This window comes from Orcinus orca, chromosome 11 (assembly GCF_937001465.1).
Source record: "Orcinus orca chromosome 11, mOrcOrc1.1, whole genome shotgun sequence".
Lineage (NCBI taxonomy): Eukaryota > Metazoa > Chordata > Mammalia > Artiodactyla > Delphinidae > Orcinus > Orcinus orca.
The window spans coordinates 10,563,369-10,802,137 of NC_064569.1; the positions used below are offsets into that span (position 1 = coordinate 10,563,369).

Genomic DNA, 238,769 nt, shown 5'->3' on the forward strand with positions numbered 1-238,769 from the left:
ATAAGTGAACCTTCACTGTGATATTCTTTCAGTTATTTTGTAGGTTTGGAATTTTTCAGAAGAGAAAGTTGGGGGAAATTTGCTTGCGAGGCTATAGAGGAAATATGAGGACATACCATTTCAATATATTTTATGTTCTCTGCTGTACTGAATAGAATATGCAGCAAAGAGATCGAACATGACTGTGTTGCCAAAAGGAAACGATTCCTTCTTAATATTCCTAAAATAATAATATCTCACCCTGGGATATTTACACATGTGCCAAGTATGGTGCTCAGTGCTTCAGGTGTTTTAGTCTTGAAGTCAAAAACCTTATGACATAGGCACTGTACTGCAGATGAGGAAACCAGGACTCAGAGAGGTTAAGTAACGCACCAATGTTAAACAGTAAGTAGACAAGAACCATCTGCCCGACTGCAAAGCTTGGCTTTCCACCTCTCCTTCACTGACTCTGTGGTCAGTCCTGAGGGCCCTGACCCCGTGCAGAAAATCAGGTGACACGAGTCTTATATGTATATTTGTATATACATATTCCTAAAAATATACATGAACTTGTTAGAAATTGGGAAGAAGGTCACATAATTTTATGAAATTGTATTCTGAATACTGTTAATCTGGTAGCCATCAATTATGAAAGAAACTCTCAAGTTATTTTAAGCTATCTGTAATTCAGCATGACCACTTAAATGTATTATGTTCATTCGATATTCTGGTCAACAGAGTTACCATATATACCGTGGGTTGCCGGTTTTGAAACAAAAAAGATCAGTTTGAAGTTGCCTCTGTAGAACTCTACCAAATGTACAAAGTCGTTTATAATAGTAGCAATGTAAATAACAAGACCACCATTTACTGTTATGTCCCTTTTATCTTTTCTTTTTAATAATTATTATCCATTTTTCATCAGCTCAGGAATGTCCTTATTAACATGGACAGAGACAGGTGTTGGTGCTGTAGAGATGGAGCTCGCTCGAAACTGTGATACCTCTCAAGATTTCCTCTAGAAAATACATCACTTGACTTGTGCCTTGTTTGCATAAATGTAGAGGAGAGAACGTGTGTCTCTGGCTTTGCTGGTGAGTAGAGAATTTCGTTTCCTCGAGTCCCTTCCCACCCCACAGGCTGGGCTGAAGGATCTCTCTGCCTGGTCAGCCCTGATAATGAAGGCTGAGGGCACCGTGACCGTACTTCTATCTGTTGGTGTTCTAGAAAGCTAAGCATGGGTTCCTAATAGCTTGGCATTTTTCTCAGCTGTGGCCCGATGCACTTGGACTCCATTTGTGATGGGTCCCTCATTGAGCATGAAAGCCGGTTTCCTTTTTCCTGCCAGAAAACCTGGCTCTCTCATTTGCCATATTTTCTGGGTCTGTTGGACTCAGCTCAAAAACGCCCCAGCAGAGTCTGTCTCCAGGGAAAAGCAGCCCCCGAGAAAGGGTGATTAAAGGCAGTGTTTGTCTCTGATTCTTCCTGGCATCCGTGTGCAGGTGAAGACATAGAAAAGGCCAAAGCCCGCAGCCTACACACAACCCAGTTGTGCAACTTAGCAACTCTCCACAAGCAGTTGAGCTGGTAATAGGAGCACTTAAAGGAGACTTCCTCATGGCACCAACGGGGGGAGGAGAATGTAGGCCACTTACCTACACAATGAGGCAAATGTCCTACTTGCTAAGTCTGGAAAAGTGGGTGGCAAGGCACGCAGTTTTCTGAGAACACAGTTTGTCTCTTTGGCTCCATTTTTCCCCAGTATCATCCCCAGACAGGGCCGTCCTGGAATTCAAGGTCATGGCTGAAGCCCTCTGCATCAAAGAGCATTCAACGGAAGGTAACCTGCAACACATTTGGTGCAGTTTTCCCAGAAAACAGCATCATTGACTTTTGTATAGCCTGGAAATTCGGATTTAGTTCAGAAATCTCAGGAAAACAAAAGGAGTAGGGATCAATCTCATAGCGTCATCTACTCTTGACTGTCCACTAAGAGTTAGATAGGGGTCATCATAGAAAGTATTGCCGGGCTTCCCTGGTGGCACAGTGGTTGAGAGTCCGCCTGCCGATGCAGGGGACGTGGGTTCGTGCCCCGGTCCGGGAAGATCCCACATGCCGCAGAGCGTGAGTCATGGCCGCTGGGCCCGTGAGTCATGGCCGCTGAGCCTGCGCGTCTGGAGCCTGTGCTCTGCAACGGGAAAGGCCACAACAGTGAGAGGCCCGCGTACCGCAAAAAAAAGAAAAAGAAAGTATTGCCTAGATGACTTATGAACAAAATGGGTTTTGACATCTTTTCATTGTTGTTGTTTACCAGATGCTAAATAAGAGAGATTTGAACACCACTCAGATTTCATATTTAATTTAGAAAAGACATTAAAAAAACCCCAACACCTCAAAATGTATGAGTCATTTATCCTGGGCTGACATAAACATTAATTGTAGGAGTAACATGATCTCCAGTGTGAAGTGTAAAACCAAAACAAAGGTACCAGTGAACTTTCCAGCACTTCTTGAGTTGGTCCCTCGTGATTACTTTTATCAAGGTTACCCAGTCCCTAAAATATCAGATACTATTTATTAATTTCAACATAAATTTAACAATTTTAAATCCATATCATAACTATTGCATCCTTTCATTGAAGGTAATCAGTAGTTAAAGGTTAATGATTATTTCTGGAAAGGGTAATCTTTTTTTTCCCTTTGTAAGCCTTTTTTTTTTTTTTTTTTTTTTGCGGTACGCGGGCCTACCACTGCTGTGGCCTCTCCCATTGTGGGGCACAGGCTCCGGACGCGCAGGCTCAGCGGCCATGGCTCACGGGCCCAGCCGTTCTGCAGCATGTGGGATCCTCCCCGACCGGGGCACAAACCCGCGTCCCCTGCATCGGCAGGCGGACTCTCAACCACTGCGCCACCAGGGAAGCCCTGTAAGCCTATTTTTGATTATGACCTTCAGCACCCCAATTTATATTGTTCAGCTCCCCAGTGAAATTATGGAAAGAATATACAAAATAAACGCTTTTCCAAGGGGGAGGGTCTCATGCTCTTGGTGCTATTGAGAAATACAGGGTATCTCAGGGCAGTTTTCACATATTCCTGTTCTTAGTCCAGAACCCTGCAACCAACACGTTCAAAAGCTTAACTCCAGCTGCCAGTACTCTTCCTCCTTAGTTCTCCTAATATCCAACTGCTGTTGACCCCCTCTAGTGTTTCACAAATTCTTTCCTTCCTTTTCACGTTCTTTGGCACTATTCTAGTCCGGGTCTTTATCACTCCTATCCTGGACGGTGGTGTCAGTCTCCCGACTTATGTCTCCTCTCCAAGGCGGGTAGACATCACTACTGCTCATCGGGTTCACGTTCCCCTGGACTCGACGTCTCCTGGAAGTAATATGGAGATTCAGCCCTTTCCCTGACCGCTGAAATCTGAGCAGATATCTGAGCAGAAGTGCAGTGTCTTCTGCCCTCTCTCTTCTGTGATGGAGACTTAGATCATTGCAGAGAGTAAAGCCTGTGCCAGCAGGGTGCCTGGTGAGGATGTGCTGGAGCAGAGCCCCTGCCAATGTGATGCAGACATGCACAGGGATGAGAAAGTGTGCTGTTTTAAGCCACTGAGGTTGGAGTTTTGTTTGTTCGTTGTTGTTTAGCTTCACCTAATACACTCCTCCAAGTCTCCGTGCACGCTCTTGCCGGGGTAGTCTTCTGAAAGCTCAGGCCAGATTGCTCCTTAATCGGAAGCCATCAGAAGTTCACCACTATCCACAAATATAAAATCCCCCTTTCTGGCTTTCAGGAAACCACGAGCTCTGTCTTCGGTTTCCTTTTCCAACTTTCTCACCACACCCGTGTTTCCAGCCCAGTGGTAAGACTCGCTGCGACCTTCAAATACTCTTCTCTTGACTTGGGATGTTACTTTCATCTGGGAGGCCTTTGCCCTGATTACATCATGTTCAAATTCTACCATCCTTCGAGCACAGGTTCAAATGGTAAGACTCTCCTGACTCCCAGAAATGGATAATTACTCCCTTTCTTCTGGGATTTCCTAGCAAATTGGATCTTGTCTACAGTATGTATCCCTTTCTATTGTGTAGTACAGTTATTTGAGTCAATACCTCACCTCTCCTATTAGACTATAAACCACGTTAAGGCATATACCAGTATTGTTTATTTTTGCAATTCCCTACAACACCAAGCTGTGCAGTTGCTCAACAAATAATTTATGAATTAAATATTAATCTTCAGGGGAGGACCATGGAGTCCTATTTTAAATCCCAAGTGATCATAGTTTAGTAAGTGACTAGGAATGCCACCTGTAGAACAGACATGCATTTTCCTGGTGAGCCTCCTTCTTTGGTGGGAGATTCTGCAAGTCCACCTCTGTGTGAGGCATCAAAGAGAGCCTGTTTCCCAGGAGGCCTAATTAGACTTTAGCCCCACAGTAACCTCTATCCTGCAAATAAGCTAAAAACTAGAGGAAATCCTAAGGCAATAAAAGAGAAGCATATTGAACGAACCAAAAAAAGGTCGTTGAGAAAAGAATTGGTAATTCTTGGATTCAGAGGAACCAGCTGTATTGAAGAAAGTTTCCCAAGGTAAGATAGCACTGGCCTTTGAAGCCTTGCAGCTACTTTTTGGGGTGAAGAGAAAGGAGCAAAGGGGAACAAGAGACTAAGTAGGGAAGGCGAGCTTGGAGCAACTGATGTTACTGAAGGAGAACAGCCCAAATAATCATCTGGGGGGAATTCTTCAGTCTAATGGCACAGGGTAGGGAATATACATCATAAGCGAGTCTAGAGAGTTACAGGTAGGGAAAGGTGGGGCCTGTAAGGAGACGTTTGTAACTTTGGTGCCATCGGGATGGAATTTTTGTAGTTATGTCTTGAATCGGGAAGGGCCTTCCCCAGCTAGAAGATCAGTCACCCGCTCAAGAGGCAAGAGGAGCAGGCAACTGTGGAGTAAGAATAAAGCACTGAAATGGTGCAGAGAGAGAGGCGGAGAAACACAAGGGGCTTCCTTGGTCTGGAAGCTGTGCAGTCCAAATCTACCTTGAGTTTAATTATTTTTACCATCTGGCCCAAACAAACCCCAGAAAACCGAGAAGTCCACAGGCTATGCCAACGCAGCTCATGTGGTTTTAGATATTAGTTGAAATGAAAAAGTACCACACAATTATAGAAATTAAGAAACTTATATTAATTTACAAAGTTGGTGTTGCTTTGCAAGACAGTAAAGAATCGTGGTCACTCTTCCAACATCAAACGCTTGCTCTCATATGTATGCGAGCCAGTGTGTGTGCCCCTGTTCTATTTCTGTACCTCTCTGTGTGTACAAAGTAAGTTTTTGTTTCAAAGCCAAAGCACAGAGAGTGTTCTGCTTATGTTTTCCTGTGAGAGTTTTATAGTGTCGGGTCTCACATTTAGGTCTTTAATCAATTGGAGTTTATTTTTGTATATGGTGTTAAAGAATGTTCTAATTTCATTTTTTGAGGGGCGAAGTGGGGGAAGGATAGTTAGGGAGTTTGGGATTGACACGTACACACGGCTATATTTAAAATGGATAACCACCAAGGACCTCCTGTATAGCACAAGGAACTCTGCCGAATATTATGTAACAACTTAAATGGGAAAAGAATTTGAAAAAGAATAGATACATGTATATGTATAACTGAAAAAAATGTATTACAATCCTAGGGGGAAATAGTCACTGAATTGTACACTTTAAAATGGGGGAATTTTATGATATGTGAATGATATCTCAATAAAGCTGTTATTAAAACATCAACAACAAAGCCAAATCACAGTGTACTTTGTTCACAAAAAGTAACAGCCTAAGTCTAAGACAGAGGCATCTGGAAAATGACAGTATCAGTTTTGATAATATTAATCTGTTGAAGAGTAAGAAGAAGCAACTATTGAATGATTTTATTGCCAATTTCTTCAATAATCCTGTGGCATTAGAGCCAGGGGACTATGTGTACCTAATACACCACTAACCCATAGCAGATGTAGGTGCCCGACACCTGGCCGGTTGATAGATGGAAAAACGCACACCATAGCACAGATCCCGAACAGGATCCTTAATTCCTGACCAGAGCTATGTCAGCTGGCCACTCTTCAGTTAGAAGAGATGGGTAGAAGAGATGGGGCCCAGGGAGTTTGGGAGAGAAGTTAAACAGAGGTCAAGGAAATGGAAGCTATGTGTGTGACGGGGGTCCAGCACGACTGCCACACTTGACCAGTGTTGCCTGGAATAGATGGCAAGGAAGAGATACTTAACATCAGGATCACACCTGATATACTGAGCTGAATAGTGTCCTTCACAATTCACATCCACATAAAACCCATCAGTGTGACCTTATCTGGCAATAGGGTCTTTGCAGATGTTACTGAATTAAGACAGGGTGGACCCTAAATACTATACGACAGGTATCTTCATAAGAACAGGGATATTTGGACAGATGTACACAGAGACACAGACACAGGGGAGAATGCCATGCGAAGACAGCAGCAGAGATTGGATTGTAGAGATGCGTCCACAGGCCAAGGAGTGCCAGCAACCACCAGAAGATAGAAGAGTCAAGCAGGGACTCTTCCCTTGAGCCTTTGCAGGGAGCACAGCCCTGCCGACTCCTTGATTTGGGACTTCTGTTCTCCAGAACTGGGAGAATACATTTCTGTTGCTTTCAGACACCTGGCGTGTGGTACTTTGTTACGGCAGCCCTAGGAAGAGACTACACCTGGATCGGGGCTGCATTTCAGACCCCAGGTCGAGGCTCTCTGCAAGGTGGCAAGGGGGCCAGTTTTTACTAAACTCTTCCTCTGGGTAGACTGAGCTCTGGGTGATCTTGATCGATCTTGACCGATTTCTCTGATTATGGCCCAGAAACCTTGCATCTGCTCCTGATGTCCCGATGCTTCCGCTTTAACTGACGGACTGTGAAAGCCTTTCTCTAGATATCACAGAGGCCTCTCTTAGCAAAGCTGGGCTATTCCTGAGACCCGCGGAGCTTCTTGCCTCAATACCGAGCATTTTGCAAATAAGGGAAAACTGAGAGGCACTTGTAAAACTCACATGCCTTAGAGAGCTCACCGCCTCTCTCCCACCAGGCACATTTTATCTCACGCTTTCTCATAAATATTGATTTGCATACAACACACCAGCCCACCTTCATTCCTGATTGCAGGCTCACACAGACAAAAACTTCCAAGTGGTGAGAGCACACTTCTGTAATCAAATGCTTCTTTACTTACTCCGATCACAGCGTCCCCCTTTTTTCCTCGAGTCTGTATATTCCTATCCACTAGCCCCTGACACACACATGCTAATGTAGTCTTGTTCTTCACATCTTACGTATTAGTTATCCATTGCTGTGTAACAAATGATCCCAGAATTTAACAGTTCACAACAATAAATATTTATTATCTTACACAGTTTCTAAGGGTCAAGAATCTGGGAGTGGCTTAGCTGGGTTGTTCTGGTTAATCAAGCTGTCAGCCAGGCTGCAATGCTTTCAAGACTTGAATGCAGCTGGAGAATCTGCCTCCAGGCTCGCTCATGTGGTTGTTGGCCTCTCTGACTATTGGCTAGAGAGTTCAGTTCCTCGCCACCATGCCAACCCCACAGTCTCTTCTAAATGTGCTCGTGATGGGCTCTTCCCCCACAGAGTCCACGATCTGAGAGAGTACATACCACCAAGATAGAAGCCATATCCCTTTATAACCTACCTTGGAAGTACCATACCATGACTTCTGCCCTTTGCTAATGGTCACATAGACCAACCCCAGCACGAGGTGGCAGAGACTACACAGGATCTTTGGGGGTCACCTTGGAGGCTGGCGACCACACCCACATGGAAATATTTCCTATATTTTCTGAGCCTGCAGCAGGAGACAGATTACTTATGGCCCCCAGAGTCTGGAAATATGTAACCCCTCCTAGAGGATCCAAATGTCTCTATTTATCAATCTGTCTTGATCTTTCCATAGGGCTAGAAAAACTGTGGTATTTTGTTCATTTCTCTTTGGTCAGACTGCCTGGATTCAAGTCTTGCCTCCTTCACTTGTTAGCTGTGTGATCGTGGGCAAGGTACTCAACTTCTCTGTGCCTTAGTTTCCTTGTATGTAAAATGGGGCTAAAATAGTATATACTCCACAGATTATTGTATGGCTTTAATGCTGTAATACACAGAAAATGAGTAGCACAATCCTAAGTGCTCCTTACATTGTAACTATTATGGTCGTTGTTGTAATATATCCTGTTTTAGGAATCAGAAAGGAAGGAGAAGGGTTTAAAGAGGGCGATAAAACAAAAAAACGTCAAGAATTCCTCCTCGAATGTTCTGCTGTGCTCTATGTAGCGTTGGACTTTTTGAGATAACTGTTATTCCGCGCAAAGTCTCTCATCCTCCCCTGCCCCTTCCTCTCATAAACACATTGCCATGAATTCCTGTACATTTCACTGGCCAACTGAGAAGTCCTGCCCAGTTGCAGCCTGATCTATGTGTGTGTATTTGGTGAGGGTGGTCTGCCCCAACACAGAAAACCTTAACTCGGACCTTTCAACTCAATGGAATTCACTTTAAAAGGAAACAAATTAAAAACCAATGAAGTTAATAAAAAATTAAATTAAATCTCCTTTATTAAATCCATTATTTTTTTATTTCCCTTTGCTGAGTTCGGGGCAGTCCCATCTGCCAGAGGTCAGCCCAAATGTTTTTATTTGTAACATAGTCATTAGTAAAACTACCTAGACCGCATGGTTCAGAAATGCTTGCCAAGTGAATTGGGTGCTGCTGGTTTAAGCTCCTCGTCATCAACATCGAGAGAGACTCTCGTTATTCGGATCAATGGCTTATAAAGGAGACAGCATGAAAAGCTTGGTAGGACACTTCCTCATTCATATTTGTAAATAGAGAATCAGGAAGTGAGACCAACACAAATAAAAAGAGTAATAGGACTAGGCTTCACATTAGAAAACCAACCAAGGTTCATTCTAAAGGGGCCAAAAGAACAATGGTCAAGAACCATTCATCTCTTCTTCCTCCTGTTGGTTGAGTATATTCACCAGGCTCCAACTAACGGTTTTCCTGGAAGAGCCCCTGAGAAAAGCTTTGCCTACTGGTAAAGAGGGCCGCCATATTGCACCTTGAGTTGCTATGTTTCCATCAACATTTTAAGGCCAGCAACCACAGCCATTCCTTATTAAGCTGTTAGAACAAAGAGCCCAGAGCTTCCTTTATGTCTGATGCTTATAGATCAAGGCAGTTCCTACTGGTAAGAATCCTTAGGTTTCTTAACTTGTTAGTCTCTCAACATCTGACAACCTAGTGCAGAAAATAGTGGCTATTTCTCAGAAATGGAAGGTATGGGACAGGTGCCTCAGACTACTAATGGTGCAAAGATTCAGCAGTCAGGCCAGAGAAGCTCTGATAATAAACAGGATTCTTTTCCAACCTGTTGTCCGCATTCCTCACCCTTCTCTCATCCAGAGGCCCTGCTGCCTGCCATAGAGAAATTCATAATGATGGTGAAAAATTGCCAAACCCAGGAAAGTTCTCCAAGCAAATAACGATTGCAATAAAGAGTGTTCAAATTTGCAATAATCGTAATAATGAAAATGATCCTATTTTATACACCTAAAGCACTTCTCATCCCCTAGTCTACGATTTAATATGTGAGGCTTATGCGTTTACATATGCCTGTAGGAGGATGTGCACAGTGTACACTGAGTCCATAAAACGATCCGATGAAACATTGCCCTCTGATTAATTTCCAACGTTTATTCATCTTCCCTATTTTAAAATGTTAATACCAAATATTACATTAGCCTCCTCCCACTGTCATCAATTTCACCCATTTACATTTTTAGCATCAACGTTGTTATCTATTAATATCCAGTAGATGGCTAAGAAGTTGGGGGCCTCTTCCTGTGAGGTTGTCATTTCATGTTCAGAAAACTGAAGCAGAAAGAACTTGAGAGACAGGAGCAAACAACACATTTTGACATTGGGGATTGTGCCTGATTTCTGTTATCTCTACTCATGCTCTCTGAGGTCAGAAACTCATGAACCAGCACACTCCAGTCTGGCTTTATTCAAGTTTAGGAATGAAACAGTAGAAGTACCAAATTCTGCAGAGCTGGAGGGTCTTGCAGCCACGGTGACTCATAAACACGGCAAAAGAGACGTATTTAATTTGGGTTTTGGCCTCTCAAGGTGCCACATTAATCTCCTTTTGGCCTCTGCTCCCCTGGTGGGATTCCACTTAGGACGGCAGAGCCAGAGCTGTAGAGCTCCCCAAGCTCTTTGAAGAGAAAGGCCCATTTTGTGCAAAGCGAATCCGTATTCTTATTAAGGATACACGAGAAAATATCACTGGGCTTCCCAGACTGACAGGGAGAGGCCACTGTGCTGGGAAACTTAGCCATCCTTGGCCCTTTCAGGATCTTTGATCTCTTCTGGGATGATCAAGGAGAGGTGGGTGGAGGAGAAGAGGAGGACGGGGCCATGAGAAGGAGAAGGGGAGAAGGAATTATAGGGAGGAAGTCAGTTCAGCGCACATTCACTGACCTACCTGCTGGAGACAAAACTCCATAAATAACCTCGTCAGTTATTTGCTGGATGGGAAAAAAAAGGGGGGGAAAGGAGAATAAGGAGGCTTCTGGAACCATGGTTTTCAAAGTGTGACAGCCAGACCAGCAGCAGCAGCATCACCCAGGATCTTGTAAGAAAGTGCAAATTTTGCGGCACGAGAAGGTGCACAAACAGAACATTTCAGTATCAGGTCCTGAGGAACAGTGTGGAGATGTGCTAGGGAATGCTGGGAAAACAGCATGGGGTCACTGAGGCCACCTTGCGGGGGTTTGAAGAAGGGCTCCCGAACAACTGAAGGCTGAGCTCAGAGCCCAATGCACAGATAGAGGAGTGGTCTAGAAAGCGTGCCCGCGTCCAAGAGAACAGGGAAACGCAAAGTATGTGCTGGGAATTCCTAGCCCTTCGGTATCACAGGGAGTAATGCAAAAGGAGTGTGGCGAGGTAGACAGGTCCCTTGGGGCGTTGCCAGCCATGCTAAAAAGCTAAACGTTATTCTGCTGGTAGAGTGGGAGCCACTGAAGATTTTTAACCTGGGACAAGTGGGGTCTGACGGGTTTTAGATGAATCATTTCACTGGCAGTACATAGCAAAGGTGGAGGTGGCCAGCTTGCGGGTCATTGGAATTGTTCACGAAAGAATGGCAAAAGTCCAAACTAGGACAGAGGTACCAGGGAGGAGACAGACTAATTTGTAGACAGAAATCAATGGAACCTGATCAGTTATTTGCTGGATGGGATCTGCAAATTTTGTGCAAATTTTGTGGCCGGTGTCAGACCTTCAAATCAGTTACTGTATCAGTGACTCTGAGGCTGGGGCCCCATAAATCTTCATGTTAGCAAACCCTGCAGGGTATTCTGAGGCAAGCTCGAGTGTGAGAGCCAAACTCAATAGAATAACCTCCAGAATTTTGCCTTGGGTCCTTGGGTAAATGAAGTTGCTATATGCTGAGATAGCGAATACTCTAAAAGGAGCAGAGTGATTTGTTTTTGTTTTGTTTTCTTTTGTTTGAGGATGAGAAGAAGACCAGAAGTTAAAGAAAGGAAAAGAAGTAGGGTGACACCCAGCAAAGAGAAACAGAAAAAGAATTAGAGAGAAAGACAGGAAGAGAGGAAAGGTAGGAAGAGGTAACTTTCAGACCCCGCTTAAGATTAGCAGTTGGCAGAGGGAAAATTGTGAAAGCTGATTTGCTGCTCCTGGAGTAGCGATGGGATGGAGAATGCAGCCTGAATGGTGAGTTAACAATTTTTTCCCCCTGAATCATTAAAGAAATCTAAGTTGCCCACACTATCGATGGTAACATATCCTACTTTTTATTCCAATGCACAGTAGCCATAATTTGGAAGGATGTGATTGAGGTCTTCCTCCTTTTGTTTGGCTGAAAAACTGGAAAGAATTTGCAGAAACACAGGACTCAGGTTCACAAGCACTTGGGCCCAGGTCTTTCTTGTGTCACAGGCGTGATTAACACCATGTTCAGGCAGCAGTGTAGATAGACCATGGCAAGGCTCGGCCAACAGGTTGGAAAAGCCCTTCTCATGGCGACAAGACCTCAAGCGATTTGCCTCTCAAGTTGTCTGTCACCGTGCCAGGGTCAGAGCTCAATGTACCGTCCACTGTGACCCCAGTCATGCTTCCGTTGACCTGGGGAAGATGGCGGGCATAGTGGAGGATGATGTGCAGAGAGAGAAAGGGAGGTGCTTTCTCCCTTTCTCCCTCTATGGAGCGCCCTGGATGGGTTCAGAGATGGATAAAGTGACTAAGGAGAGGCAAGAGCCAACACAGGGGGAGGTGGTAAATGAGAAAACTTCTGCCTGGATCCAACCCTGCATAATATAAAGAGAGATGAAATAGCATCCTCATCCCTTTGAAATGGAGTGACTTGTTCGGGACTTTCAAGTCTGAAAATAGAAGATTTAATGCAACGAGGAGGCCACTAACTCAGTTATGACAGGTGTATGGAAGCTTTCTCCTAACATGGTATCTGAAGATAAAAGCAGCTCAGGAGAGAAATATATTTTAAGTGCCGTCCTCCTAATACAAATCCATCATCAGCTAGCCGTGCTTTGACCGCCGTTTTCGCAGTGAAAACGGTGTGTGCTGTTGAATCCATGTGTTCAGTGCCAGCATTTCCAAGCCCTTGGCTTTGCGACATCACGCTCCAACCAACCGTTCCTTTGCCTGCTCCAATTTCTTCTAGGTATCACTGCCAGATTGATTTTCAAAAGTAGGTCCCATGTTACACTTCTGTTCAAAAACCTGCAAAAGCTCCCTCTTGCCAACACAATTGAATTCAAACTTTCCAACTTGGCCAAGGTACCTGAAATTCCCAACCTCCATGCCTGTCTTGCCTCCAAAAGCCACCAGTCGTAATGGAAGTATGATGACACCCGGAAGGAGAGCATTATCACTCATTAGCACCAGATGGAAAATTCAACAATGGGTACATTTAACAGACGGAAAGAAAGCGGGGTCCTTGTAGACGCAGTATGGGCAATTTCCAGCGAAGTTTCCTTCATACATTTAGGGAATTTTTATAATAGAAGTTTCAGATGGTACATATTGATAGGGGGGTTGGAAGGAGGAAGGTCTAGCCTAGAGGATGGTGCACTGCTGGGGTTGAGGAGATTTGATGTGAATTATGAAGAGCCTACTCTAAAGGCATACGTGGACTCTCTACCCAGGATGGGGATGAACCCAGAAACAGTGAGAGGGGCCTCACAAGAGCCTGGAACCTTTTGCAGTAAATTATGTGCAGCCCAGCTCCTCGGAGAGAGGTCAAGTTCAGAATTTCCCATTACAGAAATGCCTCTGCGAGGAGATGAGGGGACCCTGCCTCCCCCTCAACTGCACTCATACTGCTAGTCTGCTGTCTGCTGTGGGATCCCCATTGCCTTCATAAACAGGGTTCCAGGTTCTTCTTAAATAGTGTGTGGCGTTGCCAAGAAGTTGACAAGCATTTTCTTGGGACTAGCAAAACCACGGGTGCAGGTGCCTTATCTCCAGGAGGATAGCTGAAGCTGGGACCCCAAGAAGGCACACAGGATGCTCCAATGCCCCCCTCCCAGTAGAGAGCTCAGAGATCTTGGTGGAGTCTCTTAACCTGCTTGTGCTTCAATGTCCTCATCTGTAACCTGCACATGATGTAATACCAGTGCCCACGCCACGAGATTGTTCTGAAGATTAAATGAGATGATATGTAAAATGCTTAGAACAGTGTCTTGTGCTCAGTAACCCCCATGTAAGCGCTTGGGGCAGCTGCTGCTGTCAGTGGTGGATAAGACCAGGCTCTGGAGTCACATTTTCTGGGTTCAGATCCTGCCGTCACCTTGTTGACCTTGGGCAATTACTTCACCTTCTCTCTGTGTCTCTGATTTGTCATCTGTAAAATGGAGATGATAATATTTTTCTCATAGGACTACAGGGAAGATAGTGCACTTTGAGCAGTGCCTCCTTGATATATATTAGCTCTTATATATTTTAGCTATTAGTTTAATCATCTTAGTTTTCCTTCTCTCCCCATTATCTTTCTTTGCCACCCTCACCCCACACTCGTGTAGTTTCTTAAACTTTGGTACTTGATGTTCTAGAAAGGGTCAGGATTCCCTGAAGTCTTCCTTCCTGTAAGTCCATTCTGCTTCATTTCTTGATCACCGGGTCATAGACTTACAACCCTGATGCTTGGGTTCCACCCCAGAGACTCTGATTCGAGTCAACTGCACTGGGGCTCAGGCATTGCTACACTTTTTTTGTTTCTTTTTAAATAAATTTTATTTTATTTTATTTTATTTATTATTTTTGGCTGCGTTGGGTCTTTGTTGCTGCACGTGTGCTTTCTCTGGTTGCCGCGAGCAGCGGCTACTCTTCATTGCGGTGCCCGGGCTTCTCATTGCGGTGGCGTCTCTTGTTGCAGAGCACGAGCTCTAGGTGCACAGGCTTCAGTAGTTGTGTGGCACGCAGGCTTAGTTGCTCCGTGGCAAGTGGGATCTTCCCAGACCAGGGCTCGAACCCGTGTTCCCTGTATTGGCAGGCGGATTCTTAACCACTGCGCCACCAGGGAAGCTCCTTGGTAAGTTTTTTTAAAGTGCCCCATTTTATTCTAACGTGCAGTTAGCATAGACCCGCTGGTCCAGGCTGATTGGAATCAAAAGAATGGAAGGAGGAGAAGAAGCATGCTGGACCACTCAACAAATCCACCAATCTTTTTCTAAAGGAAGTGATCAGGGAGCCTTGGTAGTACTCCAGGCTGACTTCGTGCTTTTGGAACCCTTACATCATCTTGAAGTACTCTCGCCTTCAGCTCAGGTACCTGTGGTGAGACCACTGCGGACCCCTGCTCAGATGTTCTGGGTTGGTGGGCAGAAGACGTTGCTCTAGGGATATGTGGCATTGAATTTTCAGCCACACTGTTTGAGAAATTACTTGAGCTACAAAGGGAGAAATAATTCATCTCAGAGTGTTCCAGCTGCTGGACCGGAAACATTTAGCATTTCTTTCTATATCCAGAGGCAGCTTTCATAGGCATAGCAGAAGTTTCTTTGCCTCAGGTGAAGGCTTTTGGACTTTATTCTGTAAACCGTGGGAAACCTATGAAGATTTGGGGCAGGAAAGCAATATGGCGACAGCAGCATTTTAAGAGGATGGATGGTGGCATGTAGAATGGATTGGATCAGGGACTGTCAGAAGGCAGTTGAAACCACGTAGGTGAAGCGTATTGGGAGAGAAGAAAGGCTGTGTGATGGGATGAAAGGACTGGGGTTCTGTGAACATGGTCTGTCAGAGATCAGCCTGGGGTTTTGAAGAAGAAGGAGAATGAGACCCCTTTCACCACATCACTGCCCCCCATAGCCTAAATTATGAAACCCCAAAGCCATTTTCTCATCTCTCATGCAGCAAGAAGTGTAGTTAATCCCTAGAATATGGCCGTTGTAGGTCATACGGTGAGTAGTGAATGGACAGAAGAAGGTGTATAGAGCCCACTGCCCAGTGGGGAGGAGAGGGAAGGGTAGACATTAAAAAATAAATACATTAGTGGGCATCACATGAAGGGAAGTAAGCCAGACAGAGAAAGGCATATACTGATATCATTTATACATGGCATTTTTTTAAAAAAGTCAAACCCATAGAAACAGAGGGTAAAAAAGTGGTTGCCAGGGGCTGGGGCTGGGGAAGTAGGAAGAGATTGGTAAAAGTGAACAAACTTTCAGCTCTAAAATGTATAAGGTCTGAGGATCTAATGTAAAACATGGTGACCGGGCTTCCCTGGTGGCGCAGTGGTTGAGAGTCCGCCTGCTGATGCAGGGGACGTGGGTTCGTGCCCCGGTCCGGGAAGATCCCACATGCCGCGGAGCGGCTGGGCCCGTGAGCCATGGCCGCTGAGCCTGCGCGTCCGGAGCCTGTGCTTCGCAACGGGAGAGGCCACAGCAGTGAGAGGCCCACATACCACAAAAAAACAAACAAACAAATAAACAAAAAAAACCATGGTGACAATAGTCGATAGCATTGTAGTATTGTAGACTTGGAATTTGCAAAAGAGAGTAGAATGTAAATGTTCTTACCCTCCACAAAGGCAAGCATGTGAGGTGATGGGTGTTTTAATTAACTAGATGGGGAGACCCCTTTCACAATGTATACGTCTATCAAATCATCATGATGTACACTTTTTTTTTTTTTTTTTTGCGGTACGCGGGCCTCTCACTGCTGTGGCCTCTCCCGTTGCGGAGCACAGGCTCCGGACGCGCAGGCTCAGCGGCCATGGCTCAAGGGCCCAGCCGCTCCGCGGCATGTGGGATCTTCCCGGACCAGGGCACGAACCCGTGTCCCCTGCATCGGCAGGCGGACTCTCAACCACTGTGCCACCAGCGAAACCCCATGACGTACAGTTTTAATATCTTACAATTTGTCAATCATACCTCGATAAAACTTGAGTGAATGAATGAGTGAATAATAATGAGATAAATGCCATGCAGAGGCCTAAAATAAAATGAATGATAGAGCGACTAATGACTATTTTAAGTGGTGGTCACCAATGACCTCACTGAGGACGTGGCCTTTAAGCTGAGGTCTGAAGGGCAAGGAGGAACAGCCCTGTGACAACTGCTGGAAGAACATTGCAGGCAGAGGGAACACAGCAAGAAGGTGGCCATGAGCTTGAAAAGTCTGAGGGACAAAAAGAAAGCTAGTGTCGCTAGAGTGTATGATCCAGGGGAAGATGGTCTCAGATGAGGCTGTAGGGAGAGGCAGGGCCCGGGTCAGTTTGGGAATTGAAAGTCAGGCAAAGGAGTTCGTTTCTGTGTTATTCCAAGTGTGATAAGAATGGGAAAAGCGACTGGAGGAGTTTTGAAAAGGAGTGTAACGTGGTCTGATGTATTTAGTTGAAAATTGTTTTGGCTGCTCTGTGAGAATAAAGTGTAGGCAGGGCAAAAATGGTAGGAATGAGTTGCCCTACCAGGGTGGGAGTAGTAGAGATGGAGGGGAGTGCATTGGTCTGGAATACATTTTGATGATGGAACTGACAGGACTTGATGATTTAGGTGTGGTGGTGAAGGATAGGGAGAAATCAAGGTTACTTTATAGATGTGGGGGTTGAACAACTAAATGCTGTGTACTGAGATTGGGGGAGTTTCAAGGAGTAGCAGGGTGACAGGGGTAGGTAATCTGAAGTTTTCTTTCTACCATCTTAGGTTTTAGGTAACTATTAAACTTTCCAGCGAAGAGGTGAAATAAATAAATATAAATATTTGACATAGGTATCTAGGTTTGGAAAGAGTAAAAGACTGAAATAACGTTTAGGATGAAGGGGGGACTCAAGGTAGGTAACACCACGAGGCTGGGTGAAGTTGCCAGGAAGAGTGTTTGGGTAGAACAGAGAAGGGGGCCTGGCGCCAGCTTTTCGGCACATTGATAGCTGGAACTGAACACAAGAGGAAGAGCCGATAACGTTATCTGTGAAGGACGGACAGGCCAGTGAGGGAGAAGGAATAGCAGGAAAGTGAGGTATCATGGAAACCAAGAAAAGGAAGTGCTTGCAAATGGAGAGAGTGATCAGCTGTGTGGAGTGCTGAGACGGAGAGTAAGATGAAAACAGAGGCAACACGTGGTCTCAGTGGAATGGGAGGATTAGAAGGGTTAGGCTGAAGAAAGAATACAAGGACAGGAAGTGGAAGGATGGAAGTCCTTGAAGGTGAGAGCAGACGTTTCCAGAGCCCAAGAGAAGGCTTGATTCTGGATAAGGGCCAGGAGGCAGGGTGAAAGGCACAGATACTGATGCCAGAAGGATGGTGGGCTTGGTGAAAGGGAGATAGCGTTGCTGTCCAATTGCTTGTATGCCCAAATAAAGTCTGAGGTAAGGTCATTACGAGTGAATAGGAACAGGTGTCGAAAAAGCTTAAATATATTTTTGATCAGAATGTTCATAAAATAATTATCAGTGAAATAATTTTATACTATACCTAAAACTGTCCCATAAAAAATTACGAATCTCTCTCTTAAATAAAACTTTTTAAGTGGAAAAAAAAAAGAGTGAATAGGAAAGAGGAAAGGGTATAAGGTCTTTAATGAGTGAGAAGAACAATAATCATAGCAAATATTTCTACTGAGGTTACTACGTGCCAGACAGTATATAAATGCTTTACATCTATTAACTCATTTAATTCTCATAAAAATCCTCTATGGGGATTCCATATTAATCCCATTTTACAGATGAGGACACTGAGGCATGCTGCGACTAAATCCATATAACTAATAAGTGATAAAACAATTGTTGGCACTGGCTCTATGGATTAAGTGTGAAATAGTAGTTTGGGGGATTGCAAGAGTAGAGATGCTATGGAAGTGCTATAAGTTTGCCCATCATGGTGAGTGCCATTGGAAATTCACGCTCATGAATTTAAGGTGCGACAGCACAGTGTGGACTTTTTCTTCAGAGTTCATCAGTTAGGGAGCAGGCACAGAGCAGGTAGACAATTTGGTTTAACCAGCCTCGGGCTCTGCTGGCAACTCCCTGGAGAGGGAAGAGGGCAAAGGAGTTCATGATGTTGGGGAGGGAATGAGTATGATGATGATGATGCTTGGCCATAGATAGGACTGAGAAGATGCGTGGGAGTAATGAAGAGTGGGAGAAGTGGCAGGGTCAGTGGATTGCAGAAAACTCTAGGTCAAAGTTTTGCTGCAGGGGTCGTAGAAGAAGAGAAGTTGAGCTGGGAGGATGGGAAGAGGTGCTCGGACGCTGGAAATGAAATCCGGAGAAGATGAACTTATCAGTGATGACAAAGTCAAAGGCATCAACCCAGTTCTCCCTCTGCTTCCATTCTTATGTCTTACAGTCCTCATGACGGATGCTGTGCTCCTTTAAATAAGCCACACAATCGCTCGTCTCCATACTTTTGAGTGTGTCCTTTCCTGGCTCAGGATAATTTTTCTTCTGTCTTCTCTCATTTCAATAGCACTCATTCTTCCAGTCCTTTCTCAAAGGGATCCTCCTTTGTTCCTCCCCTTTTCCCACATGCTGATGCCTTTAGCCAGAAGTTATTTTCATTGCTCTCTTGTGGCACAATTTATACCATTAATATAGTATTTATTACGTATTGCCTTTTAGTGAGACATTTCTTCTTGGATCTCAGCTACTCCACTAGGCTTAAGGGCAAGGACCATCATTCCACAACTTGGTATTCTGGTTCAGGCTTGCTTAGTGTTTTCCTGCCAGTAGGAGCAGGACAAATAAAGAATCCAATCTCCTAAGCACAGGGGCTGGGTAGTAGATGCTCAGTAAATGTCTGTCGAATTGAATTAATGACTCAGCACAACGGGAGCATCGTTTTCTATTTCTCACGTGGATTTGTACTGATAGACAACTGTGAACCAGCGTTCCTGCATAGCTATTCTCTCTCCTTTATGAGGTTAAATAGTTCGAGCCCAGTCCAGTTCTTCATGAGAGACCATAATAACAATAATAATTTTAAAAACCATATAATTCGTACTCTATGTCAAGCACTATTCTAAGTACTTTCTTCACATGTTTAACACATTTAATCCTCATCATAACATCAGGAAGTGAGTGTTATTATTCTCATTTCCTAGAAGAGAAAACCATGATTTAGAGAAGTTAAACAATTGTCCAGGGTCACTCAGGGTGCTGGCAGCAGAGCTCACCAGCAACAATATTTAATAAAGCTCATAATTTTGACCAGTGTTTTCTAACTTTCGGACAATGGTCCAGAACAAGAAATATTACACTACCACCTAGGACAGATACACACAACTCTGAAATGAAAATTTCACAGACGAATACTTCTCTTTGCTACAAGCAACGTTCTTCGGTATTTTTGGTTACATTTTATCGTATTTTATTGCGTTACAAATGTTAGAACTCCCTACATTGATTTCCCAACTTCCTAATAAGTTGAGACTCACAGGCTGAAAAACACCACTCTAACCAATGTGCTTTACGGCCTCCCTTGGCTGGAATACGTGAATGGCTCTCAGTCCTTCCCTGCTTCTCCCAAGTCACTGGTCCAAGCTTTATATCTCTAAAAAAAAGTGTCCTAACTGGTATGTGTGGGAAATAAGGCACACCGAAGCTGCTGTTTAATTACACAGGGCCGAGCTTAAGTTAAATGACATATTCCCTTCTGAGTTACAAGTAACCCAGCTACAGGATTGCTGGAGGATTAGGTAAGACAATTCTAATTGAAAAAGAAATATAATTACATTTGGAGAGGTCATCTGCTCTGAGGCAAACTGCTCACCCGTCCTGGGGTCTTTTCTCTTCTGTATCACACTGACTAAGCAACCTTCGGTAGATAGATCCCTGAATTCAGTTTTTCTCTTCATTCCTTCATTTAGTTACTAACTTACCAACTCTTCTATTTGGAAAAGAGTCGTTAAAAGTGGGGCTTCCCTGGTGGCGCAGTGGTTGAGAGTCCGCCTGCCGATGCAGGGAACGCGGGTTCGTGCCCCAGTCCGGGAAAATCCCACATGCTGTGGAGCGGCTGGGCCTGTGAGCCATGGCCGCTGAGCCTGCGCGTCCGGAGCCTGTGCTCTGCAACGGGAGAGGCCACAGCAGTGAGAGGCCCGCGTACCGCAAAAAAAAAACCCCAAAAACAAGAAAAACAAAGAGTGTTTGGCCATTGAATGGCACAGATGGTGTAATGTTTCAGGAAAGCAGCGATGATGTGTGGAGTAGGGGTGAAACAGGGTGACCAGCACAGGAAGTGGGGTGAAGGCAGGGGTAGGTTGGAGAGCCATTTAGCAGGAGAGTGGACAGAGTGAGTGACAGTGTGGAGGGAGTGGACAGTGGCTCCCAGATTCTGCTTTGGGTAGCCTGGGCAATAATAGTGTCATTTGCCAAGATAGGGGGTACAGGAGAGGGAACAGGCATGGAGGACGAATTAACAAGTTCTATTTTAGAGAGGATGAACTTGAAGCCACCAAGAGCCCCCCAGGTATGCATGTAACAGGCAGGCAGAAACGTTATTCTGGAGCTTGGACATAGGTCTGCTTACAGGTACAGACTTGGAAACTATAGGTTCTGGTTCCAGCTGAAGCATTAGATGTAAATGAGTGTGTGTGTGTGTGTGTGTGTGTGTGTGTGCGTGCGTGCATGCACACGTGCAGTAAAATTAAGAGGGCTAAAGGCAATATTTAAGAGGTGGGCTGGAGAGGAGGAAAATTAAAAAAAAAAAGTCCTGAAAGTATCAGCCAGAAAGATGGGAAGAAAATTGCCAGGGATTATCATTATGGACACCACAAAGGAAAAGACCTTCAATAAGAAATTTTCAACAGTGTCAAATAACGTAGAGGAGCCCAGAAAGCGGTCACTGGTTTGCTCAGAGCAAGTTCAAGGGTGAGGCCAAGGGTAGGGGGCTAGGGAGGGAGGGAGTCAGGTTGCAAGAAGGGGCAGCCCAGCATTGCAGTGGTGGGAGAGGCAGCAGTGGACAGCACACCATCGCGATTAAGGAGGAGACTCTGGTAACAGATTTGTTTATTCAACTGATATTGATCAAATGTCCACTCTGTTTGGGGCATTTATCTAAGACCTATGGGTGTTTCAGTGAACAACAGAATAAAAATGAAAATCCCTTCTCTTCCAAAACTTACATCCTCAGATAACCTGAGTTTGACTCCTGACTCTGACACTTCTTCCTTGTGTGGCCTTGATAAGTTATTTTAACTGAGATTAGTCTTAGTTTACCAGTCCATGAAATGGGTATGAGAACAGAACTGTCAGGGAGAAAAGAAAGATTTTCCTCTGCCTTTCTAGGTTTTTCTTAGGGGAGGGTGGGGTGGGATCTCTGAATGAGATTGACATGAGACAGACTGACAAGAGAAAATCAGACAGAAGTTCAATAACGTGTGTACACGGGAGACCCAGGAAAACTAAGTAACTCACCAAAATGGCTAAAACCCTCACCTTAAATACCATCTCTGGCCAAAGACAGAAGAGGATGCTGGGGGTAGTGGTCTGGGACCTCAGAGGGGAGGAAGGCGATTCACATGAAGATGGAAAAGCAAATGTTTGGTAGACCAATGTTTGCCGGGGGCTGCAGAGACAACGGGACACAGCGTGACTCTGATCTCGAGGCCCGGCCGAGTTTCCCCACCTCATCCAACCCATAGTCTTTGCAGATCCCTCTGATGACAGATTTCTTGGAGGGACAGGCCTCCTGTCTAAATTCTTTTAGGCAGTTAGGGGAAAGGTCAAAGTTTCTTCCTGAGCCTTTTGGGCCTTGATTCTTTTCAGCTTGAAATAACCCGCACACTAAGGAGGCATTTTGTGGTGGCAAATTTTATTCCCCTACCGTTCCTGTCTCACTGGGTAGTTGTGAGAAACTGAGAAAAAAAGAAATGCAAGTCACCCGGCTCCACGAATGGAGCCTCATCACCTCTCAATATGTGTGAGCCACGTTCCACAGACACTTTTCCCAGAGACTCGTCTGGAAATAAGAGATCTGATGACAGCTGAGCGTGGACGTAGCCCCAGGGGCACGCATTTCTCCACACAGGAGAGGCCTGGCTGCTTTGTGTACCGGTAAGACTGAGTCAGGCTGAGGAGAAACGGACGTGCAGGAGATCAGAGGTGCGGCTGTGGTTGCCTCTGGGAGAGCAGCTGCCCATCAGGGCTACCTGAGGCTCAGTGAGATGAAACAGAATGACCCTGAGTTTTTGAGCGAATGACCTTGCCTCTGAACTCCCGTGCTCCTTTGTCTTTCACTCTTATAATCTGCTTCTGGACCCAGAGCTGCCTTGCCCACCCCTGGAGTAACCCCCAGTAACCTCCAGGCTGGCACACTCCACGGGAGCAGCCCGGTTGCTAGGGTGACCATTCACTCCAAAGCCCCAGCAGGATGTTTTTCATATCGACTTGGAATTTCAGTGCTTCTCCACTGGGAGGTGTCTTCCTTCTCCAGATTCAGGAACAGTAGGTATTGCAGGAGCACATGGGCTGAGAAGTCAGACAGACCTGACCTCCATCTCTGTCATGCACTAGCTGTGTAGCTGTGGAAAAGCTCCTTAACCTCTCTGAGCTTTTGTTTCCTCCATGGTGAACATGAGAATAAGAATACCTACCTCACAGCGTTACTGTGTGATTAAACCTGAAAATGGAAAGTACCTAACCCTCAGCCCGGTACTCAGCAAGTGCTGAATAATTATAATTTTTTCTCATCTCAAAGAACCCCGAAGCATACAATCATTTAATAATAATGGAAACGATAAACACAAAGAACCTCAGAGTATTACATGGTTGTTTATGTAACAGTTGCTCATCTATAAAATGGGATAAGAATAGCGACACCCTGCCCCCAGCACCGTGACGATTGTGCGTCACAAGGGTGCGGCGTCACATCTTTATGCATAGTTTGACCACTGCTATTATGAAGGCAAACGTGAAAAGGCTCAAGGCTACTTTCCATCAGGTGAGAAACCTTGCTGCCGCAAGGAGGTGGGAAACTCAGGTATGGGTCTCTGTTGAGGGCCAGATAGGAATCCTTAAACCTAAGAGACAGTGTGCACCGTAAACTTCAAGCAGGGCTGTCTGCAGTCCAACCAGCATTGCCAGGAGTGCCGACGTAGAGACCCTGCACAGACTGACCCAGTGACACGGAGCTCTGGGCCACCAGACCTACCTAGACAGTGATGTTTTGGACCAGAACCATTGGTGTGAAAGAGGTTGGAAGTAAAGATACATCCAGGCGAGTCAAAGGTCAGGAGAAACATGGGGACGGCAGGCCACCAGTGAGATCTTCCCTTATAACAAGATTTGGCCCCCGGCAGGTGTCAACATGGGAACCCAGCAGCAGCCTGTGTCCAAACAGCTGGTGTGGTCATCCCACCTCAGTCAGACACAACCACTGCACGTTCTCTGGAGGTTATGAATGTGCTCACTGCCCTTCACTAGCTGCGGGACTTTCTGCCATTCCCTTTAATTTCTCTGTTCCCATCTGATTTCTCGTTGCAACCAGATACTCTGCACCTGGGAACCGGTCACAGGGACGGCCTGCGGAATTCCATAGCTAGAGAAAGCTAGGCAGCTATCCAAATGCTATGTTAGCAATACAATTAACTGGTAAATGAGGACTTTTCAGAGAACATAGGCCCTTTATTATATCACATAGCCAGGGCTGGTATGCCTTCGACTAGCTGGGATGCAGGGAAAGGGTGCTAGGGTTTGACCAGTCTAAGTCATTGGCACTGATAATACTGATAATAATACTGCCATGATGGTGAACCTCTCTTAGAAGACAGTGAAGGTAGAAGGGGAAAAGAGAGAATATTACACAAACTCTCTCCTCGCCGTTCTTCTCACCCAGCCATTTCCCCAACACGCCACGCATATCCCATCCACTGAGCCTTTTCACTGGCCATTCCTTGTGCACGGAGTTGTGAAAACTAACAAAGGGAAAACTCACTAAAATGGAGTCGAGAGGCCAGAAGGGGCAGCGCTCACGTGCATGCCATTGGAAATCAATACAGATCCCAAGGCATCTCTGGCAGGAAATGACTCCACTACTGCCAGCAGGAGGAAGAAAGATTTTCTCCTCCCCTGGCAACAGCTCAGCCAATGAAAAGCCACTCTACTTCGAGCTCCCAGTTTACTCCAATGGACTTTTTGTTTATAACAGCCCCTCCCAAATTCCCCTTCTCCTCTATAAAAGAGTTTCCTCTCCTTAGCTTTACCAAACTTGCCTGTGGGTCGCCATCTCCTGAACAAACCCATTTTGCTGGTAAAATAACTGGCTGTTTTACTGTTGTAGGTTAACAGAGTGCTCCTCCCTAAGATGCTTCATGGCTCACTTTCTCTCTACTCATGTGGAACCATCTCTGGGAGGTCTTCCTGGTCACCCCCCTGGACTCTCTCCCCCTTTTCCTGTTCTACTTTTCTTCACAGCACTAATTACCATTCAGCGAACTAAATCTCTCACGTGTTTATCTTTTGCCTCCCCTCATTAGATCTTAAGGTCCGCTAGAGAAAGTATTTTTGTCAAGTCTAATCGTTGCTATATCTTTAGCAACAAGCATTTACCTGGCATATAGTAGATGCTCAGATGTCTGCTGGAAGGAAGGAAAAGAGGAGATGAAAGGGAAGATAAAGATATAAAAAAAAGGCAAAATTGCATTTTTTGCCCCCAAACTTTCCATTCAATTTAACAAGCCGTGTTTCCACCTATACTTTGCGCTGAGCCTCTGCTCACACCCTGGAGTAGTGAGTGGACCTCCCAACCCAGCTGTGATTTTGAGAGCAGGTAGGAAACAAGTGGCGTTAAGTTGTGGGCATCACAGGAAAGAGAGGATACATGGTCGGGGTGACTGGCAAAGGCTTTAAGAAAGAGGAGACATTTGAGGTGGCATGTTATGGGATAGAGGAAGTAGGATGTTGTGATTTATGATAAGAAACATACTTGGTCTTCATCCCCATACCTGGCACAGAGCTTCTAAAATCCTTGGAATTTCCTAAGTGATAAGAGAGATAAAGGTGTCTTTCCTTATTCATAACAAGCCCCTTTCGACCACACCTGAGTTTATGTTAATGAGGTGCTTTTGGCAAAGCCCCTAGATAACCGCAGGATGGGAGCCAGCTCTGTGACTAGAGGGTTGGAACTTTCAGACCAACCCCATCCTCGCCTCTACCTCTGGGACGAGGAGAGGGGCTGGAGACTGACTTAATCAGCAATGACCAATGAGTTTATCAGTCATGCCGACACAAAGCAGCCTCCATGGGCTTCCCTGGTGGCGCAGTGGTTGGGAGTCCGCGTGCCGATGCAGGGGACGCGGGTTCGTGCCCCGGTCCGGGAGGATCCCACGTGCCGCGGAGCGGTTGGCCCGTGAGCCATGGCCGCTGAGCCTGCGCGTCCGGAGCCTGTGCTCCGCAACGGGAGAGGCCACAACAGTGAGAGGCCCGCGTACCGCAAAAAAAAAAAAAAAAAAAAGCAGCCTCCATAAAAACCCTAAACAACGGTGCTTGGTGAACAGGCGGAGGCGCTGGGACAGTGGCCTCTTGCCCTGTGCATCTCTTCCATCCGGCTGTTCCTGAGTTGTATCCTTTTATCATAAACTGGTGATCTGGTAAGTAAACTGTTCCTGAGTTCTGTGAGCCACCCTAGCAAATCAACTGAACCAGAGGAGGGAACCTCTGCTTTATAGCTGGTCAGTTAGAAGCATAAGTGACAACCTGGACTTACAATTGGCATCTGAAGTGGAGGGAGGGGACAGACTTGTGGGACTGAGCCCTTAGCCTATGGGAGCTGATGCTGTCCGCAGGTCATAGCATCAGAACTGAGCTGAACTGTAGAGCACTCAGCTGGCTTGATGAACGGGGAACCCACACGTCCGGTCACGGAAGTGTTCAGTGATAGAGTAGAGGAGAGGTGACACACAAGAGGGCTTTTTCCTAAACAGGGGGTATGCATAGGAATATCTGCACAAAAGCAGGCGGTACCGGGTGTGACTGATGAACAGGAAATAACCCAGTGGGCTTCAGCTCGGACTGTGTATCGTAACGCTAGGCAGGAGGCAAGAGACAGAGGCCAGGCCATGACGTCAGGGGAGCGGTCCCACTTCACTGGCAGGCAGTGGGGAGCCGCGGTGGCTTCGGCTGGGAAACGGCGTGGGTCTCACGGTTCTGGAAGGCGAGCCAGCGGGTTTGAAGCGGGGGTTGTCAGGAGGGGCTCTCAGCGGGGGGAGGAGCCCTCAGGACACCACTGCCATTGTCCCGGGGAGATCCGGAGGGCCAGACCCGGACGACGGCCGGCAGAGGAGGCTTTTAGGCACATTCCAGAAGCAGATTTGACAGAACATGGCAACTGACCCACGTCGGGGTGCGGACACAGAGTCGAAGATGAACCAGGCTTTAAGCCCGAATGCACAGGAGAATGGAAATGGAATACAAGGAGGGAGAATTCCCAGAAGCAGAGGGGGATGCAATCTTGTCTGTTTTCAAAGTTCCGGGCCGTTCAACCTTATTTTGAGTAGGCAGCCTTAGGACTGGGGTCCTGGAGTCAGCCACAGGTCAGGTTCACCCATCCATCCCCTCCGCCAGCACAAGGAGACCCTGAGATGTAGTTACACAGAGCGGGCTGCCCCGCAACGTGCTGGGAACAGAACATCTACTGCAAAGTGTAAGGGCCGGAGCACTGCTGAGCTGAGCCCCCTCGGCACGTCCCTGAACCAGGGATGCTCCAGTTTCTCCTTCTGTTGGAACTGGGTGATGCTGATTTGCACCAACTCAAACTGCAGCATGAACGTCTAAGGACAACGTTTCGTCGTGCACAATGAACTCCTGGCCTAACAGGGGCTGTGGTGGAAACACCGTTGGTCGGTCCACACAAAGGGCTTGTTCCGCTGAAGGCGCTATTTATTGCGCGGGCGGGGGCGGAGGGATGTCAGAATCAGGCCTGATTCCAGCTCCCGTGGCCGCTGCTTCCGCTGTCCTGATTTCTTTGTGCGCAGCTCCTGGGCCCTCAGCTGCGGCTCTGTTCTGTTCCCATGCAGATGGTTCAACCCCGCCAGGCTCCCCCCGGGAAGGGGTTGCATTTGTGAGAGGAGAGAAAGGGCACTAAATATGTCTGAGAGACACAGGCTATTAAGCCCCAGGACACTGGAACACCCACTGCAGCGGCTACGAGCAAAACAAGGTTGTTATTTTCCTTTCTCAACCATCCAAACAGGAAGCTACCTGTGGCATCTAAATTGCAAAGACTAAGCGTGGAGCCTGCGTTGGACCTACTGGTTTGGGGTAATTGGGAAAAGACTAGGGAGTTATTATAGGTTGATCGCCGCCTGCCGGGACCCAGGCCCCAAGTGATGCTGCAGTTGCTGTGATGAGAGCCCAGGACGCCTATTACTTGACCACGTGATGCCAGGGAATAAGCTTCCGCCCTCTGTGATGGAGATGGCAAAAGACGGAAAACATTGTATGAACTGGAGCCTGAAAACCAGGGCTCTCCTCCAACTGGCAGAGCCAATGTGGAAGGTAATGTAGATCGAAGGGAGCAAGGGTCCAGCCTGCACAGGGAGAAGCCAGCGTGGGAGGCACCCGGGGTCCCGCGCCCCCAGGCCCCTGCTGCGGCTTCCTCTGCTTTTAGGAGACAAGACGCCAAGGGCGAGCACTCCGAGGGGAGAGCTGGGTTGACCTCCTCGCGGGCAGGCAGGGTGACACTAAGCTGCAAAGCATTCCTTTGAGGTCTTGGGTCCGTCTGACCCTGCCACTGTGGAGAACGCCTGTCAAATTCCTTCCCGGGGATTCTCACTCCAGGGAGATGGAGTGAAGCCTGAGGCATGTTAGAGAAAAGAACTAAGAAGGAAGACAGAGGTGGAAATCAAAAACAGAGGCCTGGGGCTTCCCTGGTGGCGCAGTGGTTGAGAGTCCGCCTGCTGATGCAGGGGACATGGGTTCGTGCCCCGGTCCGCGAAGATCCCACATGCCGTGGAGCGGCTGGGCCCGTGAGCCATGGCCGCTGAGCCTGCGCGTCCGGAGCCTGTGCTCCGCAACGGGAGAGGCCACAACAGTGAGAGGCCCGCGTACTGCAAAAAAAAAAACAGAGGCCTGACCCACGTCTGCCATTCGCCTTTGTGTGGAAAAGGAGAGGAGGATTTGGCTTTCCGTGTTTTTGTTTTGTTCAGTTCTGCTCTGTTACTGGGAAGGGCACCTTAATCACAGGGAAGGGTGTTCATCTGTGTCTACATTTGGTTTCCTTCTATTCTCCCTCTGCCAAGACTTACATAATTGTGTAGCGAAGCATTCAGTTCTTTCCCCAAACTCTCTTGGGAGGGTCTCTCTCCCAAGTGAGTCGTTACCGTTGCTGTTCCCCTCCTGTCAATCATTTGTGCAAACCCTCCTTTGAATCCTGTTTCTCCAGTGTTTACCCTGGAAGGTCAAAGCCACCATGGCTCAGAGGCCATGGAAGGGACAGCAGAGTGCCAGAGCGATGATGCTAGACAAAGCCCGGAGCTTCGTCTTCTGATGGTTAGAGCCCGTGTATGTTCTCAGTCCCCTTGGCCATCTGTGTGCCTTGAGAGCATCTCACTGGCCAAGGATGGGTTTGGTGAGGGTGACATGAGTGGTTGCAGGCAGCCTAGAGGCCCCCTTATTCATCTTTCTTTCCCACTTAGATAAGAGTGGCAGTGGGCTGCAGACTGATGTGGGAGAGAGGGGTCATCACCCTACAGACGCTACAGGACGGGGCGGAGATAGCTTAGAGCCCGACATACCAGGAGGATATAGCAAGGCAGTGCCTGAGCAAAGCTCTGGCACATGTTTTTGCCCCTAGGACAACGTCTGTACTTGTTGACTCAGCAGGATGGTGGGGGAGTGACACTGGGCAACCAGGGGCTCTAGGACAGGCTCAGCTCCGGGGGCGATCAGGTTGTAGATAAGCAGAAACCTGGCTAAAATGCAGCCCTCACACTGGTATTTCCTCAGCGGCCTCTGTGCCGTTAGATGCCAGCACCACGATGCCATGCTGGCAAGTAAGAGCCAACGCAAGTTCTGTGGGTTCATATGATTCTGTTCGTGCTGGTAAATGTTTACAAAGGATCTGCCAAGTTGTTTTCTTCACGTGAAGGTTTTGCAACAGTGACTTAATCAAAGTCATAAGGAGGGGTGTGCATCTGTCTCTATATTTGGTTCCATTTTACTTTCACTTCTGCCTCATCATCCTTCATCACCTTATGTTACATTAAAAAAAACATTCCTGCAATTATCCATGTCAATCATCATGAAAGTAGCCTGGTGCAATGGAGAGAACACTGGGCTTAGAAAACCTGGGACCCACTTTTTACTCACTGCATTACCTTGGAAAAGTCCCTTTCCCCCCCGTTTTCTCATTCTATAACATAATAATACTCTCTGCCTGTTTACCCCTCAGGGATGTTGTGAGACTCAGAAAGACAACTGGATGGAAGCAATTTGTCTTCCTAAGTCATTTGCCTCTTTCCGTCTCTCCCCCACTCCACCCCTACCTCTGGTTCTAGAGTTCATTATACTCTTATTTATGACCGTGTCTATTTTTCACTTCAATTCAGGTATGGCTTTCATCATCTGTTGTGGAGGCATTCTGCAAAATGAGTCTATGTGGAAGAGAACCCCTTCTCTGAAGAGGAATTAAGGCATCCGTTCCAGACACAAAGACTCTTGCACTGGAGCTGGTACCCCAGGCACAGAGAGCACTTCCTGGGACCAGTGACTGAATCTACCTCCTAAGTATGTGCTGGGCCAGATGCAGTGGGCACAAGTGTTGTCCTGCCTGAAAGTCAATCCCGAGGTTCGTTGGGGCCATGACTGATTTTCCAAGGCTCTGCCCAATTAAGTACTAGCATGGGTGTTCCTTGAGAGCAGAACTTTTTTCTGTTTTACAAGCTGCTGCATCTTTAACTTCCAGAACAATGTCTGGTGTATAGTAGACACTCAATAAATGGAGGAATGAATAAAAATAAGTGGAATCAGTGGAAACCCTGCTCTTCCCCTAGAATCTTCACACAAGCCTTGCCTGGAGTCCCCACCCAAGTTTTGTGATCATTGTTGATTTGAAGCACACCAGCTTTATGAAAATTTTCCAATAAGTTTACCCTAATAAAAAGAGACACAGAGAAAATGATTAAGACTTCCTTATCTCTCCCCTACTGCCACCACAATCACCAGCATCAATATAAAACATAAAAGGATAAGCATTTACTTATATAAATTATTATTAAGTCACACAGAAAACTAATTATAAATTATATATTAGGTAACTCATCTTATGTAAATATCCTCTGTATGAAGTTGTCAGGAAATCATGTCTCCTAATTATAGGTAGCTTGCAAATTAATTCACTTGAATTCTCCTACCACTGTGATAACGCAGTGGAAGCAGAGCAAAGATCCAGTGTTAACTGTCACAAAGAAGTCCGCAGCTCACGGAGTCTTTTGTTAACCAAAATCATCAATTGAGATAGATCCCCATATTCCTACAACACCCATGAGATCTGTTTCCAGAAATACAACATCTGTCATTTGTATAAAAGGGACATGCTTATCCAGGCTTCACAGGGGAGCCTGTGCAAAGCTTTTGTGAACTGGAAGCAGGGTTGGTTATAAAGAGAGCGATGGACGCTGCACACAAGTTTTTGACGTAACCCAGCGTAGCCGTCAGGGTTCAGGAAAGAAAGAGAAACCACAGCAGTCATCTGAACGGGGAAAATTTAGCTTGAAGAATTGTTTCCTGGGTAATCGTTTACTGGAAGGGTGAAAGAGAACCCTGCAGAGAAGGGCTTCCATCCCTGGGACCGAGGGGAGGGTGAACAGACAAGAGACTTTCCTCTTAAAGGAGAACCTGCGAGGCTGAGACTTAACCACTGTGGCAAGAGGGAGCAACGCCCTGACTGAGGAAACAATGAGGAAACTGGCTGGAGGCTGTTCTGGAACCCTGGGAACTGCCCACCCCACAGGTGTGGTGTAGCCTTGGGGGCCAGATGTGCAAGGATGTGCTGCTGGCTTGCTGACTGAACAAAAGAACTCTTCTTGCTACTTGCTCTTTGGTGGGGCTAATGCTCGACTCTGGGAGGGCTCACACCAAGGAGTACTTCCCAGAACTTCTGCTGCCAGTGTCCTTGTCCTCACGGTGAGACACAGCCACCCCCCACCTCTGCAGGAGGCCCTTCAACACTAGCAGGGGAGACTGGAAAACTGCAAAGCGCTTAAGACCCAGAGGAAATGATGCCACTCACACTGGGCTCCAGCTATGCACCAAGCTGTGGACTGGTAGACCTGGCAGAGTGCCAGTCCAGCTCCCCACCCATCACATTATGAACCTGGCCACTTCCTCAGGGGACTGCACTCTGGAGGCTGAGAGACCCACGTGGGCATTTTTCATACGCCTGCCCAAAGTAGGCAAGATGGCCCTTCCCTCGTTTACTTTCCTGGTTAGTTTGTGAGAGCAGCTGTGTCTCCTTCAGGGCTAAAGTGGACCAAGTAGCAAGCATGTGACTTAGTGTTGTCAGAATTGATCCTTTCAACTTGACCCTTGACTCAGTTCTAGAGTTTCTGGCCTTGGGCAGGTAGTCTAACTTCTCCACTCTAAATTAATTAGACTGGCATGCTGTGAAGCTCTGTGTGTCAAGGAAGGTGAGCAAGAATGGCGCACATCAAGCTGGAATGACAAGGCTGCTCCCTCCATCCCCCCTCAAGTAAAGCACATCGGTTCTGCATACACACTGCTGCAGGGAGTGTACCTCGCTACAGGCTTCCTGGAGGGTAATTTGGAGCCAGATGTTGAGAGCTTTAAAAATGTTCAGACTATTATTCCATAGTCTAAGCATTTTTCCTGAGAAAATAATCATGGCTATCACTAAGATATGCATAAAGATGTTCATCGCAGGATTGCATATAATAGTAAAAGACTGAAAAGAATCCAGATGTCTAACCATAGGGGATTGGTCAAATAAATTATGGTACATCGATAGAGTGAGCTATTATACAGATATCAGAGATACAGATATCATATTAGAGAATACAGAATTATGTGAAACCTGATTATAATACGAATGTTAAAGGAGCAAGTTATAAGTGACTAGGTATGCATAAACTCATTTTGTGAAAAAATATACATATTTATGTATTAAAGAGCTTAAAGTGGCTGTAACAGGGATAGATGGGAAGGAGAGAAAAATTTGTGGGTGCTTTCGGTTTTCACTTATCTGTATGTTTTCTAACATTTCATTAATAAATTTGTATTACTTTGTTTAAAAAAAAAAAAAAAAAGAACTCTTCTTCCTTCACCAACCCTCCACGCCCCTCCAGCGCCCTCTACTGGCAAAGCCTAACATGGCATGGCTGGCAAAGGAGAAATGAACCTCGCAGAGACCAGCTCTAGAATCACAAAGCAGCAAAGAAGGGTGTGCGTGGAACTTGGAGGCCAAACTTAATAACTGACACATCCCCGAGGGCATATGGGGTAAAAAGTATTTCTGGGTTTCATATATTGAACCAAAGAGGCCATGAACCCTCTTTGCATTCACTGGGCTGAAGAAACTTTTTCCAGCCTCTCCCCCATCTTGTGACCCTGATTTATTTGCTGGCATTAAATGAAACCACTTGTTCCCAACCCTGGCTCCAGGTTAGCACCATCCCATGAACTTTTATAAAATACTGAGTATTTGGCATCTGTATTTTCAAAATCTGATGGGGTAACTCTAATATGCGGCCAGAGTTGAAAACCTCTGGCAGGAAGAAAGTGGCAAAAAGTAAGGCTGCCACAAAAATAATGTGTTTTAGGGGCACTGTAAACCTTCAAAGGCTCTGTAGTGGAAAGGTTCTGGGGTTAGATGGATCTGTTCCACCTGTGAAATTCCAGGAGTATTAGGTAACCTCACTGAGCTTCTGTTTCCTTCTTTGTAAAATGAGAGATGGAAAGAAAAATATGATTTGTCCCAACATTATTAGGAAGAGCAAATGAGATGATACACGTGAAATATTTAGCACAGTGCTGGTAAGTAGTAAGTATTCAATAGATGGTATTTATAATGATAGAAGTAGTGGCTATTTTCACTTGCAAAGACCACTTCTGCGTGACTTTCTCAGAATGGCTCCAAAGGGGCAAGATTTGCCAAGATTGCTGCCTAAGTGAGTAAAAGTAACTAACTGTTGAGTATCAGAAAGAGGTGAGCGAATACCAAGCCATTACTAGACAGGTTAACATGACCTTCCGTTTATCTGGAGTACGCTTCTGTTCCCAGAATGGCTGCAGCGTAATGTGTACTCCTTTTAATAGATCGGTAAGACTTTTTGACTTAACGGTGAGAGTGGGGAGTCTGGGATCAGCTTTGCTGGTTTTGAACTGCTCATCTTTCACTCGGTCGTGTGGATATACATTTCTAAGCTCAGGATGGAGTTGCTTCTGCCCAGCGTGCCATGTCAGCAAACCAGAGCTTAGATAACGTTAGTGTCCCTGTAAACGCTCTGCTTGATAGCATAGCCAGCCAGCCAATGTCCAAACACCAAGGCAACTCTGGGCTCTATACTTACTTCCTATTCTTTATCCCATAAAAATCTCCCTGCCTTCCGCCCCACTTTACAGTTCTCTGGACCCCTGGGCATAGAGACTGCCCATTCCGTGAAGTGTTAAGAAAGTTTGTTTGTATCATCTAAATTGTCTTCTTTACCCACAACAGCTGTGTGGCTTTGGGCAAGTTGATGAATCTCTCTGAACCTCAATAACAATGTTTGTGAAATGGGAGTTAAGAGGATTATATAAGATGATGAATAAAGGGCCTGGAATATAATAGGAGCACATTAAATGACAGTTTCTTTTAGGTATAACTAAAAGGAAAAAAATATCCTCTCCTCTGATGTCTGGGAGGTTTCTTGGATAAGATAAAACCCACACTGCCATGTGCACTGGGAATAAAAGAAGGATCTATCCAAACATTAACTTTAATCTCAAAAAGAAGCAAAAGAGAGAGAAAAAAAAAAACTTGACATTTAAAGCTTTTGTGGGTATGTGTACTTAAATGTTGTAGACGGTCGTGTAGTGGGTCATTTTATTAGTCATTGGTGGCACCTCGGTACACAGACTGAGGATGTGAGGAAAAATAAAACACTGTTACCGCTTTGCCCCGAAAGAAGGAATGCTATTTTCATGGCGTAATTACAACTTTGTTGAGTACCTTGCAGCAGTTAGGAGATTAGACTTGTATATGTGTGTGTGTTGAGGGCAGGTGGCAGGGAAGGAGAGTGTTGCAGACTTAATTACCTGCTAAGATGAGACAGGTAATGGAAACTGATAGGGGCTGCACAAAACTCAAGAGCAGATACTATCTAGAGGTGTTCAATCATCAGAGGATCATAGGTCATTGCAAATTTCGGAATAAACCCAGGAATAATAGTATATCCATAAACCAACCTCTTGTAATAGGTTTAACTTTTTGACTTTCCTCCCGTGATCACGGGCATAGTCATATTTAATGTGCATCCCGAATTTAAAATGTATGTGTTGAATTTCCTTTAGGTAGAGTAACTTCTCAGTATATCTCTATCTGGCCACGGATTGTGGTGGTAGGCAAAATCAAAGAACTGGATTGTAACAGTCAATTGCGCCTTCCCTATGTTTATTCTGCAGCTCCAGTAGAGGAGAAAAGAGGTCTAGGAGTTCCAGAGGGTGACATCCATGACATGTGACATGAGTGGTGGTCCATAGTGAGGTTGCGAATGGGAACAGGCAACAGCTGCAGCACAGAGTTGAATTAGAAGCAAATAGGAGACCTCCTTTGCCCCCAATACACTGCTGCATATTAAAATCACCTGGAGAGCTTCTACGATGCCCTATGCCCAGGCTGAATATGCCCAGAATAATTGAACAAGAATCCTTGGGAGATGAGACCAAGGCATCGGTGTTTTAAAAGCACCCCAGATGACGCCACTATGCAACCGGAATAGAGAACCACTGCTCCAGGTAACCTGTGTTGGAGGAGGGCAGAAAGGTGGCTATCTGGGCTTAGAGGTAAGAAAACTGAAGTCCGCTGAAGTTCAGTGATTTGTCGAAGACCACAAACGACAGCTTTGGCATAAGTTTTTAACAGGCTTCCAGACTCTGTATCAGAACGATCTTTCTGGTGGTCTTTCCCATTCTTTGATCATTCTAGAATTCTACAGGAAGTTGCTTCCTGAGAATAATTTATTTCAAAAGGATTATTTCGGGTTTGTGAAAGGACAAGGGAATTCAAGCCAAATGATCAGGGCAGGTGTTTGAGTGAAAAATGCCGAGAAAGGATGTCAGTCTGGGAAGCCCATCTTTCTGGGACAGTTGGCTGGTGGGGACATGACTGGGTGCCCTTCAGCCCATCATTAGAGTGCTGTTGTTGATTCTCCCTTACAGTGGAATGCAGGGTGGCACAGAGATGTGAAGAACAACACAGGTGCTCTGAGATAATTAATTCAGGAGGTCCCAGGTGGTGGGTGAGGCAGGTGGTATGAAGAACAGACATCTGCCACAGTCTCGAGAATTCCTACAGGGTGACCTTGTCAGTTGAGTCTTTGGGGGTTTTTTTTGTTTTGTTTTGTTTTTTGAGGTACGCGGGCCTCTCACTGCTGTGGCCTCTCCCGTTGCGGAGCACAGGCTCCGGACGCGCAGGCTCAGCGGCCATGGCTCACGGGCCCAGCCACTCCGCGGCATGTGGGATCTTCCCGGATCGGGGCACGAACCCGCGTCCCCTGCATCGGCAGGCAGACTCTCAACCACTGCACCACCAGGGAAGCCCGAGTCTTTGGTTTTTTAAGGTGCTCTGGTCATGGTCAAAGCTTTAAGTATGTCCTTACCTGGGGCTCCCACCAGAATTCTGATACCTATTCTTAAGCTTTCATTATTTAAAACCACTTTAAAATGGGGTGGAAATCTTATCTCCCCCAACTTTTTTTTTAAATGAATGTCATATTTTCAAATCAAACCTACTATATAACTTTCAGATTCTTTTTAAAGCAAGTTTATGGCCCAAGAACAATTTGGGCTTCAGTGAAATACCTCCAGAAGTGAAGAGAATAACTATATCTGGGAAGAACTCTGGCTTTATGTTAGAGCTCATCTACTTTCAGGAGTGATCAGGGAGGTAGGAGACCTTTTTGTTTCAGTACAGAGGAAAATACAGGAGAAACCCTCACAGAGAATCCCTCTGAGACAAAGAAACAATACATCACCCTGGAAGATGCTCAGAACCGAGGATCAGCAGTGCTGGCTTCTCGCCAGGACTTTGCCACCTGTGTTAGCTCTCTGAGACTCCTGAGTCATAAGGTGGGTTCTACTAACTATTCTCTCTATAGTATGATACTTTCTAGCACTAGGATTCTAGGAGAAGCACATGGCTCTTAATAAAGTGATGTTGGAATGTGCTTTATGATTTCCATCTGAAAAGCTAAATATATCTATGCTATTTTTTTTTATTATCAGAAATATCCTTTCACTTGAATAATTTAGAAATTAAAGTAAGAGAAATCATCCAGTGTGTGTGGTGTGTGTGTGTGTGTGTGTGTGTGTATATACATACATATATATAAAATCAATGACAGAACTGGGGCTAGAGGAGAAAAAAGAAGACCTTTCAGGCAAATGTAATAGCTCAAAAGAACAGGTTGGGGCTTCCCTGGTGGCGCAGTGGTTGAGAGTCTGCCTGCCGATGCAGGGGACGCGGGTTCGTCCGGGAAGATCCCACATGCCGCGGAGCGGCTGGGCCCGTGAGCCATGGCCGCTGAGCCTGTGCGTCCGGAGCCTGTGCTCCACAACGGGAGAGACCACGACAGTGAGAGCCCCGCGTACCGCAAAAAAAAAAAAAAAAAAAAAAAAAGGACAGGTTGAAGAGCTAGACCAAGTACAGTTTCTTGTCTTGGCTGTGAGAGGAGCTCGGTCACCTTGTGACTAGAGCCACATTACTGTTGGCCACCTGGAGGTATGTGAGCAGCTAATTCTTTTCAATGCACCACACATTGGTTAAAATGAGGGTTAGTTTGCTTTCCTGATAACTCTACACAATGGAAGAAAAATGCATTAAAGAGTAAGAAAGACAGTTAACAATTTAAAGAAAACAGAGGATAGAGGAATATGTCAGTTGTGACCATGGGGATGCCACCAGCAAAATCTAACTGTGGGAACATTTACAGGATAAAAGACTCCACGTCTCTAACAAATACATTTCAAAAAATAAGTTGAGACGTGAAACTATAGGTTCAAAAGAAATCTGAGGAGTAGCAACCAATTGTGTGGACTTTATTTGGCTTGTGATGAAAAAAAGAAACACCCAACTGTAAAACAGTGTTATATTTGAGGCAAGAAATTGGAACAGTAACTAGATATCTGTTATCAAGGAATACTGGGAAATTTGGATGTCATGATGGTATTGTGGTTACTCTAAAATAGAGTCCTTAATTATTAGAGATACGTTAGTGAGATATTTACAGATTAAATGATACCATTATGGACTTTGCTTCAAAATAATATAGAAGAGGGAAATGGACAGGGATATGACTGAAACCAGACTGGCATAAGTTGATAATTATTGAAGCTGGATGATGGATACACGGAGGTTCATCATACCATTCTGTTTACTTTTGAATATGTTTAAAATTTTCCATGCTGAAAAGAAAAGTAGATGACAGGTATCATGTAGTAAGAAAGAATCTTATGGAAACGAAAAAGTTGCTTTAAGATCATAATTATTTAGTCTCCTCTCAACCCCTTACCAACATCATTTTCAGTATTACCAACATCTTCAGCATCAGCTGGCAGAAACGGCCTCCTAACTTAACTGGATTCACCAGTCCAGACTACCACTGACAGTTAGAAACCGATTGGGAAAGGAATTTTTTCCGAACGGCGCCTTGTTATAACAAGCTTTTCCAAGTCATAGTAAACAGTAAAGAAAGCACGAAGACCAAAAAACAAAACAAAACAAAACACAACACACACAACCACTCTGATTCTGGATTTTTTTAACCCTGATAATTTATGGTAGGTTTCTTTATTTTTTGAATATAAAGTGACAGAAATAATTTGCCATTAGAAAAGAGAAAGAATCTTCGACTATTTACAGCTTTTATACATCACAAAGTTTTTCTTGTTTTTATGTTGTGTCTTCTTTTTTTAATTCATTTTATTTTTTGTTCCTGCATCATGTGAACAAGTCCAAACTGGAGATCTATACAGCTCACAAAAAAGCCCTCCACCCAAAAGACCCCCCCAACCCCCATGAGAAACAAGGTAAATCAAAAGAATGAAATCAACTTATTTCTTTTTTTCAAGGTAAGTCATTTGCTTATATATATACTTGTAATTATTTTTTTTCAAGTTCAAACACCAAAATCCAAGAGAGAAAGGAAAAAAATAAAAAGACCCAGTCATCCGCCCTCTCCCCCCACTCCAGAATCTCAGTTGATCCCTACACGTCCAAAATAAGAAATATATATTTACAGAAAACAAAAACAAAACAAACAAACAAAAAAAGAACTCGGAGGTGGATGGACTGGGGATCTGAGAGTCAAGAGGAAGAAGAGCCGGCCCCAGGGACGGGAATGGGATCTGGGCCTCACAGAGTCAAGGCGAGCCTGAGTCCTCTGTGTTTTCCCTGGGGAGGGTACCACACTGGGAAAGCTAGAAACGTGTCCTCTGTGCCATGGTGCCTCGGGAGGGGTGCGGCTCTGGGTTTGCAACCCAACCCTGTGGTGGATTCGTATTGTGTGGTTTCCACCATCACCCCCTCACGCTCACACACGTATGCGTGCACGCACACACTCACAGGCACACACACGCATGTGCCAGTCATTGCGGCACAGTGTAATGATGACAGTGCTGGAGCTCTGGCTTCTGTCAAGTGGACGAAAGAGATTGGCCCTTCGGGACGAGAGCGCATTGCCCTATCTTGTCCCTTTTCTGATCTCCACTGTAACATGCCGTCTAGGGCCTTCAAACGTTTCCAGCTACACTGAAATATTAATGCTGGGATGCTCATTGGGTAACAAAGCTCCTATGGAGATTTGCCCCCTGCCCCCCTCCTACAAATTCCCTTAACAAACAGGTACACCCACTTAACCAGGTGTGGGATGCAACCTGAACTAGGGAAAAACCTGAGGCAATGGAAGCCATGTTGTTTCCTGCTCACCTTTGAAAGGTTTCGTTCCCAGGCTTCAGAAAGCAAACAGAGGGCATGACAAACCCATCCCTGGCTTGCCTCCCTTGCTTCCTTCTTCCTTCCTTAGTCCCTTAGTCTTCGGCGCAGAAAGCCCAGTATATCCCCTTGGGTTGGTCACGATGTCCCTCCAATACAAGAACTCAGGACGTGGCATTAGACAAGCCAGGGTGAACACAAGAGAGTCTTCTGGGGAAAATGCCAGGCAGGATGTGACTAAGCTCGGGGGTCCCTTTACTGGGGGACAGAGAAACTGAACCAGTGGCAGCCGTGGTGTGATGAAATGCATGCCTTGTTCAAGATTCTGCAGCAGCTTGGAGAACTAGTGCACCAGAAATGGTTGAACAGCTTCTATCTCTCTTCAAATTATGAGAGTTTTTTTTTTTTTTTTTTAAGGGCACAGGATATAAAATAGAATGAGCACGCCATCTGTGTCAGAAGCATGTGGACTATTCCTGGGGGCAGACTCTAGGTTGCTCTTGCTAAATCTCTAAATGCCGACGCAAGTGGATTCTTCCCCCTGCCTCCCTTGGTCGAATTTCTGAGTTTTTTCAGCCCTCCCTAAAAGCCCTCACTTGTCCCTTTTTCATGCAGCCCCACTCAAAGTCCTTTTCTTCCTAACCCTCTCCTGCTCTTCCAAACCTCTCATCCAGAGCTTTTAAAGACTACCGATCATTTCCTTACGTTCCTCTCTGTCGCAAAGGAAAATACTAAATGAAAACGATCAGTCAGAGAAAACTTTCATAGAGCAGAACCGGGCAGAAGCAAAGCTGCTTTCCAATCCTTTTACTTTGATTTTGTTTACACGGTAAATGAGGAGAAAGGTGAACAAAGAGTTATGATTCCCCCAAGGAAACTGACTTCGATGGGGGCCTTGAAAATAGAAAGGACGAGATTTACTGGGAAAATGTCTTCTTTCCAGGGAGAGAGTCAAAGTGCGGCCTCAAGCCACGATCACATTCGCTGACACCTATAAAAACAGGCTGTGGCTTACCGCAGATGGCAATGGAGTTTCTAGTGAACATCAAAGAACCCCAAACATCAGGACTGAAGAAGAGGCACCAGAGTTGCACTCAGTGCCTTGGCCTCCGCTCCTTCCATAACCTTTTGCTCCACCTAACGGCAGTCCCACCCCACCCCAGACCCCAGACCAGTAACTCCAACCTCTGTGTAATCGAAGCCTCAAGCATCACACTCTCTGACCCAGCTCCTACTTCCCAGATCACTCTTTCTGGCGACTGACTCAGTAATTCAGGCACCCCAGTCTGCATCTCGATCCCCTCCCCCTACCACACTTCATTATTCCTGATTCCCTAAAAAAGCCTCACTTTTCCCCTCACCCAGCTTAGATTCCAGGGCCAACCATAATCACCGCTTTGCAGTTGCCCTTGTGTGTTTCTCGTGCTGCCCTCATTGCATTTACCTGGCTAACCCCCAGCTCTGTTTAAATCTGACTCTCCACTCTAGCCGAGCAGCTGAATGCAGCCGAAGAAGATTCTTAAGTTACTTTTAAACTCACGACTGGAAGCATCTCAAGTAAGTCCTTCGTGCCACCTAGGACGCCTCTTACAGTCACTTTCCCTCCTCACTCTTCTGCTGTATGGAAATACGAGTGATTCAGGCCTTCTTTTCCTCCCAAACCTCCAATACCCATTCCCCAACACTCACTATTGGCTGATGAACTCCCTTTGTAATTCAGTACAAAATTATCAGTCAGAAAAGACATATTCCCAGCATCACATCTACCAATCCCCTTGCACCTGTGCCCCACTCTCTCCCTGTTACCATAACAACCTGGTTAGGATCCTAACGCCAGTCCCTCCACTTGTGCCCTGGATCCCGTTCCCTCTCACTTCGTCGAAGACATCACTCCAGCAATCATCCCCTCTCCTCAAGGATCAGCAATTTCCCCTCTTTACTGGATCTTTCTGGTCAGCATGAACAGAATGTTATTTCTTCCATCTTTTAAAAAATAACCTCCTTGGACCTCACATCCTTTACCATCGACTATTATTCTATGTTCCCTTTACTGCAAAAGAGTGCCTTTTCATATTGTTTCCACTTCCTCTTCTCCAACTCTTTCTTGAACCCACCCTGACCATGCTATTGCCCCCCCCTACCCAGTTCACTGAATCAGCTGTTTTCCAGGTCATGAAAAGGACGACCTCCCTGTTGCCATGCAGGCCACTCCTGGCCACTCCTCAGTGCTAGTTTCTCCCCATCTCCTGGGGCTTTGAACAACCCCCCCACCCACCCAGGGTTCAGGCCGAGGGACTCTTCCGTCTGTACTCGCTCCTAGATCTAGTCTCATGGTTTCAGATACCAACCAAATGTCTCTGAATTCCAAATTTATATCTTCAGGCTCTACCTCTTGCCTACACTCCAGGTTCATATAGCCAACAGTCTAATCAGCATTTCCACTTGGACGTCTGATGGACGTTTTAGCCTTACTGGAAGGATAGCTTTCCCAGTCTCCTTCACCTCCAGGATTCCCATCTTATTAATGGTGACTCCAAACTTAGAGTAGCCGAGGCCAAAAGTTCCAGGATCATTCTTGATTCTTTCTTTTCTCTCATTCAATATCTAATTCCTCAGCAAACCCTTCAGAGTATTTCTGGAATCCAGCCACTTCTCACCACCTTCACGGACACCGTGGCCCAAGCCACTACATCTCTTACCTGGACGGAGGCCACAGGCTCCCAAGTAGTCTTGAGGCTCCTTCCCTTGCCTACCCTCTCACAGTGTATTCCCAACACAGTGGTCACAGTGCTGCTTTTGAAATGGAAATCGGTTCCTATCGCTCTCTACTCAGACCCTTCTAGTGATTTCTCATCTTGCTCTTGGTAAAAAGGCCTTACAATGGCCTATAAGGCCCGTGGGCCAATGCCATCTCTCTGACCTCATCTGCCACACTCACCTCCTCACTCATTGGCCTCCTGGCTCTTCCTCAAGTATGTCCAACATGTAATTTGACCTCAGGGCCTTTGTGATTGCTTTCTCTTCATCTGAAAAACCCTTCACAAAGACAACTCCTAGTCTCACTCCCTTGTTTCCTTTTACGCCTTTGCTCAACTGTCACCTTTTCATAGAAACTTTTCCTGTCCACCCTATAAAAAGTAGCAGGCCCATGTCCACCGCATCACCACTACCCCCCTCAATCTGCCTCATTTTTCTCCACTGCACTTTGAAGTGTCTCACATGAAATATATTTATTGATTTTTTGCCGATTTCCTCTCATCAATATGTAAGCTTCACAAGGGCGTGGACATCGCATTCTCCTCTTTTGTATCCCTGGCCTGGGGGTTCCATTCAATAAATATCAGTGCACGAATAAACAATCACTCCAAAACACGCTCCTACACTGCAGGCCAAGTCTCCCCCAAAGAAGAGTTTCAGTCAAAAACAAAAATCTGGTTGTCTATTCTAAACTTTAACAGATCTGTAAATGACAAGAGTAGAGCTTTCCTTTCTGATTTAAGAATTGCCCTTGGGTTCATTATGTTTTTTAATAATTAAGAAAACAATTTCCTTGAGTCTCAAAGGCTCTCTTGCTGTTGCCTAACTCTTAAATCCCTTGTGGGTCCAGCAGAATGTATAGAGACTCAATATTTGGAAGGATATTTAACATTTTTCAGCCTTTCTGGTTTGCTTACAACATATGATCTACTGCCTTTCAATAATATTATAGCTTAAAAGATCATGTCTGAGTCAGTTAATTCCATGTTAATATGTGTAAGACTCGGGATTAAATCAATCTGTAAAAAATGTCTATTTGTAATCAAATCTACCAATTTCCTTCCCGAAGTAAAGAGTAACCAGATTAGAAACCTGGTGTGTTCTCGGGGGACGGGCAGATATAATTTTATTTAAAAGATTTTCTCTCTCAGAGGTGACAACTTTGTGATCCAAAGTTGAGAAAAGCCCCAGCTAAATTCTATTTCCCTGATGTACTTTTTTCCACAGCACCCTCTGCCTTCCCAATTTAAGTAAATGTAGTCATAATGGGGCTACAGTTCTTCTACTCAGAACACTTTTGACTGGAGAATGGAAATCGTTGGAGAGGAGCTGCCCTAAAGATCTGTGGACACATTTTGGAAGAGTTAAGGTGCAGTGCTTACCAAGGTCTACCTGGAAGCGAGCCTACGCCCCTTTCTCAAGTCAGTGTCACCGTTTTTCCTGAACAATCAATACCTGCCCAGCTTCCCCTGCTGCGCAAATCTCTTATGGAATAAACCAGAGCATCTGGGTGTCGGTGTCACTGCCTCCTCACCCCCAAACCGTTCTACCCTGATTTCTCCTTTCCTTGCTTTTGAATTTTTCTCAGCTCAGTAAAGAGCAATTTTCAGAAGAAAGGTTTTTGTCCCCTTGTCACCATGTCTGTTTCCTAGTTCACCTTCTCTCTCTCATCCCAATAGAGGGACAATGTTAACGATTAATAAAATAACGTACAACAGCTCATTGGGTGAGATATTTAGAAAGTCTGTGGCCGCCAGGCCAAGGAGAGCTGAGGAGAGTGTCATATCCCCAGCACCTTCAGACTGGAACGCAAGCATCCCCCGTCTCACAGGGCTTGTGCTTTGAGACACTAAAAAAGAGAGAAGATGATGACAGCCACAGAATGCCTCTGTGCACACAACAGGCACCTCAACCAAAGCCCCGGTGCACACTCTCAAGGAGGTCGCCTGATATTCAAGAACACACCCCCTCTCCACTAGGTGAACCACAGGTTATCACCGGAACAGGCACACACTTTCCCAGCATTCGACCTTGAGTTGAAACATCTGGTAGTAGGCCCTTCTTGTTTGCTTCTCATTCTCCTTTTAAAACTTCTCCATCTTCCCAAGTTAACAAACAAACAAAAAAACCCATGAGAAATTACCAATGGTTTCTTTTAACGATCTAAGAGTTTAGATAACAACACGGCTTAAGGACTACATCCCTCCTTGAGGCGGGGGGCGGGGGGGAACCAAATCCATGAAGAGGAACCAGGAGAGCCACCAAGAAGGCTGAGAGGTGAGGAAGAGTTTCCACGTAAGAAACCTGGAAGGTTCCATGATAAAAGCCACCTCACCACAGCTAAAAGCATAGGTATTTTGGTCTATTTCCTATCCTAGCCATCATTCTTCTCGTTCAGCACCGACCACTGAAATTAGTTCTGGAATCATGGCTGCTGGGCAAGGAGCGAGAACAAGTGCCCCCAAGAAGAGACGGCTCTGGAAGAGAGAACAAGCTCCCCAAAACGATGGGATTAGAGGAAATATGCTGATTCTGTTCGTTCTGTGTGAATTTCCATACCAAACTCTGCCTGTAGGATGTTTGATGGGCGATGACCAAGTAGATTTCCCCACAATGTGGCAAAGAAAATGAAAACGAAACAAAGGAAACCAAAAAGTGATGATGACAGCCCCAGAAGATCACAGTTTTGTTCTTGGTCTCATTCATCTTTCCACTCACTGGACTTTACCCACTTACCTGAATTACCACGTGGGTAATTCTTTCATGTTAGCTACAGAAAGCAAGAGGCCAAGGAAAAGTATGAGCTGCCCAGGTGCCCAAGACCAGATGGACAAGCCTGGCTTGAGAAGAAATCAAAACCGTGCTACCAGAGGAAATTACATCCTGCCCCCGGCCTCCGAGAGAAGGAGTTTAAACTCATTGTGGAGGCTGCTGCCCAGCAGAGCCCTCGACTCTGAAATGGACTCTCCCCTCCGCTGCTTTTCCACGGGACACCTAGCACCCAGGCCCAATAAAATCTACTCCCAATGGGAAGCTACCCGCATCTTGCTTGTGCTCTCGGCTTAGAACTCCAGTCTCGTGCACGCATGGATTTTCTTTGGAAAACTTTGCCCTTGTAATGCTTCCTATCTTTCTCTATGAGCTCTCTTTTTGGCAGCTGTACTGAAGGGTTGGCTTTTTCATTTCTACCATAATCTTTAATACTAAGCGCAAAAGCTCTGTAGTTTTGATTAAATAATTCTCTGTTATTTCTTGCCCTTAGGGTCCCCATGAATCCTTTTATTCCCCTCCCCGCTTCAGTGAATAGAGCTGCAGTAGAGCACGGAATGGCCATCCCAGGCACTAAGATGTTCCGAATGCTCATCAGCTGTGGGCCCTGTTACTCCTCATGAAGGAGCATCAGGACCAAGCATCTGTAGTGACCCTCCTGTGAAGGATGAAGTTCCCATGGACTGAAGATGGGACAGCCCCCGCCCCTCTCTCTTAGCTTCCTGTAACACCATCATGATTTCAGGTGGCCTATGGGGAACAGAAAGGAATGGACATTTGTCATTTGTCATTGGCTTGATTCTAACCTTTGAGCTCAGGGAGTACCTTCTGCTACAGCAGCCCCGTACGTGAGAATAAAACTCACCTCCTTCCTCTGCCCCTATTCTCTCCCGAGCGAGGGTCCTGAGCCTGGCTCTGGGAATGACCACACTGTGCGATCGATGATACAGAAGACCACCACCCTCCACTGCCCCAAGCAGCTATTACTTTTCCAACTTCCTATTTCTTCTCCTATCTTTCCCCTGGGGCAGGAGGGACCAATGAAATGAAAAAAAATTTTTCTACATTGAACTAGGACACTTAGAACTCTTTCACTGCTCTTGGTAAGCAGTGTGCTCTGTACATGAACCAAAATCTGTTCTGTGGCAGAAACTAAAGACTATCCTCTTTGGAAAGATTGATGATTACTTCCTGATCTTAAATCATTCATCAGTGAACAGGTGGATTGCAAAAGAAGATGGTGGCAGGATTCCCTGGCCCTTGGGTGCGTAATGATTTTACCGCTATAATCTTGGGGTGAAATGAAGGTTTCGTAAGAATTCTCAGGAGACCTTTATTAGTCTTTGCAACGTCCATGCTGCCCCGCCTCTGGGCTTTAGGCAGCAATAATTATTACGGGGGATAATCGCTTCCTCCTGGAATTCCTTGCATGCGTGAACTTCCTTATATTTCTATGTAGGCTTCCAGAACTAACTCATGCCTTAAAACTGGCATCAAACTTGCTGTGTTTGAACTTGACTAAGTTACCCAGAAGAAACTAAAAGGCTCTGTCTTGAGGTTGCCCTCTTCACTGTGAGCTGATTAAAACCACTGATACCTTCAGAGTACCATGACTTTCTCGCACAGATTCTTGAAGTCTCCCTTCCCCATGGAACACTCTGGAAGAGATCCTCTGTCTCAGTTTTCCTTGAGCTTTTTATTTGAGTGGGTTACATGCTACATACAAATGTTTTAATGATAAAAAATTATTCACAATGTGTCGCCCCACAAAATTCAAAACCGTTTTTGTTATTTAGCCTTCAACTCTTCTTCATTATAGAAACTCTTCTATTCCTTTCTCGTTTTTAAGTTTTTTGTTCTTACCCCTTTGACTGGTCTCTGTAGACTAATGTGGACTCTGTGTGTGTGTGTGTGTGTGTGTGTGTGTGTGTGTGTGTGTGTGTATGGCTTTGTGAAGAAGACAGGTTCTCATGGGAAAGATTTGGGTAAACCATAAACTAGCTGCCTGGCTTTCCTGACTTTTATCCATTAGATGCTGAACACAGCGGGGGTGGACAATTCAGGCAGCACTGTTTTCTGAGCTAGGCCGAGAGTTGGAAATTCAGACAAGTTTTGGTTCCGCCAAGAATCTCCTGTACAACCTCAGTTCTGACTGCTCAGCAAATTTTGCCATGCTTCAACATTTTCATCTTTAAAATTAAAAGACGACCGTATTTCCATGCCAAAGGAAGCCATTCACAGGGATGGTTGTGGCGGAGGTCTAAGTGGGATGCTGGTGACCCTGGAAAACTCTATCCTTCTCCAAGCACGGGTAGAAGAGTCAGGCTGAGAAACTGCCGTAGCTCAGGACCATTTGACATGGGAGTTAAGCTACGAATGCTCAAGAATGACTCCTCAAATGTCTATGTACCCCCATTTCTCGTGCCTGCTACCGAGACACAACCAACGTACTTGCCCTGATCACTGAAAGTGCCCAGGAGTCGCAGGAGGAGTCACAGTAACAAGGTTGTTCTCTTTTCTGGGATCCTAAGTACACAGTTATGTGCAGCAGGATATATTCTCCATCGTTAAAATGCAGCGGGGCTGACTGTACGAGGCGGGTTGGGCTCTGGTTTGAAAACGTTAAATACCACGCACACGTGCAAGCTCTGTGCTCTCTCAACTTCTCATTCTAACAACGTGTGTGTGCGTGGGTGCGGGTGTTTGGAGGGTGAGCTGCTCGGAGCTGACTTAGAACACAGAACACCTTGAGACCCTTCACCTGAGAATGAGAATGTAAGATGATGAGTGAAAGAGGGAAAACACGGCTGTAAGTGCCCTGGTTGTCTTCCAGTTGCGTTCGCATGAAAGAAAGGGTATTTTTGCTATTTTACGTCTTAGTAAGAGTTCTGTCTGGATGCCTCTCTAGCCTCTTTGCTTCCTGCTGACGTGAAGTCTTGCTATCTTCTCCGCTCTTGACCCTGGGAGAAGAAAAATGATTGAATCTCCCAAGGTATGTTTGCCATTTCCGTCCCACTGAGGACAGACCTCTCCACGCCCGCTCATGGTGTTGTCAAGAGGAGATGTGGGTACCCATGGAGACGTAGTTATCTGAGCAGCAAGCCTGTCTGTCCTTGGAGAGCCTGGCTTCTACATCTCCATCCTCTTAGCACTGATCCACTAATGGGACATCAGAGGACCACATGGATTCCACAGGGCTCAGTAGGGACAGGCAGTAGGACAACCACGTGGTTGTTCCATTACAAAGAAATGCTCCCTTCATATAAAGCCTGGATGTTCCGTCAGACCTTGAGGTGTCAGCGATCCACAGGCTAGGAAGGGCAAAGCGAAAACACTGGCTCGAGAAACTGTAATTATGTCCATCCGGTTCCAAATGAACACTTTCATCTACCGAGAATGCAGCCCTGCTCCTCCGTAATATGACTGACAGTGGCACTGTGGGATCTAGTTGTTAGGAGTGAGTGAGTGAGTGTGTGTGTGTATGTGTGTGTGTGTGTGTGTGTGTGTGTGTGTGTGTGAGATGTGTGTTGGGCAGGGGAACAAGCATGACAAAGAGGCCAAATTAGGTGTAGTCATGCTGTTCGAGTGAATCTGTGGAAGCATTAAGAGCACATCTCAGGCAGAGGCAGCATCATGGCCTAGTCTCTGATTTTCAGATGGTCCTACGTCACAGCCAAAGGGAACATTAAAATAGCCCTTGATTTCAAAAGAAAATGATCAATGACAAAGTGTGACAATGACATTGGGCGGTAACTACAAAGACTGTTCCGTATAAGACTGAGGTTTCAGGCAGGCATGTTTTTGTTTTTCAAAAAAAAAAAAATGTCCCCTCTGGAAACAGGTAACATCCTTATCTAAGAGCAGCCGGCAGCCCAGCAAACTCCCATTCCTGGGGCCGCTTCCCCTGAGGCTTCGCTCCTGGCAGAGCTCTGAGACTACGCGCCTCTTGATACAAGGAGGGAGCTGGAGCCACAGCCCGGGGGCTTAGACTTCCTGTCACTCCCTCTCTGCCCAGGTGACGACCAGGGGCTCTCGGGGTGCTGTGGTCTGAAGGGCACAGCCTGAGGATGGGCTCAGGGCTGACCTGTGGCCGGACTCCCTGAGGACACTCGGGAAGTCACAGGTATGGTGGCATCCAGGCTCCTCCCTCACCCTGGGGCGGGCACAGTCACCGCTGAAGGCAGCCGCGATGTGGCTCTGGCTTTCCTGGCGCTGCCCTGGACAGCTGTTACCTGCCCTGGTATTTCCGGCATTGCATCAAACAACTCCCAGTCCACACGAGGGCAGGAAGGTGGCCCTCAGAAAGTGCTTTTGAACCTGCTGCAACTCAGGTTACAAGTGGAAATGGAAAATGAGAAGTGTAATTCTCTCTTCAGTCCAATTATGCCCAGAAAACGAGCTCCAAGTTTGAGTGAATGTTCACACCCTGCAAAGGACTAAAGGGACAGACACCTGAAAGGGCATCAGCTTTGGGTCCTGCCCTTTCCCAAAGCTACCATCAACACCAGTAACCAGGGAGACGCAGGTGCAGCTCCTGGCTTTGTGACATGAAGGGGTGCTCTCCTCTAGACCCCCTGTACTCTCCCTTCCTCCTATGCTACCCTTCCTCTGCTTTTGTAAGTATTTATAGGCCAAAAGTTAACATGAACACCTCACGGGTAAAGCTTCCTTCTGGATATATTCTGAGTTCCCTGGACATTTCTTCATTCCACTCGTCCAAGAGAGATTCAGGAATGTACCTCTTCACGAGGATGGCATCTCTACACCCTTCCACCAGCTATTATCAGACTATTTGTTTCACTGGTTAAAAAAAAAAAAAGTGTCCTAACATAATGAGCTGGATTTTGCTCTAAAACATTAACTATGCCTATTCCTTGGTGCAGGGCTATCTAGATTTAATGGGATTTTTGAGAAGAACAATTCTCCCCCAGACTTACATTTTAATTTTCATTAGGGTGCTTCCCAAGTTGTCACAGTTTGCCCCATCTCGCCCATAATAATTCCTCTACCCGCTCCTGTCTCAATGAAGAATGGACTTTGTTCACTTTTTTGAAGAAGAGACTTGCCACTTCCTGTAACTTATTTGAGTTTGGTTCTCTATAGGATGCTTTAAATTAGCACACAGTGGCAGAAGATGCCTCCCACGGGAGAATAATTCACGTTCTATGACAAAATGAAAGTTACCGAGAAGGCTGGCCAGGAGAAGGGAACATGATCGGTTCCCAGAGCAGCGGAAGTGAAAGGACAGAACCAGCTCTAAGAGTTTGTTTACGGGGACATCAGCAACGGACGCTGACCGGAATAGGAATAGGACAGATTGCCCAGTAGACCACCAAGGAGGTGAGGGAAGGCTGAACGGGGCTCAGAGACTAAAGTGACAGGAGGGCCATAAGGTCAGAGGTGATGTTGTCTCTTCCAATGCTATGAATCCCTTCACATTTAGAGAGAAAGGAGTCCTTTAGAAACTAGAATTCTCTCTAAGTCAGCTCATTCAAATCCTAAGCTACTTTCGTTTGTGATACAAAGATCAGAAATAAAGTGCGTGATTACGTCAACTCTTGTCTACTCTTTGGGAGAAGTTGTCCTGTAGTCCAAGCCTCAGAAACGGTGAGAATCACACAGAGTCCAGGAAATAAATATCATCAAGACACAGGTCGTGAGCTGCACAAACAGTTCCCCCAAGTCTGATCTAGCATAGATACAGAGGTGGAAAATACCAGGCGTGCAGCATTGATACATTGGTCCTAGTGGACCACTGTCTGGGGTCCATAAGACTGTGTGATTAATGAGCCGGAACTGTGACAAGTTCTTTCTGGTATTGCAAGTGCTTAAAAAAAGGCTAGAGGTTACATCAAAGCCAGATGAATCCCAGCATAGGTCAGGCTGTTAGAGACTCAGTCTGGACAGTGCAGTGTCTGGAGACAGCCTCCACTGAAAGCATCTGAAAAGCTCCTGGTACCTAACATTTGATCAAGATCCCCCATGGTCCCTCCCTCTGTGACTGACAATATGTATACCTATTGCATGCCAAGGACCCTCCACTAACCATAAGACAGTCACAGCATAACTTTGAAGGACAAAGCGAAACTCAGAAAAATCCAAATTCCCATCTGAAATAATAATTTACATGAGAATGTACACATGTCCTGTGTTGCAGTGACTGTTGGTGGGTGCAGATGTACAGAGAGAAATGGGAAGGGATTCATCCTTAGGTTTTACTGCAGATTCAAGTATCCTGTGGGCAAAATAAAGTGACTCCTTTTCAATTACAATTTATAATAACATCAAATATTTGTCAGTACCTTCCATAAACAAGATGCACTGGTAGGTGCTACAGGAGATAAAAAGATGAATAAATGCATGAACCCTGACCACAAGGAGTTTATAATCTAGCAGGGGAGATGGATGTATAGCTAAATAACCATAAATAAGATGGTCCACGATAGCTGCCACCAGACAGATTAAACTAAAGTGTTATGAGCGTTCACAAAAGGCATATATATGGGGTTTTTTGGGGGGGTGGGGGATGGCAGATGAAGACAGTGGACATGATGGACCAGATGTTCTGGTCTTTGAAGACTTATATTGAGGAAGATGGATATTAGGCAAGAAGGGAATGAGATGAGAGATCGGGAGGCGAGAATTTGGGGCAAAGGGCGCAGTTTAAGGAAAGACAAAAGTGGGAGAACAAGTTAGTACAGGAAAGGAAAGGGACAAAAATGTGATTCCCCTGTTGTCTGGGCCGCAGGCAAACAACAGGAAGTTATTCTTGCTGGTGGATTGTGGCAAATACAGCCCATCAAAGGGTCGTTTGTTTTGTTCTGAGTTGGAAAATGACATGATTTAATTTGTACTGAGCAAGTGATACTGATGAGAGTAGATTCAAATATAAAATGTTGGAACAGGGCTAAAGGACACAAATAATCCAGACTAGAGGGAAGGGCCTGAATGAGAAGACTTGGAAACTTTCAAGGTATGAGTTAACGGCTTTCCAGAGGATTAGATGTGCAGGATGAGGGAAATGAAGGAGGCAAAAGTGGCTGAAAGTCTTTAGTTTGGTGACAGAAAGAATCGTGGTACCATTAATCACAGGGGGGACTTGGTGATTATGTTGGTTTCCATTGGATATTTGACTCAACATGAAGTTAGTTGTCCAGGAAGTGGCTGGAAATATATGCATTAAGGTGAAGCGAAAAGTTGGGTCTATAGGAGTGAAGATTTGGAATTCATCCTCATCCAGCGAGTCGTTGAAGTTGTGGAAAATGGAAATATTGCCACAGAAGCACAGAGGAAAGGAGAAGAGCGTCAAGCTCAGAACATCATGGCAAGTCGATGCTGAGGGGGCAGGATGGACAGCAGGAACCAGTGAGGGAACAGCGAGAGAGGACCAGAGGGCTGGGATCAAAACCGGAACGTGCTGCTACCCAGCAGTGGACCTAGGGTAGTATTCATGGTGCCGAAGAGCAGAATTTAAAAAAAAAAAAAAAAAGATTACTGGATCTTGTAACAAGGAGTTCATTGGAATGCTGCCACTGAGCAGTTTCAGTAGAGTGGCAGGATGTAGCCCAATTTAAAGGGTAAGTCATGCGCATTAACTGAGGAAATGAAGAAAGAAAGGCGACCCTTTTGAGAAATTTGGAAGTGAAGAAAAGAAATGGAGATAGGACAGGAATTCAAGGGTCTAACTGGACTGAGAGAAGATTGGGATTTAGGGACTGTTGTAGGACTTGTTTTTGGAGATAGTGGAGGGCTGAGGACTGTTTTTAGTGATGGTTGTAGGCAGATGTGTGGAAGGGATTAAAGATGCAACAGAATGAAGTGCTACTGGCTGGAGCGCCATAGAAGAGGTTGGGGGGCGGGTATCAGAGTACGGGGAAGAGGGTCACCGAGTTGGGAGGGAGGATGGCGAAGATAAGTGAAGGATGGGAGAAATTTAAAGGTAGAGAGGAGAGGTCATGTGAGAATTTGCAAAATCAGGTGTCTTTTCTTAGTAATTCAGTAGGAAAGAGACGAGATGAAAATGAAAATAAAAAACAAATGAACAAACCCTTGGAGAATGTGACAGGGAGTCAACACTGGAGAATAAAAAAGATATCTGAGCTGGGTAGGGTTTAGGTGAGATTAAATGGATCCAATCTGTGCTCTTTGGCATAGGTTTTGACCTTCTGTTCTTGGCGATAGAGTGGATGTTGGGAGAATGGGAGACAGAGTTAGAAAAGCAAGGTAGGTGGGGTGAGAAGGCGAGAGGAAGAAGAGATTGCTGGTGAGGGTATTGTTGATACGGGTGATCACAGGGTGAGACCAAGGAGGGAAGTAAATGAAATCACAGGGGTTTATGGACCAGAACAACAGAGGGACCCTGAAGGAAGGCAGACAGGATATAGAAAACGCCAGGTCGTGGTCAGAGAGGGAATTTCACTGGGAGGCGGAATAATTCCAAAAGAAGGATTCAGGGAGGCCACGACGGGGAAAGGTGAATCTCTGTAGTGTTTTTAAAATAATATAATGCATAATATCTTTGACTCACACCCTGGAGCCAGAAAAAATTAAACCTGCATGTATAAATCTACCCATTTATGCACACCTATTTATACATACATAATACAGACATTTAAATATTGTATGCTTTTGCATTCGCATATTATATGTGAGTATAATATACTCCATTTTAAATTCTTTTATCTTCTTCACAGCACTAGCCCAGGGGCATGATATGTGTTCAGTAGACATTGGTTTAATTGAACTAACACATTTAACTAGAGCTTTTATTTTTTTCTCCTGCATATTACTGGAATCAGCTCTACCCCTAAATCACAACGCTAAGTTAATTACGAAAAAGAGAGTTCAGGTTTAAACTGAGGAGACCAAACCTTTAAAATAACAGTTTTATAATGGGCTTAGTGTTGTGTTTTTTCATTGTACCCTTAATCCTTGCAGTGAGTTCCATTTCTCTCACCTTTGCCAAAACACGAATTCTACACACAAGAGTCCCGAGGCTATGGGGAATTCTACTCATCCGCTCTGTTTTCCACCCTTAGTTCTCATTAGGAGTCCTCACCCTCAGAGTCACACCAGCAATTCTGCTGTAAAGCACAGAACAGAGCCAGAAACTCACTGCGATGGGCTCGGAGATGGATGCAAATGGACACACTGGCAGAGAAACCTGGATGATTTCTAACTCTGCCCACTTATTCCCAGTACTGCTATCCGAACCCGTCACTCTCTCTCCTTTTTCCTTGCTTCGGCATTGTAAATTAGAAGCCCCAAACTTAATTAATCTCTCCAAGACACGGAAAGAGCACTGATTTTCACTTGAGGTTTTTGGGGGCATTCTTTGCCGTGAGAATAGATAGGTTTCTATGCTTTAAGTCAGAGGACCCACAGCAGCCCTGCGTGGTGATTGAGTCTGTGTGGTTGGAACGGCATGGAGGGGGGATATATGAAGATACCTTGGGATTTTATACGGTACTGGAACCCCCAAACTAGAATGGAATCCTAGATCCAAACTAGAATGGAATCCTAGAACTAAACTATGATTAGAAGTTCTCAGACTGCCGAATCTACATTTTAGTGTTGTCCCAAATACCTGGTAGGTCTAAAAAAGAACTGCCCACCAGTTAAGTGGTACCTGGTAGTCCAGTAGCTTCCGTTAGTGTGTGTTGGGATCACCCGAGACCCCCTATGGAGGTGGGGAGGTGGAGAACATAGAACGACCCAGCTACACTGGAAGACTGATTGAACTGGGACAGAGGACAGACAATGACAGTAACTTTTTATTATCATAATTTGATCTTTCCAGTTGTCTACTCAGTAACTTGTACCAGAGGAGAAACATCAGTGTTCCATTTTCTACAGAAGGAGTCAAAGCCCTTAACCCGTCCTACAAGGTACAGATGTTAGAAATTCATAAACTACACACTCATGTGGCTGCTTATTGAAAATAATTCCCAGCTGGGAGTCCTAGTCCTGTGTCACACGAGCCTTAATAAAAGCAGGAGAAGGATGAGATGTTTTGAACGTCTTTACACTCTAGAACCTGTGTCTTTCCTCCCTACTCTGTCACCCTTAGCATTCTTTGCGCTCTCCCTCTTCTCCTGTACCGTTACTTTATTTCCAGGAAAAGAAATGAGAACCCTAACGTAAGCTAGGTGTTTCAACGTCTAAGCTTCTAATATGGCTGAAAACGGCACCCTTCCGGGGATGACTTTCATTTAAATGACAGATGAGCAGCTCGGGGCTAAAGGAATAATTCTGTGTGGGAAGCCAGTAGTTGGAGTGGGGTGGGGAATGAAAAGGAAAGGTCTTCTCAGAACCTCTGAAGCCACACCATGGACCATATGCCATTTTTAAGTCCAGACCCATTCCAGGGTAACTGTCTACCTTGAGCTGCTTCTCACCCATAAAGAGTTCCTTAGACAGGAAGGAGAATCTCTTGACACTCAAGAATGAAACACTCCACCAAAGTACTGAGCACACATTCCTTATATGGCTTTGGGCTCAGAGAGCACAGAAGGTATGGCCACAATATCTAGAAATGCCTAATGCGTTCGTTCATAGCACTGCCGCTGCATCATTTATGCACACATCTGAATCATTCCTAACACACCACACAGACACACACAGGGTGTCAAGCAGTGACAGGGCTTTTTGAAAGAGATGGGAATTAAAAGAATAAAGTGAGTTCTGGAATAGCTTTTTCCAAAGGTTATTGCCCAGACAATCTGGTTATGCTGTCCCTAAACCTTGAACTAAGTAAAAACCAAACCAAAAAACAAACAACAAACAAAAAACACCAAGAAACCCTAGTTCTTAAATGAGATGTGCAGGTGACCAGCACGCTGCGTTTTGGTAACACAGTTTCTTCACCTCCCATGCAGAGAATTCACCCTTGGGCAACTTCTGATGGCCATGGAAGACTGGGCGGGTGATATTCCCTTAATTTTCTAGACGAGTCCTATTTTATCACATTACACATGCGTTTTGGCACGACTGACACCACCGACACTGAATGGAATCATTTGGGATTTTTTTCTCCCTCAGTCACAATATGGCTGTGGCCAGCAGAGGGGAATCCGTACCAAGGCCGTTTCCCACGTTCTGGCTGAAGAAACACAGTGACATACTTTGAAATTACAAGATCCACTGTACATGCGTCACTCTGAAGGGTGTGCACACTCTTGACTCAGGCAAGTTCAAGGGTCAGATTACCTGAAGTTGGTAGAAATGCTGAGATTTAAGCATGGCCACCGAAAGGAGTGATATAGGGCCACACCCAGCGACTCACTTCCACAGTGGAAGGGAATGATTAGAGGACACGAAAGATAGAAAGCACGGACTCCGAAAAAGTCGGAACCATTAGCGCTCCCAAGGGTGTCTGTGGAACGTCACAGTTTGGACAGACTGTGTCTTTGTCCAGACCCATTTGTGGAAGAGATGGGGTTGAGAGCTGCATTCATCCTCATGCATTTTTCCTGGCTTCTTCTTTTGCAATGAAGTTAACATCTAGAACTTGGCCTGGCTCAGCCTTCCTTTCTTTAAGCTTTCTTGAGCAGGCCATGAATATCTTATTTGGTCTCAATTCATACATTCAGTTGAAGTGACCAACGGGGGCCAAAGAGGGGTTTAGAGAAATGGAATTACCCAGCTGACAGCTCTTGATGATGGCAGGATAGGACAAAAAATGTAATGTAATATCTCAGCTAAATGGATTTGGAAATGTCATCTGGTGGTAAAGAGAGAGAGAGGCTGCCACCCTTCACAAAGCCAAGGGTCCAGTGAAAGAAATTCTACTTGTCTGGTTAACCCCAGGTCGGGTTCTGAATACCTGGTTCGAGGCAAATAGCACCTTCCTGACGGCAGAAGCAAGGACAAGGCGAATATAAAGTCACTGCTGGCGCTGTCCCTCCTGTGCTCACCCTTCTACCGCTAAACCCAACTTCCGAGACCTTCCTAAGAGAACCCTCTGGCCGCTGAGCTTTGAGTAGAGCCGGTAAGCTTTTCTGGAAAAGCATGCTCATTTGTAAGACACGCATCCAGGGCTACCTCCCTGTAACCAGATAGCACGTGCTTCAAGAGAGGAGACCTCGTGGGAAGTTTCTGGGCGTGCTTGCAGAGGAATGGAGGGGGCCGGGGAGAGGGCTGGAGCCCAGGCAGTAGGAAGAAAAGAGTCCGAGTGACTGAGGTGCTTGTTAAACATGAGAGGGGGCTGTGGGGGGATTTCTTAAGACGGAGCCTCCTGAAGCTCAGCTTACGGTGGATTTGACCTCAATTCTGGTTTAAGCCCTTTGGGGAATCTTTCCCACCCTCGGTGCCGACAGGGAAGATACGACGCCACCAGCTTGACTTTGCACAGATGCTGGTGATCTACGGTCTCCCTGGAAGATAGGAGCTGGGCCTGCGGTTTGTCCAGGCCGATAGGCATGACTACTTCTCGCAGGCCAACGAGAAGACTGGTGAGGTGGGAGGTGGAACACGCAGCCCTTCCCTGGCTTAGTCACCACGGCGGCCTCCATTCCCCTTCACTGTTCTCCGGACACCCCGAAGCGAAAGCCATACAAAACAATTCCCCCGAAATGGAAAACGAAAGCCCGTAACAAAACACTTCTTCCCCCTTCATTCCCATCCCGACCCCGCTCCCTCCGGCCAACACCCTGAATACTCACGAGAGAACACTTTATCTATACAAAATTAATTAGAAAACAAAATATTTACATATGAAATAAACACCATCTTGATTTCTGTCACCAGCAGAGACGCCAGAGCCCCCTTTGTTCTAGATTGCTGTTCGCTAGGTTAGTTGGTTTGGTTTTTTTTTTATTTGAAAGGGATGAGGTAAGAGGAAGAGTGAGGGACGAGCCCCTGACCTGGGACAGAGTCGGGGCAAAGAATGCTTGACGGCCCTTCGCCTTCTTCCTCCTGGAGATGTCTCACGCCCTCTGTCCTCTCTCTCCAAGGTCCTTCCTTGAATCTAAGGTAAAGCACTCCGTGCTCCTCTCTCCAAATCTGTGAGAGGTTCAGCCCCTTGCCCCCAGGTTTGTTTTAGAAAGAAAACAAAGCTTTACAAGGCCTTCGGTTGGCTTGAAAATGAAAGATACTGAGGTAAGAATCAAGGAGGAGAGCGGGGGCGGCAGTCAAGGGCTGGGGGGTGAGGAAGGGCGGTGAGTCGGGGCGGGTGGGACCTGAAGAGACATGGCAGCTTCCTTCCAGAGGAGGATGAGCACCTTTCTGGTTTATGTGTCCTGTGTGCGACACGGAGACCCTGCAGCCAAGCCTCCAAACGGACCTGGCCCTTTGGCTGCCACCCTGGGTAAGGGGACGATGGCAGGACAGTGGAACTGACCCACGGAACACGCCTACCCCAAGTTTCAGGACTGGCAGTGACAAGTATTCGTTTCCCTTCTCAAGTTTCCAACTTTGAGTGAAGGGGGTATCACATCTGCCAGTGCCCTCATCTATCTATCTATCTATATTTTATTCTTTATTCTTTATCTGGGAGGGGAAGGAGGTGTTGCAGGAAGGTGGAGGGGTTTCTACAGAGAGTGTCCACACTGGGTTCAGCGTCACATCCTCAGGGAGCCAGACCCAATGGGGTAGCGGGGGGTCCCTTCTCGCCTCCCGTCCCCGCTTCCGAACCTCTTCCCTTCCCTCCACTGTTTCCCGAGCTGTACTCGTGGAGCAAACTCGTGCCTCTTCACTGGCTGTTCCGTATCGGTTGTGGCCAATTCAGGGGGGTAACAAGCCTGCTCTCCTAGCTCCAGGTTAAGTAAGAAGGGATCAAAGCATTGAAAACATCCCCCTCTCTCACTTACCCGACCACAAATGACCCCCCTGTCCTTCAAAGCCTTACTTAGCTCCTCCCCACAAACTGGCCAGAGGAGGGTCCAAAAAGCTCAGACGGGCTTTGTACAATCTTCTGCCCTCAGGTACGGGCCAAAAGAATCCTGGCTGCTTCTACTTCCCTTTAGCCTTCCTGGAAAGTTCTTGGCCAAAACTGGTGGAATGTATTGGCAACCACGGAGGAATTATTTTTGTACGTTGCCCTTGTAGGACTGTTCACCCACGTTTTTGTCTAGACCACAGGAACTTCTCCGTCAAGAACTTCCATTCTCTTCATTTGGGAAGGGTCAAGGGGAGAGACAGCCAAAATTCAGGTAACACAGGCCCGTCTCTGTTTGTATATAAGCCAAAACAAGCCCGGTGCTTGTTGAAAGAAACAACATCATGAGGCAAGGTTGCCTTCTCCGCATGAAAAGGCCTGATGACAGGCGTGTACAGACAACACGTGTGCAAGTGTATATAGACACACATGCACACGCAGTCCCTCCTTCCTTGCCTCTAATGCACCATGAAACACTGCTCTGATGTACTTTCCATCATCCGTCAATGACCTTTCATTCCAGTTCACTACCAGCTAAGTCTCATGGAATTGAAGCAAACTTTTTTTTTTTTTGGCTTATATAGAAACACACGTGGCTTCCCAACCTCTGCCTGGCGCACGATCCCCAAACACACGCCATCTAAGCAACAAGAATTTAGCAAAAGCCTCTGTTCATTCACAGGCAGTAATGCTAAAGGCGCTTATTGGGGCGCTGTGCTTCCTCACCTAAACGTAAAGGTCAGTTCGGGGAGAGCTATCCTGCGCTCCCGCGGCCTCCTCCCGCTTCTCCGTGCTTCCCTCGAAGTGCGTGGCAAAGAGTCCTTCCACGCTAGGAGGAAGCTCGTGTGGGGCCACTTCCTTCAACCACTCCGCCCTCGCCGGCTGAGCGAGCCCACCGCATCCTCTCGCGGGAACTGGGAACTGGAAGGATGGACAGACCGGGAAGGAGGAGGGGACTGGAAAGGGAGCAGAGATGGTTCTGGTCACCAGGGTCGCCCTCAGAAGGAATCAGAACTCCAGGATCCCATAAATAAATGAAAACGACAAGAAAGGAGCAAATGGGAACCAAGTTCACCCCCGTCACCCTCTGTGACATGCGCACCACACGTCCACAGCCCCGACCCTCCCGTACCCACCTTCGCCTCTCTCTTCCCTCACTCAGACATCAGACTCAATACTAGACAGTTTCTCATACACATGCCCATTGCTGGAGCCATTGAAAGCCCTGGGGTTTTTGTTGTTAGGCACACAGGGGTTGGACTGGTTCCCTATACAGATGTCTTTCTGGAAACGGCCTGGTACAGCCCCGTGCAGGGCCGACACCACCGGCTTGTTGGTGACAAGGGCACGGAAGTCCGGCCTGGCCTTCGGCACCCCTGCCACCGTGGGCTGCCTGAAGAAGTAGGATTTGCTGCCGTGGAGCAAGCACTGGTCGTCCCCGAAAGTGGGGATGAAAGGGTTCTGCGTGACCCGGTCAGGGTAGAGCGACTTGCTGAGCATGTAGCTGCTGCCGCCGCCGCCGCCGCCGCCGCCGCCGCTGCCGCTGCCGCCGCTGCCGCCGCCGCCGCCGCCGCCGGGGTTGCCATGGTTGCCGTGGTGGTGATGTCCCGCGGCCGGCGCCGCCGCCTTGCCGTTGCCGAAAGCGCTCTCGCCCGCCGGCATCTCAAACATGTGCGCGTAGGGACTGCCGTCCAGGAAGCGGCCCTTGTCTTTCAGGCTCACGCTGCGCGGGGCCAGGGCGGCCTCCTCCTTCTGCAGGTCCACGAAGGTGTCGTAGGAGTGCTGGCGCCGCAGCTTGTTCCGGGTCTTCTTCTGCGCCTTGGAGTTGGTCGGGCTCTGGGGGTACTTGGCGGCGGGCGCGCTGGACGGCACGGCCACCGGGGCGGCCGGCTGCTCCAGCTCCTGCAGGGAGCTGTCCTCGCTGATGTCGTACAGCTTGCCGGCCTTCTTGCACGCCTCGCAGCGGATGCACGCCTGCCGGCCCGAGTTCTGCCCGGGCACCGCGCTCGAGTAGTTGTGCAGCTTGGACGGGCAGCTGCGGCAGAAGTTGCCCCCGGAGCGTTCCTCCCAGTCCACGCTGGTCAGGTTCTTCTCCCAGGGGGCCGGGACCCCACCGACTCCGCCGTGCTTGTCAGCCGGCCCGTGCTTGAGGTGCGACCGGTTGGTGCAGGGCCCTCCTCCGCCCACCGAGTCGCGCTTGAAGTCCTCGCCGCGCTCCTTGTAGATGTCGGTCAGGTCCACGTGCTCCCAGTGCGGCGAGGTCTCCTTGGTGCGGAACTGGTCCAGGTAGAAGTCCCGCAGCCCCTCCTTGTCCCTGAAGTAGCGCTTGTGGTCGGGGGAGCGGGGCGGCCGGCGGCGGTAGGCCAGCTCGATCTCGTCGAACTCGCGGCGGGACTTGGCCGAGGCCGGCCGCTTCTTCAGGCTGTCCTTGTACTGCTGCTTCCGCCTCTTGGCCGCGTTGCCCTCGATGTTGCCGTAGGTGACTGTATGCGTGGAGATGTCCGACACGTCGGAGCGGATCAGGTCGTCGTGGCCGCCGTAGCGGTCGCTCTTGAACGAGAACTTGCCGTACAGGTCGCTGAGCTGGCTGTGCTTGGAGGAGGGGAGGCCGATGTCCAGGGGCTTCTTGCCGAGGGACCTGGGCTGCGTGGTGAAGGGCGGGTTGTCGCAGTCATAGAGCCCGTCGATGGAGCTGGTGCTGCCGATGCTGTGCGGCCGGTGGTGGGGGTCCTGGTACGCGTTGCTGTCCTTCAGCTGCAGGTTGCCGAAAGTCCTCTCCACCTCGCTGATGTAGTCGCTGAAGAGGTTCTCCTCGCAGGGCGGGTTGTTGTAGGATTTGCAGTCAGAGTGCGTGAAGCTGCGGCGGTGCTCGGAGATGTCGTAGACGGACGACTCGCGGCGGATGAAGTCCAGGGCGCTCTGTGGGGAGCCGTTCACGCCGGACAGGTTGGCCATGTTCTTGGCCGTGCGGAGAAGACGCAGGATGTTGGAGTGTGTGTTGTTCATGGTTGCGGTGGGGGAATTCATCACGGATTGGCGCTCCTCGATGGCCACCCCGTGGATGCAGCTGTAGATACCCTGGAGGGAGGATGGGACCGGTTAGGTCTCCGGCGAGGCAGGAAGTGACCATAAACAGCACCCCCCAACCAACCCACCACTGACTGCCCAAGTGGATGAGAAAAGTCAGAGCGGACATGAAAGGGATGGTCTTACACACTCACAGAAACATACGGCTAGAAGCTTGCCTGCCTTACCCCCCTGCATTTAGCAAGTCGCATCACGAGCTGGCGGCCTGGTGATCCAGAGGGAACACGGCTACACCGAGTGACTTGAACAAATGGATTCGAATTGCAAGACAGGACATTCTTGCCTCAACTCCACTACTAACTCGAATTGATTTTCCTTTCCGTGCTGAGGTTTTTGTGTCTTAAAAATGAGGCCATGATATCGACTGATAGCAAAAAATATTGTCAGCCTTCTGGAAATCAGTAGCAATGCTCTACAGATGCTGGGGCTTTTCGGCCCTGGCTGGTCACCCTTGGCTGGCAGTAAAGTGCGGCAGAGCCCAGGCGCTCACAACTGCCACTCTTTCCCGGCTCTGACAAACTTTGAGCAGCTTTTAGGATTTTGGTCACCAAATCACAACTGAGCAATTCTCTTCTTGAGCCAAGCGTGAACCAAATTCACAGAGACAGTCAGGCAGCCCTGGGGTCAAAGAGGGATTTTTCTCCTGCTGTGCCCTATACCAGGGCAGGAAGGACCTGGGACAGATATCCCAGTACTAAATACGAATAAAGAATGCCCTTGTTGGGGAGACGGAGGTGGGGGAGGGATGGATTGGGAGTTTGGGGTTAGCAGATGCAAACTAGTATATATAGGATGGATTAAACAACAAGGTCCTACTGCAGAGCACGGGGAACTACATTCAGTAGTCTGTGATAAACCATAATGGAAAAAAACTATGAAAAACAGTATATATATGTATAACTGAATCACTTCGCTGTGCAGCAGAAATTAACACAACACTGCAAATTAACTGTACTTCAAGAAAATAAATAAATAAATAAAAGAATCTTGTGGAATCCTCTCCTTTATTCTCTCCTTAGCTCCTGGTTTCCTCCTTATAGTTTCTCACTCAGTTACTCTGATCATAAATAATGAATATCTTAACAAATTAGTGTTGACTGAGAACTCCCTGTGTGCGGCTCCTTGTGCAGAGCCCTGAGGAACACCGTCCAGGAGAGGGAAAGGCTTGGGCTCAAGTCTAAAGTCAGGCCAACCTCCTGCCAGTCTCTTGCCCCCTGCCTTGAAAGGTGGACACATTTGGAACTTTTCTGCCTGGCAAGGGAAGGTCTCTGCAGAGGAGGTTGTTTGAACTGTATCTTTAAAACTAGGGGGATAAATTTGGAAAGGGGCTGTCCCAATGGAGGGGCACGAGAGGAGAGAAGATTAGAAAGGAGAATGGCAAGGCTTCCCTGGTGGCGCAGTGGTTGAGGGTCCGCCTGCCGATGCAGGGGACACGGGTTCGTGCCCCGGTCTGGGAGGATCCCACATGCCGCGGAGCGGCTGGGCCCCTGAGCCATGGCCGCTGAGCCTGCGTGTCCGGAGCCTGTGCTCCGCAACAGAGAGGCCACAACAGTGACGCCCGCATACCACAAAAAAAAAAAAAAAGAAAGGAGAATGGCAGCTACATGGGAAAGAAGGAAGATTTGCATATGATAAGCCTCAGTTTCCCTGAGGCAGCAGTGAGATAAGAGATCTTTAAGAGAAGGTTCCTCTACTTTCCTTCTCAGGCCTCCTTTCTAACCCTTCTTGATTATGGCCAGGAGAAAATGCACTTTTCCTCTACAGAGCCATTGATTATGTCGAGGGGCTACAAAGGGGATTTCTATTACAGGTTCCCCCCACTGCTGCCATCCCCCTCTCTGGAGAGGTCTTGGGAAGGGCCACGCAGTGCAACCTCCTGCTCCCAGGTAACTGAATGGCCTGCAGCAACTCACAGCCAGAGAGGACACTTTCTCTATCAACTAAAATACTACAGGAAAATGATCAGAAGATGCAACAATTTAATGAGTACTCCATTTTCTCATATAATTCCATTAGAGACAAAGTTGGTTATTTATGTCTGAAGCCTAGACCTCTATTTGAAGAGGACATTTGAGTTCACCTCTCATGAATGAATCCCATAACTTTATTAACAAATTCAAAAGAAGTCTTTTTTTTTCCTTTTTTTTTTAGCTCTTCCCTGTGACCCTCTGTTCATATTCAAAACTGTGTTCAAAATCTCATTCTGGACTAGACACACAGAAGAGCACTAAATAAAGAACGACTTGAGCTATACTCTTGCTCCAATTAAGGAAGTTTCTGGAATGCAAATTTCTTACAGGTCAGGACTTATTTCTGAAGGCTCTGTTAAGCTCTTTAACTCCCCAAACTCACACATGGTTAAAACACAGAGTAGGACGGTGAAGTAACCAACAGTGTACCTTTGGATGTCAGAGTAAGAGAGATATAGCTCATGATTTAAATAGAAATGTGACTTTTTAAAAGGATTAAATGATTAATCCAACCTCTGCAGAATTAACTAATGGTGATGAAAGGCATCTGGGAAAAGGCCAAATGTTTCATTCTGATAGATCTGCCAGTTCTTATGGAGAACCAAATGCCCAAACCCCACACAGAAATCTGTTTCTTGAAGGAAAAACTGCATCACCTGTTTTTTGAGCCACTTGAAATGATGTCATCCCCCCCCCCCGGGGAAATGTACATGATGTGGCTTCTCGTTTTAGCAGCCTCGGGCTGCAGTCAGTGCCCTCCTGGCTCTCCGTGCTCTGCCCAGCGAGCTGTCTTTCCCAAGCTCCAAGCACCTGAATCAAAGCACTTACTCTGCTGATGGAGAAGACCATGCCAGGCTTGCCAGAACACACACCCATAAAGCAGTGCCTGAACTGCCAATAGAAGAGGTGTTCGCAAATGAAGGTGATGAGGCTGAGAGCCATGGCGGCCCCCAGCATGTAGAAGACGCCCGCCATGTTGTCAATGTCCAGCTGGCTGCTCATGACCTCGTTCTTCTCATTGTGGCAGATGCCCGTGAGCCACAGAGCTTCCAGCTCCTCCATCTCCCCTGGCGGCGGGACGGGAAGGAGAACAGGCGGAGAGAGGGCAGGAGTAGAGAGAGGGGGCGAGAGGGGTGTTGGGGAAAGGAGAGGAAAACATGCGAGAGAAAGAGAGAAGGAGACATAAAGAAAGAAAACCAACAGAGAAAGTTAGGATTTTATTAAATACCGTCATGTAGTAACTTATCGATGTATTTAGGTATTCAGTGAAAACGATAATGTGGATACCACCGGTGACACAAAGACAGGAGACATTACCTCTGTGCCCCATGACTTACCCAGTGTGAACTGGTGTATAAACAATCAGTATGACAAGCTATATGCAGGTCACAAGAGCTGCCTGAATTAGAGTGATTTTGCAGATGGGTGGCCAGTGGGTTTTCATGAGGATGTAGGACTTGGAGGTGGGCATGGTGAATGGGTGAATTTTAATTTATATTGCACAAAAAGGCACTCCAGGCAGCAGAAATAGCATGATCAAGGGGAGGAAGGTAGAAAATCACAAGGCGTATTTGGGAAAGGCAGGCAGAACGAGTCAGAGTAACAGTAGGCAAAGGAAGCTGAATACAAAAGGTTGATGCAAGATCGCCGAGGGCCCGAGTATCAGACTAAAGCACTTTGAACTTTTTCTTGCTGTTGTGGTAGACAGTGAGGAACAACATAACCAAACAAGTGGTTCAGAAAATTGCTCTCAAAATATAGGCAAAGCAGATTGGGTCGGGGGGAGGAGAGACAGAGACATATCGGCAGAGAGATTGATTGATTCCCTAGAGGTCCTCAGACTTCCTGATGTCTTGTTGAAAATATAAATGTTCACAGTAAAAGGGAGGAAGCTGCAGTAAAATGACACCACCCAGTTCGGACCTGCCTCCTTTTAACGCTGCTTAAGGAAGTTTTGATTAATTCAAGTCATGCCAGGTTACAATAACCTGGTGGATACTAGGAATTAGAAATTAGAATTAGGAATTAGAAAGGTAGAAATCGTAGACAAAAGGAAAATGACAGACACCATATGCTCGAGAATGCATCTAATTCCAGAGAAGCGAAAATCTGAAAATCTCATGAAGAAAACTGCCTGTTCCAATAGTTCCAGTTTGGTTCAAAATGTGAACCTTGTCTGAATAATCTGACCGAAGCCCTGGCAACTTCTGCAAATCATCTCTATGGCTGCACTTCCTCGTGGAAGGAGGCCCCGTTATTGCCTTTAAGTGACAGCTGCATTACAATGACAGAAACTCTTATACCAAAATGGCTCGTAACCCTCCACCTGGAACCCCCCTCCTCTTTCCAATGTTAATCAAATCACTTTTTACTCATTTCTTGGATCAAAGTATGATTTTCCTAACTAGGGAACAACTGACTTCACCCAGAGTCTGACAATCTCCCTGTGCTCCTCTGCTTCTTCTCGCATCCCTAACAGCAAAGATTCTGCAGACAGAACTTAGGGAACCGCTTGGCTGATGGCCTGTGAGGCCAAGTAGAGTCAGGCTGCTCATCCGTAACTGGATTAGCTTCTGTGAGACGAACAGGAGGAGTAGGTGCTTTAGACAATAAAGTGAAGAGGGATGCGGAAGGCGTGAGTGTAATGAAACAGGAGATGAGATTTCCTCAAAACAAGCTGTCTGCTCAGTCTGCTGCGAGAATCACTCTGGGGGGGTGAGTGCCTTCCGGTGTCTGTCTCTGAGGACCCTGGCCCTGCTTCCTCCCTCTTCCAGAGGGAAAAGCAAGATGGGAGAGGGAAGGATGAGCAGATGGCCACATGTGGATTTCTCTGCCCTTTCTCTGGGCCCAGAGAGAGCAGAGACCTTTCCAAAATCCCATCCACTGCTCTGGCCACATGTGAGAAGACTGGGGAACTTCTGACCCCAGCCCCTCTTACTTTATCCCTGAGGGTTTGATCATACCCTGCAATCCTGAAACACACCTCCTTGACTGACTAATCCTCTCTCCCAAATTTCACCCTGGGTTGGATTGTATAACCACGCCCCACTGCCCCCTGCAGTTCCTTTGTTGAAGTCCTAACTCCCAGTACCTTGAGATGTGACTTTATTTGGAAGTAGGGTAATTGCAGATGTAACTGGTTAAGATGAGATCACCTGGATACAGTGGGCTCCTAATCCAATATAACTGGTATCCTTCAAAAGGGAGGGAATCAGACATAGACACGTACAGAGGGAAAACATGCACACAGGGAGAAAGCCATGTGAACATGAAGGCAGAGCAGGGGTGATGCGCCTACAAGCCAAGGAACGCTGTAGATTGCCAGCAAACCATGATGGCTTAGGGGAGAGGCATGGAGCGGATTCTCCCTCGAGTCCCTCATTAGGAACCAAAGCCGACACTTTGATCTTAGGGTTCAGGCCTCCAGAACCTTGAGCCAAATGTCTGTTGTTTAAGTCACTCAGTTTGTGGTACTTTGCTACAAAGCGTTAGGAAACGAATAACATATACCCTCCAAATCTCCTAGTATACTGTGAAATGCTTTTCTGGAAACGCAGAGGTTAGAGGGATGAGGAAGGAAGAAGGGTTGATGTTTCGGACTGGCCATCGGGAGAGGCCAAATAGGCACTGTCCCTTTCTTTAACTCACCATCTCCGAAGAGCTGCAGGATAGCAAGGTCCACCTGGCGCTTCCATCCAGAATCCTTTTGGATGGCAATGCCATAACCAGTGGAAGCAAAGACCTTCCCGCTGCCAATGGTCACCAGCTTGCAGCCTTCGTCTCTGCCTGCCATGTAGTTCAGCACTGCTGCATCGTAGATGAAGGCATCCAGTTTCCTGTGCGAGAAAGAAACAAACAAAGCAAGTCCAGTGGAGGAATTTTAGTACAAAACTACCACTGGGGTCATTAATAGGAAGCAGTAGGGCTCCAGCAGACTATGGGGGGAAGTGGCTCAAAGCAAGGCTCAAGGTGGAACTCGGCCAGAAACTAAAGCCTAAATCCCAGGCTGTTCTTTGTGCGATTTCAGGTTGACAGGAGGAGTTCTCTCCCTCCCACTGGGAATGATGAGAATGTAAGCTGGGCCTGAAGCCAACTCATAAGCTGTGTCTGAAAGGAGAAGGAGTAAAAAGGAATCAATAAAAATAATAACAGAAATAATGAAAAGGAACCATCACAATGATAACAGCAAATAGCATGGGTTAGACTTCTATACCATTTTTCATTTCTCCATTCGTTACAGTCCGGAGTGGGTAAGTGTAGGTAGACGTGTAGCACTAGATGGGCAATGCTTTGTTTGCAGTCAGAAGGGCTTCAATATTCTGTTTTGCAGTGCAAGGAGAGGAGTGAGTCATTGGGGTGGTGGCAGCACAAGCTCGTGTCAAGAGCCAATGTGTGAAACCACAAGCCAATGCAGCATGCAGGAGAAGTCAGAGGTCTCCGATTCCCAAACGTATGAGAATCTCATTGTACATACTGTGCTTTTCAAGGAAAGAATATACAGGGAAGGGGATAAAGCTAGGGGCGGGGTCAGGAAGGTACAGGTCAGTATTTAAACACATCAAAGGGGGAAGAAGAAATTGATATATTCATATAGGTAATAGAGAGGTCTGCAAGAAAGAAAGGCAGCCATCATCCTCTTCACTTTTACAAGTTAAGTTAGCTTTACTCCTCCTTAAGAAAAAAGAAATCCTTTCTGGCATGATAAGACACAGAACATTTTTTCAAAAGGCCTGTGAGTAACCTTTAGGAGGGGTGTCCATCAAAAAGCCAAAGTTCTGATTGACAACTGTGATTGTACCAGGGACCAGACTGCCCAGAGTAGTCCACCCCAAACTCAAATCCCATCTTCTGAAATCTGCCGTGACTTCATAATGATAAGACAGAGTCTAACAGTATTTAAGTAAACATGCATCTGGGTGGTTCTTCCAGAACCAGAGCCACCAGGAGGTTTAAGTGTTGCTAGTTAACCTACAACACAGGAAATCAGCTACGAGGCCCCAGGACCCTCAAATTCCAACAACTCTCATGGTCAATTGTCTGTCTTACTCTGCAGCTGTGGCTTCTGAAGGCCAAATGAATGAATGTGGCTGAGATTATGCAAGCAAACCTATTTGCAGTTCATGAGCTCCTTTTAGTGAATGAACTGAGATTATAGAGCTGGAGCAAAGAATGCGAATTTTGTTGGAATTGGAGATCGGTTAACACATTCTTACTGTGTGTTGTCTAAAAACTTTTACCCTTTCATTGTTGATTTCTCCCTGTCCATAAGACACCAAAATCATCATTTTCACCTTTTGGTCAACAGGTCTTTATTTCGTGTGTAACGTGTGAACTTTAGCCTTGACTCTCCCCTTTGACTTTTACATCTATTACATTCTTGTTTCATGTTTACATTAATGCAAGTAGAATACAGTTTATTAAAAATACATAGACGTGAATAATAGCATAGGGACCTCTGTGCACTGGCCTGAATTACACTGTCACTTTAACTCGGAGATCCACAAAGAGCAAATGCAGCCTGCTTTGCTTTAACGTGGCGTGGCACCAAGCATGGCACATCTGATTCCACGTATGTTTCATAAACGTGAGCAACGTATCAAAGGTTCTGAGCTTGGAAGCAGTTCTTACCCTGTTTTCAGGGAGAGCAGTGCATCGTCCACGCCCCTCTGGTTGAACTTCCCCATGTAGGCGTGCATTTCCGCATAGTTGTTGCGAATGTTCCTCTCCGTGCTGCCGTTGGGCACAGTGCCAAAGCGGAAAGGGGGTGAGAAGTCATTAGGTCTCTGGAACTGGAGAGAGACAGAGAGAGAGAGAGAATAATATGAGGACTTCAGAAAATGTGAAGAGATATTACGTTAGCATTAGTGGATTTATCATGGAAGGGACAAACAAAAGTTCACCAAATACATTAGCCCTCACTCAGGAGCAGCAATTGCTATCTGAAAGTGAACTTCAATTCAACTCAATTTATTCCACGTTGTTGAGAGCTTTCTATCTGCCCACCCTTGACTTGAATCTGTAACACTTGTGTGCCGCATTTATGCACACTGCACAGAACCAGGGATGATGGAAATGTGCTATTAGCTTAACTGCAGTGGGCTGGTTACCTTTATTTCTGAAAATTGTGTGAAATCTGCTTGCAGGCCCCTTCATTGCACTATCAAGGCTATAGGACCTTAGTGAGGTAAGCTACAACATACTCCTGAAAATCACTTGTTGGACAGAAAATATGTTTTGCTAAGTTTTCTCTTGACCTTGCTTGATGCTTTAAAAGCCCATGTTTATCCTACATGAGTTGTAGGATAAATTGTAAAAGCAAATGCAATTTTAATTATGTTCCCTCTCGTGTTTAAGAACTGAGTGTGGATTACCAGGGCTTAGCATCACAAAGCGAAATCTCTTGGATTCTCACCCCTATGACATCAGCTTTATTTCTGGCCATTGCCCTGCAATGAGCAAGTCTTTATGTTGCTTCCTGAACACACAATTCATTCATTTGTACCTTCACAGCCTCATAGAGTCTGTTCCCTCAGCATGAACTCACCTTTCTCCCCGGGCCAATTCATGTCCTTCACCTCAACATGTAACTCAAAGCAATTTCTTCAGGACAGTTTCTATGAGTTCTTCCTTCCATCAAGTCTACCCAACAGTGACCCACCAGTACTCTGTGTTCTTGGTTTAGATCATAATTAATACTACTAATTCATTTACTTTCTAAATGAGCTGGTTAAGTTCTGAGAGCTAGTCTCTGACATAGTCATGAAACTCTAGATTGAGACAGATATGGACTGAAGAGCAGCTCTGCCACTTACTACTGTGTGACGTGGGGCAAGTAACAGGAGTTCTCTGTGCATCATTTCCTCATATGTAATAAGGAGACAATAACGTCTACTTTTCAAGATCGTTGTGTGTTGTATTAAATGACACAATGTACAAGAAGTGCATGGCACAGCATCTTGCACACAGCAAGTGCTCAGAGAAGACCCCTTATATTATTTTAAATTCATGTCTATATTCTGCATTCCCTAGTAAACTTCATACTTTCTAAGTTTCTCATTCTATTAGAACAGCAACGATCAGATGGAATGTGACCAGAGTGTGTGGTCATATGTGCTGTGCCTTGGTATAGGAAAGACAATCTAGATATTTGAAGTCCACTTGGTTTCAATACTATACCATTTACTGTGGAGATGCATTTGAAAATCTAACTCAGGAGTACTCTGAAGCTTTGGAGCTGTCTGCGCTTCAAGCCATTCTCCTTCCTCCCTCCCTTGACCTGAGACACTCAAGAGCTTCTCAGAATATGGGGATTTCATGGACCACAAAACGTCACAGCACCAGGAACCATAAATGCCATCTTCATTGCTTAAAGTTGGCCATAGTTAAAAGTAAGGTCATGCAGTGGTGTTTGTTAGGTAATCTGAGACGCATCAAAAGACCACTAGTTTCTGACTTACCGTGGTGCTTTTTGCCATTAAGAGTTTCTGTTTAATTATTTTTAAACAGGTTGTGATTTTTAAGTGAAAAAAAAAACACTATAAAAGAGTCAAAGAATTTTAGAGTTGGATGAGCCACTCAAGGTTAACTAGTCCAAACCTTTCATTTTACAAATGAAGACAGAGGCCCACAGAGGACAAGCAATTTGCTCAATGTCCCACAGCAGCAGTGATGGCTAACATTATCAGGAATCAGCTGGCTTAATTAATAGTATTCCTCATGGTCCCCAGCAGATAACAAGCTTAAAGTAAACAGGGATATGTTTTGTTGGAAGAGACAGAATGCTGTGCATAGAACTGTCAATTATAACACTTCAGACGTTTGAGAAAAGGTATCCCCCAATCAAAAGTAGAGTAGATACCATGGCAGGCAGCAGTATAACCAGATGAGCTCCCTTTAATCAGTAATTCCCCACTTTGCTAGGACAATGACCACTGATGCTCACAGGGTCCAAATACTAGGGTCCAAAGTATTTTCTGAAACATCAATGAAAACTGAAATCATGTCCAGTACAATTCTGGTATAAATTTTTATGTTCTAGTTGTTTTGAAAATCGGCAATCCAGGTAAGGTAGATACAATAATTTTTCTTAATTAAAACTTTTTATTTAAGTATAATTGATTTATAGTGTTGTGTTAATTTCTGCTGTACAGCAAAGTGACTCAGTTATACAAATATATATTATTTTTCATATTCTTTTCCATTATGGTTTATAACAGGCCATTGAATATAGGTCCCTGCGCTATACAGTAGGGCCTTGTTGTTTATCCATTCTATATATATAATAGTTTTCATCTGCTAATCCCAAACTCCCAATCCTTCCCCTGCCCCCCGCCTCTGCCTTCCCCTTGGCAACCACAAATCTGTTCTCTATAGATACAACAATTTTTGATTAACCAAATGGAATGTGATACCCAGAGTGCCTCACGTCCTGATGAAGCTAGATTATGGAAAGTTTCCATACTACTCTTAATTAACTTTAATTTCTAAGTTATCTTTAGATTTCTAGATGTTGTTTTATAACTATATCTTTGAATACATAAATACTAAAGAAATAATAAAGGACCTAGAACAGCCAAGATGACCTTGAAGAAGAAGAACAAAGTTGAAAGACTTATACTACCTGACTTCAAGACTTGTAAAGCTGTAGTAATCATGACAGTGGGATATTAGCATAGAGAGAGTAAAGAGATTATGGGAACAGAATAGAGTGCCCCCAACAGACCAACACACGTATGGTGCAAAGGTGATTCGGGACAGATAGGACAGTCTTCAACCAGTGGTGTCAGAACAGCTAGCTATTCATATGCAAAAAAACCTTCATCCCATACCTCACAAGATATATAGAAATTAACACAAAGTAGATCATATATCTAAATACAAATCCTAAAATTATAACATTTCCAGGAGAAAATATAGGAGAAAGGTTTTGTCACCCTGAGTTAGACAAAGGTTTCTTAGATATGACACCAAAGTACAATCCACCACAAAAAAAAGATGAATCGGACTTTGTTAAAATTAAGAACTCTTTGAAAGACACCGCTAAAATCATGGAAAGACAAGCCACTGGCAAGATAAAAATATTTGGAAACAATTTAAAGCTATTAAGGAACTACAGGAATTAAATAAGAAGATAGCAAGACTCCTGAATAGTTAAAGCATCTTCCATCGGAAAACAATCAGAGAAATCAGCCAACACTAGAAGAATGGAAGGCGTGGTCCTGTGGAAAGCATTGGTCTTGGAGGCAGATAATTTGGATTTGAATTCCAGATCTTTCTCTGACCAACCGCATGAACATGGACAAGTTATTTAAATTCATGGAGCCCAATTTTTCTGGAAGTATTATTTTTAATTAATATTGAGATAATATCTGGAATTACTTAACACAATATCTGGCCCATGGTGGATTCTCAAAACTATTAACTGCTTCCATGAGGATGACGTTGTAATATCTAAAATTGTCCTATGTTAGATAATGTTCCCTAAGATGGAAAACTCTCGTTCCCTAATTTGTTCCTTAAACTCAGCCAGTCAGGGGACCAAAAGGGTGAGTGTATCACCCCACAGTTAGCCGAAGCAGAAGTGAGCCTGCCTTTTCCTTTGACGATTCTTGTCCCAGCTTGGTGAAATTTAAATAAAAACCTAGATTTTTAAAAAACTGTCATTGGAGCTTGAATTTTACTAAAATTCATGGCCCTGGAGAACTGTATCTTTAGTGAGGAAGAAGGAAAAAAAGAATCCTCCAAATGCCACCTTGATGCTTCCACTAAACGCCCTGTAATAAAACTTACCCCAAGCTGGGAGGCATTGCCTCGCACTTACTTAACCTGAATGACAATCTGTGCTCTCTGGGGTTTGGGGAAGGAGTAAATTAGTACTGTCCAGAAGCGGAAGTCTTAAAAATCCACAGAACAAGAAGGACTCTAAGAAACAAATTTTTAAAATATTAAAAAACCCAATACCCCAAGGAGACCAGCATTGAATTAAAAAGCTCAGTCTGATTTTCAAATAGGGAATTTTATATAGTATTCCTTATTCGTCGCCTCTGGCCATTATAGAGTTTCCTTGAACTTGGAATCTTTTTCCAGAGCTACCCTGGTCGGGATTCTAAAAACCTACAGAGGAAAATAAAAACGCAGAAAGGAAGGAACTTGGGGGATGGATCCCATTTCACAGATGAGGAAACTGAAGCTCTGAAGAGACCAAGGAAGTTGTTCCGGGCCACGTGGTGAAATAGGAGGACCAGCTTATAGGGCTTGACCCCAAGCTGAGTCGTCCCACTGCGGCTCAAATACCAGCCCCCTGGTTCTACTGCTCACTGGGGAGTGAAGCCACGCACTGTGGAGCCACCCGGTGAGGGTATCCTTCCCTTCCTGTCATATCAGATGCCAACACCTCCTTGGGATTCAACACAGGGTGTCCAGCCATCACTGCAAGCACACTCTCGCACAAGGGCAAAACAGTGTCAGAATGTTAAGAGACCTGTAATCTCACTTGATCCTCCTGGAGAGCTGCCGGGAATCAGAATTCAGCACTCTGAGCTCCTCAGACCATCATCTCAGCCCCCATCTTAATGACCTCAAAGTGAGTTAGTCTTGGCAGTGAGGCAAGGAGAGAGGTGCGGAGGCCAGGAGCAAAGGCCCTTTTCCCCACCCAGAGCTGGTGGGATTAGGGGGCACTGGGGCTGCCCCTTCCCAACAGAGAGGCTCTCCCGCAGCCTGCTGCAGAGGGAAAGGGAAAGGGGAAGGAGTCAAGGAAGTGGAGATCTGGGTCCATTTTGTTTAGTTATTAAATAAATATATAAACCGATTTTACTACGTATAAGGCAGTACTAATTTATTAATAGCAGCTACTCATATTCAACACCTATATATGTACTGGGAACAACTCACGTTATCTCCTTTAATGATAATTAAAATGCATCCATTCATTTGACAAATATATCCTGAGCATCTAGTAGTGCAGAGGACTGTATTTACGAGGATACAAGAAGTTTACATACCAGAGAGTCAGAGATGTAAACATTCATTCAATTTTTCATTCTTTACTTTTTCATTCATTCACTTGTTCATTCATACACACATTCAGCACACATTTATAGCATCTGTCACGATATTCTGGGCGCTGGGGATACAGTAGGACAGGAGAGTAAGAACCTGCCTTCAAGGAGTTCACATTGTAAAGAAGCAGGGCAGATAATAAGTTGGTTTTTTTCTAATGTAATGGACTGATATAGAGCCACAGATTCTTTGCTAGTCCTTGTATAAGAGACGAAGTATGCTCCCTGTCCTTGATTCTGGCCTGGCCTTGTGACTTGCTTGATCAGTAGAATGTGCAGAAGTAACATTCTGGGGCTTCTGAGGCTAGGTCATAAGAGCCTTGCAGGTTCCTCCTGGGCCTCTGTAAGAAGTCCTATGACCCTGTGGGCTCCACGCCGGAGCTGTCATATCTAGGCACTTCTATCTGCACGCCCGGCTGAGCCCAGCCTTCCAACCACTCCAGCGAGGGCACCAGGCAACCCCGCCCACATATCTGACCCACAAACTGGGGAAATAAAATGAAACGGCCCTTGCTTTGAGCCACCAAGTGCTGGGGTAGGTTGCCGTGTAGCCATAGATAATGGGCACACAGGTGATCTCAAAGAGTGAAAACCAAGCACTGGGAAGAAATGGACACAGCTATGATACAGGATAAAGAGCGACTGGCCGGAGAATAAGTTTAGCCTGGCTGTCCTAAGAAGCCCCCTCTGAGAAAGGTGGCTTCTGAACGAAGCACTGGACGATGAGGAGGAACCAGGCACGTGAGGATCGGGGAAGGGCAGCGGGTGTGGCTGGGGGACTGGGAGTGACATGCTGGGCGCCACGGAGCAGCGTGCCCGTGACAGTGGAGGCCAGAGCAAAGGGCGCCGTCCTGAACAGCCTTAAGGAGGCCACAAAGCCGGGGCTAAGAGCTGAAGGGAGAGTGCTCTAGTAGGACAAGAGGAGACAAGGGGTTTTTAGATAGACACAGCAGTCTGTGCAGACGCAGGGCCCTGGGAGAGATCGGGCATGACTGGAGATCACGGGCAGTTTGTCATTGCCGGAGTCTAACAGCTATGGCCCTGGTAACTGGAGGGCAGCAGGGCTGAAGAGCCAGGGCCTGGTTCACAATGGGAGTTGAATTCTGCACAAAGGAGTTCAGAGTCCATGCTCTAAGGGAAAAGAAACAGCAGAGCCTCTGGAGCCAGACTGCTTGAGTTCAAATCCCAGCTCTGCTGCTTAATAGCTGTGTGACCTGGAGCAACTCACTTAACTTCTCTGTGCCCCAGTTTCCCCATTTGTACAATGGGGCTAATAATGCTACCTACCTCATGAGGCTTCTCAGTATTCAACAGGTTAATCTGGGCAGCATGTTAGCACAGTGCCTGGCACATATTAAATACACTATATTAGCTATTATTACTGTCATCATCATCGTTATCAGAAGCAACTGAAGAATTCTGGCTGAGTGTCAAGGCTGGGTTTTTGTGTCAGAAAGAGCCCGGAGGGTCAGCATGAAGAGCAGGTTGGAAGGAATAAAGCAGAGAGACGGGAGCTGCGGAGGACATGCGCTCGGATGAGGGTCTGGGCCCCAGGGAGAACAAGGAGGGGCAGAAGCACCATCAGATACTTGCTTACCGTCCAAGAATGTGAAAGAGGCCGTATGCACAGCTAGACGAAATCACGACCGCGGGCTGTGTACCAGTGCCACCGAAGTTCCACGGGAGAAAGGCTGCAAGCAGCCCGGCTTCCTGGATGGCTTCTTGAAGGAGGCTGCGTTTAAGTTGGTAGGGGGATGGGTTGGGCTTAGAAAGGTGGAGGTGGGGCGGGAACGTCCCTTCACGTTAAAAGAACCCTCTGCCGTAAGACGCTCCTCGTCCAACTCTGTTCAGTTCCCACGGTGAGGAAGGAAACAGATCCTTGCGGAGTTATTTTGAGTCCATGATGGCAGAAGAAAAGAAAACCAGATGGCGCCCAGGCTTCTGTGCTGACGACCAGACACAGCCCAACGAGGTTCCTTAGTGCTAGATGTTGGGAACGACAGCAGGCAAAGGAAAGGGTCTCTACTCAAAGGAGGAGGGAGGCAAGAAATGCCTTCTGGGATGGCTGGTGACCCTGAAAGTTGGCTCTTCTCCTTCAGTCGGGAGTCCGATCAGTCTATGCAAATTAGGACAAGCCAGCTCTGCGACCTTGCAGAGATGGATATTGTAATGTCCTGTTTGCAGGGTCCACCCGCGTGAGACACGGAATCTGGGGGCTTTTGTCTTCAAAGCTTGACAATCCCACACATCAATATTCATTCCATCACTCTGGCTTTTACATTTGAATCACACACAAAAAATCAATGCCCAAATGCCACTCAGCCCTGTGAGGCACCCAGGAGAAAAGGTGGGAATGCTTAGGCTACAAGGGCAGCCTTTGCCCGGTCTGCTAATAGTGAGGAGGTGGCAGAACAGCAGAATTCTCCGGGGACCACGTTACCTACGCAGCACGCTCCTGTTATCACCGTTATCGCATCGGCACCCTCTGCTTTCACAGGACTGTTTTATCACTGACTTTCATTATTTTTTAGGTAGAGTTCTATGCATTTTGTTATTCTATTGATTCATTCATTCATTTAAATGGGGTAAAATATACATAAAATTGATCGTTTTTGTTATTGATGTATCTTTGAATCCATTGTTTGTAGTTTGGTTTTGCTTTGTGATCCAATCTGAGAACGTTTTGCCTTTAACACAGGCATTTGTGCTATTTTTATGTATTCATAGGAAAGGTATGTTTGGTACTCAGTTTATCTTCTAAAAATGTCCTCCTGTTTTAGCAATAAAATTTACCATTTTAAATATTTCTAAGTGTGCAGTTCTGTGACCTTAAGTGCATTCACACTGCTGTGCGACCAGCACCACCATCTACCTCCAGAACTTTTTCGTCTTCCCCAACTGCGATGCCGTACCTGTTAAACAGTAACTCCCCATTCATTCAACTCATTTTAACCACATATAGAATCTTGTAACCAGGAGCACGATCACGGCACAGAACAGTTCCACCACCCCAAGAATTCCCTTATGTTCCTTGTCTACGGTCCTCCCTCCACCTTTAACCTCTGGTGACCACTGATGTCTGTCCTCTGTTACCATAGTTTTGTCTTTTCCAGAATGTCCTACAAATGGATTCACACAGCATGTAACCTTTTGAGACGGGCTTTTCACTTCTCATAATGCCTCTGAGATTCATCCATGCTGCTGCTGTGTATCCGTAGGTCATTCCTTTTTATTGCCGGGTAGAATTCCACTGTATGGCTGTATTGGTTTGTTTATCCATTCACCCATGGAAGGACATTTTGGTTACTTTCAGCTCGGGATAACTATGAATAGAGCAGCTATAACACTGACATACAAATTTTTGTGCGAGCATATATTTTCATTTCTTTAAGGTAAATGGGTCAGGAGAGCTACCACACTGCCTGGGACCCCGTCCCCCCAAGGGCATCTCCTTTTGCATCTCTCCTCTCTTTTGATCGTCCCAATTTTCCCATGAACTATAAAGTACATCAACTGTTATTATCTTATTATTCTGCCTGATACTCGTTCTTCCCATAATATCATCCTACAGCCAAAGTAGGATGATGTATGTATGTGTGTGTGGCTTCAGACTCTGAGCAATACCCGAAGGCAGGACGGGGTGGCTGGGGAAAGTGGTCCCCGTCCTCTCCCACGGTGATACCTTGTTCGCCCAAAGAGGAAAGAAGGTCAGATGACAACACAGACCAGACTCTCTGAAGGTATGACCTTCACTGTCCCATGGCCCATAAGTACTTGGGACAGATGGGGAAAGCAAGCAGAGTGTGCTTACACTGAAAGGGCCATGTAATGATAGAACAGTTAAGTAAGGACATGGGTTATGGGCCCAGAAGATCTAAATTCAAAACTGAGCTCCACCGTTTATTAACTGAGTGACTTAATCAACAAACCATTTAGCTTTGAAACTGAATGTCAACAATGTTCAGGAGGAGAAATAAGGAATAGCATCTCATTACAAATCTTCCATTTCAAACTTGGGGCGCAGGGCAGCCACCTAGGACCCCACCATGGAATGAGCTGGCTGTGGATATAGTGATGGGTTAGAAAGTCAGACTCTTCACCTTCATGAGAGTTATAATCTGGGATGGAAGTGGGGGGAAAAATAATTGTTTTTACATTTCATTATACATTATTCATCGGAGAGAATATTGTTCTAATTCATTTGGAATAGGTGACTGACCTGCGATAACAATAACACGGAATGTAGTTAGAAGATACAGGTATATAATGAATGTGCCCAAATTAACTCAGTTCTCTTCCTGGGCACCAGGAGAAATTGATCCCATCTTGCTACCAGGAAGTGAGTCAGCATTTAGGAAGCACTTGACACCTTAGTTGTTTCTGCTCTTTTTTCTCTTGTTATTCATATTAGTACTGTGGTTGTCTACAGTGGCAAACACATCTAAGTTTGCATGTGAAGAAACCTGTACTTGGATGCAAGAAGCCTGGTAAGTACGTCTTCACAACTCCGGGTGCTGTGCTTCTGGGGAAGGAGCCCCTTGCCTCTCTGAGCTGGGGCTCCAGTGGGTGACAGGCTGTAGAGGGGAGGGAGTGATGGAGGGAACAGAACTCGTTCTCCACCTGTCACTTCCCTCCTGCTGTGGCCCAAACAAGAGCTTGTAGAAAAGAAAATACAAGTTCTTTGGATTCCTGGAATTTATAGTTAATGCTCAGTTTTCCTCATTGCAAAGCAGTCATTTCTTTTGTATTTTCCTAAATTTGCATATATAAGCCTTAATAAATATTTCCTGAAATATTTCCTAAGATTAGACAGTGGCATCATAGTTCATGTTAGCTCGTTGAGGTTTGGTCCCTGAGCTAGTAGAGCAGAGCAGAAGGGCTTATTCCTGCATTATGACACTTTACCATGTCCCACTTGGACCCTGAAGTCTTAGGCGGCTGACCCTAAAGTATCAACATCAACACACATTTAATGTGGCAAATCCACGCATAAGTCACTGAACTCTGAAATGACTCTGAAATGAAATGGGGCAACAGACACAATTCTTACACTGCAGTTCAGTTGGAAATAATAGTGATGGTATAATACAGACACAGCTAACACGTCTATGCTCATGTACCACACAATTTACATAGAGTGACTCACTAATCTTCCCATCAACCCTATGAGGGAGGTATTATTATTCCCATGTAACCGACATGGAAACTGTTGCCCAGAGAGATAAGTAACTTGAAGAAAGCCACACAGCTAGGCTTCCAATCTAGGGTTCTCACACTTGACTGTAAAACACATCACAGAGCTCTAGATACACAGAGTAGATGTTCAGCAGACACGTAGAGCAGAATAATCCAATGACTAAATGAATATGCCAAGTTCCAAAAGGGACGTAAGGAAAGCAGAGGCAATGGAGATTTACAGGGAGTAGAGATCCTCATAAGAGAACGGGGATGAGGCGGCTACGGGGAGGAAGCAGAGATGGAGCTGACTCCCACAGATGGGCCAAGATTGACACAGGAAGGTGTGTGGGGAGGGCACTCAGGACAAGAGGAAGGGCACCAGCAAAGATGCAGAGGGACCCGGGCACAGTGTCTCAACAGAAGTTGGAACAAACGTTTGTATGTGTGAATATGGACCACTGAGTTGGTGTCCAGGCAGGAGCTGAGCGGCCAAGCACCCGTCATGGTCGGGCAGGGGAAGGACGCAGCATTTAGTTATCATTATACAGCTAAAGCCACCGAATGAAGAACTGAGAGGCTGGGGCGGGGATGCTCACTGGGGGTCTGGCCTGTTCCCAGGAGAAAATAATGGGAGGAATATATGGAAATGACATCAAAGCGTAAGCCTTGTCAGAATCCAAGTCTGCTTATACGTTCAGAAGAAGGAGGAGAGGATGTGGCAGAGGGGCCTCGTCCACACCACCTCCTCTCCCACTGCTTTCCTCGCCCTCCCCTCATAGCCACCCTGGCCTCCTGGAAGTTCCTAGGAACACCGAAATCCCCGGATACCCATCGCTCCCTCTCGAGCTTCAGGTCAGACCTGATAGTCTCACTGAGACCTTCCCTGACCACCAGATCTAAAGATGCAACTTCTCTGCCAACACTATCTCCCTTCTCTGCTGTATGTTTCTCTGTGCAGTAAACACCCTTCTTAGATTGCATATAATTGCCTTTTACTTTTCTCCCCTCCGCCAACCCCGCCCTTAGAATACAAGTGATGTGAAGGACAAGATTTTTGTCTGTTTTGATCACTGCTGTCTCTCTGGCACCTAGAATAGTAAGTGGTACTTCGTAGGCTCTCAGCATGAGTGAACGACTAAATGAGTGAATGAACTGAATAGCGCAAATGCAGATCTATTTATTATATTTTAAAAAATCACTCAAAGTGCCCTCCTTACTGGCGAATGCATTATCAGGCAACACAGCTGAGAATGACTATTGTTCAGAGCTAGTGAGTGCCCTTCTGGCATCCCTGGTGAATAAGGAGTAATACGGCCTCGTGCCGGCTGGGGACACCTTTCCTGGTCCCGTCTCCATTTGACCTTCAAAAAATATATCCAAGCTGAGATCCCTCAAGAGCTTGTGAAGTTTAGGACTTGACAATGCGTATGGGTATTTCGTTGGCACCAAAAATGTGACAGAGCTGGAGATGACTATGATAACACAGGGATGAAGGAAACAGAGGCGTAAGGACAGAGGCATTTGAATTTTATCCTTAAGTCATCCTGTGCCTGACGGGTGGCCTTGATCGTGCTTCCTCAACCTCCCCTTAGGCGAGACTGTTACAAAGAGCTGTTACTGTCTTCTGTCCACTCACACCACTGCGCAGACAGACCTGTTAGGGGGCGGGGACTGTGTAGGTAGTTTATGAAAGTTGTGGGCGCTGGCAAAGAGACATGGCCTTTAAAGGAGATTTTAAGTCGATGGTACAGATGGATTCGCCGTGGAAACTGGGACTCCAGAGCTTCACTCGAAGCCCCAGCTGCTCATCTACGGTTTGGGGGACACCGTGAGGGTTACTCCCAGGATTTCCATGTGCAGGATGTCCCAGGAATTTAGGGGCACTCCAGTTGTTAGCATGATGACCTGAGGCTCTTATCACAGTGGAAACAGCTCAAGGGTTGCGAAGTTGGGGTCAGGGGAGGGCAGCCAAAGGTCTGTGCCAGGCAGGGCTGAGGATCCAGGGAGAGGTGTGGCAGGGGGACGGGCACACCTCTGCTTTCCTGGCCACCAATCAGATCAGTCACTTCCAAACCGAGAGATGGAAACTCCAGCATGAGCACACACGCTCGCATCGTGCCACATTTACGCAGACCGGAACTCCTTGCCTTGGTCAATAAAGTCAGCCCCCAAGCAGGGGACATTGCAGCCTGCAGAGTATCAGCCCCGGGAGGGGGTCAGTGATCCCACCGTACACACTGCATCCCCTTCTGGGTTCACAAGGGACCCGCACAGGAGAGGGCTCCAACAAGTCCTTTGGTAAAGGAACTTATTTAACCTTGTTACAGCATTTTCCCGAACACGTTCTGCTGTCGATCTTTTAAAAGAATACCCATTATGTGTCCCAGGACACTTGCGGGACACTTGCGGGTGAAACAAAGTTTGAGAAATGCCGACTGAGCGACGTCCTCACTGTGAAGAGCGGGAAGCAGAGGCCTGGGCAGTTCATGACCTATCCAGGGCCAAAGGGCCGTCCCCGGCTCCTGTCCCCTCCATCCCCTCCTTCATCCAGTCACCACGTGCGCACTGAGCATCTACTCGGCACCAGGCGCTGCTCGAGCGTCAACATCGCGGGAAGGCAGAGGCTTCCGCTCCCCGGGGCCTTTCGGGGCCTTTAGGGATAATAAGAGTCCAGTTGTGCTTCCCTTGTCCTTTATGGGCCTCCAATTACAATGCAAACGTCATTATTATAAGGCGACTGCTACAAAAGTAAAAGACCAATAACCCCATCAGGAGAGGAATGGATTTAACTTTTCCAGTTGACTAAGGGTTAAGTCAAAAGCCCTTTCACGTTCAATCCTTTTGTCGTCAGTCATCCTGAACTACGGTAACTCACACTCCTCTTTAGGGTTACCCTTCATCAGACATACTCGCTGAGCTCCGCTATGCACCATGATGCTGGGGTGGGAACGCTGCGTAGGAATTCAGACCCAAAAGATCAAAGATGGTTTAAGAGATTGGGTTTAATATGTGTTTATTCCAGGAAAATCTTAGAAACTGTTTTTACTTTTAATAAGTCCTTTATATAAAGCTGGTTTTATCATCATGTATCTCTTTTCCCTCTAAAAGTGGCAAGTGGCACTGTTACAGTTATTTCAGGGCTGGCTACCTCTTGTTAAATGAGTGATGGGAGAGCAGAAAGCACTTGCTGGACACCTGGCTGGTTGAGAAGCTGAGGTCTCACACTCAGAGAACACAGTCCAGACTTAGTGAGCACGTGCGTACACAGAGGGCCCACCGTACCCTGCGCACACATGAGAGGAGACGCCGTCAGGGGCTTGGAGAAATCAAGTATCTTGCCAAATAAATCCTGAAATCACTGTATAATTTAAGACATGACCAGCCACAACAGTAGTATTATTCGGTATTCTTCTTATACACCTGCTTGATTTAGATGATTTGACAGCAGAAATCACAAGTCGAGCAAATTCTGAGACTATAAATGTCCAACATTTCTCTACATTACCCTCTCTTCCCCACCAGTATCGACGAAATGTTCCTCACATTCAAACGGCTAATAAAGAAAAGGAAGTACTGGCTTATGCTATGACCGCTATATGAATTATATAACTGTCTTATTCATTCATTCATTCATTCGACTAAATAGTTCATTAACTCATTCTTCAACAAATATTTGAGCACCTATGTTTGCCAGACTCTATTATAGTTACTGTGGATACATCAGTAAATAAGGACAAAAAGTCTTGCCCTCACGGAGGTTACGTCTAGCAGGGAGAGACAAACGTTGTAAATATGTTAAATATGAACATGTCACACCATATTATAATTTCCATTAGTGGGGAAAAAGAGAAACACAGGTAGGGAGGGATAAACCTCTCTGAGAACCTCTTTGAGATTTTAGATCAGTTGCTTAACTGGGGGCCTCCCCTACAGGATGTCCTGAGCTTAGACTGCCTTTTAGGGTCACTGCTCCCTGGAAACTCTTGTCTGTAATAACATACCTCCTGTCGGTGCCTTTCTCCTTGAGTCTAGCCCAGCTAGCTTGGTCTGATGTGAATTCTCAGAAGAACAACTTCAAGTTCACATCAGATAAACATATTAAGGTTAATTTTTCCACTTAAAACCCAAGGCGTGTTTCGTCTCAGGCTTGGAGAGAGACTTTTTCTAGAATAAGCAAATGAAGAGAGAGAATTACTGGCATGGTAGCTTGCTTATGAATTGCAATATATATTTGGGAGAATAATCTAGATGAGTCCATTTCACACTTATATGTCTTTAAATCCTTATCTGGGTGGACGTAAATTAGAGGGAAATGTGTGCACTAATTGGGCTATTGTCTCAGCTACTTAGCAGGAAGTTATTCAAGCTTCCTTTTCAAGCTCCATGATGATTCTTTTAAGATACCAGCCCACAGGGTCCTTTTAATGGTTCCAAGTGCATGTGTCATGTTCCCTTTGTCAATGGTTTACAGAGAACCTAGTCTACTTTAAAACTATTCTATAAATTTCAAATCAGGAGCCAATTAACAGAATGGGAAAAAGTCTCTACCCAATGCCAGAGTAAACTGTAAAGAAAAAAGTTTCTCTGTATCAAAAGGTAGATGGGACCCTTGGTGAAAGGGTAGGTGTGATTGCTTGAGTTGGGAGGGTGAGGGTAACATTAAATACACAGGGAAAGGTACCATTTTCTTTACTCACTTAGATGGTGGGACGGAAAACTTGCTCCTTGAATCTGCTATGACATTAAATTGGATTGGATGGCTGGCCATTTGGAAATAGAATTAAACATCAAAGTAATAAGTCTGGCATGAGGAAAGAGGATATTAAAAGGATGAAGTTCAGTTAGGGATCGAACAAAGTAACCCTCACAGGATGTAAACCACATGGTCCTGGAGTAAGAAGGGGCAGGAACTGGCTTTGTCAAAGCATGGTCAGAAAGGATCATGGAGCCCTAGAGGACCACAGGCTATACGAGCCGATAACGCAGTGCTTCTAGTTAAATAGGGAGCCTATAATGGGAAGCTAAAGAGAAATGTGGCAGGTGGGAAGCACACGGCCAGGCCCTGAGATGCGCCAGTGGGAGGGCTTCATGATCACTGTGCTCCCTCCTGTAACTCACAAGTGAAATTTGAGAAGGTTCAGAAAACCATTAAAGGTAAGGGGAGCAAGTCTCATGCTGAAAGGTTAAAAGACTGGGTTTATTTAACCTTGAAAGGAACATCCAAGGACATTCCTCTATCATGGTACTTGATCTACTGTTTTGAGTGTCTGCCCCCCTCACCGGACTATGAGACCAGGGCTGTTTAAGCCCATCTCCAGCACCTCACAGGTAGGGTTCCATGAAATCTGGGGACACATTTATACTAAAATCATATTTGCTGTTTATCAGAAATTCAAATTTAAGTAGGTACTCTATATTTCTATTTGCTAAGTCTGGCAACCCTACTCACAATGTAACTGCGGTAACCATCCAATAAATAACCTGTTGAATTAATTGCTATTATGTACTGGGTGTTATGCTAAGTGCAGAGAACAGAAAAACTGAAACAAAAAGCCAGGCAGATGATACAACAGAGGCCTTAGTTAATCCAAGGAACTGTGGAAAGTGGCAGGATTCTGCTAGGAGGTAGAATCCAGGTTGAAGTGGGGGCTTACAGAAGGTGGGAGGGGTTTCAGGAGAGATTCTTTGAGAAAAAGAAGCACAGCTACTGGTCTTTCTTATCCCCAGGCCTCTAGGCCTTAACCACGGACAGCGTGGCAGCCGCTGGGATAGACAGGGACAGGTGTGTAGTTGGACTCTGAACTCAGTGATGACAGGAAGGTGAGAGAGAGAGAGCGTGCTTGCACAGAGCTGTTCTGATCTTCCCACACCATATTCCGGGCAGTGGTTTATGTAGATGTTTAGAGTCTATCGGCTGAATGAATAAATGAAGAGTAGATAGTGAGACTGAAAAACAACGCAACTGATTGTTTAGAGAACACCATCACACTAGGCTTGCATCACAGAGGTATGCAAGATAAGCGGCACTAACACAGCACGTCTAAAGTGTGAACTGGCCAGTGGAGACACCTCAATGGTATAGAACATGGGAAGAGAGCTCCCTGGCTTAGCTACCGAGAAGAGGAGCTTCAGGGACTGAAACCATTGGGTCTCAGGCTCTTCTCCCAAACCCACATCTAACTTGACTTTCTGGGAATTTTCCAAATGGCGAGGGGTCATTGGGGAGCATCAGTCTTTCCTTCATTAGCGGACAAATTATGATAGAGTAGCAACTCTTTACGACAATAAGAACATGATTTCTATTGCTAAATAAACTAGTCAAAATGGATATTAATAATAAACGTAGGGATGTTATAAATTCTCTGGCTTCATCAATAATTCGCAGTGTAGCGAAAGCTCTTTTCTACGTCTTAAAGAGACCTTGAGGTAGAAGCAGTTAGGTTTACTTTTTCCTGGAGTCTGAAAGGACAGACAACTCTTGGGCAATACAGCCCATGCAGTTAGGGAAGGCTTTAAGAGGAACCCAGGTTTATCGTCTGTCCACTCCTGTAAGAAACTGTTGGGGTAGGGCCCACTTGCCCAAGGAAATAATATTTGAAGTAGCTGTTTTCTATCACAGTGATGGGTGACAGACAGCGATTTAGAAACGACCACTGAGCTCTTACTCCGCACCTAGGAGGACGCTCAAAAAGCATCCTAGGAGGGGCTTTTCTCTCAAAGCCCCACAGGATGGCTGTAAAGAGGTCCCGGGCGCCTGCTGCCCATGGCAGATACCCTCTTTCCAGACATCCCTGGATCCAGAGCTATTTTCAGGGAGTCTAAGCACTGCAGAGTGGCACCTCCATCCTCCCCTGCACACCTTTCCAGTCCTAGCAGAGTACTAGTCGTCCCCACCCCGTCTCTGAATCTCACTGAAATAGACAAGTGCAGGGATCCTGGAAGGGAGAGGGAGGGTGGGTCCTAGAGTGGATTAGGAGCAGTTTGTCTGCGGCTTTCCAAGCACATGTTAGTCATCTGCTGGAAACAGCATGGCCTTTGTGAGATGGACTCCGGCGCAAACCCTGGGTCTGTCACAGGATCCGAATCCTAACATTTACTGAGGGATGCAACACTATTCTAAGCATTTCACAGTATTATAAGTATAGACAGTACGATACATCTTTAATCAGCACAACAGCTATAATGTAGGTGACATTTTTATCCCCATTCTATAATTAGGAAACTGAGGCACCAGAGGGGCTTAGGAACCCAGCCATACCACATGCTTTCCAGTAGCTGAGTCTTAGTTTTCCCTTCTGGAAAGCAGAGGTAGCATCTGCCTAAAAGGTCTGGGAGGAGAAGTAAAGAAGACCAAGAATGTAGAGCATCTAGCCCAGGAAGGCAACCCCTGGTCAGGGATGACTGGTCCACTCTGAGACCATAACTACCGATGTGGTTTCCATAGTGACCACCACGGATGATGGTCATGGTTGCTCACACTGCAGAGGAGCGCACAATACAAAGACTGATGTATTTTTGGCTTTGGAAATGCAATTTCTAATAGGCAGGCCCCAACCTATGAACACGCTGTCCTCAATAGTTCATTTATAAGTCAGCTGTTCAGAAACAGAAATACATTTCCCCAGAGAAAGAAGACTGTAAATGCTTAGCTCATTAAAGGCAATTTAATCCATAAGAAAGCAGAACTTCAGTGTTAATATTATTAGTTTCTGTTCTGGGAACATTCATTCACTTAACACCCTTCTATAATGTACCAGGCACTATCCCAGGAGCTGAACAGAGTTATTGAAAGCATGTCTGTTGCCTCAAGGAGTGCCCAGTGCAGTCAGTGCAGTGAAGGAAATGGGCATCAATCAGTGATTCTAGTGGAGGGTGACAGGTGGGGTCTGGTGGTGGTAGGAGGACAGGGGTGGGGTAGCTGGGCTGGGGAGAGGCAGGAGACGGTGATGAAGCGCTGGAGGAAGGGGAAGGGCTCCCCTCTGCTTGGGGTCAGGGCTGGCCCTCACACTTCTCTTTCTGTACTCATACCCCACTTCCTGGGCCCTGCTGCTTTTCTAAGCTCCCCTCCAGGGCATCCAAAAAGTCTCTATTTTCCTACATGATCCATGGCCACAAAATCAAAAGCCCCGTTTTTTCAGTCCAAAGGAATCACATCTAAGTGTCAAAAGGGAGACAATCTTAAAAACAAAAAAGTCTCTGAGGACACGGGGAGGGGGAAGGGTAAGCTGGGACGAAGTGAGAGAGAGGCATGGACATATATACACTACCAAATGTAAAATAGATAGCTAGTGCGAAGCAGCCGCATAGCACAGGGAGATCAGCTCGGTGCTTTGTGGCCACCTAGAGGGATGGGATAGGGAGGGAGGGAGACGCAAGAGGGAGGGGATATGGGGATACGTGTATATGTATAACTGATTCACTTTGTTATACAGCAGCAACTAACACACCATTGCAAAGCAATTATACTCCAATAAAGATGTTAAAAAAAAAGTCTCACTAACCTGTGATTAAACTATTACTAAATGTCCCCAAGATCTCTTCATTCTAAGTAGCAGATAGTTTAAAGTTTTTTAGTTCTTTATATAAATGTTTCAACTAGAAAGCACGTGAAAATGTTCCACAACAGCAGCGGTCACGCAGACCAATAAGCCCCACTTGAGGACTGCCCTGGGCACCATTTTCTTTCAGGGATCCTTCCTTCCTCGCTGAACCACGCGTCCTTCAGATCCTGCAAGGATGTCGAGGATGCCGCGCTGTGCACGGAGTGCTGCTTCCGGCAAGGGAGGGGGAGTGGTGGTAGACTGGCCGCTTGGCTGGGTCATCTGTAACCCGGAGGGACCCATCCTGGGTGTAGTGGATGATGTGTGATTTCGCGACCTTTCAAACCGAAAACTGAGGGCACATCATGAAGACTATTCAGGAGGGGCTGGAGAACTGCCCAGCTTCCCAACAAGCCCTCCCTGCAACCCCCAGCCCCGCTCCTGTCACCGAGACCACACCACCAAGCAGAGGTGCCCATGCTGCTGGGAGCTGTGTCTGGCCTGTGCCACCCCCAGCAGAGACGACCAGGGTGACAATTACCTGATTCTGTTAAAAGCCTCTTTTTGATGACTCGGGACTGAGAGGAGAGATTGTAATTCTAACTCAAGTGCTGGGGTGAGGGGACAGGGCGAGGCAGTCAAGAGCGAAGTCAGTCCTCCCAGCTGTGATCGCTGGGAAGACTCCTGCTCTGCGTACAGCAGCTCCTGGATGAACCGTGCAGGTCTTTTCCAAAGAAATGAATCTCACGATGTGAGATCTTAAGTGTTCATTGATTTCTTCGTGCGCGAGCGTGTGTGTGTGCGTGTGTGTGTGTGTATCATGCTGTGCTCTTTCCATGGTGGCTCATGCTTGCCCTAGACTGCAGGTCTTCTGAGTATGGATACGTTTATGGTTACATCTGACCCCCAGCTAACTGACGTCCACATGTCCCGTGAACTGTTATTTATAGCTGTCAGACCACCTCTTCTCATCACAGCCTGGAATCACTGCTGTGCTGAAGGCTGCTTGGCTCTTCAGCGCTGGAATATCAATTTGCATAATGAAGCAGGTGAGAGAGCCTCCTGCCTGTTCGGGAGGCCCTGACTGGCGGAGAGAAAGGGATTTGGCCGTAACTGGCCGGAATTAATCTGACGTGCTTTTACAAGGAGAAACGGAAAAAAGCAGAAATTGCCCAGCACGCCCCGTCAGAGCCGCATGTGCACCCTCTGGTGTGTGTGCGCGTTTGCAGGCATGGGTGGGTGTGTCCCGTAAAGACACGTAAGTGGATGACCTTGTGTGTTCAAGTGCATTTTTTTCCCTGGGAGCATCACTCCCTAGTGGCACCTCTGCCCGGGAGGTCTGCAGCCGCAGCGTGCTTCCTAACGCGAGGCTGTTTGCCATCTTGTCCAATTTGTACTCGAGGCCACTAGGAGACATCACTAGACATCACAGCGTTCTCTCTTCAGTACCAGGATGACACCCAGCTCAACGGCTCTCTTGTACTCCGTCTAGAAGAGGCCAAGTCCCAGCTGTCTCACGGTCTGCTGGCAATCAGTTCTTGCAAGAACTGGAACTGCCTTATGCTTAACTCAGAACCCAGTGCCGTGCAAGTGATGAGCCGGGAGATGGGTGAGGAAGTCTGAAGGAATTAAGTATTTAGCACATTTACTATCGAGGTGGTTTCTAGACTTAAGCCACTGATGGTCTCCTAGCCACGAGCACTTCAGAAGCAGTAAGTGAACACAGTTCTTGCTCTAGTTCCCTCCTAAGAGGAGGATGGAGCTGGGGGAGAACGATACATTTCCCTCCTCTCCAATTCTTTCCTCTCTCTTGAGAGTAGGATCTTTTCTTTTCTGGCCAGATTAAGTAAGTATGTATATCGGTTACTTCCTGGAAGGGAGAAAACATGGTGCCCGACAACATTCCGTGTCTCTTTGATTCGTTCATCCAGGCAACACTCGTCAAGCACGTGGCTCTTAAAGGTGCGAGGGGCTGAGTTCAGAAACAAAGACAATAGAGCCCTTGGCTATTCCTAGACTGGAGTGAACAGAAGTCTCTTCTAGGTTCCTGGGCAGAGGGTCTACCCGCTCTCAGTGGGTTGGTGGGGTTCCATAATCACCTCCTTGAGAATCCGAGAGGCCAGGTCAGACAGGGTCCCGCGACGGGGGCTGGTCTGGGTTCTGCTGCCCCAGGCCTGTGTCTCTAGAAGCGTGTCCCTCCTCCCCGTGTCCACACAGAGAGCACATGGGGCTACGGCGGTGCAGTGAGACAGGACGGCTGCAGGCTCTGGAGTCGGCTCTCCCTGGATCAAATCCGATGCCCTCACTTGCTGGTTGTGTGACTTGCGAATTTGCTTATCCCTTAAATGACTCTCCTCATCTATGGAAAGATGTCGATAATATCTAGCGCAAAGGGTGGGCACGAGGATTAAAGGAGACACAGATGTGAAGGGTCTGACAACAGGCACATAGCGTGTGTGCATTAAATAGTTCAATCATTGCTCATGAATAAGGGCCGAGGCGGCCGTGTGTCTGCAGGAACCCCAGGTGCTGACGCCGGCTCTTACGGGACCTGCCCCTGAGCTGTTCTGTCCTCCCCCGTTCTCTGGGGGGCCTGGGGTGGAAGGCAGAGAGTAGGAGAAGCCGGAGGCGGGCAGCACCCACCTCGTGGTGCCGTAGTGAGCCGGCATGGATGGTCTCTGGACAAGGCCGCTGGGCAAAGCAGACTCTTCTCCTGGTCAGGCGAGCTCACGGGTTCCCCGAGAGCCTCTCGGTGAGCACCTGGGTCTCGCTCCCTGAAGGAGCTGCTCGTCTACATCAATCCCTCCGGCTCCCCCGCCGGCTGCCACCCTCCCACGTATCTCTGGATGGGCAGCTGCCTCATCCTGAGCAGGAAGCCCAGTGGGCAGGTACGTTTAAAATCACCTCCCTCCACTCCCGGCCCAGACTGGCCCCCTCCTGCCCGAGTGGCCTGATGTGGACTCGAGGGATGCAGACCTGACCTGCCGTGGGTGGGAACCTGTCACCTGGGTCTTCTCAGGTTTGGGGCAAATGCCAGCCCCTCCCCCATTCTAACCACAGGGGGTGAATGCCAAGCTCTCCCAGTGACCCCCTCAAAGCCCCTTCAGTAGGTCTGAGGGGTGGGAGGAAAGTGGAGGGGGCGCAGCCCTCCAGTAGCTCCCCGCAGAGCGGCTCCTCTCTCAACCCTTTTCACATGTCTGGTTTCCTGGCTGCGTCCTGCTCAGGCGGCAGCTCTTGCCACCTGGACTTTTATTTCCAGCTGGATGGACAGAGTCCTGTTTCGTTTGAAAGGGTTCCCTGAGTGACTCTGATATCAAGACTTGGCCCTAACCCACCCCTTCCTGGGTGTCGCCAACACAGACAGGTCCACATGGACAGACTAATCCTATGACGATTACACAGAGGACCCAGAACCCCAATTTTCCTCCTCCCGACTCTGCCTCCTGAAAGTCTAAGCTGCCTGCACCTCGGGGACCCTCCATGTGGGCAGCTGCCTGGAGCCATGGCCCTTGACACTCTGCATCTGATCTTCCCAAATAGGGCAGAAGAAACGTCTGAGGCTATGGTGCCTGCAGAGCATGAGCCGTCTCTCCTGGGCTCTCTGTGACCCTCGCTGGAAAGGAAACCTTGACATGAATTGTAGAAGAAATGGTTGGGCTTCCCCAGCCTCAGGCTCTCTCAGCCACCACCCTCACCCCGCTCCGAACACCCGCTTCCCTACCTTCCTGGCCCTAGCACATGCCCAGCTAGCCCGGCAATGCAGAAGGCTTCCCAAAATACACCAGGCTGCACACGGGCCACGGAGGCCCTTGCCCACTTCTCTTGCCACCATTATGGGGTGGAGGGTGTACTGGAAGCGCCAAAAGACCAAAACGAAGGCCCAGAGCCAGCCCGGGCCACAGTCTGCACCGTGAATACAATTCTGACGTCTCTAAAACTTGATTCATTTTAGGCCCGATGCCTTTGGCCACATATAAATTTTCACGGCTGCGTTAATTTGTCTCAAAGGACTTGAACTTAGTTGCCCAGAAGTGAAACGCTAGTTCTTAATAAATCCTCAAAACACAAGCTAAGATTTCATCAGCCAGTAAAAGCCCCCTTTACGGAAACATTTATTTCTAATTTTTGTTTTTAACCAGAGAGAAAAGGATGTTGAGGAACCCTCTTATTTTTCTTGGACATCTATAAACTTCGGAATAAAAAAACTGCTTTCAACAGTTAGCTAAGTGCAAGGGCTCACTTCTCTCACAACCAGAGACTTGACCATAAGTAGATTCGAACTTCTATGGGATTCCCCAGGGCCGCTTGCTCTTCCCAACCTGGAAGAAATGGCCTGACCGGAGAGGTCCCATATGGAAGCCACACAGATAAGTTCAAGGACCTGACCAGTTCAGAGACACGCTCACTATTTTCTCCCGCTCTCAGCGCACCCAAAGCTTGAGTACTGCACTTGGTGGTACATGCTTTGAGTTTTGTTAATAAAATTGCTTGTTGTCTATTGCTGGCTTTCCCTTGGGGTCAATTCAGGTGGGGAAACTGTGAATTCATCCTCATGCTAATCTGTGTAGTAGCAATTAGAAAAAATGTCATGGCTCCAGGAAGGCATCTATCTCTCCAATACCTTGCGCAGGACCGCCTTTCCAAGAAGAGATACACAGAGCGGAGCTAGCTTGCGACTGGGTTCTGATGTTCGTTTTCCTTCCCTTCTTCCTCTTCCCTTCCTTTTCCTTCTTTTCTTCCTCTTCCTTCATTTCATTTTTGTTTCATTTCACAAAATGATGGTCCCACTAACAGCAGCAGAATGAGACAAAAGTTTCTTTCTTTTCCAGGTAAAGACGTCCTTTCTCAGATCAACTCTGTAAAACGGAAGTTCCTATGGCCATGGGAAACTTGAGCTCCTTATGCAGCTTGGCTAAGTGTCAAGTTCCTAACTACCCAGTTATCCTGTTATCTTTATGTAGTTTCGGAGGATGGAGATATACGTATCTATACACACATATGCACACATACACTTGCATATGTGAGTGTGCACTCCTATGTAACAGGGAAGATACATTCATCTACATGAAGAGAGAGGACACCTGTTTGCCTTTGATGAGCAAAACATCACTTGTACCTGATGATCAAATAACGTCCCTTGCAGTCCCGTGATAGGAACAGCACAGTGAAATCCAGAATATAAGAGGGCTGCATTAATAATATTTTCCCCAGAAGAGTGGTGAAAATGATACATCTTACAAAAACATGTCCTCAGTCCCCTTTGACAATGGCCTCCCTGCTCAGAGGTCTAGTAGAAGGCTGCGCGGGGAGCGTACACACAGATAACACGCTACATACTGGGAGAAACTAACAGTAACCAGGCCCAAGGACAGAGCAAAAGGGAGCACACAGTGACACGCGGGATTTTTATTGTCTCCTTAAAATTAAGCAGCAGGGAGAAGACTCCCCCTGGGTGTAAACCATGTCTCTGCAAATCTTCAGGGTGACGTAGATCTGTTCTTCCAAGCAGAGGAGATTAGTCGGGGGGGGGGGGGGGGCGGGAATGAACTGGATTCTGCTGTAAGAAATACCTGCTTTGGAAGGACGGGGCTGGGTGGCTGACAAGAGCAGGTGAGTAAGAGCTCCAGGGTTTAAGGGGGGCAAGCCCCTGAGAGTGCAGGTTACAGGAGGGGCACTGAGGCCCCGTGTTCGTTTCCCGTGGCTGCCTTAACAAACCTCTGGTGGCTTAAAACAATACAAATTTCTTCTCGCACGTTCTGGAGGCCAGGAGTCAAGGTGTCAGCAGGGCTGCGCTCCCCCCCGAAGCTCTAGGGGAGAGTCCACTCCTTGTCTCTCCTAACTTCTGGTGGTTCCAGGTGTTTCTGTGGCTGCCACACTCCCGTCTCTGCCTCTTACTTCTCCTGGTCTTCTCTTCTGCGTCAGCTCTCTCTCTGCCTTTCTCTCATAAGGACACTTGCCATTGGATTTAGCAGCAATCCAGGACGGTCATAACCTGAGATGCTCAACTTAATTACATGTGCAAAGATCTTTTTTTTTCCCAAATAAGGTCACCACTCACAGGTTCCAGGGATGAGCATGTGGACGTATCTTCTGGGGGACCACCGTTCAACCCCGAGAAGCCCCAACAGTATAGCAGAGGTGGGAGGTGAGGTATCCTGTGTGGGAAGTCACAGAGGGTCAGGACGCAGGTGGTCCTTCAAGGAGAGGAGGGCAGAGCGAGGCCTGATGCTATAAAGGGGACACGAGAGGAGAGGAAGGGGACCCTGGGGTTCCCTCGGGAGCTCAGCAATCAGCACGGGGACACCCGTATCCCTGGGCTGGGAGGGTGGCCCCTGCTAAGCCCTGCTGGACGCCTCAGTCAGGGCGGCCAGTCACGAATGGACTCGGGAATTAGAGCTCACGGGGGCCAGCTGGGGGCCGTAAGCAGTCCCGCTCTCAAAGAAACCTAGAGAAGTGCTGAGAGCTGACCCTGGGCAGCAGAGCTGGGCTGCTTAAGCCCCAGGGCTTTGTTCTGGATGCATCTGGATGGGGGCCGCCCTGGCAGGAATGAGTGGGTTCAGTACTTGGGGTGGTGGTCCATGCATTGGACCGGCTAATTAGGTTCAGCTAATTAGGAGACAAATGGGCACGTGTCCCCTCTCCCACCCATGTGTGTCCTGTACCCCGTACAGTCCCAGGGTTTGGGGAGTTTTCTTCTCTTGTCACTTCCTCCAGAACTGCTCTTGGCCAGCTGTAACAAAAGGACCAGATGCCCGACAGCTCCAAGGGACTCCATGTAATAAGTCACACCCTTTTTTTGCTCAGCTACCTGGAGGCCCAGCCCAGGCCCTCATTTCTAGGTCCCCGGCTAGTCGGTCATTCCTGCTGCTCTGCCTGGCGAGCTACTTTTAGTTCACTGTTCCATGACCTGACCAAGATGGTCTGGGCCAGGACCAGGGTGTGACAGATCAGGCTTGAGGTCAGCTGCCTCCACTGGCTTCTGGCCTAAAGTTAATAGGGCAAGGAAGTACCATTTGTACAGTGGCAAGCAAGGCCCATGTCCTCACCCATGCTCAAATGCCATCCAAGCATCACACATCAGTGTAGTTGTGGTGTAAATATCTTAGCCCCAGGCTGGCTTTCTTCCAGGATGCACACGGACACGTTTGTTTGCGTGCTGATTTAAAAAGTCATACACTGCCTATCTGCCAGAAGGACACGAGACAGCTTCCAGACTCTATGGAACTTCTCAGAAACTAAGAATAATCATCATCTAGAAAAGCCACGGGCTTCTTCCTTACTTTTTAGAAGGCTATCCTGATTGCACCTTCAATGTTGCAGGCGAAGATGTCTGCCCTCCTTAACCAGATCAACACCTTTTGACATTTAAAGTTCATAAAGTTCCCGTAGTTCCTTGAGGAAAAGAACAGCAAAATACAATGCGGGCGTATGTCACACTGGTGGCAGGAATGTGTAAGGTAGGACGCAGCCTCGGGAGCCCCCTGGCCTGACGGCAGCCCCTGGTGACCTTGGCAGCCTCTGCCTCCCTGCAGGCTTCCTTCACCCCCTGAACCTACCACTGACGCTTCTCTGTCCTGCTGCCACCCCTCTGCCACCCTCCAACAGTGGCTTAAAGCTCACGGTCACAATAGGCCCAGGCTAAAGTCCATTTGTGGGCCATTAGCCTGCCCAGGTCCACGAAAGCACCACCATTCTCTGTTCAAAGCAATGCCTCTGAAAGACTTATTAAATAAGGGGCAAATGTTAAAATACTATCTAATTATTTTGGATCAGTTAATCAGATAGCTCCCCTTTAATAGGGGAAAAGGATCCCACTTGTTGAGCTTCGGGAAGGTAGATGGGAAGGTCAGGAAGAAAGAGGATTAACTGGAAAGAACACTGGAATCTGAACACGGTGGCACACGGCTGAGGGGCTGTTGGCCAGCCAGGAACATCAGAAGGGCAAATGACTTAACCTCTCCAAGCTTCAAGTTCCTCATCTACAAATGAAGGTATGATTATAAAAGCACCATTACATAAGAAATCTATGTAATGTATTTGGCATTACGCCTGGCTCCCGAGAGCTGAAAAAAATGTTTGCAGAGATATCAGTGTTGAAGTCATATTAATAATAATGATAATTGCTATTATTATTATCAGTCCTAGTAGTAGGGGTAGTAATAGCAGTCTTGGCAGTGGTAGTGTATGGTGACCTGAGAAGGGTTAGGTTAAGTGGAACCAAAACTGAAGGTCATTGAATGAGAGGGTAGGAGATTCAATGAGGAAGTGGGTGGGGTGCAGGGGTGTCAATACCGATCCTTAGCTGTGTCATAACTTTGTCTGGGATTCACTACAAGGGAGACATCCTGGCAAAGTGACTTTTAAAGCCAAACACACAGGAACTCAAACCCTGGCTCTGTCACTTGATAATGTATGACTTTAGGGAATCACGAAAGTTCCCGGAGTCTCAGTGCCCGTATTTGTAAAATGGGAATAGTCATACCTGATGGAGGTTATTCATATAACATATATGTAAATACTTAATGCATCCAGTGCCCGGAAAATACGTCTCCTGTTCGCCTGGCCAAACTCTCCTCCATGCTGTGGTTGGCCGACTGCGAAATGAGAAATCCATCTGGATAGCTGAGAATATGAGAATGAGCACTGTGGGCTCTTTGTTAAGAGAAGAAAGATGTCACCAGCTTCCTTATATCCTCCTCCCACTGGGAGAGCTGATGGAATGTACAGTAGGGCTGTTAAATGTTAGAACTTGCACCCATATTTAGTTATAGCATGTAGTGGAATAATTCTGAATTCAATGATGTAATGTGCTATTGCAAGATGGAAGCCATCCAATAAAAAAGGAGCCCCCGAATAGGATTTCATGGAAATTTAACTCTGAACGTTCTGACTTTGTACCTTAACATAAATGAGATCTGGGAACATTTTCCTGCCATAAAATTGAAGACAATTTCTTAAAATATCTAAATCTAATGACGACAAATATCTCCCCATCATCACTCCAAAATATTTATCGTTTGGTCTGAGTTACATAGAAGATATGTCATCCGTGATAGTCTAAACAAGTATAGAAACCTTCTCCACTTTAAATGTTACCTTCCTTGATGAAAATTTCATGACCCTGAAAAGAGAGTCTTCAAAATCACCTCATTTGTGTTCTCAATGTTATCGTTTTGAAGACTTTATTATTTTCTTTTGCTAAATTCACAGAATATACTTCCTCTCATGTAAGTCATTCTCAAGACTTAGTTTTCTTTAGGTGTTCTGAAGTCAAATTGATAAGAATTTTGACATTTTAAGTGCACTTTCAGAAAACTCTCTGACTTATAATACTGTTCCTGACACTGATCTGCAGTTGTATGTCATTGGTTACTTAAAGGTTTTCTATACTTCTGTAAATTATGTTGACACTTTCTGGTCAGATGCTATTTTGTCATTTGCAGAGTTCTGAAATGGATCAGATAATCATTTTCAAACTGAACAGCTGTTAAAGGCTTCTTGCTCTCTTGCTGCTTTCTTTGCCTGTAATGCTTAGTCCACTGCTCTGTGCAAGAGACTCTTAAATTAGTACACCATCTCTCCCTCTCACCCTACAGACTTTTTGTAAAAATGATAACCAAGTTATGGTCACTGACCCTGTGAAGCTCATGGTCAAATAAGGGGAGATATGGACAGGTACACGTCTGTAGGTTACAATGTGGGAGACAAGCGCTATAATAAAGGTATGAATGATTGCCACGACAGAGGAGACGATGGCTAACTTCCCAGATGAGCCCAGATGAGAAGGCTTTACAAATAAAGGGATCTCTGATCTGTGTCTTGCAGTTTCAGTAGGAGTTTGGTAAGTGAAGAAGTAAGGAGAAGAACACCCCAGGCAGATGCAGAGAGGTGTCGCTGGGAAGGCTAAGGAGGCAAGGATGCCTAGAACATAGGATGCGAGAGTCTACGCCTTGGCTGATGAGACGGAGTTGCTGGTGCACACTGGGAATCACTTGTAAAAGCCCTGAGCGCCATGCCTGAAAAGAGTTGTCTTTATTCTGTAAGCAATGGAGCCACCCAAGTTCTTTAAGCAAAGATGGGATCCAACTTCTCAGAACATAACCAACATGGTGTGGAGGACAGACAGGGGCAGAGCCTCTCTGTTCAAGCAGCCCAGAACAATATGTTCTTTCCAAACCACAGAAGGGAAAACAATCTCCCTCCATCTCAATTATGCTTAGTTCAAGTAGAAAATCATTCAGTTGTTGCCGGATGGCCCTTGAGAGGATGAGAAACATAAATACAGTGTCCTAACCAATTCTCAGAGGAAACGAAAGAAAACACTGTGATAATTGTGGTGGATCCCCTACTTCACAGCCCAGAGTCCCCGGAAGGGCTGTGGCCCACCACCCTTCGACCATGTTATTTACTGCGTGGTGACACGGTCCCACCACACTCTGCATGGGGACATAATCCGGCACACCTCTGCCGTTCCCTGATGTGAGGATATGGTCCTCCGTACCCCTGACAGATCCACACGTGGGGACACGGTCTGTCACGCTTCTGCCACATTCGTGTCTTAGGGTGGCCGTGGCCCACCTCAGCCCCGCCACATCCGAGTACGGAGCCCTGGGAGATCAGCTGCTCTCAGCACCACGACTGCCCAGGTCACAGAAATAGGCACGAAAAGTAGCTGTAGAAAGGGATGAAGGGAGAGGTCTAGCTCACAGTTTCTGAGAGGATCAGAATGGTAAAGGGAGGACGCTGACAAAGGAACAAGGAGAGAGAGAAAGGTTTAAAGTGAATTAAGTGATAGAGGGATGAATATCTGAAGAAATGCATAATAAATCATGAGTTAGAAAAAAAGAAGTGAAAAAAGCTTAAAGATAAGGGAGAAGGAAATAGAAGAGAGGGAACGTTTTTAAAAGTAAGGAAGAAAAATAAAGTGAAAAGGAAGAGAAACCAAAGAAAGAGCCAACCTAAAGAGGTGAACATCGTGAGTGTTCCATGTATGTGTGTGTGTATATATATATATATATATATATATATATTTTTTTTATTCCCTTAAGAAGCTGTTTATCTTCCTTAAGCTTTTGAATGTCCTTGGTGAGTAGTGAGAGTAGATGGAGAAATCATAACTTGAGTCCCCAAAGAGAATATCTCCTCCTTTTCATTCTTCTCAAACCATCTGCTACGTGTTTAAGGTTTTGTCTTGGGAGAAGCTGACCCACGTGATAAAGCATGAACTACATATGACCTATGTGGTCTGAACACACATCCGTCTATATCACACAGTTTCATCCTGGGGGAAGGGGTGGGAAATCACATTTTCTAAATCTTAAGGAAACGGAGAAGAGGAGACATTGTAAGTGAAAGTCTCCAGAGTGATTTGGGGTATCCAGGGGCTCTCCTGGGCACTCCAGGAAGGTAGCCGCTAGGACTGGGGTTGGACCAGAGCTCCCACGGAACCTGTGTTGCTTCCAGCAGACCTAGAGAGTCACAGGTACTGAGCCTGGGTTTTACACATCCTCACCCAGAAAACATGGCAACCAGTAGACACTTACTTCCCTTCCTCTCTTCGCGGCACAGGCCAGCAGGGAGGCCTGCGGTTGGTATGGGGACAACCCATTCATCGGCACCCCCCGATCCAGTTAGGTAGCAGCTACCTTTCTTCAGGACACAATGAGAACAATCCTTCTCCTCGACCCTGGGAACCCGCGAGCGTGCAGAGGAACAAAGGGGGAGCGTGCAGGCGAACAGCCCTGGGAGGAAAATGAGGGCCGTGACGGGCCGGCACCCTCAGCGTGGGTGCCCTCTAGTAACAGCCCAAAGGTGCAGCCTGGTGCTGCTGCCAGGCCTCCTGAGCGCCCCAGACAAGAGGAACCCTGTACTCAGAAAACCGCTAACACACCAGGCCCCTCATTTGCGGCCCAGGGCACGCTGGTGACAACCTTTCACAAGTGAGAAGGCGAACGTGAAGTAATATTATTTCGGTGGGGAAACTGAATTCTGCTCCTGTGTCCCAATTTCAGGAGCCATAAGGAAGAACGGTCGATTCTAAAGGTTTAGGATATTAACAGGTCCGTGAGAGCTCCGAGTATGGCTGAGAATGGGACTGGGGGAAAGATGGGAGGTTTCAAATGGTGCTCCTACCTTTTTGTCACTCAGGCCGGAAACCTGGTCCACATACTCCTCTTGGATCATGAAGGCAGCTAAGTTGGCAGTGTAGCTGGCCAGGAAGATGACAGCAAAGAAGGCCCACACCGACACCATGATCTTGGAGGTGGTCCCCTTTGGGTTCTGCACCGGAACGGAGTTGTTAAACACCAGACCCCACAGTAACCAAATAGCTTTGCCGATGGTGAAAGATGGGCCACCCGGCTCTGGCAGGACAAAAAAGACAAGGACAGAAGGTTAAGACAGAGTCACTGGTTCTATTTCAACTTACAGGTACATAGAGCTGGTAAGTTCCTGCTCAGAGCAGGAAACCCGCCAGCAAAGCCCCAGCCCTAAAGCTACCCTTAGGCAGCTTTTTCAGTTGAGAGCTTGTGTCTCTCTTCTCCTGGGACCCACAGGAAGGTGGAAGACAAAAACCAGAGGCCTGGGGTGTGTGTGGGCTCTTACTCCAACCAATGATCATGACTCAGCCAGGGCGCCACAGGAGCCAGCTTCCCGCCCTGATGGATGTAAGACCCTTAAGAGCCCATCAAGACTGAGTAACGAAGGCAACCATCCCACTGTGGTCACACTTGCATCCTCATTACCACGTTCCCAAAATTTGTATTTGTATCTACCGAGAAAGCGTTTCAATTTCAAAGAAGGTTAGCAAGGGCTTCCCTGGTGGCGCAGTGGTTGAGAGTCCGCCTGCCGATGCAGGGGACATGGGTTCGTGCCCCGGTCTGGGAAGATCCCACATGTCGCGGAGCGGCTGGGTCCGTGAGCCATGGCCGCTGAGCCTGCGCGTCCGGAGCCCGTGCTCCGCAACGGGAGAGGCCACAACAGTGAGAGGCCCGCGTACCACAAAAAAACAACAAAAAAACGGACGGTCAGCAAGAACCTTGTGGGGTCTTTTTCTCCCACTAGTCATAGATCTCCTCCAATTTTATTCACAGATGCCGCTTTGAATGCAGTTGATCCTGATTCTCCTGTGGCTTCCAGCTCTTAGCACTCAATGTTTTGAAGGCAGCCTTGACCTCACTCCAGTGCCAACACCTCCCATCTGGTTCCCTCCAGTAGGGCCTGCCTTCCGTGTAAAAGAATACCAGGCAGCCCAGAGAGTCTGCCAGAGATCCCTGGCTTGGCCACATGCATCTGAGGGTGGACAGGGAGGCTGCCTTTGTCCTCCACCCGACCTTCACACAGATCACGCAGGGCTTCTGCACACGTATTTATTGTGACCTCTCTGCTTTCTCTGCTTGGCGATGGTGAAATCTTGCCTGCTGTCTGGGGCTGCATGCAGCCCCTCCGCTGGAGGAACGAACACCTGCCTGCACAGTTTTACAGCGCATTAGCACAGGTGTTTCGATGCTATCTGTGATCCTGAGAGCATCTGCTCAGCCACCTAAATCATCAGTGACTACACATGTCGAGCCTAAGATCTAACCGTGCACACACGTCTGCGCGAGTGGACCTTATTTCTTGGAACAGATGCATAACTAAAAAACTGTTTATGAATCAAAGTTTTGTGCATTGTAAAATGCCCCAAGGAGCCTTGATAGTTAAAGCGGCCCCAGGTTGAATTCTTTGGCGAAGTCAGGCATCCTTTGGTAAAGTGAGTAATCGTAAGCCCTGGCTCTGATTTTTGCGTCTGAATTTTTGCCTCTTTGATTTTCTTTGCGGGGTCGGGGAGGGTGAACACTAGCTTTGGTTCTTGACATTGTCAACATGTGCGTGTACTCTCGTGCTTCTCGGACGTTTCACTTGTTACTAATGCCCACCGGGATGGGGAGTAGTCAGGGCTTTTGGATGACCCTTTGGCACAGGCAGGAAGCCCCTGACTATTCCGCGTTGTGGAGGCATCCAAGTGTCCACCCCAGAAGGCACACCCCAAGCGAGAAGGTAGGTCTACACCTGGAAATACCTCAGTGCAGGGGTGGCTCATAGCCTGGACGTGAATTCAACGGAAGCACAAGGGGAGCTTTGACAAAATACTGACACACCATCCCCAGAGATTCTTACTAAACTGGGGTGAGGTGCGGTGGTTATTGTAACAGGCAGCCAAGGTAGAGAACCACTATTCTGAAACATACAAGGGTTCAAGTCCCGCTCTGGACTTAGTGAATCAGAACATTAGAATATGAGGTCTATGCATCTTTGTCTTTTAAGTGCCCCGTAGGTAATTCTTATGTGTAGCTGGGGTTAAGAATCTTTCCTCTTTGACGCATAATTCCAGGATAGAGCTCACATGGTGGATGGGAGAAGACGCAGAGAAGGCATAATATTTCCTAATCCTGGTGCTCTCAGGAAGTTTTGGAAGAGATATCTATAAGGACCCCTTGGTCCCCTTCAGAAATCTAGTAAACTTTTTGTGAAGTCTCATAAATGCCTCAAACACACGGGTAGCCCTCACATCTCTGGACCTTCCTAGCCAGGAAGATGGACCACCCCCAAGAGTAGCTGTGGGTGAGAATTGTAATCTCCCAGCCATTTTATTTCCAATACCCAACTCCTCTACCTCCTGGCAGAGAGATGTAAGCCGGGGACACATGCTTTGGGGATCTTGTAGCTCAGAGGCTATCCTTGGGCTGTGGAGAGCTGTTTCAGCCACAACTACCCTGCATGTACCCTGGGGTAACCTGTTTTTTCTTACTCTTGATACATGTGTCTAATCTGCCTTGTTAGCACATCTGATCGGACAGACTGCTCGTAGCCTAAGGTTATCAAAAGAGTTTCCTCTGACATGTTTATGTTACACATTTCTGCTGCCAGCTTTGATCTCACTTGCTTAGGGGTGGAACTGGGCTTGGGGTCAGGCTTGAGGCAGGGAGGGGACATACAGATTCAAACTAACATCTAAATTGGGGTCTTTGTGTGTGTTTGCTTCTTGTTGTTTATTTGCTTTAATAATGGGAAATGATCAGAAAGTTTTGGAATCTACACAAGTTTTTGTTAAGGGGTCCAGTCACATAGTCTAGAAGATAGGTAATAATAGAAGAAAGATAAAAGTTTTCACATTCTTGCTCTACTAAGTTTGGGCTGCTTAATAGAATGGCTACATGTGCATAAAACTTAAAAGACTAGAAGTATATATACCAATATATTAACAGACATTATTTCTTGCTGATAAACTTACGGGTGATTATTTTTAGTTTTATCTAATGCATTTGCAAATCTTTCATAAATTCCACAATAAACTTTAAAAGTCAGGATAAAGCTCCACTCTTTCCAAGTAAACAGATGAGTAGAATGTTACAAGTGTATCCGTCACTATTTTTTTTTTTTTTGGTGGTACGCGGGCCTCTCACTGTCGTGGCCTCTCCCGTTGCGGAGCACAGGCTCCGGACGCGCAGGCTCAGCGGCCATGGCTCACGGGCCCAGCCGCTCTGCGGCATGTGGGATCTTCCCGGACCGGGGCACGAACCCGCGTCCCCTGCATCGGCAGGTGGACTCTCAACCACTGCGCCACCAGGGCAGCCCTCCGTCACTATTTTTAAGGTATATTACTTTCCTCTGAATTAGTCTTCTACTTACTTCTCAAGTTAAAGAACAATGGTAATCCCAATTGTCACTGTACATTTAGCAATTAATATTTTCTGAACACCAAGGTAAAATGAAAAACCATAGCACTGATTAGAAGCCCTTAATTGGGGTCTTTCTAACGAGTCACCAAGGTGGTGACCTTGAAGACTGAGGGTTAGGGCGGAGGCAGGCAGCAGATGAGGGGCACAGAGATTCCCAGCTGAGAGCTAGAGAAAGGCAGAAAGGCAATGGTTACAGCTGGCCTTACCTCTGCCATCGGCGAGGCACCTGTTGTAACCCACAGGGCTAAAGTACTCGAAGACGAAGACGGCCACGGCGGAGACGATGAGTAACATCACGAACATCATGACCCACACGTCGGCGCTGAAGGGCTCTGGGGAAGCAAAACATCGGCGCTCAGGGTTAACGCAGAGAACAAACAGGTCCCGATTGACTCGCGCATTCATTCACTCGCGCGACTCCTATCTTTGGGGAAGCAAGCCAAAGGTGTGTGCGTCCCTTCAGAAAGCCAGGGCCTGGCTTAGGGAGGAAGGAGTAAGAAGCTGTGTCTGAGCGTCTCCACTCCCCTGATGGGCGTGTCGGGGCTTGTTTTCGTTCAAACATATGAGAAGGACGGCCTCTTGCCCATCCTTTCTGAGACTGTACAGATAGTTTCTGCCATGCCTGGACCAATATCTGGGTCTTTTGGAAAACAGTGGAACTAGAATAAGTACTAGACATGGATAAGTGAGTCGTGTTGGACTGGCTCTTGGTTTGCACGCCTATCTATATGCCACACCCCACAGCTGGACCTGGAAAAGTTTTCACCAATGCTTCCAAGCCTTGAGGCCAAGTTCATTCTCAACAGACTTGGTTACTCTTTGTGGCTTGAATTGGTTCAGTAATAATTAGGCACAATGAATAAGTCCCTTGCCCGTTGCTTCACTTCTCTTAAACTTTCCGGCCTGGATTTGCTTTTTCAACCTGGTTTGACGTGGTATATTTTATTAGACATCATTAGTGTAGGAGAATACGTCAATGTTAAAAAAAAATCCATCCACATTAAATATCAGTGCCTACAACACTGGGAATTTAGCAAATGACAAGGGGACGTGATAATCAACAAAACAACCTCAATCTAGTCCCTATTTCCAGGTGACAAGGTTGATGGGACAAGAACAGGCAAGAGAGTAAGAATGTTCTACATATGCTTTCTTTAACTTTTTAAAATCATTTTTGCTGACTCTCTTCCAGTTGATCTAAATCTCTCTGGCTCAGACGTGTCTAGAAATTGAATACTGAATTCCAGGAGCCCTCTCTCTGGAGGCCTGTAAAAAGAGACAATCGCTCTTCAGTCCCATAATACAAAGCTTCCTCAATTGTGCCTCAAAATAGCCTGGCCTTTTTAGCTGTCACATCACACTGTAAATTCAGAACTAAGTGAATTTACATGCTGTTTCCTCCACCTTCCAAATCATTAATAAAGATGAAACTGAAAAGGGAGGGAAATGGGCTGAAAATTAGAAAATATTGCCTTATTTTGAAACCTACTTTACTTCTGAACTCCCAAGGGAATTATAAAAGCCTGGTCACTTCATTAATTTAATATGGCACGCACCGACTGTGAAATGCACAGAAATGCAAAACCTTTCGGTGGCAGCCAGAGATGCGAAGGTGGAAGGTACAACTCAAAGCCTCTGTGCGGTGGAATAGAGACCCTCTCCTCCTTGGGTCTGATTGATTGAAATCCTACTCTGATCCCAGTCTGTCCAAGATTAGGAAATAACTGAGTAAAAGCACTGTCTCTATGCTTCCCTTCCCCCCATTAAGCCCAGAGCAACTTTCGGTACACAAAATACAAAAGAATATTTGTGTTGGTCTATATAGTTTAGGAAGTACATAGTTTCTACTATCCTTTGATGGCCCTTTCATTATGGATGATTATATCTATTTTACAGAGCAGTAAACTAAGACTTAAGAGGTCCCAGCCCTTTGTAAGTTCATACTCGGGAGGTGGCAGGGCCAGGTTATGGACAGAGGGCCTCTGAAGGCAAGTCTGTGCTTTTCCATTTTATATCACATCTTAGTCTCGGCCCCCTGCACTGTTTCCGGATTTTAGGAGTCGAGCTCTGAAATGCCCCCACGTGTACTAAAACACAGGCTGCAAGGGCAGCCACATCTGGGCTTTAATCCTGGATCTGCTCCTTCCTAGCTGAGAGACGGTTGGAAAATTGCATAACCTAGGGTTCAGTTTCCTAAGCCATAAACTGGGTATTATGGTAGTGTCAATGAAGTAATATAATCAAAGTTTGTACAACGATGCCTGGGCCTTCACATAGTAAGTGTTCAATAAAAAAAAAGTGTTGGTATCCTTTAGAGAGACTGTGACTGGTCCAAGGGCTTTCAGCTTGTTTATGACCAAACCAGCTTCCTATCTCCTAGCCCAGTGGCCTGTTTTCAAGGTGACATTTTATTTTCCAATCCCTTTGCTCTCACAGCCCCTGCCAAAAATATGGGGTTATGAGCTCACAAAAGACCTCATCTAATTGAAATCTTGGCCTCATCTCACCCAGTCTTATATCATACGGAAGGCTTTGACACATAAGTAATGCTGGAGAGCGAGGAACAGGTTCTATGGGGAAGGATGGGGTCGGTGGGAGGGAGAATCGGAGCAGCTTTACCTGGCAAAGCCTCCAAAAATTCACGTGAAAACAGAAAAACCTTTTTTTCTTTTTTGGTAGCACTGAGCTCCGCTCTTGAAGCTAATTTGAAACAAACAGGTATTTGAATGATATCCAGAATTAGACATCATTAAAGCAGGAAGCAGCTTCAGAGATCAGCTAGTTGAAATGCCTTCTTCTGTGGATGACGAGACTGGATCCCAGGATGGAGCAAGTTTGTTCAAGGTCAAATGCAGGAGTGAGACTCAAGCAGGACCCCTGGTTACCGGTCCTGTACTCTTTTCTTACCGGGTACCATGCCTTCCTATTTTTGAGGGTATTCTTCAGTCTTCATGCTGGAGAACGATCAATTCTGAGGTTCCCCAAAATGAAATCCCTGGCTGAGGGAAGCTCCTGAAAAATCAGCTCCTGCACCTGTTCCTCCTTCCCTCTACCTGTCCCTGGGTCCATGTCCTTCATGCCTGCAAGCCCATCACTCACCTAAGAAGGCAGAAGGTGAGACGGTCCCATTGCTGCGTGACACCATGACACTGATGCCAGTCTCTATGAAGGGCACGGAGAAGTCGACCACCTCCGATCGCTCCTCGTTGATGGTCAGCGACCCCACTGCCATGTAGGCCCTCTTCATGACCACCTGGGGAGAAAGACGCAAGGCTCCAGTTAGGGCATCCAGGAAGGCAAGGGGCCACCATGCAGAAAATATTTGGGGCTCTACAGTGCTTTCCTTTGTAGAGTGGGAACAGTACATTTCATTTATAGCCTTCCTTCGGTATCTTCCCTCGGTATTGGTTCCTGGACCCGCCGTGGACACCAACACCTGAGGACGCTTAAGTCCCAAAGTCAGCCCTTCTTATCCGCGGATTCCACCAACTGGAGACTGTAGACACAGTACAGGATCCACGGTTGGCTGAATCCACAGATGCAAAACTCACAGGTAAGGAGGGCCAACCATATATTTACTGAGAAAAATCTGCTCACAAATGGCCCACATAGTTCAAACCCATGTTGTTCAAGAGTCAGCTGTACTATTTTATATTTTCTAAAATTTATAAAATGAGCGTTTTAAAAATATTTAAATGAAACACGGAAATGGCCCTTAATTCCTGCCACGTACCTCTCCAATCATACCATTCCAGGTTCCATTGATTTTCTTCCCATGCTTGCCATTGGTCACCAGATAAAGATCATAGGTGAACTTCACAGATTTAGAAATTTTCTTAAGGATGTCAATACAGAAGCCCTTGCAGCATTTTTTGATGTAACCTGGCTCCTCGTCTGTTTTATTTCTAACCAGGTAAAGAAACAAAAACAAGGCTTTTATACAAGAGGCAAAATATTACCCTTGCCAACCACAAAGCAGGCCCTCCTTCACAGCTCAGCACAAGTTATGTCAGGCCCGGGTGAGGACATAAATCAGACCACAGAACTGCCATAATCTCATTACCTCATCATACTGGACCATGTTTTCTCATACTTTTAAATGCTCCTTGGAAGTATAACATATATCAGGAAAGTGCACATATCCTAAGGGTTCAGCTGGATGAATTTTCATGCACTGAACCCACCCATTTAACCAGAACCCAAATTCAGATACAGAAGCGTTACCAGCACCTTAAAGGCCGCTTGTTCTCCCATGCAGGCCCTTCCCACCCTCACCAAAAAGAACCATTATCCTGACTTCTATCAGCATAGATTAATATTATCTATTTCCAAAAATGGTTCTAAAGACATGCTGGCCTCAGAAAACATCTTTCAACACCAATGTAAACTTAAATCTCCACGAACTTGAGGTCCCGGTCACTGAGACCTCGCGAGGCCCCAGAAACGATAACATAGTTAGCAGTAATTCTCCCGGGTCATGATCCGGACAGAACCAGATGCCAGACCACAGGGCTGCCAGAAACTCCACTGCTCAACTGTAACGAAATTCAGACATGGTGTCCAATTCGTTCTGTGCCTCGGATCCTAGCCGGGCGCTGACAGCTAGAGCAAATCTGACTTTCCCAGGCCACGTACTCAGAGATGATGCGCTTCTGACAGGGCACCGTGTTCCTCATGCAAGTTCCACTCAGGGGGTCCACGCTTTCCACAATGACGAACGGGGCCTCCTCCAGCGTTACGATGCTCAGATGGTCATCTTCCTGCTCTTCTGTCTCAGGACACATTCGGGGCCACACGTAGTACTTCATCTGCAGAGACTTGTCTTTCCACTTGCCCACCTGCACAGGGATAAACAAGGACTCAGAAACCACTGGCGGAGACAGAGCTGCTTCTCCTGGCCTCCCCTGGGAAGCTGTTAAACGAAGTCCAAAGATGCAGGCATTGTCTATAATAGAGACGAATCCTCCTCAGACCACACGCTCAGGATGAGACTTACTGTGTCCAGATCTAAGAAAGGTAGGCTCTTCATCTACCCACCCACTTACCAAACACGTGCCCGGCACTCTGCTAAACCTCGTGGCTTAAAGAAGCATCTTTCTGCCCTCTGTCAAGTTCACACTGAGTGAAGGAGTCAGAAATGTAAGCAAATGTTTACAGCACCGTGTGATAAGTGCTAAAACTGAAGCCTGTCCCAGTGCTGGGAGGAGGCCAGAGCCTCCTGCCTTGAGTGCCTATTGGTGTTTTCTCCTCAGCTGTAACAGAGAGCAGGACGGTGAGAGCAGCAAATAGCTTTGGAAAGGTCAACAGAGTGACTGGAGCAAGTGAGCCGGAAGGATGTGCTTTGGCTTGTGCCAGAGGTCTAGTGGGAAGCCACAAGGAGGACTGGGTGGATCTGAACTGGAATAAAATGGTAAGTCAGGATGAAAGAATACAGCACAGCTTGGCTGGGGAAGGGAGTGTGGTCGAGGGGGTGATGGACGTCACAGGTCAGCGTGGATATGCACCTGCTGGGCTGGGTGGGCGCCCCGGGGGGGGATCAGATAGGTCTCTCTGTGAGCTGCTACACGTGGCCACATGGGCCATGTGCCTCCACTTCACGGACTCCAGTGTGAAAGGCGGGTGCCCCTGGCATCATGCACATGGTGGCCCTGCTGCCAATCATCGGGAGAAATGTGTGGGTTCCATTGTTTTTTAAAAGAGCCCTTCGTTCCTGTTCTTATAATAGAATCTGCACGCCTTGTTGGTAGGTTCTTGCTCTCTCTCTGCCACTCAGTTTATCGAAGAAAGAGGGAACGCCTTTTAACTTTCTATAACCAAACATCTTCAGTTATCACCAGGAATTATAGATGGCAAGTTCCTGCATGTTCTCTCCTCTATGCAGCAAAACAAATTAGTAGCACAGGTGAGGCACCAGGACTACGAAACGACTTAATTTATGAACTACGAAAACCAACAAGGAGCAACAAATGGGCAGTATGTCATGAATCTTCAAGCAAGTGGCTTCGATTTCCGTATTCATACAAAACCGAAGTTCACTCCTTTGCTACTGCTTTCGTCTACACCTAAGTCTACCTAGTGCCTCCCCTGGTGTGGTTTATACCTCCCCCCAACCTGTCTGGTAGGTGTTGCCTACTTTCATGCCCAAATTAGGCCTGTACAGCCACCGCCTCTGTTCTCACGTGTCACTATAACACGGGCAGTGGCTCGGTGGCCTGGGCTCTTTGGTTTGGCATTAACCCTGATGCTAGTTTTCTTCCAAGCGTGTAGCCATATGTGACTTCTGTGTTCGGAATTATGCACTGAAGCAAACATCTGCTTCCCTTTACATGTATAGTCTCTTCCGTACTGTTGGTTCTGATTTTGGTACAAGTCTATTTTTCTTCATATTACTAAGACTACTCATTTCTAAAACAAAAATGTCCAAATAGCTTCCCAGCCCTGTGGAGAGCTTAATGTCTTCTGCCTGTGATTTGGGGGAGGTGGGGCTTGGGGAAGGGAAGACCCAGCCGTGGGAGCCCATGACATTGGGTCATGTCCATCTCCAAGCGGCCCTAGTTTTTTCTGCATGTTCCCTTATGTGAAAAGGATTGGGAAGCCCTAAGGTACCTATTTTTATTTCTTTCGCTGCTATCATGTTCCCCCAGTGTCTCTCTGAGTGTTTTTCTTTAATCCAAATGTATGCTCTTCCATCTTTACTGCTACTAGCTTAGCCCAGTCGTCCAGCAGCCCATCTTGGGATTACTGCAGGCAACTGCAAACTTCACATAAGGTTTCCCCTAGAGTCCACCGTGGACGCTGCTGCCAGACGGCTCTTCTGAAAACATCATTTCATCATATAATTTCTATTCAAAAATGTCAACAACTTCCCACCACCCTCAGGACTGTGTCCAAACTTCTCACCTAGATGGTCAAGATTTGTGCACTGAGCCTCATCTACCCTGATACAGTTAACTTCACTACTTTGAAACACGCAGCCTTTATTAAAGTCGGAAAAGGAAGTTGTCGGTTTTGGAAGTTAACATAGGTTAATCAGGAACAGGTTTCAACAAGCTGGCTGTATTTTCTTTCCTGATAGTCTCACTGTATCTGTGAAACAAAAATGCTGCACACATAGCATGTTGGCAAAGTTTTTTCATGAAATTTGTGAACAAGAGGGGATATAATATAGATTCTTGTATACTTGATGGATCTGAAAGGAGTCTAAAATCCATATCCAAAAAAAAAAAAAAAAGATTGTTTAACGAATTAATGCCAACACAGAAAAAGGTCTCTAGTGCCATGTCGGGGACGCTGTTTTTAGAAGTGGCCTGTGTAGTGCTTCAGAAAACAAAACAGAAGTCATGCTCACCAAACTGCAGGTAACCCAAACCAGAAAGGATAGAAGATACATTGCAGTGCAGAATCAAGGCTGGAAGCCGTATGAATTCACTGGAATAATGGACTGAACGAAATGGAATAAAATTCAACAGTATTTATACTTAACGTCTAGCACTTAGATTTTTTAAAAGTAACTGCACAATACTGAAAAGGAGATATTTCAAGGAACAGCAGTCTACACAAGCGATTGCAATGACAAATGGTATATTTACAAACTTACGGCGTCCAGCTCACCGAGGGAGGGGAGGGTATGCATGATCCCACCCTGCTCTGTGCTCATCATACCACAGCTGGAAAGCTTGGTTCTGATCCTATAATCCTATGATCAACTGATTTTTATTTACTATCTCATCCTCATTTCCCCAGCAATAATCTGTTCGTGAGGTCTCCTCCAGCACTCTTTCTTAACTTCCTGTCAAGATAGCTGGATCACATCCTTGCTTCACTTCGACGTAATGCAACCAACATCAACTGCACATCAGCTCTGTGCCAGGCGCTGGGCCGTGTGCTAGAGAAAACAATACCAGGCAACATTTACTAAGGGCTTAGTGTGTGCTGAGCACCAAACACATCCAGGAATCTCATGCATCGTCAGAGTGAGCGTGTGAGATGAAGGCTGCTGTTTAACGTCTCACTTTGCAGGTGTGAACAGAGGGGTCTGATGACTTGCTCATGGTCTCAAGGTAAGCGAGCACAGTGTCTCAGATCTGAAGCTGACCAATCTGGCTCCAGAGCTTGGGCTCCCACCCACCATCCTGCATTGCTTCTCGGATAATAATGAAGGAGTAAGACACGGTCCCTGTCCTCCAAGGACAGTCCCCTGGGGAAAGACACTGTCTATTGACAGTAATATCAAGTCAGGCTTTGGTAATTACCCTAATAAAAGGTCTAAAAAATTACTCGGATTCAGAGTAGAAGTGACTATTTCTGAAAGGGTCAGGGAAAAGCTTGACTGGGACCCTTTTTTAAGCTGGGCCTTGAAATGGAAGTGATAGCTCAGCAGGTGAAGAGTGGTGTATCTGCTGAGGCAAGATCAAAGTTGCAGAGTCCTGCAGCTGCCCCATGGAAAGACCAAGGATGGTCCTTCATGTGTCGAGAGAACTGGTCTAGCTTAGTTCTCTTCCTTAGAGACCTGCTCCCCGCTCCAGCCAGAAGATCTCTGTTACTCTTGACAGCCAGCTAGATTGTATAAATCTGTTCCCAACTCCTTGTTCAATGCATTCAGGTTGGTAGTTTGAAACTGGTCGTGGGCACCATGAAATCAGGGCTGCCCCTGCCCACCCCTGCCCTCAGCAGTTAAACACTTACCAGCTCACCACTGCCCAGAATAATCAAATCATTCATTATTTCATGCTCTTTACTACCTCATTTAGTGACTTTTTAGATGTTTTGTCTCCTAAATGAAATTCTTTTTTTTTATTCATTTTTTATCCTTTTAACATATGTGGGATAGTTTTTTGTTGTTGTTGTTGTTTTTGTTTTTGCCTCACCCCAAGGCATGTGGGATCTTAGTTCCCCGACCAGGGATCGAACCCACGCCCCCTGCATTGGGACCACAGAATCTTAACCCCTGGACCGCCAGGGGAGTCCTTCCTAAACTAACTTCTGAATGTGTCTCTAAGTATTTCTGTGACTGCAGACAAATATCTATAATTCTCTGAGCCTCAGTTTCCACATCTGTAAAATAGGGAGTGATTGCTAGGTGTCTTCTACATAATTTCATGGTCTTTAGGACACAGGCTCCCTACTACATTTCCATCTGATGAGAGCCCAGTAAAAAGGTGTTCTTAGTGGTTATTTCCTAAAGGGAGGGAAGTATCTGATCTGATTCTACAAAAGATTAGCTTGTCTTAAAGTCTTGATTCTTTTTTTCTTTGTTTCTTCAAGGATGATTACAGTGAGAAAGAAAGTTAACAAATTCCTTCAGGACTGAAAGGAGAAACAGGTTTGAAAAAAAACCAACACAACTTTGCTATGAATATCAGATTTGCAATGCCACTACACAGTGCTTATGTTAAAGAATGTGTTTAGTTCCCACAAATTAATTACTTCAACTTCTTGTGAAGCAAGACAGTTAGAAATAAGTAAACAACTAAAATTAAATAAAATAGGGGCTATTTATGTGGAAGAACAAGGTATATTTCAAGCAATTCTTCTTTTAAGGGGAAAAAAGTATGGTGAAAGTATTAAATATGGGAAAGTTTGTAAAAGTAAATAGAGAAAGAGAAGCCTGAGATTCCGAAAGGAAAAATCTTGAATTCTTTTCTAGGGTGTCTGAACTGGCGTTAGTATATCATATTGGATATGCAGAGTGGGAGGAAATGAGGTTAACAGGAAACATTTCAGAAAAAATTCAGTGAGAAAAACTGAATGAAAAATTTATAGTCAAGCATAAAACATGTTCAGGAGAAAGAAAAAAGCCTTAAGAAAAAATGAAGAAAATGTCTGTAAAGCACTCTGAATTCCTCAGAGGAAAGCACTAAACAAACATCTCCAGAAGCACATTTAACAACAACATCTGTCTGTAAAAAATGCAGTTCCCTGCCACACTAAGATTTCAGAAGATCTCTTGAGACCTGAAATCATCTTTCTCAAGAAAAAAAAAATCTCTGATTAGTTTTCTCAGGAAAACATGGAGTCATTTTGAGGGTTTCTGGTTGCTTCTCTCAGTACAAGCTGAACACCTGTTCAGCTGGGGATTTCTCCTCAGAAGGAAGTCTACCTCACAAACCTACAGCGTGTTACTCCGTAAGCTTTCCCTTAGGAAAATTCTAGAACCAATCTGTGGTGATGGGAGACGTCAAAGTCTTCCTTCTGCTAACAGATTTCCTCCACCGCTGGCAGTGAAGCTGGCACCCAACAGCACGCTGGGACACACAGGGGCGGCACTCCTTCTGGAAGCCCCCGAATCTGTCCCCTTGGTGAGCGCGTCCTCGGGGAGAAGGAGAGGAGTCCAGGTAGGGCATGGCTACTGTGAAGGCCACCGTAGTCCTTGCCCAGAGAGCAGAGGGCATCGCTCTCCCCGGGCAGCCTCTCTCATCTGCAGGCAAAGTCATCTCTCAAGATGCTGGCATGAAAGCCCTTAAGTGAGCCTCTTTAGGCGTCAAGGGTTATTTTCCCCAAGTCAAAGCATTGTTGTTTCTTGCTGGAGATGACATCTGGATCTAACGCTAAACACTTGCTGCTTATTTGACGCCTTCGTCTGACTGTTAGAATGCAAAACTGAAAACTACATGTAATTTCCCTGAGCAAGCCGAAGGGACCAGCAGTCTCTGCCAGGCAGCCCGGATCTGCACCCCATCCCGTCCCAAAGTGGTGTCAAGCAGGCCGCTGTCATGTGTGGGGCATGCCCTGGGGCAGGCCTGAGACTCCTGATAGAACAGAAATCAAGGAGAGCAGGGCACTCCTATTTCTCCTCCCCCAAAGCTACACATCTTAGCTCTGAGGATTTTCAAAGGTTAAGTGTGTGATAACACTTCATTTTGTTCAACCTTTCTTTTTCTGCATCCATCCCTCCCCTCCATTCCTCATAAGCAAGTAAACATTCTGGTGTATAACCATCCATTCTCTATATTCATACAAAATACATCTGTGAGTATGTATGTATGAGTGTGTTTTTCCAAAGTCGGATGTGTATGTGTGAGTATGTATGTATGACACCAGGTCATAGTATGCATGTCTCTGCAAACGTGCTTTTCCCACTTAATTATACATCATGGGCTTCCTTCCAACTCAGTAGATGGCAGACTTGAGTCCTTTTAATAGCTGCATAGTACTTCCTACTAATGAATACATCCTAATTTATTCAGTCATATCCCTATTGATAAACATTTAGGATGTTCCCCCCAAATTTAACAAAAATGCATACTACTGAATACATATCTTGGTATTTCCAAAGCATCAATTACCAATAATAAAAAAGTAGAATGAAAGGATATTTGTGTTTTCAAATGTGCTAGATGTTGCCAGACTACGTTACCAAAGGTTTAGAGTGACTGAAATTCCCACCAGCAGAGCACGAGAATGCGCCCTGCTCACGTTCTCACCAGCACTAGGTTGTTACCCCTATTAAGCGTTCGCCAATCTGAAGAATAAAGACTGGTGTCTAATTGCTCTAATTTTCATCTCCTTGACTCGCAGTAAACCAGAGCACCCTTGCACGGCTGTTAGCCATTTTGATTTCTTCCTTTTACCCTTCAGTCACACACTTCACCCATTTTCTGTTGAGTTGTCGGTCTTTCCTATCTACTTGTAGGGAGTTCCTGGTATAGTATGATAGTAACCCTTTATCTGTCAGATGTGCTTGAAATATTTTTCTACTCTAAGATTTGTCTTCTGACTGTTTTTGGTATTTTTTTATGCACAAGATTTTACTTTTACTCCTTTCTGTCAAAGTAAAACATGTCTCTTTTTATACAGAATGCTTGATTACCCACCCTTACTTTAAAGAAAAGATCTATCCCACTCCATAGCATTCCTTATTTTAATGTTTGGCAGTGTTATTTACAATACTAATTTAAACGTAGAGCTACGAATAAACACTAGAAAAACTAAGGTTATACAATGAAATGTGTGTGTTATAAACCTTGACAATGGAAAATAAAATAGCATGTACTAAGAGTCAGGGAATGGGAAGAAGTATAAAAGTACTAAATTTGTTTTAAGTGTGTCTCTAGAGTATAGCATGCGGTTGGCTTTGGCTTTGTAAACCAACCTGAAAGTCTTTTTGTCTTAATACCTAAATTTTGCTCATTTACGTTAATTGATGTGGTGTATTTGGCTTTGTCTCTGTAATATTTTGGTCTTTACTATTTTTTAATTATTTATTTTTAAGGATAGTTGATTTACAATATCGTGTCCATTTTCAAGTGTACAGCTAAGTAAAACTCAGTTGGTTTTTCTTAGATTATATTCCATTATAGGTTATTGCAAGATGTTGAATATAATTCCCTGTGCTCTACAGTAAATCCTTGTTGCTTCTCTATTTTATGTAGTCTGTATCTGTTAATCCCATACCCCTTATTTGTGCCTTCTTCCCTCCCTCTCCCCTTTGGTAACCATAAGTTTATCTTCTATGTCTTCTCGCAGTGTTCTGTGTTCTTCCTTTTTGCATGGAGCTTTGTCTATACTATGTGGGGTCGACGTGCAGCTTCGTTTTCTGGGCTGCACAGTCTTCTCTCCATCAGCCCCTCCCACGTTTCTCAAATGCTCTGCATCCTTCGTAGCCCTCCTCAGGCCTCAGCCACACCATGATGCTGTGCTTGTCCACCCCCAGCCAGAGAACAAGCTCTGTTTGATCTTCCGTAATCATTTTGTGGGTCAACTGCTCCCTGGGGCTATTACATTAAAATCTCTGTCTCTGTCTGTGAATGTGTCTTCAAGCACTCGAGGGCAGAGACTATATTCTTTACCTCTTTCTGTCCCTGTACTGGCTTGAAACAAGTGTGTTCTCAGTAAATTATTGACTGATGTGTCACTGGGGGACAAATACTTCATACCCTCAGAAAGCCTCCAGTGCTAGATATCGGTCCGGTGCTCTTCCACGGAAAGGCTGTAGTAGGTAAGGGCTGCGTCACATACTGCCTCTCTCAATTCTGCCTCTAGATTACAGAGTGCCCGGGCGGACTCAGTTCCATGTGGATGGCTGTACGTACGACGGCACATCTGCTGTGCTCCTTCCCCTAATCACGTGCACACTCGGTGATGTCTAGATTTGGAAAGTTAGTGTTTTGAAAAATGTGTTAGAAAATAATTTCCATATTCAAATTTGACCCATGCTGCCTTGACCCTTTACTGCCTTGACACGTACTAAGCTGGGGACCGGGGCACACACGCCGAAGGGAGACCCTTGCAGCCACTCTTGCCTGGCACCTGAGTGGGTCTCCCAGCGGCACTGGGTGTCCGTTGTCATCTCAGGCCTCATCTGCTATCCCTGGCTGAGCCCTGCCCCTCTGAGAGAGCCCGGGGCTCTCTGGGGGTTGTGCAGACCCACTGCTGCCACTGCCCATCGCCCCCTGTGTGGTCCCTGTTCTCCACGGTTCCTCCCTCCATCTCTCCCGCTCTGGAGAATGAAGGAATGGAGAAGTGGCGAGCTGGGGTAGAATCTGGGGCCGGGAATGGAAGGTGCTGATTCCCTCGGCACCAGAGAACAGCTGTGGTCATCTCAGATAACACCACGAGCAGAGATGCGATAATATTAGAGTAACTGTGTGTATCCTGGGTCAGGCCCTGTGCCAGACACTTCACACAGAGTGATGGCATTCCGTTGTCACTAGCTCCCAAATAGGTGGGTACTGCGATGCCCACAGTAGAGGCAGAGAAACTGAGGCTCGCTGAGGGTCCAGGACGTCATCCCTGATCTGTTTGACTCTGGAAGCCTGTGTTTCTTGCACTGTGCCATGTGGCCAAGAGAATATTTCTGGCCTCTTGACTCCTTCCCTGCCGTGATCTGAGAGAAAAGCATCTGCTTCAGCTCCACAGCCCCCTCCAGTCAGCTAAGCCTCCCAGAAGCTGGGACTCATGGTTGTGTCTGAAGACTTTACAGCAAGTGTCAACTGGAGTCCGTGGGGGGCGGGGGGCACAGGCAGGATGGTAGCAGTAGGAGGCAGGGCACAGACAAGCTGTGTGACCTTTGGTGAGTTATTTCACCTCTGGGCCTGGCATGCCGTAGTTTTATGCAAGTAGTATTTGCTATTTTTTCTCCTCCTTCTTCCCCTCCTGCTGTTACTGTTATTCCTACTACCAACAACAGCAACTCCTCAGCGTGCCTACTTTCCTCCCAGAACCAGCTCCAACTTCTCAAACTCTTAACTCGATCTGTTTCAAAATGTCAGACTAAACTCCATGCCATTCTTCCGGTTACATGCAATATTTTCATTCAGGCGCAAATAAAAACAGATCACGAGAGTAAAATTGCTACGACCCTTCAAGATTTACCAAAGGCCTTGAACCCAACGAATGCCACCCAGCCAGGTGATCCTCTCCCATAAACCCCTCCCTGGGGCAAGGTGGACAGTTTAGAAAGCGTAGTAATTCTTTTAGGTCAGAGCATATTGTAAATACTTTGCTCAACAGGCTCAACTAAGCTGAAAGATTCAACATGTTTTCCTGAAGTATCTGATGCCTCCCTGGCCCGAGGGTTTGAAACCTCCCAAGCCAACTCCCCATCCCTGGACAGCAACCCTCAGAGTCCATCCTGGGGCTCAGAGGGGCTCAGTTACTGAGAGTGGAGCCCCATCGACCTTGTCCTCTGATCCACTTTTTTCCAAAAAAGGCCCTCTTCTTGAACATCAAGACTGAGTCCTGGACCATCTCCTCTGGCACATGTGGGACCAGGCAGAGACCTCTGGAACTAAACAGCACCAAGTCATGTCCCACCTCCTCTGAGTCAACTTCCTCCTGTATCATGGGGCTCTAGACATGTGTGCAACAGGCCCAAGGCTTAGGTTGCTCCAGAACCCAGCTCAGCAGGGCTGGGACGCTGACGGACTGACTTGACTGACGGATGCGGGTGGTGTTACAACCTGCTTCGGGGGACTGGCTACAGGCTTTAGTCACGGACATCACTCCTCATCAAGTTCCCTTGTCATTGCTACCTTTATTCTCTGATTGCAAACTGAAAGGATAGAGCACGATTGCACAATGCCTGACGGTTCTGAATGTGACTTCCTGGACTTGAGCCCTGGCTCGGCAAGGTCTTCACTGGTATTTACATATGTGTGCATGACTGTAAGCATGCATGCACGTATGTACGTGTGCATTCATACATTCACTCACTCCACTACTTCATTCTAATTTGTCATCTTAGTTACATGCAGGGCCTTGAGTCAGAAAGGCCTAAATTGAGTCCTGGCTTTGGTTGTGTGTGACTCTGCAGGGGCTACCTAACCTTTTAAGTTCTGGGTTGTGGATAACTGCTCTTTTGTCTACCAACCAGCCATCCTCTGCCTGACCCCCTAACTCACTCTCTCCCCCACCCCTTTTGCTTAGCTCAGTCTCTCCTTTTGTGAACTGCCCCTTCCTCGATTCCAACCACATGGTCCTCTGAGAATGGCCATGTTATTAAATCTCCCAGTCCATCGTCTGACCCAGCTACAGCTGAGGGGCGGGCACCTGACTGGTTGGGTCAAATCCTTGGGATTTTGGGCCTTAGGAACAAAGAGTGTTAAGTCAGTCTTTCCCCAGTAGCACAAGCTATCATATGTAAAAATCAGAAGCTCTTTCCACCACCTTTCCGTGCCGCCATAGTGGTGCCCATGAATGTCCTGGCTGATGCTCTCAAGAGTGTCAACAATGCCGAAACGAGAGGCAAGTGACAGTTTCTTATTAGGCCGTGCTCCAAAGTCACTGTCAGGTTCCTCACTGTGACGATGAAGCATGGTTACATTGGCAAATTTGAAATCACTGATGATCACAGGGTGGGGAAAATCGCTGTGAACCTCACAGCAGGCCAAAGAAGTGTGGAGTGTCCAACTCTAGATTTGATGTGCAACTGAAAGTCTAGACAAATGGCAGAATAAACCGCTCCCATCCCATCAGTTTGGTTTCATTGTACTGATAACTTCATCTGGCATCACGGACCATGAAGAAGCAAGATGAAAACACACAGGAAGGAAAATCCTTGGATTCTTTTTCTAGGGATGTAGTACATACATGCAGATAAAATGCCTCAGAGAGAAAAAATAAAAAACCCGGAAGCTGTGGGCCACCATGCTTCACACCCTAGGATAAAACTGGCCAATGGAGAGAGAAGAATGAAGCCAGTGGCCAGAGGAAAGCATGTACCAGTGACAGAGTGAGCAAGATACCTGAGAGCATCAGTGTTCTAGAGGCTCAGCCACGTTCCCATCGTGGGTTCTGGTCAGACAATCCAGTATCCTTGTAATAAATTTGCCTTTTGCTTAAGTTCATTCAAGTGGGATATTTATTCTTTATCACCGAAACGGTCCTCATAACGCACTCTTTATCTCATCTATAAATGGCAATAGATAGTAACTATAACTATATTTATGAGGTTTTGATGAGAATTAAATGAAATAATGTATCCAAAATGCTTTTGCAAAATGCCCGGAACTTGGTGAGCACTGAGTAAATGATGCTGGTGGCGGTTGGTGTTCATCACCAACTTTCTGTGAACATCTCAGGGGCCAGGAAGTAGGTCGCGTCACCAGTGACAGGCAGATCCCACTGCCATTCCTAAATAAGCATCCCCTGCATGGGATCAAGGAGAAGCAGGAGGCTTCCCCTCAGGTTCTCAGGTGCTGGGGTGTAGGCAGGGCCAGTCAGCAGAGTTCCTGTTGTCAAGTCCCACAGTGACTTGTGGCTGCATCCCCTTCCAGCCCCCAGGCCTTGGGGAGGTGGGGAGGGGTTACTTGGACAATCACAGGGTCTGCACTTGCAGCCAATCTCACTTGGCAGGTCCAAAGTACACCAAAGCACCTTTTGCCCACTGGCCTGCATGCTAAACTCTGCTGCCAGGTCCCGTTATTTCCATTCCCTCCATCTCCTTTTCTACTCTCCATGGCCCCCTTCCACAAATCCTTTTCCAGGATTAAGAGCTTATAACCAGAAGGTTCTTATAAGATCCCTATAGAGAGGTTTCAAAAGCCAAGCAAGTGGTAGGGACAACATCTGAATCCAGACATTCTAATACCAGAGTCTTCGCTTTTTGCCACTCCTCTATGTTGCCTCAAATATTGGATAAGACACATAAGAACCATATCAGGCATGTAGTAATAATGTTCAGTAAATGGTACTGATCCAGAATAGCCCACCCGTCCTGTTCTCCTTAGGCAGCCCATGTGCCGCGGGCCCGCCATAGCATCAGATGTCCTAGAGGCCCAGAGCAGCAGCAGGACAAAAGACACTAAGTGGAAGCAGTGCCACCACCCCGAAAGCAGCAACTCGTTGTGCGAGACCTCTGGAAGCCAGAGGTGATTATACTGCTCTTCAAATGCTTTACTGAACCGCTCCCTGCTTGCTCTGCCCTTGGCTTCCTGATGAGTTTCATTACATCGTCTATCATGATCTTTCACTTAATTTTTTTAAATTTATTTTTTATTTATTTATTTTTGGCTGCATTGGGTCTTCATTGCTGTGCACGGGCTTTCTCTCGTTGCAGAGAGTGGGGGCTACTCTTCGTTGTGGTGTGCGGGCTTCTCATTGCGGTGTCTTCTCCTGTTGCAGAGCATGGGCTCTAGGCACGCAGGCTTCAGCAGTTGCGTCGTGTGGGCTCAGAAGTTGTGGCTCGCGGGCTCTAGAGGGCAGGCTCAGTAGTTGTGGCGCACGGGCTTAGTTGCTCCGCGGCACGGGGGATCTTCCCAGACCAGGGCTCGAACCCGTGTCCCCTGTATTGGCAAGTGGATCCTTAACCACTGAGCCACCAGGGAAGTCCCTCTCTGAATTTTAAATGTATTTAATATTTAAAGACAAGGTTATTTGAAAATATGCAAGAATCTACCCATAAATCTTAGATACATAAGGCTAGCACCTGTATCAAGTACATCTCAGGACTAAGAAACATCTCAGGACTAAGTACATCTCAGGACACTAAGAAAAATGATGCAAATGTTGCACACTGAGTGAACCCACCCAACAAGCAAAATCGGGTTCTCGTGCAAATCTTCAGGAGCTAGAAAACATGCCCAGGACTGCAGCAGGACCTTATCAGGTGAGGGTGCGGAGAGCTGTTTTCAGCACTGCGGGGTGCTCACACATGAGAGCCAAAAGGAAAGTAACGGGAGGGATTCTGGAAAAGGAACATATTGCATAAGTGTAACGACAATGTTTCCCAGCCCACAAATCTGAATGTAAACTCTGATGATTATGAATGTGTTTTCAGGGACAATGGAGCAGCGGAGTTGTGAGGCATAAGGTTGTGAATATATATGAAAAGAAACAAGGCATGAACACTGATAAGGCACATCAAAATAACTGAGGCAATAAGGGAACACAAATAGAAGACAGCAAAGTCATTGAAAATGCATTCAAGTTTAAAACGACTAGACCACAGATAAAAGAAAAAAATCGTGAAGATGTGTGTCCAAGAAGGTCCCTTGTAGAATTCATAGAACAGTGTGCTCACACCTCACTAAGGCCATGCAAAAGAGGAATAAATTCCTAGTAAGAACACTCTAAGACTGTCCAGGGTCTACCACCCCTCCTTAGCCAGAAAAGGTCCATTTTGTGGACAGGCATACACTTGCTAAGAATGTAGAAAGTAGTTTTTTGCCAGAATATTCTGGACTACGCTATCCAAAACTAGGATATCTAAAGTCATTCCTTTTCTCACTGAAGTGCCTTGCCCCAGCCTTGCAGGGTGGAAATGGCAGGAAAGGATCTCAGTCTGGCCTCCATTCTCAGATATTCTATCTCTTGCCTGGATTTCTGGATTACTCCTAGCTGGTCCCTGGCCCCCTCCAGTCTTATCTTCCTCCAGTTCATCCTCTTCTTGGCCCCAGATTTCTTAAAATACAGATCTGACCCCATCCCGACTCTTCTCAAAGCCTGTCAGTGCCTCCTCATTCACCTACAGAAAAGTACCCAACCTCCTTGGGAGAGGACACATTTGTTCCCCATACTTTCCCTTTATCTTTCCCATTCCTATCCACCCTCCCTCCCTCTCCCTCTCCCTCTCTCTCTCTCTCTCTCTCTCTGTCTTTCTTGCCTTCCCGCTTTCTTTTTGGGTTATCTCTTCAGATTTCCTAGCCTTTCACTCTGATAAGAGCACACTACTCTCTTTCTTATCTAATGCCTCCACTCATGCTGTAATTCTCTATTTTAAACGCCTGCTCTTCTGGGTGAAACCCACTCAACCTTCAGGACTCAGCTCATTTGGTATCAAGAAGCCTTTTCTCACCACACCCCCAGGCTGGGTTAAGGGGTTAGGTATCCCTCTTTGGTACTTCCCAAATACCCTGTGCAAACCTCTGTCACTGAACTTCCATACGACACTATATTTAATTGCTTGTGTGTCTGGCCTGCTCCAGTAGACTATGAGTTCCTCAATGGCAGAGACTAAATATTATTTCTTTTTTCCCAAATGCTCAGCATAGAGAATGGTACCACAATGGGCACTCAGTATTACTAGGTTAGTTGAATAAAGGAATGAATGGGATTTCAAAAGGAGAATCTGCTCCTGGCAGCTAATAACGGCTAATGGTGATCCTACTACTAATACTGACTAATATTTTTTGAGCATTTTACTGTGTGTTAGGGACTATGCTAAGCAATGAACGTGGATTAGCAAATTTAATTCTCAGTATAGTCTTATAAGGTGGATATTAGTTTTTACACCCATTTACGGTAGTTTATTATATTAGTGGCACCCAATAAATCATATGTCTCAGTAGCCATGCCCTTGTGACTCGCTTTGACCAAAAAGGACAGCAAAAAAATGCGACACGTGTAGAGACTTGATGACTGACAGTGCAAAGGGCCTTGCCTTCTTGGCATGGTGGCTGACAGCTCTGAAAAAACTTGGGCCAGCCTCCCTGAGGATGAGCGAACCTGCAGAATAAGGTCCAGCTGATAGCCAGTAGCAGCAGTTAGACACACGAGTGAGGCCATTACGGATTACCCACCCTTGGCTGGGCCACCAGATGACTACATCAGGTGAGTGTTACCATGTGAGACCAACCGAAGGACCACCTAGCTTATCCCAACTCAAACTAGCCCGAAGAATAACGAGTAATAAAATGGTAGTTGTTTCAGGCCACTAGGTTTTGGGGTGCTTGTTACATAGTAGAGGTTAACTGAAGTATGTGCATCTCGGGAAAAGGCTCTGTGTAGCTGGCAAAACCAACGAAGAAGATAGAAGCAAGAAGCAAGACATATGGAGATAGAATTAAAAGACAAAATAGCACAAAGTCCTTTAGCCCACGTTAATATAAATAAGTACAGTGCTGACGTTAAGTCCTTCTTAATTGTAGTACTGTTGAAATAGTGCTAAACATAGAGATGGAAATCCTAGATCGCAGGCCCAGCCCTGCTCCCGACAAGTCCTGTGAATGTGACAGATCGCTTAAGCTCTTGGACTGTTTCTTTATCAGCAATGTGGGAAGTTATATGTATATGTTTACAGGTATATTCTACTTCTGCTAATCTCACAGGGCTGGTAGAAGAATCCAATGTATATAACAAATTGTCCAAAGGTAAGTATTAATGTTGTTGAATTAGTTAATAACTTTGGTTCGCAACAATGACTAGCAATTTACCTGTGAACCAACATAAGCCGGTGGGACAGTGAGAGAAATTCTGAAGTTAAACAGTCATCATGTTTCCATGTATCAAATAATATTTCTCTACTAGGTATTTCAACGCCTTTCATATCAGTGGTATCTTACCGTTTTCTTGTAGAAGGTGCTCTTGGGGTATCTCGTATAACTCTTTTCCTTTTCTCCCCAGTGTTTATAATCTAGTTTTACGTCATCCACTGAAGGCCAGGGGGATACCTGGTCTCAGAGCGAGAGCACAGGGCCAGCAGTGTGGACACTTGTTCGGCCTCTGGCTCTAACCAGCTGTGGGGCCTTGGCCCTTACTTTCCTGAGCCTGATTCTCTGTCTGTAAAATATGAGGGTAACAACGTTTACCAAAACTCCCCCAAAGGGGTTCAAGAGCGACAACTGGGATGATGTGTGCGGAAATGTCTTGAAACTATTCCCTGCACAAAGTCAAGGTGGTGTCAAGCAGAAAATACCCTTGATGTTTAAAGGTATTCATTTATTTAGAGGTATTTAAATTGACGATATGCCAGACACTGGCCTAAGTGGTAGGTTTTGCAGGGGAAAAATGGGGAAACTGACCTTTTGAGATGCGAGGTCATTTGCCTGTGGTCACGCAATAATTAAAAAATGGCTGAATTGGATTCAAATCCTTGTCTGCCTCCCTCTACAGCTTGGGCAGCCTCCAAAGGAAAACGCCTCAGCCCCCAGGAAAGCAGAATGATTGGCCAGGTTGTTTACATTCAATGGGGTCACCAGCTTGCGGCTAAAGAAACAGATGATGAAAAAAGTGCTGGGGGAGAAAAGGCCTGTGTACAAACACAGCTTAATTAATTAGGCAACTCAGACAAGGCAGAAGAGGCGGGTTTCCAGATGCCTGACATGGAGGATTAATTAGCAGAGAGGCACCAGTCCCCGGCCTTGATTTCTGTCCAAAGCACGTGGTGGGATTAAATGACTAAATGGCCTCAGTGCCCCTCACCTAACTCAACTAAAGCCACTTGACTGGTTGTCATTGAGAATGACAACCGAACTGAAAAGGCTTCACCGACTAAAGCTTCAAGTGCCGTCCAGAAAATAAAGTAGTTTCCAGTGTTTCTAATTCAAGTCACAAAGGGTCAGAATAAAATTAAAGTGAGGTTAGGTTGCACGCCACTAGCACTTGGAAATTCCACATCTGTACCTACTCAGGGAAATAAAACGGAAACCCTGTAATTCCTAGCAGGCAAAGCCACCAGCTTCACTGCCACTGTCTTCATGGCTGCAATGGAAGTGTGTTTGGGAAAAGCCAGAGCACACAGCCCACTGCTTCCATTTTCTCATTCATTTTGCTTATTTAAAGGATAAATGATTATTTAGGAGAGAGAGATTGACTGTACTCACCTGAGTTATGGTAACTATAAAGTACAACCATCCCTTGATCTCCACGGGGTACTGGTTCCAGGACTGTCCCCCCCACCCCCAAGGTACCAAAATCCAGGGACGCTCAGATGCTCAAGTCCCTTATATAAAATAACATAGTACAGTCAGCACTCACACCCTCGGATACGGAAGGCCAACTGTATGTGTGAAATCTTTCGGGATCGTGACAAAATGGGGTTGGACCAGCCTAGGGGAATAAATAATATGGAGTCAATATTAAATGAAATGTGTACTGTTCCAGCTCTAGTGTGACTTTATGAGTCAAAGTGACTTTCCAGGAATGGGTCCCTTCTCTGCTTCCACAGTTAACATTTCCTAGGGGTTCTAAAAGCACTGCTAATTCGTTGTTTATGTTTTTGACAGTGAATTTCCATGTATTCTGCAGTTGTTTGGGATTTGTCCTCTGCCCAATTAAGCAGAGGAAGTTAATGAGGTATGCAATGACTTCGTGCCACCCAGCAAACAGAATACGAAGTGTACAGGAGAAGTCAGTGAAGGGTCAGGGCAAAGAGTCAAGGGAGGCTTGAGGGTTAGGTCTGGGCAGAGGGTGGAGGGGCAGAGAGGCCAGGCGAGACTCCACATTTGTGGCGGGGGGTGGGGTGGGGAGCTAAACAAAGACACCTAGATCTGGACGTGGTCTAGACAGATTCAGTCATTTTTCAACCACGCTGTATATTAGAATCACCTGTAAAGCTATCAAAATGCTGATTCCTGGGTCCTGTCCCCACCCCCAGTCTTGGAATTGCAGGATGTAGTCTAAACAACAGTATGATAAAAAAAATCTCCCCAGGTGATTCTCATGGGCAGCAGGATGGAGGACCACTCATCTATGGGGACCTCTTCATTTTACTAAAGGGGAAACAAGGGAAAAAATATGGGGAAGCAAAAGAGAGCGCCACTGGGGGCCAGTGGCGGAAGGTGACCCTTCACTGAGTTGTCCTGGGCAGCTTCGCTCTGGCTTCAGGCGGAAGGAATTTCTCACGGCCCGGCATCCTTCACCTTGTCAGGCTGTCGCACTTGGGCCCATTTGCAGATTCTTCTGTTAACATGAAGTGAGGCTGAGGGGATTTAGACCAGTGGCGCTCAAAGCGTGGTCCCCACACCAGCCCCATCAGCATCACTCGGGAGCTTGTTAGAAATGCACGTCCCCAGGCTTCACTCCAGACCCTGTGAATCAGCAGCTGTGGGAGTAGGACCCAGAAATCTGGGTTTTAACACACCTGAGGCACACTGACGTTTGAGAACCACTGGTTTAGATCATTGTTTTTCACACTTGGGTCTTTAGAGGCAGGAAGTAGGGTGGGTGGGGATGGTACTAAGGTTCATGAGGACACTGGCTGCTGCAACTGAGGATGAAGGATGGGGTTTTCTTCTAAGGAATCAAGGACCACAGGGTAAAATTCATCCCTGTCCACAATGAGGATTTTAATATTTACCACGTGTCACCTGCCTGGCTACAGCTAACTGGTGGAAATAAAGTGCCTTTTCTTCCCTCGAAGAGATGTGAGGTCACACTGATACATCCCTGCTTTGATCAAGTTCCGTCTTTGCCTACGATAGGGGTTATTTCAGAACCTTCCTGGTCTTAACTTTAATATTTCTATTTCAGCTCTTGATTATGTCTCATAATAGATAAGAAAACTCACACAATAGTAAAAAAAAAAAATCAACATTTCCTTTGCTTGCAGAACGTATTCACGACTCACACCCAGCGACACAAGCACCCACCCCCAAACCCTCCCCCACTTGTTTCTCATTCTCCCTTGGCTCTGGGCCCTTCTCGTCACTACCACACAGCTGTTGACAAGAGGAATATGCTGAGATGATGGAAAAGCCAGGTCACAGCAGATAATCCATTTATGTATAACAAAAAACGTGTGTCACACTTCGCTGACCATGTCAGCTCTGAGCTGCTATACATACAGAAGAGATCCTTCATTCCCAAGATGGATTTCAAAGCAAAATGAAAAATGCATATGATTTGGCCATGTTCCTACTCATGTTTTAACTCATCCTAGAATAAAAGGTAGAGAGAGGCTCTCTGACCAACAACTCTTTATTGACCACGTGGGCTGTGCTAGGCTCTGTGTGAGACTCCCTGCCGGGGACACAGAAGGCACTGACACGGACTCTGCTTTCCAGAAGCTGATAGTCGTGCCTCGGTATCCACTGGGAATTGGTTCCAGGACCAGCCAGGGATGCCATATCTATGGAGGCTCAAGTCGCAGAGTTGGTCCTCTGTATCTGTGGGTTCCACACCCACGGATTCAACCAACCCCACTTGGTTGGATTCAATCCTGGTTGAGTCTGAGGATGCAGAAGCCGTAGACACAGAGGGCGGACTGTATGATAAAATGGAGAAGAAAGAAATACACATACTGAAAACCGTCTTACAACATCCGGTGGATTGGCTATGGTGGGCTAACTGCTGTAACAAAGAGTCTGTGAAATGTATTATAAGTCCAACACAATAGAATTTTATTTCAAGTTCATGCAACTGCACTGAGGTGGCCAGGGCAGCCTCCTCCATGTAGTTATTTGGGGACCCAGGCCAGTGGAGACTTCCACCTTCAACACGAGGCTTTCAAGGTCCCCACGGAGGTGTTTCCATTCCAGCTAGACAGAGACAGGGGGAGCACAGCTGAGCTTGTGTGGGAGGATTTTACGGCACCCATCACTTCTGCTCACGTCGCATTGTCTAGCCGCCAGTCATGTGGCCACACCTAATTGTAAGAGAAGCTGGAAAACAGAGTCCAGCTGTAAACCCCAAGATGAAGCACAAACACGTTTTGGCAAAAAGCTACAGCTTCTGCCATAGTAAGCATGGTTGGAGGGTGTGTGGGGCTCGGTGGGGAGGGAGATTGGTAATAGCTTTCTCTGTATGTGGTGGTCTTGTTTAGTTGTTTCCCATTATCGAGTTTTACTTTTGTAATTTTTGAAGATCCCGTTATCTGTACTTATGGTTACTTCCTTGATCTTCCTAGAGCGCTAGGGAACACTAGACAGTACAGTCCACTCCAGGGATGAGTGTTATTGGGAGGAGAAACTGCGCAAGAGAGGGGTAGCAACATTCAAATGATGCTACTTTGACGTCTTTCTGTCTCTCCTTTTAGCCAGTAATTCACTGCCTAATGCCAATGCATGAAAACCACTTTAGTGTTGCACTTACCGGGAAGTGATGGATTTCATTCAGATGCCTGGGCCAAGAGAGGTCCAGTAAGGCAGGACACCGAATGAATGTTTGTTCTGGGGTCTGATGGGATATGAATGCTGAAAGGAGATTTAAAAATACAGAGTGTAGAGGAATATGAGAAAAAGAAATCTCTTCACATGGAGAAAAGCAGGATGGTGAGACAGTCTGCAGTACTAAAGAGGGACTGGAAATGGAGAGAGGGCCATTTGCATTTTTTCCTGTTTTCTACAAAGAAGGGAAATCAATAGACCCTCCTTAAGAGCTCTCTGTGGGCAAAGAACAGATACCTATCTCATTTCTCCCCCTCACTACCCTGCCAGCACTTTCCCAGACACCATTTTATTAGTTCAGGGTACTGGGAGGAACAGAGGAAGATGGAAAAGCAGCACACATCTGGACTTACAGCCCCCCTGCTGCTTGTCTGCAAAGATAATTATCTAATTGGAATTAACAGACACTCAGCGTCTGTTGCAAACAACAGACGTAAGTAGTCATCAAAAGGTTGAGTGTGAGCACAGAAGGATTGGAAAATATGTGAACCTGGCCTCTTTAACTCGGTGCCCTGAATCTAGCCGTCTGCTTGCTTTAAGTAAGATGTTCTGCTTCACGTAGACAGTTAGTGGCAGGGAGGAAAGGAGTATGTGTTAGATGTCCCGTGCATTATGCTGGGAAAGGTATTTTACACCTCTGGCATTTGATGGTGGAAACATAAGCTCAGGAAAACCTTTCATATGTTGATAGCTGTAATTAGAATACAGGTTTTTGTTCTTTAACGCATTCATTCATTCATTCATTCACTCAACAAATATATACCACTCAGGAGACAGGCACGCTTCTAGCTGCTGGGGATAAAGGTGAACAGTCCAGTCCCTGGCCTCCAGAAGTTTACATTTCAGTGAGGAAGAAAGACAGTTAGCAAATATATAATAAAATGTCAGCTGGAGAGAACTGCTATTAAGCAAATTAAATGTGGGAAAGAGGACGGCATCTGATGGGGCTTAGACAGGGTGGTCGGGGAGGTCTTCTCCAAAGAGGCGGCATTTGAGCAGAGACCTGAATGAAGTGAGGGTCCTGGGAATATCTGAAGGAGGAGGATTTCAGGCAGAAGAGTGCAAGGGCAAAGATCTTGCAATGGCACCTTCCTTGGAGTGTTTAAGGGACAGCAAGCTGGCCAGTATGGCAGGAGCTGGGGAATCCAAGGGGAGAGTGGCAGGAAATGAGTCTGGAGGGCTTGGGGGCAGATAGACCAGCTAACGAGGCTTTGGATGATCTGTGTTTGATGAAAAGCTGTTGCAGGTTTGTGAGCAAATCACTGACATGAACTGTTATGTTTTGAAAGTACTGCTTTGGCTGTTACATCGAGAACTGACTATAGGCAGCAAGAGAAGATACAGAAGTCAGGTAAGGAGATGATAGTGACTTTGACCGTGGCGGTGATAACAGAGGGAGTGTGAATTGGCTAGTTTCAGGATATGTTTGGAAGAGAGAGATGACAGGATTTGCTGACAAATTTGATATTGGATGGAGAGAAAGATAACTCTGAGGTCTGGGGACCGGGCCACGGGTGAATGGTGATGCCAGCTACTGAGACCCCGTACAGAACAGTGATTAGGCTGCAGCCAGTGCAGACGTGGATGCCAGGAGGACTGAGATTAATACCCAGTTCTGCTATTTATGAGCCATGTGATCTCAGGAAGTTCTCTCTGTATCTCCGTCTTTCCTCTGTGTAACGGGGATGTTAAAAACACTGACCACATAGGGTTGTTATACAGATGAAATAAGTTAATGCCTGTAAAGCACCTAGAACAGAGTCTGGAGTATAGGAAGCTCTCAGTAAATACTGGCTATGATGAGAAGCAGGAGAGTGGGAAGCAGACTCAGAAAAGAATCAAGAGCTTGACTTGGGACAGGTAAGTTTGAGTCCCCTCTCAGACATCCCAGTAGAAATGTCAGTGAGCAAGTAGGCATAAGAGTTTGAGTTCAGGTGAGAGTTCCAGACTGGAGATATAAATTTGGGAGATATCCACACATAGAAGATTTTGCAGGTCAAGGGGTTGGATAGTATAAGCTTGCCCTTCCCAAGCAAACACAGACCATGGACTGTAGCCACCAGGGAGAACAGTATGGAGGTTCCTTAAAAAACTAAAAACAGAGTTACCAAATGATCCTGCAATCCCACTCCTGGGCATATATCTGGAGAAAACTTTAATTTGAAAAGATACATGCACCCTAATGTTCCTAGCAGCACTATTTACAATAGCCAAGACATGGAAGCAACCTAAATGTCCATCAGCAGATGAACGGATAAAGATGATGTGGTATGTATACACACACACACACACACACACACACACACACAATGGAATATTGCTCAACCATAAAAAAGAATGAAATAATGCCATTTGCAGCAACATGCATGGACCCAGAGATTATCATATTAAGTGAAGTAAGTCAGACAAAGACAAATATCATATGATATCACTTATATGTGGAATCTAAAACATGATACAAATGAACTTATTTACGAAAGAGAAGCATACTCACAGACATGAAAAACAAACGAATGGTTACCAAAGGGGATAGCGGAGGGTGGGGAGGGATAAATTAGGAGTTTGGGGTTAACGTATGCACAGTACTATATATAAAATAGGGAAACAACAAGGACCTACTGTACAGCACAGGGAACCATACTCAATATCTTGTAATAACCTATAATGAGAAAGAATCTGAAGAATACATACATACATATGTATATACACACACATATATACATATATACATATGTATATGTTTTTTCAGATTCCTTTTCATATACATGCATACATATATGTGTGTATATATATGGTGTACATATGTGTGTATATATACATATATGTATGTATAACTGAATCACTTTGCTGTACACTTGAAACTAACACAACATTGTAAATTAACTATACTTCAATAAAAAAAACTACAGACCATGGACAAGAGATTAATGTGTTCTGAAAGCTAACAAGGAAAGGCAGAGTAATGCACAAGAAGAGGTGCTTACTTAGACTTGGGGGACAGGGACTGTTTCTCTGAGCAACTGAGGTTTAAGTTGAAACCCTGAGGGAGAACTTGCATTCATAACTATGCTCCCTGCTCTTCTTTGTCTATTTTGGGTCAAAACACTCATGGCCTATATTGAGCAGATTAAAAAAGATATGCGTATAGAAAAGGACAATGACAAAATTAATTGTGCATCTATGTACATTTCCTTAGGAAAAACATCAGTTGGTCTTCTTCAATGAGATGTTCTGTCTTCAGTAAAGTTTTGGCATTTACCAGTGAAAGGAAATGTCATAATTTCCATACATTTTGCATTTGCAGCAAGAAATCACTCACGGCTTAGTCAGCATTTTCTTAAAACGATAACGATAATCACGACACAGCCTTATCTAAGCTAACAAACCATTATCCTTCATAACCTAAGCATGAACGGGACCCTGATGAAAAGGCTTACTAGTTTTCCTCCCTGTTTAGGACATTAGACCCTTAATATACACATAGAAGCTGTATATATTAAGATGCCTGTTCACACAGTCCACCAAATATTTCAATACTCTTTTCCCTTTCCCTTCCACTCTGGCATCAGTAAATTGTTTAACTCAAACAGAGCTTAGGGGGCTTCCCTGGTGGCGCAGTGGTTGAGAATCTTCCTGCTAATGCAGGGGACACGGGTTCGAGCCCTTGTCTGGGAAGATCCCACATGCCGCGGAGCAACTGGGCCCGTGAACCACAACTACCGAGCCTGTGCTCCGCAACAAGAGAGGCTGCAATAGTGAGAGGCCTGCGCATCACAATGAAGAGTGGTCCCCGCTTGTCACAACTAGAGAAAGCCCTCCCACAGAAACGAAGACCCAACGTAGCAAAAAAAAATAAATAAGTGAATTAATTAAAAAAAATACTCTCCATTCTTTATGTGCTCAAAAAAAAAAAAAAAAAAAAAAACCAGCTTGGTTAAGAGTCTAGGCCAAAATAATGTCCCTGACCTGTGAATAAGCGTGCAGGCCTGACCGGCAAAGGGGATTTAAAAGACACAAGATTAGAGTTCCCACTGAAGTGGAAAGGAAGGCTTCTACTCTTCAGAGAGACCTGCTGTCATTTTTCCACTGTCCCAGATGGTGAGAGTTATATACTCCTTGACCTGAGCCAAAGACGATGTAAGAGAAAGCAAAGGGATAAACAATATCTGCTCAAAGAAACGGAGCAAAAGCCTATCTCCAATGGCTTAAGTACAAGACAAACTTTCCGGACGAGGATGCGTCGCCTGACCCTGTTTTCTACACTATGGTTTACAAGGTAACTGAAAAAAAATCTCGTAAGAGACTAGTTCAAGGTATCCCACAATACCTGGAAATGACAATACTAGATTTAAAGGACTTTGAATGCAGTGATTTTTTTTTTTTGGTAAGGAGTAAACCAAGGCCAAGATATGTCCATATGCATACATTGTACACGCTGAATGAACGTGGATGGACAGGTACTGGCAGAGGCAATCACTGGGCACTGGCCACTGATCAGAGAAAGTAACATCTTGGGGGAAAAGCCATGCCTGCCAAAGAGAATCAGAGCTGGGGATCATAGTTTTCAATCTAGCCCTCTGTCAACAGCACAAGAAAGGGTCTTCTTAATTTGCAAGTTAAACAGGTCTCCAGAGTGCAGGAGTCCATCTCTGTTTATGGAAGGGTGCTTGAGCTCTCATTTCAAGATGGTCTGTCTTAATAATGCGAGTAACAGAGCACAGATGGCAGCCTTTAACACTGAAGAAGCACTTGGCAAATGAGAGTGGAGGGAGCTTCTAGTAAGTCACATCACGTAGAGAACTGTGCACTCCCAGTGACCTCAGTACGGCGAGCCCCATCCTACCCCTGTCTATGGAAATGGGATGGGTCTGAATTTTCTGGGCAAAGAACATGACTCCTCTTCTTACCCTACTCTTGGCTCCCCTGCATATGACAGCCTACGGTGAAGATGAGGCATTCCCTTCCCCTTTGTTTACCCCATGGGAAGGAAACAGGAAATGAAAGATAACATGTATGGAATACCTCCAATCTCCCAGTCCCTGAGGAAGGTCTACATACCCAGCTAGGGAAGTTATATTTTCTCCTTTTTACTGAGGAGAAAACTGACGTTCAGGAACGCTGAGTAACTTGCCCAAGGTCATCGAGTCAAAAGTTGCAGTGTCAAGATTCAAACCCAGTTGTTTCTCCCGAAGCCACATTCTTTCCAGGGGAGGCAGTCTGGTTCTGATCATGCCTATCCTACTCAAGGTCCCAGCAAAATTTCAGCAACAATGCTTTTTGATTCATACACTGTGGCAACCAGTCAGCAACAGACCCTCGTGCCAGAGAGCGCCTTGCTCAGGTCATAAAAATAAAAAGGTTTTGCAGTCGCAGAGGCAGTAAAAGCTGTCACAGCGCTCACAGACAAGGAGGAGGCTGCCCTAATACCAGCTACATCCTGTGGGTTTTGGCAGTCACGGCATTAATAGCTTTTTCATACCTGATGACCATTAATAGGTCACTTCTCAATGTTCAATGTCCCATTTCCTTTAAGTTCCCACACGTGTTCCATTTACTGTCCTCTTAATCATTCTCTTATTTTCCAATAGACACTCACCAGGTTCTCTTAAATTCCTGTGGAGTCTGCAGTTTTCAACAGGATCCAGTCCTCCGGGAAGACTGGAAAAGTACAGTACGTCTTGGAAGAAAGATGTCTCGATCAACACTTAGCACGCGCTTGTCAGACACACGCCGCATCCTCTGCTGGGGATTCACACTTCCCCACCCCTCATTTCACTGCAGCCTCCTTTCCCTTCATTACTTACCTATTTCTCCCTTCCATTGGTCCTTCTATTTTTCCTTTTCATTTTCCTCTACTCATTTTCTCTTTCCATCGTTCTCCCTTTCACTTAAACGGCCCGCGTTCTTTTCTTCACCCCTCTCTTCCTTTTCTATTCTTAGAGGCCAACCAGTTCAGTTTGAAAAACACAGGTGTCGATGTCACACAAACCTGGTTCAAAAGCTGATTCTTACACCCAGTGTGCCCTTGGACGAGTAACCATCCTGCTCCTTCCTTCAGTCTTCCCGTCTGTAAAGGATAGTTATCAACTGTATTCATGGCTAGATCTGCATTTTAAATGAGATCATCTGTGTAAATTCAGTTCAGGGCTTTGGATGGAAGTAGGACAATGCCCCCGACTTCCGCCCTGTCTCCCGTCCTGCTGTTGTGAATCCTACCTTCTCTCCGTGCCTCTCCTAGCTGTCGTCTCTGGTCCTGGCTCAGCATTCAGCTCAGCTAATCCCCCTCACTGTGATATGGTTTCCCTTTAGCTGACTTCTCCTCATGGTCAACACGCCTCTATTCTGAGTCCATCCTTGTGTGGAAATAATTAGACATCACAGAACATTGCACACAGACAGAACATTCAGGCACCTCAGCGACATGCTGATTCTAAAGAACAGTAAGAACAACAATATTAAATATTTCTGGACCGTTCTGAATTATCCATGAAGAATGAGGAGCTTAGGATGAAAGAATGGCCAGGTTGCCCTGTACCTCCAGGAACCAGATGTGTGACTGAGAAGGAGCCTACCATTACCAATATCACGCTCATTACCTGCCCAGATAACGAAGATGACGATATTTCTTAAATTGAAAGTTTTCAAAATTTGTGAGTGACATTAACCCCTGGCTCTTAGATTACTTTTTAGTGGACATAACTCTAATCTAAGGGGAACAATTTAGGAGGTAAACCTTCCACAAAGACTTCAGACTCGTAGCTCTCCTTTCCGTAAAACGTCGGACCCCACTCAGAGACACTGACTTGCGTTGTTGCACGTGGTGACCTCTGCTACGTAACTGCATCGTGTTTATTTCCCGGCCTCTGTAGCCCATGCATCTTTTGGTAGTTCTCAGCCTGACCTGCCATTTCCATGTCTCAGACTTTCCTGGTCTTTATTTTCTCTGAGGCCTCGAGTTCCCTCTGCCCTTGTCTTAACTGAACTGCATCCTGTTAGTTTCTGATTACTTGTCCAATTTGTCGAGGTCATTTCTAATTCTAATCGCATCCCCCACGGCTTTAGGCTCCACTGTAGATTCAGCCTCATCTGTGAGCTTAATGAGTGCGCTGCCGCTGCGTCCAAGTCGCTGATGACAGTCTTCACTAGAAGTGGAGCCAGGACTGGGCCCTGTGCAACACCATTTTTACGTGTTTACTTGTCAGAAGAAATGTATGTGCGGATGCCTTAACGATATCTAGAGAACATAAGCTTCTCTTCTCTTCAGAATCTAGGGTTATTTGGGTAGAAATTGTGACATTTTTGGCATTTCAAGTCTGTAGTTCCTTACAAGCCAAATTAAATAATCGAAGTCACGGCTCCAAACATAACTTTCTTTGTTTAAAAAAGTCTCAGTATTTTGAATATAAAAGTCAGTACCTATTTTCACTATTTCTTCCCTGGGAATCACTCATATGCACCCTCAGCCTTGATGAGGGGGCACCGGGAGGGGAGGGCAAGGCCCTGGCTTTCAGTTCCATCTTTGCCATTTGGCGTATGACCTTGGGTGAGTCACCTAACCTTTGTCACCCTGGACCTTATCCTCATCAGTAAACGCCTTCCAGTCCAAGAGGCTGTGATTCTCTCGTGATGAAGGGCCTAATTATTCTCAGTGACAAATTGCTACACACATTTTTTGATTATAAGCTTTTCCCATGACACTTACATATGATGTTACAACTCTGAATACATTTAAGAAGTAAGACTTAGATTAGCTCTACCTATCATCTGGAATTTATTTGCCAAAAACACATGCTTATCTGCTTAGGCGTGACTTCTCAGTGCATTCTCAAATACTTGAATGTTAGGTATGTGTGAGGTGCCCTGACGCTTGTCATTTCCTTGTGATATCACTAACAACCAATATTCTCTTGCAGAACTCTCACTTGAAGAATGAGGAAACTGAGGCCCAGACTGTTTTAGTGACTACGTAGGACAACAGGGCTTGCTTGTGGTGAAGTTCGGGCTTGAACTTGGGTTTCTGGGCACAGAGTTCTGTACTCTTTCCATATGGCATGCTCCCCTTCCACGTAAATGATTGTTCAAACTCAGTAAAGTATATGCTCTAAAAGAAAATACCAACAATTATTTCAGCAATCAACTAAAATGCCTCCCTACGCTGTGGAGGACCATCTCTTTTTCAATGATGAATGATCATCAACTCGGCTGGTGGAGACGAAAGTAATTCTACATTTCTTACACTGGGATAGGTCAATTATTTTCTTTAAGATATTTGGCTCTAAGTCTGGAAACAATCAATTTTTTAAAAGTCAAATTCTTGGTACTTATTTCTTCACAGAAATAAACAATTTCCCCCTTCTTCTCTCCTCCTCCTCTTTCTTTTAAGCCCAGGGCTTAGGTTTTCTTTTTTCTTTTCTTTTTTTTCCCACTTGGTACTAGATTCGGCCTCCAGGTAGGAGTAATGATGTCAACAGCCCCCTTTCCTGACCTTCCTTAACATTTCTACCCTCTGACTCACTGATTTCTCTGATTCACCTGAATTTTTCTGCAAGACAAGTTCTACACAAATAAATATTTAAACAGCAGGGGAAAAGGTGGGGGGGGGGAGCATCTAAAGACCTAGTTGTAGAGTCTGGGGAAGAGTAAAAAGAAAGACGTATATTTGAAAGGAATGATTAGAAGAAATTTGAAAGCATCATTTCACCTCAGAAATTTGTATTCTTCCCGTCAGTCACCTTAAGACACTGGGAGTTGTATTTTTAATCCCCCAAACAATTCTCACTAATAAACTAGGGAGCAGTCTGCAATGCTTGCTCCACGGAACAAACAACAAGAACCTGAAACAGCAGTAAATCATAAGAGGTTAATGATTAAGTTCCTCTCCCTGAAATTACAAAAGAATAATGCAAAGAAATACACGTAATGTCTCTAATGAGAGGCTTGTGGACAGAAGCATCTGCCCTCTCCTTGCTGAGACCTTCCTTTATTACCCGTTTTTCCTCCTCCAACTCTATCCATTGTCTTAGTTTCTTCTTCTTTAAGATTCTCAGAACATCTGCCTCAGTGCGTCTCCCAGATAGAAAGAAAGGAGCTGATATTCTTTTCATGTGTTTTACATAGATTATCTCATTGAATCCTCATTGTAACTGAATGGGGGGGATGTTATTTCAGCAGATACTCCCTAAGGTGACTCCTACTGAGTTACTACTACCTTGTGTAATCTCCTCCCCTGGAGCTTGTTTCTAAGCAACAGAATATGGCAGAGGTGATAAGATGCTACCCCCTTGGTTAGGTTACGTTAATGGCAAAGGTGACGTGACTGTCACTTTCATGACTATGTTATGTTACCTGAGATTTCTTCTTCACAGACTAGGGGGAGAGACTCTCCCACTGGCCTTGAGGAAGCAAACAGCATGCTGTCAACTGCCTATGGAGAGGACCACAGGGCTGGGGCCTGTGCATGGCCTCTAAAAGCTGAGGATCGCCTCTAGCCCACACCCAGCAAGAACCTCAGGCCAGTGGCCACAAGCAAATGAATTCTGCCAACAAAGCAGAGGAAGCTGGAAGCAGATTCTTCCTCACTCAAGCCTCCAGCGGAGAACACAGCACGGCCGACACTTTGACCGCAGCCTTGCAAGATCCTGAGTTCAAGTCATGCCTGGCCTCCTGATCTCCAGAAACTGTGAGATGACACGTGTGGGCTGCTAAAGTCACCAGGTTTGTGGGAGTTTGTTACACAGCAATAGAAAACTACTCCAATTGCTCTCTCTGCTTCATGGAAGAGAAAAGCAAGCTTCGGAGAACCTACGTGTGCGAGTTTTTGAGAACTTAACTAATCTGTTCAGGATCACACAGCCAGTAAGCAGCAGAAATCATATTAAACTTAAGTCTCCCTAAAGCTCAAAGGTCAGATGCTCTCCAGTACAGCACGATGCCTTTCCACAAATCCCTGCTCGTTAACTGGCACTGCTGACGGGATATCACCACCTGTGGGCTATGATATGACTTCTGGCCGTTACGAACCTCTAACGTACATGGTCTTGAAGGTTAAAATGAAAGAACTGAATTAGTTAGTTCCTCGCCCCATGCCCCCCTCCCTGGCCATCATGTAGAGGGGTGCTTCCCCCTGCTCACCCTTTAGAGAGAGGAGAGGAGGAGACCAAATGGGGAAGTGCAGAATGGAGGGGGGGCTGCCTGACTAGCGCTGGACAGAGGTTCTCACCCACTCAAAAGTGGAATTAAAGTAACGTCCTCCAAAAAAGAATTGCTCCACCTAGGAAAAGGCTCTGAGGGTCACACTAATGAGCCTCCCCCCAGGAACACCCCAGAGGCAGAAGCTCAGGGCTGATGAATAAGGTTCCACACTTTGGGTCCATATTGGGTAACGATGAATCCCGCAGCTTCACTTCAATAACATTTGCTTTGGGTGGCATGAGAGATCGCTGGCAGCAGGCTGACCTGGAGCCTGACAAGTCAAGGAGCGTTGCTTCAGATATCTTAGGGGCTGTTTGTTTGACGTGGATCATAAAGGCTGAAATTTCATTGGTTAGGCTTGGCTGGACCTGCCTGCCGCCGGGCAGCGTTGGACTGTACTTTATACGCACCTCGGTTAAATGACTGGGACAGTGATAAACTAGGTGTATCAAAATTTTGAGACATGCCAAATTACATGGGAGCAGAAAGGGACTAATATAAAGCTCAGCTCTCTGCAGTCCATCATAACTCTCAATTTCTACAGCACAGCTTCAGAAAGAGCTCAAGAGTTGAGGACCAATCCCATGCCAGACCCAGGGCTGAGTGCTGTGAGGAGAACAGGGGTGAGACACAGCCCTCACCACATCCCCCACTCCAGAGTCTATAATCAAGCAAGATAGAGAAGGGTGTACATTAATAACTAAGCAAGCTTCCTTACAGTTGGAATTTGCCATCTTTGGAGCAGGAAACAGTGAAGGGCACAGCCACCCCCACTTTAATGCAGTCGATTAGATGACACTAAGTCACTTGGAAGACCAGGTAGCAGGTGTGAAAGGCCTAAGGGACAGACTGTCATTTGCTGTAAGAATTCCTAGAATTTCCAATTCCCTTCCACTGCCGCAAACAGCTTCTTTTTTGTTGAAAGATCTTATTGCAAGTACCTCCTATGATAGCAGGCAGGGTCTAGTTGAAAAGGGGTGTGAGCTCAATGAACACTTCTGGACTTCATCATCTTCACCTTCCAAGAAAAAGGCATGCATAGGCAGTGTGCAATGAGAACTTTAGAATATGGATAACAGATCCTGGCCCTGGAAGATCTTGTTGATCGAGCTAAGGAAGACTAAATTACCCGCTAAATCTTAAATACCTAAGAGGCACAGGAGACGTGGGAGCCTTATGGTTGAATACCCTTGAGAGTCCAAGATTCTCCTTCAACTCATTTAACATGGATGCTTTGCGTGGTTGACATTACAAGGGAGAGAAGAAAAAGAGAGGAACAAGAAGAAATAACCTGGGAAGAATAACATAACAGACAACAGTACTACCTTTAATTAAACACTGGTTCAAATCTTGGCTCTGCCAATAAACTAACCGTACGATCTTGGGCAAGTGACATACTATCTCTGTGCTCAGTTTCCTCATTTGGAGGGGCCATTCCTGACCTTTCCAGGAGCTTACTAGGAACAAGCAAGATAACGTACGTAAAGCCGGTAGCATGAGGTTTTACATATAGTGGACACTCAGAAGTTATTTTGGAAGGAAGGAATGAAGGCAGGAAGGCAGGTGAGAAGACGGAAGACAGAAGGAATACTGATTTTTCCGTGATTATTTTCAGGCTTTCCTCTGAAGCTTCTCTGATTTATCTACCTTTCTCTTCCTCCATAGAGGCTCTGAAAGAGCCAACTGTTGCTGAGGACAGATGGCTCGTGGTTCCCAGGAGCGGTTCCATAGGACCGTAAGTGCTTAGTGAAAAAAAAAAAAAAAAAAATCAACATGGTGTGATATGTATGGAGACGTGCTACAGAAAATTTAAACCATTTTCTTTACTATCACTAAAGAATCTTAGAGGTTATATTTTTCTACTGTGCATTATAACTTTTCAAGATGATGATAGAGTAGATAGCATCTCCCAAGTGGACTTGACAGGGACCAGTTTTTCACTGTGGATCACATGAGGCTAGGGTTCCCTGGAATACCCATTTGAGGGACTCTGATTTATATCAAGACAGTGGGCAGTAGTGGGCACCAAACTGGGGGTAAAAGTCCCCAGAAGAGGCTGTTGGGAGAATATTCTGGAAGAAGAATCCCACCTTTCTTATCAGCTAGGCTGCCCTAATCACTCAAACCTCTGGCCCTCTGTTTTCTCATTTGTAAAATAAGGGGTTGGAGACACATAATCGAAGTACCCTTCTAGCTCTAACAGTTGAACATTTCCATGGGGATGTGAACTATATGGTTAAGGATTCAAAAATTATACACGTTACTAGGTCCCTTCTTAGACAACCAGCAATTCCCTTCCAGGAGGCCTTCAGTGGTATTCACCAAGCACCCACCATGAGCTGTGATCTATGATAAAAGCTCTATACTCCAGATTCTTCTAACTGATTGTTAATGCAAGAACTCCCCTTACGAACAAAGTAGAAATGGAAAGAAATCACTTTGGCCTGGCAGTCAAGGCCCTCAGGGTCTCTCCATTTTGAATTCTCCATCTCTCAGCAATCCTGTGCCCACCATGTTCCGTCGGTCCAGGTAGACGCTTCCCTTCCTATTCCATTATTCTACTCATCTTCTCAGTGGGCCCCAGCCACGTGCTTTCCTCTTTCTTTCACAGCATCATCTTGCCTGCGATCCCCTTCCTCCTCCGTCAACATAAACTCTGTTCTTCCTTCAGGACACCAGTCAGGTCACAAAAAGCCTTCCCTGATCCCATAGGAGGGACCCTCTTTTTTTCTCTCTCTCTCACTTGAAATTTAACAGACCTTATTCCTGTGTGTGCTCTCACTAAGATGAGAAAAAATGCCCTTTGCACGTATGTCGATTTATCTTTCCAACAAAATCTTAAGGGTTAGAGACTCAGGTCTACCAGCCACGCATTTTTCTCTCTGGAGTACTGAACAAGGAAGTACATCTCATAACCGTCAATTGGCAAGTGGGGGAAAAGTGCCACTTCATTTAGTTCAGTAACTCCCAACTCCCCCAACCCCCTTAATCCTTGGGTGTGCCTCAGTCACCTTCTCAATGAGGTCGTCTTTGGCTACTTATCTAGAATTTCAACACCCTCCCTGTTACATTTCATTAATCCTTCCTTTCTTTATTTTATCTCCTTTGCGTTTATCTCTATCGAACATACTGTATAATTTACTTAGTTCCCATGTTTTTTGTCTCCCCAGCTAGAATGGATACTCCATAAGAGCAGAGAATTTTGTCTTTTGGGTTTGTGACTGAATCTTAGCGCTCGAGGACTATATAAGTGCCTGGTGCATAGTAGGTGCTCAATAAATTTTTTTGCATCAGTAAATTAATGCAGAGAATGCCATTTAACCTAAAGGGTTTACAGGGCCTTTTACTCTGCTCTTTTATCTACCAAATCTTTCCACGAAGATGGGATCTTTCCACTCAGTAAGGGGAAAGTCTGGTTTGAAGCACATCCACCAGTGCCAGAGGAAAGGGAATGAAAGAGATAGTTGGAACATACTGTTTGTCTCAAAAACCTTGAGCTAAGCTGCTGTAGACCTCCTAACCCAAGGTAGGGACAGGACCCAGGCCAGGCTGGCATGTGGAAGAAAAGAGAGAGGATGACAAGACTGATTTCCTCACGCAAAGAGAAAAGGGTGATGTGGACCCAGACGTGTGCAAAAGGAACCAGACAGCATTCAGGCAGAGGCACACACACGTCTTTGACAGTGACTGTGTCCTCCATTAAAACAGGGCATGTGATCAATCAAATTAGTCATCAACCATGTGTAGACAGGTGGGCCTCCAGCATCTTTCCTCCAACCTAGTGGGGGAAAAGAGCCTACAAAGATGTTTAATTTCTTTTGAGAGAGAGACAGAAATGAGAGGAGGGGGGAAGAAAGATACCTCAGTGCAGACTTTGACGAGAAGTGGCAATACTAGTTCTACATTCTCCAACAGGCCAAGCATATAATGGTGGTTCGGTGAATGCCACTGAATTGGATGGCTGGTGTTGATTTTATAGGCATTAGGAGAAATTCCGGGACTAAAATAAAGGCCAGCATAAAGTCCATCCATTTCATGGGGCTTCAGGAGCTACTGCTGATTTTCCTCACTCAGCCTAAGTATGACCCTAACTCCTTAATATGAACTCCTCCCTACCTATCTTCTAACCATGCTCAAAGCTGTTCTACATCAGAAGCTGCTTTGAGTGCCAAGAGATGGCCATGAGTCCCATGGCCCATGCAAACTCTCCACGAGGTTCAGACAGACCCACACTCTTCTGTGATTTGATATTTGCGTGATCCTGGGCCAGTTATTTAACCTCTTCAGATCTCAGTTTCCTTGTCTATTAAACTGGGATAATATTTACCCAGTGGGAAGTTGTGTGGATTAAATGAGATAATTTAGGATTTCACTTACTTAACCTTTGCTGAGCCTTTACTATGTTCTGGGCTGCATTATGCACTAAGGATACAGAGATTAAGGATTCAGTTCCTGCTCTTTGGGAACTTGCAGTCGAGAGAAAGAAACACAAACCCAGGTAAGTACAGTATAGTGTGATAAGCGTATGGATGAAGGTGTGTGTCCGTTGGTTCTGGAACACACATACTCAGTTTCTAATCTAGCCTGCAGGGAGGTCAGGAAAAGCTCACCAAAGAGCTGAACTGAGCCCTGAAGGGTCATTAAGAGTTAGCCGAGGGCTTCCCTGGTGGCGCAGTGGTTGAGAGTCCGCCTACCGATGCAGGGGACACGGGTTCGTGCCCTGGTCTGGGAGGATTCCACATGCCGCGGAGCGGCTGGGCCCGTGAGCCATGGCCGCTGAGCCTGCGCGTCCGGAGCCTGTGCTCCGCAACGGGAGAGGCCACAGCAGTGAGAGGCCCGTGTACCGCAAAAAAAAAAAAAGAGTTAGCCGAGTGGAAAAGGTCTGGGGCAGTTGACCCTTCTAGACAAAGGGAAGAGCACATTAAGAGCATGGAGGTGAGCGTCTAACAGATTCAGAGAACCACAATCAGTTTCTTATGGATAGAAAGTTGGGTTTAGGTTGAGGAATGATGGAAAATGAGAAGGAAGAGAATGGCAGGAGTCTGCAGCCAGAACATGAGAATCAAAGTTTCTCAGCGTGGCTTTGAGTTTTCATCCTGATGTCACTGGAACGCTATTGCAGAGTTTGAGGCAACAGACATGAATACTTTTATGTTTTAGGAGGATCTCTCTGACACTGTGTGAAGGCTAGATTAGAACAGGGCTAGATCAGAGTCAGGGAAAGGAGGCAGATGCAGTGATTGATGCAATAAATAACAAAGGCAAGAAGAGAGGAAAGAAAGAGATGAGGTGGCTATAAGAGAGGGATAGATGAGAAAGAGAAATCACGTAGAATGACTCCCAGGTTTCTACCTTGATAATTGGGTAGACACTGGTGCCAAGGTTAATTCAAGAAGAGAGGAGGAGATGAGAGTTTTGAGTTTGGTGGACTTGAGGTCTCTATGGGATATAAGAGTAAAGGTGGCTGAGCACCTAAGTCCAGGGCTCAGGAGAAAAATCTGGGTATAGACGTTTTTAAGCCATCACTCGTAGGCATGGGTTGTCCATAAAGTCTATGTAGATGGGTCGGTGATGAGACCAGAACCCTGGAAGTACACCAGTGAATAAGGGGAGGCAAAGTGAGAACAAGGGTGAAAGGTAAGCCAGCAAAGGAAGGAGAGACAAGACAGAGAGGAAGTCGCAAGAAGGAAAGAGGGGTCACCAGTGTCAGCTCTCAAAGAGAGGTCAGAAAGGGAATAAGTCGATTTACTGGATTGAGAGCCAGGAAGCCACAGTGGCACTAGGAAGGGCCATTACAACGGAAGCCCATTATGCGGTGTTAACTCGAGACAACTTCCATTCTGCTCATCAACTGTATACAGCGTCAACACTGTGACTTTATATTTATCCTTGGAAGTAAGTTTATCTCTTAAATTTTTTTTTTCATTAAAAAAATTATTCTATGAGGTTAAGAATACAACATGAGATCTACCCTCTTAACAAATTTTTAAATGCATAATACAGTAGTGTTACTATAGGTACAATGTTGCACAGCAGATCTCCAGAACTTACTCACCCTGCGTAACAGAAACTTTATGCCCATTGGTTAGTAACTCCTCATTTGCCCCTCCCCCTCAGCCCCTGGCATCCGCCATTCCCCTCTCTGATTCTATGAATTTGGCTGTTTCAGAGACCTCCCATCAGTGGAATCATGCAACGACTGTCCTGTGACAAAATACTCACATTGTTGAATATTGCAGAATTTCCTTCTTTTTTTAAGGTTGAAAAATATTCCACTGTTTCTAATAAGTACGTCTCCATCCAGTAGGCGAGTTTTGTCTAGAATCACTAACTGGTCACATGCGTTGTCCATCTGTCCCCTTAATGCAGTAGGTCTACAGTTCCTTTACCCTAGAATTCCTATTTGTTGTGCCAGACTCAGGACTAAGTATCTGCTTTCGTCAAGAATCACCAAGAAAAGAGTTGCGTAACTCTGCGACCTCCTTCCTGCACTCCCCACCCCCTGACTCTCAAAACCCAAAGGGGCTGCCCCTGTGTCTCCAGCTCTTTCCCTCTGGGACCCAGAAGCAGAGGAACGCTGCCCTGGTGGCCACGCTGCTCAACAGTCCTCACTGCTTGAGTGGCTCCACGGGAACCTGCGGATAAAAGGCGTGAGAGAAAAGGGAGATGTTATTTCTGGGATTATCATGATAAGAGGTGTAATGAGAAGCTCACTGCTGGGCTAGACGGAAAGAAGGAGGTGGAGGCAGCAAGGGAAAGAAAGGCTTCCTTGGTTTCTTTGCAAAGAAGCTGTAGGAAAATATTTGAAAATGTGTGAATGGTGAGAAATAAGTAGGAAACTGAAGAATGAAAGGCTTCAGTGCTGGTTAACTAATCCCATTTGCTTGTTTGTATGTGAAAGGCCAAAGAGAGAATCTTGACATAAAGGACATCTTTTAAGAAATCTGTTGCTAATACTTTACATCTGAGGGTCTCTGCTTAAACTTTCAGATAACAGCCTTGCAGGGTGGTGTCCACAAGAAGATGGGCAGGGCAGCTTAGCCACTGGCTCCCCTAAACGACTTGCTGCCAGGGAGTCAACTGGTTCTGCTTCTGACAGTTCATTTTCATTTTCGCTGTGTTCCTGTGGATAACAAGTGCTGGCTGTGTTCTCCTTTGTAGCTGAAACTGCTGAAGGCTCGGGAGTCCGGTTTTGCCCATCCTGCTGGTGTGTTTTGCTTTTCTGGGCTGGAACTGTCCCGATAACTAAGGTCCTGGCATCCCTGTCCACTCATCACCATGGCAATTACAATGAAGTAAGGCTAGGTTTGCATCCAGTTCTGTAAAGCCCAGTCCGAGGCTTAAGAACAGTTTTTAGGTTGAGGATGACATTCTGGCCCAGGTTCTGGCTACTTCCTTCAAGGTCTGCAAATAAGAGAAACAGAGGCTTCTAACTGCCAGAGATGGTAGGAACAACATTTTGACTGAGGAAATGGAATTAGGAATGTCAGGCTCCCATAGCCTTCTCCCTATGAGTCAAAAAAATAAACAAGTAACTCCCCTAAGTTGGGTCAGTGGTTTTATGTGCTCAGTTGGAGCACACTCTTTGAGAAACGTGGAGAGGCTAGAAATGAGTGTGGTGTCAGTTACATGAAACCACCAGGCACAAGATATCCACGGTATTCAAAACCCACCCAATTCGCATCTCTCCTTCTCTGTACCAGCAAACCCGTGGGCCAAACGTCTCCTCTTTTCTCAGGCTTGTTCTCCTAAGAACAGAACCTGACTCGGTCCAGAATAGAGCTGCACAGCCCAACCAGCGATGATTATACTCAATGCCTGAGGCCTAAGCGAATGTGCTGGGCACCGTTGGCAAACGTGGAGCATGAGGCTTGAATTTCAGAGCTACAAGAATTGATGGGGAAGGAAACAGCCATCAGGACACTTAGAAGCTAGAGCATTAATCCACCCTGCCCCCCTGTCCCCCACCCCCATGGAACATGAGTGGGATCAGATCCTTCCTGTGCTGCCTTCAGTGGTGTGTGGTAGTCAGTATTGTCTCCGGAGTCTGCACGGTCCAAATCCTGGCTCTTCCACCTCCTAGCTGTGTGACCTTCAGAAAGCCACTAAACCTCTCTGGGCCGCATGATTTTTTCATTTGTGGTTTTGTCTTGAATAATGCTCCATAGGGACGTTGTGAGGGTTAACATGAGTTAATATAAAGTAATCTGCTTAGAACAGTGCCAGGCCTATAATACAGAAGTGACAGCTATTACTAACACTGTTACCTGTCAGCTAGGGCTCCTGTCTCTTTAGAAGAATTGGCACAAACTAGGGTTTTGACTCCCCAAATCTTCTGATTTCTTCCCTTCACTTCCCCTGCTTTCTGCCCTGGGTGGTGTCTACACCATTCTTTACCCCTTTTGAGAAATTTCCGCCCTTTCTCGCTTCTCTTGTAGTGCCGACCCTTATCTCAGTTCTCTCTTGCTCTCTCCACCTGTCCGTCCATTTTCCCTCACACTCCTTTCTTGGAGAACAGAATCCAGCACACTGCAGGCACTAATTAAAAATTCGTTGAATGAATGGTAAACCGGAGCAGAAACATACAATATAGTCCCAGAATACAATAGTGACTGCAAAATATAAAAAGGAAAAAAAAACACCTATAAATTATTTCTAATTTTGAAGGACGGGATCACAGAGAAAGAGGTAAGTGATCAGTTACAAGACAATATCCAGAAACACAGAATAAAAAATAAGAAGAGGCTGGCTTCCAGTGCGGTGGGGAGCCCTGGTGGTCTGCGTGTGTGCAACCGTGACGTTGATGTGTAGGCGACACTGCTTGACTCCAGCCACCCATGTCTCTTCCATGAAAGAGACACAAATAGTCAAACTGCATAAGGCAGTCAAGGCTTTTCCCTGTGTGCTCAGAAGCCAGGCCCCGAGGAAGCCTGCCCTCCACTGTTATTTCGTGAATGACTAGAAAGGCCGGAGAAGCAGGGCAGTGGAAAAATTCAACCTCCCTTTCCAGCCCCCATCCCAGAAGTTAGCTGTTAACAAAGCCCGTGGGGCCAATGACAGAGCCACCCCATCTAGGAAATGAAGTTCTAAAAATAAGCAATTCTTCTAACTAATTAACGAATAAATAGATGTCACTAAAAATATGCCACAGACAGAACACTGGGAAAAATCCAAAGGCGTACTTGAAACCACAGACTGTCTGAACTAGAAGATCTGGGGGATTTAGTGCAACCCTCTTGCTTTATAGATACGGAAACTTGAAGCCCAGGGATCTTAAGTAACTTGTCCAAGGTCATCCAGCAGATGGATGTCAGAGCCAAGACTCGATAGGCCAAGGGGCGTGGACTTGCCTATTTCTGGGGATTTAATGGCAACCGAGTCTGGATATCCTGCTTGAGGCAGGCAGCAGCAAGGAGCCAGAGCAGAGAAAGAAAACAAGGAAAGAGCTCGGGAACTTCCACGCCAGCAGACTGGCTTCAAAGATTCAGTGAAAGTTGAGGCCGGGATTGAAGAAGTAACTCGGGAAGGAAATGGAGCAACAAAACCCACCAGGCAAACCATTTGCTGTCCTGGAGTGAGTGGTTATTAAACAGTGTCCTGGGGAATTGGGGGTGTTCCAAGACTCAGCTCTAAAGGGCCAAATAGCTTTTTCATGTTCTAAAAGCCGCTTGAGCTCTCCGAGAAGAACGGCACAGGTGCTCATCTATTATTGAGCATGTTTAAAAAGGCATTTAGGAAAGAGCACCAAGAGACAGATTTGCAATACAGCGTCAGTCCCAGGAGGGCTGCGCCTGCTTAGAGAAGGAGCAGAGTTCACGTTCAGCGATATGGAAAGAGCCACCATGGGCAGGGGGCCTGGCGTTCTTGGGAACACCTGTTGGTGTCCCCCCTCCAGCAGGTGCCCGGAAGTGAGTGATGCAGGGGGCGAACGCCAACAAGCGCAGCCCCCCTGCTGTCAGCTTGCTCAGATCAGTGAGCCGTGGCCAAGATCTTGCACCTTGTGTGTCGGGGGGAACCGCATGGTGGGGGAGGGATTTTGTAACACATACGTCTACATACACGGTTTCTAAATAATGAAATAATATAGAGCACTAAAAATTATGTGATAACTAGATGAATACAAATAGATAATAGATCAATTAATGGCTTGATAAATATTGAATGATATATTTTCTATCATATTTATATTTTTAATATTTTAATGATACGTATTTAGGGCATACCATTCACAACACGTTGTTAAAGGCAAGTGTAGGTTACAAAAATGGGAATGTACACTACTATCCCAATTTTATAAAAATATGCACTTACATTAATAAAACACATTTATAATCTAGAAGAGCATAGAGGAAAAAAGATTGGAATGATAGAAACCAAAATGTACATAGAAATTATCCCTGGGAGGGAGAATTTGAGGTGAATTTTATTTTTTTCTTTATGCTCTTGTCTATTAACTTTTTCTTAGTGAACAGCTACTATACTTTTGGATCAGACATAAATAACAACTATCATTACATAAAAGAGAAGTTTATTACTCAAGATGAAACTAGACAGCGCTCAAAATTCTCATCTGCCCCCTAGGGACTACAAGGTGAACTGCAACAGGCAATCAAAAGGCTGTGTCTGCTCCATTTTTACCTGATTCCTTAATCCTGAATGTACCCATTTCCAAGGTATACATTTTTGTTTTTAAGCAGGGACTGAATCTTTTCTGAACTCATTCCTGTTCTAGGAGTTGCAAACTCCAATGGCTGTAAGAACTAGGTAGATCATTAATAAAAGGGATGGGACACCTGGAGGGTGTGTATTGAATTGAGAGCGTGTATTCCACCCAAAGGAGGCTCTACCCCTCAGCCCCAGCAGAGTGTGAGCCCAAGGTGGCCACTCTTCAGATTTTTTTAGGAATCCACAAATCTGGAGTTTTAAGATAATCTCTAAATTTGTAAGTGCTAAAGCCAATTTAATCTTAAATACACCACTCTTGGGCCACCTAGAACGTGCCTATGACCCCAAAGCTGCCTGTGTTCTGTGAGTTTTATGAACTTTCCTGAACATCCTCACCAGGTCCTCGTGTAGTGTCACATCGTGACCACAGGGTCAAACGGAGACAACTCAGGAAGTGAAATAATTTCCACAACAGCTGCAAAAGAATGTCATGGTCACTTGGAACAGTAGATGAGGGTATGTGACTTACTAAATGCAGTTCTAATTAAACAAAGAGGGTTAATGCTTTTCGGTTTTTCGGAAAAAATCAAGCATAAATGGTGAAATGTTCACAGTCCAATGTGTCAAATTATAAAAATCATGTCCATATTCTCTAAAACCTAGTAGTAATGGGAAAAATGGAAGATCAAATACTACCCACATTTGCCCTGCTGCTTGGAAGTGGGTCTGTAGTCTCAACACAGTATCTGTGCCAAGTTTAAGCAGAGGACCTATGGGCATCATTTGAAAGGTTTTTACTTTAAGTTGCCAGTTAAATTTCTAACAGCTGTTGGACATGCTCCTTAGAAATGTAACTGTCATCTTATTTAAAATAAGAAATTGTAAACAAGCCCCGCTGGGGGCTGGTATTCCTAAAAGCCCCTTGGGGGGCTGGCATCCTGTGGTTGAGAGCCCCCATACCCTATCTTACCACCTTAATGGCACTAGACGCCACTTGAAGTGATGATATTTACTTATTTGTTGATGTGTTTGTTGTCTGACCTTCTCACGAAGACAAAAATTCCTTGAGGGTGGGGGCATTGGTTGGTCTTATTCAATACTGTTTCCCCAACACTTAGAATAGTCTCTGGTACTCAGTAGGGGCTCAGGAGATATTTCCTGAATGAACAAACCCAGCCAATCAGCCTAATATCCTGGAGTTTCTGTAGCAGTGACTGAAGACCATAGATAATTCACAGTCTCCTGGAGTGAGTGATACAGGCCTTCACTCTTTCTTGCTGGGCTTCTGGCTCTATCCTCAACTTTGTGGAGGGATAAAGATTCAGATTGATTTCAAAGTAAAAGGCTGGAAAATAAAATGAGAACAGAAAACGGTGACAAAGTGGCAGTCTTAAATATCCATTAAACAGATAACGTCTTTTCTCCTTGTGAAAGGGAAATGCCTGTGGTCAACTATCTCTGTGTTTTATAGGTCAAAACTCAGATTTCTGGGCCTCATCCCTGAAGCTTTGGCAGCAGGACCTGAGAATATGCATTCCAAATAAGTTCCCAGGTGATGCTGATGTTGCTGGTCCAGGGACCACACTTTGAGAATCACTGGTGTAAACTATAAAATGCTATGTGTCGGGCATTCCCTGGTGGCACAGTGGTTGAGAGTCCGCCTGCCGATGCAGGGGACACAGGTTCGTGCCCCGGTCCGGGAGGATCCCACATGCCGCGGAGCGGCTGGGCCCGTGAGCCATGGCCGCTGAGCCTGCGCGTCCGGAGCCTGTGCTCCGCGACGGGAGAGGCCACAGCAGTGAGAGGCCCGCGTACCGCAAAAAAATAAATAAATAAAATTAAATTAAATTAAAAAATAATAAAATGCTACGTGTCAGCTGCATTTTCTATTTCACTCCCCACTTCACCATCATCCCCTTTGTAGTCAACCCTGACTAGGACGTGTCTTTTGACATAAACCACCTTCCCTTGTGGGAGGAACTCCTTTAACGCTTGTGGGCCAATCTACCCGCTGCACAATAAGGAAGCCATAAAGGGGAGACTGGCGGCGGTTTGTTACAGTGAAACAAAGGCCAAGGAGATCAAATGGCACAAGGACACACCATGAGGTTTCACGAACAGTCACTATCGCCTAATGTGGTTTGGTTGTTATGTAATGGTTACTGAGAACCCACAATGTCCTAAATCTAAGCTGAACATGTTTTTAATTCCCTGATTTGGGGGCAATGAGCCCAGCATGGACTGCTGTGCTGTGTTGGGGACTTTACCATTCTTTTATTATTAATAAGACTCAATTTTTAAAAATCCCTGTGCAAACAATTGTGTAAGAATAAAGGAGGAAAGTGGGTCCTTTGCCAGTTTATCATCGGGCACGTCAAGGATTCTATGTGCTGTTTCCTAGTTCCTTCCTTTCAGTGACTAAGGCCAAGGTCCAACCTTGTTGTGTACTTGTGTATGCGGTTCATTTTTCTTCACTTTCTTGTTTTCTAGAACCCAATTTCAGTTAAGATGGGTTTAAAATATGTTCAATTATACTTCAAAAACAAACAAACAAACATAGAAAAAGAGATCAGATTCCTGGCTACCAAAGGCAGGGGATGGCGGGAGGTGGAATTGGATGAAAGTGGTCAAAAGGTATAAACTTCTAGGTATAAGATAAATAAGTATTAGGGATGTGATGTACAACATGATAAATATAATTAACACTGCTGTATGATATATATGAAAATTGTTAAGAGAGTCAATCCTACGAGTTCTCATTACCAGAAAGATATTTTTAAATGTCTATATCTATACAAGATGATGGATGTTCACTAAACTTACTGTGGTAATCATTTCATGATGTATGTAAGTCAGATCACCTTAAACTCATACAGTGCTGTCAATTATACCTCAATAAAACTGGAAGAAAAAAACATGTTCAAATAAAGAACAGTGAACATTTGCACAGCACCTGCTACACGCCAGATACTGTGCTAAGAATTTTAAATGAATTATAGCTTATTTGATCCGTATAGCCACAGTTTGAGGTAGGTGCTATCATTCTTTCCGTTGTATAGATAAGGAAAGGGAAACAAAGAAAGTTGAAGCAACATCTATTTACACTGCTTTGGATGAATCACTGTGTTAGGCAAAGGTGAGGAAGATATGATGCCCCTTGGCTTTTAAACTATGCCGCAAAGGGTAAGTTCAAGAGTCCAAGGTTAAGGGGAAAGCATAGGGTTGTTGCAATTATGCTGGTGTGTAGACTAAACGCAGAGAGCAGAAGAGGAAACAGGATGGGAAGGTAGGTCAGTCTTGACTACTGTGATTTGGGAACCGGGGTCTGGAACTCACTTTGCCCTCTGGAAGCACTTCTCAAATTTCAGTCATTTGAGTTCCACTGTACCGATTTTTGCCACATCTGTGCGCCACCTACCCTATTTTTAATTACATATGAAACAACCTTCTTTTAAAAAATATATTTATTAAAAAATTTCATATCATGACTGTAAATGTAAGACAAGTGTCACTTGTCAAAGATAGAAGATAACTATAAAGATAAACAGATTATTTAAATAAAAAGTACTCATCCCTCTTAAATCACGTACCACAGTGAAACCCACAATCACACCTGGGGAAACACTGAAGTGACAATGAGGAATCACAGAAGATCAGTGGTCTTAGCTATTGGATTTCGCTTCTGCTTTCTCTTTTATATATTTGTATGTATTCATCTCAATGAACCTTCAGCTAGTTTGATATGAAATGCCCAAACTCCTCTCTCTTAGCTAGTTGAGCTCATAAAATATTTAATTGATTGTGTTTTATGTAAAACAAAGTTAAAATTTCATGTCACTCTCTTGGTAAGATTTGAAGTCTGTTTTGTAGGTCAGCTATTTTAAATTCCTCTTGGTGTTTCGACATTTCTCTGCACCTCCTGCAGGTGTCTGATCAATGGGGCTGCATGGCTGCAGTGTCACTGCCATGGTGGCTGCATGTTAGGAGAGCTTTTAACGCAGAAGCAAACTATTTGCTAGGAAATCCATCCCGTCTATGTAATCAGGACCTAGACAACTATTTCTGTAGGTAGCTGTGGCCTTTGCTATTGGGAGAAACGTGTTCTGTCCTCACAGTTTGAGGAGATACGTTCTTGTTCTAGCTGAAAAAAAGCGGCAATGTATGCATGTATGTATTTTTAGGGATGTGTGTGTGTGAATGTGTGTTTAAGAATAGGTAGTGAAAAGGTATAAGGATGTAGGGATGCAGAAAAGCTTTTCTGCTGTTGTTCCTATCTTTCTTGCCTCTCGCCATTCCTCCTTCCCTTACTTTTTCATTTTATAATCTTCTCAGGAAAATATTACACTGAAACAGCCAGTCCCAGTTTAAGCCAACTCCCCCCACCTACCTGGTACAGGACCATTTCTGAACACTTTGTTTAAAAACTCTCATGTGGTGGTGCTCACATATTTCTGTGGTGTGGTCTGTCCTCTGGTCTACAAAACTATCCCCATTGGTAGTGCTACACTTTGATGCCATTAGTCTAGTTATACCGTTATACTCTGTGTATCAAGGCAAAACATATATTGGACTTAAATGGAGCCAGACGTAAATATCTACACTCAGCTCTGCCACTCCTTAAGTGTATGACTTTGGCAAATCATACAACTTCCCTGAGCCTCAGTATACTTACCTGTGCAATAGGAAGTAAGTTTTAATAGGAATCAAAATTAGGTCATATATGCTAAAACTCTTCATAAACCACATTCTTAATAAAGGGCCCAATAAATGTCAGATGTGCTAGTGCCAAATCTTCCTAAGATCCCTTGATCTCAGGATAGAGTGTTTTAGAAATTGTATATCTTTCTCAGACCCTTTAGGGAGAACAGATGTTTTTTCACTGTTCTATAAAGAGAATGCTGAGGTGGCTTAAACAACCACCAGAAGTTCTACCCAAGAGGTAATATTCTATTCCTACGCCAGAAAGCTCCCCTCCTTATGGGATGAGTGAAAAAGATGGTAGGCGTTATTATGAGAATAGCCAAAATTGACGATCTCAGAAGACACCATACACCAAACCTTTAGAGTAGAAAAACGTGAAAGGATATCTACAGAGTTTGGTGTAAACGGGGAATACTGTGCACTTTGAAAATACAGCTGTGGAGAATGGTCCTCTTTCCCTTGGGGTCTATCACTCTCTCCCGGACGTCTACTTGTGCTCTTCCCCTCTTTTATTTGTCTCCTCAAGACCACACTTTCATTCTCCTCATTCCCCTGGCACAGATCTGTTTTAAGTTTAAACCTTCAGAACACGTAGCTGATGGAGCTAAGACCTGGACTGCCTGCAGAACTGGCAATGGGCAGCCTTTATGGGCAGCAGAGAATACCTGGGTCACATCATCACAGAGAGGGAGAAAGTGCAAGAGCTTGTCTCTCTCTCAAAATGAACTGAAATGTTCACCAAATTATGGACAGAAATCATTCTGATAGAGAAAATAATAAAATCACACCAAATAATCTTGAGTGCTACGGCTGCGGTGGAATGCTTGTATTCATGTTTTTTTAATTAATAGCTTTCATTCTTAAAGGCAGTTTATTTTCTTAATTGGCCAACGCTTCCTTTCAACTCTTTGTACTGGGGGCCGATCAGCAGAGTTAACATACCGAGGTCGGCGCTTCCCTCCCTATGCACACGAATCACTTTACCCTGGTCCCGGCCAGCTCTCATAAGTAGGTATTGTGGAGAGAGAGGCTGTGCGTGGACTTGTACAAATCTGTCATCGCTGTAGGAAGAACTCAAAGCAGAAGATCTCCTGGTGATAGGTCAACAGAGGCATGCTTGTAGATGAAGAACATTCAGATATTATAGCTTTAAGGTCACACCTCAGACTTCAGGGCAAGTGTATACGCTATTAATGTATGCACGAAGTAGCTTGTTTGGTGGAAAATACACCAAGGTATGAAAAGAGCAGTCCCTGCCATGATGGCCCGGACAGTCCTGAGGCACATCAGCCTGTGGGTATGTGAGTCAGCCAGCCAGGTGCTGCCCCACTGGTGAAAGAAGGGGATCACTCTCCCTTCTTCCTGGGTCACTTGGGGCACAAAGAATGGAAACAGCACTAGAAACGATGTCACACCAAGCATGAGCCCTACTACCTCCTTAGGAACACGGGCCTGAATTTTACAAGCTTCCAACTCTCAAGAAAATGGTCCAGGATGTTGAGAACTGCAGACACAGACCACATGAACACCCCCATCCTCTGTGTGCTATAACTGTCGAAGGTAAGAAATATTCTCATCAGCAAAGTTAGAGGATCAGAAGGTCAGAAAGAGAAAAACCGTCTGGGATCCCCAGCAGGCCAGGAATCACAAAGGAGAGCCTTTCACACCCACTGCATGTGCGTCTTCTCCTTATTACTGAATGAATATAACCCAAGCTTCTTGAATTAAAGGATATCATTTTGAATGTTTAGAGACATAAAACAACAACAAAAAAAGGTGACCAAACCTTGTCACCTCGGACATCAATCCTACACATCAAAGCTGGATTATCAAAAACTCTGAAATTATTCTCATATGAGTACCAGTCTCTACGGAATACACATATGAATGCCTAATCATGGGGGATCAGTTTAAAGAAGTATGATACATCTTTACGATGGAATATGAGACAGCCATTAAGTTTCATGCTTTTGGATAACATTAATAAAATAAGAAAATGGTCACAGTATCATAGTGAGAGAAAGAAGAAGACTGCAAACTGTTCATACACTGCATTTCCAGTTCTATTGTATCACACTGTATTGTGTTGAAACATACACATATACACACACAGGCAGAGAAAAAAGCATCCGTAAGAAACAGAAGAAATGTAAACACTAATTCTTTGTAGGTATGTAAATGGGTAAATTTTATTTTGTCCCCCCAAGTATCTTTAATAAGCACCAATTACCTTTATAATAAGAAAATCATAAATGTTGGTTTTAACCTGTATATTAACATAAGAGTCTTGTAACCTCTACACCACTATTTCATCTTCAATACCACTACTGGAAAAACATTATAGCCTAGAATTAGAAAGTTCAGAGGACTCAGGAGCCAACCAAAGACAACTGTCATGAAATAAAATCCTCAATAAAATTTAAACAAGGTGGATGAAAGCTATCTTATGGCTTTGGGGATCCTTTCCTCTATACAGTGTTTCCTTAAGTCAAGATTAAGCCAGCACTTCTGTCTCCAAGCTCCATCCCGCTTTTCTCCCCCATCAGCAGGTATAGATTTCAAAAGCAAAGTCAACCAAGGTTATCTTGTTCTTTTATCCGCTTCATTCAGTGGCTGACGACAGCACACGAAGACAACCGGCCTTTCTGAAATGACATTTCTGAAGTCCTTTCCCCCAGTACAACCTGCTCTGCTCTTCGAATTATTTTATAAACGTACATGGGGGTAGCAGCTTGACATTGTGCACTGAGTCTACCAGGAGTGGGTGTGGAGACCTTGGGGGTTAAGGGCACACCTCCCCACCATGGGCTGGCCCCCAGTGGTCTCTTTCCAGGACCCTGGAAAAGGGTGTAGGCAAAGAGCATGGGCCACGGCTCTTGGAGCTGAGGGAACCAAAGAAGGGAACACTTGGATGTGAAAGTCTGTGATAATCACAACTTGGAAAGACAACCAAAAGCATGTCATCCAGAGGCCTTGTCTATAAACCACTGTCATATATACCAAGCAAGATGAAAGAGCCACCCAACTATCAGACCATATCAAATAGTCAGATTTAAAATCACCTTATGTTATAGAAATTTTACGTGTCACAATAAGCGCCCTTCTCCTTGCAATACTTCTTTCCCCAGCAACTAGGAAAACAATAATACTAGTTTGGTGGGGGCAACACTAGGCTCATAGTAGGTCCTCAATCGTTATGTGCAGGAAGGAGGGAAGGGTGGGAGGGGAAGGGAAGAAGAACTCTCAAAGCCTATAGTTCACGCATTGTTGTTTGGGCAGGACTGCACGTTACAGAGCCATGAAGATATACCCAATTTTTAGTTCTTCCAAAGTCAGCCCCTGGTGGGGTTAACAGTTCTGGTACTCAACACTTCTCTCTAGAAAGAAATTCTCCTTATAGCTGATATAAATCCTCTCTGCTTGATCTTAAGCCCACTTACTCTGGTTCTGTCTCGGAGGAGAAAGTGAACAGCTGATCTCAACACTTGGTCCAATAATTCTTCATATATTTAAAGAGCGTAAGTCATCACCTTGTTGCCTCTTCTTCTTCCCCTCCGTGACCGCAGTTCCCAGAGCCCTTCTCCGTGGACCCTGTTTCTTAACGCCTTAATCCAAGGATGCATATTAGTATGCAGTTCAAAGTCAGCAAAAGGAGCATGTTGTCAAGTGGTGGTATCGGGAGATGCAGAAAAAACACACCAACACGGGGAGGAGCTTCTGTTTCACTCCTCGGACGCCCTCTGAAAGTCTGGAGAGAGCACGTGGATAGCCCGTGGCCTCTTCCCCCGGGGCGGGAGGTGGAATTCAGTAGGGGCAGGTGTGTTCAGGCAACACCAAGTATTTCCTGGCCTGCTTAGCACTGTCTTGCACTGTGCTGGGCACAGACATCTAGCGGGAAACCAGCCAGATGTGGTTCCTGTGCTCGTGAGCAGACCGTCAGTTCGTCCGTGATGAGAGAGAGTGTGTGTGCGTGCGCACGCTCTCTGAAGGGATGGACGGGCTGTTTTATGTCACGGGTCAATGGCTTTCAAGCAGAATCTGCCACAGGAGCGATCAACCTCCGTCCTATCATCACCCACTTGATCGCTCTGGAGCAGGTCACTCTAGTCCTCAGGCATCGGTGTCACGGCGCAGCCGCAGCCTGGACTCAGTGCTGCCTCCTGGATACGGGGCTACCGGAAGCATCCCTTAACCTGTTTCGTTCATCGCAGGCTCCAGATGCTGGTGGGACCTTCTGTTCTATAATGTCGTTGCTTCTGAGGCGGCTCTTGGGAGTCTTCTCTCTAACAGTTTGGTTACCTTCCTCTCTCTCACTGATCCATACGTTAATTCATAAATACGACTATGGACTCAGCACTTCCTACCGACCACTTTCACCTTGAACCCTTCTTCCACTGGTGGATATGGCTGTAATCTCTCAGGATTGCCAGCCTGAGGTGATAACTGGGGCTTGGGGAGCCCAAACAATGACCCAAACAAACAAAGAATGTTTTAATCTACACAGGGACGGGTATTTTCTGGTAGGTGGAGGCAGGGAAGAGGGAGTGCGTTTCTAAAATACACCTCTGGCGAGTTTGGGGGAAAGACGAGCGGAGAGGCACACCATATGTATCGTCCTGCAATTCCGACCCAGACAGTCCCTTTAAGGTCTGTTTACCTCTTACAACCTGAAAAATGCATCATCATCATTTCTTGAAGTCATTACTCAGAACACACCCCACTGCATTTCATTTTTACTATCCCCATTTTAGGAACGATTAAATGGAAGCAGGGAGCAGTGGCGATGAAGCAAATCATGAGAGGCTCTGATAGAGACAGGAGCCGCTTCTCCGTGCCAGACTATTTCTAATGCAAGCTGATGCAGCTGTCCCCCTCTTAGAGAGACTCACAAATGAAGCCACTCTGCAAACAAATGGTTTTCACCATCCCCTACCCTTTCCAACTCACCATGCTGTGTGTGTGTGTTCCTCTTTATTTTTTTGGACTTTTTTTTTTATTGGAGTATAATTGCTTTACAATGTTGTCTTAGTTTCTGCTGTACAACAAAGAGAATCAGCTATCTGTGTAGGTATATCCCCTCCCTCTTGAGCCTCCCTCCCAACGCCCCCGCCCCCGTCCCACCCCTCTAGGTCATCACAGAGCACCGAGCTGAGCTCCTTGCGCTATACAGCAGGTTCCCACTAGCTGTCTATTTTACACATGGTAGCGTATATGTGTCAATGCTACTCTCTCAATTCGTCCCACCCTCCCCTTCCACTCCTGTGTCCACAAGTCCATTCTCTACGTCTGTGTCTGTGTGTTCCGCTTTAAATGTTCTTCACATTTCTACATACCAGAGATATGTCCTTGGCTTTCTGTGAATATAATTCTGATCCAGAGATCTCTTTGCTGTTCTAGCCCCCAGCCTCCATGCCTCCTCAGAGGCTACTAACATACGGTCCCACTAAAGGTTCACAAAAGCATGTACTATTCGTTAAAAAAAAGAGGTCGAGTAAACGTAGAAAATTTGTATACGCTTGGGAGTATTTTCAGAGCAAATACGTAAGACATTGCGAACTATGATCGCTCTGAGGAGGGACCTGGGGAACCAGGGATCATAGGTGATCAGAGGACATTCTTTTTACTGGATATTCTTTTGTATCATTTGACTTTTTACCATGTGCAGATATTACCTTAAAAAATTACTCGAGGAGGGTGGGGACTACCAATTGGTATTTGTTGAATACTGGCTATGTTCCAGCCACTATTAACTGGTTTTACTATAATATCTCCTTTAGAGTTGGTTACTAAAAAATCCCCTTTAATCTGTATGACAGCCTTACGTAAAGCCCCATTTTACAAGAGGGAAACAGACCCCGGTAATACCAGTCGCTCTGTACACACAGCTGATAAATGGCGATGTGGGAAACTGAACTCGGCTCTCTCCGATTTCTAAAACCAGGCTCAGTCCCACAGACTATCCTGCCATCACTTGAAGTCTTTTGGAAGGAACCAAATTGATAAGACAGTAGCTTTGAGACGACTTTGTAAAAACCCGAAGGAATACTGTGAAATCCTATCACACGATTCACACAGTAAATCTTCCTCCTGCCGAGGCTTCCTGTCGAACACTGTTCGGGCGTGCCTGCCTGGAGATGAGCCCTCCCAAAGGCGCCCTGAGGCCCTTGCTGGTCCTCGGGGTGCTCAGTCCGCAGGGAGATGTACCTGCTCTTATGTGCTTTTCAGTAAACCACTCAGTCTACACGGGAGAGTCTCAGGTAGAAGCGAACGGTCACCACCAGTCATTGCTCTAACCCTCCTGAGCGTACAGATTCTTCATTTATTTAACAATTATCTTTTGAGTGGTCCCTCTGAGCCAAGCACTCTTCTGAAGTGTTAGAATTATTGAGGTGAACTAGGCCCTTGCACCCACACAGCATCGACCTGGTGTGGGAAAACAGGTGATAAACAACACAAACAAGCAGACAAATGAGCACAACGTCAGACAATAAGTATCTTGAAGCAAATGAAAATGAACCTGACTGGGTGGCTACCTCAGCTTGGGTCATCAGGGAAGGCCTTCTGAAGAGATGACATTTACCCCAATGACAAGAATGACAAACATGTCCTGGGAGCTACTGTCCTTAAATACGAAGTCGGGCTCCTTTTGTATGCTCCAGCCCTCACCAGCTTCCATGCCATGCCCCGATTTATCTACAGCGTGAATACGTAACCTCAGAAGGTAGAGCTGGAAAGGACCCATCTCACACCATGGTTCTAGACATGAGGGCAGAAAGATCCAGAAAGGTGAAAAGAGCAGATCACACAGCCAGTTAGGGGCAGCACTAGAGGCCAAAGGCCCCAGCTCTTAGCCCACGCCTCTTCCTCAAATTCAGACTCATTCTCTCCTTATCTCCCCAGTGACCATCTCTTCACTGTAGAATCCTCACCCCGAGGGCCTGCCTCTCTGAAGTCTAAATCTTCCCTGGACCACTGGGGACCTTCTGGAATGCTATTAGGAGTCCTAAGCATGCAGAAGGGTTCTGGGGGCCAGGGTGACAGTGGAAGAAAAGGTACAACTTCCCACGGTTCGATCTTACCACAACCCAGACATGCCCTAGACCTGTGCCTGGCATCCCCACCCTGCCCGCAAGGGCTTCCAAGTCTGGGAGCTGTAGGGCTCATGAACCTAAGGAATACTGAACCTCTCTCTTCAGCAATGCTCCCTGATGTAACCAAGTCAGTATGAAGAGGTTCTATTCTAGGATCCCAATCCCCCAAAAGACTTTATCAAAAGATTACCCACAGAATTGCTTTAAATAACAAGCTCCCTTAGCACACTTAAAGTACGATCTATGAAAACTCAATCTACATAAAGATTTTCTCTCCCCTCGCCCAAAAAAACGAGCTCTTGTATCAAGGGCAATAGCATAAACTTGATTCCTCATGATGGATTTTAGACTCTTGTATTATGTAATGGTTCTCACTCATTCTACATATATTTATTGAGCTATGCAACACGATCCTCCAGGTTGCCATGAGGACACGACAGTATGAAGACACAGCCTCTGTCCTCTGGAAGCATCATACATGCAACTCTAACACAGGCAGATGTGACGAGTACTACAACAGAGGTACAGACCAAGGCTACAGGGGATAAGGGAGCAAAAAATTATATCTTGGTCAAAGATCAGGGATGGAGACTGCAACATTTTAATTGGACCTCAAAGGATGATTATGATTTGTATAACTGGACTATTCATTCCAGGAAAAGAAAACATCACGACACTCTGTACGGAGAACAAGACATACAAGGGCACATTCTCAGAACAGAGAGGAGTCCAGTGTAGCTTGAAGGTGAGATGGGAAAGGGTGAGGAAGAGAAGACGGGTGTTGGAAAAGAGACCAGAGCGTTGAATGCAAGAACAGATAGAGTTTGGGCCCAATCCACAAACTGCAGAAGCTCTGAGCAGGTTTTGGGCAGAGAAAGAACTAGAATTGTGGGGTGGGAAACTCTTTCTAGAAGCCATGTCCAGGGCTGATCTGAATGGTTCAACGTGGGCGTCAGGGAGAAGGAGGCCCATTTAAAAAATTATCCACATGGTTCCCAGATCATATAGAAATAAGGAATAAATTCAAGAGTTAGAGTAGAGGTAGATCTGTTAAGGAGGCGTGGGATCCAACCCCCAGGAAGGAGGGTCTAGTTTTGGAAAGGGCTGGGGGTCCCAGGAGTCAGATTCCAGCCTAAGGAAGAGAAGGCAGCACAAATGATGGGAAGTGGTGTCTCTTTAAGACAGGATGGTCGTGACAGGGCCCCTTACTTGAGACAGTAATCATGGTCTACTGAATAAAAGCCACCCTAGCTGGATGTCTTCTGATCCACGCATGAAGCCTCCGTTTTTTAATAACTCCTCTTCTGGAGATATACAGAAGCGCCTGTTGTACATGCCGGCCCAGACTCTCCTTGAATGATTATGTCTCCACAGCAGCAGTGAAAAGCAGCTTGACTGGGGTAAGGAGTGGAAGCCCAGGGAATAGCCATTTGGGGACAAATGACAACTCAGGGGAGGGGCGGCAGCTTCAATCAAGAGCCCCGGGCATAATGGCAGCCTTACAGCCAAGCCCTGATATGAGGAACACATGACAGATCGAGGTCTTCAGTTTGAAAGATAAGGCCCTGGGTCCCACCACCTGAGACACACATGCCTGGTTTCACAGGTGAGCATTCTCATAACCACCTGTCCACGGCTCTCTGTGACAAGATGGTGAATTTCACGAAGTTTATCTCTGGCTTCTTCTCCTGGCTACTCTCTTTGGAACTGCATCACCTGGTTTCCATCCTAGTCAGAGCCATGCTGACATCCTGAAGTCTGTTCTCAGCCAACTGGCCCACAGCGTCTGCAGAGTCTGTAAATCAATGCTTCCCAACGTGATTCACAGAATATGATTTCATGGGTAAAGGGTTCTCGTGATAAATCATTTGGGGAAATGCCAGATTAAATAAAATTAAAGATGTTTCTTTGCTGTAAGACACCTCTATTGGCAACAACGTGGATGGACCTTGAGGGTGTTATTCTAAGTGAAGTAAGTCAGACAGAGAAAGACAAACACTGCATGATCTCACTTATAAGTGGACTCGAAAACAAAAGAAAAAGAAAAAAACCTAGTTCACAGATACAGAGAACAGACTGGTGGTTCGTCAAAGGGTACGAAGTTCCAGGTGTGAAATAAATAAGTCATGGGAGTGTAATGTACAGCATGCTGACTGTGGTTAATAATCCTGTGTTGCACATTGAAAGCTGCTAAGAGAGTAGATTTTAAAAGTTCTCGTCACAACAAAAAAAAAATTTTGGAACTATGTATGGTGACGGATGTTAACTAGACTCTCTGTGGTGATCATTTCATAATATATACAAATATTGAACCATTATACCGTATACTTAAAACTAGTATGACGATGTATGTCAACTATCCCTCAGTAAAAGACACCTCTGAACATTCAACTGCTAATATGTTCTGAGAATCTCCCAGAGTGAGACAGAGTAGACAGCATCTCTCGGTCTTATTTATCTGGAAACCATTTCTCAGCAAAGCATCTAAAGGCACAAGTGCCCTGCCGAACATTCTCGGGAACACCAGTGATGACATCACTCTCAGGAACGTTTGCATTTAACTAGGAATCAGGTATAATAATAAAAGCCAATACCTAGTAAGTGCTTACAATGTGCCAGGCACCCTTCTAAGTCCTTTACATATATTAATGTATTTAATCCTTATAACAACCCTGTGTTATTGGTACTATTATTATTAACCCCATTTTTCAGATGAGGAAGTGGAGGCACAGAGAAGTTAAGAGATTTGCCCAAGGTCCTAAACAGACAGTTTAGTGAGTAGAGGAGCCGGGGATTGAACCTAGGCAGTCTGGCGCCCACGTAAATTAACGCCTAATGGTAGAATTTCAGACACTGTGGTCAGCTGGCAGTGGGAGAGATCCTGAGAAGAGCCTTGCATGGCAAGCCTCCAGTCACAGGAAATCCAGAGTTGTGTGCTCATAAATCAGGCTTCACAGGCCTCCCCAGTATACCGTGTAGGACACGACTTCTGAATTACACCATGATTCGGTTTCTCCACCTAATCGTGTTATATGGTGCATGCACACTCTTCCATTAAAACGAAGTCATGCTGCAGACAGCACCACTACCAATGAAACAGAAATACATAGGGACAATCATCTCTCGATTGACCAAAGTAGCAAGAAAATGAAGATGCAAGTTTGAGAAATGGCCTTCCCTGTGTTCTTAAAGCATTGATCTCTTGCTCTCCAGCTCAGAGAGCAAAACCAAGGCGCCATTTTCCTCCAATGTGTTGCAGACCTTCCGATCCCCACCCCCTCTACTTAGTATGAGAATTGCCAAAGACATGTCCTACCCTCTCCCACTTCCTCTCCTTGTTCAGAAGTATGATCACCAGTTTCGGGTGCATCTGGTAGCCGTCTTCACTGAAGGACAGATTTCTCCCTTCAAAAGTCACATTGATCAGATACCTGGAAAGATAAAATACAGAGAAGGTTGAAAGTACGAAGAAGGTACGCTAGAACAAGATGGTTAGGAAGACGGAGAGAATGGGCTGGAGGCAGACACGTAGATAGCGGTACAAATACCACATAAAGCTTGTACCCCTCGGGCTCCCATCTGATGATCCAGTACCGTCATCCAAGCCTTCACATAATAGGAATAATAAGAAAAGAGAAATTTAAAACAAGGGCAGTGGGTTTGACTTTAGTCTGCAGCTATGACTGAGCAACTTATTTAGCCTTTTGAACATCAGTTTTTTCATGATCTGCCAAAAATGGGGTAATAAAGAACCTGCTCTATTAGGTTTGTAAGGCTTAAATTAGATAGCTCACCACGGGGCCTGGTGCAGAGTAAACTCTCATTAAGTGTTAACGATTAGTATTCAAACAAGGAGCTGGATTAAAGGGCAGAGGTGGTAGAGACAAGACACAGTGAGCATGGGCCGACACAACTTCCTGCTCAGAGAGCCTGGAGTTTAGGGTCTTTCCGCCTCCCAGAGATATGCCTATGCTTTTGAACTCTTGCGATGTGCCTGCCCAGCTCATACTTCTAAGGGTTGCAAGATAAGTCCAGCAGTCAGGGATCTGGTTCCACGAGATGTATCTGGAAACCAGGACTATTGCACTTTGTAGAGTGAACAGAAAATAGCAGGGGCGGGACGTGGTGATGGGGGAGGAGGGAGAGACATTTCACAGAGTGTTCTAGGTTCAGGCACTTAAACTAGCAGAAACTCTAATAATTAGAGTCAGACCAATGGAGTTGTCTCCCTCTCCAACACATGTACCCCCCGCTCAGCCCATCCCCCTGCTGGCTGCTCTGACCTGATGAAGTTCCCTCACCGGGAATTCCCACCGGCGTGCTCATTCCAACGGCATTAGTGCGACTGTGCTGATGGTAATTTAGGTCCCTTTACCATCATGGCTCAAGGAATCAATAATGATTCGCTCTGTGTTCACGTGACATGCTACTCTGGAGCCTCGCACCTGATGCTGCTGTGAGATGTGTCTCTGCTAAGAAGCAAAAGGGGAATCTTGTGATTGTCCTGAGCATTCTAAAGGGCTTCAAACCTTTGACCAACAACGGTGTCCTACTACATCTGAAGGGCAGAAGAAGAACGTGCAGGAGGTAGCTTAAAGGCTCCTCTTTTAAGTCTTTTCATTCAACGGAACTGTGAGCCTCTTCTTTGATGCTTCCAGATAACATTAGGTTAAGCAACAAGGTTGCTAGGATGCCATGTCCTTCAGGCACTTCTAGAGATGACTAGGCATTGTGAACCAAATCCTCATGGACCACTTCTCACTTCTAGAGCCGCCTGGGATTTTTCAACCTGTCATTCCGGGGCAAATGCAGTCAAGAATACAGACCTCAAAAGAGTAGAGATTCCTAGAATCTCCAAATCGGAAGAGACCTTCACAATCCATTAGCCACTTACTTCTTATAGTTTATGCTTCCCTTCTACATCACAAAAGCAGCCCTCTCAGCTCTTCTTGAATACTTCCATGGATGGGGAGCTTATCACTGTACACCCTACCCTCAAGGCAGCCATCTCACTGCTGGGCAGTTCTTCTTTACCTAAAGCTGAAATCTGCTCCCCTACCACCCCTAGATCCCTGTCTCCGCCTCAGATATTATACAGTCTTAGTCTAATGCTTCTTCCACGTGGGAGCCCTTCAAGTATTTGAAGATATTTATCGTGTAGCCCTTACAAAATAAATTTTAGTCTTTGAAGAAACCATAAGCTCAATTAGTTCTATAATTTTAACTTGATAGATCAGGGAACTGAAGCACAGAGAGGTCAAATTATGTGTCCAATGTTCTCTGGCTAATTGGGAGCAGAAATAACATTTTAAGCGCCATTCTCGATCCCATGTCCTCTCTAGCACCCCACCCTGGTTCTCGTATACCACAGTAGCTTTAATATCCCTGGTTCCTTCATGTGGTCCTCCTATGCTACGGCTTCAGCTCCCTCTCTCTATCCCCTTGGCCACACTCTCTGGACACTTGCAGTCGGTAAAAGTGTAGCATCCCTGATTCCACTCAAGGCTCCACCTGGCGTCTTCGCCATCACCTGTGCCATTCCTCCTCTCAGCTCGGTGCCGCCCGCTCCAGCCCGTCACTGCTGAGAGGGTGGTACTCGGGTCTCCTGCAGTTAACAACAACTTCAACAATGCAACCGAAGTCCCATATGATTCACTTCGGGGAGTGTAATTACAAAAGCACAAGACACAATATTTTAAACTAACAGACCAGAATTTAAGCACCCAACATAACCAACTTGAAAAATATGTTCTTACGACAACAATATGGTGCGGCTTAGAGTAATTTCTGGAAGTCTGCAGAGAAGGTGTACAAAACATGTAAAAAAAATTAGTCCTGTCTCTTTTTTGGAAGAATGCAAGAGAGGAGGGGGAGACAGAGAAGGAAGGAAGGAAGGAAGGGAGGGAGGGAGGGAGGGAAGGAAGGAAATGGAAAGAGAGAGAGAAATAAGTAGGAAGGGAGGGAGGGAGAGAGGGAAAGAGGGAGAGAAGGAGGGAGGGAAATAAATTATCTGGTTTAAGCACCCTCCTTTTCACCAGACAAGCCTCTGAATAATTCTGACTTTATCTAAAATGCCATTAAGAATATTTCAAAGAAAGTCTCCATTTCAGAAGGCAATTATAAAAGAGGAGTTCCAAAAATCATGTAAGTCATAAGCAGCACGCAAGGAATAAGTATACAGCCTCTCGAGATGACTTCTTTGAACGGGGACAGCACTGAATTAAGTGGGTAAGTTGAGAAATTCAAACTCCGAGAAAATAAACCATGTTCACAGGTAACTGCTCTGTAGTTAATTTCTCTAATTGTCCCTGCTCCCGAGCCTTTTGATTTTCCTTATACATTTCTCTCTCTCTGGGATGTTCACCCTCTTTCAGTTCGACATGTTCATTTTATTCTATGTTGATATTTCTCATATATTGTACTTATCAAAAATAGCACTAAAATGTTATGATGATACACAAAATACTCTTCTCCGAAGTATCCTTTAATCATTCGTATCCTTCAGCAGTGTACAGAGTGAACATTCACATTGTGTTTTTCTGCGTAATTCCCTGAGACGTGCCAACCTTTAGCTATTAGTGAGGAGCTTGCAAATATATACTCGCCTTGAGCAAGGATGCCCTTTGAATAGCAGAAAAGACCAATCCACTCATTGGTAATGAAAAGTGTGAAAAAATAATCGGGAGTGTGGTCACTTTTAGACATGTGACCTTGGCCTTGAACCTGACTTTTTCCTCTTTAAAATGGAAACACCATTTTTTACCTCCAGCTTATCAGGTTGTGATGATCACATGAAATAGGGGGTAGAAAAATGATAGAAACTATGACACAAATATAAGGTTATATAGAATAAAAAATAGATATTAGCCTGATTTGAGTATCTAAAGGCGAGGAACTTGCCTCATTTTGGACCTCAGTGAGTAAAAGTGGGATGATTACATTTAATAAGACCAAATGGTCCACGGAACACATGGGAGGAATGGAAATTGTATCTCACGTATGGAGGATCAACCAGGTCAAATGGTCATATTAACTTAATTTCCATAAGACCTGAAAATATCCAACTACCTTTGAATCTGGCTGTGCTTTGTCAATTTTGAATATTAATTAAATCAAAACCTCAAAACTTCCATGTATAAATTCTCAGTAAAGGATTAAACTACAAGATTAAGAGATGCCACGGCAATTCTGTTTTTCTCTAAAAATGTCATCCTCAAGTATGTAATCAGAAAACCTAGCTTCAAGTGGCAGCCATATTCAGAAGCTCTGTCCATAAAACTACAGTCCCCTGGGAGGCCCATCAAGCTTTGGTGCATAAAAATATTGCTTGATTTGTCCCCGGGATGCAGCAACCTGATGGCTTGTGTCATAAAGTTCTAATATTACACAAATCTCAGATTGCCGGAACTAGAAGAAACCTTAGGAACTGTCCACTGAGAACTCTCATTTTAGAAAGGAGGAAACGGGTCCCAAGACGCTACCTGACTTTCACAGGTGACTTGCCTGTTCAGGACCGCAGTTCAAGTCTTCCGATTTCAAGTTCAGTGTTCTTTTCCTTACATCACCAAGTAACGTGAAATCAGTGTCGCTGAGCCCCAGATGTGCCCCTTAGCATTCTCACATCACGTGCCATGCCCTGCTCTATGCAGACCCCTCATACAGACTGCAGGAAATAAAACCCATCTCATTTCCTGCCTGACCCTGGCTTGTGGAGAGTCTCAGAAAAGAACCCTGATGGGCTCAGAGCCAATACATTTGCTGCGTGTGGCCAGAGTCATCCTCCACTGGGTTTAATGGGGTCAAGTTGAGGTAAAAAGCCCTTGTGCCTCTTTGACTTTGACCATGCCACTCAGAGCTCATTTGCTGCAATGATTTAGCAGTACGCCCAGTGTGGGAGGTGTCGGAAGAGCTCTGCCAGAATTCTCCCAGCAAACCAAGAGCCCGAGCACCCCAGTACTAATCGTGCCCTCCATATTTTCACAGGCACTAGATTCTTTTTATGAATGCCTTTAAATGTGGTAATAAGAGAGACAGGTCTCTCCTCTCAGGTGATCCTTTCAATTTTCAGATAAGCAGATGAAGTCCAGAGCGTTCTGTGGCTTTACCGAGATCGGATGACAGGGCTGGAATGAGGATCCAGGTGTCCTCACCCCCAGACCAGTGATCTTTCCACTCAACACCATGCCTCAAAAATGGTGGGGCTTCCCTGGTGGCGCAGTGGTTGAGAGTCCGCCTGCCGATGCAGGGGACGCGTGTTCGTGCCCCGGTCCGGGAAGATCCCACATGCCGCGGAGCTGCTGGGCTCGTGAGCCATGGCCGCTGAGCCTGCGCGTCCGGAGCCTGTGCTCCGCAACGGGAGAGGCCACAACAGTGAGAGGCCCGCGTACCGGGAAAAAAAAAAAAAAAAAAGGTGGAATTTTTCATAGCTCTCAATTTCCATTCTACATTCTCAATTTCCATTTTCCAATTTCCATTCCATTGGAGAATTGGAAATTCTCCCATTTCCATTTGTTATTCAGAGCAAAATAATAAAGGAGGAAACACAGCTCCAGGGAGGAGAACTGAATTCTTGCCCCCTTTGTGTACAATTTCCTAGCTCTGAAAATCTGTAACTGTCACTGTGTCTTTGGTGTGTCACTTACCATTTAAAGCCTGCAGCTCCCTCATCTATAAAATAGACTCGTTCAGACCATCTCACTTGCCTGATGCGGGAAGCACAGGGCTCCTTCGAGATGCTATCTCTACGTTTCATCTGATTAATACTGTGGCTATTATATTGCTAAACTCTATCATCTAAATGACAAAACCACAGATCTTTCAAAAAGCTTTTCTCTGGTCTCTTTTTAACAATTACTATTTCATATGTGTGTTTTCTCTTGAAATAGCAGGAACAATTTCCCATGGGATTAGAAATAGTGGACTTAAAAACATTTAAAAGCTACTTAGTTAGAGACCAGTATTGGGGGAAGAAAGCAAAATATTTAAAAATTAGATGTTCCTTGTGATGGTTTGGTAGACTAAATAGAAATTCATGATAATTAAAATGAATCCCAAATGACCAACCCAGTACAATGTGGTCAACATGGCAGGCCATGGCCTGGGAACAATTCTCTCCTGTACTTACCGATAGCTTCTTCTGGGATCAAACCCAGAAGAAAGATCTCATTAGTGAGATATCCTGCACTCAAATGAATGACTTAGACAATGCCCCTAAATGCTGGTAGGAAGAAAATAAGGAGAAACAGGAAAACATAAGTTAATCGAAGAAGAAAGGAATGCAGTATGTACTGCGCACACACTCCATCACCAGCACCTGCAGGAACAGCAGCAGGCAGTGTGCGTGGCATTTAAGAGTAAGGACCTGGGCTCCCTTGTGGCGCAGTGGTTGAGAGTCCGCCTGCCGATGCAGGGGACACGGGTTCGTGCCCCGGTCCGGGAAGATCCCACATGCCGCGGAGCAGCTGGGCCCGTGAGCCATGGCCGCTGAGCCTGCGCGTCCGGAGCCTGTGCTCCGCAACGGGAGAGGCCACAGCAGTGAGAGGCCCGCGTACCGAAAAAAAAAAAAAAAAAAAAAAAATAGTAAGGACCCTGCAGTCAGACCACTTCTGTTCAGATCCTAGAGCCACCAGTTTCTAGGTTACGTGACAGTGTTTTCAAGGCACACGCATTATTTTATTCTGGCCAACAATGGTTTTCTTTTTGAGGAAAAGGGATTTGAAGAAGCTTTAAAGGTTTCCTTTGGCACATAGGCATATATTTTCATATATAAAAATACTAAACCATGTTGTTGAACAAAATTAGAAATACCAGTTTCCTAAGCTGTCAAGTGTAGGCCTTTTCTCTTATTTTGCAAAATGAAACTTAGTAGAGAACGTCAGGAAAAACTAATTTGAAAAGTAGATTGTAACATTAATTACTTGAGGCAACTTAAAAATAGTTTGTCTTCCAGTGGATTAAACATTTTCTCTGAAGAGGTGTTTATGCCATTCATTTATTTTACAAACCATTCCTTACAAATCATAAAAGCTTCAAGTTTGGGCCAGTCCATATCTCAGTTATTTAAATTCTAAATTCATAGTGTTAAATTAATGAGATATTAAAGTATCTTGAAGACTGTCTGATATAAATTTTTTTTTTACATCTTTATTGGAGTATAATTGCTTTACAATGGTGTGTTAGTTTCTGCTTTATAACAAAGTGAGTCAGTTGTACATATACATATGTCCCCATATCTCTTCCCTCTTGCATCTCCCTCCCTCCCTTCCTCCCTCCCTATCCTACCCCTCTAGGTGGTCACAAAGCACCTGATATAAATTTAATATACTTCCTCTCTCCTACTGGTGGTGAGGATTGGCCCCTTAGCAATCTGGCTGAGGGGTAAATGGTGATGTGTCAACTCACCAACTATTAGAGTGAGAGAGTCTTCTCTGGCTCCTAGGCCTGACAATGAAATATTTCTGAGAGCTATTACCCGACTTCTGTTTCATGACTGAATGCCATGAATTAGATTTATCTGACATGAAAGAAAACAGAGGGGCATTGTTGAGAGTCACCTGACAATCTCTGCTCAGATATAAGAAGGTAGAGGATATTTCATCTTCCTCCAGAAAGATGTTATGTCAGTGAGCTCCGAGGGGCTCTGCCACCAGCTGCGATGGCCTCCTGTCTACTCTTTCATCCTCGTTTCTGTACCCTTCCACCAAGCGGGGTCAACGTGGCAGGCCATGGCCAGGTGACAATTCTCCTCTGCATCGTTCCATCTGGGATCAAACCCAGGAGTTTGTCCTCATTAGTAAGATACCCTACACTCGAATGAATGAAAAGGCCTGGACGATGCCTCAAAATGCTTAATGAGGAGTTAGTAGAAAGAAAATAAAAGGGAGAAACAGTACACCTGAAACTAACACAACGCTGTAAATCAACTATACTTCAATAAAAAAAAGAAAAATAGTGAAGATGGAAAAAAAAGGGAGAAACAGAATATGTTAAGTGAAGATTAAAGGAATGTAGTATGTAGTAAACACACACACACACACACACACACACACACACACACACAACGGTACCACCAATATGCAGTGCAGCGTGGTGTGGAAAAGCAAGAACACTGCGGTCAGATGAGTTCTGCTCAAGTCCTTGCTCAGCCAGTTCTGAAGTTGTGTGATCTCATGAGTTATTTAACCTTTCTTTGCCTCGGTTTCTTCACTATAAAGATATGAATAATAATAGCACTTACGGGACTGCTGTGAGGATACATAAAGGACTTAGAGCTATACTACTGCATCTATACATAATGAGCCTTAGGTTTTAGCTGCTGTTGTTGTTATTATGATGGCTGCCTTTTGAAAAAATACTGCCTGGATATCAGAGAATGTTAGAGTTAGTGGGGACTCCTGGATCACAGTCTGAGCTTCCATATTTAAAGGAAGGCCTGGGAAGATGCCGCTCTTCGGCAGGGTAAGTTCGGAGTCCGGGTGTCCCGATTTCTGGATCTCTTCTTTTCCATAAAAGCACATTTCCTCCCATTCCCACAGTATCCGAACTGCTAGGGCTTCGGGACATTTGTTTTGTCTCCTATGGTTGGTTCCCCCTGTGAGGTACTCTGCAGTAGGGAATCACTTAACCGTACTACTTCCATGTATAGTTCACTTCCTGAGGAAGGCCAAAGGTGAGCTCATAGTTCCATAACTTTAGTCTAGAATAAAGGACTCCTCAAAATGACCTCCATTCTGGCCTCCTGGAAGCCTGATTGGAACACTGCAATTCTCTTTAGAATTCCTTTGGAGGGGACGCACTCCTGCTTGTGGGTTCCTTAGGGAACTGTGCACAGGACTCAAGATGGGGAAGGAATTCCTCCTGGTGCTCGTGCCCACAGCCCTGCGTCACCTCTGCTACAGGCGACACAGGCGAGGGTGTGACGGGAAACCCAGGGTTATCAGAGGCAGTTCACAAGGCGACACTCCCAGTGGGAGGGAATCAAGTAACTCTTCTGGGTAATGTTATCATCACTGGATGTTTTTTTTTTTTCATTTTAAGTTCATGCTTTCATGTTGCATGTAAGTTAAAATCACTTCCTTTTTCAAAAGCACGGAATAAAACCCCTCTTCTCTTCCCTAGATTATGTGCACAGTATACTGGAATATAGCCCGGTGTGGGCTACCAAAACTAGGCAGTTGGGACCTTCCGAGAGAAAATGCCAAGACAGGTCAAAGGCTAGCTGATCGCTGAGTACACTGCTGTTTCTTCTTTATGCCTACTAATAATGTGCAGGTGAAGGCTGGCCTTTCTGATATCCATTTGAGCTCAAGAGCTGGCAGCCCTGCTCAGGGGCTATATGCCCAAAAGCAGCCAAACAGTGACTGGCACAGACTTCTCTAGGACATTCAACCCTGACGACCAGAAGCCTTTTCCTTCTTGTCAATGTTCAGACTTTACTGAAAGAAACCCTGCTCATATACGCCCTTGGTCAAGAATCCAAAGTGACCTGGGCATGACATCAAGGGAAAAGAATAAGGAGGCTTTTCTCTTCCTTTTGGCCTTTCTCCAGTTCCTCAATTTGTTCTTCCATAGGAGCCCATCTCTACCCTCTCCTCTACCTGAGGTGGCCAACAAAATGAACACACTGGCAATATCTCCATGCACATAGCACCTACCCACTCTGTAGCTACGAGATGCTTAATTTCACAACTGCCCCCAACAGCTCTACTGAAGGGTGGCAGAAGAGGTAAACAAAGGAATTAGTGAGATGGCTTCAGTTACAGGGGCTGGGAGTGAAGGTTATGAGGAACTGTCGTCCATGGAAAAAGGGGGTTATGATTCAGTCTTCCAGTCTAACGGAAAGACCTTCAGGTGGAGATCTCTAGAAGCAATTACGTTAAACGGGAGGAAAAGAGGATCAAAAGAAGGAAGATATTCCAGGGGCAGGGGATGGTTTCCAACAGACAGAGGACTCAGGATGCCTGGGTGCAGATGATGTCGTTTGGGGAGATGGGCGCCTCATAATGATCTCATGCTATGGACGCGAGACAGAGGGTGATGGGGGCTGTTGACTCATTCCAGCACACATCTCCGTCTTCAGAAGATGCAGTCACGAACCACCTGCCACAAGGATAATGCCCTTTCACATAGCAAGTAGAATGATTTATTGAGTCTAGGGTCCAAGGGAAGACCAGGGGAATGAAACGTACATGTGGCCCAGATGCACTGTGGGACATAATATGGGCGTGAAGGAAGTGAACTGTCGGGAAAGTTAGTTAGCGACAAGGGGTTTGTTGATGTGGTTCCCGCAGCACAGTCTGCAGAAGAGCTTTCTGGGGCTTCAGTTCAGTGAGAGGACCCACTCCTTAAAGTCTGCTTGGGTTTGAAGGTGCAGGAAATGTAAATATATCCGTCAATAGTAAAAGGGATATCAGGGACCTGAAAACAGTGAGATGAAATGTATAATATACCTTAACAAGAAGAAGACGCCAAGATGGAAACTACAATGCAAAAGTGCTGATCAAAGGTTATCAACCAAACACAGCCTATGTTTCTAAAGTTTCTGTAAGTGCTGCTCTAAATCACAGTACTTTATAGCACGATTTCTAGACCAGGTTAGAGTAGAGGGTCCAGGGGAAGATCAAGCTTGTTTATTTCTTTAACTAATTTTAGTTAGTTACTTGGTTAAAGACACCCATCGATCTGTTCCAATATTCTAACATGGCTTGACGCTTAAGTCAGAATTTGAAGCAAGGTGAGGGCAAGAGTTTATTCAAACCTAACTCCCTTTCTCTCTTTCCTGGTCCTCAAGAGGACAGCACCATGGACCCCAACTGTGTCTTCACAGGGAAGCTGAAAGAAACATGTAATCATCTCTCCCTGCTGTACGGTGCGGGGGCTAGAACTCTGCTGTTCCTTCTTTTCAGGGGATTCTAGCTCTTTCTCTCCCTCTGTAGGTTGATGTTTCCATGGAAACATGCTCTTTAATGCTTCTGAAATTACTGTGCATTTATACCATTAACTCTTTGTTGGCCAGGGGAGGTCACAGAGATTCATTTTCCAACTTCTGCAAAGTAATTCCATTTTCTACCTCTTTTTACTGCAAACTTAAAAAAAATAAAAAAAGTAATTCACACTTGATGCCCCGATGTCCTCACCAGCCCTCACTCCTTAAGTCTCGCAGTCTCGGCTGTTGCCTCTATCGTTCTATGGACACTGTCCTTAGGAGGTCATCAATAATCCAAGCAAAGTCAACAAAACCAAATCAGTAGCTTTGTTTCATCATCATCCTCCTTGACATCATACAGCTTCTAACAGTTGATACTCCCACATTTTCAGTAACTCTCCTTTCCTTTGTTTATTTTTTGATTAAAGTAGGATAATTTCTTGGTTCTCCCTATATCTCCCAGACCAGTTCTCTCTTCTTTCCTGTCCATTTTTGCTTGGAAATCCCTAATTTGGGGGCACCCCAAGACTCACGTTTTCACCCCTGCTCTCTCCCTCTGAGACTCATTTGTAGCCAAGTATCAACCATCACCTCCGCACCAAGGCCTCCGAAATCCCCATCGGAGGTCCCATCTCTTTCTTGACCTTCAGTGTGATATTTCTGAGGGGACCGTTCTACCTGAATGTTCTGATATCAGTTCAAACGTAACATGGCCAAGGCCAGGCCAGGCTCCCCTGTCTTCTGGCAGTGAGACCACCACTCTCAGGGTTTAACATTCTGCCACACCTCTGGCTTCTCCCTCTCCGTTATGCTTTCACCTTTACAACATGAATGTAGAGGAGAAGAGGCTGGCTGCTCTCATGAGCTGCTTTCTCAGAACCAGGCAAATCAGTTAAATCGTCAGCCGGAGTTCAGCATTATGTACAAAATAAGCTGAGGGATATTTTTTTTCCCTCTTTTCAGAATTTTGTCTCCCCAAGCTAAATGAATCTCATGGCTTTCTAGCCTATAAGTAAAATTGCTTGGAAGCCATAGTTCTGCTCTGGTCACTCAATTAAAAAAACAACAAAACAAACAAAACCCTCTAGCAAATGCTACCATTTTTTGAGCACATCCTAAGCTCTGACCTGGGTGTTTGGCATTATTTGATATTGTCACAGCAGTGCTATACAATGATAGATCACGTTATAATGAAAGCCCAAGGTTGGTGACACTGGGAGTTGATCCCATTCGATTCCGAGTGGCTCTAAAACCCACGTTCCGCCCACTAAGGATAATGTTGTCAAGAGAAGCAATGGTCAGGAGAGAGGAAAACAAAAGAGTCCCAAACTTCTAACATGGTAGAACCAAAATCTAAACCCAGTTCTGAATGGCTCCAAAGCCTGGGCTCTTAATCACTATTTATACCACCAAGCACCAGTCCATCAGCTGCTTTTAATTGTCCCTCATGCCAGCATCATAAGGGAAATCTTTAGGGAAGGGGGCGACAGACATGGAAAGACTGGAGGCGCGTTGCTGGTCAGGCGATACGTTCATAGAATAACAAGAGAACTCCAGGTCTCTAGGGGCTGTCAATCTGTCATATTTCATAAGCACTAATCCAAAAAAAAAAGTGCAGAAATGGAATTAATTCGCTTTATAAGAAAACAGGAGACAAACCACAAAGCAGCAGCTTGACTGAACTTATAGAGGAATTAATTCTCAGATCACACTCTGGGAGGAAGTCAGTTATGAAAGCCTAGGACTGCATCCTTGGAGCTCTTGTTAGGGGCAGAAAACAAGAGCTAGAATATTTATTTGGCTCGGATAAGATGGGGAAAAATTCTATCCTGCTTTGGCACAGAATATCTAAGTTCTCTCTGGACTTAAAAAATACAATATTAAAGTATTGCTTTGGAGCTACAATCAGCTCTCAGTGATCCTCCATGAGGGAGGCAGAACCATACTTATGATCTGGACAATCAAATACAACGATTACTCTTGGTACTAATTCCGTTCCATCTCATCATGGGTTTAAGCTGCAGGACACGCCCCTCCTTTGGAAATGCTTCTAGTCTGGGTCTCATCACGCGGCATTGTCTTGGTTCTTCTCCTTCACCTGTGATTGTTCCTTCCTTCCCTTCTTTGCTGGCTGCTTTTATTCCTCTTTTCCCTTATTTGAGGTTTTGTAAGAAATTCACTGCAGGGTCTCTGTTTATTTCAGCCATTCTCAGGGCACCAACTCTTCCTCTGAGTCCCAATTCTACGCCTGCATCCTAACATCTTTTTCATGCCCCGCTTTCACCCCTCGATGGCCATGCCTGTCTCGCATTTCCCCCGTTACAAACTCTTAGTGTTGGATTTGCTTTATCTTTCTCCTCAAACGAGCTGATTTCCTAATTCCCCTCTGACCGAGTTGATGTTCACCGAGCATCTGGGATGGTACCTGGCACACGGCAGGCAGTCAGTGAACATTAAATGGCCTCATTCCTTTGGTCTTGAAACCTCCCAGGAGTCTCGGCCATCTTCCTTTTCCTAGTTTCCCACGACCAACGAGCCCCCCAGACAGTCCTGTTTTTACAAAATACTTCTTGCATCTGTCCCTTCCCTTCAAGTCCCATGACTTTCATCCTAGACGAGACCTTTATCACTTGATACCCAGACACCTACAGCAGCCCTCTCCTGGGTCATCTTCTCCCCGACATCAATCGCCCCCACCTTCCAAATACCACCTGCACTTCATCTTACAGCAAGACTTCTTAGGGTTATGTCACTGCTAACTCAGAAATCTCCAACGGCTCCCCACTACCTAGAGGAAAATTCTGCCCATGGTCAAGGTACTCTCCATCCTGGCCCCATCTATCTGTTCTCTATATGAACCCTCGCTAAAGCCAAGTGGCTTCTTCACTGTCCCCTGAGCATTACCTGCATTTTCCTGCCCCCTTCTATTCTCTCTCAATTGAGTACAACACAAATCTCACTCATGCTTGTGGTCTCAGATCCAATCTTACCCTCTCCCTCTACTTTCCTGACCATGCCCGGCCCCCCTCTCCTCCTGCCCTTTCTAGCCTCCAGTCCACATTTTCAGCATTTGATTTATTGTTGACCTGATGTCTTGCTCCTTTTCGTTACTCAACGTTTTATGCGTGTGGATCTTGTCTTCCATGATAGACAATACACTGTTGGAAGGTCAGTATCAAATCTTGCCCTTCTGTTATCCTTTGCAGAATCCAAATTAGTGCCTTGCTTGTGGTACATATTCAATAAATACTTACTGATTTGTTTTTGAACTTCTAGAAGACTAGTCCTGAAGGCTTCTCCTCTGCTTTCTCACTTCCCACCCCTCACACCCACCTTTCTATGTCAAACCTCTCTCTCTCTCTCTCTCTCTCTCTCTCTCTCACACACACACACACACACACACACACACACAGGGCTGGCACTGTGCGTTGGTGTCAGCATTGAGTATTGATTCCCTATAGAAAGTGACTCCTCCAATAATTGATTTTAAAAAGAATAACTTCTAAAGAATATGCATCTACCATCTTTTTCTTCGAAAAACAATGAGACAAAAAGTGGGGCTGACTTCATTTCTGCACGAGCTCTTTTTAAACTCCTCCCCTTTGGATGTTCTTCCCGTTACATTGTCCATAAAACATATACCTGCCCATGAGAATCACCTAACTTACTCAAATCGTATTCCATAAGAAAGAAAAAGAAATAAAATTTCTTGATAACAGGGTTGCTGACAGTGATTTTTTCTTTGAAAAATAAAAGCACTGGGGGGATCTGAAATATATGTAAAAAATAATACTGGGGTGTTCTCTACCAACGTAAACTCACTTTGGTAGTTTAGGAACAGAGAAAAATAGAACTCATTTTGTTTATAACATTGAAGTGAGAGGGTCTTTAAAAAAACAAAAAACAGAAAAGCGAAAGAATTTATTTGTTATTTGTTTTCTAGTATTTTTCAGTTTTAAAATTAAATTAAAAACTTAAAATGTCCTCAGTGGGGGAGGGAGATAACTTTCCCCCAATGTTCACGTGGTCAGGCACACATAAAACCCCTCCCTCACCCCTTCCCTCTCCCCAGCTCCCCACAACCCCACAGCAAGAGCAGAAGAGAAAGAGAAGCCACCTAAGTGTCCATCGACAGAGGAATGGATAAAGAAGATGTGGCACATGTATACAATGGAATATTACTCAGCCATAAAAAGGAATGAAATTGAGTTATTTGTAGTGAGGTGGATGGACCTAGAGTCTGTCATAGAGAGTGAAGTAAGTCAGAAAGAGAAAAACAAATACTGTATGCTAACACATATATATGGAATCTAAAAAAAAAGAAAAAAATGGTTATGAAGAACCTAGGGGCAGGACAGGAATAAAGACGCAGACATAGAGAATGGACTTGAGGACACGGGGAGGGGGAAGGGTAAGCTGGGACGAAGTGAGAGAGTGGCATGGACATATATACACTACCAAACGTAAAATAGATAGCTAGTGGGAAGCGGCCGCATAGCACAGGGAGATCAGCTCGGTGGTTTGTGACCACCTAGAGGGGTAGGATAGGGAGGGTGGGAGGGTGGGAGGGAGGGAGACGCAAGAGGGAGGAGATATGCGGATATATGTATATGTATAACTGATTCACTTTGTTATACAGCAGAAACTAACACACCATTGTAAAGCAATTATACTCCAATAAAGATGTTAAAAAAAAAAGAGAGAAGAGAAAGTGAGGGTGAATATTCAGATATTCACACTAAGATCTTTTCTACATTTGGCCCAACTCTTGATAACCCAGGATGTCGATATCTGCCGAGATGCCTATGGGTCAGTGCAGAAAATGCACAAAGTGAATTATTTCATGGGTGGGAAATCAGGAGTTGAGATAGTTCAGGCTTTCTCCTTTGTAGATAACACCAGGACAGGAAGAAGCAGTCCAGGTGGAAATCAGAAACGTATTGTTAATAAGTCTCTCTGAACCTCCCTGTGAAAGCAGAGGAAAGCTAATTTGATTAACACTTGCCTGAATTCCCTCAAACTCTTGGGCATCCTAGCATAACATAAAGCAATTTAGCATTTGAGTCAATTTCCTTCCCTCTCTTCCAGTCACTCCCAGGTTGCTTTGATTACAGGAAGTTAAAACACAGTCGATGTGTCTGGGGGCAGAGCGGCAAAACAGCCTGAAGAAATGCGGTGTTTGATGTCCTCAATTATAAGGGGGTGAGGTTGGGTGTATAAGAGAGGATGGAGGGAGTGAGCACATGCTGGAGAGAAAGGAAGAGATGGAGAGGAGATGAAACAGCATGCAGTACACTGGATAACATCTCCATGGCAACCACAGTCCACGCACAGAGAACTGCCAAAATAAGTCAAGATCCAAGTAAGTAGGTGTTGGTGGAAAGAGGAGGTAAGAACTCAGCAATGGACAAAAACCGGCTAGAGGAGATGAATTCTCTTTGGGAGCTTAACTCTTCTTCCCACTTCTTTCTCCAGCCACACTCAAAGCTCCCGTTTGGGTGAGAATGCAACTGAAGTTTGACTGCTGTCAAGTCCGAATTTTACCCAGGAAGGTCTTGGGATGGCAGGAATGAGGCTTAAGAGGCCCCAGGAAAGCCAGGAGAGAGAGAGAAAAAATCCTGAGTGAGGTGAATTAGATCCCTGTAGCCATTAGCTCGTTTTCTTAACTCTCTCCAGCAATGTGCACAGAAGGAATAGATTTGTTTTCATTTTTCCATTGGCCTAAAGAGGGGACACAGCATGGATGGAGATACTGTTGGGTGTGTAAGACAGGTAGAAAGTTCCTACGTTGGTGTTCTAGGCTGCCTGCCTAGTGGGGAATCTAGCCCTGTAACATGGGAAGGAGCTTTGTCAAAAATAGAGTCAGGATGTCCCTGGAAAAATTAGGTGCTTGGAAAGTTCATTTTCTGAGAATTTGAAAATTACCCAGTAAGTAATGTATAGTCCTTTCTGTATAACTGCAGGACGTCACATACAAGCACCACCAGGAGCGCTAGGATTTGGGGGCGTCTGTGCCTCGTGGCGAGCCCTGGGCTAACGCCAGATGCATGTGGGGCTTCTCCACACAGGTTTACACCTGAGTAGGGGCCCTGCTGGGTCTCTGACGCTCACCTGGGGAGCCTGTTAAAAAACATGAATTCCTGAGCCACATCCCAGAGACTAGGCCTGGGATGAGCCTGAGAATGTGCATTTTAAAGCTCCCTGGTGGTTCTATTGTGTTGACAGGTAAGGAGACCATCCCACGAAGCAAAGTCCCTCCCCCACTCTGTGGTGACCCCCCTACTCTCTGCTTTCCTCACCCCTGAATTGGCAGAGTCCTCGTGCCTGGTGGAGAGTTACCCCTCGCACGCTCCCCAGGCCAGAAAAATGTCATTCTGTGTTGAAAATGCGTGTGAGACCAGCGCTGGTCACCAACTACTCCTGTGAAGGAGAGTCTGCTCTTGGAATCACTCTTCTATAAATGTTGGAGGGAAAGGGGCAAACTAGGCAGAAAGGGAACATAGTTTACACTGAAGGCTTAGACAGTTAAGAGAGAAGAGTTAGGTTTTAAGGTAAAATAAATAGCTAAATTTTGAACGAGAAGTACAGCACTCTTAATTCTCCTCTGGACCCACAGAGGCACTCCCCTGCATCCTTCCTTGCCCAAAAAAAAGGCATCCTTGATATCACTTATCTCAAAACTCAGTTCTCTTTCCTTTCAGTAACACCATGCTGCTGATCCCGATTTATACTACCAAACGTCTGAAGAATTGCTTCCGAAACTAACTAAATCATATCTATAAAAAGTAAAATTTACTAGGTGAGGCATCTGACAGGAGCAATGTCAAGTTTATGCACCATAAGATCATGGAGCCCTAGGATATGTCAGACACTAAATACAGAGATGAGTAAGAGAAGTTCCTGGCATCTCCTAAGCGCTTACTCTGTTACATGTGTTTTGCAGATGTTACCTTATGTGATCCCATGTTACAGATAAGGAAACTAGGGCTCAGAAAGGTAAATAATTTTTTTCAAAGTCATGGAGCTAGTAAATGACAGATGGAATTAAAATTGAGGTTTGTCTGATTCCTAAATTATACTTTTAAAATCTATCACATGAGCTCTTTCCCACAGTTTTGGGTACAAACAGAAATGTATATACAAAATTAATATTGTTGATCACGTGTCCATTCTTCCCCTCTATTTCAATCCCTGAAGAGGCACATGGAATTATCATGGGGGAAGAAAAAACCAAACGCCCTCTTCTGAAAAGAGATGAGAGGTGTCCCCCATTCCTTTGTCCAGGGCTAAGGAAAGGGAAGAAAGCCTTTCCATGAGTGGAGTAAAGGAATATATACATATGTTGGTCTCTCTTTGCCTTTCCTTTTGTTCTTCCCCTTTCATAAGACTTGAGGCTACACCACATACACCTGAGAGGTGACTGACTGTCTCTGAAGAATGAAGAGGATTGAAAGGGCTGTCAAAGAGGAGGAAGGAGGAGCCCAGTGCTTTGTGGAAAGCTGCAAAAAAATCCCTCCAGCAGCAACACTGCCCCACTCCATTCACGGAAACAGACACGAAAGAAGCATTTATCAAGGAAACAAAAGCATCTGTATTTGAGGGTGTGTCCCAGCAGTGGTACACTGTCAGGATAGTCAAGCCTTGCAGGAAACGTGCATCACTTCACTCACCTGCCCCTTCCCTCCTCTCTGCCTTTCCTAGTGTTGGAATGCCACTGTCCTATCTCTCAGGAACACAGCAGAGCAATAAGGGACCTGGTAAGGGGCACTGCTGAGGAGAGGGAAGCCCCACAAATACAATGTGTCAGGTACTGTAACCACCTTACAAGGAAGGGAGGGCCCAGAGGACACAGGGAAGCTGGGTAGGGGAGGGGCTTACGGCTTCACAAGGGGGAGCTATTTTCGTGGCTCTTAAGGAACGAGTTGTTTATCTGTCAGAAGAGAGATGGATGGAGAGTCCAGGGACTGTGTCACATGCCTAGGCAAGTGTCTGTAGGAATGCTGGTGCTGTGGCCGCAGGATAGGATGGAGGAAAGGCAATAAGGTCACTGGAGTGGAGAGAATCAATGACAACAGCTTTAAGCCTGGAAGGAGCGACTGAGGCCATGTGAAGGTCTTGAACATGAATGAGGCTCTATCCCTATAAGTAAGTATCCAAGACAAGTCTTCAAACGGGGCAGATAAGTGATCCAATTAGTCTTTCTAATTAAATTTTTTGTTGAGAACAATAATGCTTGGCGTGAAGCCAAGTTAAGGGGCTCATAGTCTAGATAAGAGAAACCATGTGAATGGGAAGCATAGGAGTGGAAGTGGTGACTGAATGCAGGACAATCTAAGGGACCCTGTGAATGGCACGGATGGACGTGGAATGCGAAATGTAGTGCGTTTAGCTGCATTCCCTGCCCCCTCTCATTACAGGGAGAGAAAGTACAGCTCTGAGCTCTGCAGGCCGCTCTCAAGGCACGGCATCTTGCATTTAGGACCTTCCTGATTATAACAACCACCTCCTTAGGACTTCAAGCTCAGAGGTAAACTGACTGGCTCTTATTAAAATTAGAAGAGGAAGAAGAAGGGAGACTGGTAGAGTCACGAAGGAAAGGGAGCTTGGAGCGTGAATAAAGACCAAGATGGGGTGCAGCGGAGTCATTCTGCATGTTGGAAGGTCATGCTGGCAGAAGTGGGGAGCCGGTGGCACATAAGCAACCTGTCATATATCTGATGACATTTATTTAGCTACCTTAGGAGCTCCCCATCTTCAGGTTTGAGAATTCTTCTTTTTTAAATTGAAGTATAGTTGATTTACAATGTTGTGTCCATCTCTGCTGCACAGCAAAGTGACTCAGTTTTACACATATAGACATTCTTTTCTTTAATATTCTTTTCCATTATGGTTTATCCCAGGAGACTGAATATAGTTCCCTGTGCTATACAGAAGGACCTTGTTTATCCTTTTTAAATGTAATGGCTTGCATCTGCTAACCCCAAACTCCCAGTTCATCCCTCTCCCTCCCCGCCCCCCTTGGCAACCACCAGTCTGATCTCTACGCCTGAGTCAGTTTCTGTTTCATAGATAGGTTCACTTGTGTCATATTTTAGATTCCACATATAAGTGATATCATATGGCATTTGTCTTTCTCTTTCTGACTTATGTCACCTAGTATGATAATCTCCAGTGGCATCCATGTTGCTGCAAATGGCATTATTTTGTTCTTTTTTATGGCTGAGTAGTATTCCATTCAGGCTTGAGAATTCTGATTCCTTTTACCTTTGTGGAGTCCCTTTAACTGTTTCCATTGTTCTTGCCCGGATCCTCTCAAAACCACGGCCAGAATCTAAGATGATATTTAATCCAGAGTCCACAGCCTGACCTGTCTCAAATGTTAGCATGCAGAGGTATCAGTTTGCACTCAATTTGAGAAAGTTGCCCTGGGTGATTCTAGAATCTACCCCACCACACAGTCTCACCCCTGCTGAAAACTTCTCCTTTACTGGGTACCTGACCTGTGCTGGGTGAGGAGAAGGATTGCACACCAATTTGATACTTCAGTGAACTTGTATGGACGCAGGCTCACTCTCATCATGGGGTCCTGTCACAGGACCGCGTTTAAATCATGGCTCATTGCGGTTCTCAGCTGTATTTTGCAGCTGTTTTTCTGCACGGCAGCTCTTCATCAGCTGCACTAATGCAGGACAGGGAGGACATGCATAACCCAAATCACTAGATAACTCAAACCTCACTGTAGGCAAAGGTTCACAGTGCTCCCCCACCAAGTCCTTGGTAGAGCGCTCTTATCGAGAGGCAAAACTCAATCATGCTTTGCCTGTTCTCTTTGCGCCTCCATACCTGCTGGCGGAAGTCCTAATGAGCAGCAAAATGACCAAACCCCAGCAGGAGGGGGCAGGGGGAAAAGCGAAAGACCTAGAAACTTCACAAAGTGGATAATAAGTGCCTGAATGATGGGCTCTTAGAAAATCGAGCCCTGGCGGGTGAGGCTTCTTTCTTCCCCCCAGATACAATGAAGACAAATCATCCAGCACGTCTGCTCTAAGATGTAAATTCGGAAGTGCTCAGAAGCGAGGCAGAGAATGGGGAAAGCCTCAGTTTTCACTCCTTAAATGTGCAACCATAACCTTAAAATTCATCCAATTCAGGAAGCAGCTTGTCTCTAAATGTGATAAAAAAAAAAAAGAAAAAACAGTCTATTGAGTCTATCGGGGCTTCTGACACACTCACAGATGGTGCAATTAACATCCAGCTCAGCCCATATTCCCATCGTGCCCCTCGCCCCCTTGTCACTCTACTGGCTTTGGGCAACACCTGACTTCATCTTTCCTTTCATTCTATCTTTTGTTTTCTCTTCTGTGGGTTCTGTAGTCACTGGAGGGACTTCATTTCACTAGACAGTGAAACTCTGAGAGCAGGAACTAGAGCGGAGGGGCTGGAAGGATGCCCTGGCCCCCAGTTCTCATGCCAAAAGTTTCTTTCCAAGATATTGTTTAGGGAGGATATACCCACCAATTAAATATTGTCTTTTAAAGAGATCGGAAGCAAATACGGCCAACGTTGACTTTCATTAAATCTGCAGTGGAAGCATGGTATCTGAGACAGTATTTTCTATACTTCCCTGTACAGAAAATGACTTAAAGAATGTCACATCTTTAAAAATTAATTAATTTATTTTATTTTATTTATTTTTGGCTGCACTGGGTCTTCATTGCTGCATGCGGACTTTTCTCTAGTCGTGGTGAGCGGGGGCTACTCTTCGTTGCGGTGCGCGGGCTTCGCATTGCGGTGGCTTCTCTTGTTGCAGAGCACGGGCTCTAGGCACACGGGCTTCAATAGTTGTGGCACGTGGGCTCAGTAGTTGTGGCTCACGGGCTCTAGAGCGCAGCCTCAGTAGTTGTGGTGCATGGGCTTAGTTGCTCCACTGCATGTGAGATCTTCCCGGACCAGGGCTCGAGCCCGCGTCTCCGGCACTGGCAGGCAGATTCTTAACCACTGCGCCACCAGGGAAGCCCAAGAATGTCACATTTTAAAAATGTTTCACTGTATGGAACATAAAAGACAGGCGACTTGCACCAACTCTACTGTTTCAGAATGAATTAAAGCAGAGAATGTCGATCTTTCGAAATGCATTTTGCTATGCTGTACAGCATTTACTCCTATTGGACACCAAGCTTCCATATCCAATTTAACACAGGCCTCGGAAATATGCGCCAAAGTAACAGACTGGCTTTCCCATCTCACAGGTAGGATGAAATGGACCCTGTCCACTCTCCCCCATCAGGTCTGTAGCGTCCCTATGTGAGAGCCTGGGGCATTGTTCAGAGGTAACCACAGGTGCACAGAATAGCATCGTTTCGTCCACCTTCAGCAGTGAGCTGGAGGTCACCTCGCCACATCATTATCAGCCTTGCTCCATGGTTTATGAGGCAATGAACGCATAATATGCTCTGGTAAAGGATGCAGGTGTGTGCTGTTCTGCCCTGATGCAGCCCAATGTAATGTCACATTTAGGAACATCTCAAATTCCCAAGAAATCCCTACCTTGGGAAAACAACGAAACACTCCAAAAGGAGAGTCCTTATAGAAAAAGCATCAAAAAAAAAATTCCTTTTGTGGAGACATGCAAACATTAGTTGAAGTTGTTGCTCTGACAGCATGATTCCACTTCTGCATACAATAAAATGGCATATGTGTGTTTATATAAACAAAATATATTTATACCCCATTTTTAAAGCCTGGAAGAAAATACTCCAAACTATAACAGTATTATCTCTGAGCATGATAAAAATCTTTGTATTCTTCTTATACTTATGTAGATTTTCAAATGTTTCAATAATGCACATGAATTGCTTTTATAGACAGAAAAAATATTTTAAAAACCAAAAAAAATCAATCTACTTTGGCTGCACAGACTATTACCTAGCAAATATAAATTATTACCGTAATATGTAGAAACTTGGGGGAGAGTCCATATATCAAAACATTTTCTGAAAAGCTTAATGAAAAATTGGGCATACACTTGTGACGGCAATTTTATAAAAATAGGCTGGCACAAGGTGAAAGGCTACAAAAAAATTAAAATACTTGTGTTATGGTAGTGGGAAAATAAGTGTATTTTCTTTTGTTTCCAGTTTTCCTACTGTTGCTATCTATCTATCTATCTGTCTGTCATCTATCTACATCATCTATCTATCATCTATCTATCTCATCTATCCTTTAAAAAAATGGACTCAGAATTACAGCTTGTTAAGGCAGTTTATCAGGGGCTAGGACCAAGTGCCTCAAGAAATGGATATAGTTGGCTCTGAGAGCTAAACTAGTACACAATTGGACCTAGCATGGCTGATACGGGCTTGCATAAAACATCACGAAGGCAGTGGACTTCTTAGGAAAACCTGAGCTCACACCTGGTGGCAGCAGTAACTAAGGACCTCGGGTGAGCTGGCCTCTCAGAGACCCCTTCTCCCCAGATACCCACTAAGGGCATTGCGTAGTGCTGCCTGGGGACAGTGCAATGCATATATACTGCCTGGAACTAACAGGTCATTGATAAATGGTTGCTACTTGGGTCTCCTGAACTCAAATAGAGTAAGCAGAGCCTGGAACGCTTATCAAGGTGGGTCTAATGGTATGAGAAATCTGCAGAAGAATCGTATACGAAATGAACGTATACAACTTGTTTGGCAGGAAATCTCTGAAGAAAGATTGAATTGACAAAGGAAACTTGCTTGAAATCTCTGGAAGAATAACCAATGTATATAAATTTGCTGATGACTTTTCTAGCGCTGGAGAGGGGAGAAAGTCACCTGAAGGATAGCGAAAACTCTTTTTTTGGTCTAAATACATTTGGCAAGTAACACGAGAGTTGAGATGGCTATATCGTAACTTTGGTGACACCATACCCTCAGACCATGTAATTCACTCCCTTGGTCTATACATATCAGGGAATCTTCTTATAATGGAGGCTTTCCAATAAAAGAGGAGCGTTTATGTGTGGGGAGGGCGGGGTAGGAGATGTTAGCAGACTGAGACTTCTCCTAAAAAGTTATCTGCATAATAACCTGGTTTCGCTTAGATTGTACACTTATTTGCCAGGGTTTGGAAGGGCAACTGATGGGAACTTTAAGGAAGTCAAATACCATCCCCCACCTTTGGCCTGTGTAATTTAGCTAACTGAAACTTCTCTGTAAGGAAGAGAATGGAATGAACAATTAACTTTAGTATCAAATCTTTACAATAGTTGTTCTTCAGTGAACATTTGGAGTGTATTAAAAATGGCTACAAATTTTTATCACTTCCTCCACCAAGAGGTAGTGTATTTCTTATCCCCACACCCCCTGCCCTGGTAAACCTGGGCTGGGCCTGTGACTGCTTTGACCAAGAGAATATAGCAGAAGTGGCACCGTGCCAGGTGGAACCAGCCACCATGCTGTGAGGAAGCCCAAGTAGCCAAGTGGAGAGGTGCCCATGGAGGAGAACTGAGTTCTGGTGACTCCCAGCTAATAGCCAGAACCAGCGGGCCAGCCGTCTGAGGGAACCATCTTGGAATTAGATCCTCCAGCTCTAGCCAAACATTAACTGAGGCTGCTTGGAGCTACAATACACTGTTCCTGCTGAATCCTTCTCAAACGCCAAAACTGTTAGCTTACTGGTTGTTTTTTTTTTTTTTTTTTGGCAGTATGCGGGCCTCTCACTGTTGCGGCCTCTCCTGTCGTGGGCACAGGCTCTGGAAGCGCAGGCCCAGCGGCCATGGCTCATGGGCCCAGCCCCTCCACGGCATGCGGGACCTTCCCAGACCAGGGCACGCACTCGTGTCCCCTGCATCGGCAGGCAGACTCTCAACCATTGCGCCACCAGGGAAGCCCTACTGGTTGTATTTTTAAACCAGTAAGTTTAGAGATGATTTGTTATGGAACAACTGACAACAAAAACATCGTTACTAAGTGGCATCTGGCTTACACATCAGTCTCTTATGAGTTTGGTTAGGATAGGTTATTGTCCTGATTTTGACCAACTCGGAGGGAGCTATAACAATTGAAATTGGGAGCCTAAATATTCAGAGGTCATCATAATCCTGTCAAAGCAATAACTTCTGTTCAAGCTCTGCTCAAGCACCCCACTGGCCTCTGTAATATTTTTAATTCATTTAACTAATATTCATTTAACTAATATCAAGCAACTGTTAGGCTCTGAGGATTCGGTGGCAAACAAAATAGACACAGTTCCTGCCATCACAGGATTCTTGGTCTAGTAGGTGTCCAACTTCATCTCTCTAACGATAATAGCAGTGCCTACTCTAACTAAATTTACTATCTACAATCGAAGTCAGATCTCAGTGGAGGTTCTGCTGCAGTGGTGAAGTCTGGCTCACGACAAGGAGTCCAGAACTGCACAGCTGCAATGCATGTTCAATTGCTGTCACCAGTTCCTGTGGCGTTTCCTCAAGCGGAGCACTGCAAGATGCAGGCAGGAACTCTACCCATCCTCCTCGACACGCCCTCAGGTCAGTGTTCTTTGGAAGAAAGACAAATGCAAAGCAAAGCAGGGGGTTACAGGAGCTGTGAGAAGAATCTCTGGAGAACTCTCGAGAAATTCACATGGAACTCTTCTACTAAGTGAGTTTAGAATCTTTGCTATACAAACCAATACTGGTCAATTCAAACGCCAAGAAAGCTTTTTTTAATTTGAATAAACTTAGCGATAACAGAACCTCAGCCATCTGCTAACAAATAATCACATTAATTAAGATTTGTAGGGCTTCCCTGGTGGTGCAGTGGTTGAGAGTCCGCCTGCCGATGCAGGGGACACAGGTTCGTGACCCGGTCCGGGAAGATCCCACATGCCGCGGAGCGGCTGGGCCCGTGAGCCATGGCCACTGGGCCTGCGCGTCTGGAGCCTGTGCTCCGCAACGGGAGAGGCCACAACAGTGAGAGGCCCGCATACCGCAAAAAAAAGAAAAAAAAAAGATTTGTATACTGAGCATCTTATAGTTCATGGATCTCTTTCATGTGTATCCTAGTTCTTCCATTATCGGTCTCAGAAACTGCTTCCCACGAGACCTTGGCTTGACCCCTCCTCAGATGCTACCATCACACCCAAAGTAACAGAACTATAATTGTTAAAATGTCTGTCATTTTACTAGTTCAAAAATGTGTTCCCCAGGATCTTTCCCTTTAAAAGGGAATCTCAAGGTATCCACTTTGTATTTGATAAATGACTGGTAACAATCAAAACGGCCTGGAGCCAAGGAGAGCTTTATCATATGACAAAACAGCGAGAGCACAGGCAGGGTGTCTGCTCAGAGGTCAGTCAGTTTCCTGGTCTGTTCTTAGGCTCCTAACTTCAGTGACTCGGGAATGACTCTGTAGCAGTGACGAATGAAAAGATCTAGAATGGAAATTGTCATAAGTGGCTATAACCTAAACCAAGAAGCACAGCTGCAAAATAAGCATTATGATTTGAACACGGGAATAGATCACATTAATATGCCCTCCACAGGGGTCCACACACCATTAGCACAACAAGTCTCTCCCTCCCTGGGAGGCAGCTCCATTATAAACCAGGGACTCGGCTCACTTCCAAGGCCCCATGAGGAGGGGGTCCCACGAGAATTCAAGGGCAGTGCCCCAAGCCCTCAGGAATGCAGGAGACCATGGGTCAAGCACCAAGAATTTGAAGGACAGCTTCTGGATGCCCATCTCTCTTCCTTTCTATTCTCTCAGACCCCGGCCACCCAGGTGCCTCTTTTTCCTTAGTGTAATGCCCTCTGTTGTTTCAGGCTATCCAGAGTTTCTGGATTCAGAGCTCTCTCTGACACCTTCCGCAAGGTGTTCCCAGTTCACTGCTCCTCCCACTGTGCTCGTGGAAACGCCCATCCTTTAGAGCTATGGTCTCAGCCAGACTAGGAGGAAGGCAATATCCACATCGCTAACTCATGCGATGGTGAAGGAATGTTGCTTATGTGTGTGTAGGAAGGGCACTGCACAAACTCAGGAGGGTCGTCCTAACATGAATATTGTCGCTGAGAGTTTTCACTATGACAGTTCTCCAGCACACGGCAGTACAGTGTTTTAAGGAATGGACTCCTTCTTCTAACTTGCACAGAAGTGACTTGTGGGCTAACATGTCCTGTGAATCACTGGTAAACCTTTACCCTCCCAGGGGTGTTTATTACTTCAAATAAATTTCTAACTGGGTAGAACTTTTAGGAAGAGATTTTGGGCAGTAAGGTGAGCTGGAGGAGGAGGGAAGGAAAGGCTCACAGGCCTCGTAACCCTCCCTTATTTGGCTGTAATAGTGACCTCTTCCTGTCGGCCCACTCTTTATGTTACTCCTAAAATACTGTTTTCATCTCACAACTTTATACCTTTTTTCTTACTCACATGCTACATGTTCACTATGGCAAATCAGAACATGCAGTTAAGAAAAATAATTTCACTTTCCAGGGGTAACCACATTATTATTTTAGCAATTTGCTCAGACGTTCTCTAAGCATAAATATGTAAATGCAATAAAAATGTGTCACCTGTATCTAATCTTCTATTTTTTAAAAATTTTTATTGGAGTATAGTTGATTTCCAATGTTGTGTTAGTTTCAGGTGTACAGCAAAGTGAATCAGTTATACGTATACATATATCCACTCTTTTTCAGATTCTTTTCCCATATAGGTCATTACAGAGTACTGAGTAGAGTTCCCTGTGCTGTACGGCAGGTTATTATTAGTTATCTATTTTTCTAACCTTCTTTTTTCTTGTTCTTTTCTTTAAATTCATTTTTATTGGAGTATAGTTGCTTTACAATGTTGCGTTAGCTTCTACTGCACAGCAAAGTGAATCAGCCATACATATACATAGATCCCCTCCCTTCTGGATTTCCCTCCCATTTAGGACACCACATGCATTAAGTAGAGTCCCCTGTGCTCTACAGTATGTAACCTTCTATTTTCACTTTATGCCTCCATCTCTTTCTACACACATACACACATGTAAGCATATATATTTTTAAAAACTCGTATCTCATTGACTGATTAACCAAAATTTAATCAACTCCGTCACAGAAATGGAAACAGTAATAGAAATTTAGGATGTGTTGAGTTTACAAAAACTGGATAATTGCCCTCCTATGCATGTCTTTGTGCAGCTCAGCTTTTCTTTATTTTAAGTAAGCTTGACCACAGGATCCTTTCAATATCGGTTTACTCCCAGCTGCTCCTTCCCACCCTGGGAACATAAATATACACATACAAACGGGCACAGATACACCCTTCATTCGTTACATACCCTTACTTAGGCACTTCCATTCATAATCACGTTCACATTCAAGCTTGAACGCATACAGAAACCCAGCCCGCATGCAGGGTCACGTGTTCACTGTCTTTGGCACCCAAAGAGGGGGAGAGGGTGGGAGGGGGCTAGGGGTGAGTGAGGATGGGGACAAGGTAGGAGAGGGACTCTGAAGGCTTGAGCAGAACGAAAGTCATCAGAGGGATAAGAAAGTAATGACCGGGTCATGAGGGCGGCATCTGCAGTTATGGGAAGAGAAGAGGACATCAGAGCCATGGTCAGGAAGGGTTTGATGCTGAGACTGGCAGGCCAACAGTGATGTTCCACGGGTGTGATGACGTGTGGAGGATTTGAGCCAGTTAGGGAGCCAACACACAGCCATGCAGAGCCCAGGCTGGGGCCACGAGAAAACGGCCTTTGAGGGGTCTTAGAGGAGGACAGAACAGTAGAAGAGGAAGGAGAAAGAATGGAGGAGGAGAGCACGGGATGATGAAGGGAGGAAGGACTTGATCGCTGTGAAACACACTGCGTGAATGGCCAATCCCTACACGGCAGTCACCCAGCATCTCTGATGATTCAACCAGAGAGCTCTCATTTTGCATTCATCTGTTTTCAGGAGTATGCTGAAATAATGCCTGTGGCATTACAGTCCTTCTTGGTCATCACAACATCCCTCAGCGCCATCCCAAACCCCATACCCGCTCATCTAGCGCCACATCTCTCTAAGTCCTATTGGCATCGTCTCCAAGTGAACTCCCTCCCTGCTACTCAGACCCACCACTCCACGAATTTCCGTGAGATTTCTCCTCCCTACTCATTTCCATGCCTGTGTCTCCGCCCGACGGAGATAGAACAGTATGTGCCTCATAGCGCTGTTGTGAGGGTTAAATGAATTAATACCCGTAGAAGGACTGAGAACTTTGCCTGGGACGCTGTGAAAGCTCAAAACTTTTTAACCATTTACAAAGGGGGGAGGAAGGGGGGGATGAATTGGGAGATTGGGACTGACATATATCCACTACTATGTATAAAACAGGTAACTAATGAGAACTTACTGTATAGCACAAGGGACTCTACTTCGATGCTCTGTGGTGACCTAAATGGGAAGGAAATCTAAAAAAGAGTGGATATATGTATACGTATGACTGATTCACTTTGCTGTACAGCAGAAACTAACACAACACTGTAAAGCAACTATACTCCAATGAAAATTAATTTAAACAATGTTAGCCATTATTACAGTCATTTCCTTGTTTATAAGTAAAATGCATGTCACTGATACTTTCGTTCCTCGTCTCTTAATCCCAAATTTTGAGGAGCCAGTTTCCTCCTGCCTGATGACTGATCTCAGTGAAATATCCCCACGACCCATACTTCCCTAGACGGCTCCTCCTCCAATGCCCAGGTGCCACAGTGCCACCACACAAACATCCCATCCATTCTTCATCCTTTCCCCTGAGGGTGATGTGTTGTTTCTGCCCATGTCTGTGTATCCACAGGACCTGCCGTAATGCTCACACATGGAAGATACCTGATGAGTGCTGAATCTCGCTCCCCTGCTTCCCACCTTCACACAACCTGATTACCTACTAGTCCCTTAACCTCTCTATGAACCCCAAAGTCATTTCATAAGGGAATAAATGTCACATACTCTTACAGTTATTTGTAGTAATTACTATGTCTATTATTTCAGATTCTTTGGACAAGATACTCTAAAATACATTAGAGGAAACACTCCCAAACTGATCAGACCAAAAAAAAAAAAAGGAATGTACAACATAAGGCGTAGTGCCTTGTCTGCTCTAGGTTTATAATTCAAAAGCAATTTCATGACAAGAAGGCACATGAGCATCTCTACAAGGATTCCAGAGAAATGTAGGTGAACCACAATGAGATTAAGTCTGTTAAAACAATAATAAGAAAAAAATAAAAATCCCACAGCCCTACCTAGAACTGGGCCCTAGCAGCAGTCACTTTAATTTTCACCAAAAAAGGCCCACGAGCTTTGTCACTTTGAAAAATCATCAACGAGGCTCCCAAGCAGTTATTCTGCACTCAGTCTAAATTTCTGTTCACTACAGTAATTATTTTAAGACAATGAAGAAAAACTCAAGAGTTCAGAGAACTTTAATAAAGATAGCTAAAGACACAAAGAAAACCTTTGATGAACAGTATAAGAAACTGGAGTTGTTTAGTGTAGAGAAGAGGGGTAGAAAGGTGATGAGATTTTGTCTTTAAGTTCATAAAGGGTTGTTATTAGTGGTGCAGTGATCATTTGCTATCCTTGCCCAAGTAGACAAAACAGGAGCAAATAAATTAAATTACATCAGGAAAGACTTCAATTAGACACAAGGAAGAAACTTCCAGTTGATTAATTACTAGAATGAGCTACTGGAGGGAGGTTGCCAGTTTGGATTTCTGGAGTGCTAATAAACAACTCTATTTTAGTGGGCTTTGGAAATCATCTACCTATAGGCACCGTGACCTCCAGGGGTCCCTTGCAACTATTTGATTTGATGACTCTCACAGTGTTTACTGGTGTCTCATTGATCACATAAATATATTGGAACTGGCAAAAGGCTGAGGATCAATAAGGCTGAGGAACAGCGAGGATTAGCGGTTGAATTAAGTACTGAATAGACACCAGACGTGCCATCCTCTGACACGATCATATTCTAGCACTGTCAAGATCAAAAGAAAAATGCATAAACTCATACTTTCCCAGTGGGAGACTAAATGGTTAGAAATGAAATAAAGTTTCTTCCAGTGACCTAAGCAGAACTCAATCAGTAGAGACAATTAAAAGGTCAAAACAGACTCATTATTTAACTGTATTTTCCAGTAAACCAACTTGCATCACAGATCCTAAGCCCCAGCTTTATGCTGTGCGGTTACATGGACAGCAGTATCCCCCCAAAACGTCTTACCCATTTCTTCCTCTAGCCTGAGCTTGGAATGCCCAAACCCCCATGTCTGACCATCAAAGTCCTAACCACCCCTAAAATCCCAATTCAGATGCCACCTTCTCTCTGAAGATTTACCAAATCCCCCTAAGCCAGAGTGCACCTCTTCTTCACCGCATCGCCACCTTTGTGTCTGGGTCACGGTGCACCTCAGGGCTCTGTAATGTCTGCTTGCCTGAGCTCCACAGCGCCACGGAGTCAAAAGAGTGGCAGCCCACGACAGCAGGAGAAATTCTGGCCTGTCTCATCCCAGAGCGTCTTCCCAGGCCCAGAGAGCTCCCATGGCCCAGATGGCCGTCTTCTCTCCCTGTGATGCTAGCGCCCAGGACACAGTCTCCTTCCCCTTCTGTCAGGAACTTCCTCACGTTCATGATCGCTTGTAAAGACTCTTTGCTCCAGCTTGGCTATGCAGTGGAAATCAGTCTCTCTAACTCTTCACTTCTTGCTGCCCATGAAGGCCAACATATAAGCCCCTTTCCGTTCAAAGTTGTTTTTTTTTTTAATCACTATGGGCTTATACATACGGGAATGAATTTTTAAAACACCAGATGATAAGAAATATTCTTATAGTCTGGTTTGGCTCCTTGGCCTTAATTCCCTTCAGAGACAGTAAATGGAAGTCTCATTTTGTTTTCATTCCTGAAGAACCTATCACATGTCAATCCTATCACCTTTTACCCTATTAATGAAGTCCTTGTAGTTCCTTTTTCATTCTAGACAGACTTTTTTTCTTTTTTTTTACACCAAAGGGGTGGGGGAGGGATAAATTGGGAGTTTGGGATTAACATATACACACTACTATATATAAAATAGATAACCAACAAGGACCTACTGTATAGGACAGGGAACTCTACTCAATATTCTGTAATAACCTATACGGGAAAAGAATCTGAAAAAAAAATGTATAACAGAATCACTGTGCTGTACACCTGAAACTAACACAACTCTGTGAATGAATTAAACTTCAATTTAAAAAAAGGTAAACAGCAGATGTACCCTGGCATCAGGTGGCATCTCAGAAGATCTTCATCCTGGACAGTAGGAGGTCTCCTCACATGCTCTAAAGGATATACTTTAAACGATAGCCTGGGACTCTGGTTTCTGACCCCCCCTCCTTCCATATTTAATCCCTATATCCTCTCCCTGAATTCAGCAGCTATGATGCCGGAGAGTAATAAACAGAGCTGGAGGTACTCATAGAGATGCCCATCTGCTACAAGTTTATATAGTTCCCAAGACGTTAACAGCATCTTCCCATAGACTTCAGAATGCCGTGGGAGTCTAAAGAAAAGTTAAATGGTGTTGTGTCAATGGACCATTAAATCAAGGCTGTCAAGGCACATTTCTGAACACTTACCAGATCTCCTGCATAAAGTCTGAAACTTTCACTAAGCACCTCTCTGGTTCAGGGCACGGGCTAGGTGGACAATGTGAGTTGGATAACATATAAATGCTTGGTGGACAGCAGTGTGAAAAAATTGGACTACTTTAGCTGTTTGGAAATGCGGTGGGGGATATTTCCATTCAATACTGGGAAAGAAGGAACGAAAGAGATAAAACTCTTTGGTTGAGAAACAGTGCAACTGAGAATTAGTAACAGATGAGATACTGAGCCAGATTACTGGGAAACAATGGGTGAAAGGAACAGGTTTCTGGGTCTCTCACGGAGCTCTGGTAGAGAGTTGCTTTGGTGTGGAACCAAGGCTGAGTTTCCAAACAAAGCTGGAAGCCTGATGGATGTGGTGTTTTGGTCTGCAGGCCCCAAGAAAGCCACAGGCTTGCTGCAGTAGGGAGTAACACAGAGTAGGCCGTGACTCAGCAGGCAAAGCTGTGTCAAACCTAGTCCAGCTCTACTGGACCACAAGGTCGACAGCAGCAAAACGGGTAAGGCTGCCAATTTACCCCCGTCCATCAGGAGTGGCTTTGGGATGAGCTGGCAATTAAAAGATGGTCTTTGACAGGCTGGGAAATGAGAAGAGCCTATGTTCTCCTGTCCCCCCTGCCCCAAACCTCCATAATTTTCATCCCGTCACACTTAAAACAGCTCTGTGGGAGTAGCTATTATCATTCTTACTTTAGAGGAATAATTTGGCTCAATCTGAGGGAGGTTAAAAAAAAGTCACCTATGAGGCCATCTCACTTCAGAGGGCATGATATATTATCCTTTTTCGTTTGAAGATCATTTCCTTAATAGAGAAGATGGAAGGAAAATAGGAGTGGAGTATTTCTGCTTTTATTTGCCATCTGTTTACACAAAACCAACGGCCCCACGGAATGAACCCATCTTTGGGTTATTCTCCTTGCTCCCAGTTTTAAAAGTTATCTTTACTTGAAGAGGCGTGAAAAGGAAATGGTGAATCTGTGTGGTTTTTTTGGTACCTACCATGTGCGAAATACTTTCCGTATTTTTCTACTATGAAATAAATATCATTTTCCCATTATATAAAAGAAGACACTGATACACACAGAGAAAGGTTGATCAACTTGTACAAAGTCACGTGTATTGGTTATTCTAATTGTTTTCTTGTAATACTGCTCAGCGAACATTAATGTATTCTTCCTTGTTTACTAGCTTATTTTTCATTCATTCCAAAATGCTTATTGAATGCCTTTGATATTTACTTAGTTCTAGACAGTGCTCTGAGTACTTGGGATACATTGGTAATATAACAATGATCCTTGCCCTTAACCAAACATAAATGAATACCTGGGTTTTCTTTCATCTTGTGAATAGATGCTTCTGAAATTCAAGCTTCCTGGTTCTGGTTCCAGGTAAAATGGAAAAAATACATGACAACTTTTCTCTCCCACTGAAAACAGCTATTAAACCCGGAGAGAATGCATAAAACAGCTATTTGAGATCTCTGAAAATCAAATATCAACATGCAGATTGGAAAGAACACCAGAATTCAAAATACCATCAAACTAATGGCTCTAAACAAGGCTCAGAATCTCATAACACAGTACTCTAGATGTCCAAAATGCAACCCAAAGTTACTCATAATACACAAAGCCATGAAAATCTAGACTTGTATGGGGAAAGACAATCAACAGTTGCCAACAATTGTGACGGCTCTGATGTTAGAATTATATGATGAAGCTTTTAAAGCAGCTACTATAAAAATACTCAAACAAGCAATCTCAAACACTCTTGAAACAAAAGTTAAAACAGAAAGCAAATGGAAGTTTTATAACTGAAAATACAATAGCCAAAATAAAAACTACCCATCAAACAGACTCAGCGACCAGAATGCTGATGGCAGAAGAGCCAGTGACTTAAAGGTAACAAAAGTCATTGGGCAGTACTTGCTCCTTGAAGCTCTAAGTACTGTACCAGATTCACATGGCACCAGGCATATATTCTCCTCTAAGCTTTTAAGTTCTAACCACAACCCTAGCTCTAGAAATAACAGGTGTTCCTGCAGGTATTATTTCTCAGGATTCACGTTTTGTTCTTTGAGCCCTCCAACTTCCTACAGTACATTCCCTCTTGTTGACTGAAATAGTCATACAAATATATGAATGGAATAAATATGGCAGAATGTAAAATGATATAACCACTTTGAAAAATGGTTTGTCCCTATCTTGCAGAGTTAAATATATACCTATCCTCTGACGCAACAGTTCTACTCCTAGATATTTACCCAGGAGAAATGAAAACATTATGTCCACAAAATGACACAGAAAAAAATGCTCAGGGCATTTTTATTCATAGTAGTCAAAAACTGGAAACTCAAATGATCACCAGCAGAAAACGACATATTCTAGTACATTCATACAATGGAATATTACTTAGCTTTGAAAAGGAACAAATTATTTATAAATGCAACAACATGGGTGTGTCTCAAAATATTATGTTGAGCAAAGGAAGTCAAGCAGAAAATAATACATATTGTATGACTGCACTTATAATAAGTTCTAAAACAAGCAAAATTAATCTACAGTGAAAGAAATCAGATAGTGGTTAACTTTGTGTGTCCCTGGGGGTTGGGGGGCAGTAGGGATCAACTGGGGAGGGGTGTGAGGCAACATTTCGTGATGAAAATATTCCATATTTTGATAGAGGTGTGGGTTATACCCATGAAAGCATTTGTCAAAATTCACTGAAGACACACCTAAAGTATGTGTTGAAATACCTAGTGTGCTTTGTTTTCATTAGACTTTTACCTTTAGAGGATATTTTAGAGTCTCTGAACATCAGGTCAAGCCAATCTTTTCTATCAGCTTTCGAAATATCTTTCCATAAAGTACAGGCACATGTTTTCTAACTTCAAAATTTTAAATCCTTACGTTGGTATGGTCAATATCCCCCAAGGTTCTAGTCACCTTCACATCTTCAACAGCTCTTGGACATAGCTTCTCTTGGTGCTTAATTTATATTCAGAATATGTTACCGTGTAAATATTTCTTCATTTCAATTTACTTCACTTCAATAAATATTTATTGACCATATCTGTGTGCAAGGCAACGTGCTAAGCAATGTAAGAAACCCGAGACAGATGGCATATAGTCTACCCTTCTCGATGCTTACCGGCTAGAGTAAGATAACGAAATACCAAACTAAAACATTGGTAGAATATAAGTAATTTTAAAAAGTATAACAGGGAGTTAACAAGATATGAAACCTGCACAACAAATTTGAGAAATGTTAAGTGCTTCTTTTAACATCCTTCGTTGAGAGGCATTCTATGTTAATAACATGACTTTCTCACTCCCACTCCCAGTCCACTTGATGTGCTGCTTTTATGCTCCTCGCAAACATAAAATTGGCAGACACTGACGATTTCATCCCACCAAATCTTGGTTCCTATTAGTCCTAATAATTTTAGCAAGTGATCTTCAAAGAACACTGACCTTAGTGGTTTAAACTTCACATATTCAAGAGGTCCCCAGCTTACATAAGAAGGCCAATGTGATTTCCCCCTAAAGAGGCACCAACTTCTTTCTAAAAGAATAACAGAATCTAATTATCCTAAAAATTAAGCAGAAATCAGTATTTATACTTTCGTTCTTCCAGTGAAAGAGCAGGCTTGACTTACTTCTTTCCTAGGAATGAGCCATCAGTGTTTGTAAAGGATTCTTAATAAACAAGAAGTCACATGTATCAATATTTCATTCTACATTAAATGAAAATCCTGTAAGTGAACAACTCAGAATCTGGTTGTAGTTTTCGCTTTTTTTTTTTGAAAATCAGTGTCACCAATGCTTAAGAAAGAAAAGTAAGGCAAGGATGGGACAAAAGTTGGTGGAAATCTGGGTTCACAAGATCTTTCCGTCTTCGGAACAAAAGCCTGCCATCGGTACCAATCACACAGAGCCGTTAGGCTGCCCGGCTGGAGAAGAGTGCAGTGTGTTTAAGATGCTCTAACACTAGTGTTCTGTAAGGTTTTTTTCCCCCTTCCTCCTAAGGACTCATTCTTATTGCTCCTTTGTGACCTAAAGGGTATATAATTTTCAGCTTCTTTTTTGCGTTGACAAAATGGGTATTGTTTCTGGCCTTATATCCCAAAAGCAAAATCCCCAAACTCCAACTCAGAAATTAAACAGATTTCTAAAAATGGACCCTCTATCATGCAGCCAAAGTCCATCTCTCAGAAAGTGGGTGGGAACAGGATTCTCTCCTTCCTGTGGTCCCTCCCCCCGCCCCATCACTGTTGACGGATAGGAGATGTCAGCTTGTCAAGTCTTATTGGGTGCTACCTGATATAAGGCCACACTGAGGCAGTAAAAATATGTTTGCAGTCAGCTCTTTTAATAAGTCCCAGCAAACAGGAGGAAAGCAGATCTATTCAGTAAGATGCTTCCTCTGATATGGTAGGAAAAAAGTAGTCCATGACAGAGGCTTGATACGAGGAGATTTTTAAACAAAGGACAGCTCTTTCTGTAGAGAAACTGGAGAGAAATAGCTTCCCTAGGGAGTTTGGGATTCTGAGAAATATTATGTTGCTATGCTTATGATTTAAAGCTGACCTGGACTCCAAGCTCTTTGAAAAGGAGGTCATATCTTCTCTGTAAAATGCCCACATTCCACAGAGTCCTGCTGTGTCCCAAGCGTTCTGTAGGTTCTGAACTTCGATGAATAATATCGATGCTGTCTCTTAATCTCAAGCCCAAAGGGAAGCTCTGGTTGGGTATCCGGCCTTCCATCTACCCGCAAAAGGATAAGAAAGACTGAGAAGACCAAATGTTCTGAGAACAAATTCTATGACACAAAGGACCTAATTCCTGGGCGAACCAAAGTTAAAGGTTCACAGCCAAGAGATCTCAGAATTCTAAGAAATAGGTTTCTACGCACTACATACATATTATCAAGATCAAATTAGGTGCCAACTTCCTGAAGACAGTGGTCCAGTCTCTTCAGTAAATACTCTCATTCACGGTGCCTAGTGCATTGCTGGTGGGCTATAGGTCTTATGGTGTTAATACTGATGGATGATGCTGGTGGTGGAGGTGCCAGTGGTAACAGTCATGAAGGAGACAAGGATGCTCACTAATGAAACTCAGCCAGGTTTTTAAGAAATGACCTGACAGGCTGACCTGAGAACTATTCCCAGAATGATTATCATGTATGTATTCATCCGTTCGCTTTTCTGAAGCCTCTCAAGTCTTATCTTCCATGTCATACTCACTTCTCCTAGGATACTCACTTCTCCTAGAATAATATAGATGTGGCAGAAGGTGAATTCCAGGAGTCGAGCTAACAGCATTCAAGTTAAACTTATTACATCATTAGACTGAGAAATGTTTTTTTCTGGATGGAATTAATAAAATAAGAGCTACCAAAGTTTTAAATAATATCACCCTCTTCAGAAACAGTCCTGCATAGAAGGTTAAAGAATTGCCTTCGCTCCTCACCTTCCAAGACAACCAACATGCAAGAAACACTTGGTAAATGTTCTGAATGAACGCATGCACGATTGTAAAAGGAATGAATGAATACATGAGTGAGTGGGCAAATGAAGAATGGTTCCTTGAACTATATTTCTTTGCTAATTAGAATAGTTACTATTGTGCAGGTAAAAAATGACATTTAAGAAATCTGGAGCTTATGCTCTGAAACACTGATCTCAGGGAACCCGAACGCTGTCCCTTCAAATGAGCAATGCAAGACTTGTACGAGCTCCAGAATTGCGATATATGACCCCCTGATGACAAAGCAAAACAAACTGGTCATAATGATCTCATAAGAGCAAGTTCTTTTGTAAGCCATTATAGTTTTTCATGTCAATTTAACCAGAAGATTTGTGGAAGCATAAGAATTTGATCCCGATGCAAAGTGGTGATGGAAGTTCTACCAGTGTTCACTTACTTCCTCCACAATATGTATTCCCAAATCATGACCCTGTCTATAATGACCTGAGTCCAAAATAACTGAGCTAAGAGCCATAAAATCCTTTCTATAGGATTTTTTAAAAAATCTACAACTAAAGTTATCAATGGACCACTGGTGACCTAAACCATCATCAGGTTGAAAACTCTTCAGGGATAAGAATATTTCTAACTTACCTCGGATTTCCTTGGTGGCCCGGTGGTTAAGAATCTGCCTGCCAATGCAGGGGACTTGGGTTCGATCCCTGGTCCAGGAAGATCCCACATGCCATGGAGCAACTAAGCCCATGCACCACAACTACTGAGGCTGCATTCTAGAACCCACGAGCCACAACTACTGAGCCCGCATGCCACAACTACTGAAGCCCGCGTGCCTAGAGCCCGTGCTCCACGACAAGAGAAGCCACCGCAACGAGAAGCCCACGCACCACAACAAAAGAGTAGCCCCTGCTCGCTGCCCCTAGAGAGAAGCCCGCTCACAGCAATGAAGACCCAATGCAGCCAAAAATAAATTAATTAATTAATATTAAAAAAAAGAATGTATCTAACTTACCTCTGTATCTACAGTAAACCTAATACCAAGTTTTGAATGAAACAATCTCTTAATAAAGTGCCATTGATTAAATGCAGAAGTGGGACTAGGGTGATGCAACAGGCGATAAATACTGTGCAAGTTTAGAGACAGGAGAGCACAGCGTGGGGAGGTGAAGTCGGAGTGGACTTCACGGAGGACATGGGACTTAAATAATATATTGAAATAAATGGCTGTGTTATCAGCCAGTGCTAATCTAAGTGCCTAATATGAAAAAGCCCTAAGCTCTCAGGGTCCATGGCAACCTAACAGTGGCACCTTACCCAAGGCTTTTCTGATGTTCAGCAGTATCTTACTCCTTTCAGAGGGACCCTGCTGGATAGAGATGTGTACCTTTACTGTCACAGCGGACCAGGGCAGATGAAATACGGGATGCTTCGGAAGACAATGCGGTGAGAAGCATCACCATAGAAGAGATCAACACTAAATTTTTCAAGAAAGATGAAAGACAGGGGTATGGGATGAAGGTGAAAAAGAAAGGCAGAAAGAAAGAAATGGTGTCAATGAAAGAAACTCTCCTTTCTCACAATTCAGGGAAAGAATTAATCTGTCTTCCAGGAATGAATGCCATGCAACATTCTTCAGGAAAACATAAGATAGAGGGGGTTTAGAACTACCAATTATTCTATCATACTAGTCCTGTTCTGTCCACACACGTAGTAACGTTAGTCTTTGTTACTGAGAAAGTCCTTCCTATTCATCACTTATGAGGACTGTGCCTACCCTGATGTGACTAAATATGCAAGGACTTGGTTCTTTGAGCATAAGAAGAAGAACTATAGAAAACTATTACATTTTATGCAACCACAGGAAATAAGAAGAGTGGGTTCTCATCAGAAGGGGGAATGAGGGAAGGAGCACTGGGTATTTCCTATCTAGTAAGTGTGTTATACATTATATTAGGCGATATACATATATACACACAAAATGATGTACGTACATGAGTGCACATATATCTTTATATGTGTATGTGCATATTCACACAATCCTCACAGCAATCCTTAAAATAAGGAATTAATGTCTCTTTTTTTACAATTGGTAAAGCTGAGGTGCAGATAATTTTATACAAGTTAAAGAGTAGGTGGTTATAAATCCCAGATCTACTGGGATTCATAACCAGGTGGCAGAGCGTGGCAATTCCTGGTAATAAAAACAAAATTTTGATTTGAAATAAAAGCAAGATGTGCAGAATAATGAAAAGACCATGAGAATCAAACTCACAAAGCCCTGCTTGGAATACTATCTCTGTCACCAACCCTTGGACAAATTATTCTATTAGCCTTAGTTTTCTCTTCCATAAAATGGCATAATAACTGCCCCAAAATATAGCATCACAAACTAAATACGGTACCTTTGTGAATGTGCCTAACTCTGTAGCTGGTACAGTAGGGCTTCTGGAACAGAATCTGCTAACAGTAGGCATTTGGTTAAATATTTGTGGAATGGTAATGAAGTAGAAGTGAGAAATCCCATAAGAACCATCTCCTTTGTTCAAAACTTGACAGATGGTCAACTTATTCTTAAGAATATCCGATCCCCCCACCACCCTCAGAAACCATTCTACCCATGTCTTCACTGTCATAAATCGAAAGTGAAAAATACAAAGGCACCAGAGGTGGAGGTAAAAATACAGGCTGAGGGTGGCTGGAGGATCCAAAGTAGAAAACAGACTCGTCCTTGTTCTGCAAATCAGTCTCTTTTTCCCTCCGTCCCCCGAGGTAGCTTCCCCCATGGCCAGGGTTTCTCTTAAAGGAAGAACCAGGAAAGCAAATCCCAGAGGGAGCACAGGGGCTTGAGGGCGGACTGGGGCTCAGCCCTCCACCAGGAAAGAAACTCCTTGAGGGACGTCCCTCCTACTCCTTTCTGGAACCTCTTTGCTCATCTCTCTCCTCCATGACCTCCTTTGTCTCTGGAATCGAGAATGGTGATCCCCTGCTTCTCCAAAAGGAAGGGAAGTCTCTTGCCTCTCATGGGCAGCCACTTTCTCCTTATGCTTGACGTGGTCACTCCAGCCTCCCATGCTGGGACACCCTCCACCCACCTTCCATTATTTCATAGAGATGGAAGGCAATTTGCTACGGTGATCACTCCAACCACACACGTGCATACACATGCATGCACACACCACCTCCCTCTCTCCCCATCCCCAGGCAAAGATCCAGCTCCTGTACGATTCTCCAGGGGGGCGTGGGAGAACTCCGGTCCCCAGAACAGCATCTCTGCTGCCTGCATGTCGCACCCCCCCCCTGCTCTTCCCTCTTTTGAGGTGAGGAGACGAAGCCTCTCAGGCTGATCACTCAAGAAATTCAACTAAGAGTCTGTTAAGCAGAGATTCTCAGCTGGGAAAGTCCACGTGAGGCTTCAAGTGCAAGGCAGCGGTACAGAGGATAAAAGGGCAAACGCCCGGACAGGGGCAGTGGCAGAGATGAACGGATGGGGGGTAAGGGGGGCAGCGGGGAGCTGTTGCTGGCTTATTCCCAAGGGTAAACTGCTCGCTTTGCCCTACAGCATTTTACGGCGTTGGGAAGTGTCTCTAGGAAACTCCTGTGGGACTGCAAATGATACAAACGTAAATAAGAGAAACTGCACTGCTGCCTCAAACAGCCACTTCTGAAGAGGATCTGGAAGCGCCTTTAGTCAATCACGTGACACCCCTGGTAGGCAAACTCGGTGACGTGAGGTTGCGCTTAGGAGAGACGAGAAAGTTCACGCCCCATGGGGCTACCACTGATGATGTGGCTTCGGTGTGTCTAATTTTAAAAGGGGTACAGTCACACTGGCTCTCTTCATGCCTAAGTGGAAACACAGAGGAGAAAACAGGCTTCGACGAGCACCTCTCTCCAACTCAGCCAAACACATCATGACTAAAGACACCCTCATCTACCAAGCCTCCCACTCTAAAACAGACAGCCGCACTGCCCCACCTACTTGGCCCAGACCTGCGAAGTCTCAACCACTCCCAGTGTTGGGTAGAGGCCACCATCTACCCACTCACACAACTGCTCTCACACAAATCCTCTCCAACAGCCCCTCACACACTAGAACCACTTACACACGATCAATTTCACCCCTCATCACCCACCGTCTTCCATTCCCAGAGGCCAGAAGCTGACCTACCCCCGCCGTCACCAAAGGAGACGGCCATTCCTGCTTACACCCCACCACTCCTGTCTCCCCCTGCACACCGAGTCTATCCCCTGTATAAATATGTACGTAGTGCATCCTGTCACTCACTTGTACTGGCTTTTTCCCACCCAAATGAATACTCAAGTGTAAACCTACTCTTACATTCACTCATCCACGTGAACCAGACAAGTATCAATAAATCACCTCTGTACTTTGCCGTAAATTTCAAAGCATGGACATAGTTCCTTGTCAGGAAAACATCTAAATTCTCCGATACGTTTTACCAAATATTTGTTTTTGTATGCAAGTCCAGCCAGAAGAAGCCCCGCCTCACAACCGAAATGATGGTGACACTTTGGCTTACTGCCGTGTCACCATAAGAAGCCACACGGTGGCACGTGAATAGGAGGCCATCACAGTATGGTAAGTACTGTATGGAGTCTAGCAAAGCCACGTCAACATTTCCGTTCTTCGTCCAAAGGGCTCCTTGCCATGCATAAAAACATGCGATGAGTTCAAAACACAGCTGTCAAACTCATATGGCTACTTTTGGCATATTGACCTAGCATCTGGTTCAGAAATCCATTCTCATGCTACCTTGTCCCTTTTGAAACGTAGCTGTCCCAGGGCCACAGGGTCAGAGGCAATTCTTTCGTTATTTCATAGAGATGGAAGGCAGTTTGCTACGGTGATCACTCTCATTAACGGATGCTCCAGAGGTTCTGGACCCTCTGCTCGCAAGTACCAAAACTGTCATTCACGACACTACTGCAGGAACCGCGGAAGACTTCCAGTTCACTCCCTCGTGCACCTTTCAACGGATAAAAGGGACAATTAACCCAAACCAGGGGTCCGATGTGAAGCCGGGAAGGAGCTGCCCCCTGGGATGGCGTATTTCACTTATAGTACTGGGAGAGGGGAGAACTGACAGGGACAAAAAGATGAGCCTGAGTCCCAGTCCCTGGGGCTAATGGATACACAGGTAAATGTCAAGTCAGCCTGTTTTTATCTAATTCAAAAAAATAACCTCATTTATGTCACTTCCCAGGCCCCCGTGTGTCCTGGCATCTGTCACAGGGCGTCTGGCTCCTTGCTTCTGGCATACTCAACCAAGCAGGCTTTCTTTTCTTACATCCCCAATTAAAAATGACACGGCCTTTCTAGCACCATGTCAGACTGTCTACACCAGCGCTCAGGACTCCCTGTGATGTAAAGGGAGTGGTAGTAACATCCCTGAGAAGTGAACGTGACGAGGGCCAACAGTCCCCGTGAAGGTCTTAAGAAAGGCACTTAATTCAGTGGCAGGATTATTTCCACGTGAATGTTCACCGACAGGGCGTTGAGCTAAGGCTCACACTGTTATCAGAAAGCAAGTTATTGAACAAACATGAACTGAAGCCTCTGATTTCCTTCCTTCCACCAGCGGATTTCTGAAGGGCTGGAAAAACCTAGGGTGAGCCTTGATCTTAGGGCAATTCTATCATCACTCTTCAAAGACCTTCATCCCCTGAAGTTTATTTTGGTCGAGTACTAAACAAACAAGCAAGCAAGCACCTTATTCACAGTCAGGGCTCCGAGAATCAGGAGTCTCCTGTAGTAACCCAGGGAAAGAAGGCTGGTGCCTTGGACAGGGTGACCGGTGGACGGGAGAGTAGATGGATTTATATGATGAGAAGGCAGGCTCCACAGCTGTTACTTATGTTTGGGTGTAGAAGTGAGAAAAGCAATGGGGTGAATTTGGTTGCCCATTGACTGAGGTGTGAAAGGGGAGGAATGTTCTATTTTGGCAATGTTCAGTTTTAGGGGCCTTGCAGACACTGTGAGGAAATGTCTGGTAGGTAACTATACAGTGTAGTATACGGTTCTGAGGGGCGGTCTGAGTTGAGGATAAATATTTGAAAATCATTGCATAAAGGGGATATATAAAGCCATCGACTAGATTAAACCACCTAGGCAATCTGTGTAAATTAAAAAATAATAATAATAAGGGAGCCCAAAACAGGGCCCATCTTTAGAGATGGAAAGGAAAAAAGTGAAGCTAGCAAAGAAGATTGAGAGGAACTGACCAAGAGGATGGGAGGAAAATTGCAAGAGTGTGGCTTCATGAAAGCCAAGGATTTCAATGAGGAAGCTGTCACCTGCGTCAAACGCTGCAGAGGGGACAAGACGACAATGGAGTGACCACTGTATCTGGCAACATGGTGATCGCTGGCAACTCTGGCAAGAACCACAAGAGCCATTCCGTTACTGTGGTGTGAATGGAACCCCATGGAATGGGTGGAGGAGAGCCTGGCAGGTGGGGAAGAAGAGAAAGCGATCATAGGCAACTCTTCCAAGAAGTTTTTCTATTACAAGGAACAGAAAAATGAGGAGATAATCAGAGGCAGACGTGGATTTTTGGTTTTATTTTTAATATAGGAGGTATTAGAACTTATCTGTGTCTGGTGAACATAGTGTAGTAGAGAGAGAGGGAAAAACACAAGGTCTTTGAGAAAGCAAAAAGGCTGGTATCCAGAATTTAAGAATTCGAGAGATCTGGACTCAAACCCGTATTTTCTCATGGACTCTGCTCTTTGTAAAGGGTCGGTCTCTGTGAGACAGGGGAACTTCATCCACAGAACCTGGAGTGAAGGCTGAAGGCACTGGTGCTGAAGCAGGTATAGCTGGTAGACTTGGTGATACGAAAATGAGGATGTTCCTGGCAGAATATTCCATTTTCTCAATGAATTCTGAAGGCAGATTTACCAGCAGAGAGTGCTAGTCAGAGACAGGAGAGATGTAACAGGTCTGAAGTGAGAAGAGAGAGTGAGAAGTTATTCTGGAGTGGGAGAAAGTTAATATAGTAGGAAATGCAGTAGGAGCTCTGGGCAGGACCAAGTCACAGTTTGAGAACTGTGGCTTTGTCATCGTGATTGTGTTTCTCCAACTTGGAAGAGAAACTGGAGTCGTTCAAGTGCTTCAAGGCAGGCATGAAAGAGGCGGTTTACTCAGCCATAAAAAAGAATGAAATAATGCCATTTGCAGCAACATGGATGGACCTAGAGATTATCGTACTACATGAAATAAGCCAAAGACAAATAGCATATGATATCACTCATGTGTGGAATATAAAATATGACACAAATGAACTTATCTACAAAACAGAAAAAGGCTCACAGACATAGAGAACAGACTTGTGGTTGCCAAGGGGGAGGGAAGAATTGTGAGTTTGGGATTAGCAGATGCAAACGACTATATAGGATGGATAAACAACAAGATCCTACTGTACAGCACAGGGAACTAGATTCAATATCCTGTGATAAAACATAATGGAAAAGAATATGAAAAAGAATATACATATGTATAACTGAATCACTTTGCTGTACATCAGAAATCCCATTCACCACTGCAACAAAAAGAATAAAATACCTAGGAATAAACCTACATAAGGAGGTAAAAGACCTGTCCTCAGAAAGTTATAAGATGCTGATAGAAAGAAATCAAAGATGACACAAACAGATGGAGAGATATACCATGCTCTCGGATTGGAAGAATCAATATTGTGAAAATGACTATACTACCCAAAGCAATCTACAGATTCAACACAATCCCTATCAAATTACCAATGGTACTTTTTACAGAACTAGAACAAAAAAATCTTAAAATTTGTATGGTGACACAAAAGACCCTGAATAGCCAAAGCGATCTTGAGGGAAAAAAACGGAGCTGGAGGAATCAGACTCCCTGACTTCAGACTATACTACAAAGCTACAGTAATCGAGACAATATGGTACTGGCACAAAAACAGAAATATAGATCAATGGAACAGAATAGAAAGCCCAGAGATAAGCCCACACACCTACGGTCAACTAATCTATGACAAAGGAGGCAAGGATATACAATGGAGAAAAGACAGTCTCTTCAATAAGTGGTGCTGGGAAAACTGGACAGCTACATGTAAAAGAATGAAATTAGAACACTCCCTAACACCATACACAAAAATAAACTCAAAATGGATTAAAGACCTAAATGTAAGACTGGACACTATAAAACTCTTAGAGGAAAACATAGGAAGAACACTCTTTGATATAAATCACAGCAAGATCTTTTTTGACCCACCTCCTAGAGTAATGGAAATAAAAACAAAAATAAACAAATGGGACCTAATGAAGCTTAAAAGCTTTTGTACAGCAAAGGAAACTATAAACAAGATGAAAAGACAACCCTCAGAATGGGAGAAAATATTTGCAAATGAATCAACGGACAAAGGATTAATCTCCAAAATATACAAACAGCTCATGCAGCTCAATATTAAAAAAACAAACAACCCAATCAAAAAATGGGCAGAAGGGGCTTCCCTGGTGGTGCAGTGGTTGAGAGTCCGCCTGCCGATGCAGGGGACATGGGTTTGTGCCCCGGTCCGGGAAGATCCCACATGCCACGGAGCAGCTGGACCAGTGAGCCATGGCCACTGAGCCTGCACGTCCAGAGCCGTGCTCTGCAACGGGAGAGGCCACAACAGTGAGAGGCCCGCGTACCGCAAAAAAACCCACAAAAAACCCTAACTACATATTAGTCTTTGCCTAAGTCTCTGCCTTCAAGGGAACTCAGGGTAAGATCACTGGCACTAGAAAGAGCTACATAGATCAGAGCCTCAAGATGGGACTGTGGAGTTCAATGAAGATCCCACTGCTGGGGGTAAATGGGGTAGTGGTAACTCCTGGCATGGTAACTACTAGCTTCACAAATGCTACTAGTCTCCCCTGTGGTAGACTGGGACAAGGTAGGGGTAGAGGGTGATGTATGGGGTTGGGTGGTGGCTCTGGTCCTTGAACATGTGGGCAGTTGGCTGACTTTGTCGATATATTTTGCAAGTCTTGAAAAAAGAAACTGAAAGGGTCAAGACAGCCAACTATCAACTCAGGGCTTTCTGTGAAACCCAGAAAGCCTTCCATGCCATGTATAAGGAGACTCACACCTCGTAGCCACAGGCAGACTGTTGAAAATCAGACCCCAAGAACTAACTGTAGCAGTGACAACACTGCAAAGGAGACTAAATGCACAACCTTGGACTATCTCCTATGTGACAATAACAGGAAAAGAATGGGACCCTGACACCCACATGGGGACCTTTGGGTGGACAGGGAGGGAGGCTTTTCCTGAAACCTTGTGGAAGGCAAGAGAAGCTCCACCCCCAACCCCTCGCCAGAGGAAAGAAACCTGACCTTACTTAGAGGCTCTGCAAGGACCTCATCTGAGGCAGGTGTCTTTCAGTATGACTCTGCTCCTCCAAGATATGTGCCCTGTCTGCCTCATCCTGCCCTGGCCAGTAACCAGAGCCTGGTCACATGCAACTACAGCTGGACAGCACATCCCTAGACGGGGCGATGGCCAGCAGGAAACAGCTTCCACGCTGAAGGGATGGCTTTCCGATGCAGACCTCAGAAAGCAGTGAGCACAGCTGAGAGTGGATTCTGAGGGAGTCCAGGCGGGGTACAGCGATAGAGAACTTGTTGGCATGGGAGCACTCGCCTGTGAACTGAGGGTCGAGGTCCTGTCAAAGCCTCCTCGGGGCAGTGCTAATACCCTCCTGGGTCGGTGGCCCAGGGAACGAGGCGGTGGATGATGGAGTGACTTTGGCAGAATCTTGGGGTCAGAAGACTAGTGAGGTGGGAACATCAGGCTGGAAGCACCACGCGAGCCTGAGAATGGTGACGTAACTGTGCGCTGAGATGATTTCCGAAGGCTCTTCTACCAAGCTCTGGCGGGATCAAGCGCCTGTCACCCGTGGGGGTTATCAGCTCAGTACAGCTCCTTGCGTTGGCTTCCCTCCTTCCCTATCTCACTTCCCTAGTCCCTAATTTCTTCTCCTCGAGATGCTTCCCACACAAGCTCTCTGAGCAAAAGCTAAGAGGCTGCTTCCGAGGAGCGAAGTTCCAGGCGAGGTGGAGAATCCAGAGGCTGCTCCTGGCCCCGCCACTGGCTCCAAGCACTGACGCTTCCTGCTGCAGCGTCCAGGACTCAGTGGGGCCTCAGCACGTGACAACTCCCTCCTTCCCTTCTTCGCCCTTCCCCTGAATCAGTAAATTTGGATGGCGGTTAAGGGCAAACAACTCCTTGAGACAGAACCATGACCTCTTCTGCTCTGTGCCTACCCAAAGCCCCTGTGAACTCACTCTTCCTCAGCCCTGACTCCGCTTCTCCTTCCCCAGCACACGGTTTACCTCCCTGGTCCCTATGTAGCCTCAGGATAACTGTGTCCCCCAGAGGGATCGAATCCCCTTCTGGGGAAATCAAAGAGCAGATGAGGAATTAGTCACCAGACTGTGTCACTTTGAATACAAGGAAGAGGGAAAGGAAAGGAGGTGTAGGAGCGGGGTGGAGGCAGACGGGCAGGGGAGCGGCCGGGAGAGGAGAGAGGCAGGAGGGTAGCAGCGCTGTGGTTGAGGAGTTCACACATTTGATTTTCTTTCATCATCACAATACATTTGCAAGGTGTTCTCCTGTCACACAGATGAGGGAGCCAAGGCTCGGGGTCCCTGTCTTAAACACCTGATTCCTAAGCTAAACTGACAGCTCGGAGTTGCAGGTGGTGCTACCACAAGAGCCAGAGACAGAGCCTGATTAAGAATGAGGGAAACCGGGGCTTCCCTGGTGGCACAGTGGTTAAGAATCCACCTGCCAATGCAGGGAACACAGGTTTGAGCCCTGGTGCGGGAAGATTCCACATGTCGCGGAGCAACTAAGCCCGTGAGCCACAACTACTGAGCCCGCATGCCACAACTACCAAGCCCACGTGCGACAAGTACTGAAGCCTGTGCTCCGCAACAAGAGAAGCCACCGCAGTGAGAAGCCTGCACACCGCAACGAAGGGCAGCCCCTGCTCGCAGCAACTAGAGAAAAGCCCGCACACAGCAACAAAGACCGACACGGCCAAAAATAAATAAATGAAAAAAAAAATGAGGGAAACCAATCAGACCAGATACACTGATGCCTTAGGCCTCTGCCTCCTTCAAGCCTGGATTTATTTGGAAACACCAAGTTATGGGGGAACTTCATCGAACTGGAATGCGGGCAACCAGAATATTTTCATTTTTCCCTCTGCTTAACAAGTAATGGTCACCAAAAAGTATAGATGGAGCAATTTCCAGGGGAAGAGGGCACAAAGGCTGTGAAGAGAAGCACCGGCTGCACTGGGCCCCGAGTTCTGAGCACCAGGATGAGGCAGCCCAGAACCAGGGCAGAGGACCAAGCCAGCGGCTGTTGACAGTACAATGAACTTAACCACGACACCCCAGGCAATGGGACCAGAACGCCTTCAATTATTCTGCTTTGCTTCTGGAAGGTCCAGGGCATTACACCCCCTCCCTCTGCTTTCCTGCTAAGATCTTCGCCCAGGAATTTCCACCTCTAGCAATGAAACAGCGTATTTCTTCCTATACTATATTGCTTTCTCAAGGTTCCTGCTGAAGTCCTCCTAACTCTTTGCCATTTCAGCATTCTTCTTTAATGTCAGGTCCTTTGTAAATTGTACATTCTTTCTCCATTTCCAGTAATAACTAAGCTTCAAAGACTCATAATACCCTAGAGCTGAAGGGACCAATTTTTTTTAATTCAAGAAACAATTAGGGCTTCCCTGGTGGCACAGTGGTTGAGAATCTGCTTGCCAATGCAGGGGACACGGGTTCGAGCCCTGGTCTGGGAAGATCCCACATGCCGCAGAGCAACTAAGCCCGTGAGCCACAACTACTGAGCCTACGCGTCTGGAGCCTGTGCTCCGCAAGAGAGGCCGCGATAGTGAGAGTCCCGCGCACCGCGATGAAGAGTGGCCCCCACTTGCCGCAACTAGAGAAAGCCCTCGCACAGAAACGAAGACCCAACACAGCCATAAATAAATAAATAAAATTTAAAAAAAAGAAACAATTATATAGCATTTACCCTAAGCCACACACACGGTTGAATCCCTTGAAATTATTAACCTATTTAATAATACTCATAACAATTCTATGAGTAACGTACAGTTATTATCCCCACTTTTTCTCAGATGAAGACCCTGAGGTTCAACAAGATTAAATAACTTACTTTGGGTCAGACAACTAGAAAGTGGCAGAGCCAGGAAGTCTGGCTCCAAAGTCTGTGCCTTAAAAAAATTCTTAACCTTAGGGATCATTTCCCCCATCCCCTTCATTTTACAGAGGAGGAGACTCAAACACAAAAAGCTAAGTGATTTGTGCAAAGATGAGGTAGACTGTGGGCTGGTGTGCAAGTTTTCTGATTTCCAGTTCAAGGTTTTTGTCCCCGTATCCCAAGGCTGGGCTCCAGACAGCAGTCTTCACCTCTAGGCTACATTTCAACGATGGTTTCCCATGAGTTCAACTGACCCGTAGCTTTATAATATCATCACGGATCTTCATTTTACCAAGGTTGTGTAGAAACACATGGGACGTTGTTAAGGCTCTGCACCTAGTCCTTTGGGGCTTTAGAATCGGGTGATCCAGGTCCTAGGGCTTCCTGATCAGCTGTGAGACCCTGGCAGGTTCCTTTCCCTCTCTAGAAAGTCTAGTTGGTGTATAGGAGGGTGCCCTGCACACTATAAGAAACCTATAAATCCTATAATTACAATAATGATGATTAGTACTGTTAAAAGCATCATGTTTTACCCTTGATTTCTGCAGAGTTTGTGAAGTGGTGACGAGGATGTAGTCTCAGATGGTCACTGTTGCCCAAGGCAGGAGGACCTTGTGCTGAGCTGGGTGTTGGCGGGATACGGGAGGCTGGGGGCAAAAGCTGGAAACACAGCCGTGTTCCTGTCATTACCAGCTCTGGATAAGAGTGGTGTGGGGCAAAATGGAAGGCTGTTAATAATAGAGAAACTGGGGGTCATGGAGACATACGTCTGCATGGGCCCCATCCCCCAGCCCTGGGGCGCGTGCTTTCACCCGCTCTTTCATATCCGCCGTTACTGTAGCATCGAATGCAAACCTCAGGTCAGACTGATGCATTGGGTATTTCTGCTGTTTTCTCAGCCACCTCTGTCACTGGACATCGGGAGCCCTTCAAGGACAGGAACCCTTGTCTTTTCTCTCTGTGTCTACAAAGCCAGCAGCGTGGCTGGCGTTCAGGAAATGGTGGGTGAATAGGGAATGAACGAATGCTTTTTCGACTTCCTTGAATAGCAACCATTTTGCCTTTGCCCAGCAGCCCAGGACTCAGAGTGTTCTAGAAGTAGCCCTCCCAGGGTTGTGGTCGGGCAGGACTAATACTGGGCTGGCAGAGTCAATGGAATTTTCAGGAAGTGTGGGAAGAGACAGTGAAGCCTGGAAATTTTGTAGATTCAGTTTCTGAGAAGCACTGTGGGGTAGTTCTCCAGTAATTCATCACGCAACCCCCAAGGGTGCCCATAACTGCCTCTGCATCAGAATACTCTCCTATACATATTAAGAAACAAAAACTAAATCAAGTAAGTATTTAAAAAACTCAATCTAGCACTTTGTCTTGTGGGCACTTTAATCCCTAGGAGATACTCAGACAGCTGTAGTTTTTGGCTTCAAAGACAATTTTAAGAAAGGAAGTGGGGATAAAGGCCCTGAGAGAGGCGATGCCAATTCACACATTCTTTGTGTATACTTCAAAATTGAGACTATCGAGAACACCTTAATGACAGGAAGAAAGAATAAACTTGGTAGGGCTCCTACAGCACCTAGCACTGGCTATGCACACAGACAATGCTCAATAAAAACTGGATATATGGATGGATGGATGGATGGATGGATAAACGGATGGATGGATGGATAAATGGATGGTGGATGGATGGATGGATGGATGGATGGATGGGTGGATGGATGGGTGGATGGATGGATGGGTGGATGGATGGATGGATGGATGGATAAATGGATGGTGGATGGATGGATGGATGGGTGGATGGATAGAATACAACTTTCTATTGCCACCATTGCCAACAGTCATCTGTAACTAGTGTAACTCTATAGTCAGAATAACCTAATAATCTACCATGCTCTTTCCCATTAATTCTCTCTGGACTGTTTTTGCACAGAACTGATATCTACTTATTGTCTGTTCTTTACTCAATCATTCAAAAGAAAACTCTGTCTCCCTCATCACCTAATAGTAAAACCGTCTACATACACCAGTGCCTTCTCACACAAATCAAACAACATAATACAATGGTGTTTTCATTCACTGTATTGTGCCTCCATCTGAGTAAGAGATGAAATCAGAGATGTAGTTAAAGTCTAAGACAGATGCTTTCTTTCTTCTGTCATTCATCTGGCACTAGCTATGGTGTTTCAAAACAAAAAAAACAAAACATGCTAACAATAAACTAGCATTTGCTCCTTACCTGGGGTAGGGGAGGGGCTAATGTAAATTAGTCTCTGCAAGTCCTTTCATCTGTCATAACTCTTTGTCCCAAATAACTCATTGCCATTCCTACAGCCAGGAAGGAATCTGGCTGCTCAGGTCATCTTCACCCATGTCCAAACTCCTTCTCAGAGAACTTGATTCCTTCCGTCCCTCCCGCTTTTGTGTAATTCCCTGTCTGCCCCAGATTTTGAGTGATAAAGATTTCCAAGGCCAGATAATTCTTGGGTTGGGAATAGGTGATTCATGGAGAGACAGTCTTGGAAGAGAAGGGAAGGAAGAGCATTAGAGAGGAAGCTTGGGGAAGCTGCAGAGAGGATGGTGCCAAATGAATGACCAGAGGGAAAAAACATGGGAGAAGTACAATAGAACCTGGAGAAAAAACTGTTTCCCACATCTCTTGCTCATTCCAGAACTTTCAGAAAAGAGGTGTAGAGATGGAGAACGGGTTTAGGCAAAGTAATCCTCTGTTCTATGACAGGATTCGCTTTGTTACTGAAGGGAAATAACCGACAAGAGGAGAGAGAGACAGAAAGAAACCAGGAGTAGGGTGGGCGAGACAAAGAGGAAGACATATGGGGAGGGGGTGGAGGAGAAGGGGGAGGAGGAGAGAACACGGAATGCAACGGGAACGCTGCTGGAAACAGAAAAACCGCCCCCAGAGGAAAATGCCAGCATCTCTGGGCAAAAACCTAAACTGTCATCACATGCATCTTTGCTCTCAGAAACATACACATTTTTTCCTTTCAAGATGATTCCCCACTCCGACATCAGGAGAACACTTCAAACCGAGAGACTAAGATAATTTCATTCCTGCTATCAGGTAGCACTTCCAGGCCCTCCCTTGGCATTCTCCATAAATGTGCCATCACCACCCTTTAGACAAATCAGTGCTGGGAGCCCAGGGCAGGGAAGATTCAGGGCTAAGTCCTTGTCTAGACTTCATATACATTTTACCTCTTACAAAACTGGAGTGGAAGAAATCTGTCCCTCTTGGGAAAAAAAATGAGGAAAAGAAAATGCAATCTTGAATGTTTACACATTCTAAATACAGTATCTTCATTCAATTCTCCGTTGTTAATGTCAGTAGAGCAGGGACAGTCCAATAAAACAAGTAGAATAAGACAATGATAACAAAACCAATGGCTACGTTTTTCGAGCACTTATATCAGGTCCTCTGTACACACTTTGCATACATTCTCATTTAACCAGTATGAAGACAATAAGAAGCCTTTAGTGCTACCCATGTTTTTACAGATGAAGAAGCAAGCTCAGAGAGGTTAGGTAACTTGGCCAAGGTTGCTCAGCACATAAGTATGGGGCCCACATGTTGAGAGACCCTTCTGGCTTCCTATATCGTGCAAGGGCCTAAATTTTATTTTACCAACAGTCAATAATAAGCTCCTTGCCCACCAACATTTTCGTATACCTGGCAATGGAGAGAAAATGGCTGAATCCTTCCCTTCCCTTTAATTTTTTCCCTATGCAATTTACAGAATAATAAAATGAGCTCAGCATACTTCTACTCCACCGTCTTGGCCAGTCGGATCACGCTTTATCAGAAATTAGGCAACCGACATGAGTAATCAAAAAACTAAACAATCAATCCCTGATCAATGGTAGTTAATGGTAAAAAAGAGGAAATAAAAGCTATGTATGGACCACATGTGCCTGCCTTCTCTACCATATTGGACACTATTGATCCCTTTTGCTTTCTTTCTTTTTTTTTTTTTTTGCAGTACGTGGGCCTCTCACTGTTGTGGCCTCTCCCGTTGCAGAGCACAGGCTCCGGACATGCAGGCTCAGTGGCCATGGCTCACGGGCCCAGCCGCTCCGCGGCACGTGGGATCTTCCTGGACTGGGGCACGAACCCGTGTCCCCTGCATCGGCAGGCGGACTCTCAACCACTGCACCACCAGGGAAGCCCACCTTTTGCTTTCATAAAGGTCATTTCTTTCGGCTTCAGTAGCCTGCCCTCTACAGAGCTGATCACCACAGCCTCCCTCCCTGTATCCACCGGCCTGTGGCCTTTGCTGAATATTCTGCCTCATCCTCCCTCCAACTGTACTGGGTGTTCAAGGCTCAGCCCGAATCTCACTTTCCCGTTCTCTACGTACTCTTCTCCTGAAAGAGCAGATCTGTTCTCAGCTGGCCACTGACAGTTGTATCAACACTATGCTGATGAATTTCAAATCTGTAACCTCACATTCCAGACTCGATTAGCTGTAGACACTGCAGGACATGCTCACTGACATGTCCTGCCCTCAGCTCAGAATTCAACATATTTTCTGTGAAAAACAGGTTTCTACTTCAACTTTTCCATTTCCATTGATTCATCACCAGCCTTTCAATCTCAAAACCTAAAAGCCAGCTTTGCCTATTTTATCTCCTGTATTATCTCTATGTAGGACATTACTAGATCCTAAAATAGCATTCTTCAAAATTCGCTTGCGATCTCTGAGGCCACCAAAATCCTGGCTCTGGTCACCTTGCATTTGGAGTAGGTCTGACTTGTCTCCCACCCTTGGGTCACTCACTACTCTTCCCCCATCCTTTCATATAGTGGTACGGGATTAATCTTCTCAACATAACCATTTCATCGAGTCTTTCCTACAGTAACCTCTCAGGATAAAGTTAAATGACATGAATCTAGCTTTCAGGGTTTTTCATAACATACTGGTTAGCAGTCACACTCATTCAGCCCAAAGCAGGGATTCAAAAACTAAACAGGCTATTTCTTAAAGAGAAGATTCTGAGGCAGGAAGATACCCCGGCAGTGTCTAATTCAACTCCTTCACAGAAATATAACATGTATTAGCTAAACGTTGATGCAATCCTACTTTTTTATTTATGCATGCTCTTTACCACGCTATTTTTTTAATGAGATTTGAACAGACTAAAGGACTTGGTTAAGTTCACATAATTAGATGCCAATTCCCAATATGGTACCTTTCCAACTCTAGCCTTTCCAGAAAAACAACTCTGTCCCACAGTGACCCCACGCTTATTCCCATTAGTTGTCTACAAGTCCATTCAGATGAAGTTGATCCCAATAAAACCCTCACATGAACATTCAGTGTCAAGTCCAAATCTTTGTTCATGCTATCCGTTCCCACTTGGAGAAAGGTCACCTTCCCTTGGGCCTCTACCTTCTACATTCTTTGAAGTCTAGGTCAAGTTCCATTGCCTCCAATTCCTCCACAGTGTTTCAAGGCTGCAACTTCAACCTATGTAGATAACACTCCTTGACTGTAGCATATGAACTGTATTATCCATCTGAGGCACTTAATCATATTCTGTCTTACACTTTTTTTTTTAACATCCTTATTGGAGTTTAATTGCTTTACAATGACGTGTTAGTTTCTGCTGTATAACAAAGTGAATCACCTGTATGTATACATATATCCCCATATCCCGTCCCTCTTGCGTCTCCCTCCCACCCTCCCTATCCCACCCCTCTAGGGGGTCACAAAGCACAGAGCTGATCTCCCTGTGCTGTGCGGCTGCTTCCCACTAGCTATCTATTTTACGTTTGGTACTGTATGTATGTCCATGTGTCTTACACTCTTACTCAACAATTTTGTGTATGTAGCCTTTGCTTCTTCAACTAAACTCAAGTTCTGAAGAGAATCAGAACATGTCTTTTTTGTTGTGATGTCCTTCACACCAACTATAGCTCCTTGAGCAGAGCAGACACTGCACTATTTGTTAAAAACACAGACTCTAAGAATAGAACCTGAAACAAAGTCTTAAACAGATAATCCAGAGGCCCGGAGGAAATCAAATCCATAGACAATACGAAGTTTAATTTTCCAATTAGCTTAAGTTAATTAACTGATTTTCAAATATTTAGTAAGTGCCTGCTCTGAGCCAATTAAAGTGTCTAGTATTGAAGTGCAATGGTGAGTGGAACAGACAGACACACTGCTGCCAACATGGAGCTAACAGTCTAGTCAGAGAAAGACACAAACATTAAATGATCGCATATGTGAGTGTGCGTCTAATTTAACTAGGACTGTAGGAAAAATGGGAAAAAGTGGACAGATTTGAAATATATTTTTCTATAGAACCAGGAAAATTAGAAAATTGATTAGATGAAGCGTTTGAGGGAGAGGAAAGAATCAAAGATGACTTGCAAATTTCTGACACATGCAACCAGAAAGATAACTGCGCCATTCCTCTGAGATGAAGAAAGCGGAGGGCAAGGCTGAAGGGACTGTATCATGAAAATCCAACCTTCGGCATACGCTGAACAGTTCATTAGTAGAACACCAGCAAATAAGAAAAGTCAACAAGAAGCACCTGGAGGCCCACGTCCTGACCTTTACCCTGTTCACCTTCAGATCGTGTTTCTTAAAAAGAAAACGCTCCACCCAAAATTGGGCCTGCAAAGAGGAAAGCAGAATCGTGGAGCTCAGACGGCTCAGAATTGGGCAACTAGACTGTGAATTACTGCAGGTTACTGTCTGCTGAGGCTTGAAGAATACAAAATAAATCTTTTCGATCCAAGAAAATAAAATCTGGCCCATTTATTTTTCTTATCAAGTGAGTCAAAAGCTTAGCTGAACGGAAAACTAAAAGTAAGCTGACAAAGGACAGCTTCTGGTGTGTTCTCATGCAAAACGCAGGCTTAACACACAGGCCCTGACTCTTCGTTCCCCTCCTGGTGCCTGGTCAGCTGCTGTATAATGTGTGCTAGGAATGAAGCCACGGTTCTGGATTCCGAACCTATTCAAGCTTTGATCACAGGGTTGGAAGGGAACATAGACGTTCAATACCTCATAAAATCAAAGAATCAAAGAACCGAACCTAATCAGAAGGAACACAGGGCTCATTTTTTTCCAAATTCTTTTCAGGCAGGCATCTCCCCAAGACATTATTTTACAGATGAGGAAACCAAAGTCTGAAAAGGTAAAATGACTTGTAACACAGCTAATGGGTAGTAAAGCTGGGAACAGAGGCATGCTCTCAGCACAGTGCCCCTTTCGCTCTACAGACCACATTGCTGCATGGTAAAGAGAGGGGCAGGCCTAGAAAAGAAGTCCCTTTTGGAAAGTAATCTGAGATCGGATTCTGAGAGCAGAAACTTGCTATCTAGGGAGGATGACTGCTAAGTATCAATTTGGCTAAAAGAAGTCCCCCCATCAGTCCTTCATCACGTAAGCAAAATGATCCAAATGATATTTGAAAAATATAAACCTGGGAGTGGGTAGAAGATGATTTTTGTGATGTGAAAGAAAAGGGACCTAGAGCAGCATGTTATGAGCACCTGGGCACAAGGTAATGAGGGCAGTGGCTATGGAAAAGAATGACAACTTCGGGACGCCATACAAGAATTCTGGAGTCTGACTATTACATAAAAGCAGCGAAGGGTAACGAGGAATCGTTTCCAAGTCCACGTGACTGATTAGAAGGCAGAAGGTCACGTGAGCACTCTGCACATAAAGCCAATGTTGGAAACTAGTCCAAAGCCTACACTTTACTGCCAACGAATCAGAAAAATCCCCTTCACACGTGAAGGATAGCATATTGAACTTTTAAAAAGAATAATCACTTTTTCACTCCACATGCACGGGCCCCACCCTTCATCTTTATTGATTCGTTCACAGGCTCATTCAACAGCAAAAAAAATGTGTGAGTCTTCTAGGCACTGAGTCCTGGAGTGGCTACGAAAAATGAACGAGACAGTCCCAGCCTCGGGTGCGCTCAGATCTACTTTTCATTTGAACTGCTGGCACATCTAAGTGTTTGTTATAATAGCGGTGTGAACGCAGGGCTATGGGAACACAAAGAGAGGGATGACTGATTCTGCCTGGAACTGTTAGGGAAGACTTCATGGAGGAGGTGACACTTGAGTTAGATCTTAAGGGACAGTCATGTATCCACCAAGGGAACTGAAAGAGGACTATTAGAGGGTACAACCCATGTGATGCCAGGAGCAGTAAAAACACTGTCATATTTAGAGAATGGTCGGTCATGTCACTGGGTGTTGCTGGATCACAAGCAGGGTGTGTTGGGGCCAGGCAGGGAGCTGGAAGAGGGAGGCAGTTGAATAACATAAGCCCACTCATAAAAGTCAGACCCAGATATTCAAGGTCTTTGATGGCTTGCTGAGAAACATATCACATCCAGCAGATAGAAGGGAACCATAGAGACTGGTGGGAAAATTAGCTTTCTGCTCTAGATATCCAATTCTTCATTATCTGCAGCATACTGAGATCTTATTTAAATCAATGAGTCTCGGGTGGCAACTTCTTCCTCACCCCCAACTTGATTGGAGAAAGACCGCTTTAGCCACTTTGAGGTCTTCAGTGGCAACGGCTCCATCCAAAAAAGCACGGATGCCAAGGTGATGGGCTTTCCACCACCCAAAGCAGCCACCAGACCTCAACGTCCCGGCAGATGCTTGCTGGGGCCGCTGTCATTCTGATCGGCCTTGTTTCTTTCTTCTTTGTAAAGGAAAGCAGAATACATTTGAGGGATTTTGAGCACGTACCCCCTTTCAGGAGCACACACCCCTTAACTGAATTCACAAAGGCAGGGTTTTCATTTTCCTGGCAAGGCATGACGCTGCTGCATGTTAAACATACTGCTCCCCCACCGCAATGCTTCTCTCTACTCCATTAGGAAGGGCCAGCGCAGGCTGGACTGACGGCAGGCTCTGCGGGCTCTGCGATCATGCTCTCAGCACCCAGGCATTACAGGATCATGCCCCCGTCTCATTTATTTCTGAAACGTCTCTTCTCCCTCAGATATGTCCTGTTCCTTCTTTATATCTCCTGTCAATTTCTTTTCTTATAGACATATTTCCCTGCTGCTTACTAATAACCAGAGTGACTGATTCGACAGCTGGTATGACCAAGTGTGGAAAAGTAGGATCCTTTCCCAGTGCTTAGAAGGAATGGGAGAGACAGGCATTTTTCTTTTCTTTTGGAAAAAAAAGATAAGCTCACAATCTGAAGCACGTGTCACTGCCAGGGCTGACAGACTTAGCATGTGTGTCCTTTACAAGGGACCCAAAAGATTTTAAAGCCTGAATCAATGCTGTACTTGCTTTCTTTTCCCACTTTCCAATTTTACCTTTTCAGTGGAAAAAGAAACATGTCTCAGTTTTCCTGACACCGAGACACATGAACTATCATCTCCCACAGAAAAGAGGAAAAGGAAGCACCACTCAGCTCCTGGCTGTACCCTCGGCCCCTCCAGGAGAGCATATGGAGTTTCTAGGTCACGCTTTTTTTTTGAAAGTTCTCCAATTTACTATTTTTTTAAAAATTTGTTTTATTGAAGTATAGTAGATTTACAGTGTTGTGTTAGTCTCTGGTGTATAGCAAAGCGATTCGGTTATACGTATGTATTTTCTTTTTCATATTCTTTTCCATTATGGTTTACCACAGGATACTGAATATAGTTGCCTGTGTTATACAGTAGGACCTTGTTGATTACCCATCGTATATATAATAGTTTGCATCTGCTAACCCCAAACTCCCACTCCATCCCTCCCCCACCCCCATCCCCCTTGGCAACCACAAGTCTGTTCTCTACGTCTGTGAGTCTGTTCCTGTTTCGTAGATAGGCTCATTGGCGTCATATTTTAGATTCCACGTGTAAGTGATATCATATGGTTTTTGTCTTTCTCTGTCTGACTTACTTCACTTAGTTTGATAATTTTTAGGTTACCCTTTTGACTCAACACGTAAGACAGCACAGTGGGCTGCTCTGGGGAGATTAACTCTGGTCCACCTTTTCCTCGCTGTCTGAAGACAGCACCAAAGAGCCAGGATGAAATGAAGTTGACGTGAGAACAATGGCAGCAAGGAAAAGGAAACCCCTGTACAGCACAAGAAACATTAAGAATGGCCACGGGCTCTCGGCCACTAAGTGCCACGGGTCCATAATTGTTTGAGGTTCGCAGTGCAGGACAGTAGCTACACCTCCTTTTCTCTGCCCTTTACCTCCAGTGCAGAACCCAAAATTGTCTTGTGCGTCCCTGCCAAGAAATCCAGAAGAAAAAAAAAAAAAAAAAAACCTCTAAATACTTAAAAACAAACAGCTAAACACATAATCCTACTTATAGCACCGGTCGCTGGGCGTATGCAAAATAAAGATTTGACCGCGCCTGCGTGAGACATTCTCAATCCAACCTTGAGGAGCCAGCTTGATATTAGAACATGCCTGGTCTAGCCCCAAAGAGGTACACACGTTGTACAGCAGTTAATAAACGCTTCTCCATAGTGATTCGTTCCTCCCTCCTCTTATGCTCTTGGTGTAGAGACACCAGAAGGCTCCATTTAATAGCCCAGATCTGAAACCTGGAGTTTGGGGGAGCGCAAGTGTTCTGCATTCATTCCCTCCTGTTCATTCAACAAAGCCCAAGTCTGATGCCGCAAAACGCCACGTGTTCAGCCAGGCACCTTTGTGATAAGCATGGGAGAGATGGCAGGGTGGGCGGAAAACGGGGGTCAAGGCCAGCGATAACAAGCACCTAATAATCACCTACTTGGTACGTGTGTCTGGAGACGGTCACGGCTCTCACTCACGAATCACTGAGAGCTTTAACAACAATAATGTAGCATTTCTTTCTCTTCTTCTTATCCCTTTGGACAAACATACAGTTTATGCCATGCAGAGTCTTTAATAAGATGGATGGCATCACCCAATTCTGAAGACTTCTGTCCTGCCTCCATATAATACAATTCCAAAGCTCTGCCTCAGCCTGTCTTGCTTACTTGCTCACAGCAGTCAGATGAAAGCACCTGCAAACCCACACCAGAACATTCTCAAGCCCGACGCAGTGGGCTGCCCTGAAGGAGAGCTCCCCTAGCTTCCGGGGGGAGAGCTGTAAGATCAAGACAGCCCGCCACTTTTTTCTTATCTTACCTCTCACCCCGTGTCTTCCTCATTCTAGACTGTTTTTCCTTTCATTCTGTAGCCCTTCAGGGAGCAATTCCATTAAATGTAATAACAGTGTAGTAATACAAAGAACATCATTTTCTAGTGCTAATAACTTTCATTTTAAAAACCACTTGTGTGCTCCAAAATTTAGCACAGCCTCAATTTCTCGTCAAGGCCAGCAGACATCAAATTTGAAGCCTTAAAGTTCTGTTTCTTTTGCATTTATAATCCAAGTGCAGGGGAACTGAAATGCCATTTAAAGTCAGATTTGCTTTGATGCCCAGGCTGCCAGCTTTACCGACGGAGACTCATTTCTGTGCACAAAACAGACACACGGAGTACCAGCAAAAGGACCAAAAACCACATTAGGAAAGCATGACCGCCTGCAAGAGGACCACCAATGTATATACCTGTATGTACCCCTTCCAGAATTTCCTGTATTTACCTTTTCCAGAGTTTAAATTTCATAGTGCTGATAAGGATCACAATTTTTAGACTGGTCATCAGGAGAGAATTAAAGGAAAGAATTCTCCCAATTAACACCAAGTTCAAATTGATGCAAATGCTATCATTGCCTTTCACCCTATTCTGGTCGCTGGGGCCACAAAAACGGCAGCAGAGTTGAACACAGTGATTTGCAACCCTGGCTGCCTTTTAGAATGAACTTGTCAGCTTTTAATATATGTCAGTTCCCAGGCCCTCACCCTCTCCTGTCCACCTAAATCAGAATTTTGCAGGGTGGGACCCCAGGATCTGTACACAGTTTCTTAAACCTTCCTAGGAAATTCTAACACACAGTCGGGACTGAGAAACCCTGGCATAGGGAGCTGCAAACACGGGGAATTGAAGACAGCATGGGAGCAAGTCAGCACATCAGTACTTCCGTGAGGCTGTTAAACCAGCATCAGGTGATACATTTTAGAAGCCTCCTTTATCTGGAAAAGAAAAATGTTAACTTCTGATGATCACAGCAAACACAGTTTACCATGAATTACCTCATTCTCTATTACTACCTCTACCCCCAGCTGCCCTGCGGCGGCTCTCAAAATGTTTGTGGGATGCAGGTCTCACTCCCCCAGCAAGACCCAAGCTTCTGGACTGTTCCCCATGGTTTTGAGCACACAGTAGGTACCGACTGGTTTGCTCCTCGTGGCTGAGAGTCTGCAAAAAGCCAATCACGTGGAGAACGGTTCAGAACACACAAGTGTTCGACTTGGCTAGTCTGGGTCAATTTTGGCATCCGGGAAGGAAGTGCTTCCCTAAGGATTGAGCCGCTAGAGGCCGCTCTGAGCCAGAGCCTTGGTCAACTGTGCACCGAAGTAAATTCACATCAAAGGGAGAAGAGGGTTGCTGAGTAGACTGGGAGTCATGGCAACACCGCGGCTCCTATTTTTAAACTTGTTGGTGAGTGAGCACACAAAGTGCATGTGTGTTTGTGGGGGAGGAGATTCTGATCTCTTTCAAAAGAAAATTCTTTTATGAGGTTTTGAGTTTGCAGGTGGCTAATAATCTGTGACAATGAGATCAAAGAATTCAGCTGGCATCAGCGATATTAGAACAGTTCTTTTCTCTCCTTCCACTCCACTATCTTGTTCTCTATCGGAGGACATCCTTCCTGCCTTGTGTCAGAAGTATAAGGAAATTCTTGATACTTTGAACAAACAGATTCTGAAATTCTGATCTCGGCTTCTTAGGCTCGTTCTGCTAGCCTCTTAAGCAATTCACTTTGTGTTACAAGAAAAATAAGTTCAAACCAGCAAGGGAAAGAACTTTCTGTGGATGCCCCGCTCCTCGTGAGGACAAGCAAATGGACGGTGTGTCGTCTATAGGCCCAGCACCCAGCACAGGGTGCAGGACATAAGAGGGAGTCAAAAAACTAGTGAATGTGATATTGGGAAGTACAGAAAAGCTACCCTCCCCATGTCATGTTTCTTTCACTCCCAACAGCACTGCTTTTTTTCTCTAGTCTCTGGCCAAGTATTAGCCTTAAACAAATCCAAACTTATCTGACCTCTCAAAAATGAAGAGTGGCCTTGGAGGACATTTGTAAATCATGACAGAGGCCAAGGTCTTGTTTCGTTTTATTACACGCCCCTGACAGTGATTTCCTTGTGTCTGTAACCTCCAGGAGCCTTGGCGATTCTTAAACAGAAAGTCTGCTCTCACTTCAGTTCAAAGGACTTTCAGGTCCACCAAGACTACAAGTTATTGCTTCTTTATATGTGGGCTTAAAGGATTCTGGAATATACAGGACTAAGATAAGAAAAAAAAAATCATCCTTTCTAATTGAAGAGGAAGGTGTAAGAAAGATCACAGCAAGGCTGGTAAATATAGACGTGACACACTTCAGGATGGAGAGAAAAAGAAACAGACTGGAACAGAAGAAAGAAACAGTCTGGAACATCCCTAACACGTGTGCAAGGGACTCTGTTCCTGGGCTGCTTCCGGATTTATCATGGCTTCAGGACACGAATTCAGCAGAGTGCCCAAGAAAGGAAACTATTACAAAACCACCCTGTCCTGCAGGTTAATGATGTGTTCATCGACATCACACTGATGCCTAACTGACTCGGCAGCCTCAGCCACAGAAGGATGGACCACACGGGGCAAAGTACACCTGGAATCCATCAAGACTTGGGTTTGAGTCCCGACTTTACCTGTATGGAAAGTAGGCAAGCGACTGAACCTTTCTGGATCTCAGTTTCTTTCTCTGAAAAATGAAGTCATAATGCCTCTGAAATGTACTTTTAAGATTAAATAAGGCGATATAAAACACCTGACACACAGCAGTCACTCAGTAACCTTTTTTTAAGTAAATTTTCTAAATTGATGAAGCTTAGTATTTTTAGGTATCAAGCTTTTTCTTGATTACAAGAAGCATTTTTAAATGGAAAATTTCAGACAGGTATTGTAGAATTCGCTGACTTCTTGAACCAAAGATAATCAATATAATTTAAGCTCTTATTGATGACCTAACAATGACTGTGCTATTTTGCTCTACAGGGATGCTGTAAAGGGGGTATATGCTTTCTGGGGAGTATAAGGCTGTTTGCCCCAAATGATCTTAGACAAACGTTCCTGTCGAGGTCTTTCGGTGGGTTTTTCTAATACTTTCTGCACCTTACCATCCTGTTTATTTCTTAATGCTGTCAGCTCACCTACCTGATATTCCCATCGTGTTTGTTATTTCTAAGCTGTTGTCATCTGGTAAATCAGGTAAGCAAGCATCTCCAGACTCCACGGGCCGCTTACCAAACATACGGCCTTGACTTTCTCTCTCTAGTTAAGAGAACTTTGATTTTTAACTGGGCCTATTACTGCCCAGGTCAAAAGCTAAATTAAACTAAACTAAATGGAACTGGCCAGCTTCCCTTGCAGCTAGCTGTGGCCACTGACTGATTTCTGACCAATGGGCTACAAGCAAAGTATGGGACTTCACGGTAATCTCCGTGAAAGGGAAAGAGCCTGCCCTCCTTCCTTTCTAACTTCAACCTGCTGCTTGAAACTGGAGTTCTGCAGGCATCCTGGGCATGAGGATGAAGGCCATACATACCCTATAAACAAAAGAGCAGAAAGCTAGCAGGAGGCTGGGGCCTGATGACCAGGCAGCTACCGTACCAGCTCTGGACAAACCACCTAAATATGCTCACATATCTTGCTGAAACCGGGTTACTGACACTCTCTGCCACATCTAATCCAACTGTCCCACAAGTGTCTTAGACGTATGCATACTATTAGAGTAAATGAACTCTGAGATAAAATAAGCCACCTTCATCTTAGGGCAAGAATTTTGTGTCAGTGATTTTAGCTCAAAGCCCTTTCCTACTTTCTTTGTGGTTCAACATCATACTGTTGAATATGTGACCCCTCCTCTCCCAGGTAAAAGAGGTAAGTCTATGTGTGAACACATGTAAGCTGTGGAAACAGAGCAGTGAGAGTAATGGCCCTGCATAGCCTGTGGGACACACACACACACCTGGCTTTTTCTCTACGTAGTCAAAATGAGAGAAATTTGACATATTATTAAAATCTGTGTAATAACGGACTACATTATAATGACATTCTATTGCGCTATTTTTGCCTAAACAAAAGTTCCTGATAGATTTTTGTTCAAGGACCAAAAAAAAAGTAGGTAGGAGTGTCTGGAAATGCTGCTGGGAAAATGAAAAGAAAGTAAGTATCTGAGTTTTCTCTGTTGGTCTCCACCGTCCATCTACGCAGTGAGTAGACAAAGCCCTCACAGGTTGTTGTAATGATTTGGTGAGACGATGTGCATGAAGATTCCTCGTATGAAAATCGTCACTTTTATTTTTCATCATTATTAGCCATGATCATGAATGACTTGAAGGTTCTGGTCATCTGGTTTGATGTCAAACACTCAATGTACTTTGACACACAACCTCATGTGGACTCCATGTGTGACCTCTTTCAGGGAATGGTGAAAAGGACCACTTAGCATGAATATGATATTGTCACAGTGTGGCTTCCACGGCTATTTCTGCTGCTTTGTCAGGGAAGATCTTTCCTTCAGAAAAAGAAGACATTTATGAGTTTCTTAAAATTATATAGACCCACTTGCTTACTAAGTTTATCTCCTTTGCCCAAACAGTAAATGTGCTAGGGTTACTTAGCAACCATCCTTACAGCCATAGAGATTTTAAAAATGAAATCAGAGTGGATGGAAAACACCTTGTTGATATTCACCAGCACTAACTGCAGGCAAGCCATTTTAAAGGATTCTTCCCAGCTTCTGTCCCATCCGCAGCCATGCGCATGCCATCAGCGAAATGGTCTCAGCGATAGGAAGAAGCGGGGAGATGTCCTATGTGAAAGTATTTTCACCCAGTTCTTTGAATAATTCTTTATCCACTTGACAGATGACAATGCACATACAAATACCCGTGCTGTCTGGATATCTAATACATGTGCACTTGGATGTGTGTGCGTGTGTGTGTGTGCATGCAAGAATTCCACACGGTCATGTATGACCACAGAAAGTGAAAGGCAGGAAAGCCGTTAAAGCTTGTACAGGAAAGCTGGTGAGAAGAAGAGGGGCAGCAAGAGATCAATGAAGAGAACACCCCATGGAGAGGTAGGGAAGAACAAAGAAGGAAAGGTGAGGGGCGGTGTGAGGCGGCAGTGAATGAGGGAAAGCAAAGCCGGAGCCGCGAGGGAGGCGGTCAGCAGCCCCCGGCCGCCTGCTGCTGCTGGCGGCCGAACAAGAGGGAACAGATTCTAGCAGCAGGGGCTCTAATCTGTCAGCAGCAGTCCCTTCATGTGTGACCAGCCGGCCCAGCTTGGGGACTGGTGCCAGTCTGCACACGCTGACCCTGCCGGGCCCTCCCGGAAGAGAAAGAGCCGCTGATGAAACCCTGAAGGTCCAGGGAGGGCTCCCCGACCCCAGCTCCCGCCGCCACCGCCGCCTCCTCCCCTCTACGCGCCCCTGTCTGCAGCGCTGGGTCAGATCCCTCAGCCACTCCTTCTGAAGGTCAGTCATGCTCAACACCCTGCTTCCTCCCTACCCTTAATGGCCACATCGGGTCCTGGAGGATTCTTTCCAGGAGATGACCACCTACCCATCCATGTCAGCTCCACTGGAGAGGAAAGAAAGAAAGGCTCAGACCATCATTTATTTAAAATGTGCGAGGTCTTATATAGATGCAAAAGCCACAGAACCACTTCTGCTCTCAAGAAGCTTGTGTCTGTTAGGCTGACCTTGGCCGGCTGTGGTCGAGCCTCCGCTCAGCTATCCAGCCCGTGTCTGTAACCATAAATGACGGCACTCGCGCTTTCTGGCAGTTCGCCCCCATCCTTACCGCCACTCAGCCAGCCTTTATCCTCTGGTGGGAAGAGACAGCAGATGGAGAAATAACTCCCACTCAGTTCCTAAATAACACCAGCTTCAGTTCCCATTAACTGTGAATTTGCACCCTTGTCTGGGTAAGAACCAAGGGAGCAAGGATCATGGGGACATTGCCAGACCGAGGCAAAGGTTAACAGGGGAGCCCTGGTTGCCTGCCAGCCCCCCCCCCCGCCCCGCCACGGGCAGGCAGCCGGGAGGCGGCGTGCTCTCTGCAGAGCACTGCTCCTGCCACTGGGACGCCTGGGTTCTGCCCCCACCCGCCCTGCCTCTGAGAGACGAGGGACCACTCTAAGATTCTGTTCTCACATTTGTAAAATCCATTCACCATCCTACCTACCCTCTATCCCGTGAGAACACGTAACTTGAAAGGGTTGGATTAGATGAGCACCGAGGCCTCTCCCAGCAGCGGTGCTCTGATTTGAAGCCAAGGTTTCTTTAAAGCTTGATTACTATGCAGCAGGGTGAGGGGCTGAAATCCAGGTCCCCGAGGCAGATCCAGGCCAGGTCCTGGCATCACACTGCCCAAGCATGGGCCTCGGGTTTCTTAAAAACATATAAAATGGGGATAATGATTCCTGCCTTCATTCATGCTTTTACCGGACAAATATTTATCAAGTACCTACAATGTATCGGGCACTGTGCTAGAAAACACAGAGATGAAAAAAAAATGCTGCTCTCCTGGAGCTTAAATTCAATGAGGAGAGTGAGACAACAAAATATTTTAAAAGAAAATATACACAATATGTCCGATAAGTGCTACAGAGAGAAATAAAGCAGGAGAGGACAGGGAGCTTGGGAGGATGGGAAGGGCAAGCTGCCCTTAAAAGGGTGATCAGCGCTTCCCTGGTGGCGCAGTGGTTGAGAGTCCGCCCGCCGATGCAGGGGACACGGGTTCGTGCCCCGGTCCGGGAAGATCCCACATGCCGCGGAGCAACTGGGCCCGTGAGCCACAACTACTGAGCCTGCGCGTCCGGAGCCTGTGCTCCGCAACAAGAGAGGCCGCGATAGTGAGAGGCCCGCGTACCGCGATGAAGAGTGGCCCCTGCTTGCTGCAACTAGAGAAAGCCCTCGCACAGAAACGAAGACCCAACACATCCAAAAATAAACTAATTAATTAATTTAAAAAAAAAAAGGGTGATCAGAAAACGTCTCCTGAGGACATCTGCATGGAACAGGAGTTTTGTGAAGATCCAATTAGACAACTGTACAATGCCGCGTGTGCAGCAAGTATTCAGAACGGCAACCAACAGTGGAGTTATTAACTTTACCAGCCCGGCTGACAATGGGGCTGCTTCTGAGCATCTACCTATGACCCTCTTCTTAACTCTGACCATCGTCACCAGCCCACATGCTTTCTGAGACAGAGTCTACTCTCAGAATGAGCCTGTCTGCTCTCTCCATGGAGAGCCACTGGCCTGCTCTGCTCTCATTTCCTTCCTCTTCAAGACCATCTTATTCCTTCCCATGGATACTGGACCACCTGTGTCCTCTTGCCCAGCGCAGATGGGCATCCTGCCCCCGCTCAAAATTGTCCTCGGTGAAATGGAATTCTTTTCCCACTCACTCCCCCTCTGTGTCTCCTGCCCTCTCCTCCAAATTGTAAATAGTTTTTAAAAGGAGGAGGAAAAAGAGGGGGGGAGGAAGAGAAGGGGGAGGAAAATGAAAGAGAAGAAAGAAGAAAGAAACACCAAATATGTCATTGGTAAGTTTTAAATTTTGCAAGTCAGCTCTAGAATTAAATAGTGACCAAGGAAAGAATCATGTAGGGGTCTCAGTGTTAAGCAGCGAGCCTGCTCTTCACAGGTTTGAATTTAAGGGAAAGAAGCAAAATCACCTGCTGAAATGACCATCTATACATGTGACATGAGGAAGGTGGAAGACTACAGACAGACAGGAGAGCTGAATAATGCTCACATTCCGTCATTCCTCCATGAACAAGCTTGCTTTGCCTGAATTACAATCAGCAGTGAATGTGCCTTTCGGGATAGTTATTAGATTCTGCAGTTATTTTCCCAAATTTTATATTTCCTGCTACACCACTGAGCAGATAAAGTCTATGTCTATATACGCAGGTTGTGTCTTGCTTTACTGAACATTTCACACGAAAAATGGGAATTTCCTTAGATTCTAGTAGATTTCTTTAATCAGGTAAAGGCCACCATGCCTGACAGTCCGCTTACAGCTATGCATTCACGGAAACTTTTGACTGGTTCACATGTAAATTATATTAAGTCAGCCTATAATACATGTTTGCCTTACCGTAAATCTGCCTGCGCTTGGCACTCCACGAATATTTAACAACAACTAAGAGATAGGTAATGACCAAGCCAATCTTGCCCATGGTGTCTAAAAAACTAATTGACTCAATTCCTCGTTTATTTCTTAACGTCTCAGCACTTTCCAGGCCAAGAGTCAAGGAGGCATCCCATGGGAACAATCCCGCTAATACAATAGTTTCAAGGATGTGGCGTCTGCCCCAAGGTTAAAGGAAGATGGTGTTCATCACAGCTCTTTCTTTTTTTTCTGTCTTTATTTTTGCGGTACGCGGGCCTCTCACTGTTGTGGCCTCTCCCGTTGCGGAGCACAGGCTCCGGACACGCAGGCTCAGCGGCCATGGCTCACAGGCCCAGCCGCTCTGCGGCATGTGGGATCTTCCCGGACCAGGGCACGAACGCACGAACCCGTGTCCCCTGCATCGGCAGGCGGACTCTCAACCACTGCGCCACCAGGGAAGCCCCATCACAGGTCTTTTAATAAGAACCTAACAAGGCACCTTTCTTCACATTGGTTATCCCCATCTCTCAAAGGCTGGGCCAGAGGAGGATTCTGGCCTTTAGAGATGGTGACTTTCATGGGGAAGGAAGAATTTGGGGGTGGCAGGGGATAGTGCAAAGCAACTGTTGAGTAGGAAACCTGAGGACACAAGGGGAAAATAATTAGGCAAGGTTCATAAGAGGTCTGCTATGTTGAGATCCAGCCATCTCAAAGAACAACTGCTCTTTCTACAAGTCCCCAAAGTTGCCATGTATGAAGAGTAGGAGCTCTGGGTCCCCAGGACAGAAAGAGAGTCCAGAGGTGAGTGGCAGGCATGCCACCAACTACGTGAGAGAAACGCACTGGCCAAGTACTGGAGGCACATTGAGAAGGAAACTCACCGTCAACTGCTCCTCCAGGAAGTGATAAAGGAAAAATATAGACATGGGCCTATTAACAGCTACCAATTCTTCTCTAGCTCAGAGGGGTAAGGGAGAGTTTAGACAACCGGTCTGACCACTTTCTAAACACTTTCAGATCATCTGGTACCAAAAGGGTTTCAGAATTTTCTCGGGAGCTAAGAAGATCTTTCACCTCGAGAATGCACGGCATAAGAAATTCTCCAACTCTTTCAACCAAATAAAGCTCCCAGCTGGGGGCTTCCCTGGTGGCGCAGTGGTTGGGAGTCCGCCTGCCGATGCAGGGGACGCGGGTTCGTGCCCCAGTCCGGGAGGAGCCCACATGCCGCGGGGTGGCTGGGCCCGTGAGCCATGGCCGCTGAGCCTGCGCGTCCGGAGCCTGTGCTCCGCCACGGGAGAGGCCACAACAGTGAGAGGCTCGTGTAAAAAAAAAAGTTCCCAGTTGGAATAAAATGCTCTCAGCACGTCTTGGTATAAGGGCTCTGTACTACATTTACTAATAAGGCATAAATGAATGCTAATAAATGCTAATAATTAAAGTGAATTCTTAGGGTACAAAGTAGAACGGTCATATTTAGCAAAAAAAAAAAAAAAAATTCAGGAGCCCTGTAACATTACAACAAATTATCTTTTAATATCAGTATGTCCCATGCAATATTTGGGGCACACTTATGCTACAAAAAAATTTGTCATTGATCTGAAATTCAAATTTAACTGGGTTTCTGTATTTTTCTTGCAACCCTAGTAAAAAGCCTTATCCAGCAGCCTGTAGCCTATCTGGAGACAGTCTCCAAGTCTATAGTGGGCCAAGCTTCCAAGAGCTAAGAAGTTATCTGTAAGGAATCTGGATTGATACGTGACAAATAGCATTCACTGGACAGTGAACGAAATAGTTCATTTTAAGGATCCCCTCTGAGGATGTTTTTTCTCCTTCCATAACTAACAAGTACATCACTTCAAATATGTGTCTCTCTTTAGGACTCAGGGATATCATAGAATCTCCTGTCTGTGATCCCGAAATCTAGACTCAGGAACTTCCCTCGCGTGGAAAGAAAGCCACAGTCTGGTCAGGTATGAATGAGGGATTTCCCTCCCCTTGCAATGCTTCTGAGGACGGACGACAGGGCCTGTGAATGCTACTGGGTTTTCAGAAAGTGAGACCAGACGACGTTTCCCGACTCTGTATTTCCGGCGCCATCCCTGGCTGGGTCACCCCCAGGTACGTCCTGAGGAGCCTTCCTGGGGCTGCTGCTGCTAATGATGCTGGGAGGTAAGCATCAGGCCAAAGGCAACGGTTAAGCATCTGCAACAATTTTATTTGCAAGATTTCCCGCTGTGGCTGCTTGGTCTGTTATTTAAAAGAGTGACCCTAGTGAGACCAGAGCTCTGAAGGAGGGGCTGAATTCCGACCAGGGGAAGGAGGAGGACCGCTGACCGAGGATGCCTAATTGAGCCCCACTGATGAGCTGAATGCTGTCCTCCTGTGAGTCCCTGTTCATCAACCCCAATCCTTCCTGGTCCTGATAGAAAAACATATTAAAATGCCAAGAGAGGCTAGGAATTGGATTCTAGAACCACAGGAAGCTGCATTTGGGAGGAGGGGAAGGAAAAGACAATGGAGAAGAGTGGGATGCAGGTCCGTGGACAAGGGGAGACAGCCCAGAGGAGATGCCCAGCAGGCAGTCAGGTGGAGAAGCCTGCAAGATTCGGGGAACCAGGGCAGAGAAGGTTCATAGAGGAGACAGCTTGGTGGAGAAACACTCTGGTAAGTCTGGTGAGACCTTTACACAGTGTACTTGGGACACTGAGGGAAGGTGGACTCTCTCTCTGCTCTGCCCTGGTACTGGAGGATGTAGGAATAATCGGCTGCGCTATCCTTGTTCCTTTTAGGACCTGCTGCACTTAAGAAGATGGAGGGGTGGGCGCGTGCGGTTCTCTTGACAATAAGCTCTAAGCACGGGGTACAGAGGACCGAGGAGAGCCACCCTCCTGAGGGGCCATAAGAGATGGCGACAAAGGTTACAACCAATGGTGGTTCCAAAGATACAGTGGTTAGAGACCTGGCTTCCGAGATAACAGTTACAGTCTGATGTGAAGTAAGCCAAATGGGAGATACTATCTTCAGAGAGCTGCTTACCCAGAGGAAGCTCTAAGGTAAAAGCAGGCATTCCTGAACCACATGTATGAACCCCAACGTAATACCCACTCGATTTCCTTGTGTTGCTCGGCAGACGTTTTCTGTTCGCTCATCTTGGTTTCAATGAACAAATACTTGGGAAAATAAACTGAACTAGGGAGAAAACATGAATGTACAGAACCGAATATGTAGTAAGTTTTTAAAGGAGGTGCCCCTTGTCTTGCAAAGAGGAGCAGAACAGAGACGCTCCCGTAGAGCAGGGAGGCACCAGGCAGCTCAGCAACTCGGAGGACGTCCTGCGTTTGCTCCAGGTGTCTTCCCCGGTGCCACGAGAATGAGGAAGACAGAAGGGTCCCCGCTTTCAGAGAACTTACAGGGAAGAGAGATAATAAAGCACAGAACGACGATCGTCTTTATTGGAAAGGCACAGGAGGCGGGGCAGGCGTGTAACCGAGTGATATTAGTCCAGGGCTCAGCTTTCAGGGGAAGGGACGCCAAGACGGAATCCTGAGGGATGCAGAGAAGGAGGCAGGGAGGGGGGCACGTGCATCTGTGTATGGCTGGGCAGGGGCG

At 45.5% G+C, this 238,769-nt stretch overlaps 1 protein-coding gene across 1 annotated transcript; it reads right to left on the minus strand.

The window, feature by feature from the left end:
• Window positions 1-46,886: 46,886 nt before the first annotated feature.
• GRIN2B (glutamate ionotropic receptor NMDA type subunit 2B) lies at window positions 46,887-236,086 on the minus strand. The gene is made up of 13 exons (XM_049694425.1): window positions 236,042-236,086; window positions 235,660-235,799; window positions 165,863-165,977; window positions 109,272-109,474; window positions 108,370-108,541; window positions 107,736-107,889; window positions 104,843-104,968; window positions 101,050-101,279; window positions 69,771-69,931; window positions 67,791-67,978; window positions 64,971-65,209; window positions 59,812-62,163; window positions 46,887-48,169 (listed from the first exon to the last, which is right to left on the minus strand). The coding sequence occupies exons 1-12, from the start codon at window positions 236,084-236,086 to the stop codon at window positions 60,244-60,246; spliced, it is 3,693 nt and encodes a 1,230-aa protein (XP_049550382.1). The 3' UTR covers window positions 46,887-48,169; window positions 59,812-60,243.
• Window positions 236,087-238,769: the final 2,683 nt, after the last annotated feature.

Bases quoted from the DNA above. Each gene is read 5' to 3' on its own strand.
- GRIN2B (XM_049694425.1), bottom strand. From the start codon at position 236,086: ATGTCTATATTTTTCCTTTATCACTTCCTGGAGGAGCAGTTGACG. The intron at 107,890-108,369 runs GTACGTGGCAGG...CTTTCTCCCCAG, and splicing joins GGAATGGTATGATTGGAGAG to GTGGTCATGAAGAGGGCCTA. The intron at 101,280-104,842 runs GTAAGGCCAGCT...TTGTCCTGCCAG, and splicing joins GTGCCTCGCCGATGGCAGAG to AGCCGGGTGGCCCATCTTTC.